Raw genomic sequence first — 256,499 nt, forward strand, 5'->3', positions numbered from 1 at the left:
TAACAAGGCGAGATGACAGAATCATAACTGGTTTGGTTTGGAAGGGATTTAGTGCCTCACTGCCCTCAGAGGGAAGAATTTCTTCCTTATATCTAATTTAAGGCAATGCTTTTCAGCTGAAAGCCACTCCCATAACCAGCTACAGAGAAAGAAGGAGTTAAACAGAGAATATGACAGTGATCTGGGTGATGGTGTTCAGCGCTGACCCAAAAAGACACGCGTACTCATCTACTGTAAGACTTTCCCACTAGAGCATGTGGGAGGAAAAGACCAAAAGTGCAGAAAGTACCCAAAGCAAAGAAGCTGTTGACTCATCCAGTTTACTAAAAACTAAGAGTGCTCAGCTTGTGCTATCTCCAGGGCTTTCTATCACCAGAGATGTCTGAGCTTCAAAAACCCCCATCAGAGTTGGATATTCCTGCCATGTTCTGGTCTCATCCTCCATTTTCTCCAAGAATATATTTCCACACTTAGGATAAATGTATTTTTAAAGCCTTTCCCACCAATTTGCTTCACCTGATCACTTCCCTACTACATTAAAACAAACACACTCATGTATGAAATCAAAAGGCACAAAAAATTCCTCACCTGCCATGATGAGGAAATTGCTGTCCTTCACTCCATGGAAATCAGACAGTCCAATTTCCATGATGACTTTAGGGAATCTCGAATGATTTCTATCAATGAGGTGAACCTAGTAATCGGTACAATTTTCAGCAGGGACAAACAAAGAAACAAAAGTGAATAATAAAAAATTGATGGATCAGCAACCGTGTGCAGTCTGAAGAACCACTCATTAGCTGGCACTGAAAGAAAAACAGCTATGTTTGCTTCTCAGATGTAAATATTTACTATATAGACCAGACCTGCAAAGTGGAATTTGTGATAAGATAGTGTATAAAGCAAGCTAGATGTGAAAGTACCAAATTACTTGTTTCATCGTAAGCTTTAGGCTGGTATAGCAGCGACAGTACAATTGACACATCACACCATGTAGGTGTTGCATAACCTCCTTATTTAAAGCCCTTAGTTTTTCTGCAGAGAGAACACTTTGCCTCAAAGAGTAGATGATTAATACATGCAGGAAGAGGGATGTCAGGCTATAATGAAGCAATATTAGTCAATGCAATAGATCAAGCTGTTGGTAGCACTCTGGTTGCTTAATAGTAATTTTTTTCCCATTAGCATCAGAATAAGGGAAAGCTTTAAGGAGAAATTTGAACGACAACAACATGAGTTTTGTGAATGAGCAGCTCCCACATGCAAAGAGTGGCAGGGATGTTGGTCAAAGGTGTTTTAATGTTTTGGATAGGTCCTGGCTCTTGAAGGCCAAGAGTACGTGGTGACATAGTACATCAATGCCCTCAAAAGTGAACTTATATAGGAAAGGATGTTAAAAGATCCTCTGATGAAAATACAAGATTCTAAAAGTATATAAAATAAAATGAATTGGCAGAGACCAGAAGAGATGGGGAAGCAGACAGAGCACAAGTTAACAGAAGCCTGGACAAAACTCAATCATCCAGGGTACAAACAAGCTTTCAAAGTCCTGAAAGAGTAGAGGTATTCAGAACCTAGGGGGCTAAGTAGAAGCCACATAACTGAAGATATTTTTCTTTTGAAACAGAGAAGGTAATCAGCTGCTTGCTTCCCTTCCTTAGGATTGTAAATTTTGTGAAGTTAAATCAGGACCAAATATCTTTATTAAATTATCTAGCTTCTTCAAAAGTTATAAATTAAAGGTAACCAGTAAAGTCCTGGGTCAAAAAGTGAAATACATAAAATTTCAAATTATGACTTTGAACATCTCTGAATTTTCTGCATCGTTTAAGAACATGTTTCCCAGTATTATAACCATACAATACAGGACAAAACTACTGTTGTTTTTCTTAACTGATTATTTTATCACCACCCGCAATAGTTTCCACAAAAACGAATGTCTACTAGAAATATTTTGCTTGTATATGCCCACCTTCAGTCCATCAAGAGAAACATCAAAATGTTCATAAATAAGTTTCAGACTAACCCTATGATATTGGCACAGGTGCAGCTGTCTCACTCTGCATTACTTACCTCTGGAAAACACAACGTCTGTTGAAGTACCTGCAAAACAAAGCAGTGTGGTAAATAAGCAGAAGTGATTAAACCTCAAAACAGCAGGTTTCAGCCTGTTCTTCTGCCTGCAAGAAGTCTTGAGCATAATTTTTTCCAGCTGGCCTTACCTACTGTGTTGAACTGGTAATAGGTAAGCCTTTATCTCCTACATGAGAAAGGAATAATCTCTGCAAACAGGAGCTCTTTAAACAGTAACTTCAGAACACACTTGAATAAATTCTTCCTTTCAGCCACCATTAAGTAACAGAAAATTTCTGTTGTGCAAGGTACCACTAAGAAAAAAGCAGAAGAGGCTTTGAGGTTTGAATTTAATTATTTGAATTTAACAGTTCAGTTTAAATTGGAATTCAGCAATAAAACTCAATAGCCAATTTTATGCCTAAACAATTGCACATTCAGGCATTTACGCCTACCTCTCTGCATATAAAATCTGGATGTGCTATTCAAATATTTGTGCTTGAAAATTGGCCTCCCACTACCTAGAGGTATTTGATGTCACAGGCACTGCAAGAAAGGGACGTTTCAATCAGACAAGGGGCTGTAGGTAACGTTAACTGTCATGGCACGTGTCATCTCCAAAGGTGTTTTCTTTATGGGGGAGCAGATTGTTTTTCAGGGCTCTCCTTCATTTCCGGGCTAAACCTACTGATACCATGATGATTTTTTGTCTTTTCTTTTGTACATGTTTTATATACCTTTTCATAGCTTTTTGTATTCTTACTGGTTTTTAGCCTGCATTCTTGGACTTATTTTGTTAAGATAGGAGACTAAACATCTTAGAAGCCCCAAACACCAAGGTCCCCTCCAGAACGCATTTTGTAAACTAAGATAGGACCATCCAGGGGAAAGCTTCCTCAGGGAGGGGGGCTCACTCAAGCCTCTCGTTGGGGAATCTTTGATAGATATGCTAATTGGTAAGGCCTGTAATGTTATACCCGATCTATCGTGGGTGTGCATTGCAGGGTGCATTTCAGTGCATTCTACCTGGACATCGTGCACCTAAGTATCCTTAAAATAAATACTGAGGTAAAACCCCTTCTTCCCTTCTAACCGTGTTTGGTTCTTGATTTTAAGACCAGGAAAAGGCATCACTGCAAGTGTGTGTGCAGCTACAGCAAGCAATGATCAGTGCAAGATGTTATGGACACCGGGTTTTAAAATCTCTACTGTAGCAACATTTAAGGGTCTCCATTCTCAATCAGAGGACCTCTGAATAGGGAGCTGTACAAGCACAGAAGAGGAATATGGAATCCTTTATGTTCTAGTAATTAATGATGGAGGTGTAAGGACATGTAATTAAGGCTGGAAGTGCTTATGGCCAGGCTATGAAACCACCAGCTGTGCTGACAGCATGGTGCCAATAGCACCAAGGTTGTGGGTTCAATCCCTATAGGGACATTCACTTCAGAGCTGCACGTGGTGATCTTTGTGGGTCCCTTCCAACCCAGAATATTCTGTAAACTGGTAATGGGGCTTTGGGAGATAAACCAATAACTCATTTCTCCAGTATGTCCTGAGATGTGGTGCTAAAGAATGAGTAAAAACAGACTGCCAGAAACTTTCTTATTCACTAGCACCACAGTGATGTAGTTAAATTACTCCTTAAGGAGCTAATGTAGATCAGTCACTACTCGTATCCAACCTGGCTCTAGTTATAGCAGGAAAAGATAAAAGCCTGTATGAGCTCTCTGCTCAGGTTCAGCCACATTACCTCAGCACACCTCACCTGGATCAGCTTTGCAAGAGTGGCAAGACTGGTTCCAAGTCTTTTTTTCCGTGATTATCTCTTTACCATAAGTTAAAACAAAATAATTCATGCCTAACATTAGTTAATATTGTCTCACTGTCTGAAGCTGAAGGAAGCGCATATTTTGATACAAAGTACATTTTGATTTTATGTAATTAAATTTACTTGCTGAAGGAAAAGCTCTATGAGAAATGCTGACCTACTGTTTTCCATTCCCATACGTATTCTGCAGTGGGGACTGTCTTTTGCTAGCAATGAGTTAGTAGGACTTTGATTTGTTATCCCAACTGCAGAAACAGGAAATTGTGAGAGAACTCTTAGGATGATAAATTAGGATCAATTATTAAATTTTAATTGACTATTAATTTAGCATTTAATTATTTAATTGGGTGTTAAGTATTGTCTGAGGATTGGAATTAGATATTAAATTTTGCAGATTAATTCTAAAGTTAAATTAGCATTTATAGATAGAGTGATGCAATAACCTTTACAAAGTAATCATGAACAAATATTAGACCTCAAACATGGTGGGTAATTCTGTGCTGGTTTTGTTTTTCCTTGAGGAAGAAGGCCTATTGTGGAAAAAAAAAGCCCTTTCCCCTCTGGTACTAATACGTTATCAGTTAATAATTCAAAGTTTGAGGTATCATTCTTCATAAAAGAATGCAAATCAATATTATCTTGATGTATGTACTTGAATCAAGTCTTAGAAACCAGCACCACAACAGGATTGTCTTGGTGATGTGCAAAAGGAGACACTGAAAGGTGGGTAAAGAGATGCAGTGAACTTTAAGCAACATTGTTTAATGATCTGAGGAAAGTTGTTCTTTGTTAATTAGCTTTACCTCCAGAAGCCTTACAACAAAACTGAAAACAGAATGTGTTACTCATATTTTGCTACTTAATAATGCCCGGTCTCTGTCATCATTAAAATAACATAACCTGGCTTTGGCGAAGTTAGACTTCACACCATTCCCTGCCTGTGCCAGAGAGGTTCTTACAGCTTATTTCAAGTCCCTCCTGCTCTTTCTTTTAAATAGATCTGTTTTGTGATACAGTGTCTTCCCTTGGGAGAAAACGTACACCTTTCTCTTGTGGATCTGACAAGAGATTTCAGCAGCTTGGGCTCCTGGGCGTGTGGGTGTGAGGTCAGTGAGTCCTGTACTAGTGATAGACATTGTTCTAATTTTGAACTACCCTGTTACATGCTTTTCTAAGATCATTTGGACTGAATTTGCAGTGCTGCTTTTGATTATTCAAACCCACATCTTGAAAGTTCTCTTTCAGCGCCTGTAATTTAATGCAGTTTTTAACAAAGTAGTGAACATGCGAGAAGTAGTGATCATTGAGTTAAAAGTATGTGCAGTTTGGACAAGAACTTAGACTGTTCTTGAATGTGTATTCACTTAAAAAGAGGCTCAGCCTCTTAGCTGGAGGACGGACACACTGGAGAGTGATCTCAGTGCATGAATCTTATTGATGGACTGCAAATCCTTCCACCCCCCACAGAGGACACCAGCTCTCTTGCTCTAATTCTTCTGTCCTGTCACTTACCAACTCGTCCTTGAACTGGAGCAATGGATATATTGTGTGGTTTACCTGCTACTGCAGTAACTTTTCATGTCAAGGGTCAACTGAGAAATAATTCCCTTTTTTTTAAATTCTGTACATTGTGCTGATATCCTGTTAACAAAGCTAAAATAATGTATCGCTGAAGCTAAAAAATATAGAAAAATTGAAATATTAAGAAATATTAAGATCCCAGATACTGGTGAATATAGAACTGGGAATATTTAAAAGTTGCATGTTGCTAAATGTGACCTAGTTGGTACAGCACAGAACTGGGAGCCAGATCTGGAATCCAACACTAAGTGTGTCATAAGGCAGATCATTTAATTCACCTCATTTCTCTGTAAGTTGGGGATAACAGTAATCATTCTTATGAATTGCTTTGTGTTGTGCACCTGAAAGATGATGAGTCTTATAGCTACTATTTAAACATCATTTTAATCTTCAAATTTACTTTCCCTGTTAAACTTTAATAAGTGTTTATGCTCCCTTAATGCCAGAGAGGAAAAAAAGCATGATTGTGAAGCAGCTGCTAAGAATTTTTCCCAGAAGATATTTAATGTTAAATTGGGATTGAGTCATCTGTTTCAGATAAAGGGGCAATGCAAGAAGTAATATGTGAGAGTTGAAACTTTGAGTAAAATACATTCAAAGCAGAATCAGAGCAGCTGACACCCCTGTTCCATGAAACTGGCTCCCACCCCCCCCAATACCCTCTGTCCAGAAATTGGAAATGGGGATTGTAATTTCTCTTTAGCTTAGAGCAAATGTAACAGTATTGCTTAAAAATAGTTATAGCTGTAGGTTACAGATTGTTCCTGTTGTTCTCTCAGTGTTGGCTCTCCTGCCATGTGCAGAGATCTCTGCATCTCCAGCCTGGGAGAAGGGAGCACTGGGCAGTTCTGAGGCCACTGGTACTGCAGTGGACTCCAGGCTGAAGCCTGCAGTGCAGCTGGGCATTGGTACTGGCACCGGTAATTACAGCACTCAACTGTTTGTCATTGTAAACCACGTAGTGATTTTCTACTCCTCTCTGTAAAGTTCTCCGAGTCAACCACGTGTCAGTGAAACTTCAGAGTGTTTTCCCTAGTCTCTCTTCACAGCTGTCAGAGATTAATGGCTGCTCTCCAAACCCTAGGCTTTGATGGTAGAGTTTTGTGCCTAAAATTAAAACAGTGGTTCTAAAGCAGATTCCTGACTCCAGTGAAACTAGGAATTTCATCCACTGATTTAAGAGATGATAAGTCAGCCTTGTCTTCTTGTAAGAGGAAGATTGCAATCTGTCCTGTGTCTCCTCTCTTCTGAAAAGCATAAGAAGTACATTTGAACTTTTCCTGCCTCCCAATATCTACTGCCCTAAATAGCATAATTACAGTTTTCTCAAAAATGGAAATGACATTTTCCAGTTTCCTGTGCAGAGGAACTTCTGCTGCAGCGTAGTTTCTAATGCTGCTTTTTACTGTTATTTCCTATGCACAGTTTATTACGTAATAAAATTTACAGCTGCAGTTTTCTAATGGGAATATAAGAAACACAGCCAAGTTACTCCAGGCTGTCTCTGTTGTCCAACAAACTTGGACACATAAACAATGAGGAGTAGCTTAAAACCTGTATGTCTACAGGTTGGGGTAACTGGAGATGGATTTGTTTCAAAAGCAAGTAAGGAAATATTCTATGTGATTGAAATAATTGGCAAGGCTGAAAATGATTTTATAAATGCAGTATTGGGAAAAAATTTAGCAGATCATTGGAGGACTTTGAGTTTCAGCAGGCATGGGTTTATGTCAGGTGTTGGGTTCCTTAACTCACTCCATGAGATGATTAGCATTGTGCCTCTGGTTGCAGCAGAGGTTGGATGTATCTCACTTTGTGTAACATGTAGGTCACAAATTGCCAGCACAGAAAATATGCATTTAATGAACTTCTTCCACCAGAAGGCATCTCATTGTCTAAGCCTACTCTGCAGGGAGCAAAGAGAAGCATCTCCAGAAGGAGATTCATACTAAAATAGATGTCTAGAATAAGTGGGACAAATTATCCCTCAGAGATGTCTGATCTTTCTCATTTGCTGTAGAGATCCCTAATTATTGACTTATGTTCCACCCTTTCTGCTGGAGTAAATGCTGAACTAGATACAAACATAAAGTGGCATGGTGTCTATGCTACTCTGGTTTACACATTGTTGCCCAAATTACACAAGCATTGAAGTTTTGGGTTTTTTTTCCTTTGTCAGTAGCTACTGCAATGAATGCTGGTATGAGGCACTGATGGGCTAATGAGTACAGTGTATGCTCAGCTCTCAGAGGTTTCCTGTGGTACAAGTGACCTTATGATCATTAGAAGAATAATGTCTATAGACAGGAATCACAGGAATTGGTTGTGGATGGTAAAGGATCTTTTAAAGAGGGAGAGAAATGAAAGCTTTGTTCTTCAAGTTCATTATTTTATCAGACTCTTTAAAACATATCTATTGTTTATACACAAAGAATGCAAAATAATCACTTATGACCACAAGCTATAAAAGATACATATAAAAGTTATGGATGGTTCAGAATGTTTACATTTGACTATTCCATAGCGGTGTGTTAGACACGCTACAGTGCAAAGGAAAGTACTGTAAGCTGTATGTTTGCTCCCCAGATGTATTTGCGTAGACTCTTTCAAAGTCAGCAAAACATGAGTAGTGAAAATGGAGCTTTAACTGGCAACAGAAATGTTGCTTTATAGGCAGCCTGTTAGCATGAGAGAACAGGATGTGCTGTGATTGTTAGGACTTTATGAGCAGGTTATACCAACCTATGGCTCAAGAAATGCTGTTAAAGCATGTCTGGAAATAGTGCTTCTGGTTCACTGTGTGGAACTGGTGTTATTACTTCACCTCTTTGCACTTATATTTTCACCTTCGGGATTAACAAATATTTACCCACCTTTGAAAGGTACCTTCTGTTCTTCAGAGAAGTGCTGAATAAATACAGCATAGTATTACCCTCATCAGCAGGTAATCCTGTTAATCTAGCATGCACTCTCTGTCCATGTTGAATATGTTCCATGCTACTTGATCATTGTAGTTAGATTAATGAAGGATATTACAGGGATTAACTCTTAAGCAGTGGCTGCAGCTGCCCACCATGTGTGTTTACTCAAAGCCAAGGTTTTAAATCCTCTTGCCTATAGCGAATAGAAGGAATGCACTTGACTTTTGCAGAACTAATTTTCCACCTGAAAGAGCAACATCTTGACCTAAGAGGTTGTAACACAACCTGTTGCACAGTGCTCTGATAGCTGCTGTGCTGCTGGCACCAGGGGAGACAGCTTCAGTGCTAAGGCAGCTTCAGATCTCTGCCCACCACACCAGTTTTATGGAGTTGTTGTAAGGTTAAAACTGTCTCATTTCTCACTGCACTGTAACTGCTACAGGTCACAAATTCATGTCTAGACTATTTTATAAAATATTATCTGGAGATGAGGTCCTCCCCAGTGTAATGCAGGCTCAAAGTTGGCCCTGCCTTGAGCTTCAAGTTGGACACAAAGACATCCATGGGCTACTTATAACTCAGCTGTCGTACAAAGTCAGGTGTAGCCTCAGCAGCATGGAGCTTGGCATGAGTTGAAAATCATCTGCAGGGCTCCTGAGGACATTCCTGTGTAGCTTCCTCAGAGTAAGCTCTGTGTTGCTACAGCAACACGTTTATCAGCAGCACCCTTACTGGTGTCAGGGTAGTTCTGGGAAGACCATATGATATGCTGGCACACTTTCCATGGGATAGAGATACACCTTCACAGCACTGCTGTTGGCAGTGCTATTCACTGGCTCTATTTTGTCCATTTCATTTCAGTGGTACTTGGAGAATCTCTGGGCTCTTACAGATGTGGGAGGTATTTTCAACAGAGGATGTCTGGGCAGGTGTCTGAGGGAGAAGAGAGCACAGAAAACACTGCATCACCTGCATGCATTGCAATTATGAGTCTCTTACTGGAGTATGGAGGGAGGACATGTGCTTTGTTCAGCAGTTTGAGAGGTTGGAACTTGCAGTTTTCTGGCTGGAGACTGATATGGAAAATGGGGGTTGAGCACAAACGCTATTTGAAAATGATGATGAAGAAGATGATTTTTTTTAAGCAGTTTTCTTTTTTTCTGTTCATTAGAGTACATTGTGGTATTGAAGTATATAGACTGCTAGGAGTCCAAATTTTCATTTTCAGCTGTAGCCTTTTCAAATCTTATGCTAAGCAGATGTAGTTGATCACTATTTGTGGGGAGAAACTACTACTGCTTTCCTCAGTCAGGCATGGATGGTTCAGAACGTGTTAGGATACTTTCACTGCCCCTATCGAGTGTTGGGAGCTCTCTATATGCGATACCCGCAGCACGCACTTTGACCTTTGTGAGCTGTAAGCAGGTACCAAGCCAAGGAACCATTATCTGCTCTCATTAACAGTGGCATTAAAGTGAGATATTGTAAGGCTTTAGAAGGGAGTAAAGTGTATGGGAATGGGGGGGGGGGTCTCTATAAATAGCCTGTAGAAGGTAATTTGAAAACTCTTATCACAATGGATGAATTTTTTCTTTGTCTTTTTTTTTTTTCTGAAGCCTCTAAGTTGTTTGGTTTGGATCCTGGTTTTTTTTTTTTCTGTTTCAGTTTTGGAACGTAGCCTTTTTTGTCCCTGGGAAAACGATTAATTCTTGTTCCTACTGCCACATAATGAGAGGGAGAGAAGCAGGATGATGCTGCAAGTTTTTCATATATCCTGACTGCAGAGAAAAAATTTAGTTATATAACTTGTCCATAAAAAAAGGAATCCTTTCCCTGACATCCTTTTTACTTTTCCCAGAATGAAATAAAACTGGAAGTAGCTTAGTGTGGTGGAATTTCATGTTCATGAGTATACATAGTATGAGAGTTGGTGCCTTTAATATGCTCCGTGCTTTGACACTCAGCATTTCTCTTTGCGTTTGTAACTGAGGACAAAGCAGCTGTAAGGCAATGGGTGGTTTACACACCTTGAGAGGAACAGAACAGGACACACGTGGGAGAGGCAGGTATATTCTTGTGTATGGGAGGAAGAGGAAAATCCTGGCAGAAGTCTGAGAAAACCCCTGGAGAAATGAGTGCACTCACAGCGAGGTTGCTGCTCACCTGCAAGTACCTCTGAGCAGCTCCTATGGGAAGGCATCTTTGCCAGCTGTGCCAGGGCAGCTCGTTTCCATCTGCCTCCCTCGGGGCTCTGCGTGGAATTGAAACCACATCCTGGTTTGTGCTGGGATTTAAATTGATCCGGAAGGTCAATAGCAGCCTTTTATTAAAACTTACCACCAAGTAGTATTTATACAGTTATTAAAACATGTATTTACACTGCCATGTTAGCCTAGTAATTGCTTGGGTGGTTTCATCTATGTGCAGGATATTGCTAAACAGAGCAGTGCCCCGATACCAAATTAGTTGGTTAAAGGTATTTCAGTAAGGGATGGTGAACAAGCTCACTTTGCTTTCCTCTCTTATTTCCTTCAATTCTTTTATTACATCAGTCTGTGAAGACAGTATCTGGAAACTGCTAAGACCAGTCTGCGGCTTTCTCCTGACATAATTAGGGCTATGGATAGCCTCCTGCACATTCCTTCTCTGTTTCCTTGAAGGAAACCTCTCTTCTGCTCATCAGAGGGGCCCCTTTCATTATTTACAGCTTCTTGTTATCGTTTGCATTCCTGTTTGCATGGCATGGCGCCTCAGTGAAACCTCAAGGCCATGCACTGACCATATTTCTCTCAGTATCTCTCTTGAGCAAATGTCATGTTCACACTGGCGCTTAATTGCCTGCCTCCTTTCTCTCTGTGTCTGCTTTAAGGTCAAGAACATGGTCAAGTTATCCTTCAGTACATTCACTATTGTTGTCATCATTAACCACTACACAGTAATAAAATTCAGAACAATCCATCCTTCCAGAGCAAGAATGTAAGGAGTGACCCACTGGATCAAACCAAAGCTCTGTACATCTCAGTATCTCCTCCCTGGAGGCAGTTGATAATAAGGGCCCAGAGGGACACACACGAGCAAATTTAAAGCATAACCATCCCCTAGTCTTGACTCAGTGTGCATCATCCACAGAAGGTTGCCATGGCTATTAAATGTCCTGTTTTAAAGCTAATATAGGCTTGGTCTTTCTCCTGGTTTCAAGTTTTGACAGTATGCCTTATTATGTAAAGTCACTTTTTAGTCACTTTTTTTTTGTTGTTATTGTTGTTGCTGTTAGGAGTGGGTTTTTTTGATTATACATAGGGTTTATTATTGAACTGTTTCCTTTCTTTTTACATTTCAGTTGTATGCTGTCCATAGCAGGGTGTTTAGGATGTAAGCAGTGATAAGCCAGTGGAAAGATGGTAGCAGCTAACAAGGAACAAGGGATCTAACTTGAGTGTCAGAAGTACTGTAATAACAGTGGCAATTTATTAATGTCTTTATTGACTTTTAAGGCTGAAAAATTAATTCCCAGTTTAAAATACAGTCCTTTTTTTCATCAATTTATAAAATGCTGCAAATCAAGCATTTTCTTTGTTCCTTATGTGTCCCTTCCATCTCAGGATATTCTATCATTCTAGGGTTCTGAAATAGTAGGGTGGAAAACATGCTGGACTAGGATAATTTCTCATGGAGCTGGAGGGTCTGCAGAGACCTCAGATCCACTAATGGATTATTCTAAACCACATGTATTTATTCCAAGGCAGAGGCCTCTTGTATCATGTAAGTTACAGAAGAGGATATGGAAAGCAAAGAACAGACTTCTCAGCAGACACTTTTGATGCACAATCTGAGGTATTCAGAGCTTACTATTTGAGATATTGAGTATCAATGGCTGAACTCTGTGCTGCAGAATTTTGTATTTGGATAATTGGGGCTAAACTCTCCCATTTTGGTTACCTAAAGCCAAATGATACATTCAGACATGCTGGTCTCCATGTTTTCCCCAAGTTCTTGTAGTGAGTCACTGAAATGGGGAGTGTTTCTCAGGAATCACAATTCCCGGTGCAAATGCCAGACCACACCAATTTTGAGACAAAATAGGCATTTCTTAATCTCTCATTGCTAATGGCCATAGCTCTGAAACAATTAATTCAATAATAAAGATGGAAATAGCAGCCAGGAAATACTGAATGTTTCCCCATGCTTTTACAATACTCGCCATGAGTAGGATTAACCTTCTCCTGTCTGCTCCATATTTGTTAGTAAAGCTGTCATTTCAGAAATGGGCATTTTTCATTACTTTGTTCAGGAGCTGCATTCTTCTTGGATTTTTGCTCTATTTGTCCATGTTACCCTGTTAGGTTTTCGTTTATTTGTTTCTTTTGTTGTGCTTCCTAAGTAGAAGTCAGGAGATAAATGCAAGGAGTCACCCATTCTATTCCAGTGGGTGGAACACCGAACATTTCTCTTTCAAGAGGCTGAGTATATTTGTCTATATGTATGTGTGCATGTGCATTCCTTGATGGGATGCAGAATATTTATTCCTGATCAAACTATCTGTCTTCTCCTGATACTTTTTAGGTGCTGTAACAATACTGCATGATATATGTGTGCACTATGGTTATGTGTATTTTATTTATTTTTATATTTATTTTTGGTTTTGCCAAATGAACTTCAGCACCCAACTGTCGCAGGTTTTCTGTCTGATATTTTTCTCTATTCCTGGGTACATTTCTTGGCTGGGTTGTCTGCACTTCAGCTGTTCTTAAATGCCTCTGGTGTAGGTTTGATCCATTGGAGGATGTAAGAGTTGTCTGCACTTGCTACTTCCTGACCTTTTCTAGATTTGGTGACAGAGTGCCCTGTGCATGTATGTCAGTGACGCTTTTGTTCTAAGAAGCCCTGGCTTGGCAGTTGTTGTTCAGCTGTGAGGCACAGATCCCCTTTCCCTGGCGCAGAGAGGAATGAGTCTGATTATAGTAGAGCTGTTGAGGGGCTCTGACTTTTCCATGGCTGTGAACTTCTCAGGAAAAGTAGTTGCTAGGAGAAGACTGCATAGTATTTAGGGCAAGGGTGGTGGTTCTGCCTTCATTAACAGAGCTGATATGTTTTATAATTTGGGGAACAGAAGTCAAACCATCTAATGGTGCAATCTGTGTAGGATTTTTCACTGCCAAACCTTCCACTGCTAAAGCAGTTCCAAAATATTCCACTAGACCTGGATGGCATTTCTGCTGAGCTGGCTGTGTAAATTAATTCATATATGTTCCTACACTTTAACTCTTCTTTTGTCTCTCCATTTTTTGGTGGTCTTTTTGTTTGTTTGATTTGGTTTTTTATAGACTGGATGAGGTAGTTTAACAGCAACGGGAAGGCTTTCTTCAAGCAAAGCCTCTTTCCAGGATGCTTGGGATGTCACATGCAGAGCTCATAGACACAGAACTGTGTGACTTGTCCTAGGACACAGCCCATGAGGAGTAGGTAGGGGGCATTGTCACCCTTCCACTGGTGACTCAGTGGAGCTGAATTATCTCCTTCACCCTGTGTTTACCAAACAGCCGTTTCAGTAAAGCTCCCTGCATTCATAGTCAGGCTCCTTAGGTTTGCCATCACCAGACTACCTTGTTAATTATCTGTGTACATTTGAGGCTTAAGATCAGTCAACAGTCATCAGGTGGCGATTGTGCCAGTTGTGTACAAAGCAGCACAAGAGGGGTCCATGTCCTGCTTGCCCCTGTCAGAGATTGCTGCCAGCCAGAAAAAAAATCCTCAAACTTTTCGGAGGTTTGCTGCCCAGAAAAGAGCAGTGAGGTCAGCAGCGATGGCAATTGGCAGGAGATGCAGTGGACATGGTGAGCTGGAAGAGGCTGGAAGGAGCCAAGAGGACATGAGGCTGAGTTATGATTTGAGCACTAAAACGTTTTGCTGCAGCTTTGGGTGTTGTCCTCTGTATTAGCTGTCTTTGTGATCCAATATCTTCTCTTGTTGGTCAAGGAAATATGCAGCAAGTACTGTGCTTGAAATATGCAGCAAGTACTAAGTGGCAAGTTCTGTGTACTGTGGTGATTACACAAATATTCTTGCAGAGAGATCTGTGCCTTGTACTTGATAATATCCCATCATTAACTGTAACAATGTTGTCGATTGTCTGCCAACATGCAGTCTAAAAGCTCACACTAAATAATCCTGACACAGGAAAAATCTTGGATAACAGATTTCCAAGTACTTATTTGGCTACGATATACAAGCAAGACAACCACAGGATGATTCACTGCTTCAAGAATTTGGGCTGGATGATCTAATGGCTTCTTTTGGAGAGAAGGCAGTTCTTGCTTAGAGCAAGCGTGCCTGGAGAAGACGGCTGATTTACGCTTGCTTACTGCAGCACACCACCCAGCCCCGCCTTTGTGGTGCCTGTACAGCAGCCAAAATGCTGGCTGGAGCGATGCCGCTACTGTCAACCCTTAGAGTCGCTGAGGAAGGGGTGTGTGGCCCCATAGCCGCAGCTGTGGTTCGCAGCCCGTGCGCAGTCCGGGATGCCGTAGCGCAGCGGCAGTGCGGAGGGGACGGCGCGGTGCCGGTCCCAGCGCGGAGGGGAAGTTCCCCCTGCTGGAGGAACGGATCCGCTGCGGCCAGCGGAGCGGCGCGGCCGGGCACTTGTTCTCCGAAAATTAATTTCTAGAGGTGCTGAACTTTAGCTACGTGTCTGTCTCTGTCTTGTAGCTTTACCTGAGGGCTGTGGGTTGTTGGTCTGTCTGCCCGCCGACGTATTGGTTTTCTGAGGACCAGATACAGAGAGCCAACGTAAGAAAAGCTGATCCTGTTAGGGAGGACTTTTGAGCTCAGCAGAGGAAAGGTGAGGTGTCAGGTCAGGCTGGATAGGGGTCTGAGCAACCTGGTCTAGTGGGAGGTGTTCCTGCCCATGGCAGGGAGTTGGAACGAGATGACCTTTAAGGTCTCTTTCAACCAAACCATTCTGTGATAAGGGCTGGATACTGTGGACAGAACTGCGAGGAGGTCTGTGGTAACCTGGGACTAGAGAAGTCTGTGATCAGCTCCTAGAACTGCTGCCTCTGGTTTGAAACGTCCAGTCTCTCCCTGCAAGAGTTCTTCCCAGGTTACTCACAATACATGAGAGATTTTCAGCCTCTTTCAGGTATGCTGTCGCAGAATGACGGGGAAACTTTGCTGCAGATGCCCAAAAAGAACAATATGTGGGGCGTGGAGGCAAGGATCCTGCCGTGCACCCAGGGTGGCTGGAGCCCTGGTCCTAATGCCAAAAACAGGCCAGCTGCTTCACAGACCAGCCTCCAGGTGAAGCTTGGGGATGGTCTGGTGGCTAGCTTGAGATCTCAGGATTACCGCAAGACAAAACCTCATCATGAATTGCCATGGGCATATATGCTTCCAGTAGAAGGGAAAAACCAAAGCAGGGAAGATGATTTCAGGCAATCTAACCACATTTGGCACGTGCTGGTGAAAGAAAGGAAAAGAACCCAAAGGAAACTTAAAGAGAACAGCCTGCAGGTCAAGCCAACATATGTTGTTTTGTGTTTGGGCAGCTGTTCCTCATGGAAATTGGATTTGACAGCCGTGAGACCCCCTAATGAAAACTGATGCCGAGGTGAGATTGCTGTTTGTCATCACTGATGATGATGGCAATTTACCTGGATCATGTGGCCAATCCCCTTGTCCGTTGTGCCTGGACACTCTGGGGTGTGTGGGGAAATGGGGAAATCCTTCTCTTTCTATGGATCGAAGACACCCCTCGACCCCGTGCCTCAGCTTTGCCTATACTTTGATGTGAACAGTCCGTAGGATTTCCTTCGTGTCCTGCTCGGCTGCAGTGGTCCAAGGAGCGCCCGCGCACCTGCCTGCTGCCGCGAGTGGGGCAGGGACCCCCTCCGCACCCGAAAGCTCCGCGCACGCCCCGGGGTCTCCGGCTGGAAAGTCCGGCGGGAGCGGGGAGCGTGGGGGGCTCCTCCTCCTCCCGCGGGGGGCGGCTGCGGGCCCTGCCCAGTGTGGGCGGCTGGGCCCGGCTGCGCGTTGGCTGCGGGCGGTGCCGCCAGTGAGGCTGCGCTGAGGCTGCGGGGCCGGATGGCCGAGCCGCCCTCCCCGCGCACTCGGGCGGCGGCCGGCAGCGGGCGAGGACACCGGGCGAGCCCTCCCTGCCGGGAGAGCCAGCCCTGCGGCACACGGCAGCGCCATGGTCTCATGGATCATCTCCAGGCTAGTGGTGTGAGTAGCTGCCGCTCGGCACCTGCAGCGTGTGCCCGGTGTGCCCGCGTGTCCGCGCGTGTGTGTGCGGTGTCCCCGCCGCCGGTCCCGCTCGCCCCTGCTGTGGATACTGGGCTAAATTTAGCAGGTTGTTGTCGGGGCCGGGGCGCTCGGCTGCCCGGCGGGTGAGGCAGGAGGTAGGTGGGTCGGATGGGATTTTCCAGCATGAGAAAACCACCGGGGGGTGGAGGGCAAAGCGCTGCCGCGCTGCACAGCGCAAGGTGACAGGGGAGAAAGAGAGCGGGTGGCATCGCCCGGCGCTCGGCGATGGACGGGCTCGGGGTCCGGAGGGGGAAAGGAGCATCAACGGGTGGGAAAATGGACATGGATTTGGGCAGCGGCGCTTTGTTACCGGGCTCGGCGCGGCCGGGGGCTCGCGAGGGGGCGTGGGAGAGGCGGCCGCGGGGTCTCCCAGCCGCCGCCGCCGCCGCTTTCTTCTGTCTGTTTTGCAAAAGAAATACCAAATATTCCGTTCCTCTTTGCAACTTGCCGCCCACCCTCTCAAAAGACAGCCTCGCTTTCCCTTTAACCTGTCAGCCTGGGAGAAGAAGCGTGGGGCTCTTTGCACTTGGGTCCGACAGATTTTCCAAGGCCGAAATTGCTCTAGGTGGGAATGTGAAAATTCCCTGAAAATTCTTCCCAGGCAACAGGGGGAAACGGGAAGCTCGACGTATATGTTTATCTGCCTCACCTGAGAAGAGGTTTAGTGAGAAAAAGGCATTTTTGACGCTATTTGGAAAATTTGTGGAGGAGGAGGATTACAGGTTTAAGGTGGGGCAGCAGGATGGCTGATCTCCCTTCTGGAAATGTGACTGGGGAAGGCTAATATATGGCATTAGATGTACAATTTGCCAGTTTTCTCTGTCAGGTACATATCTGCATTTCCTGCAGATTCAGGAGAACATCTGTTGTGCTCTTAAGTTCTTTTAGAGGGTTTGCAAGGCCCTGTCACTTTCTTTGTCTGAAAGAAATGTGCCATGATGTTGCACCATCAGCATGTTTCCAGAAAAGCATTTTCAAGGTCTCTTTTGCCATATGAGATGAAACATCAAAAGGAAAACTCACCTTCATCTTAGTTATGTCTCTGTATCAGTAAGACATTGAGTGTCAGATATGAAGATTTTAGGGGGCTCCAGAGTTGAATTTAGCCCCTGGAGGTCTGTCATCTGGATTCAGCTGCAGCTAGCATTATTTGGCTTGCACTTCATTCTGGGAAAGCGTGTTAAATATTTAAAAGATTTAATTTGAACAGTATAGCTGCAGATATCTCTGCCAGCAATGTGAGACATAGCATGTATTGTCTCAGGCAGCTTTTCTTTCTTCTTTACTAGACTTAATTTCCACTTTGAAAAAAAAACACATTATTGTGTAACCCAGCTAATCCTCAAGAACAAAGAATGTCTACGCAGAGATGGTAGTTTAACTTACTTGTCTCAGCACATGCACATCTACACAGACGATTTTGTCTAAGACTCATGGACTGGGTAAAAATCTGATAGGGGCAGGACCTAGAGCAGTTGACCAGTCAGGTAATTAGCTGAGGACACAGACCTTCCTGTTCTCTTCACTTATGTTATCTGAATAACATGTCACAGCATGGAATCAGCTGTGCAGAGGGCAGTAACAATTATTTGTTATGCTGCATATTCAGTAGCAAGTAATGAATATGCAGTGTAAATATTAATTATTTAGTAGTCATAGTAATAAGTAAGAATTTTTGCAAGGAAACCTAGGGCAAGGCAAGCTTGGTCACCACTTTCTTTCCATTACTGAGAGTACATCCATCCTTTAAGAACGTTTTGCACCAGGAAGTGCTGGTTTGTTATGATCCCAGCAAGAAACTTGGACTCTTTAGAGTATTGCTTAAAACACCATTTGCTAGAGGTAGTATTGCAAAGAAAAAGAGGCGAGTACATCTTACATTCCATCAGATCCTGGAAACCCCGAGGTGCCTGATATGGAAGAGCCCTCCAGTCTGATGCAGCACACCATGCAGATCTCTCTGTGGAAAGGTTCCCTTACACTTTGATCTTTTCAGCATTTGGAGCATTTTCTTCTTATTTCTGAAGACATTTCCTTTCATCACGCCTACTGCCAGATGAAAAGGATGTTCACAAGAGAGCTCATTGCCACACTTAGATGAAGACAAACATGGCTTAATGTCAGGTGATGAGCGAGTTGCTCCTGCATCCAGGAGGTATGTGCATCCCAACACAGGCCAGAGAGCCAGGATACACCTGCAGCACAGCACAGACCTGCACCCATTCAGGGTAACTGTGAGCTGGATCCCTGACTCCTTAGTGTACAGTGGTCTTCAGATTAGGATCATGACAAAGATTTAATCTATCTAATCCAGTTTCCCCATCTCATTATGAATCAGTAGTTGATCCATCAGTACAGATAGCTGTGCTTTAGGTAGAATGGCCCCCTGGTCAGGCTTTTTTCCCCTCTGCTGTGCTTTAGGTAGAATGGCCACCTGGTCAGGCTTTTTTCCCCTCTGCTTGTGTCTATGTAGTTGTTTTTTCATTAAATCTTATTAGCTGATAAGGATTATGAGGAAAGTGGTGTGGTGTGGTTTAGTCACACTGTGAATATTACTTTGTGCTCGTATGACTTCTGCTGATCTCCACAGGGTTTATGTCCGATATGACTCAGCTAACAGAAAGGGCTTTAAAACAAAAAGCAAGGCTTTGCTTTGTCTCTTTGGTGCTTTGCTGCTTCTTCTGTCTCTGATTTGGTTGTTAGTGGCTCTGCCCTGGCACTTTCTATTTCTAGAACATTGCTGAAGGAGAAGAACCTGTGAGCACTTCTCACCTTTTTCAGCAGGAAGTCAGCCTGCAAACCTTCTCTTACCTCATTTCACCTTTAGTGTTTGGGCTTTGTGTCCAGAGTGCTGGCTGGTTCTGTTCTGCCTGCAGAGCTGTGTGCTGGGAACCCCCAGAAGAGAAACGATAACTTCAGAGCAGCATCTTATACTGCCATAGCTGTGTGTTAAAGACTTTATTATGTTCAGCATCTGCACTAGGTGCTGTACAAATGCAAAATAAAAAGATAATCATGTCCCTGGATATCTTTTTCCTCTGGCAGCTCAATTCTCATTCTCCTGTCATACTACTCCCAGGTAGTTTTTTCACTCATGTCAGTGAGAACAAAATCGGGTTATTTCTTTTCTCATGGCAGTGGATTAAGTGACTTTTCCACCAAGGGATGCCTGTGATCTCTGGAATTGCAATTGTTGCATCTCGGAGTTACTTGTTCCTATGTCTCTCACAGTAACTGGAATGGGATAATGTTGTTATTCATGGGTTAATTACAGCCCCTTCTTCCTCTCTGAGTACATCTCAAAGGACATCCTGGAGCACCTGTATCTCAGTTTTCTCATCTATGACGTGCAATGAGCTGTTCTGAATTTATCTTCCCTGAGGCAGACCAGAAGGGACCAATGGTCTGTCCTACCAACTACAGGTTGTTGCTATTCATTTCAAAGGAGATTCAACCTGCCTGAAATGGTAGAGGCCTCTCTAGGAGAAGGACTTGGGATGTCTTCATTATTGCAGACCAGTTCAGCTACAGTGCACAGCACTGGCAGTCTTGGGTGGCTACTTTTGGCTGTTGTCTACAGGCACTTTGGATTTAAAAGTGGTGTGTACAAATGCAGCCTGTTGTATTGGCATGGGAATTCTGTTCTTTCTCAGAAACATGAAACTTGGTTTATGTGCTTGGGATCATGCAGAACAGAAATAAAGGTTTCTGGCTCCCATTCTGGAAGTTAGGCACATTGCAGGGCCTGTTGAAAGCCTTTTGATCTGGAACACGTGGCAGAGGAAGGAAATGTCAGTAGAAGTGAGGCTGGGTTAGACAGGTTATCAGTAGGTGAGATGATACTGTGTGATGACTTAGGCATTTGAATTCCTCCTGTGAGAAGCTTAGAAGTGCATTGCAAATTATTATAAAATGGTTAAATATGTTCTTCATGTTGAAAATCCAACACCTTAATTATGCTTTTTTGCCTGCATTTCTTTTCTTTTAAATCAAAATAACATTAATGGCCTCTCTGATCTCTTATGTTTTGATGTGAAAGAGAATGGCAGCTTTAGATATGTTCATGGGGAATTCCTGTCCCTTTGTGGAAGTAACAGGGATTTGGGGATGTCAGAGGCATCCTTTCTTCTGGCTGTCCCAGGAAGTAGTTAGATTCTGAACAAAATCAAACGGTAACCAAAGAATTCTTTAAACTTATGCGCGAAACTTCCTTCCCTGTCACAGTTAGTCAGCTTTCTCTTTCTTGGTTATTGTGATGCCATTTTAGCAAGGCTGAGTGAGATTGGCCACCCCCATCCTCATCTGGTGTCAATCCATAGTGCTACTGAGTCAGACATTGATTTCATCTTTATATCAGTAAAGAACTTCCATTTTAGAGAAACTTAGCAGATCCTTCCTCCTGCCACTTTTCATGTGTATGGGAAGCCTGAAGAAATTTATGAATGAAACAAAACCTGTGAAGTTGTATCATGGATATTACCTGATGATAGAAAACAATAACTTGTGTCTTCTTTATGAAAGGAAGAGACAGGATCCACACAAGCAGGCAAGGGCTGCTCTCATAAAAGCAGAGCACAGCTTCAAGCTGTTGGTTATTGATACATCAGCATTGGGTGTCAGTTGATACATATCACTGAATATATATCATGTATTGGTTATTGATACATCAGCATTTGCATTTCTGCTGACATACGTCACACCTGTGAAGGTCCTTCACAGCCTGCTTTATTTACTTGGTGCTGGCAGGTGACATGAAGGATCCAGGTGTTCATTGCTCTCTACAGGCCTCCCACCAGCAGTGTATCATTATCTGAAAATACAGCAAAGGACCCAAACTGCAGCTTGAACTCCCGGTCAAGGCTGTGGAAAGAGTTTGCAGTAGACTCTTCTGTGCTCTGGAGCTGGGAAATGGGAAGGGCAGACCACCTGCCATACTTGCGGAGTTTACTAATAAACTTTACCTCTAAAAAAGGTGGTGTAATCCCTCCAAAACAGAGGCTGCAGGCTTGCACTGCTGCTGTACTTCATGTGAAGAGCACGTGGTCTCTGTGGCTGCCAGCTCAGTTCATGTGCATCCCTGCTGCAGCCTTTGGCCCTGCTGAGGGGGCAGAACCTGCTGGTGACAGTAAGTGACAGAGGAGCGCCCAGCGCAGGTGCGACATTTGCTGTGCCCTTGATGTGAAATGTGACCGTGTGATCACGCTGCGGGGGACAGCACTGCCTGCTGCTCTGGCAGCCGTGACCCAGATTCTCCTGCCCAAGCACAGATGTGCTGGAAACGCTCCTGGCCCCAACGGGGAAGGTTTTCTGGTGTGCACATCTCAGATTTTACTGCTTCTGGTGTGGTAAGGAAGGATGTTTTACCAGCCTGGAAGCTATGGAATATAGCCAAGGGGCTTGGCCTTTGCATCTGCCTTAGTACAGTATTTTGCCTTTGTGGGACCCTTTCCATTCACTGTATTAAAGCACTTTGAAGCATTAATTTGGCATTAATTATTGAGGTTTGCACTTCTAAATCATTAGAAGATTTTTCCTGCCATTGTACAGGTAAGGATGCCGAGACACACGGAGATCGAGTGATGTGTCCAGTATTCCACAGAGGAACAGGTAGCATATTTCCTCCAGACTCCCTGCTCAATAAATTAATAAAAGGCAACTTGATAAAGGGAACTGGGAAATGTGCATGTGGCTTTTCGTATGGATTTTTGATGGTTGTAAGAGAGAGAGCAAAACTACAGACTTAGATGCTACCTGAAGCTGTCAAACAACGAAAGGCTGACGTACTTTGAATCATGACCTCTTCCCTTTCAGATCCTGAGTGCTGTCCTTAGTGTCAGTCAGCAGAAAGCAACAGCCAGACTGCCTAATGCAGGCTACTAAGTCGGGCATTACACTTCCTAAAATTGGTTTCCTAGTCACAGGAGGGAGATTTAGATCCAAGGTACTTGAGCTGTGGTTCACAGATGGCTGGCAGTCCACAAAACATCAGTCAGTCAATGGAAATTGTTCAGCTCTAAACCAGAAACCCTCATACAGTTATGTACTAACTGATTTAGGCAGAAGATACCATTTTTTACTTAATTTTTTTAGTTACAAGTTTTGTAATTATATCTACTGAATGACAGTTTTGTTGAATATTAACATTTCAACATTTTGTCTATTCCATGTAACTTATTATTTGTCATCTATCCTTAAGCAACAGTGGGGTATAAAATGAGCTGTGTGTTTCTTTTAAAGGTTTGCATGAAGTGAATGGGAAAGGTTGAGAAACACTCTTCTGTGCTCTTACTGCAATTAACAGAGTGAGACTGGCATCTCTAAGGAGCTTCCATCAGAGGTTGTGTGTTGCATGGAGAGCTGTTGGGTCAAGGGGAAATATTTGGTACACACTGGATGAAGGAGGACGACACAATCACACCTCCTACTTCTTGAGCAGTTGCTTCTGAGTACTGAGCACTGCATTTGTCTTGCTGCTTCCGTGTCTCAGCAGACAGAGCTGATATCTTGGAAACTTTCAGGCTAAACATAAAGGTGGATGAAGACCTGAGTGCTGCAGAAGTATTGGCCAGTTTGGATTGCTGCAGAACCTTTGTATCATGAAATTTCTTCTATGTCCTCATTAGGCAGCAAGGATCTGAGTCTAGATTTCCTTTTGTTGTCTTGTCCACTCGGCTGAATTGGACCCACTCAGATTTCAGGTAGGTCTTTTGAGGTGAAATGGCCCAATGGAGGGATGCATCCATGTAATCAGGCTCTTTGCAAGCAAAACACTTACATGGCAAAATCTCCCTTAGATCACCTGTATGGTTGAAGTTAATCACATGCTGCTTTTTGCAGGGAAGGTCTCACATACTTTTGTTATCACTGGTATGCTACTTAGATTGCAAACTCTTTTGGGCAGCAAGTTCATTTAGTATTTTTAAATGAGCAAGATCATTTAGTATTTTTTATCTTACAACACCTAGACAGTGGGGGTTAGTCTCTAGCCGGTTCTTCTATGTTCTGTAGTAATAGAAAAATAAATAAGGTATGAATACATGCAACTCTGCATTCTAGGTGAATGATTCTTGAGACTGATCCTATGCTCCTCAGAAATTTCTCTGTGACACTATTGCTGGTACAGTGTTCATACTCTGATTTGGCATTTCACATGCATGTAGTAAGGCAGAATTTAAACTGATAAAATCCAGGCAAAACAGATGGTGAGCAGAGTGGTGAGAAAGAGCTAGAAGAAGTGACAAAATGAGGACTGTGTTTTATCTTTCCGTGACTTGTGTGCTTTTGAAGAGAGTGACTGAGGTAACAGGACACTCCCGCTCATTCCACAGGTAGGACTCGGCAAGGCACTCTAGACCTGGAGCACCATGCCAGAGCTAGAAACATGGGTGGTACTTTCCCAAGCTTTGTACACAGAACCACTCCATCTTTTGCTGTGAGCCTCAGAATGGGCATAACTCCTTAGCAGAGTACCCTGCTGGTTTTTTCTTGCAGACACATTTTGCAAGAGAAGGGGAGGGCAAGGGATTTTAATTTGCTCTGGATGGTAAAGCAGCCACCTGCAGGCTGGTAAAAGTGGTCACAGAACCAGAAGAGGGGCAGGGGTGGCATGAAAGGAGGAGAGAAGCTGGTTGTACAGTAAGTAGAAATGAAGAGCAAGGATTATGTTTCAGAAGGGACACACATTGATGTGGAGGCAGAGGATTGGGTGTCAAGTTGGAGATTTACTCTTGGCAGTGATGGGGGACAGCTGGTGTCACGCTTAGGAAAGGCTTGTTTCTTCAAATGCTACTTGCTGCATCCCATACTGCTCATGTACTAATTGCTAATAAATAAACATTCATTTTCAAAGAAGGAATCAATCAATTGTCAATAAAGCTGCAGTCTCTCTTTCCCCTTTCTCTCTCATGGAGCCAATAGTAATATGTCGCTTTCCAAAAATGGCAAATTTTACAGGAGAACAAAACCAATATTGAAGAACCAATTCGTGAGGAGCTACAGAGAATGCTCCTCATGTCTGAAATGTTGTGCCTTTTTGGATGGAGCCCAGGGATACCAGGACCATGTGTGCACCTGCCTGTGAATCTACCAGGCAATCCAGTGCTATCAGCATCACTGAACAGTTGCAGCTCCTGCAGAAGGAACACTTCTGTTGAGTTCATACTGCTGCTTCCTTTCATTCAGCTCATTTATTCTATTTTTTGTTTCCAGCCTATAAATAAATGTTTACAGTGGAAAGCAAAAAACTGACAGACATTTCTTGCCTCATGTTTTGGAGGGAGGCTTATAACCAATAACCAACCTTATACAAGGAAAGGGCTTGTGCTGCAGATTTTGTATGAGAATACCAAGAGCCTGGATTCAGTGCAGTGCTGTAAATTCCCTGTGGGAAGAAGGCAAATTATTTATTCTTTCCTGATTTGGTACCTGTAAAACAGTCTTAGTGATAATCTCTGTCCATGTAAACTACCAGTTCTGTTTTACACGTGGTAGACCTGATGTGGGAATGAGGTGCCCCCACTGGAGCGGAACTGGAGGGGCAAGGTAAATATGAATTCTGAGCTGAAATTTCCAAGCCAATGATCAGAAGTCCAGGGATACTCTGGGATGTTTTACATAGACAAACTTCTTCTGTGGCAGAGCTCTCCTGGCTGTCAGTCCCCGAGGAGCACTCACGGAGAAGTGAAACCAGGAATCTTGTGTGGCATTTCAGGAAGAACACCCTTCCAGGGAGGATAGTTGGGAAACACCTGGTGATGGTAAAGAGCAGAGCAATCACAGAAGGATAACCTTCTCCATTCACCACACTGTTTCATTGTCACCTTTGTCTTGATGTCTTCAGCACAAATGCTCTGACAGTTGCTGTGGGCATGTGAGGAGAGCAGTTCTCTCCAGCTGCAGGTCACATCAAACAGCCTTTGTGATGAGGTGGTTGTTCTAGCTTGGGCAGTTCCCACAGGACTGCTCTGCCTTTGGCCCTTTTGTGGATGAGCCTCATTCTGCTCATTCTGCCTGTCCTGCTGCCTTTTCTGCTGTGAACTTGGGAGGACATGGTCTGTGCATATCTAAACTTAGACCTATGAGCCACTCAGGTTATGTGACCTACAAGAAATTGTCCCTGGTGTTAGATCAGGCTCGATAACACCATCTGGCTCCTAAATTCTACCTGCAGAATTCATAGTGACATGTGAAAGAGAGAGATGGATGCTGGAGCTGCCGTGAGCTAAAAGGCTTTGGGTTTAGTCACATATTTCATGGGAAAAAATGAGTGGTTTGATTTGAGAATGAGCTCAAGACAGGTGGTTATATGAAAATAAATTGATGGTCAGTGTTTAGATTCCACTGAGCATGTCCCTCTGCAAAAAAGCCCACTATCCTAGCTGGTATTTTTTGCTGAAAATCATAGCAGAGAGGCCAGGGGCATGGTGGATACAAGCACTGAATGAGACTTTTCCCCCTTCCAAACAATTTTTCTAGGTCTGAGCTGAAGCACATTGTCAGGGCAGCCTGAAGGCTGTTTGCATTTTCCCTGGCTTAATTGTACCTGTTTTGTAGCTGAACAAAGGACTCTGCTTTCCAGGTTTACTGTTTTCATTCTGCTTATAAGGATTTTGGTCAAAACAGAAAGATGTTGCTGTTTAAAAGGAACATAAATAATTAAATTGAGATACTCTGGGGAATATACCCCATAAGGCTGGATTTGTTGAATTTAAGTAGATCATAATAATTTCCATGGCAACACACTCTGCTGTCCTATATACAGAAAGGGTCTTTCTCATAGGATCAAATGCAGAGAGGAAGCTGGTGTTTTAAAATATACCTTAAAAACACAGACACTGAAGTAAGAGTAAATTGTTTCCGTTGTAAATATTGTAGGAATTTTCTTATGCTTGTTATACTGTGCTCACCTCTTTTCATAGCTGTCAGAGCGCAATCAGTCAAACCAATCCCCTGCTGACTCTAATGATTTATGGAGAGCCTGAGGTCTAATGATGCTTTCTCAAGATATAATCTATCTAATAGATATATCCATATCCGGATATTTATATAGCTGTAACTGTCATGAGCCTGCAACACAGACTTCTGAGGTCATTTTGAACAGGTCTGCAAAAATCCTTGTGTTCTACTGCCTATCCTTGCATCTGCTTGTGATCTCCTGTCTCACTGTGCGAAGCAAAGCTGGTTTCATCAGTATTTGGACAGCATTGTGAGATGATTGTGTATGGTGTGTTCTGTTACAGCTGACTCTAAGATGGGAATTCTTAGCACCTGAACATTTAGGGATAACTGAGGAACCATACATTCACTTAGAAGATTTGGAGATTCTTCAGTCCATCAGGAATTGCACAAACTCTCTTCCTCTAATCTAGCAATCAAATAAGTGGATCATTTCATGTGCTCAAAAAAGCCTTACAGCCACATGATCAGAGTTACAGAATCTGTGTGAAATGAAGTGTGATCATCCAACCTAAAATGATGGAATTCAACAGAAAACTTCTTAATGTAACTTCCTAAGAAAGAAGTCACCGTACATGGGGGGGGAGGGGGAAAGTTTGTATCTGGAATAATTACAGCTTCTCTATTTTGTACATATAAGTAAGCTAAGTGGTCCATTGCCAAATTTTAGCAAGAACTGCCACAAAAATTCCCAGTCCTGGTTTGTGGTAAACCTGAAGAAATAAGGCTGGATTTTCTGCAAACAAACTAAACAAATAGCTAAAAAATGCTGGGTCAGTGCAAACCTCAAAAATTTTCTCATCCCTAAGGCAATACCAGAGCTTCAAGTTGTGTCAACTGGTGCAGCTTTGCTAGGGTCAGTGAGCAGTGTAAACCTACCCAGGTGGGAGACCTAAGGTTGTGTTCGTAGCTGGGAATGGTGAGGGCCTTGTAGAGGGTGCCAGCTGCATCCTAGAAAATTGAATATTACAGGACAGAAGTTGGCCAGTTCAATGGAGGACTTGTGTTCTTTATGAGCTGCGAGTTAAACTGCCCTTTGAGTGGTGACAGATCCAGGATAGAGGGCTCCTAAAAGCACGAGTCTGTCAGGACAGATATTTTATCCTTTCATTTCAGTATTGGGAATTTCATCCCTAAATAGGAATATGGCTTTACCTGAGCTTCAGCAACCAAAGCCAATCGAATGGGCCATCCCAAAGCCTGTAATCAAGACACCTCTGAGCTCAGCTCTGGAACTCTGATGAGTTTCGCTATTGAGCTTTTCTCTAAGAAGTGTTAATACCCACTGAAAGCTGAGGATGAAGAGCATGACCACCTTCTCTTTAGATTCAATCTAAAGAATCCTAATGCCTTATTGCACCCTAGCACATATATTTTTAAAGCTACTTTAATCACATCAGACAGGTAGAAACTCTGTAATCTCTCATGCTTCATGCCTGTACCCGTGTGTGAATCTCTGTTACAGAGGGTGCTGGCTAAAACCATGGCTGCTGCCATTAGCTCTGGGCTCCCATCCCTGATCCTGGTTGCCTTAAACCAGTGCTGCTATGCAGGCTTTCAGGACCTGGGAACCCAGCAGCTCACCAACAGCCATTTCCAGGGCCTGAGGGCATGGGACATAGGTGGTTGATGATAAACACCCTGTGCCTGTTTCTACATATTGTTCCTAGATCACTGCAGAATCAGCGGAGCTGCCTGAGAGACTGACACTGAAAGACCTTGCCTGCTGTCCATGAGGCAGGACATGCATTTTAAGTTTGTAAATACTATGCCTGATTTTGCATGGTACTTTTAAGCGAACCAGTCTGCTTTCCATGTAGTTTGGGGTAATTCATTATTAATCTCATGTAAACCCATTCTGTAAAATCATACCCCCCACCCCCAAAGATTTACTTATAGATTTGATATTTTTCATCTCTTTGATATGGTGTGTCCTGAGGTTTTTGGACTCAGATGTGCTATGCAGCCACTAGAATAGCTCAGCATTCTTTTTCAATTATTATTCTGCTGAGGTTTGCAGATACTTGGCTGTAGCAAATCAGGTCCCTATTCAAACACTATTATAATTTATGTATTTTCTTGAAACCAAGAAACCTCACTCTGGGCAGTCAGACCATAAATGGCTGAAGTCTGTGTAAATCCAATTCTCCAGATACATTTTGTACAGCTACATGTGTTTGAAACAGTTTAACCATTTCATTTCAAAATAGCAATGCTTTGTTTAGAGTCTCACTTGCAACATTGTCATCCTTCTGTGTGAATCCCCTCGCCTGGGAAAGAAAGCAAACACTGGACTGTGGCACTTAAACCAGCAGTATTAATGAATAAGAAATGATGGAAATCATACATAAGATAGCACACAGTGTGGGTGTTCCCACAAAAAGTACAAGCTGCCTTCTCAAGCAGCTGCTTATTTAGAAATCTCTGAAATGGTCCCAGAAGAATTGGCTGTCTTCCCCTTTGCTTTCCTCTCAAGTTATTTCTGTGAAGTCTCCATCTGGCTCCTAGGCCTCAGTTTATACTTTATTTTATATTTTATATTTTGAGTAGCTGCCAGCTGAAAGGTATTTGTGTGAGAGGGAAGGTGAGAATGGAAAAAAAGGTGAAGTGGCTAAGCCAAAAGAAAGAAGAGGGGCAAAGCCTTTTCTGTTCAGAATTGTGCAATGCACTGGCTTTTTACCCAAGCCTGAGACAAAGTGGTATTCCTCATGGTGTAGGAATGGAGCTGTGCCTGTGTCACAGGCTTTGATCTGAACACATTTGTGTTTGGGGAAATGCAGAGTAGGAGAGAGTGGCATGGTTTATCCCTTCTACTCTCTAAGGCTCTCAGCTAAAGCCTGAAATTCAGAGATGTATGAGAAGTCTGGGAGAGATCAAAATTGAATGCAAATGGGAACATGACATCGTCTGTCAGAAGGAGGATTGAGTATCTGGATACTGCTGTCTTGAGGCATTAAAAAAACCAGAGTCAAACCCTTTCATAGCTTCACCAAATTGTGAAACTGGATTTTAAATCCCAACTTTTATAATATGTGCATATATTGCGTGTATCTGTGGGCATCAGATATTTTGATTTGTACTCTGAACCTGCAAGGCTGTGTGCATGCTCTTTTCTGAGAAACTATTGTCTGATACTTTATTTTGAATGGAAATGTTCCTGTAATTGCTTCCAAGAAATCACCTGATGAGAATAAATGAGCAAAGGTGGGAATTGCTAAGATGTCCTCACAGTGAGATTGTTTCCCTGTGTAATGATGGAGGTGGTAAAGGCTGGCACAGAAGCAGTGCCTGGAAACTGCAACTTCTCTTTCTAGATCTCACACCACCTGGGCTGTGACCAAGCTGCTGATTTCCAGTGGTGAAAGCCATTTAATTTCCAGCATGGTCAATTGAACGTGTAGATATTTGTCATTTCAGGCTTTTCTAAAGGTTTTTACCCTAGGTATCTATTTGTCCAAAATCTACAATTGTCAGATGTTGTTGTAAAGCTCTCAGTATGAGGTGCTGTGCCATGAAATGCTTTAGCAGATACCTGTCCTCACTAGTGAGTCTTGCCTGCTCTTTAGGTAATAGGTCGTTGTTAAAAAATGTAATGTAGGTGAATAGTAGTTGTGCTGTAAAAAATTGGTGGAAGTGAAAAGAAACCCCTTTCTCTCTCTTACCTTTAGTTAAAGACCCAAACTTCACTTAGTAGAATATCACAGGGATTGAAATCTAGTCTTTAGTGTAAGAGGAAAGTGTTTAACCTGTTAAGCTTCAGGGAGAAGCTATGGTAAGACTGGAAAATATCAGAAATTAAAAAAGAAATCGAATATTGGTCAAGGAATACAAAACCTGGAGGTACTTAACAAGATAAAATTATTTGGGAGGAATAGGGAAGGAATTGTCTTTTTGTAGTAGAAATATATTCAGTTGGGAGGTGAATCATGATGTAGGAAAGTTAAATAGATGTAGTGAGATTTCAAAGTTCAGAAGAGAAGCCTTGCATTTTAAGAAACATCCCAGAGTGGGTAAGGAAATGTGTCTAAGTTCCAGTATTTCTGTCTTGGTGTATATACACCTGTACATGTATACTCTGTGTGGAGCAAAACCAAAGATATTTTAGAATGCTCTGTACAAATTGCATGAGTTGTATCTGTCCCACAGACCTGCAAAGTGAATTGCAAGTCAGAAATATTTAACCTGAGCTGCAGTAGTGGGCAATACATAAGTGTTACTGAGGGGATGGGCATGAATTTTGGAGGCTGAATCTGAATCTCCACCTGGGGTATATTAGTCCACCCACACTCTGTGCTGGTATGCTCTGAGCCAGAAACAGTGACAATATTCTGTCCAACCCCAGCAAGTTAAAGGCAGAACAGATGCAGCTTTTGTGTGTCAGCACTGCGTGATGGATGTCCAACCAGAGGAATGCTCAGCTGGGCCGATGTGGAACCAAAATGTACAATGGGGTTCTGAGAACTCCACTATTTCCCAAACACTTGGAGAGAACCAATTGAAGATGGAAATACTTACAGAGGTGCTGGTATTTCTGTGCCTAGGGTACTGCTTTGTGCTTAGTTACAGTCCTGGAAAGCCTCTTAGAATGATTAGATCAGAAAAATTAAAGATTCCTGGACCCTGGGGTATGTATTTGTCCTGCTACTAACATAGGTCAGCCCTTCGACAGTGCTGAATATAATTTTTCTTTGGATCAGTTTCATTTAGTCTTTCTTCATTTAAGCTGAAAATACAATTCTCCAACTTCTAAAGGATGAATTTAGGGGCTCTGGAGGAGATTGTCATTTAAGAAAGCCCTTTAAATCAATTTTAGCTTGATCAAGGCTTTGCAGCCTCTGATCCTTTTAAAAATTATCATAGCATGGCTATTAGCCATGTGTGGGTAATTCACTTTCCCTGTGAGGTTCCCAGCTCCAGCAGAAGAAAGGATGTGTCATTTTATCTCTAGATATATACCATGGTGTTTGGCATAGGGGTAAATAAGCTGATAATGACCTCTCTACTCGTGGCTTTCAGTAAGAATAGATCATGTTACAACATTACCATAAAACCATTGTAATGAACTGCACAGTTAATGACACAAAGTCTTGTATGTGAGTATGTGGCTGTAGAGATAAGGGAAATCTAGCTGTTCCTCTAGCTCACCAAAAATGGCTGAGCAAGAGAATTAAAGCAGTGTTTGTAAATATTCATTTCATCTCCCTACCCCTCTTTTTGAAGCTCTTTGCTAATAGTACTCGGTCTGTGTTAAGTCCCAGAGTTAAGACAGTGTGGTGCTATTCTTCACATGCTTCCCTTGGCAATCAAGTAGATATTCCCCAGCTTAGCTCCTTGGGGACAGCAGCAATTGCAAAGGAAAGGTTGTGCTGGGGCTGAGGAAGAAGGTTCTCCAAGCAGCAGGGAAGAATCTCCTCATCATTCAGGGAGTGGATCCCTGGTGCTTCTGTACCTCTGATCATAGGAATGATGTGGTGCTGTTCTCTTCCAGGGACAGACATGGGGTTGGGTTAGTAAGAGGGTTATCCAGCAGGTTGAAGAAAGTGATTGTTCCCCTCTATTTGGCAACTGTGAGGGGATGTCACAGTTGCTGGCTGGAGTAGAGTATCCCATTTGAGTTTCCCTGATATAAGGAGGGCCCTGGCAAAGTGCAATGAGCCCAGTGGAAGAGGACTGGAGCATATGGAGCACCAGGACAGATGAGTGGGATGTTTGCTCAGCCTTAGTAAGAAATGGTGAAGGGGAGATGTCATTGCTGTCTTCAAAAATGTAGTGGATTGTTACAGAGAAGGTAGAGCAAGGCTTTTTGTGGAGACACAGCAAAAGGGTGAGAGGCAAAGGAAACAAGTTGCAGCAAAGGAAATTCTGATTAAACATAAAGAAAAGACTTCTTCAAAGCAAGGGTAAGTAAACACGAACAGGAGTCCAGATGTGGAGATACTGAAAATTTGACTGGACGGGGCCTGGGGCTCATGATTTATCTCTGGCAGGCGTTTGGTGCTGCTCCTTTGTTCCTGGGTGAGTCTGGTTCCTCCAGATTCAACCCTGGAGGAAGTGCTCTTGCTCTGCAGTGGGCACTATTGATGGAAGCTCAGAAGCCAATGTGCTGGGTGCTGGCTGTCCCACATATTCTCCAGGAGAACTTCAGAGGTTCAGTAGGTATTTTATATCATGCCCATTGTGGGTGAATATGTGAAGGAGAAGATGTGGAACAGGAGGTGCCACTGTAGCATCATTTTGGTGTGCTTTTCTCTTCATGTGTGAGCCCTAGTCCGCTGTCTGCCCATGCATCCCATAATGAGTGTCATACCCCTGTAGGTACTAACCACCCCCAGTCTGTGAAGTGCTCTGGGGAGCCTCTCCCATTAACCTGTCATGATGGGTGTCACCCCCATGGGGCTGATGCTGCCCTGGGACAGCCCTAAGAGGTGCCAGGTCAGGGTATTATTTAGGCTCTCCCACCTGCTGTTTTGTACCACTTATCCTAACACCATGATTTAGGATTAGCCACTAAATGGTCATTTTTCTTCTAATTTATTTTAATTAGAGGCAAATAGTTGTCCTGGTAGTTGAAGCTGAATTCAGGGCTGTAACCAGCAGATCTGATTGATTATTCATCAGTGGTCTGTGGCTTCAGAACAGAGGTGTGTTTCCTTCTGCTTTCCTCTCCCTTACGTCTTGGTTAGACTGGAGGCTGCTCTGTATCAGTTCAGCTCCAGCTGGAGATCTCTCCCTTCGTGTTTATCTCAGTTGCACCATGCATTTCATTACAATGCTGTTATTAGCTGTATAAAATGGAGGGATTAAAAAGGATGAATGAAATGAGAAAAGACCCTGGAGGAAAGAACTCTATTAAATTCACACTAGAAACCCTTGTAAAATACATGACAGAGACTAGAAGTCTCTCTTTTTCGAGCTGTATGACAGTTTCTTGTTTTCCTTTGTTTTAAAATAAAAATTATGCAGGTCCTAGTAAGAAAGCAGGTGCCCAGCCACTCCCTGAAATGTTTATAGTACCCAGAAGAAATACCACTCTGTGTCTGTGGGCCAGAAAGAGAAACTTGGTCTGCATCGCCTGTGAACTCCTGGCAATGTCGCAGCTGTTAAATTTAGCATGTGGCATTCTGATCCCCATGCTAACCAAAGCCTGGAGCTGGGCTGAATATTCTGAAATTCATCATCTTGAATTCATCTTGCCTTAGCTTTTCTACACTCTTGCTTTAAAACTGGAGTTGAAAACTGGGAGTTGTTCATGTTATTGATATGAGCTTTCTGTTTGATTTTAATAAGTCTCACTTTCTTGTAATTTAAAATAGATGTAAACCACTAACGAAATAGAAATAATACAAAATCAGTAGTAATGACACTAGCTTTGATATTCACATCAATAATATTTATACTGCACTTCGAAATCCTTCTTTGAAGTGTGTTATCAAAATGAGAAGAAATGTTTTAAAGATGTGTGTGGGTTTTTTGTTTATTTGTTCACTTAACTAGGAGGTAGATATTGGCTCTGGAACATAGAGGTTACAATTGAGTTGGGTCCCACTTGTTTTCAGAGGCTGGTCCCTCAAAATGTTTGGTCTTCTGGTTAATGTCCTGGAGTCCTCAGAGATGTAGGAAAGTCAGTTCCTGATGGAAGGAGTGACACTGTTTACTGTTGATTTACCAGCATCCACCATATCCACCATAGGAGTGGAAGGTGGCCCTGCCTGCCACAGGGAGGTTGGAACAGTAGTAATATTTCACCTCAGGCTGTTTTGCACCAAGCTGGCCATGACTATGCCTGATACCTGTTTCTCTATCAAACTGCTCTCCTTGGCTAGGGGAGAGATCTACAGGTTTCTGTCCTTCTCCAAGAGCTTGTGGAGAGCTCCAAGACCCAGTGGTACTCACAGCAGCCTTGGGACTGCTTGATTTGTTACAGTGGATTGAATCGTTGGTAATCTATGGAAAGTCAATGTTTTTCATTGCTTTAGCTGAATATTTGGGCCAAAGAGATCTTCTGGTTTAATTTTGAAACTACATTGAGCTGAAATACTCCTTGCATTTAGTTAAGCACTTCTAGTCATTTTCTGTCCCTGGGAAGCTGGAGTAACAATACTCTAAGGAGATTATGTTGCAATTGATTTGGATGTGTTATAGTTTCATTTAATTTTTTATTCCTGTTTTCTGTCCCATGAGTACACCACAAGAAGTCTAAAACTGCCTTTCGGTGAGGGGTAGATGAACAGGAGCTTTTGTGTTTCTCTCCACTTCCTCAGACAGTGGTAGCACTTATGGTTTGATGGTGGAAGTCTTCCATACCCTGAACTGAGTTTTCAGATAGTAGTAGGATTGTGCTCTCAGTTAGGATTTCTGTACGTGGTTACACTTCCTAAAAGGTGATTCACATAGTATCAGTCAAAATAGTTCCAAAATAATGCTTCCAGCGTGATGTGGTTTTCTATGAAAATAATGCAGGGCTTCTCTGTTGATAAGCAATCCATATTTCATACCTTTTTTTAGCCTAGAAATTAGTTTGGTTAGGTTATAAGTTTTTCTGTTCCTTTTCATATCATGAGCCTACCGTAAATCTGTAGGCTAACTCACAATGCAGATTTTGGACCATCTGTCCTCTCTGGAATATAATATCAGTGCTTCTAAAAAAGCCTTTTCCCACATAAACATCCCCCTCTCCAGAGTCAGGAAAAGCAGCCCTTCCCATCTAAAACATACCATTTAATTTTCAAATTGCCATTTATTTGGCTTGGAAAAAGCCAAAGCTCTCAAAGCCAGAACTATACGGTCAGTACTGGTTAAGGAAAACATCAGGGCAGTCAGATCCTGAGCCCTGCCTTTTTGGAGCAGTCAAGCTGGGTGAAGATCTGACCCGGTCACAGAACAGGAATGTTTTCTTCTCTAAAAGGCACAGATTTTATTGCCCTCAGTATCCCACTTTGATGAGTTATTTCTTCTTCCCCAAGAGAGTGATGAAGCCGTGGGCTGTGCCAGTGCTGGGAGTACTCTCGGTGTCGTGGGCTGTTTTCTGCTGCGGTGCTGCTGCGCTGGAGCACGCAGAGGGGAGCAGCAGTGGCAGCACAAATGCCTCTGCCGAGGCCCACTAAATATTATCTCTTGCAGGCAGCTGCTCAGAGCCCCTTGGGGTGTGCCAGGCACAGTGTTTGTGTTGACTGCAGCTTCTCACCGTGGGTCAGGGCCCCACACCAGCCCCACACACTCCCCACACAGCCCCCCTTTCAAACACTGTCTCGGTGACAACAAATTCCCCTCGCTCATCGGCGCTCTGGGCCCGGCAGCTCTGCTGAAGGCAGCGTGAAGTAGAACAGACCAGCTTAGTAAATCTCTACCTGCAATGAATTTGCTTCCTAAAATAGCTGCAGAGCCGTGGGGTATTTTTATAGCAGCTACATGGGCATTTTCTGTTCTGAAGGACTGGAAGGAAGCTTTAAAGTGTTGGCTTGTGTGTAAATGGAATTCTGCTTGAGTTTGAAGAGAGTCTGGAACAGTAGCCCTGGGAAGGGTTAAGTACCTGCCTTATCTTGAATGGACTTTAAATATGATACTCAAGTTTGTCCATGTAAACGTAAACCTGTGAAGACCCTTCACTGCTGGTAGTTTTTCTAGGAATGTCAGGCTTTAGTAGGCATCACGTGCATTATCATAACAATCCCAATATTTAAAAAGGTCTCTCCATCGGTAATAGAGTTATTTTTGCACTTCTATCTTCTTCCTGAAAGAGGAACTGTGGAAAAGGGAACTTTAGACTAGTCTGAATGTAGGATCTCAAATGTGAGTAAACGTAATAGTTCACAGAATCACACAATCATTGAAGTTGGAAGATACTTTCAAGATCATCACATCCAACTGTCAACCCAGCACAACCATAATCACCCCTAAACCATACCCCAAAGTGCCACATCCAGATGCCTCTTGAACACTTCCAGAGATGGTGACTCCACCACCTCCTTGAGCAACTTATTCCAGTGCCTAACCACTCTATAAGTGAATTTTTTTTTCTAATATCTAATCTGAACCTCTACTGGTGCCACTAAAGGCCATTTTCTCTCATCCTTTCATGGTAGGCACAGCCGAAGAGACCCACTCCACCTCACTACAACCTCCTGTCAGTTCTAAAGAGCAGTGAGGTCTCCCTGAGCCTCCTCTTCTCCAGACTGAACGATCTGAGTTCCCTGAGCTGTTCCTCATAGGACATGTCTTCTAAGCCCTTTACCAGCTTTGTTGCACTTCTCTGTACATGCTCCAGCACCTCAACATCCTTTTAGAAGGGACAGACTCAAAACTGAACACAGCACTTTAGATGCAGCCTCACCAGTGCCCAGCACAGGGAGACAATCACTTCCCTGGAATTGCTGGCTACGCTATTGCTGATACAGGCCAGGATTCCATTTGCCTTCTTGGCCACCCAGGCACATTGCTGGCTGTCAGCTAGCATCCCCAGGTCCCTTTCTGCTGAGCAGCCTCTCAAACCACTCTGCCCCCAAATGCATGGGATTGTTGTGACCCAAATGTAGTTGTGTGACAGCTCCAGGCTGGCCAAGGCCAATTCCTCCACCTATCCATGCTGCTGTTTCTCTTCACCTGTTTGTGCCTGGGCATCTTCCAGCTCCTGTGTGAGGAGTGCCCTGGCTGAGGAAAGCTAAATGGTCATGTCAACTGGAGAGGAATATGTGCTGCTTTGGGAAGATGAAGACTGCTTAAATTAGAAGCATCAAGGGCAGTCCTTGACTTGCTGTTTCTGCTGGAAGGCCAGTCGGGTGTCCCTGTGCCCTGCAGTTATGCCGGGAGGAGCAATTGGGTTTTGTCAGCCATTAGGTTACATTAACCAAGATGAGGTTTCACTTTGCTTCTGTAGTAACCTGGCTGAGAAGTCACAGGTGGATCTGGATGGAAAGCAGAGCATCTTTGTGTTAGGTACAGAGCTCTCCTGGGTCTGCCTTCTGCTTCCTTGGTGCTGTGGCTCTGCATGGTACTTTGGAAGTGTGGATGCGAGGACATGGTCTCAGCAGATCAGAAGAGCTAAGCAGGTCCCCCACCAAGGAGATGCAGAGGAATGTTTCCTAAAGCAGAGGGATGTGCTGGGTGGCTGTGCAAGTGGTGCTTTACCTGCAAAGGCACTGCATGACTGGCTGAGTGACATGGGCACATCTACATGTTTGTCCTTGGGCACTGAACCAACCCCACAAGGATGTCTGATTCAAGTTGCAAGTGGAGTTTGAAGTGAGTCTAATTTGTCTTGGGAGTATCAGGACCCAGAGCTTTCCTTGGGGGATATTTTTGTCATGGGTATTCTCAGAGTGTATCAGGATGTCAGTCTGGCATGGTCAAGTATCCACATCTCTTGGGGCCCAAGGTGGGGATGGTGTCAGCTGTCACCCTGAGGCTGAACAGGGAAGTTCCTGACTTCCCTGGAGCCACTGTTCCACTGCACAGTGACCACAAGGAATTTGCAGGAGCCACCTCCTAGGGAATATCAGCCCAGAACCTCCTCTGCACCTGGTGCTTCCTTCACCCCAGCCCCTTCTTGAATATCAGGCATTTGGCCTGTCCAGGGTTTTGCACTGCTTATTTTCACATCCCCAACTGCTGGATTTCAACTGGGAACCTTCAGTGCAAAGGCAGTGCCATTTATTTTTAATCTGTGGCACTGTGTGAACATTAATTAGGACTGATAATAAGGAACACAAACCTATCGGCAGCCTTCTTGGTGATATCATTGAGGAATGCTGGTGTGGTGACAGCTCAGCTGCTGCTCTGTGTGTAAGAAGCATGCACTAGCCAGTGAACATGTTGAGGAAATAGGAAATATCTCAGTGATTCCTAAATGTGTCCACCCCTGTGGCAGAAGTTGCCATCTTGGCTGCTGTGTGCTGATGAAGTGGGAACATTAGTTATTTATGGGCAAAACAAGGCTGTTCTATTTGTGTTGTGGTAGTACAATGTTTTAAGTGTTTGGGCAGCCCAAACACTGCTGGTGGCATGGTAACTAGAGGAGCAAGACTTGGATGGCTTGGGATATAGACAGCCTATGCTGGTGTATTTGTAACAGCGGGTTACCACCCAGAAAATATCCCTGTGGTTAAAAATGCTCAAGGGAGTGGATGTGCAGGCATTTCTGGAGGTAACCTGAGTCCTGGCAAGGACTCCTGAGAATCACTGAGAGCCTTTCCATTTATTTCAGTGGCTACTTCATGGAGTGTGAGAGTTAATTTTGTGGGTAAATGACTTTTCCATGAGGAAAGCAGCATCACCAAATCAGAACTCAAGATGTCGTGTGGGACCCTCCCAGGTCATGATAGCAGCTCTGAGGCTGTTGCCCAAGCTGTAGCCTAAATTCTGTCAGGAATACTGTCACATCTGGAATAGCCTGTGCTCTGTGATGGTCAGATCACTGCTCCAGTAGATCCAGAGAAGGAACAGAAGGATATAATAGCCAAGTCTGACTGTCGCTGTCCTGGTAAGTGGAGACAGAAGGAGCTTTGGTGATGGTGCAGCTGCTCCCCTGGAATATGACAGGGTTTGCTCAAGAGGAGCCAACAGTTCAATTGCTTTACTCTTCCCCTGACAATCAGGAAACCCCACAATATGGGAAGCTTCATCCTTTCCTGTGTCAATTAATGGTAAACTTAAATAATGGAAACCAAACCCCAAATCCTGCATAATGTAATTATATAAATAAATGCAGTTCATCCATTGCACATAATACCTCCTGGAGATAGGGGGGGTTTCTTCCCTCCTTTTGCCTTTATTCTCTTTATTGAGTTGAGCATCCCCTTACACTGCATCAGGAGAAGGAGTGAATAACCTGTTATTTGTCTTGTTGCAAAAGACACAATTACAGCCTTTACAGTCCCTCTTACGGATCTTTCCCACTGCAGTTCCACTTTCCTTGTCTTTCTCTTCCCCCTCATGCCTTCGTGTGTCCCTTTTGACAAAGAATGACCAGAAGCACATGTAACAATCCAGACTGGGGATTGCTGCTGCTGAGGTGCCTAATAGGATTATGAGATTTTCACCATTAATCCTTATCCTATGCTTTAGGCAGACTAACCTTTTACTTAGATTTTTGCCTCCTATTGCACAATTATTTGACTCTTCAGTGATTTCTTTACAGCTGCTGTTTTGTCCTTTTTCAAGGCGATTGTAATTGGTGTAGACCTCCATCATGGAGCAGTGTAAGAGCTGTAAGGCTTTGTAGTTATTTGTTTAGTGCTGCAAGAGAGATTTTCCTAACTCACTTCCTTGCCTCTCCCTATACCCTGAGACTGTGTGCTTGCTTTAGCCCAGACTACAGAGCATTTCTGTAGCTTTAAATGTAGTAACTACTCTACATCAAGCTCTGGGAGGTTTGATGATCAGGATATCTGCTTCTGCACAGAAGGTAAAAAGGCCAAGGCTTTCCTGGGTACACGGATCTTTCAAAGGAGCTTTGAAAGATGGAAATGGGTGGGGAGTGGGTTGACACTGCTTTCCTAAGGAAATGAGACTTAAGTAGTCAGTTTTTCCACTGCTGCAAAACTTTTGGATCTGAAAGTGGTTGTGGCCAAATAGATGGGTCGAAGAGGTCTCAAATATAAATTTTCAACATTATTCCTAAGAATTAGCTGCTGGATGGGACATTGCCTCATAGCACTGTCTGCTAGGAGGCAAAAGCTGCAGTGCTGACTCCACAGGTAGGTCATTAATTTGGCTGGCCAGCACCAGGCAGACAGACAGTGCCCGTAACACAGAGGGAGTCACAGTGCATCTGAGTCCCAGGTCAGCTGGCAGCTGTGGGAGGGAACTGAGGGGCAGTCCTGTGATTTTGGGGATATGTGAAGAAAGCTGAAGGTCCTATAGTCTGGTTCAGAGAACACCAGAAGTGTTGCAGAAGAAGAATATAGAGATGAGGAGGACTGGGGAATGATACAGTTGGAATTGGTGTGACTTGGGCTGCTGCCTCTCAAACTGGCAGCTGTCAGGATGACTGCCAGGGAACAGCTTGTTGTGGAGGTGATGGACTGATGTGCAATGGAGGAGCAAGGAGCACAGGAGCTCCAGGATGTGGGAGAATACATACAGGGAACAGCAGAGGAAGAGGGTGATGGCACTGCAATCATTAAAGGAGAGAAGGGACCAAGGTGGGATGTGATGAAAGAGCAAACAGCAGTAGTTAGGAACAACGTTTTTCAGGCATGGAAAGCAAACATAAGTTACATCAGCTTGTTAGACTGGGAGTGGAGGTGATGGGGACAGGGGAGAGAGGTTTAAACACTGGTGCATCTGAGTGGGGTAGAGACCACACAGAGGAGGTGGAAAGGAGACTTGGACAAGGAAAGACTTTATGGCTTAGGCAGAGGGACAAAGGATCAGCCTCGGGTTTGTGTATAGCGTGCAGAAGGAGTGATTTGGCAACAGTCTGAGCATGGGGATGAAGGAAGGCAGGAATCAACAATAACTTTAATTACACAGGAAACTTGGATGAGGGGGAAGTGAGAATTATTGTCTTCAGCAGGGTAGAGGAACTGAGGGAAGAGGTAGAGGATTGATGTGTGTGTTTGAATTAAATCAATTGTACTCAGCCCTGATCTAGAGCCAAGTGAAGTCAGTAACTTCAGAGACTTTTTGGAACATCCCTATATGCAAGTATTTATCCTAAAAACCCTGAATATGCTTTACAGAAATGCCCAAACATCTTTTGTCTTCTATTTGTAGAGTTTGCCCAGAAGTTAAATGACCCCAAGCCACTTAATAAGCCACAGCAGCGACAAGACTGGCTTCCAACATTCCTTAAAACAGTTTTCAGTCTGGTAAACCACAGCAGTAATAAATGTCCATATATGCACACAACACACTGCAAGGCAAATCAGTGAAACGCTCAATCTCCAGTTTAGGGAGATCACATCACCTTATTAACTGTCCCTTGCTCTGCGCATGCAAAATTACTGCAATTTCCTTCCCTCCCAGGACTTTTTTTCCAAGTATTTATTGTCTGCAACTAATTATCTTCTAGTGTTCCTATAAACCATTTTCTGCCTCAGGATCCAGTGACTTTCTGTTACCAGCACAAACTGAGGAAATGAATATCAATCATTCAGTGATTATTTGCAGGAAATAAAAGCGTGAGATAGCAGCCAGCCCAGGCCAAGAAGGAAGAACAGCATTGCAGTGCTTTTTATAAGGAGAGTCAAAAATATTATTCATGTGCTCAGCTGTTATTTTCTGAATATTGTAGCTTTCTTCCTTTTTGTGAACTCTACCTTCTCTGGATTAGGTCCTGCTACCACTGAACTCAGAATATTTGTTATTAGCCTCAGTGAGAACAGGATCAAGCCATTGTCTGTGTGTTTGTCCTTGCCTTAACCCATGTTGTTATTTGGTGGGATACTGCAAGGAACAAAAATGCTTTTGGTTTCCCAGAATCTTTCTGAGTGTTTGTATCTGATCCTTGCAGATAGCACAAGCCCCTCTGGGTGAAATATGTTTGGAGCTGACGGTTTCCAGCAAAGCTTTTTGAAGCCACTGTGAAGCCTCTGTAAAATGTTGAATCTCCTCACTCAGTAGCTGCTTTTCTGAAGTCTGCATTGTGCTTCAAGTTCTGCTAAGCCATGCTACAGTGAGCATGATGAATAGCAGGCAAATTGCCTTCAGTCACTGCTTTGGAAATCAAGATGTGTGCTGGCTCACCCCATTCTTCCATAAATACCTTCATGAGCTCCGGGAAGTACGATGGTGCACCATATCCCAGAGTGTTAATTTTTAATGTCTTATGCACGTAATGGACTTGACTGTAATTACGAGTCCCGTGATACACAGTCACTGCTGGCAGGATGGAAAAAGATGACTGCAGGTCCGTGTCGCTCCACAATTAGGGATTGAAACATTGATCATTTTCATTCCCAGGAGCAGAGGAAACAGTTGTACGAATTTAAAGCAAAAGCTTCAACAGAAAGATGGGTAGTTGCAAGCCAATAAACATTGCTCTGCTATCTATTAAATTTAGACTTTGCAGCATCATCCTCCTGCATTGAATTAAACTGACTGAAACCTGGGCAGGGCAAAGTGGTTTTGACAAGCCTATGCTTACGTCCAGAATAATCCAAGTGAATAAGCATGTAGGCAGTGATGCAGAGAAAACCCAGGATAAAAAATTCTCCACGTTTTTTTCTTGGTAGTGCTATTTTTAACTTACGGATCCTTGTTTCTTCCTTACATGAAATCTTGAAGCTGACAGCATCCCTTTCAGACTTGAAAATGAAAGGAAGCTGTCTGAAAGAACAGCAGAGCTGGGATTTTTAGGCCTGATCATGTTGGCATATCTGGGTGGGCAGATGCCTCCTCCTTTCCTGAGCCCAAATTGACTTTACTGAACAGTGCAGGGTTCTTTCCTATACCAGGTTTAATGTAGGATGAGGCATCCAAACCCTTGCACGAGTATAACTTGGATCCTGCTTCATCATCTGTCAGCTTTTCAGAGCATTGAATAGAGGTGGAAGGGATTTTAGATAAATAATTCTCTCTCTGAAAGCCATACTCCCGTATTCCTGGTGTCACGGTAGATTGTTTAAAAATCAGATTTTTAATTTCCTTTTGAAAGTGTGGTGGTGGCCTTTTTTGTTTGGTTTGGTTATTTTGTTTTGTGTGTAACTCATAAGGTACAGCTTTGGAAACCGTTGCAAAAGGAAAATCAGCCTGAATCTCTGCTCTTCATTCAAGTCACTGGCAATAGCTGCTCTGAATTCAGTGGTGCAAAATCACTCCTGTACTGCACTTAATGTACTCAAGCTTAAATCAAATCCTAACATTTTTTACCAGGGCAAAACCCACATTTAAAACACAGGAAAAAAAAATCTTTCCCTGTGAGAGGAAATCAATTTAATCCGTTTATTATTTGTTTGTTTTTTCCCAGGCTTATATTTGGCACACTTTACCCTGCATATTATTCTTACAAAGCCGTGAAATCAAAGGACATCAAAGAATATGTGAGTAATGAGGTTTGTGGCTGTGCTGGGGGGTTGTTTTCTAAGATTGCTCCTCACCACATTGTAGAGGTGTTGCCTGTGTTCTGGGAAAGCTCATAAAGCAGTGCAAGGGGCAGACTGGCCTGAAGGTGGGCTGGTTGATTGCTGGGCACAAATGAGACTTGGGTTTTTGCTTCTGGCTCCTGTGCAGAGCTGATGTGCTCCTTGACAAATGTGTGCTGTTCCTCTGGTGGTGAGATATACAGCTGACTTAAAAGGCATTTGGCATCCTGAGCTTTGTGTGCTCTCCTTTGTTTCTGAAGAGCAGCATAAATCAAAGCCTTTTCAAAAAGCCTTGAAGCTTTAGCTGCTCATTCAAAACAAGGATAAGAGGAGGCAACTCCAAGTAGATATGACTGAATCCTCAGACAGAAACATCCTTCCTTGCAGAGCGACCTATTTACAGGCAGGTCTGGAGCTGGGTGTGCTCTCTTTTTTCTTTTTGCTGAAAAATCTTCCCTGGGCCCTGGTTTCTAAAGGCATATGGGACAATCAGCGAAAGTGAAATATGGGAGAATCAAAAGCACTTGGATGCTGTTGGAGTCCTGTAGGATTTGTAGTGCCCTTCACAATCTGAACTCTGTTAACTTCATTGAACCCAGCTCAGCCTCCAGATCTTGACTCTTCAATCCTCTCAAGATCCCAGGGATAACAAGCCCATTTTCTCATCTGGATAACAGCATAGATGTCTATCCCATTAAATCTTTAGTGCAAGCTCAATCTGGGACTCATTGTGGCTGCTAAGAGTTTTGTTTATAATTTTCCTCCTTCAGAAGGTGGTTTTGGGTATTTTGAGAATCATAAGTGTTACAGATCATAGCAGATACTTAAGGCAAAATGTCTCTGCAGCCCTTGCACAGCTGTGCCTCTCAGAGCCTGTACATGCTTTGCTTGAAAATGCTGAAGACATGCACAAGCATCTCCAAGCAGGGTCTGCCATTGATACTTAACGTTTCCATAGTCCCTTTCTGGAAGGTATTTTGTTGAAGGGTCCAATTCCTGTTGGAAATTTAATTGTAAAGGAGGAACTCACATCAGACACTTGTGGTTGTGACGCAAATGTGAGAGCAGCTGATCTAAGACCTGGTCTGCCTTTACAATTGATTTCAGTTTAATGCAGCAGTTGTGGCAATGTATCCATTAAGGCCTGATTAAAAAAAAAAAAAAAAAAAAAAGAAGTAATAATTTACACTGACACAGGAGGAACCTTCATTTATTAGTCAAAACTTATATCACTCTAATTTTATTCTGCTTGGTAATAGTAATTTTGATAGATGTTTTAGGCTGATCCAAACCCATCCACAGGAGGTCTTGGTTTGGGTTTAAAAGTTTTGCTGGCAGTAAGGTCTAACTGAGAGAGCCATGCTGGCACTGAGGCTCTGAGGAATCAGTTATGTAAAAAGTCTGGCAGAAACTGCCCTGGGAAGATGATGCTCTCAGGCATTTGGCAGTGCCATTATTGTTGTAACACTAAATATAAATATACACATAAATATAAATCCCAGGAGGGCAGTTATGTAGCAGAGGGACAGGTGCTTAGGGGATAATTCCAGTACCTACAGGGAGATGGAGACTACCAGTACTGTTCCCACTGTATTGGGGAGAAGATGGGGATATAATTTCCAAGCTGATGAGATCCAGATTTGTTGATGCCTCCATCTTCCATTCCCCAGAGCAGCACCTGGTGTAGGTGTCCCTCTTGTACTGTCTTCCCTCCAACCTCTCCTTAGTCTATTGCAATTATACCAGCCTTAGCTAACATGGTCCAATTCTCTAATTCATGGATTTTCATGGATTTTACTTCCTTAAGCTTTCTAACATTCCAGCAAAGCTGCTTGGGAATCTCCATTTTCAGATACACCTAATTAAACAACAGTTGTCAGTTAAATTAACAACCTTTGTCTGACCATCTTTTTCCATCCTAAGAAGAACCAATACTACGTACATCAGAACAGTTGAACTGTGCTTTGAAATGCCATTTAGTGCTCAGTGACAGGAATTCCCAAATTCCTGAATTACTTGAGGTGCTACAGTTTATCTGACCAAGTCACCATCCCCAAAGACTCTGTTGCTGTGGTTCCAAAAGAAACCATCCATCCATGGCAGTGGAGTTTCTGTAGCTGAACAGAGACAGCACAGCACATGCTCTCACTACCACTGTGAGGTAAAACACTCCTCCCTAAGCCCCAGGCAAGGGATTTAAGTTATTGCCCTTGTCCTTGTCACTGCACTGGGTGTGGGTTCTAGCAGGCACAGCCACTCCAGGGGTGCCCCCTGATTCAGTACATTGTGGCGAGTTGATTGTGCTCCTGAACCCTGCATTATGGGGTGGGCTGTTACCTCTTCACCTTTTCCTGGCTATAGATGTTATGTAAGTAATTACATTTTGTCTTAACTGGAGTTTGGCCAACAAATTATATTAACATTTGCTCTTAACATGAGCCAAGTGAGATTTTTAATGCCCTGTCATAGGGCTGCCATGCTCTACTGGCCAGTGGAGTTTCTGTAAGGACAGAGTCAGGCTGCTCTTCTTTTCCTGAGACCAGTCCTAAAGGCCACAGTCACCTTCCCAAGGGCTGTGTAAATCTGACATGTGTTATGTGCTGAAGTGGGGCAAACTGGCACCTTCAAGTCCACAGTAATTGCTAAATACACAGCAGGGAGGGTGAGGGGGGTAAGAATTTTTTTTCCTGTGAGAGTTACTCTGTGCACTTGTGCCTGTAAGAGATAGTTTGAGACTGTTTTTGCTTACCAGGTCAAATGGATGATGTACTGGATCATATTCGCGCTCTTCACGACAGCAGAGACATTCACGGATATCTTTCTTTGCTGGTAAGCACCAGAGGGGAGAGGCTCTTTGGCATGAGATGAAAAGAAAATGGAAATGTTTACAAGGGGAAAAAAGGCACACAAAAGTGCACTGACTCCTGTACAGGGGTTCAGCAGCTTCGGGTGCATAGAGGGTTTTTGTCTGCAGGAGACATGCTTCCTTTCTCAGTGCTGTCACAAGAAAAACAAGAAAGAAGTGGAAGGGCTCGGTGGTATCTCATTAGTGGGAAATCATTACTGGAGTCTCAGGCCCTGCCTGTCATAGAGGCACAGCTGACTGCCCAGCTGGATGCTTGCAGAGGTCATCACATAAATAACAGTTGATTTAGCTACAGGCAGAGCTCTAGATGTGCCTGGCTGTATCCTACAGTAAATACAGAGACTGTGGATCAGGTACAAACAGCCCTGCGGCACAAGACTTTGTAGGTTGTTGTGTGGGTGGTTGCATCTGAGCTGTTTTGTCAGACCCATTCTTGGTTAGGCTGGTCTGATGGAGGACAGTGACAGCTCACACTGATGTGGCTCTCTGGTGCCAGTGGAAGGATTCCTGGTGGCCTCTCTCAGGACGAGAGCACATAAATGTCCAGTTATCAGATTCAGTTCCTTTTGGATGCTCAGGTTTGGAAGTGTTTGTTGCTTGGTTGCTCTTTATAGTAAAGCCTTTCTACCAGAAACCAGTGAGATCAGTAGACTTTAGGATGAAAATTTGACTGTAGTGCATAGCCCTTACTTACAGCGTGTTCCTGCATAGCATGGCATGCCTTGGGTGAGTCCTCCAGACAAAGGAGATCAGGAGAACTTGGCAACATGTCAGATCTATTGAAAAGGAGATAAAAGACATTATTGTCTATCTAATTTTCATGCAGATCTACCTCCCTTGTGTTCATCTGGAGCTTTGTTTTTAGAGGATGAGTTATGTGGTTCTGTCAGGAGGAATGGCAGAGGGCTTATCCAGCCTGTGAAATCGAGTGTGTTGTAGAGATCCTCATTGAGGTGGGAGATCAGCCTGGCACATTCATGCTCAGAGTAGAGCATTGCAGAGGCTGCTTGGGTCAGACCTGGGTGCTGGCTGGCCCGGCTGGCTTGTGGCAGTGCTGTGTGGCACAGCAGGAGCCTGTCTGAGTCCAGCTGGGCTGGTCCACAGCCACCACAGGTCTCTGCACTGCTCTTGCTTGCCCCTTCCTACAAAGGGTAGCAATTGTTCATCACACTGCTGGCAGCAACATGCCTGCCCACAGGAAGATGCTGCTGGCTGGCCAGTCTTGGGCTCTGGGCTTTGCCCTCCAGAAAAGTCTGGATAATTTAATCTCAGGATGTCCCTGGCTGCTTGTTACAGCTAAAGCATGTCCTGTTGTTAATGTCCTCCATATTTTGCAGCCCTATCTGAAAGTCGGTGCACCTCTATGATGCTTGGACAACAAAGGTTCTTGTATTTCAGTTTCAGTCATGTAAGTGTTATCTTAAAAGCTGAAAGGCAGAGAGATAGGAAGTGCATAAATATATCAATGAAATGTTGGTTTGCTGGTTTGTTCTTTGCTCTCTGACAGTGACGGGGATACTGTGAAGGCAGCACTTGTGATCTTTGCATTTAGAAAGCTCCTTTATCACACAGCAGAATCTCTTCCAGACCATTAAATAATGGTCCTGATAACCAAGTAAAGATTCGCCCACATGCCTCATTGAGATGTGTTCAAAACTGAGTCAATATGCTTTAATCTTTAGATTCCTTGGTAAGCAAAAGTTGCCTTGGGCTAGGCTGGCAAATCCCTACCTGTGCTGAGCATCTCTAATTAAGGGCAGTGGTTAAACTGGGAGTAGACAGTAACCCTCTTTTTCTTCTAGGTTTCCATTCTACTATGAACTCAAAATAGCTTTTGTAGCTTGGCTTCTGTCTCCATACACAAAAGGCTCCAGCCTCTTGTACAGGAAATTTGTCCATCCAACACTGTCTTCAAAAGAAAAGGTAATCACAGGTGCCTGGGTCCTCTCTGGGTGGAACAGAACTATGGTGTGTTTATTCCAGTCCCTGTAGCATTCATTTTCATGGAAGGATTGGGAGTTGCTGATTCTCTTCCTCTATCATTTGATCCCCTCCTTTTGGTTGGTGTTTTTGTTCTTTGTGGTTGTGTTTTTAAATACTGGCATCTGTTCAGTGCACTCACACTTATTAACTCATCTTTGTGCAGTGGAGAAGTTGGGAGGGAGGGGGATAAAAATACCTCCTGAGCTGCTTTATATGTACTGGCTGATTATAGCTAGAGTGTTCTGTTGTGGCTGGATATAACAAATAGAGAAACTTGGTCTGGCAGCCAGGACTCCTCAACTTTGTTCCCAGCTCTGCCTAAAACATTGTACAGCAATGAGACAAACAGCCCAGGCAGTCTAAAATGGGCTTAGCAAGCACATGCCTGGCTGTGTAGTGTGGTGAAAAAAGGCAGGTAGCATATTGAGGTCCTGGGTTAAAGAATGTCTTGCTCAAATTAAAGATGCTAATTTTGGGAGAGGGACGTTACAGCTTGGATCATTTGCCTGCCTAGGAGACTCCTGTGGCTGTGAATGGGACGCTGTCAGGCAGATCCATTTGGCTCATGTGAATTAATGGGCCAAGAACAGCTATTGGTCATATATCCACATGCAAACTACTGAGTGAAAAACTGTTTTCTGCATTGGCAACTTGAAAATGAAAGCTCTCTGTTTAGCCACAGGCAATGCAGGGAACAGTTGGAGAAGGAGAGTGGGGATCAATCCCCTGTCTTTGCTTCCCTTTGCTTGTGCTTCTCCCAAGTAGGGCTCATGCATTTTGAGTTGCCACCTCTTGCCTACGGGGAATAGGGAGAGCAGCCAGCAACTCCTCACAGCCTCCAGTCCCTACTAATGCAGCACATCCACCAGCTGAGTACTAGGATCACTGCCATCATTATCATCCAGACCCTAATGTCTTGAGGAAGGGAGAATAAGGGCAGGAACCTCCCTAATGGTTTCACTGTATATTGAGCAGCACCAAAGCCCGGAAGCTCTGGGCCTACCAATTCCACGGGCATCTGAAGCTGGGGACTGCCATGATGTGCAGAGATATCCCAGATATTTCTGAGACCACCTGTCCTGGACACAGGGCAGTGCAGCTTCAGCTGCCCAGTGTGATCATATGATTATTTTTAACTATGAGGCAATCCCGTTTGTCTTTAGAGTGCGTGGTTTGCAAATGGCTATTGGTCCATGCTGCTCAGGCAGATTTCTCTTGCTTCCAGGACCCCAACTTTGGGTCCCAATCTTCCACTTGTAGAATAAAGAGTTCCCAAGCCCTGCGATGGGAGTTACTGCCCCCCAGCAAACTCTTCCTCTTTGCAAATGTTGGCTGTGAACTTCTCTCCAGCCACGGTGGAGGAAATGGAGGACATCTACCTCCATAAAGGATGACCTGACTCTACCAAGACTTTGAGGCTGGGAGCATAAGCCTGAGCTTGTCCTTCTTGTGCTTTTTTAATTGTTTGTTTTGTTGTCTGCTCTGACAGGAGATCGATGACTGCCTCATCCAGGCAAAAGACCGGAGCTACGATGCCCTTGTGCACTTCGGGAAGCGGGGGCTGAACGTCGCAGCCACGGCAGCCGTCATGGCAGCTTCAAAGGTAATGGTGTAGGTCAGGATGGTGGCTGATTAACATCTCATCTGCATCCATTGCCAGCAGCAGCCACAGGGGGAGGATGGTGGGGGTAGGGATTCTCTCACTGATTTTGTATAGTGACCTATAATTTGTGTAGTGGCAGGAAAGAGGATGAAGTTCATGAAGACAAAAAGTTCTTCTGTGAGGCATACACGTAACATAACAGGTGTATAATTCTCTGCAGAGATGTTTATGGAAGAGTGAATGGGAAGTGCCAGTAGTTGCTTTTGGAGGATGAGTAGATATTGGAAGGGGGGGGGGGGGTTTCATCTGAAGGGGTGTATCCTGTACTCTCTTCCTGGCTTAGAGTCAAAACCAGAAAATAGCTGTTATCTGTTGTTCCTTTTCTTGCATAAAAGCTGCAAGGACTTGATAACTGCATTTTGTGGTCCTGCCCTCTGGCCATGGGCTATCATGGCTTAGAGTCGATGTGCACAGTGTGTTTTGGGGGTGAGGCTTGGCTACAACACGTGTTGCAAAAGGATAGTTAGAAACATATGGACAAGGAGGGTACTGGTAGTAGGAAAAACATGAGAATGGGAGTTGAAGGAAGATATTTTCCTCTGCCAAATGCTTTTCCTATGACCTCAGGCACATCACTTTAGTATGTCTTGGCCTTACTTTTTGTAAAAATGCATAATGCATCCTTGGGAGGCCAAATACCATAAAGTCTATAAAGCCTGTTGAGTGCAAGGTGCTACAGAATTGGGGAGTCCAAGGGGTGTGCCATGCTCATGGGATCACAAGGATATGCAAAACCCAAAAATTGCCTCCCTTTTCCCTGCCTAGCATTGTGCAGACTATGTTGTCAGGCCTGTCTTCTCCTGAACTGTTGTTCTTCAGTAGAGAGGCTCTTCTAACCCAGGGACTGTGAGATAATCCAAATCTGGACTGAAACCTGGGATAAACGTGGAGCTAGGGCAGTGCATATTTCAAATGCCCAATGAAATAACATTTTTGTGATGCCTTCAGGACACTTAACACTTTTGCTGCTGCCATGTAAGCCTGAAGAAGTCACACTGGGGACATAAATAGGCTCTAGGAATGCCAGTTTTGCAGCACTGCCTTTGCTCTGAGCCCCTTCCTACAAGGTGCTGCAGACTGTCTGTGCTAGAGCTGTTTTTAGGACACAGTGAGAAACTATGTGTGAATCCCAGAGGAATTCTGGCTCCTGTCTAGGTAGCTCCTGAATATGAGAAGCTCAACAGTAACCCAAACCCACAGTGCCAACCTGTTCCTCCATCAGGACTGCAACAGTGTCTGCATCAGCTGTTCAACTGGAGTGAACAGTCAGCAGCAGTTTTCCTTCCCACTCTTCCACTTTTCTGGTGTTTTTCTGAATAATCTCTCTGCCTTCAAATGTGGCTCCAGTGGCAATGGGGGAAAGAGGGAAGAGTCTCCATGGTACAAGGAAGCTGTTGTTTTTCATAGTTGATGAAACTCCCCATTCAGTGGTGGAAGAAGACAACTCAGTGACTCGTGGTATTGTTGTGTTGCACATCTGCCAACACAACTTGAGAGAAAACTGTTAAGATACTGCAACCTGTAAATAGGCCAGAAGAGTCTGTCCTGCACACTACTTTGGGGAGGGGAAAATGATTTGTTAATAAGATTGAGAAGTTGTTATTGAATAGATTGATTTTTACAACAAAGCAAGGACTGTTCAAGTATTTCCTTCAGCCTTGACATTTAAATTACTCTGGATATGTGAGGAAAAATAGGACCCCTGGCTTCCTTCACTACTTTGGCTAGTGGCCTCCAGCAAGTTGTTTGTTTCTGTGTGCCTCAGGGTGCAGATCCAACAGAGTGTGAGCCAATCTGACAGCTCTCCTCCTCCAAAATGGAGTAATGCTCCAGCTCCCAGTGTGCACCAGCACTCTGGACCTCCTCAGGTTATCCCTAATCTATCAGAAAGTTAATCCTGAGAGAAAAAGAAAAGGATATGTTGTTTTGAGCCCACAAATGTATCTCAAGTGCCTGAGCCAGCATAAGGAAAAGGATTGAGCTGCATGGTGAGGAGCATGGCCAGAGGAAAGGAAAGCAAGATCATCCCTTCATGGTCTTGGGAAGCAGATGGATTAGCTGTGCTGGTCATGGAACTACACCCCAATCCATTCCCAGTGTAATATCCAGGAATGGTTAAAGCAGCTTGTGTCCCTTGCCCTTCTGAGACGGAATGTGCCGCTGTTCTGGCAGGGAGAGCTGCCTGGTGTGAGTTACAGCCTGGTGTGCTGCAGTGCAGAACTGCTGAGCTGGGGTTCCCTCAGGTGTTCAGGATGTGATTGGGTGGGTGTGGATGTGTCTCCGTGTAGCTGGCCCTGCTGCTGTGGAGGGAGTTGTTTCCCAGAGAGGAGCGATACAGCAGGCAGGGGTGGGAACAGTTTCTGTTGCCCTGGTTTTCAGCTGCTGTCAACTACAGGTCAGCGCCCTTACTCGCTCACTTGAGAAGGTATAACTGAGCCAGATTATCCTGTGTGAGAGAAGTTTAAATGACTAATTATCTGGAAAACACTTTGAGCAGACAGATGCCAGACCAGACTGCGGTGCTGTCCGTAGGGGGAAGTTTCCAGGGAGGGAGGAAAGAGAATACTATTTCTAAGGCTTACCGTGGCTTTCCCAATGCCAAGGTTTAAGGGTATCCAGCCAGTCTGTGATAACTGTTGAGTGTAGATGGGAAAGGCAGCCGTTCATTCGGTTTCAGCCTTTAAAGGATTGTGTTAAATTTGGAACCTACAGAGATGATGATTTATTCAGAAGCTCTGAGCTTCTGCAGCTTCCACGGAAAACATGGCTTTTACCAGCAAGTGAATGTGAGGATTATTTACTGCTTCACTTGGATTACTGGGCAAGGAAAAGATGCTTTTGTATGCAGAAATAGACCCTCAGACTTTGCAAACCAACATCATGCAGTGGCAATACACAGTGAGCTGCTGGGCTGAAAAGGGACTCTGTACAGATCTGTTTTCAGTAAATGAGCTGAAATCTAAAGGCTCCTCTACCTGGAGAACATGACTCACACTGTGCATAGCCCTGTCCTCTCCTTTCTGTCTGAGCTGTGATCCATTATGGTCTTTTGTCTTTCATGATAAGATCTTTGGGCAAGACCCATCTCTTAATTCTTTTTATCCATCATATTGTTTTTATCCATTCTTTTTGTCCATCATATTTTTTTATCCATTCTGTTTATCCATCATCTTTTTATTCGTGCAGCACAATGTGTCTGGCTCTCTGATTACCATTTGTGTGTGACAGGCTGCTGCTTACATATTTACTGCAGGCTAAGATGCTGCAAGCTGTGCACAGCCACAACTTCCTTATCTCTGATTCCCTGGCCCTTTCCTTTTTTTATCTTAAATATCCTATGGTTTCAGTTAGCCAGCTGCAGGCTTGTCCTTTCCCCTCCTCCTGCTCCCTTCCCCTGCTCTGTTTTGTTTTGAAGCCACAGTAGTGCTAACGCTGGCACAAACCTATGCCAGTTCATTTTACAGGCTAAGGAGCTGTCAGTGTCCCAAGCACCCCGAGTCTGCCCAGCTGGCTCACTTGGGTGTTTTCTCTCCCTCTGGAGAGTCTATTTTTGATGCTCACTAGGCAAACAGAACGTTGGATATCTGGTCTTATTACCCCTGCTAGGTACTCAACACAGATCTTTTCCCTGCCCCCAGCAGCTCACATCCCCACCAAGGAGCACAATCTCATTTGGAGCTCTAATCCTGTCCTCATCACTTGATGATTCTGTCACATGTAGTGGCTTCAAGTGGGTCAGTCCTAAGTGGTAGGATTAAATGACCAGGCAGTAAATCCTGCTGCTCTTTGTGTGTTTTCAATTAGTTTCAGCTAATTCAGCCATTTCCATTCCTGAAGAAGCCCTGGGCACTGACAACCACTGTTTTCCAGCTCACCTTCGTGGGGAGAAGAGGTGCAAGAAAGGAGCTTGCTTTTGGGTCACAGCAGAAGGGGAACAGTAGCAGCAGAGTTTTTACAGCCCCAGTTGTGGGGCAGCTGCAAAGCCTTGGCCAGGCAGTGCATCCATCAGATGGATCCTGGGCATAAGTGGGCTTTTCATTGCCATCAGTCAGGTTTCAGTGTAAGCAGCTGGGACACACTTGGCTGCAGCAAGGAGAGGCACCAAAGGCTTGGAGGCAGCACCAGCCTTCTCCAGTGCACCTGTATGTACTCCCTTGCTGTCACCACACTCCCAGCACTTATCCTCACCTGTCACCTTGAGCCTCCTACCCCTTTGCCATGTCCCCAGTCCCCAACTCTTCTATCCCTGCTGGCCTTCCCAGAGGCTGCCCAGCTCTGCCATTGCCTCCTTTTTTTCTACAGCCCACACTTCACCAGTTTTATACTCTTCCCAGCTCTCTCATTCTCTCTTTCAAGCTCCTGGGTATCCCAGATCCTGTTTGGATTATTATTCCCCACCCTTTACAAACCAATTCTGCCAAACAGTCCAACATCTTTCCCCACCTGAGGACAAATCCTGCTCCCAACCACTTAACCATCCCCAAGTTGCAGCCTCAACTCTGCTTTTCAAAGGAGATCTGGAGAAAACATCCCACTGCCAACAGATCAGTGTACTTCAGAAGTTTCTGATAATGTACCTTCCCCTGCCTTTTTCCTGTCCTGCTGTGGGTAAGGTGGCAGAGCACCTGATGCTGTGGCCCATTGCGTGCCCGCTTTTACGCAGGGGAGCGGGGCACAGCGTGGTGCTGGCAGTGGGCACAGAGCCTTGGCAGGAGAAGATAAATGAGGTGGAGGGAGCAGGCACGCATGACTGGTGTCAGTGAAAAGCCCATTTGTGCCTAATAAGTCTGAGAAACAGTCCGGGAGCCTTTCATGCTGTGGTGCTGTCAGAGCCAGCAGTTGTGCCACGTAGCGCTAAAAGGAGCAGGCACGCAGACAAGCAGGAGCGTTTCAGGGTGTGCAGCCACCTCCTTAACTAATGCTCAGGAGTGCAGCCTCAGCAGTTCCCAGACCACCTGTCTGGGCTGGCATTTCTATTCTATTCATTCCTATTTCCGCCTTTGGACTCACCTTCCCCTGGAGGGTTATAGCTTCATTACCTTAGGGCCCCTTAGCCCAGGGAATTTATCAGGAAGTTTTTCAGTACATTTGCTGCTTTTTAAACCAGGACACTGGGAGGGAAGTGCTGGTGATGATTTAGGTTTTATCCTCTTTAGACAAGCAGCATCTTCTAATTAATTTCTAGTATCTGGCTGGTGTAGCCAGTGCAATTGCCTGAAAATCAATATTTATATCCCTAATTTACCATGCGATTTTAGATCTTTTTACTGTGGGAACTGGGAGAAAAATACTTGTGTGGGAGAGACACGCTGCCTTTTGTGGCATAACAGTGGAGAACTGGACTTTACTTGAATTGGGAAAGAGGAAGACAGGGGATGGGGACCATCCTTTCCCTTAAGATGCTTGATAAAGCCTCTTTGTAATGATTAGATCCCCCTGCTCAGAGGGAGAGTGCTCCTTTGCTGAGCAAACATATGGAAGCACAGTTCTGGCCAATCTGCTTAGCACCATATCTGCGATGGCCACATCATGTGCCCTGATCAGTAACGTGGCCTAGAGCTGCAGAGGTCAGGAGTTATTTAGAGTTCACTGTCTGAGAAGCCTTTGGGGACACATTACTGTTATCTCAGAGGGGCTGAGCTTGTTGCTTTTGAAAGTAGCTTCTTTTAAAGGATCTCCATTTGGGATCCAAAATCAAAGATCTTGGAGCCATGTTACACCAGTAAAGAGGAACAACAAATGGTTTTCTTAAAACATATGGTAGCATGCCACTGATTACAGTATTTTGTGAAGTATTCTTTTCATGTGTGATGCATCTTTTATTCAGAAGTCTTTAAAATTTGTTTTTCACAAATCTATAGAATCCCAATGCTGTTTGAGTTACAATCCACGTAACTCTTTCCAGTTTCTCTTTCACGTTGGCTGTTTGGTTGGTGTCTCCAACAAGAAAACAAGGGTCACTGAATGCACAGGGCAGCAGAACCAAAAAATAAATTTGTACAGAGAGACTAGTGCAGGAGAAAAAATAACAAAGAGTTCCCTGGAGAGGAAATGAACTGCACAAACAAAAAGGGTGGATGAAATTACGTTTCCACCATCAATATTAACGTCAGCTGGTTTCCCTTTGAGTCTTTTTACTGTCTGACATTTCCAAACAGGTAGCTCTTCCAGACTAGGCATGGCACGCAGGCCCTGGCCATAAATAAGGACATTGCTTGGAGGATATTTGTGTTCATATGGTGGCAGAAGCAGTTTACTCCTTCACTCGTGCCTGTGCTCAGACCGTAAAGCTGATGGTTTTGCTCAGGGCCTGCCTGCAGGCAGACACAAGGAAGCTTCTGTGTGCAAACTCCTGCTCACTGCTGTGAGCAATTCCCCACTGTCACCCTACTGCTCAGGAGAACTGTCAGTCACCAGGACTAAAATGACTGCCACGTGTCCCTCACGTAATCCTGAGCTTGAATTAGCCATTAGGCCTGACACTGGGGATTTCTCCAGTGGGAAGCATCAATCAAGTGCAAGGAGTGGAGTAGCAGCCCGTTCTGTTTATAATTTGCTTTACTCTTTAAATAAAAACACATGTTAGGTGACACCTTGTCAGCTGGGGTTATGGGGTGGTTTCTCCATCTCTCTGGGAAAGCTGAGGAAGGGAGAACCTACGTTCAGAGGTGTAGTCCACAGGTGGGTGTCCCTGCTTTTTATGTGTACGTGAGTCCCTGCACATGGTGCCCAGTGTCATGCTCATGTCTCACCTCGATTACTTATGCTTCAAATAGATCTTATTCTCAAAGCTTTTATGTGTGTTGCCACAATGGCTCTCTTTTTTCCCTTGCTAGGTCTCTCAGCTACTCCATTTACACTTGTATTTGGACCAGAAAAAAGGGCAGGTAATCTGCTGAGTGTTTTTACTAACCTCTAACTAATGTCTGCTCCCCGTTAGACTAGTTGTTAGACTAGTTGTTAGATTAGCTTGAGCTGTTTTCAGCTGAGATTGGTCAGAGGCCAAATGCCGGCTGCTCTGCTTCCAGTGGGTAGATCCTGCGTGCTGAGCTTTAAAAGCTTGTCCTTGATCTCATCAGCAAATTGCCTTCCAAGTCCTCTGCTGGCAGTCGAAGAGACTCCAGCAGCCAGGCAGGGAGCTTTTACATGGAACATTCATTTAACTGGGGTGCTTACTGCCTCATTGGCCAAGCTGCTGTGTTTGCTGTTGTGTTCTCACTAATGGATGAAGGGAGCCTCTCTCCCTCTGCTGTGATCCCTGTGAGGATGGTTGGGGCTGCAGTGGAGCTGTTGAAGCCAGGGTCTCTGACCAGTGTGGTTGGGGCAGTCCTGCTGACACCATAGGCATTACTGCTGTCCTGGGAACATGCACTACACCTTGTAGTGGACACTGGCAGGATGGAGGCTGCAGCATGCATGCAGACATCTGTGGAGGAGAACTACTAACCACAGTCACAGCAAAAAGCGAGGAGAACATTAACAGATTGAGTATTGTGCTGGAAGTGTGCTGAGTGTGACTTAGTGTTCCGTTGCTTGTTCATTAACTGCTGATCCTAAGATGCAAAAGGCCAGGAGGTGCCATCCTGCATTAACACTGATTGTGTTAAAAGCTTCTCTTCTGTGACTTGGCAGTTTTGGGTTCCTGATTTGTCATGCTCTGTTGTAGTTTCCACAGCTGCAAAATGGAATTTGTAGGTATTAGAGGTGTTTTGAAGCCTAAATAATGTGTACAGAATTCTTTCAAATTTTCAGACTGAAGGAATGATAAAATCTAGACACGGTTATTTGTTTGTATTTAGATCATATTTAATGGGACTGTTACATAAATTTCAGATTTTTAAATTACGTGCTTAATTTTATTTACTTTAGCTTTAGCTACCTACATATGTTAAGTATTCATAATGAATAATTCCATTGAATGCAAACCCAGTTTTTCCCAGACTCCTAAATGCACCTCCCTCTAAGAAGTTTTAGTTCAAATGTGAATGCAGAGACTGATTATAAACTGACAGTTCCAGCTCTTGCTGATGGAGTACCTTTTACAGTGCTTGTCACAATGCAGATGTCAGATTTTTGAAAGAATTTCTGATCCTTCCAGGCAAGTATTGGTTGCATCAATATTTGTGCTCTGGACCCAGAGAGGTTGATGTTTTTTTCTGGAGATGATGATGGTGATGTCTGCAACATGAAGAGGAAGGCAGAGTACAGGTTGCTGGCTTTGGAAGTTCAGTGTTTTAATACTGTTTTGTCCTGCTCTTTAAAGCAAAAAGGAGAGAATGTGAGTGAGGAAGGAATGTCTATATTACAGCTGTCATTTTGACCAAATCAGGCAGATATACTTAAATTAGTTTTAGTTTAATTACTATGCCACATGGATGGGAGCTTTAACATCACTTGGAATCATAAATGAGCTTCTGCAGCTTGTTTTGATGGCCAGTGCCCTCACACTGTTGGTGCAGTCATGAATCTAAATAAGGTTGATACCAAGTGATAGCAGTGACTGGGCAGTGATATTACCATGTCCTTTTAGTATTTGTCTTTTATTCAGTAGCACTGAACCCTGGCTCTTCCCTGTAAAAGGAGAACTTATGAGGTTGGTAGATCCTGGGGGAAGAAGAGGCAAAGGAAGCCTGAAGAGCTTCGTTTTCAGTTTGTGCTGCACCTTCACCTATGGGCAAGATCAGATGAATTTGGAGGCAGATACACCATAGTGATTGGGGAACAGAGAGACACTGGTTCCCACCTGTAGCCACCAAAATCTCAGCATCTAGCAAATTCACTGTCTGTAAAATCAAAAGTGCCATGCCCACAGGGATGCTCCATGTCTTAAGAGAAACTGGATGAGATAGTAGTTGAGTCTAGGCAGGGAGTCTTGTGCCCAAGGAAGTTAAGGCTCAGTTTTCCAGCACTGCTTCATGCTTGTGTCCTCTAAAGTCCCCAGAACACAGGTACCACACTGCCAGCACAGTCATCCTGATGATTGTTGGTGTTCAGTGAGGAAGAGAGAGAGGTGGTGTCATCCTTAGTCCCACAGCCCTCCCAGTCACAATTTTCAGAAGGCTGTGTAATAACATCGAGCTGTTTTGCTGTTGACACAGTGAAATGGTGTTACTACAGCTGCTGTCATGATATTACTGCTGACATGCTCTCTAGGATAAAACTAGCCCAGATCTGTGTGGATGTGCTGCAAACATGCCTCTGGCCTGTAGCGTAGGCATAGCTTCAGGACCTGGATCCTCTCTCTGTGCTGAAATTCCTGGGATATCTCTCATGTCTGTAGCAGTTGGAAGAGCATCTGCATGACTATGGCCACAACAGTAAACAAAAATCCCCCAAACAGGTGCTCTTCATCTTCCACATGATTGTTTTAATGAAACACAACCTGAATCATGTGCTGTGCTAACTCTATTCTGTTGAGAAATAAAGCTATTAACTTGTTATTTTCTTTTGCTAATAAATGATAAGTCTTTTTGTGGAATAATAAGCATTACATCTGGATAAAGTCTTTATTTCTAAAACATAGCAGTGCAAACCCTCAGCATGCTGGCTTTTCAAATGTCTGTGATTTCATATACAACAGCTGCTTATGTGGCAGGGAAATAAAGGCTGGTAAACATTATTTTCCATTTTACTCCGAAACCATCCTGATTCTGTGGTAATTTCTGTCATGTTTCTATTTGAGGTCAAGTAAAAATGTGGTAACTGGGAAAAAAAATTGTGAGTGTTATACTCTGCTCTAGGAGCAATAAAATCAAGTCTATCCCTACAAAGGTACAGAAATTGGAAAGAAAATGAATGGAACCCTGCAGGTTTTCACAGGTGTTCAGTGCCTTCACTTAGCCCAGGCCTTTGCTGTTCTTGCCATTTCTGATATTTGGACAAATTGTTTCATAGAGTGGTAGGAACAGTAAGAGTAATATTTTGCTATTACCTGTTTTATAAACAATCTTTATTTTTGCTGTTAGAAACTCAGGTTAAACTAAAGCAAAGATTAAGAAAAGGCAATTTTAATTCTTTTTTCCTGGAGAAAGTCAAAATTGTTTAGCTCAGCTGGTTCAGTCTGTACTCAAGGCTCTGCATTACACGCTGATGTAACAGACCCACAGATGACAGGAACATATCAGGCCCTTGTTTCAAAGCTCTCTCTTTGATCATTCTATGCCTCTATATCACAAGGTGCAGTGCAAGAATATAAACACATCATCTTCATTTTCAGTGTGTTAACGTCTTCTTCCCTGCCAGATTGGTCTGACATGAATCTCGTCTCTAACCTGACTCATGTCCACATACAAAAATTGCTGGCTGGAATGAAATGGAATTTGAGTTAGCTGGCTGAGCAGAGCAGCTGGGGGGAGGTTAAAAGCCTGCTGACACTTGAGCTGGGGCTGAGGGAGGAATACAGCACTCAAGTTACAGTAGCTCATCAGTTGCTAACCCTCTGGCTTTGCTGGCCCAGTCATTCTGCAATAGCAAAATATTATTTAATGGTCAGCTTGCTCTCAGCTTGCTTTCACTGGAGACCTGTCTGTTGTAATCAGGCTGCAGGGTAGGATATCTTGTGTTGGCTTTGAATCAGTCACTGAGAATAGGGTGTCTGTGTAGGAATTCAGTGCAAGCTCCAAAACCCATCCAGAACTGCACTGAGCTCTGGGCAGCTGAGATCTCACCCAGCTGACCAGCCATGCAAGGCAACTACAGTTACCAGCCCAGTAGCATTTACAGAGTAGATGTACCTTACACTGGCCCAAGAGGATTAACTGGAGATGCCTCTTGGAGTGAGAACATACCCCAAGAGTGTCTCAGCCACTGGCAGGAGTAGTCAAAATTCAGGCATCAGCTCTTGTGCCAGGTTGGAGAATGCAATGGCAGAGGTGAGAGTTTAGCAAAGCATAAGTTCTCAGGACTCCACTGCCATTCATATAAAATCAGCAACATAATATGTCTTGGTATATAAGCAAAGAAGCTCCACTCATTTAAAATACTTAAAAAAGTTGAATAGGCTAGTGGGAAAGAGCAAAGTAAGTCTGCTGCTTCTCTGTAACAGGCTGCAGGAAAGCTAAATCTGGAGCTGAGAAGGAAGTTTGAACCTATTTTTCTTGTACAAAAAGCTTCAGGCTGAAAAGATGGGAGATTACTGGTCTGTCATTTTTCTTGAATGTTAGAAGTGCAGACTGTCACAGTGATTGTAGTTATAAGTGCCTGATGCCCTCTCTACTTACACACCCTAAAAGTAAGGTGCTAAGGAATTTGTATGAGGTAGAGACACTGATTTTCCTTTGCTGTGCATGCAGAATTTCTGAAGTGGTGTTGATAAATCAGTAAGTAAATTATTGCATTTCCTTCCCAATGGATCAATGCCAGTATGTAGGGGACAGGTAGTGTTGCCTAACAACTTTAGCAAAGAATGTGTCCAGTCCTACCTTCGGTTGTAGATATTCAAGGTAAGTCCTTTGTCTCTGCCAGGCCAGCACCAGAGTGAACTCTCCACTGGCCTTGACCTGCACACTGGGTCAGGATACTCAAAAGTGCAGCCCAGAAGGGAGCAGTGATATGTTCTGGTCCAGCCCCAGCCTAAGTCCTATGGCAGTGGTCAGGCTGTGCTGCTTGGACAAGTACAAGTCTAGATGAAAGTGGCCGGTGAATTGCTGCAGTGTGCCTTATCTTTTTGTGAAACAGGACTGTATTTACTGTCTGTTATTTGCCATCTTTCTGATCTCATCTCCGTCAAAGAATCCATTGAACTTTTCCTAATTTACAGTTGTAGAAAGGATGTTAGAATCAGGCTCTATGTGTTTACCTCAGTATTTTTTTCTAGATTATATGCTATGAAGTATCTTTCAGATCCTCCCCCCTCAACAAGATGTTAAAACGTAAATGTAATTTTTATCAGTTATGCAATTTATATTCCAAATGTCATTTAATGTAGCTTAAAGGTCTCTTCTGACTTCAACAATGCTATCATTCTGTATGGATTGAATTTTCTGGTGTTCCTACTTTGTGGCTGTGCTGTGGCGTGAGGGTTACAGAGTCAACCTTTTGATGGGATGCAGTTTTAATGGAAAGTGTCATTTAATCAACCCATCCTTTACAAAGAACAGTTACATTCCTTTCACCAAGGAATATCTTTGTTGTCAGATTGAGAATTAGTGTAAAAAGAAAGAAAAATATTGCATTACTTTATTTCTTCCGTAAGCTGCATGCAAAAAGCATTGTTATATTTCTTGGAATTTAACAATATCTTTTTATTACTTTAAAATTTCAAATTTTCTGTGCTCTGGAAATGTTGTGTATTGCTGAGAATGGCTGAGTGAATATCATAATAGATGATTAACTTTAAAAGGGAGTTATTTTGATGCAGGCCATTTAATTGTGATTCTGAAGCCAAGCATCTGTTTGACTCATTCCTAGTGAAGAAAAGTACCTACTAGAAAGATACAACAACATCCTGCTCCTTTGCACATGGCCAAGCTGCTCTGAGCTCAAGTCACTGCAGTGAAGAACCAGAGCTGTTTGCCATAGATCCACTCCAAAACGAAGATCCAAGAGAGGGAATGATGCTTTTAGCAACTCATTTTTGCCATCTCTAGGTTACTGGACCAGGCAATTTTTTTCTCTTCCTATTGTCCTGATGGATTTCAATGAGCAAGAGAGAAAAGAATCCCAAAATGTTGGATCTAACTTTGTGTTGTTTACTTGCTTGTTTAACTAGGGACAGGGAGCCCTGTCTGAGAGACTACGGAGCTTTAGCATGCAGGATCTCTCGACGATTCGTGGAGACAGCAGCAGCACTGTTCCCCCTTCAGTCACTGTACGAACAAGTAGCAAACAGAGCCAGCCAAAACCATCCAGAAGTGCATCAGAAGGCACTGGCAGCTCAGGTAAGTGCCAGTGTTATTTTCAGTGTTGTGTTGTCTGGAATATCACACCATTCAATGAAGTCATGCCCTTGGCAGGAGCAGAGAGAAACAGACACTGCAGGCAGCACATAATTCCCAGGACACAGACATGCTGCTGAGTCTCTTGGCACTTAGGAGAAAAAAACAGTATCATCATTTGATTGTTACTATTCCTGGCTGGTACCAAGGATGGGACTTGAGTGTGCAGGGAAGCCAGACTCAGTCCTTGCAACCTGAGCTGGAAAGTTGGGTTGGGGGCTGCAAGCCATGCTGGGAAAACTGTGTTTCTTAAGGGCAATGGTTTGTTTTCTAATTCTGAAAGAACAAAGGGAAGAAATATAATGCTGTGAGTAAGATCCATTCCTGAGTTAAAACATTTATTTCAAGCTTGGTTAAAGAATTTTTTTTGGGTCCAAATCCAAAACATTTAATTGGAGATAGCTTTGCAGATTAGATCTCAAAAATTGAGACATGGGGGGTTATCCCTAGCAGGTGGCTCCAGATGGCTTCTGGGATTCCCACACACCACCAAAGATCACTCAACTCCAGTGCTGTGATGAGAAGCCACGGAAAGTTGCAGGCGTGTTGCACTTGGTAGCTTGTGGAACATATGCTGGCAAGTCAGAAATTCAGCAGTTCCAACTTGTGTGTGTTGAGGTCTGTGCAAACACTCGCTGTATTTCAAGCCTGTGTAGTTGCTACCTCTTCTAATTTGCTTTAGTTTTGGAATGTATTAGAAATGTCTTGTCTCATCTTTCCTAAAGAGCCTTTTACAAATTCTGAGAATCAGGCTTCTTTTTTTCAACTTTATCTGTTGAGTACATTTTCTTTATGGGTAAACTGAAATGTTGGTGCACAGTGGTTTTATTCTCATCTTTATGTAAGGTCTTGTGTACACTTCTCTTGAAATAATCAATCTGAAAACAAACTGTTCACAGACAGAATATAAAAATCTCTAAAAAATCACATATTTAGACCAAAATAATGTTACAAGTAAAGCATAATTCAGTTATCTTAATTCCATGTTGAGTAGAGCAGTCTTTGTAGTTTTGCTCTTAAGACAGCGAAGTCAGCTCACCTGGCCACAAACCCCTGTCTCAACACACAAAAGTTTTTGATTTTGTTCTGGCTTTTTATCAATACTGTTCAAGGATCTCTCAGAATGAATCTCTGAAAAATTGTTCATAAACTTTTCAAACTGAGCCTAAGTGTTTATCACAGATTTTTGGATCCAAGTAATTTGACATTTTGTGTTTAATTTTTTTTTTTTTTTAATGAAAACTGCACAAATTCGCCAAGTGTTCCAAGACCTCTATCTGTCCCATCTCACTTGGTGATTTCGCTGAGGTCCCTAATTCTCCACCTGCAGAGAATATGGACAGACTCCTCTGGAGGGCAATTCCACTTGCAGGTGGTGGTGTCATGCTGTGTGAGAGACTCCAGCCACAGCTTTGCTCTCACTTTTAATCCCATTAAGTGAAAAGTACAGCTCTGGTCTCTCCAGCCCTTGTGCTGTTTTGTGTGGGCACCATTTTGAATGTAGTCAGGATGTCTGGAGGGGAGAATTGATCAGAGTCAGCTGTCGTGTGTGTGTGTGTAAGAATGTGATGTGTCAGCCAAACTGTGTCACATCCTGAGGGCCATATTCTGGTGAGATGACACTGCTCTAGGCACACTAAGCCCAGACATAGTTCCATCATTCCACCTTCCATATCTGTTTAGTTGGACATAAGCGGGGGACAGACAGAATTTGTCTCTGCCCATTAGTGTGCTACACATACATGTAATATATGCATATATGAGAATCTGCATGAGCAGTCACTACAGAACAGCAGACACACGGCTCTTTCTCCTGTCCTAAAGCCCTCAGATGACATAAATGTCCCTGCCAGATGTCCCCACTGCCTCACAGAAACATTGAACTCCTCTTTTTTTCCCTGCTTTAGAGATAGTGGGACATAGTCAGTGTGACATCAGATGGAGTCAGCAAAAATACCCCAGACTATGTGTTTGGCATGAGGGTATTCGCATTTTAAATAGCCAACTCTTCTTAACCTGCATTGTATTTCTATTTTCTTGATGCTCTATCACCTCTTATATCAGCAATCTGTCACCCAAAGCAGGCTTAAAGTAGATCTTTTTGGTTTGATTTTTTTTTTTTTGCTGTTTAAAGGTGTTTCCCTCTCTTTTTTCTCTTCCATCCTAGTCCCACTGCCAATCCACAAATTATGTTAGCAACATTAAAAAAAGAACCAACAAAAAAGGAAGCATCTTACCCTTTCCTTTTGCAAGTGTTTTATTCCTGGTGCTTTAAGAGAAACCTTGAAATAGGAGGATAATAATTCCCAAAACAAAGGTTTTATATAATTCAAAGAAGGCTTATGTTGATTGTCCTTGACTGCTGCCAGCTAGAATTGTGCCTGCTCCTTGATCTCTTTGTGACCACACTAATTAAGGGAATTAGCTGAAGGCTGGAGTTAAAGGTTATGCTTACAGTGAAGAACACAGAGCCGTGTTCTTACCTGTTGTGTTTTCTTTGACTGACAAGAGAGCAGAGCTCAGTTTCTGAGGGGTAACAGCCCCTGCTATTATGGAATTTTACATGAAGCACTCAGGAAAGAAAAGCAGACCAAAACCACTATCCCTTTTTGATGAAAGCTCTGAAACTCATATGGTTAGAATTAAGGTATAGCTGGAACTATGAGGTCTCAATATAAAAATGCATGATAACTGAATTACCCAATAACAGCTAAACCCCTGTCATCACAGGGGACCTGTCATGGAGGATGCTGAGAGCTGACCCCACTTGGATCTGCTGCAAATACCAGCCAGAAGTGGTGGTTTTGCACTGTGGTGGTCCCTTCCTCAGGCCCTGATCTTTGCTCTTTTAGGCTCAAGAGTGTTTCTTTGGATTTTATATTACTATTATTATTATTGTTATTATTTTCATTATCATTATGTTGTTAAGGGGGGCTTAAGTTGCACCTGACACTTAGCATCTCTGGAAGTGTCCAAAGCCAAGTTGGAAGAGGCTTGGAGAAACCTGGTCTAGTGGAAATTGTCCCTGTCCATGGCAGGGGGCTTGGAACAAGATGATCTTTAAGGTCCCTTCCAACCCAGGCCATGCTGTGATTCTCTTAGCCCATAATCTGTCTTGGTGATGATGTGATGGAACAGCCCAGCTCTGGCTACCCAAGCCATCCAGTAGTAGAGAGCTGTGAACTCAGAAGAAGAAATCTTGAATTTGATGCAGATTAAAAATACCTTCTTGTACTATTTTTGAGGGATCATTTTTAACTCGAGCAAATTTGCTGATCTGCATTATTGGAAGCCTCCAAGATTTCTGTTTTGGGAGACTTTGAGGGACATATGAGATCCAGAGGCCAGGAACTGGAAACTCCTCAAGCCAGCTTTGCTGCTGAACAAATGGCATATGGAAGCATATTCTGACTTACAGCAGTCAGGCAAAGACAAGAGAGGGCTCTTCAGGTTGAGCTTACAGTTTTTTAGCTGGGTCCCATTCCCTGAGCAATGGAAACACAGCCAGTAGGGAGAGGTCTGTTGTCTTCTCTGCACAGAAGAGATTGCTAAAATTCAGTTTTGTTGGTATTAAACCCCACCAGTCCCCCAGTGAGCACCAGCAGCAGTTCAGGTTCTGGTTTCACAACTCTTGGGCATGTTTCCAAGCCCACTGAAGCACGTGAAAAGGCTCTCCTGACACCAGTGGGCTGTAGCTGTGGCCAAAAGCTGGCTGCAGGACCAGGCTACACAAACACTCAGCCTGTTTCATTTCCACTATTGTTATTTTTATAATGTGAATGGTGCTGGTTAGATGGATTTGTGACTCTTTGAATCCCCTCTTGACACTGTGTGAAGAGCTTGGCACTTGGTAATGACCTCATGCAGACACAGCAAAGGTTTTTTCTGCCTGCTGAAGAGTGCCTTATGAGGCCAAGGAATAGAATAAGCAAGAGCTGCCTTTGACACAAGGGGAGTGGCTCCTTTTTCTCTACCTTTTGCTACTTTTCCCCCCCCCTCTACCTTTTGCTGTCTTTGCTGTGTTTCAGTGGTGCCTGTCCATTGTGCAGTCCTGCTGTGAGGATGGTCCTTCTGCAGGCATGGGACTGCTCAGCACATAGTGGGCTCTAGGTGTATTCACACTCCTCCCGCAGAAAGACCCTTGTCCTCTTCCTCACACCCGGTCAAAAGCCACACCCAGATGACACAAAGAGGCAGAGGCTGCTTTTGCCATGATTGGTGGGTGGCTGCCAACCTCACAAACAGCACATCCCATGGGGCATCACCACTGCTCCAGGGAAACGTGCACAGCTTCCTTTGTCAGCACCGAGGACACACCATGATTCCCTTCCTCCACATAGCAGGCCCACCATCTCTTAATTTGATTTTTCACTTCACTCTTGGTTCAGCGTTTTTCAGTTTATGGTCCTGGCACCCAGATGATAGACTCTGACATTTCAGCTTCGATGCCTGTTCCAACCTGTGCTTTTTCCACAGGCAGAACTGCCTCTTTCCTTTGGGAACTGTAAATGTCATGTGGCTACTCAATGTTATGGAAAACTGTCAGTTCCAGAACAGTATTTCCAAATATTTTTCAAGGCAATCCTGTTGTTCTGGCAAATGTCCAGTAACAATCCACGTAAGACATGTCCTTATTAACAGTGAGGAGCTTTTGCACTTCTTAACTTTAGAGTATTGCCTTAATTTGTGTTGCATCACAGGACAGTCAGTGTCCAGAGCTGATGCTGCCTGGGCCAGAGGATCACAAACACTGGAGCCACCCTCTGCATTGCCCAAACCCAGTGTTCTTTCTGCTTAAGCTTGCCCCAGGCTGAGATCATTCTCACCTGGAATGATTTCAAAGCAGAAATGGACAGTGTGCTTTCTGATACTCTTCGTTCCTCTGAGCAGGAGAGACTCAAGGCTGCTTTTTGGTCTTTTGCTGAAGGACCAAAAGCTTTGCAGTACAGAACAAAGGTGGGGGAACATCAGCAGTCAGGATGTGTTTGGGTATTCAGTCCCCATCAACCAGAAAGATGTGTGAGAACAACCCAGGTAGTCTGAACTCCCAGAGAATAAACCATCATAAAACTGTGATCAGCTGTTCAGAGGCTGAACCCACAGCAGATCTCTTGAGGAAGCCCATAGTTTCACAGCAGCATCCAGCCAATGTGAGGCAGCTGTCCCACTGAAAGGGTGTAACCCAGCTTGCTTTTGGCCAGTGCTGTCTTTTCCTTTGGATATATTTAAATCTTATTTTTACATGCTGACCCCAGTCAAGGAGTGGGTTCAAGTTAAATGCTGTTCCTTGCTTCCAGGTTGCTCTTGGACTGGGTCAGATCCTCAAGCCAGTAGAGAGCAGCAGCACAGACATCAGCAATGGGACAAGGAAGGTTGAGGCCAGAGTGCAAGGGACAGTGGGACATCTGCTTTCAACAGCAGCACTGGTTTGTGCTGCTTTAAAATGACTGTGAAACTATGGAAGAACTTCCAGTGTCTCTAGTGCAGAATAATCATAACTAAAAACACACAGAGCTCAAACCTTTTCTTCTTCAAAAACTTTTTTTTAATGTGAAGTCATTGATACCACTGTGAGCATTAAATTGAAAGGCTCAAACTGGAAATTTAGGCTGTTTCCTGGAACACAAACTGTGCTCAAGATGAAGCTGTAAGCTTTACACTTTCGTGAACAGCTATGAATCACCTGCATTTGCACTGAAGGGTGCAATGCAATTCCCTTCGTTGCTTTCGTTCTTATGGCAGTTCCATCAGGATATTAATTCCTGTAGGACCCTCCTGGTTTAGGAAGATCGGGGATCTGTGGATAATTTTCTTTAGAAGCTGTGTGAGTGGTTGCAGCAGCTAGATGACTTCTACAAGAAGTCTAAATCTACTGAAAAGAATTCAGGCACATAGAATTACAAGTCCCAGTATTGTACCCTGTGTTTGTTATCATACAGCCTTTTGCACTGTGTTACCCATTGCTTATCCACACTCCCATTGCTTATCCACACTCCCAGGTCCCTCCAGTCAGGAGTTACTTCTGTTCAGTGGTTTGAGAACAGAGCCAGGGAGCTGTACCTAACCCCATGCTTAACACCCATATGGACACAGCCTCGGATGAGGCACATTCCTGAGTCTGTGCTCCATGCTGGTCAGTGCAGACACTCACCTCCCTGTGCACGAGGGCCTTGAAGTCCACTTCAAAATGGTTCCAAGTGTTTTCTAAGAGTGAGTGGCTTCACCTGATGAGTTCCTAACGCTCAGCTCCTCTTTCAGTGTGCACATGTTGCTCGGTATGCCGACTCCTCAGAGGTGAGTGCTGGATTTCCTGTGTCCTGGTATCCATGCATCCCTTTTGGGCATGGCTGCATTCCCCAGCCTGGCTTGCTCCTGATGCTCTTGCTCACTGGGTTTCCTAACACCAGGGGAACAAAGCAGGGGAAGGCCAGGCTGCAAGCAGGTTTGGGAGCTGTGTGTGTGAGCTGGTGGCAAGAATTGCAGTGCTTCTCACCGTACTGACCTGTGTTACCCAAGGATGGGGACTGTTTCTCTGGAGAACTTCATTCCTTTCTCTTCTAGAGGATGTGCCATGTCCTTGCTGTGCAGTGCAACTCCTCTGCCCCGTGTCCCCAGTGCTGGTGTAAATCCACTGAGAATGCAGCAAAAGCAAACCCTCCTCAGTCCCAGTCCTGTTCTGCACTGTTCCCTAAGGACTGGCATGTTTCTCCATTAGTGGAGAGGACATTTGTGTTTGGGATGAGCAGGGTATGTAGCAAAGCCCAGTAGCAGACCCTGGTATGAAAAAATAGGTTTGAACAGACTCTCCCTGCTTCAGTCTCTGGCAGAACCATTTTTGAAAAATGTCCCCACTGTCCCCAGCATTTATTGTGTTTACAAACGTCGGAGTGCAGTGAATGGTTTAGCTGCTGGTGGTCTTTTCAGAGCTGTGCCAGTTAGCTCGGTTGCTAAGAGCCCAGACATGTCACTTCTGCATTTTTTCCCAGTGGCAGATGAAAGGAGTGGGAGAACTCCAATTTGGGCATGCCAGAGGATGGGACTGCCAAGCAGCTTGTCTGGGGAGAAGAAAGAAATACAGACTGGCAGCATCTCATATTCGTGGAGGCAAAAGATCTTAGTAACTCGTTTTCTTCCCATCTCATGTGCTTTTTGTTTATTTTGCACACTAATCAACCTGGAGACAGAAGCAGAGGGACTAAAGGATCACAGTGCTGCTACCCTGCTGCAGCCACCGTGCTGCAGCCACCTGTGCCTTCCCACAGCCCTGCACCTGGTGCCAGAGCCCTGTGCACTGTTGCTGCTTGGAGGCTGATGGTTCCAGCCTGATGCAGCCTCCTTGCACCCTGCATGGGTGGCAAACCCACCCTCACATTTGATTTGTTACCCTCCCTTTTCTGGGTGAGTGTGCCACTGTGCAGGACAATGAAGCGTGTTTAAGGTGATATCTGTTGAAACAACCATGAAGTATTTGTATTCACAGGGCATATTTATTAGAACCCTTCTAATTTTAGCCTAAACCAATTTTATGGATTTGACTTCAAAATGTTATTTATAAAAAGAATCACTGAATCCTTATGCACTTAACAGTCATGAGTTAATCTTAGGAAAGTCATTTAATGATGCTAAAGCAGCAATCAGTCCAATATGTTTATGAATTGGACCCAAAGTAATTTTGATCAGATTGAAATTGCATGCCCTGTCTTTCACATTGGCTTGTTTTACTACTCCCGGCCCCTCTCCAACATAATCCAGTCCCTTAAACCATGTCAATAGGGATGTGCCGAGGCTCTGTCATAGAGGGTTCATTCTCCACAGGCTGCCCTTTCTCTGTCTCCAAGGCAATAGATGCACTAATGCACTCTCAGACAGTGGCTTGCCATTAAAATGCTCCTTTGTAAGTGCATCTTTGGTAGCTTGGAGAGCTGACTACATCACATGAACATTTTTCAGTGCCACAAAAACCTGGGAGAAGAAAGAATCTAATTTTGTTTAGCTAGGACTAAGTTGCCTTGAGCTATTGGCACTCATCTTTCCTTGATGCAAACTTTCGTGTAGCCAATTTCAGAGTCCCATCATTAACAGTTCTAATTTCCAAAGAGTTTATAATCTAAATGGGCAGATAGTCAAGCCTTACCTCAAGCAGGAATATTAAAGTCAAGGCTGTAAAGCACAGCTTTGATGCAGCCTTTTTGGCAGGAGTAGTTGCCTTAATGCTCTTGCAGGTAAAACTCAATTATTTCACTGTCTGACTCACAGAAAACTCCACAGCTCTAAGGAGAGCACAGGCTGGTGGAGCAAAAGTCTGAGCATTCTGCTCCCTAGAGGATATCCTGAGAGAAGGTGTCATGAGGATGAGGCCTGCAGGTGCCATGGAGTGTGCATTTCTACAGAGCCTGAAGGCCAGGCTGAGCACAGCCTGAGCCCCCTGGGCTGGAGCTGTCCCTGTCAGCAGTGGTGGTGGGCTGGGTGCTGATGGACTCCTCTGTTCTGGAGCATGTTTGTCTCTGTCAGCAGTGGTGAGCTTTGTGCTGAAGCTGTTGGCTTCAGGAGAGCCCTTTCCTGCCCAGCTGGATCGCTCCCGCTGGCCTCATGTTCTGTACATGACAAAGCGTTGATGCAATTCAGGACATTCATCCTCCTCTGCTCTGGGCAGCTTCACTAAAGTGCAAGCCTCTTTGACAGATGTACTCCAGCACATCTCTTTGATATCTCCTATGCCAGCTCCTCTTGCTCTTGTTCAGGGCCAGGCCTTTGCTGGTGGAACTCCTTCCACATCTTTACCCAAGTTTCTGATTTATCTTCTTTGTGTTCTGTGGAAAGTCAGGCTGCAGCATTCAGGAACAACAGTACAATTATGTAAGAGCTCTTTCTCCTCTTCAGAGACGACAAAGTGAAAATCTCCAGGGATGTCTGTTTGTCTTTTGGCAGTGCCTGGCAAATGCTTAAAATGCTGCTCAATATTAAACAATCTGCTTGGGACCAGCATTCAAGAAGTAACAAATATTATGTTTGGTGGTGTTCTCTCAACTAACGTCTTTTAGGTGCTGTTCCAAAGACCTGGGGCATGGCTGAGAGGGAAAACCCATTTTAATTCTTGTGGAGAATAAATATATCTATCGTGAATTGAAGAATCAGCTGTGTATCAGGAGAACTGTTGGGACTGCAAGTACCTGAGGTGGCATTTAATACTAAAATGCTGATCAGAAGCCTTAGGCAGTGTAAGAAATGTGCAGGGACATTAGTGATGAATGGGTCTGTTTTGGGTGTGCACTGCAGGGTTGTGCTCCACAAAGTGACAGATCACACATGACCAGCAGTGCAGCTCACCAAGGACCTCGATGGGACATCCACTTAACTGTGTTTTAAACAAATCACCTTATTGGTCTATTAGCTGAATCCAACCCCTTCTTTGTGGTGTGCTATGAACTGCACATGAGTTATTACAGTGGAAAGTGCTTTAAAAACACTAATTGACTTTGTGTCAAGGGGGCTGATTGTACAGCTCTGAACTAATTCAGTTAAATGGTGTAGGTGGTTTTATTTTGGTTCTTAGCCAGTTTTGCTTCCAGCTCTCATTCAGGGGATTTTTTTTCACCTTATTGAACTTAAAAACAAACAATTTTCTGTTGCTCTAGGCATTTGGTTCCTTAAAATTTCCCTTTACTAAATACTGAAGCAAATTTTTACAGGGCTGGTTTGCATCACTTTGCACTGGTACTTCTGAATGGCAATTTGTGATTTTCTCTTTTTGAGATTTAAAAATAGTTTCATATTTATTTTGGTAATTTCAGGGAAGAAAAAAATTTCACAGAAAATCAGTAGTTTTTAAGTACATTTGCATTTTACCAGTAGAAAGTTAAAACATTAATTGTTGTTTAATAAACTCCAGCTGAACGACAGATATGATAAAAGCAAAGATGAATATTTCTGTGTTCTGAGACAATGTTCCTTCCCCCTCTGCACCCAAATGTTTTCTCCTAACAGTTTATTCTTTCTTTTTCTCTATGTAAATATTATGGGACTCTGATGTAAGTGTTACAGATTGCATGAATTTTCCTCTGAGGTGTTTGGAATAGACTAGCACTTAACAACTCACTCATTTGTGGGATGTGTTTTCATTAATGGATGACTTTGTTAACGTGATTAGGCTTGTTTGCTTTGGTTGCATTTGACTCCAACTTTGGAAAGGATGTCTGCCTCTGTTTGGTGGCTCCTGGGCAGTGTGTGCTGGTGTAGTTGGCTGCTCCTAACTCCTTGGTTTGGCAATGAAAACTGCTGGGGAAGTACAGGACTTGGGTCAATGTCTTTTGGAAATGATGGTGAATTTATCTTTGTTGCAGGGGAAAGAAGCTGATGGCCATCGTATAATAAATATCTGTTCTCCTGTTCTTATTAACTGGTGTGCAAACCTCTTTATATGAATGATCCCCTGGAAAGGCTTAACTTTGGAGTGACTTTACCTTCCATTACAATAATACAATACCTCGCTCTTGGTTTGAGTAGTCTGTGACTGTGGTTTTCCCCATTGCTCCTGAGGAATTAAAGTGATGGGAGGAAGAAGTATTGTGCCCAGCAAAATAAGGGGAGGTCCAATTTCTCTCAAAGTTGCCTGATTCCCACTGTACCTGTATTTAAGTGTCCAGATTTTTCAGAGGATCAATATCAAAGTCATTTGCTCGCTTTTACTTAGAGTGGGCCAGGTCCTGACTTCTGTTGTACTCATGAAAATCCACAGGAATTTACTACAGATTTACACAGCAGCATGGACCAGAGTCCGAACCAAAGTGATTGCTGAAAAAAACAGCGCACTACTGAATCCCACATATTGGTGTAGAAAAAATTTTGCAAGTGAGATTTCTTAGCCTTGTTGAATCACAGAGATCAAAGATTACAATGATCTGGCCCTACATTTCCTGGTCCATGCTGGGTTGTTCCCTGTGGTGCATTAACAGCTCAGGTCCCAACTCTGCAGAGCACTCAGATGTCTACTTTAACTAGAAATGTGCCCATTTTCAGGGCTTCCCACACAATCTGTTGGCTGTATCAGTTCCCTGGGAGGAATTATGATAGTATGATAGGAACTGGAATTAGAGGGTCCATTTCCTTAGACTGTTTACAGTCAGATTCTGTCTTGCTTTAGTGGAGAGAGGAGTGTAGTCTGGTCTGTGCACTGAAAAGGTGTTTGCAAGAGGCAGCAGCAGCTTTAGTCCTGGAACACCAGCCCATTTCCCACTTCTACAGCAATTCAGCCCCTCCACACAAAGATGTGGAGCCATAAATGTTACAGGTGGAGACACCTGAAACACAGCCTGCCCTGGGATGGGGAGTGAGAGTCTTCCACACAGAGTCAGGGCAAAGATCTGGTGTACGATCCATATTTTTACACAGCCACCTCCTGGCTGTGACAGTCCCTGGCATTGTTGGCTGCTTCCCTGGAGCAGCACACACTGCTGACTCTGCCATTTTGGGGACATCTGATAGTGACCTGAGGCCCCACAGCCTCAGATCCTAAAGATGGCTCTTAGAAACACACTGGAGGTCACCCAGGGCCAAGTGCTGTCCTCAAAATGCGTACTCCAGCCCTGACAACATGTTTTGCTCCTCAGTCTTTACCTTCTCCAATAGCCTTGGTGTCCCAGAACCCTTACATTCACTTCAAACCTCCATCTCCTTTCTCACCAGTTCCTCACATGTGTGTTTGTTCTTCTGGTTAACCCCTTGCTTTACATTTTTACTCACTCTCTTGGTGCCAGAAAATCAATTTTTTATCATGTCATCACCATATTCACAAAAAATAACAAACAACATCAGAGCTGGCGCTCACACAGCAGCCACCCTCGGAGATGAGTTCTCTCCCATCCCACAACAGCATAATGCTTCCACAAATGTGGGACAAAGTCTGGCACCCTGAAGTCTGGCAGATCAATATGAGGTTGGGTTGCTCACAATACAGGTGTCCTTCCCAAGGCAGGATGGGCAGGGAATCCTCCCTTCTTGTTCCAGGTTGTAAGGAAAGGGCCCTGTGTATTCAAGATCTGTTTCTTCAATGGCCAGAAAAGTAGTGCAAAGGCCTGGGATAGCACATCTTCTTCCCTTTTCCAGTTCAGTGAGGCTGAAGCAAAACTGGTTCCCATTTGGCTGGTTTTCAGTGTCCCACTGACAGTGAGGTGGAGCAGGGAAGAAGAGGGTGTCAGCCCAACTTCCAGTGGACTTTACAGACCTCTCAGCTGCAGGGATCAAAGCAGTATGCACCAGTTTGAAGGCTGAGCTCTCCTCTTGATCTTCATGGAAGCAGCTTCAGGACATGGATGTGATGCTTGGACTGATGGGGAGAACAGAAGAGCCCGCAGGAGACTGTGCTGTGGACATGGCTGGCAGAGCTCCCTCGGTATCTTTTTTGCCCAGTATCCAATTTAAGAGAGAGAATAGTAATGAAGAAAGCAAAGTATGCTGCAAAACCATGGGATTCACAGAAGCATTACCAGGCTGACAGTTCTTCTGTCTCCTTTTCCAGTGGAGCAGCTGGTTGTAGGAGAAAGGGAGCAGGGCACATTTGCATGATCCTGTCTGCTCTCAGCAGCCTCAGCAGCCAGTGTCTCCTCACTCTGGTCACTGAACACCCTAACTCTGGTTCTCCAACACCCCTCCATCCTGTCCCATTCAAAGTCCTTTTTCCATGGGGAAAGCCCCTGTCTGCTCACAGTAGCACATGGCTGGAGATGTGTTGTTGGGCCACTGTGCAAACCTCAGTGAGGCTGTTGAAAGAAGTCCTGACCCACTGCTACTAAACTTGACTAAATTTTGATTTGGCTTAGGGAGGCAGCAAAGAACAGCTTCCACATCCAAGAGGGTCTAAGCTAGGTTGCTCCTGGGTAGCTCACTTCCCAAGTAGAGGGATAAAATAGCAAACCAAAACATTCCTGTACTGTTCTGCCATGTGATCTAGAGAACATTTAATTCTCCCCACAGTGCAGTTATCACACTACAGTCCTACACAGAAGAAAAACATTTCAGCATTGTCCCAGACCTCTCTGCAATGTGACCACCAACACCTTTAGTACAGCTGGGGGAAAAGTCAACTTCCAGCTCTTCCTGAAAACCTGCAGTGGTGTCTTCCAGCCTGCCCATGTGAATGGTGATAAGGGGGTATAAACACGGGGTCAGTGGGCAGAGGATGGTGTGCACAGGCTGCTGTCTTGAGCAGCAGCTGCATCCTGTGGGCTGAGAGCGATTAGCTGCTGACTTTAATTTGGCACTGGTGAGAGCCCCAATGACCTACTCATGACTCCTGTCGCTGTAGCCAAATAATTTCCCCTCTGTCTGTTACCCAGCTGAAAGAGCTGTCGAAGAATTTGGTTCTTTTGGGCTTTAAGAATTAAAATGGATTAGTAAGTATTAAATGTTTAAGAATCCTCTTTGGTTTCAGTCTTTAGGGTTTAGTCTTTGGTCCAGCAGACTCCTAGAGTCAGGCTGGGACAAGAAGCACAGAGCATTATTTCTATGTACGTTTATGCAACCATTAAAGCATAGACCCAGTAATTGTCATTCATGGCACCTCAACAGCAAATACTTCCACTCCTGACGTGTTCAACATCAAAAAAGCCTTCTCAGTTAAACAGAGAAGCCTCCAGCCCTGCTGGTAAGAAACTGTGGACATGCAGGAAGCTTGGTTATGTTGCACTTCCTCTTCTGTACCCCTTGCTTTGGACTGGTCATTAAAAACACTGTCTCATTTACTGTCTGTATTTAGGCAGCAAATGGATTGTGTTGTGTAACGTGACCAGTCCCAAAAAGATTGTGCTATAAGTTACAAGGATAAGAACCACCAAGAAAGTATTTGTGGTCTGTAGTTATGGGGCAATAAACTGCCTTCAGATCCATCAGCAGAGCTAATGCTCCACCACATTTATTCCAGAATGACAGAAGAGAGACTTTTCCCTGCATTGGTCTTCCAGCAACACACCCACTTGCTGAGGGTCCATTCAATGCCTGGTGAAGCTTTTTGTGAACTTCAGTGGATCTGTCTGAGTGCTTGCCTTGACCACTCTCAGCTTCAAGTCTGTCAGTGCTGCTGTGTTTCCAATTTCTGCACCCCAGGCAGGTCTCTCTGTGCTCACCAGAGGGCTTCAACACCCATTTGGAGCCTTCTAGAGGATGCAGTAGATGCAGGAGTTATGGATGGAACCAGCAACTAAAGAAATCAGTTATTTTATTTATCCCTGAGCAAACAAACAAACAAAGAAATCTCTTTCTAGTGTCAACCTCCCAAACATCAGAGGCTGTGAATTTAGTCTCAATTCTGTGTAAAATAATCAAAATAATCTTAATAATGGCTTTGTAAAGAGGAGCCTTTTGATTTCTAACCCCACAGCTGCTATTATTAGAGTGTGATGTGTGTGACCCCTCTATTAACCCCTGGAAGATGCATGGCTTTGCAGTGAGGTGACTGATTTGTGTGAATCAAACCATCACTGATTTCCTCATCCTGTGTCTTCACATTTAGGCTGTAAATGGCTTTGTTAAATAGGTGAAATAAGCGTGAACAATAGGTATGAGAAGCCACCTGAGACAAACTGTGAAACAAAAGGCTCAGTGTTCTCAGATGATGAAGACAATGATTGCGCATCCATGAACAAAAGGCCCAAAAAGAAGGATCAACCCCTTGAGGTACTTCTGTATTGTCAAGGCTGCTCCTTCTATGACATTCCTTGAACTTTCAACTGGAATCTTCAACTGAACAAACACCTTTCTTTGGTCTAAACTCACTAAATGCACTTTAAGTTGCTTCATGTAAACAAAAGAGCTAAAGGAAATGCAGATCTCACTCTGTTGTTTGCCAAAAGCGAGTTTAGCAACATTTTGTTATTGAGGAAATAAAATCTCTGTAGGAGATGCCGTAGGCAAAGACTCCTTGCAGGTCTGGGTAGGGTGGATGGTGCCACAGCCAGCAGCTGAGATCTCCACCTGTGGAAAGCTGGTTTGTTCCCTCCTTCCCTTGGCTCAGGGTGAGGGAGCAGAGCAGTGTGGTTTGGTCAGCAGGTGCAATCCCTTCTGCTGGGTTGTCCTACCTGTGGGGGCTTTCACCAAAGTCTGGGCTGCTCTGTTCTAGCTGTGGAAAGGTGCAGCCTCTCAGGCTACTCCCAGAGCTGTCCAGTGGCCTCCCAAAGGGCTGCTCATTCCCCATTTAAGAGTCTTTGCTGTGCAGTTAATGACAGCTTTGCTTTAAGAGCCACATGGCTTCCCAAAGAGCAGCCCTCTCCCAGGCTGCAGGAGGTACTGCTCTAGTGGTCCAGCTGTGTCCCTGGGCTCCTGGTTTACAGATAGCTACTCCAAGCCAGCAGCTCTGGAGTCAGGCGTGGTGTGGGATCCATTACTGCCGTGCATAGCAGCTTTGCCCCTCAGCTCTGCTCCAGCTGTGCCTTTGTGGGCACAGCCATCCCATCCAGACCTGTTGTGCTGTTGGGGATTCACTGTGGGGACCTGGAGTAAGATTTCAGGCTTGGAAGATGGGGTGAAGTGTTGGATTAGTCCCATCTTATTGAGAAACTACTTTGGTTTACGGTCAAGCTAGAAAAAATGGAAATTTAGGTGGAGTCTAAACAAAACCTCACCATGCTGCAGTCCCTGGTCTATATGAATATTTACACCTTGCTGCATCACAGGAATGCAGAAACGTGGCACAGTCTTGTGTTTGAAAGTCCTATGAAACAGAAATGACAAAGCCCTCTCTTTGGTCCTGTCAGGCCCTTACAGGTAAATAGGTTGATGCTGTTAAAGAAAACAAGGCTTTGGGTATTTAGGTAAATGGAATAGAAGAGCCTACCACACCTTGTTACTTGATGCTGTGACAGGGCTCCACACTGAGAATCCAATGTCTGATAACCGATTCTTGCTGTGAAGTGCACAAGGCACAAAGCCACACCAGAACTCTTCTGAGAGAAGTAGGCACTGCAGATTAGGGCTATTTCTTTCATTTGTTTGCTAGCCTAACTGCTGTCTGTCTGAGTCTGGAGAACAGGGTTAGCCACAGGAAATCAAATTCATGGAGTTGGTCTGCCTCCTCCTGGGCATCCAGGGCTCCTTGTAAAAGCTCTGCGTCAGCTGACTACAAGGCAGAATTCCAGTAGCTGGTTTCTAAAATAATTTCAACAGATTGTGTCTGGCCTCTTTTCCAAGCAAGAGGCTGATTTTTAAGAATTTTACCTCATGAGAATTACAGACCCGGTGTGTTTTACCTTGTGGACCCCTTCAGCTTTGTAATGCCATGAGCTGTACCCTCTGAGGAGCTGTAGATGGGTTGGACAGTGCAGGATGGGCTGGGAGACACCAGAGCTGGCTCCCTGCCACCAGTTTGATGTCTTGATCCATGAGCTGCTGTAAATGGCAGCAGTTTGTCCTGTCTCTTTCAACTGTTGTGTTATTAGCAATCTTTAGCCACACCTCTAAGCAAGCGCCAGAGGGGAAGGTGTTAGTGTAACCTGGGTATACAACAGGTTTCTTTAAGAGATTAGTCTTCAACTGGTCATTAATTAATGATCTTTAGGGCCAAAATCTGCTTCTCCATTACTTCATGCCTGGAATGGGACCCTTGTCACAGAGGTCCCACAAAGATGGGTGAGTTGTAAGGAAAAAAAGGCCACTGAAGTTTTGTCTTGCTTTTCTGCAGGCACCGCCTAGGACCCTTAGACCTCGCTTCAGGAAGAAAAGTACCTCGTCCTCTGCCACTGAAACAATGTGAGTGCAATGAGCCAATAGCACCAAGATCCACAGAATGTCTCTCTTCTGCCTTAAAGAGCTACTCGTTCAAAACATAGGAAACAGCAGTGGGATGGATGTGCTTTGATGTACAGCACTGCAGACATGGCCTTTCTCCCTCCTCTCCCCGCATCCCTCTGTGACACGCTGCTGCTGTTTGTCCCTGACGTGGGTTGGACAGTCTGGCAGGCACCTGCAGGTGAGGGGTCCTGGTTTGGTTTGCAGAGTGTGCACCCACCTACACTGTACATTTACAGTTTCATTTGTGTCTGCATAGCTCTTGCTCTGTGAATGCCCAGCGGAAACAACAATAATCAGTTACTCATGATGCTACATTGACAGTGTATTTATTTATGGCTTTATCATTGATGAAGTGGATTTGCAGAACCCATGGAATTCTCTTTCCTCCCTTCCTCCTCAAGACTGTGAATGATGTAAAAAATGTCAAAGTACTTCGACTGTACAAAATGTCCAAGATTTGTTAGCGAAAGCTGAGTGCAACTACGTTTCTCTTTCTGCAAGTAGATCACATGTTCTGAGAAAATCATTGTGCTAAACCCACAGAGACAGAAACTCACAGAGGATGAGGAAGAGATGTGCAAGAGAAAAGAAATGGTTTCAGTGATGTAATGAAGGGGGAGGGAGTTCTAATTTTGATCAGCCTGAGCCAGGAGAGTATTTTGTGGAAAATGATGGGTAGAAGAACTAAATCCCACCATTTGTGGCCAATGTTCTACTGCAAGTTTTAAAGTGTGAGCAAGCCAGGCTTGAGCAAGCTGCAGCAACAGAAGTTAGAATCGCTTTAGTGATGTATTTCCAGGGAAAAACACGCCGTTATTCCCTGCTGCATGAATGCCAGTCCCAGCACTCTGCTCTCCTGCTGAGGGGCTGCTGTTCTGCTTGCATGAGCAGAGGAGGGTGCTGGGTCTGAGCTGCTTTTTGGAGCCTGGAGTTTCTCCTGTAGCATGGAGTTTGGTTAGAAACACAAGAACCAGATGGAGTGGTGTATTTGTATCCATATATAAATGAGAAATATAAAAGAAGAGGAAGACACGGTAGGGTTTGTGTATTTGTGCTTCAAGTTGGTGTCTCTTGTAAGTGTTGAGCATGTGAGATTCACACATAAGTTAATTAATTACGTGACCCTTTGTGTTTGCTCTTGGACCTGTCACATAGACTAGAAAAGCATTTAGCATTATGTAGGATGTGCCATCGCCAATGGATCAGCACGGGGGCTCGATGGTGGTCACTGTTCATCTGGCGCAGGTGCAGCAGCCCAGGGTGCCAACAGCCTGCTGGAGTGTGCCAGGCTTGGAGATAACTCTGAAGTGGCCTTTGAAACCATTTCTCTGCTGGGGGTGCATCCATATCCCAGCTGCCCATCTGGTGGATCCCTGAGGTCACCCCCACAGCTTCCTACATGTGTGGGGAAGAAAGAAATAAATTATGCGCACACAGAAATGTTTATCTGACCTGGCTAGGAAATGGAAAAAGCAAGCAGGTACTTCCTGTGTCTGCCACAGTATTTGGCCTCATTACCTGAGAGTTTTATTTCCTTTACATGTGCTGATTCAGTCATATTTTGCAAATTTTGAAAAAGTCTTCAGAAAGTAAATTAAAAAAAAAAATCCAAACAAACCTGTCTAAAGAGCAGTTACAGAAGAGTCGGTCCCTGGAAGATACTCAGCAAAAGCTTTGAGAAGCTAAGCTTATGTATTTTACTTCTAAGCAGCTTTAGAGTTTATTTTATTTCTTTTGGCTAATGTAAAAAAGAAATAGAAAACTGCCTGCACTGTTAGCAGAAAATAAAATCCTGTTGCAAGCAAGCCATGTTTCCCTGCTATGCAATGGGCTGCTGTAAGATAAAAAAGAAGCTGACAAGTTTGCACTCAATTATGCCAAATACCCCAGCCAACATAGAGCTGCATAACATCTGACAAGTTCTAATCTCAGACACGCTGTATTAACATTGATTCTCACTAAAACTATTTAATGTGCGTCTAATCTGCTGTTTTACTGTAAACTTGACTGTTTAGCATTTCTTAAGTGCTGAGGTGAAATGTTGACAAGGGAGTTGCCTTATATCTCTCAAAACATTCACTGTATAAATGAGAAAAATAAACCTTTTCATATCTCTGGAAAAAAAAAATGTATTAATTTATCAACGGAGCTGTATATTTGTGTATAGATAGGCAGATGTGAATGCCTGACCATGTGCACTTGTGCTCCTTGTGCTCCAGTGTTCTGTACAGACGAGAACGGCCACTCGCTTTGATTCCTCACCTTCCTCGCCCAGGTTGTTTACAGGGGCCGCCCCAGGTCTGTTCAGTGTTAAGGCTACGTGTGTTCATTCGGGATAAACATCACCCGTGAAATCTTTTGTTCCAGCTTTTCTCTGGAGCCTCCGCCAAGGAGCGAGCCCGGTTCGGTGAGCCGCCCTCCTGCGCTGCTGCTGACCCCTCCTGGCAAAGCAGGGTGTGCAGGACCCGGGACAGGAGAGGAGGCAGGGATGGATGGATGGATGGATGGATGGATGGATGGATGGATGGATGGATGGATGGATGGATGCTTTCTAGGTGTGTGTTGGGAAGGAGCAGTTCTCAGCTCCCTTCCAGTTGCAGCTGAGTGTGCAGGCCGGCTGAGCACTTCCAGATGTCCCCTCCTAAAATCAAGCAATCTTTCAGCTGATGGTTTAAAATAGCAGCAGATCTGGCTTAGTTAACAAAGCCCAGTTTTGGGGCCTTTCAGGCAGCTGGCCCCTACCATCAGTCCAGTAGGGCAGGCAGGCACCTCCTCATGTCTCAGAGAGGGACAGGAGAGTGGAACCCTGAAGGGAACAGGCCAGCCCTAGGAAACAGCCTTTACCCAGCTCAAGGCTCCAGTGAAACGTGCATTATTTTAAACATGTAAAATCGAGGCTGAGGGGAAGGAAACTGCAGCTGGATATAAACTATGGTAAACAGGCCTGCAAATTACCTCCCTAATTTACCATAAACTCACTCAGTTATGAAGAGAATAAGCTTGGAGCATCCCAGTGCAGCCCTCTGTGCCTCCTCTCCTGCCATAGGGGTCAGCATCAGCGCAGCTCCAGCGGTCGCCAACTGCTGAATCAGGATCACATCCAACACAAGACAGACTTCACTGTGTCCTGGTCACCCTGGAATGAATCATTAACCTAAATTGTGGCAGTGCAAACCCAGCACAGAAGGAAAGAGGATCGGGCAGTTTATTCCTGCTAGGAGGGAGAAAGCTGCTTGGAGAGAGACAATGCTCCTGTAAACAACCTGCTGCCTCTGGCTGCTGGCGAGTCCTCGTGTTGTGATGAACCCTTATGCTCTTCACCCACAGTCTCCTTTTTGCTGTTAGTTTCAGGTACCTGTTTTGCATCCAGCACCATATTTGAACTAGCAGAGAACACGTTGGGATTTGCATTTAGACAAACTATTTAAGGCTCATAATTGTGCACTTGGTGTGATTTCTTTCCTGTGATGGGTAGAAAAGGTCTGTGATACAATGGTACACTTGATGCCTCACAAGGATGGCCATTACAACAGTATTCCAAAGGTTGATGTTTTGCTGGTTTTGTTATACTGCTTGATATACATCTTGAATAAAGTCTTAATCTTTTCTTTATTAAAAAAAAAAACAAAAAACAAAACAAAACCAAACATCTTTAGTCTGTTCAATGTATCTGGCAGGCCAGAAAAATCACTTTGATCGCTGTATTATTTTTATCTGAATTCTGGCTGACTGTATATAGATGTATTCACTAAGTGCTGCATGTCCTTCAGAACTTTCTGTATCATGAACTGGAAAACAAACAAAATACAGCTACTGAACACTCTGAGTAACTAGTGAATTCATTGCAATACTACAGCCTTGTGCTGCAAACCACCTCTGCTATACAGGCAGCTCTGGGGCTGATACCCAGGGACTGTCTGCTCAAAAATGGGTTATCAGGGAATGCTTTAAGGCACTGCTTTCATACACTTGCTGGAGTATCAGCTTTGTAGAGAAAACATCTGATCCAACCCTGAGCAAAACTAGGGTCGAGTTGCTCTGCACACTCCAAACAGACTCCACGATAAACCCTTGGGTTTGTTCCATTTATGTGTGACCAGGAATGTGCAGAGTGAGGTGTCTTAAAGGAAAAAGAAGCAAGGAAATACTCTGATTTGTCTGCTTGAGGATGTTGTGCAGGACCTAAGGAATATATTCTACTACTCAAAAGTCAACAGAGGACACAAAATTTGAGTCCTGTAGTGAAAGTTAGTGGCCAATACATTTTAAAATCAATTATAAACACTGCATGTAGCCATCCAACTGGTTTTGGGGGTTTTTGTTCCATATGCTTCCTAGCATGGACACAAGGCAATAGTGTGTTATTGTGACAGGCAACAATGCTCACATAGACCCTGCTCTTCTTTCTCCTCTTCCCCAGAAGACTCCATTCAGTGAGCCACCAATAAGTATGGATACAACAAAATAGGTCCTGGGGTTATTTAAACATATTTCTTTTCAAAAAATAAGGTTAAATATGTTGAATTATTCACTTTTAGTGCCATTTAGACTATATTCCTCCATGTTAGACAATCACAGGAAACCATCAGACATCAGAATGCGTAGGTGACCAGCCTGACCTCTGCTAAGTAAAACACAAACTGCAGATGAAGACAATCTTGAGTATTCCTTTATTTTGGGCATTGATTCCCATAATTCTGTTCAGATGATATGCACATGTTTATTTAAAAACTTACAGGTATTACAGATTTACGTTCCAAAATTCAGACCATGCCACATGACCACTCCCCCTTTCCTAGAGATGTGCAAAACCAGGATTTCTACACACGAAGGTTTGTGCGGTCGTGGTACTTCTGGTAGGGATCATCAGTGTACCAGTTCCTCCTTTTCCAGAAGGAAGTGGTCATTTTATCCAGGAGTTTACACTGTGTCCTCGTGCACAACACAAACTCCCTCAAACGCTTCTTCTGGGCAGCCGACTTCTTCCAGAGTTTCTTCTTGTAACCAGACTGTCAGGAGAAAACACACACACAAAAAACATCCACTTCTTAGCAGGTCACTGCAAATACACAAACAGCCACACTGCTCAGCAAACCTGGATAAATCCCCTCCTTTCAGGAAAATGGGAGTCTCTCTACAGAGCTTTTCTTCATTTTATACCAGCCACTGCCCTCCAAGGGAAGGAAAACAACTACATTTTACACTGACTATAAAGAACAGGCTCTCATTATCCAAAAAATCTCACCTTTCTCCTAACCCAGAGGCCATTGTGCAGCCGGAGGAACCTTTTGACCACAGATTTCACACTTTTCCTCTTTCCCTTCCGTAAGCTGCAATAGGTAAGGGTCCTTGCTGGCTGCTGGAGTAAACTTGGAAGTAGGGGTGTGACACTGAAAAAAACCAAACCAACCCCAAAACAGGGAGGAAAATAGAATGGAAATGAAACACCTTTTTCTAAAAGTAATCATTGCCTTTATCACACATAGAGAGATCAGAAGGGCTGTGCCTTGTTTGAAGGGTAATGAGGACTCCTCTAATATTACAGCACAGCACCTAATGAGTGTAGAACACCAACTTCAGGGCTAGACTTCTCAAAATTCAGCTCAAAGTTATTATTCCACACAGAGCACCTTTTTTCTTTAATCTACTAAAAGCAGTCAAACATTCAGAAGCCAATATTCAGCTGTTACTTGGATTCAGAAATTACTTTTAGAATATTTATCACAAAATAGTTTGAATCGGAAGGGACCTCATAAATCATATAGTCCAACACCCATCAGCAGCAAGAGAAACAGTAGTGATGACAAGACTAACTGTAAAATATGGCTGCAAAGAATATCCTAATTTACTTCCTGCTTCAAGCATTAATGGTGATGGAAGTGGGAGGCTTGGGGCTAACACAGACCCACTGCAGAGTGCAAAGTGCCCAAGTGTGACAGACTGAGATTTATATACTATACGTGTGTGTGTGTGTGTATGTATGTATTTTATATGTATATGGGTGTTGGGGTCAGTCTCTTCTCCCAAGAAACAAACAACAGGACAAGATAAAATGGCCCCAAGTTTAGCCAGGGCAGGTTTAGATTGACTCTAGGGAAAGGGTTGTCAGGCACTGGCCCAGGCTGCCCAGAGCAGTGATGGAGTCACCATCCCTGGAGGGGCGTAAAATCTGTGCAGATGTGGCACTTGGGGACACAGTTAAGTGGTGGCCTTGGAAGTGCTGGGTTAAGGGCCGGACTTGATTATCTTAGAGGTCTTTTCCAACCTAAATGTTCTATGAGTCTATGATATTCATGTATATACGGGGGAGTTTCAATATGTACACTACATACATATTATATATAATACTACAAATCATTATATAAAGTATGGACTATATAAAAATAATACAAAATTAATACACATGATGCTATATTAATGTATTATGGGTAATGTATATATGAGACATAAATTTATAGGACATGACATATTATATGACGTGCAACATAATAATGTAAAAATATATGTAAAAATATATTCTTAAATATATTTACTGATGTAATTTGGAAAATATTTTATTTTCAAATTACTTATATTTTATATAAAATATACCATATATATGAAGTACATAAGATACATAAATAAAATATATAATAATTACACATATATAAATATCGATATATATTGAAGCTCCTCCACATATACCTCAACCCCCTTTTAAGGGTTTTTGGCACGAGGGAGAAGCCGCGCAGCCGCACCTGCTGAGCACCGAGGGCGTCCCTGCCCGGGGCCGGTTCTCGCCGAGCAGCCGCGGGGTCCAGAGCGGGGCCGGGGCCGGTCCGTGCCCGAAACACCGAGCGGAGGGGCCGCAGAGCGGGAGCGCGCGGGGGGCCCAGCGCCGCAGGATCCCTGCGGGGACACGGGAGAGCCTCAGAACAAACGTCCCAGCCACACACCCCCAGCCCCGACACCGCCCCGACACCGCCCCGGTACCGACCCGCCAGGGCCCCGCGCGCCGCCGCCGCCGCCGCCGCCGCCGCCATGGCCACGCTGCGCCGGGCGGGGCCGCGCCGGGTCCCGCCCACGGGGGCTGCCCGCGGCACTTGCGGCCGCTCGGGCCCGGGGTCCCGCACCCGCCCGGAGCCCTCCTCGTCCGTCCCGCCCTCGGAACCGGGTCCCGCCCACGGGGGCTGCCCGCGGCACCTGCGGCCGCTCGGGCCCCGGGGTCCCGCACCCGCCCGGAGCCCGCCTCGTCCGTCCCGTCCTCGGAACCGGCCGGGTCCCGCTCCGTCCTCCCGCGCACCCGCCACCTTTGGGTTACAGGCACACACCGCCCTTCGCCCCAGGGACTTTAAAGCCTGTTACTAAAGTCTCGCAAAAAGTCACCAAGTGGATTTTACTCATTGTTTGTGAACATTACGGATGTATGCTATTTTTGTTCTCTTCCGAAATCTGGCCGGACTGGTTGAAGGATGAGATAAAAATGGCTTCTGAGAGCTCTGAGCGAGAGAAGGTGTGAAAGATTACACCTGTAAGTTGTTAATAAATGCTATAAAATGTGCTGTGTTAGCTTCACACTGGGGGTTGGAGCATCTCTCTCCTGAGGAAAGGCTGAGTGACCTGGGGCCGTTCAGCCTCGGGAAAAGACAACTGAGGGGGGACCTCATCAATGTCTGTCCCTGTCTGAAGGGAGGGCTCGGAGCAGGGACCGACCTCTGCTCGGTAGTGCCGGGCTATGGGATTAAGGGACTGGGCAAAAACTGGTGCCCAGGAAGTTTCACCTGAACATGAGGAAGAACCGAGCCCCGGTGGAGTGACCGAGCACTGAACAGACTGCCCACAGAGGGTGTGGACACTCCCTCACTGGAGATATTCCAGAACTGTCTGGTTGCAATCCTCTGCAGCCATGTGCTCTGGGATGACCCTGCTTGAGCAGGGAGCATGGACCAGACGAGCCGCTGTGGTCCCCTCCAACCTGGCCCATTCTGTGATTTTGGTTTTTATTTTATTCTATTCTGTGCCGGCCGACCCCGCCCGGCCGAACCCCGGGAGTGCGCGGGCCCCGCTCCGCGCACGCGCCCCCCGCGCGCCGGCACCACCCCGCCCCGCCGCCGCCGCGCGCCCCGTCCCCGCCCTCCCATTGGCCATGCGCGACCCGTCACACGCGGCCGCCCTCTGGCGGGGCGGGAGCGCCCGCGCAGGCGCAGTGCCCGCTGAGCGGGGGGGGGGGGCGGAGGCGGCGCCGGCAGGATCCGCGCACGGCGCCTTCCCGCGGGCCGCGCCGGCCGCCGCTCCGAGCCATGCTGCGGGTGTGCCGCCGAGCCGGGCTCGCCGCGGCCAAGCAGGTGAGCGTTCCCCGGGGGAGCCCCGCGACCCACCCCCGCTGTAACCAGCCCTGCGACCGGTGCGGCCGAACCCGGCCTGCGGGGAGGGGGGAGTCCCCGTGACCGCGGCTCAGCGCGCGCTGAATGACTCCGCACGCGCGGGCCGCCATTGGCTACGCAGCCTTTGACGGGCGGCCGCGACTGCCAACGGAGGCGGGGGGCGGGCGCTGGTTGGTGAGGTGTACTACCAGTCCCATCGTGCATCGCGGCAGAACAGCGCGGGACGGAGAGAGGCGCCGCCGCAAGGCGCTCCGGGACTCGTAGTCCTTAACGGGGTGGCGAGGGCGCCGCGCTGCTTGCTGGGGGCTGTAGTCCCGGCCGTCGTGGCCGCGCCGGGCCCGCTGCCCCGCTCCGCCGCGCCCGGCCCAGACCCCGGGGCAGCGCCGGGAGCCGCGGGCGCGGCCGGGGGGGTGGTGGCGGCTCGGTGGGGACGCGCACGCCCCGCCGGCTCGGCGCGGGTGGCGGGTGGACGGGTGGCGGGTGCGCTCCCCGGCGGGAAAGGACGTGACCTTGCCTTCCCCGGCGCGGCCTCCTGAGCAGCCCCGCCTGGACCCGGTGGGTCTGGCCGCCGACAGGGTCGGAAGCGGCGGGTCTCGGTGTGTAGCGTGGGGACACGAGTGATATCAGCGCTCATGTTCAAGGGGATCGTTCTGTCCGCACACTGGGACACGAGGAGGACACAGCGCGCGATGCCGGGGGCAGAAGTGCCCGTGGGACTCGTGCTGTGTGTCCTGGACCTTTGCCTCTCCTTATCAGCAGAGATAAGGATGATGATGTGCTGTGGAGCCTTTTTAAAGCAGTAGGCCAACTTTAGGACGCCACAGGGTTTTATAGGTGAGAGTGACTCCCCTGCCAAGGCCCCAGCTTGTATTTCAGCTGCCTTCTTAACTGATAAAATATAACCTGATTAGATCGCTTTTTTATCCTGCTCTCCACCCCAGTGTTCATTACCCTCTGTTCACACGGTTTAGCAAAGGAGAAGCTGTACATTCTCCCCTCTAAAGCTCCAGCCTTTCCCACTGCAGCAGCTGCATTTCCTCTGCTGCTCTGTAAGGCTGGAGAGTCCTTGGGTCACCTGATGCCCACTGAAAAAAGGCTCTGGGTTTGCCGGGCTGTGGAAAGTTTCATCTGGAAGTTGAGAAGATGGAAACCAGGCTTTGGCAGATATTTATCACTTGAGGCCATTTGCATGTGTTCGGCCTTTAGCAGAACGTGTCTGGAATGACTGTACAGCTCCGGAACAGGCAGGGTGGTGGTTTGCAGCTGGAAGTTGGTCATCGGGCTATAAATATTTAGTGGAAGAGTCACAGAGTGGTTTGGAATGGAAAGGACCTTAAGACTATCTCATTCCAAACCCCCTGCCATGGGCAGGGACACCTTACACTAGACCAGGTTGCTCCAAGCCCTGTCCAAGCTGGACTTGAACACTTCGAGGGACACCCACAGCTTTTCTGGGCAACCTGTGCCAGTGCCTCACCACCCTCACAGGGAAGAATTTATCCCTAAGAGCTGTGCAAACACAGAGATGCCACAACACTCTGTGAAGTTTGTTATCTCTACCAGAGAGCTTCTGGTGGAGACTGGAAAAACTTTATTAATTCATTCCTACTGTGAGCTCTGTGCGTGGAACATCACTAAACTTGTAGCAAGTAAATTGGAGTTGTGGCTTTGAGAGAAGGGGTTCTTCATCATTTCAATTTCAAAAATGTTTTCTGCTACATGTGCTACTTCTCTTGCTTGAAGTATTTTTTTAGTTTTCTTTAAAAAGAAACAAGGCTTTTAGTAAAAGTGTGTGATATTTGGCAGAAGTCTTGAGTGGTGGGAAATCAGAGTTCTGTGGTCAGATGTTCTTCTTGTATCGACCTTTGTCTTAATGAAGAAAAACTTCTCTAAAGTTTCTGGTTTGCTCTTTCTGTTTAAGTGCATGAATTCCACGTTGCAGAAATTCTGGATCAGGATGCTCGAGCCTGGTGCTCAAGAGAGGTTGAACAAGGACTGAAGGAACAGAGGATGGTGTGTCCTGTCCATGGTTATTTAAAGTTACACATGAAATATAAACCTGCAAGGCAGATTTTATTTGTTTAATGATGTTCTGCTGTGCTTCACCTCCCCTGAGCACTGTGCCAGGGCGAGCTCACATGGATATCCCTAAATGTCCTTAAATCACTGGGGCTCATAATATTAACCAGAGTGAAGGTGTGATGTGCCCTGCAAAGTGATTCTCATGGTGATTAAATAGTAGATAACGAATGTAAAATAATAAGTGTTTATGAAGTTGAGTGAAACCAATATTATGCAGAATTGCTGGAGGAGGAGAAAGAAACAGAAACAGCTGCCCTGCAGTGCCCTTACTGTGGGCATCCTTGCTGTGTCTGTGCTGCCTCATCCAAAGAATTTTCTGTCTTCTGCATGACAGAAATTGGTTTATTTCTGCCTTTCGCAGGGCACAGCAAAGCATGTCTGATGTATTTCTCCCAAATTCTTTGAGGCATTACTACACATAAATAACAGGGGTCTAAAAATTTACAAACTCCTGGAAATTACACAGAGGGGAGATTAGAAACTACCTGCAAGTTTCCAAATTATGGTGGTACAGCAAATATAAGCAATATTATTATGGTGGCCAAAAGAGCACAATGCTTCTTTAAAAATTGATCTTTAAAAGATCAGTGATTTTTGGAGGTATTAGTGTATTTGGATGTGAGGGAGGAAATTTGAACTTGGGTTTCTGTTCATAAAACATGGATACCTACAGATTTCCTGATTTGCTGTTCCACTGGCCAGCTATGAAAATTTATTGCAGTGTCTTGAAAGATGGAGTTGGTGAGGGCTTGTTTTGGGTTCAATTATTGCTCCCATTGCTGCATGTGTGAGGGTCCCAATGCCGTAGATGGAAGGCCTGTGTTTTGGTTCCTCTCATCTTGATGAAAAATAAATAGAAGTGAGGATTTGGCTAAATCTAGAACAGTCCAGCTTGGAAGAGATCTTGAAAGATCATGTGGTCCAAAGGGCATCTGGACTAAAATCAATAATCCCTCCAAAAAACCCTTCCTGCTGTATAAAGCATAAATGCTGAGCTAAGAGAAGCAGGTGTTCTCCTCTGCCTTGGTGACTCCAAGGGCAGGAGCTGATGTGTTTGCTGAAGGTGTAGAGCTAAATGGGTCTGGTGTTGTTTGCCATCACTAGGTGTGAGTAGGGGTTTTAGCCAGCAGGGACAAGGGTGAGCTGGCCCAGAAGGCAAGTCCAGCCCGAGCAAGGATGTGGGAGTGACAGTGGTGCAGGGTGGGATAACCTCCAGAAAGCCTGGCCAGGAGCTCAGAAGTGATGGCTTGTTTCCAGGGGTGCACCAGGCAAAATAGCCTAATCCTAAAGTGTTGGAAGGGACTGGAAATTCAGTCTGAACTGATGAATAGAAAATCAGGGGTTTTTCCCCTTCTCATTTTATTGAACTGAGCTGTATGCATAATGCTGGATTATTTTGCTCCTCCTGAGCTTCACAGTGTAATTGGGATATACTGAGAGTCAGGAGCATGTTCAAAAGTTGATAACAAAATTATTTGCAAGGCTTTTATTAGTGAAATTCCCCTTGAAAGGACCAGTGAAGCCTCAGTAAGTGCTCCTGGGGCAGTCAAGTCAGATAATCAAAAACAGTAGGGAATATATTTGTTACTTTGTTGCCCATTCTATCCATCACAATCCAGAAAACCAACCATGGAGCACAGTGAGGGCTCCTGAAGGTCTCAGGGGTAAGAGGAGCACACTTCCTCTTGCTGTACATGTGCTCCTGCTACTAATTAAAAGTGTTTTGGCTGCCTTTGTGGAAAGAATAAGAATGCAGTGTTCCTGCCTTTTCCTGTCTATGCTGTTGGGCAAGGATGGGACCTAAACCACAGAAATTGTACATGTTATTGCCATGTGCAAAAGGAAATAGAGAAACTTGTCTTCTGGGGTTATGTTGTAGTGAAGCATCTCCCAGTTTTTTTCTTTTTTAAAGAAAAAATTCCCAGTAAGGCAAAATACCTGAACTGTAGGAAAAGTTCTTTTTGTGCCTTGTGTTTCAATTTCTTATGAGTCCTATATTTCCCTGTTAGTAATTCCCACGTGGGGAAAAAAACATCTGAGGGCGACAGTGTGTTTTCTTCTGTAGGCTTAGAGTAGCTTAACCAGTCCTTCAGAGAAGATAAAAATCTTAGTACTGTGGATTTTGTTAAGTAGAATATAATAAAATATCATTCTTCATATACTAATTTAATTTATGTTATAATCTGATATCTGTCTGCAAAGTGTACATGTTATTAATTCTTTTAAGGAAGAAGTCTTGGTTTGGAAGCTCAGGGAGAATTGCTCGTATATCTTAAGAATTAAAAATAGTTTTAAGCATTTAAACAGCTGTTGTTGTGTTCTGCCCTGCTCACACTGAGCCGTTCTAGTGCGTGAGATTGAAGCACATCTGAACTAACCCAGACCAGAGGTAGGAAACATAAATCAGCAAAGTAAATGCAGAAATAAGCTGGGTAGAGGTTTGTTCCTTCTCATTTTTCAAAGTTCCTAATGACTGCTTAAAAAGGCCTGACCCTGGAAGCTGCACATGGGAAAGCTCTCCGTGTGTTTAGGGAAAAGAGTCCAGTGTTGCTGTCCTAGTGCCGCTCCCAGCTTTCCTATAGACACGTTCAAGACACGGCAATGGAGCAAACCAGCCCAGTCCTGCTGTTGAGGGGGGAGATGCTTCACTGTGCTCACTGCTGACCCCTGCCTCCTCCCCCTGCAGAACAGCCGGTGTGTGAGAGCCTCACTCCGTCCGTCACGGCTGTACCGCGGATATGCCACCCACTCCGGAGAGTCCGGGTACGTAGCGGGCTTTGGGGGGTGGAACTGGTTCTGCTGGTGCATTGACCAAGAGGGAATCTGCTCCTTGGTTTCACATGAGAGCAGACTCCTGGCAGTGGGGTTTTTGTGTGGAGTAACTCTTACTCTCATGGGTTTGTGTGTTCCTTGTTTGGTTCAGTCAGATGAAGAAAATGAAGATGATCAATATTTATCAGGGAGGTTGTGGGCTGCCATCATACCTTTGGGCTAGTCACTAACCAGTATTGTACTGGGGTGAAGGTGATTTAGAGCAGGTCCTGGGTTTGTTGGCAGCTCCTGGAACAGAGTGGTGGTCCCCAGCTGTAAGCCGAAGACTCACAAACTGTTCGATGTTTGCCATATAATTACATCCCTTTCACTCTTCTTTCCTCCTCAGTGTTTCTGTAGGCAAAGTCGTTGGTGCAGGTCTCCTGTTCGTGGGTGGAGGGATAGGTGGAACCATCCTGTATGCCAGCTATGACAGACAATTCCGGGAGAGTGTGGAGAAGGCCATTCCCTACTCTGACAAACTCTTTGAGATGGCACTTGGCCCTGCACCTTCCAGCACACCAATGCCAAAGAAACCAGTAAGTGTTTGCCATTCACCCCCACACATTCATTTTTCTGTTTTTTTAAAGAGAGTGTCTGCCCTTAGGTTTCAAATTCTGATTAATTTTGCTGTGTGCTAAGAATTAAGATTCCTTAAATTGAGAAGGTTTAAGAATTACTACTTTGTGCTGCATAAGTGATGCTTGTATGTTTCCCATTATCATCTTATGATTGTAGTCTGTGGGTTGTAAAACTTACTTTTATTTACAGTAAAATAATCTAATAGAATCCCACCTGAATAGCTGCTCTGCTTATACTCAGAAATAAACTGGAGAGAGAGAGAGAGGGAGAGGCAACTGACAGGCTGGAATTTAACTGCTTTACTAGAGGCTTAGTGTAGTTAGTGGTGTAGTAGGATTACAAAACTTATTCTAAATGAACTTATTTTAAAGAGGACTGAAAACATTCTTGAATGAGTAAAGATTTGAATGGTACAGAGCTAGGTATAAGCATCATCCTTGGAAACCTTAGTGGCACGATCCTGCAGAAGGGAAAATCTGATACTGCCTTTGGCACAACTCTGGAAATTGAACCTGGAAGTTTCTCTGCTCCTGCGTGTGAAAGGAAACACTTCCCAGTTATCAAGAATACTGAAAATCTGCTCTGGCCATGGTTTTTCTGAGCTTTCAGAAGCCTTTTGGCCTTCAGGAAACCCAAAATACTTTTTATTGGATTTTAAGAAAGCTGTTCTTAACGAGTAGGGGAATATCAGTCAACAAAATTCTCTCTCTTCTTGTTTTAGCTACACTTTGTGTGATCACCCAAGCTCCTGGTGCCTCCCAGGCACTAGGGAATTTTGCAAACCAGATTTATCAGCAGAGTTATCACCTTCCCAGTCATGGCTCTAACCCAGATGTTTTTATTTTTACCTTGTGACTTTCCAGAATGGATATTAAGGAATTAATATCATAAAAAGTTACAATACTCTGTGTGAGTAGTATCTGCCCCAACCACCTGCATCTGAAGGCTTTCAAAAGGAAATCAGTGAAGCCAAACTTAGGGTTTCTGCATTCAATGCAATCAGAAGTGTTCAGAATATTTGAGGCATTAAATTATCTGCTTTTTATGCATAAGTTAATAAATATTTGTTTATAGCGAAAACCACCACAACTCTACTTGCATTTTTGGAGAGGTGAAAATTGTAAAAATTCATTCTGTATTAAAAATCAAGTCAAGAAATTAGATGGCCTTGCTGCTATTTTCATGTGTACTTTGAAGCTCTGATTTATGGTACAGACACCTGGATATGGAAAAGTTCTTTTCCATTACACTGGAATTGGTGAAATCCAAGCTGTTTGAAAAACTGATGATATTTCTTATTTTTGACTTTTTAAGATCCATCAAGGTCCACTGAAGATCTCATCTGTAGCAGAAGTAATGAAAGAGTCTAAACAGCCTGCTCCCAAATCCCAGATAGGCAAACCAGAAGCTACTGGCCCTACAGAGGAAAAAGGAGGTAAATTTATAGAAAGTTACGTATAAAGAAGCAAATGACATAATAATCTCTTGTATCATATATGTTAGAGTAGATTAAAATTGTCCTTTGAATGGTTGAAGGTAAATGTTGTAATTTCTTAGAATTAATCTTTTTTTCTTTCCAAGTCATAACACTTGCCTAAAATGGCTTTAGCTTTTTTTTTTGCCCATTTTTTTAGGAAATCTGTTTACTTTGTAGGATATTTGGAATCTAAGATAAATAATGACTAACCTGCATAGTTTAGATATGAGACTCAGCAGAAAGAGAATTTCAGATGCTGGAGACTGAGGCTCTTGCAAGCACAAGACACTTAATTTTGGATAATTACTGGGCTACTGTAAAGCCAGATCAAATGGAACTCATTTAGAGAGGAGCAGTTGTCATGTCTTTTTATGTTTATTGCTAATGGCTCTGTGTATGTGTAACTAATATCTTGTTGCTGTTTATCCAGGAAATCATCTTCTTCTGGAAATAATAACATCCATATCCAATTAGTATGTTTCTACAGAGGAAAAAATTAAGTCTTATATCCCTGTTAGTACATTATAGCACTTACCGTGGAATGGTTTGGAAGGGAGCTTGAAAATCATCTAATTTCAACCTCCTGCTGGGGGCAAGGACACTTTCCACTAGACCCAAAAGGCCCATCCAACCTGGCCTGGAGCACTTCAAGGGATGGAGCAGCTGCAGCTTCTCTGGGCAACCTGGTCCAGTGCCTCACCACCCTCACAATAAAGAATTTCTTCCTAACATCTAATCTAACCCTGCCCTCTGCCAGTGTGAAGCCCTTCCCCCTTGTCCTGTCACTCCATGCCCTTGTCAAAAGACCATCTCCAGCTTTCATGTAACCCCTTGTAGGTACTGGAAGGTATTAGAAAGTCTCCCTGAAGCATTCTCTTCTCCAGGCTGACCATGCCCAGCTCTCCCAGCCTGACTCCATAGCAGAGGTGCTCCAGCCCTCTGAGCATCTTCATGGCCTCCTCTGGACTTGATCCAACAGGTCCATGTTCTTCTTATGTTGGGGGCCCAGAGGTGGATGCAGCACTGCAGGTGTGGCCTCACCAGAGCAGAGTAGAGGGGCAGAATCACCTCCCTTGACCTGCTGCCTGCGCTGCTGGGGATGCAGCCGGGACACAGGTGGTTTCTGGACTGCCTGTGCACGTGACTGGGTCATTTTGAGCTTCTCTTCTGCCAGCACCCCCAAGTCCTTCTCCTGGGAGCTGTTCTTGATCTGTTCTCCCCCCAGCCTGTGTTTGTGCTTGGGATTGCCCTGACCCAGGTGCAGGATGTTGCATTTGGTCTTGTTGAACTTCATGAGGCTCACACAGTCCCACCTCTTGAGCCTGTCCAGGTCCCTGTGAATGAACATCCCTTCCCTGCAGTGTGGGACTGCACAGCTCAGCTGGATGTCATCAGCAAACCTGCTGAGGGTGCATCAATCCCACTGCCCAGGTCACTGACAAAGATGTTAAACAGTCCTGTTCCCAAAACTGACCTTGAGGAGCACACTTATCACTGGTGTCTACTTGAACATTGAGCCACTGACTGCAACGCCTTGAGTGTGACTGTCCAGCCAGTGGTTTATCCATCTGCTCCATGTCTCCAGTTTTGAGACAAGGATGTCATGCAGGACAGTGGCAAATGCTTTCAAAAGTCCAGGGAGATGATGTCACTTGCTCTTCCCTTATTCAGCAGTGCTGGTCCTTCAGTGGAGGGTCTCATCTACTCTGTCATCCTGCTCAGGCAGCCTGTAGCAGACCCCCACTGTAATGTCACCTATCCCTGCCCTCCCTTTAATCCTGACCCATAAACTCTTGGTTGGCTCCTCATCCATCCCCAGGCAGAGCTCCATGTGGTCATTGATAGAGAGGGTGATCACACTCCTCATCTCCTGTGCCAGGCCTTCCTGAAGAGCCTTCATCCTTCCATTCCAACGTTCCAGTCACTGGAGCCATCCCACCATGTCTCTGTGAAGTGAGGTTTCCTTTTCCAAGGTCCCCTCTCCCAGCAGCTTTGGTTTGAGCCCCTCCTCACCAGCTCAGCAGGCCCCTGGCCGAAGATGCTCTGGCCTGTCCTCCTCTGGCAGATGGAGCCCGTCGCCCCAGCTGTACTAACTGGTGTGTTCTGCAACTGTGTTTAACAGCAGGCAAGGCTGCAGCACAGATCATCTCTGCAACAGGGGTAGCCGTGTCGGTGCCAGCTCCGGAGATACAGACTGAAGAAGGTGAAAAAAATCATTCAAAAGAACACCCAAGTCCTATAGTTTCACATGCATGCATTCTTGCTTCTGTGTTGGTATTTGTCAGTGTTTGAAGGTGTGAGTTTCTGTGCCTTTTGCAGAAAACTTCCATCATCTGTTAATAGATTTTTAACACGGTGAGAAGCGGAGATTGATGCTTGGGACAGGTATAGGTGTGAGCACAAGAGCAAAACTTGACTTTATGCTGAACTGAACTTGCACATTCTAGTTTGCCTCTGCTCTTGGTGGCTTTCTGATTGCTGTTCAGAAGAGCATCTCTGCCCAGGGCCAAGTGAAGAAACTGTGTTTATTGTTAAACTCAACAAGAGACACCAGCCTCTAGATGTTGGTCTCTTCCAGATGAGATTATATTATATTAATTCCTTTAGGTATCAACACATTTCTTAGAAAGCATGCCAGGGATAAGTACATGCTGCAGAGTAACATCAGCATTATTCAGAGTTGACCTGATGGGTTTTGTCGCAGCTTGAGGCTGAGAGCTCTGGGCTCTCACCTCAGTTCAGATTGCTGTTGGTCTTGAGAGCATTAGTTAAGTCAATTCTCACTCTTAAAGGCAATTTAAGTGGCCATAGGCAAAGGAATAGAGTTTAATAGTGATTCACCATAGCCTTCTCACTCATCCTTCATTGTTTTGGTTGGGCTCTGTAAGCATGCCAGAGGAGAACTGAAAATAGTCGAGAACAGAGATTCATTCACTTGAAATTTAAACTTGGCTCTATAAGTGTTTCTCACTTCTTGCTTTGCCTTTTACTTCTGAATCTTGTGTAATTTTGTAACTAGACAATTTAAAGTCTCCAAATGCATGTGAGGTGTCCATGCAGTTGTCTTTAAGTTATGAGAATGGCCTTTGCAATTATGGATATAAAGATTCTTCAGGTAGTTTCAGCATGGCTTTGAGCAGAAGTCAGATGTACAAAGTGATACCAACTATAAAATTCAGTTTTGTTAAAGTTACTTCCCTACAAATAACCTCTGCACACTAATTTGGACTCTTCACTTAAACAGTTTGATTCTTTTTTTACTTCTGAATAGGTAAAGAACAGGCAGGTTCCTACGCTATAAAAGAACGGCCACCAGAAGAAGTTGCAGCCCGGCTTGCCCAGCAAGACAAAGAGGAGCAAGAGAAGGTATCAGGTAAGTCCACACTGTCACTGTTCCTGTGTGTGCTGTTGTCCCTGTGCTGAGTTGGCAGAGGGAGTAGTGGTGAAGCTTCTTCCACCCACTCAGAAGTAACTGAGAATTGAAGAACAATGGAAACTTTGAGGTTGGAATGGACTTCGAGGTTCAAGGAAGATAGGAAAATTTACTTGTTTTCTCTTAAGAGCCATTAGAACAAGTGAACATGGGATATACCTGCAAACCCATGGGAAAGGTGTTCCACTGGGTAGTGTGTTGCTCTAAGTGCAGACTTGTACCTTAATACCCCTGCTCTAAATGAGGAGAGCATTTTGGTGACCTTGCTCTGTAGCCTGCTGTTTAGTTCCCAAACTGACCAGCTCTTTTAGGTCATGGAAAATAATATAAAGAGACACGGAGAATGTAACATGTCATTTTACTAGTTATAAAGTTCTTTATTGTTTAGTTGACTTAACTTCTTTTCCAGCCCTAGCAGCAACTCTGGAAGGAGCCCTAAACACAACTGCTCGTGTAACCCTTCAGGCTATCACTGCTCAGGAGTCAGCTGTGCAAGCAGTGAATGCCCATTCCCAAATACTGAAAGAGGCCATGGATGATTCTGAGGTAAACTGGACAACTGGGTACAATTTTTTCTTTTTCATTGTGTTCAGCAAAACTTTAATCTCAGTTAAAAATAAACTTGGAATCTTTTCTTGCAGTGCCTTTACATTTATCACAGTTTTAACTTACCTTTCCACTTGTGAAATGTGGCGTAGCCAAATAATAGTTTTGATTTTGAATTTAGTTGGGTTTTTTTTTTCCCCAACTCCTCTGTTTTCTTTCTGCAAGGAAAAAATTCAAGTTAAGACATTAGTAGATTTTTCACTGTATTTTAATTAATTTTATTTTAATTCCCAAGATTTTTTTTACCTAGTTAAGGTCACGCTGTCCGCCCCAATAATTCCACTGAACTTATTCCCTTTGCCAACATCCTTGTGCTGGATTGTTTGTTTCTTGTCAGGAAATAGGAAGGAGATGTACAAATGATAACATCTGTGGTCTTGGTGTGCTCATGCTGGAGTTGTGTGGAACTGCCACTGCCCATTCAGTTCTGGAGCAGAGATAAAATTCAGTTGTTAATCAAGTAGCAGGGACATGTGGGCAACCAAGCAAGTACTTGAGAGTTAATCTAGTAGTTAGTAAAATAACTGCCTCAAAAGATTGCTTTTAAGCTTAATTACTAATCTTAATTTAAAATTACCCACTTTAAAGTATTACGGTACTTTAAGTATTAAGTTTAAAAGCAATTTTAAAGTATTGGTAAAGTACTTCAGTACCTGAGGAGATTTCCCCACAGTATGTTGTGCACCATACAGTGATCCTCATGTAAGCTCTTCTGCATGGACAGAGGTCTGTGGCTCAGGAAAAAAAACGTTAAGAATCAAACAAAACTAAAACAAAATTGGGAGAGAGACATCACTTGTAAAGCTTCCAGCTGTGCTGTTGAAAGGCACAAGAATGGTGCTCAGTTTGAGGGAAATGTTCAGCGACACGTGAATCTCTGTAGGCTTTCACTCTATGGTAACTCTCTTGTTTAGTGATTGTAATGACTCTAATGAGGAATCTCTGCTTCCCAGGGCGCTGGGGAGAAGAAATCCTCCCAGTGGCGCACGTTGGAGGATGCGCTGAAGGACCGCAGGAAAGCAGTGGATGAAGCTGCTGACGCCCTTCTGAAAGCCAAGTGAGTTGCTTGATTTAAGTCTTGGAGTAATAAGTTACATTGCTCATGTCAGGGCTGGCAAACACTAGATGAGTTTCTGGAAAGTCTGGAGTTGCCTGTGTTCATATTGAATGATCTGTTTGTGCCAAATCAAAAAACAGTTTAATACTCATTAGCATGAGCATTTTAATTTGATGTGTGTAAACCGTGGATGCCTGTACACAAAGTCCTCCCTGTACCAGAGAGTCTGAAACAGTTCTGTTCTTGTAAGAGCTTGTTTATCTCCGTAGTACTTAGGTAGAGTGCTGATAAGTTCAAGTAAGATTAAAAAAAACCAAAATCCACTGTCACTTTAGTATTGTTGAATAATTTTGTTCATAATAAACCTATTGTAAGGACTTCAGCCTGGAGAAGAGAAGGCTCTGGGGAGACCTTCAAGCACCTTCCAGCACCTAAAGGGGCTACAAGAGAGCTGGAGAGGGACTTCTTACAAGGGCAGAACAAGGGGGAATGGCTTCAACTGACAGAGGGCAGGTTTCAATTGGATATTAGGAAGAAATTCTTTATTGTGAGGGTGGTGAGGCACTGGACCAGGTTGCCCAGAGAAGCTGTGGCTGCCCCATCTGTGGAAGTGTTCCAGGCCAGGTTGGATGGGGCTCTGAGTGACCCAGTCTAGTGGAAGGTATCCCTGCCCATGGCAGGGGGGTGGAACAAGATGGTCTTCAAAGTCCCTTCCAGCCCAAACCATTTGAGGATGTCTCCATGACTACACTCTGTGTATTGAGTCAGTAACATCACCAGCTGCTTTTAGTTGTAATGAAACATTAAACCTTGCAGCATCCTTTGGCAGTTCCCTGTGTCCACAGAATTGCTTTTAAGCAATTAGATTTTCACTAAGCACATGTCTAAGAAAAACTTGAATTCTGAATGGGAGCACTGCTCATGCCCAGGGCTCTGTATGAGCTGTGTTGATGTGCTGCGAGCGTGGTCTGCAGGCACTGGAGGAGCAGAAATAAAATGACAACAGTATCTCCAAGATGCCCTTGTAATGAGGGTAGAAACAAATCTGGAAAGCCTTTGGTACTTCTGAGGCTGAGAGGGTAGCATCATCCTTGAAGCTGCATGGTTGCTATCATATTATAAACTTCACTTATCTTCGATGTTGCGGTGCTGACTAAAATTAGTGGGAGGTGTAATCGAGGTTTCATTGTTAAAGCAAAGCTAATGCAAACCCCACATCCACCAGCTTTCATTCTCTATTGCTCTACTGGATATCTTTGCTTTTATTTATTTTCTTAATCAACTTATTTTAAAGCTTGTTCCTTATTCTAATGAGGTCATTGGAAACCTCCATTGATTTGAATGGATTTGGAAAAGGAACATTTTCTCACTTTTTCCTTGATTTCCAATTGTGCTAAAGGAAAGCAGTTCTTTCCTAATTACAAAAAACCATAATCTATCTTTACAGAGCACTATAAATTTTTTCCCATCCTCATTAATCTCCACCAGTCACCATGTCCAAAACACTTCTGCAAGCGTAAGCCATCTCTGTTAAAAATGTTTCCTTGCTGCTGTTATGTGCTGGAAATGTCTGCTGTCTAACTCTTAACCTAGTTTTACTAATACTAACTCCTTTCAGTGAACTTCCATCTTCCCTTCAGCTAAATCCTGAGTACTAATTGCAGTATAAATAATTCTTATTTTACGTGGAATAGCCACACTGACATCTTTAGGTTTCAGGCTGTGGGAAAAAAATAATCCTTAGTCAAAGCATCTTAGAGTTGGTAGATAGGAAGCAGCAGTAGAGTTACCCAGTAGTTCTTCCTGTGAATACCAACAGCAAAAAGTAAATTTTCTTTGAGGTGATAAGCCCTTTATGTGTTACATTTAGCAGCTGCTTCTCTTTTCAGAGAGGAGTTAGAGAAGATGAAGGGCGTAATCGAGAATGCCAAGAAGTCTCAGCTGGCAGGAGCCAAACCTCACATTGTCACTGCAGAAGAAAATCTCCATCATATGATTGTGGACTTGGACAATGTGGTGAAAAAGGTAAAGCTTCCTCAGGCTGATTATAATTGTCTCTAGAGTAGGGACTCCTTGGCAGCTTGTGCAGACCCCCCCCATTCCCAAATCCCTTGCAGGGGGTGAAATATTTCACAGAGTCACAGAATATGTTGAATTGGAAGGGACACATCAGGATCATTGAGTCCAACTCCTGGTCCTGTACAGGACACCCCAAGAATCCCACGCTGTGCCTGAGAGCATTGTCCAAACACTTCTTGAGCTCAGACAGGCTTGGTGCTGTGACCACTTCCAGTGCATTGTAAAGTGTAAATCCATCCTTTTGTAGCTGTACTCAGTCTTTGAGCTGGTGATATTGCCAGTAATCACACATGGCAAGATCTTCATGAGAACTTGAACGTGGTCTTGAAAGAGTCTCCAGGTGGCTTGATGGTGCCAGTCCTTTCTGTTGGCAACTTGTAATTCTTCCCACTTGATTCCAAGGTGAATTTACCACAAGGTTAGGGAGGAGTTCAATGTTCATTGGTAATGACTTGGTGGGTAAATCACTTTGCAGTTCAGAAGACTGGGAAGGAATTGTAAAGGTGAAATTTATCTCCCTTTGCAGGACAGCTGGTAATTCATCAAGTGTGTTTGGAGTGAATTTAGCCCGATTGTGGGAACATCAGAACTCTCTGAGGAAGGCAGCGATCGCAGGCATCGCTTACTAGGCCTGTATGATGGCTGTGAGCAGAGAAAAGGAGCTGGAGATGGTTTAAGATAGAAACTGAATTCAAGATACTCTTGGTCCTGTCCAGGCTACGGACTGGCTGTGTAGTTACAGTGGGCATGTGAGGCAAAATGGATTAGTGATAGTTCCAGCACATAATTATTGTGTACAATAGGTTTAATATCACAGGGTGGGTTTTTGTTCTCTCCCAAGTGATTTTCCTATGATTGGGCTGGGGGGGGTGATATGTGCCGGTATCCCAGGGCTTGGCTTTAAATTATATGTGCCTTCAATTTCAATCCTTGCCTTGAAAAACAAATTAATCTCATTGTTGTTTGTTCCAGGTTCAGGCAGCACAGTCTGAGGCCAAGATCGTGGCTCAGTACCATGAGCTGGTGGCTAGAGCCAGAGAGGAGTTCCAGCGGGAGCTCGACAGCATCACCCCCGATGTCAAGCCTGGCTGGAAGGGGATGAGTAAGTCTCCCACTGCGGGGTTACCTCATGCTTGGTGCACTGTGGTTTGTAGTGCTTGGCCACTCAATGTCCAGCATTCCAATTTTCAAATTTTCACAGTATTTGGTTGGTCTGAAGTGAAAATTATTTCACAACTAAATTAAATAATCTAAAGCAGGTGTTATGAAGAGGATTAGTTCTACCTGTGCTGTATGGGAATTGTCACAAAATGTAGCTCTTCTGTGATAAATATCATATGGTTGTATGAACATCTCTCCCCTCCCTGGTGTTTCAGGAAGGGAGCCAGGTCGTTCCAGATTTCGATCAGATCTGTGTTAATAAGTGATCAGATGCTTGGTTGACTCTGTGATGAGAGGTATTATAAAACACCATTGTTACAGGGTGATAAAGAACTCCCTGAGTTTTTCTACATCATCTCTGAAACTGAGAGATTTCTTTGCTCATACCCTGCCTGTTCCAGTACATTTTATTTCTGAATTAAACTAACAGAGTAATGCAGCTTTAACAACTCAGTGCTGCACAAAAGCAGTGAACAGTCAGCTCACCCACAGTAGTGCTCCCTGCACACTCCTTGCCACAGGTTCCCTCGCTCACCTTAACTGCTTTCATTTTAAAGACAAACAGAGCTGCAGAAGGTAGGATGTGTTCACCATTACTGTGGATGAGCTCCTGCCAGAACCCATGTGTGGTGTGCTCATGGAGCAATTACTGCCTGTGGTAGTTCAAAAAAATTAATTGCCTAAAAAAACCCAGCTTTCCCAGATACTTCCACTCGGGGTTTAACATAATGTACTATGTGATCTCAGACTTCTCTAGCTGATGTGTTCAGAGGCAGCTGTCAAGGCTTTATGTCCGAGTTACAGATTTTTTTTATAGAAGTGATAACTGCCATTGGAAAAAAAAAAAAAAGTGGTGTTAGTATTGCCTTAATATTTTCTTGAAGAATACAATGCAGAATTACAACAAACTTTCTTAATGCTACTTTATGCTTTAGAAATGTGGACCTTAGTGCACAAAATCATTTTCCTGGCTAAACGAATACACCAGACCTTTGGAATGGTCAGTTTTCATTTAAAAAAGAGCAAAGCACACACTCGGTATATGTGGGGAAAACATATGAAATTAACAAATTGTTTGTGGACTTTGCTTTTGGGGTGTTAATAGTTTTGAAGAAAAATCACTCATTTAGGCTCCCTGCAGATAGAGCTGCCTTTCCTTGCACAGGATAAAAGGAGAACATCTTGGGTTTTGTGATCACTGCCCTTCTGTGGGAGGAAAGGGAAGCTCCTGGCAGCTTCCATGTGCCCCATTTCTTACTGGTGTGACCTACTGAAGCACATGGGACAGATTTGTTGGGGTCCCTGACTCTCACTGCCACTGCGGAATTTGTTTCTTGGCCAACTGCTTCTGTGTGTAAGAACCTAGAAAAGTCAGATTAAAATTTCCAGTGTCCTGTTGCACTTTTCTACTTCAGACTTCTGTTCCTTGCTTTGGCTGAACTTAAATGTCCATCTCTGGGTTTCCAAGGGTGGTTTTAGTGGTTGGGTGTCTTGGGCTACATCTTGCCTGTAATACAGAGACTTTTATACTCCACATACTGTTCTTCCTGAATTCCTAAGGACTTGGTCTCACGTTTAATTCACTGTAGATAAGCTCTTAGATTTCTATTTTACTTTTGCATGTCTGCCTTCCTGTAGTGAATGTGCATTAACTTTTCCAACCTGTCTGCTTTCTGTTGCAGAGATAGCTGACTTAGGTGAGTTACTGTCACTTGTTCTGGTCCCGTGAAAGTAATCTCTTCTCTTTGTCCTTTGTCCTTTGTTTGTGTGGGGCATGACTCTAAGTTACAGGTAGTATCAACAATGGGGTGAAATGTAGCATTCCTAGAACATTTTAGTTGTGTGAGGTGTGCCTTGGGATCATTTCCAGTCATTTTGCACACCTAGCTTAAACCACAAACTGATCTGTTTCTAACACTGTTACATGCAACAGCTGAGCTTGGTGCTGCTGGTCAGTTTTCCCACTGGACACGAGCATCACTGCTCCAAGTCCTCCTGTGCCAGTCTTTTTCCAGCACTCAACAGCAAGGTGACTGAAGGACTATGCAATCTTGCTTGCTTTAGACCCTGCAGGAATGCTTTCCCAAGTAGTCCCAGTTTTCCATGCAGCTGCTTTAGCTGGCAGGCAGAGCAAAATGAGATGCAGCGTTCTATAGAGCCCTTCTCAGGTCACCAGTGCTGCAGGGGTAGCTTGGGTCCTCCTCCTCTCCCAGGTACTATGTGGTTGTGAATTGTGCTGCCCTCTGAGTAGGCAAACCTGAACGGTACAATCTGGGGTAAGGAATCTGATTAGGAGCAGTTGATCTGGAGGAGTGTTGAAGAGAAAATGTACTTCTGGCTGTCGCTTACAATAACATTCCCTGCTGCTCTGTGTGCTGGCACAAGGGAAATACTTGGTGGTGTAAAAACCAAGAAGTGACAGAGCTGTTGACAGTGTCTGAGTGTGACATGGATATGGAAGTGTGAACTGTAGCTGCGAATAATTTGGAAGAAACTAAGATAATTTCTCTCCTGGAATGAAAATACAGTTCAGAAAGTGGTCTCGGGTGGGCATTAGCACAGGTCAAGGGCTTGAAGTGCTCGGAAGCTTTCCCTAGAACAAGCTCAGTGGTCAACAACCCCTGGGAGCCCCAGAGCGCTCGAGTGGGAGGCAGGTGAGCAGTGCAGCAGTTTCTGTTTTCCATTCCCTCGCTCATGCCCTGTGTTGCCTTTAGCTGGGCAGTTGTCCACAGACGACCTGAACTCCCTGATCGCGCACGCCCACCGGCGCATCGACCAGCTGAACAGGGAGCTGGCGGAGCAGCGCGTCAGGGAGCAGCAGCACATCGAGTCCGCCCTGGAGAAGCAGAAACTTGAAGACAAAAAAGCATTTGAGGCAGCCGTGGCCAAAGCACTGGAGCGTCACAAAAGTGAGATTGAACTAGAACAGGATAAGAAGGTAAAGTGGCCTAAAGCACCTGGTTAAATCTTTGGTTCAAAAAGGAGGTAGAAGAGTTAATGGAAATGCCCAGAGGGACAACTGGGATGTTCTGAGTAGTGGGAGACTTCATGTGGGTGACCCCCAGGTTAAACATGAAAGTGAGATGTTGAGTAAGGAAACTCCTGCAAAGTTAGAATGGTAAAATTCATATAGGGAATGACTTTGTAAAGCTGCTTGTCTCCTGTTGGAGATAGGATTACTGGGTCAAAATAAATCCTAAATGATTTGGGTTGGAAGGGACCTTCAAGATCACCGTCTTCCAACCTCCTGCCATGGGCAGGGATACCTTCTACTAGACCAAGTTGCTCATGCCCCATCCAGCATGATGTCGAGAAGGGACTGGAGCAGCCATAGCTTCTCTGGGCAGTCTGTGCCAGTGCCTCACCATCCTCACAGAGAAGAATTTCGGTGTTGGATCTGACCTTGTGTGGCCATTATAGGGCTATGTAGGGAGAAGGTAAAGTCTCTTTGGTTTGGAAGCTGGTTTATAAACACCTGAGTTTGTGATTTGACGTGTTACTGTATTTTTTAGATACTGTTTTGATAGCTGCACTAAGTGCCTACTGAGTAACCAGCAGTTACTGACATGGTGGACCACAAATCTATTCCTTAACATCTTTAGGGAAAGGCTCAGCTATAAAGCTGGACCTCAGCAGGTCTTTAAGATGAAAGCCAGGCTCTGTCAGTGCCACTGCTCTAAGGTGTGCCCTCAGTAATCACTGATGTGATACTGTGACAGTGTGTGTGACAAGCAGCTGAGCAGCAGTGGTGCAGTAACGCCCTTCGTGTGTGTGCAGGTGGAAGAGGTGCGAGAGGTGATGGAGAATGAAATGCGCACCCAGCTCCGGCGCCAGGCTGCTGCCCACACCGACCACCTCAGAGACGTCCTGAAGATCCAGGAGCAGGATTTGAAGGTGGAATTTGAGCAGGTAAGGACGAAATGTCCCCAGGGGAATTAAAGGGATATTTAAGCCCTTGTAAAGCACGTTTCGTGCAACAAGTCTTGAACCATGTTCCAGGGGATTGAAATGGGGGCTGGGGAGGGAAGCAAGCTTACTTTGAGGTGATACAGAGTGCCTCAATGTGTAGGTTTTAGTCACACTGGTCTGAAAAGCTTTTGCTATAGGTGACAAATTTTTAACACAAGTGCAGTAACTGTTAAATTCACCCCAATAAGGTTTCTTACTGGTACATTGTATTTACGGTATGTATTGGCCCTAGCAAGGACAAGAGATTTATAGAAATGTGTCTTAAAAATAAGGTAAATGTAATTAACCAGCTATTCCCGATCTGATAGACGCATTGCACTCTGTTCCAGAACCTGTCGGAGAAGCTCAGTGAACAGGAGATGCAGTTCAGACGCCTTACTCAGGAACAGCTCGACAACTTCACCTTGGATATAAACACTGCCTACGCCAGGCTCAAGGGAATTGAGCAAGCAGTTGAGAGTGAGCACTGAATTCCTCTTTCGTTAAGGACTAAAATTGTGATCCCCAAAGGCCCTTTACCCAAACCTGGGTGTTTAAACCCAGGCTTAGGCACACTGCTCACAGGCCTGGGTTTACCACACTGCTGAGCACCCAGCAACTCACAGACGAGTGAGTGCAAGGTGGTTCTTCCAGAAGTTGTCTTGTTCTTGCTCTGAATTGTGGGACAGACTTGCCTTAGAGCATGTGTTGAGCAGGCACCTGCTTTGGAAAGCAGAGGGTGGAGAGGGATGGCTGTTGCTGCTTGTGCTCAAAGCCACGTGTGCCCCAACTGAGAGTCCCTTCTTGGCTTCCCTTGCAGGTCACGCAGTAGCAGAAGAGGAGGCCAGGAAGGCCCATCAGCTGTGGCTTTCCGTGGAAGCGCTCAAATACTGCATGAGATCAGGCACAGGGGACAGTCCCATGGAGCCCCTGGGGAGCGCGGTGAAGGCCATCAAAGCCAGCTGCTCCGACAACGCCTTCACGGAAGCCTTAACAGCAGCTCTCCCGCAGGAGTCCCTGACGCGGGGCGTGTACAGCGAGGAGGCCCTCAGAGCTCGGTTCTACACAGTCCAAAAACTGGCTAAACGAGTGGCCATGATCGACGAGACGAGGAACAGCCTGTACCAATACTTCCTGTCCTACCTGCAGTCGCTGCTGCTGTTCCACCCTCAGCAGCTGAAGCCGCCGGCTGAGCTCAGCCCCGATGACCTCGACACGTTTAAGTTACTGTCTTACGCTTCCTACTGCATCGAACATGGAGATCTGGAGCTGGCGGCCAAGTTTGTCAACCAGTTACGAGGAGAGTCGAGGAGGGTGGCACAGGACTGGCTCACGGAAGCACGGATGACCCTAGAAACCAAACAGATTGTGGATATCTTGACAGCGTACGCCAGTGCTGTGGGGTTGGGGACAACTCAAGTGCAGTGAGTTAGGATTGGAGCTTTGGAGGCAGTTCAGCTGTTCTGTGCCAGAGAGAAAGCCCATGATCTCCTGAGGGTTCAAACAGCTGTTGGCAGGGGCTGGAAGCGTTAAAGCACGGGTACCGTCTTGTTTCCTTGCACTGTATTTAATTTCACCACCTGTTGTATTTTTATTGGTTTTGAGTTGTCATGACAACCAACTTCAGGAAGCTTCCCTACAATTTGTGTAAAAATTAATGTTTCCCCCTCTTACCAAGTGGGCTTGTGATCCAACCAAAATAATGTCTGTAACCTGCCATTAATCATTTGCCACTTCGTCAGCTGAATAAAACAAGACTTCAACCACTGGCTCCTGCTGTTTAAGTGTCCTGTTTAAACATCAACTACAGCTTGGCAGTACAAGCTCAGTCTTTCTCCAGGACCTGAAGAGCTAAAACTCGGATTTACTTCTTTCAAAGAGCAAGAAAGCAAGAGTTCACTGATGTGATTCATTAATTTGTACAGCATTAAAAATACCAAAGACATCTTTGAGTAACAGGATATGTACACAAACTGGTGTCAGACCACATCCCGTCATGATTTCTGCCCTGGTAGCTTTCTTGTCAGAGCTGCTCTGCTGGAGTTTTAGAACACCAGGTATTTCTACCAGAAAGGCACACTTTGGTTCAACCACAGTTTTTGCTCAATGATTACCAGAATACAGCCAGCTTTAATGTCAGCCATTTATTAGAGACAGTCTCCAGCTGTACAAAGTGTAATTTAACATCTACGCTCCAACACCCATCCCAAAGCACCAAAAGGATGAGGAATAACACCACAGGTGCTGAGTATTGCATTACTTCAGTGTTTATATACAGAGTAGACTCGGTATTTAAGTAGTTCAGCAAAGTCAGATGGAAAGGAATTACATCTGGTGCAGGGTCGAGTGACAGGAGGCCCACAAGAAGTGCTCAAGCTGTGGAAGTCTTGTGCCTGTCCAAGCAGCTTCCAGGGTGCACAGCACTCCTCTCCCTGTAGCCCTCCACTCCTCAGTGATGCTGTTTATCAGGAGCCAGCTCTTGCAGGGGTGCTGGGGAGGAGACCTGGGGTAGCCCACACTGTGTTCCACATTACCAAGATTTAACAGGACAGCTTCCAGCTGGCACACAAGGACGGTGTCTTGCCAAACAGGTCCCGTATCAGAACACTCCACGCACTCGTCAGTGCTGCAGCACCTCCCAGAAGCCATTCCTTCTGTAACTCCACTCCTCCCAGAGCCTCCTGGCATCACAGCAACAGTTGCTCCAAGTTTTCCCAAGAGGAAGGCAAGAGGGACAGCTACTCACGGTCACTGTCACTACTGTCACTGTCACTATCGCTGCTGTCACCATCCCACTTGATACTCTGCAGTGCCTTCCTGCAATGTAAAACAGATCAGTTGTGTCACCTGTTGTGACTCTTGCTTGAAAAGAGAGATCCCAAAACACAAGGCAAACACAGAGAACTTTATGAGCTGTCTAATATGCCTAGTGTCCTCAAAGCTGAACCAGCTGTCAGGGGTGCTGGGCTTGTATTTACTCCTTTGGAGCAGATCTGGCTCCAAACTGTGGTCCCTCAAGGCTAAGCCCTGAGCACCATCTGAGGATCACCTGAGCTTGGCTGCAGCAGCTCAGCAGTGCAGTGTGAGGTGACCATGAGCCTCAGAACCTGGGAGCCACATGCAGGGCCATCCTGTACCACCCCCTGCTTTTACTGGGCTGCAGCAGTGTCTTCAGGCAGCCAGACCCAGCTAGGAAAAGATTCTGGGAAAGAAAGGTGATAGAGAGCAGGACTGAGGAGTGGGAAAGGCTAACCCCACCATGGAAAATTCCCTTCCCTCCTAGGTGAGATGGATACAGCATGGAATGAAATGCTGAGGGGCCACTTCAGTCCTGGAGTCAACACACCAGGACATCATTCTGAAGCCAGTTCTCTGCTCTCTTGTCAGAGAAGCCTTTCCAAAGGAGTTTGTCCATCCCAGACCCTGTCTACTGTACCCTTTCAGCATGAAGTAACATGAAATATTCCAACTTACTTCTGTGTTTCAGAGAGTTCAAATTCCTCCTCCATCCTGCTTTTCAGCCTTTGAGATGAAGGAAGCCCAAGGGATGCTGCCAGCTTTACCATCTTAATTGCCTCATCTGGGGAATTGGTCTGCTTAGCACAGTTCAAGAACTCGTCCATCACCTTGTCACTGCAAAGGCAAAGGCAAGTGGTGACCATTCTCAGGGTCACAGGAGAGGTGCCCATTAATTTGCAGCCCGTGCTTTAGAGAGGGAGAGGAAGTGACATTTTCAGATCACTCAACCAGTCCATCTCTGCTCCTGCCAGGAATTTCACCTCTGGTACAGAGTGAAGGCTATATGGTAAGTTTGGGAATTCCTGTCCCAGCAGAAAAGGGCAGGCACAGAGTACCATTAGGTGTGTGGGCCTTGGTACCACACACCCTCACGGTGTTCACTTGGGCAAGCTCCAACTTTATTTCAAAAAAACCCCACACCCAAACAAATCCATTACTATTCCTTACAAGTTGTGTTCTACTTCAAACAATTCCCTCTTCCAGAATCCTGAGACAAGCAGGCTGGTGTAGCCTAACAGGTACCACCTAAGATTTAGGATTTGACTTGATAAACTTGTCTTCAGAAATCCAGGCACCTCTAAGACACCTGTGCTTGGTTAAGAGCATACTGGCTTTTTTCTGAGCACATGGGAAACCAGATGTTCAGGAGTCCTGCTCAGACTGATCTGCACCGCTGAGTTCCTCAGTGGCACTGCTCTCCATGACCCAGAGCTTCAGTGACCAACCACTTCACTCCCTCCCACTTTGCATTTTCAACACGTTTGGAGACAGAAAGCTCCTGGAATATATCCACTGGATAAACCAACAGCCATGCTCACAGGCAGAGACACACATTCATGTCTGGGAAGTAAATGGACCACTACTGTCAGCTGTAACTGGAGGCTGGACTAGCTGACCTTTGGAAGTCCGTTCTATCCCAAACCATTCCTTCATTCCGTAACAGAAACTCAGGATCTCAGCCAAAGAGGAGACAGTAACTGAAGAACCTAAAAATACTTACGTGGGAATCCTATTGATTTGCTGGAAACGCTCCATCATGTTCCTACTCAAAAGGAACAAAGTAATAATTAGAAAACCCCATGTAACAGGAACAGACAGATATTCAACCTCTTGGATGAACCTCCACTGACATAAGTAAGCTCAAATTCATGGAACAATCTTCCCCATGGATCCCATGCCTTGCAAATACAATCTGTACCAGCTAACTTCACTGATTAGTTTAACACAAAATATCTTAAACTCTGCAGAAAATGGAAAGTGTAGCTGGTGGGCAGTTTCCTTTAAAATACTACATATTTTTAGTACTTTAAAATACTGCAATACTCTTTTGTTGCTACTTCTTTGTTTCAAATCAATCAGTGCACAGGGAACATCTGTATTTAACAGAAAATATCTCAGAATCTTAAACTGGAGGCTAGATATTTTAACCTATATTTCAAGTTCAGAGCATGTAGGACAGTAAATTCTAGCTATTAGAGTCCTAAAAATAGTCTGTTTAAGAGTTTTAATTAGGGTTGATGCTAATTAAAAATTTAATTAAGCTAATTAATCTCTTTATAAGTTTGAATTCCAAAGAGTTCTAAAAATCAGAAAATGGGAAGTTCTGGGCAATCAGGGAAGTGATAACGAAACCCCACCTGGCCATAAGATGCTGTACGAAGCTCTACACCAGACACATTCCTTTCTAAACCATTTTGAAGACAGACAATTGTAACTTGGTGCCAAGAATGAACAGTAACAAAGCAAAAAACCCATCACACTCCCAGCAGGCTTTATCCCCTCCCTTTGTCTGCACTGGCATTCCAAGGCTTCTGTCATTAGCTTTTGCTTTTTGTGACTGAGCCTTGAGCTGCAGTGTCAGCAAGCGCAGAGAGCCCACACGTACCAGGCATCCTGGGTCCTCCCAGCCCTGGAGAACAGCACCACGACATGGCCCAGAGCGTTCCCTGTCCACTCCAACGGGACCTGCCCCAGCCCAGCAGCCTCATGGACAGCTTTGATTTCTTCAGCACACTTGGCAAATGCCAGCTGAATCTGTGAAAACATTGTGCTATTAAGAAAAAAACCTCTGAAATTAAGAGAAGTTTTTCAGGGCAATTTCTCCTGCAGCTCCTACAGGTTTGCTCTGTATGTGATTTAAATTTGTGAATTAACAGTTGCTACCCCTGGGAGACAAATCTCTCACTTCTGTCAGGACAACTGTCCCCCCTAGGCAAGCTCCAAGGTGGCTCTGCAGGGACAGCTGTATCTGCCTTCAACACCGTTCAGCTTGAGAAGGCAGTTACTGCAATGAAATCCTTGGCAAAAATCCCTGGATTTTGCCATGTGCTTCCCCAGAGATGTGGCTGGCTGGGCTGCATTAGTTTTCCAAATCCTGGTAAGGCAGGATCCTGCTCTGTGTTAATTTGAGGTTTCTCTATAGAGAATCCAATCTAGGCCAATCCAAAGGGTTTAGCAGGCCTGGAAAAGCTCACATGGATCTAGAAATCTGCAGTGGAACTGGATCTCGAGGACTGACCAGGGATACAGCATTTACCTACAGTCTAGGGAGACACCACTACTCTCTACTGAGCTTCTGTGCTGGGGTTGGCTGGGATGGAATTAACTTTTTCAGAGTTTCGTCTTTCTTACTATGGGGCTGTGTTTTATATTTAAGATGGAAAGTGCATTATAACACCAGGATATTTTTGTTATTTCTGGGCAGTGCTTAAAGAGCATCAAGGCTCCCCCACCAGTGAATGGGCTAGGGGTGCACAAGGAGTGTGGTACAATAAGGAGTTGGGAGGGGACACCTCTGAGACAGCTGACCCTAAATGACCCAAAGGATATTTCAGACCACAGGATGTCATCATGCTCAGCAGATAAAGCTGGAGAAAGGAGGAAGGGGGGATACAATTGGAGTGATGGTGTTCAACTTCCCAAGTAACTGTTCCACAGCAGCTTTCCAGGAGCCTGGCTTTCCTAGGGATGGCTGAACACCTGCCTGTGATGGGAAATGGTGACTGAGCTTGAGTTTTTGCCCTTTTACTGTCCCAGTTCCCTCCACCATCCCACAGGGGAGGAGTGAGTAAGCGGCTGTGTGAGTGCTCAGCTGTTCACAGGGGTTATCAGCTTCCTTACCTCATTAGGGTGCTGGTCCCTGCTCATCAAAGACAAGAACTCTTCCAATAGGTCTTGTCTCCTGCTAAACCCCAGCTGTTTCACATCTGTTTAGAGAGAGGCAGTAGTTGGTAGGTGTGACCTGCATCCCTGTTCCCAACTCCTGCCAATATGGTCAGCACAATTTAACAAGGCAGAGCCATTCTCTGTGACTGAGCAGGTCACACTTAGCTCCCTTTCTTTCCCCACATTATCAGGTCCTGTGCACCAAATACATGAACCAATCTGATTTCTTCTTCCCTTCCCTGCTGGTCTCAAGATTTCTGGGTATCAGCCCAACTACTCCCCTTGGTAACGGCCTTCAAGGTCCCCAGCACCGACCAACCTGGTGGTGGTGATGACCCTGTCACAGAACAGGGAGGGAACACCACAGAGCACTGTCTGTAACAACAGTTACCAATCCTAAGGGGAAACACGGACCCAAACTGCTGCTGAACAGCGAGGCCCACAACCCCCTGTGGCCAGAGACCTCCACCACTGTCAGCTGAGGATGAAGGAGTGACTCGTATTCTTTCATATGTTTTTGGGGGCTAGATTAAATCTTAACCAAGGATCTGCAGAGGTTGCACGTGATCAGATACCACAGGCAAGCACTGCACCTTATCATGGCTACTCTGAGCAATGGGAAGTTTCCAAACTAGCTCCAACTTTGCACTGCTCCTGGCATTTGCCACACAAACTGCCTATGAAGCCATGTGGCCAGCACTGACCTTCCCAGACTGAAGGGATCACTTCCAACTGGTTGGCTGCATCCAATGCTTGAAGGAGACCCAGTATATTTTTAGGAGATGGATAGAAGAGCTGATGAAGGAAGAGAGTCATTTCAGTCACCTGTGACTGCTCCATTTCTCCATGCTAAAGCTCTGCAACTCTTACCCTGGTACACTTACCGAAAATGACATTTCTTTGTACCACTTCAACACCACCTCAATTTGTTCCATCATGCACAACAATGAAAAGAATTTTGACCTAGAGAGAAAAAAATGATCTAATCATCATTGAATTAGGACAACCAAACTATACAGAAGTACCAGCAAATGATGGTGTGCTGATCAGATTTGTGTTGCAGATCAAGGAAACTTCACTGATTGCAACACTCCATGCCATCAGAAAAGCAGCAGTGTTTCTTATGACAGCTTAATGCTGACACTAGATAACTGGCAGAAGTAATTAGAAGTTAGACCAATGTGTTTTAAAATACAAAAAAACCTGCAATCTTCTTGCCTGATGCCAGTTTTAAGTAGAGTATTTATGTCTGAATCTGTCTCAAATGCAACCTTTAGATGTAAGAACTGAACTAAATTACCCTCGTTACTTGTGCAAGTTCACAAGTCAAGCCTGAGTCCTTGATCCAGTGCACTAAAGCATCCCTACACTAAGAAACTATGCTGTTTTGGTGTTACCTCCAAAGCTGCCACCCTGGGTACACAGAACAGCAGAAACCACAACTGGCTGTTCTAGTTGTCGGATGGGTGTTGAGATGAACTGATGCTCCAAGACAATGGACTTCAGTTCAAAGTCCGCAAACTGAAGATAAATCCTAAGCAACCACTGCTCTTAAGAAGGATCAAATTCCCAAACTGGACATACAGTAACCAGCTGGTGTTCAGTGTGTGAGTCCTAGTTTGTATTGAAGCTGACAATGACATGCAAGATGCTGAATATGATCTCCACTCACCAGTAGCCATTTAACCGATCCACATCCAAGAATTTCCAGTTGTCTCCCTTCTCCAGTGCCTTGTTTAACTGATAGGCAAGCTTGATATCCTTAAGATCACAGCACTGCAATAAACCACTCAGATCTGAATGCTAGCAAATGTAACAGCATCTCTCAAGATTCACTTTCACAAAGGTACATGCACATGTCACAGACATGCAAATTACCAGTTACGGAGAAGTCAAGCAAAGGACTGCAGAATTATGGCAGAAAGTTACAGGAGGTGATGAGCACAGATGAAAATGGGAGATATGGAAAGCTAAACCTTGTATGACAGGATGTAAACTCACAGGCAATTCTCCAACAGCTGGAGAGGCTCAAAGGAATTCTGATGGCAGGGAAGAGGCACTTACCACTTGCATGGCGGTGGGAAAAAAGCTGGCTGAAAGGGAGCAAACAAGAGTCTGTTAACTTCAAGCTTCCAAGGAGACATAAACCAGCTCATTAACCCACCCTCCTAGAGGACAGATAAGGCATATTCAATTAGAGACTCAATCTGTAACTCAGTTTGACAATATAGCAGCGTCCTTCACTTTCTTGGTAGAGTCTTTGGTGTGGCAGAGGTGGGTGAGATTTTTTATACACTTCTGGCAGCAACTTGGACCACAGAAAAAAACAGTTTCCCACACTTAGCTGGACAGAAGCAAAGGAAGGAGGTGTACAACATTCTGACTCTTTCCAGGAATCCTTCCAAAGGCAAAAAAGAAAGCTGACAGAGTGGCTTCCAACACTTTGTTAACACCACATTGTCTACAGACCTTTCTTTGCCAAACTCATCTTCAGATGGAAGCTGCATCTGCTTCCAAACATACAGAACGGCTTATGAACTTCCCAGGGCAAAGCTGTGCACATACAGATGGCAGGAAGAGCCAGTAATGCATGGGATGTTCAGAATATACCCCTCCTACAGACCCACACTCCAGTTTTCCATGAAGTTTTATTTCATAAAATTTTCTGAACAGGATTAGGAAGAGCTAAAATAGGAAAACTCACACACCACACTACAACAAAAACCTGCCATTCACCTGATGTGTATCATTTGATGAAGTTGTTGTCAAATGTTCCTCCTTAAACTGATCTTGTAAATAGCCTTGGGGTACTAATTACATGGACTTAAAACACTCATTCACACAAGCTACACACCTACTTCCACACAAAAGCCAGTGCACCAATGCACAGCACAATTCCCAGTACTGGAATTTGCCCTTCTTTGTCTCCAGAAGTACCAGAAGGGACTGAGAGAAGCAAACTGCATGCATTTATCCTAGCTGAGTAAAACTACCTGAAATTCACAGGTATGTTTTTACCCAAGCTTGAAGTCCTTACCATCATCAGGGTCCTGGGCAGTGAAACTCCTCTTTTCAACCTCATTTAACACCTCAGAGATGATGTCTGATGACTGAACATCAACTGTGGGACAAAGAGACAAACAACATCACATCTCAGTTGCACCAAGCACTTCCTTAGTGAAGAGCATCAGCCTGCAAAAACAATTTGAAATTGGGAACAAGCAACATAATTTTAAACAAACGTAATTTCTGTGGCGCTCCACACCAGCTGCAATTTAATTTCCTGTAAAATTTGCCCAGCTATTGCCAGATTTCCACAGCACAGCAGGGCATAACCAGAAAGATATAAGTGCTTTCTAGCAAGGAATCAAACAGGCCTGGAGGTTTGTCTGTTAGAAGGCTGCACTGAAAAAAGCAAAGTATTTCATAACCAAACAAACAAAAATTTAAAAGGGGAAAAAACAAAACACCAAAAAAACCCCCTAGAACCAAATACAGACTCCAGAGCAATTTCCTCACATTTCTTAAAACACAGGGACTGCAGTTAGGACTACTCTGCCTATTTTCTTCCTATAGTCAAAAGTCTGTGTGCATGGGATCTCAAACAGTTGCGTTTCTGCCTTCTAACACAGCTATTTTTCATGACAGCTCTAATGCACAGAACTGTTGCAGGAAAACAAAATCCCTGTGCAGTTTCACCCCTGTAAGTGGCACAGTCTATGAAATCACACCCACTGTGGTCAGATCCAGCCTCCACAGCGACTGAGTAGCGTTTACTCCCGGGATGAGGTTATTGTTCTTTTTTTTTTCACCCAAGCAGAATCAGGCAGCACACTAAGATCACACCCATAAAAGGCTGACTTTTAATCCATAAGTGAACTGCCTTCACCCATCCCATCTAAGCAGCTGCTACACAAGGCACATTCATGGCCAAGCTGACAGCACACGTACCGCCTTTGTAGTACATGGAGAGGAGATGATCATAGGATGCCAGGCTGGGCTCTGGAAAGCAAACACATTCCAGTTACTTCAACATTCCTGGCTGAGCTTTGTGCCACAGCTCTAATTCACAGTCTGCTCCTCCAGTCAGGCAGCATGCACAAATTTAATATCTCTCCCTGCCCACCCTAATGCTGGACCAGACCTCACATACAGACACCTGGGAGAGGTGATATCCAACACTGGACCACCAGCTGAAGCACCCTATTTCTGTGGGGGGAGCAGCCAAACCTCCCTGTTCTAAATTAAAATCAAAACCACTTCATAGTTAGTTCCCCTTCTCCTCACGAATGGAATGTTTAGCCTACCAACAAGCATGCTGCTGGGGCAAAGCACACCCCACAGGACATCAAATCAATTCTGCAGATATTGTCTGTTTCTGCAATATTTATTTGAAAGAAAAATTATCATCTAGATCAAAAGCTTTTTTCTGTAGAGATGTAGATATATATACCTGAACTGGCTTGGATGGCTTGTGAAGTACATCTTCCCTGGAATCAGGGAATCACCATGTTGTGTGGTGCAGAACTCCTGAGTTAACTGTTCTGCTCTGGAGGTGGCACTGGAATATCATAATCACTGCATATAATAAATACTCTGGTTCTCTTACCTATATCAAGTGCTTCCATTTCCTTTAATACTGATAAAGACATACTTCTGCCCACACCACCACATCTTCTCAGAGTCTTCAGTACAGAATTGAAAGTTAGCAGAGTTGGTTGCACTTTCTGTTGAGCCATGTGAGTCAGGAAGTCCTTAAAACAAAATCCCCAAATCCTTAGTGCTTCACATTGTGGATCACAGTTCAGCTTTCAGGTGGGTTATACCTACATTTCCTCGACCTAATCCTTCTCACCCCCTTCAAGTGAACAACTCTGTTCTAACTCATCATTTATTAAGGGAGTACTGTCTAATTTTTAATGACCAAAACCCAAGGCTACATTACATCAGAATACATCTTGAAGATTTGCCTGTAGAAATGACGGAAATTTTTATAGTTACATAATATCCCTCCTTAGTGATGTGTCAATAAAACTCAAAATTCCATTTCTGTCACAACACCATGAATTAAGATACAAATTCAAAAGAGTTTTTATCTAAAATTGTGCATTTATTTTATTTCCCAGCAGTAATTTCCCCAATGACTTTCTGTCCAGCCAGTTCCTGGATCAAGTACGTTCTCACAAGGCAAACCACTCTGCAAAGGCAAGGTTGGATTTTTCACATTTGCCACTCCTCCACAGTTAGCTTTTCTGTTTAAACTACTGTACTTCCTTTACAGCAGATTAGTATTTGGGGACAAAGTTCTTGATTTCAGTCTTCCAACAACTACAAAATTTTACTAATAAAGCAGGCCCAGAACCCACACTCCTACCCCTTCCCCACCTCTTTTGCTCTGCCCTCCTTACCTTGGCTAATTCCCATCTTTCTACGAACTTCTCCTTTAGATACGGGACTGCTCTGATCAGTGCATTGAAGGTGTGCACATCAGCTGGAAAATGTAAGAGAATCCATTTTAAATGACAGTTTATAGTCTAAAGGAAACAGTTTGCTCTAGCATGGCTCAGTTTTTGGCAAAGTCTCATGCAAACCTGTTTCCAGTGAGCCAGCCACACGCCAACTGCACTGGAATTAGCAGTTTGCATTCAGCTCCCATGATCCAGCTGAGGTCCGTACCCCTGCGCCAATCATCACTGCCATGAACAAACACTCCTGTGCCCAACACGGGGTTTCTGTACTCAGGAGACCACAAAGCACAACCAAGAGACACTCACCCTTGTGCCTTTCATTCAGCAAGTCTATGTACATGTCATATGCTTTAGAATAAGCCCCATGCTGCAAAAACAAAAATAAACAATCTCTGACTGTGTGAGATTTCACAAGCTGAAAAAAAATCCCCCAGCACTGAAAAATAACTTTACCTTCACCATCCCACGGATCATCGTGCAATAGGAGTGTGCATTCCTCTCTGGCATTATCTTAAATATCCTTTCAGCATGGTTGTTCTCCCTAGAACCAATGAACAAGATAGATGTTAAAGAACCAAATAAAAGATACCTTTAGGAAAAGGATTCAACACGCGGAACAAAAAAATGGGCTGTACCCCAAAAGACTGACATTCACATATCACACTCATGGTACTTGGAGCTACTCTACAATCACCTACCAGATTTCCATGAACACTTTAAAAGATCAGCAAACACCGGTTTATTTAATAAGTAACATTTGTGAGTATGGGCTGCTAAAAGACTTAGGTCTGTTCTGTAACAATACAAGTGCACAACCCACAGAACATGGGAATACAGGCAACATTTTCTGTACCTCCATCTGGGGCCAGATGACTGCGAACCTCTTTGGAGCTGTCTCTTTGGAGCTTTCTGTTCTGAAGCATTCTCCTGGAGAGATTTTTGCAAAATTAAGTTTCTGAAGTTGAAAATTATGATTTAACATCAAATGACATTATTTGCTAACAACACTGAAGTTCAGCAACATGGACCAAAGATGGTTTTTAATGGGTTGTATTAGAATAATTTCTATCATAACATTCAGGAAGCAATAACTGGATCAAGAATAACATTTATGTTACCAAACATATTTACACAAACTACTGTTGCTACTAGGTCACTCTTGGGACTTTTATAACAGATTTATCTCCTGGGAATGTTGACTGCATCTGATCCAGCTCATGGCACCTCTCATGCAGACAGTTACAGTACAAAAATTTTGACATCACCTTGATATACTCCCACTATGTATTAAATAAATAAACAGAGATCATCAAGTTTTCCATACCCCTGGTTCTTCCAAACCGTCTTTTTCTTCTTCCTCTTTTTCAGGAGTAGGTTTAACATCTCCATAAAAGCACAACAAATCTAAAAGGCTGTTTGTGGTCTCCAGAGATGCAGGGGTACCTTTACAAAACGAGAATTTACGACAGTCAGAGAAAGTGAAGAGCTCACAGCTCTGTAGCCATATCAGAAATCCTTTGAACACCACTTTGCTCTCTTTCAACACAAAGACATTCTCTAGCAAGTCCCTAACCCTGGGTGTGACACCAGTACTACCACAAACCCACTCATTACAGGAGACAATTTTAACACTGAACTAGAGTATGTTTTTCTACTGAAGCCACTGAAAGGGTAAAGTTTTCCTGATAAAGTAGGAGAGGGAAGTGACAGCTGGCAGCCAGAACTGTGAAGCAGCACAAGCCAAATACAGCACCTGAAATTTCTAGAGCTTTTCATAACTCTTCCTAGGATACACCCTGCTGTGAAGAACACTGTGTGTTCCATTTCCTTTGAAAGAGATTTAAAACCAACAAAAGGTTTTAATCTGCTTCCTGTTCAAGCAATCATTTGTTGTCCTTATCACCGAAGTGACGTGTCAGACAAGCAGTAGCTAAAATTCTCCAATAATTCTAAAGAACCACCTCACTGGACCAGAGTCAGTTGTGAAAGGAGCAACAGGGTCACAAAATTGTCTCCAGAGCCTGTGCCAGCTACTAAAATATTTTTGGCACAATTTAAGAAGAGCTCCACCACAGAACTTGGCCTGTGACCACATACCTGCCTGTAGAAGCTGATCAAAAATGTCCACCGACTCTTTCACCATTCTGAGGTGGATGCGCTCCCTTAGAGCTTCTTCGCTCACTCCTTCAGTCTGAGGTGTGAGACTCTCAGGCATCAGGTACTAAAAGCAAAGAGTGGAAGTCAGTCATAAGCTCAAACCTTCTCTAAATAGCCTCACTCTTCACCCAATACACTGCTTGCAGCCCAACAAGAGCAGTCCTTTTGGTGATGAAGGACCGCACACATCTTCATCCCTCACTTTTGTGCTAGGAAGCAACATCTAAACAACACTGCTTTTCTTACTTTTAGCTCAAGAACCTGATGTGATACTGAACTCCCAAGGGAAGATAGTCACTACAAAAATACAATGTTGTTTTCGTACTGTCTGAGAAACAGTTACAAAATTATCTTATCTTAGTTTTGGACCAGTCTGACATCTGATTTCATTGACAAAACACAAATACAATGAAAACAAAAAGCTTACTGGTATGTTGGGCTCTGCAAAAGTCTTGTCAAAGTACTGAGGAAAGTTCTTTATAATGTATTTTGCAGCATTTCTCCCAGACTCCTTTGACAATGAATACAGACGCTGCATAGAAATGAGAGACAACAAGACGAAGAAATACACGAATTACAAGGCTGAAAGTGAGGAGAAACATTTTCTTTAACAATGAACATTCTGATGGGATCAAATTAAACTCATGCTTCATTTTCAACTTAGTAGGACAGGGACAATGTTCCAGATAAACATTCTGGTATCTGTGCCAGTATAAGAATGTCTATTCTTTAAATGCCATTGTATTCTACTTCCTTGTTACTTAGTCAAGGGACACAGTTCAGATGTCTAAAAAGCTCAAAAAGATGTCATTTTAGAGAGAGGAGAAAATTCAGAAAATAATCTGCTACTTCATTTTCTTTTGTAATCAAAACCAGGCTTCAATCAGATAAGAGCATTCACAGCCCAGGAGGGAAGCTATCAAGGAGCTGAGAGGAAATACCTACAGAATTAGCTGCGTTTCTTGGCATAAGGAAGGGGTCATCCTGGAACATGTAATGAGCAGCTGTAGGATCCTGTAGGAAGAAGAGCCCAGGATTGAAAGGTTTATAGCTATGTGCACAAGCATAACACACTGCCTCATGGAGTTTAAGGCACAATGAATTCTTCCATGCATGCTTTACACAAGTTCCTCGTGTTCAAAAAGGTGTAGCCTGTTTGGAAATAGTTTTAAAAATATTTCCATCTTACACACACACTTGCAGGCTAACATGGTGACAAAAAAGGGTCCTTATTATAACATGGCAAGCATTAAGTGTCCTGCAAATCAAGCAGGACCCCAAGTGTAACAGTCTTGGGAAGCTGATGGGACTTGCAGGTTTTGATTCAATTTCCAGAATTCAAGATAGACAGGATTAAAGAACAGCATGACAACATTTCCAGGTTTTGCCCAGCAAGAGTAGACATTCGTTGCACTTTGTAATGCCTTTCTGGACTGAGATTGGAAAAGACATCCTGGATTGGGAAGCTGAACTGGTAAAGGAACTTGCTCCCTATGTGAGTGAAAGCCTTACCAAAGTACTGCAGCTTTCACTAGTAACTGCAGATCTCTCTTAGCACAAGAATGAGGCTTTAAGGACACCCCAAAACACCCTGAGACAAAGGGAAAACCCTGATGTGTAAGTTGCATCTTTCATTTATGGCCAAAGTAGAAATTAAAGGCCTCCTGAGCACAAGGCTATTGCACAAAATGGACAACCCGACCCATTTCCACAATCCCCAGAACCACTCACCCTGTTCACAGTAGAAGCCAAGGTCTGGAGCACCGCGAGCTTATCCCTGAACACAAGGAGTTTGATTAATACTCAGCTGCAGACTTTGAATGCTGTGCATTACATTGTTTGGAGAACAAGCACAGGATTAGCCTGACCCATAAGGATGTTCAGTTCTAGGAAAAAATGGTTTTGCTGCACTTAAGGGAAAATGCAAAAATGGTCTCAGCTGTTGAACAACCGCAGGAAAAAAAGATTTTGAGGAAAACCAAAAGACCATCTGTGTTTCTTGCTATTACTCCTGCCCTTATAATAGATTATCAAAGAAAGATCATAGGGAAGAGACACAAAAATAATTCCTTGGAATGCTGCTCCTAGAGCATCTCTGAGGGACAAATACATCAGGTCCCTCTCCAACACACGTTTTCGCGAGAAAAAATAAACCAAACCAAAACCAGTTATCTCAGGACTCCTGTGCCTGTGGATCCTTAAGACTTTGGTTGTTTCCAGCAAACAAGGAAAGGCCAGTGAAAGTGTTTAGGTGAAGGTGGCCTTACTTTAGGTTTACATGCAGACACCATTTGACCATAAACTTAATTTTTGCTGTACAGACATGCAATTCCATCTTAAGTGCTCCCAACAAAACAGCTCTTGTTCAGTTTTGTGATTTTTAAGCAGGATTTATTCAACCAGCTATCAATGATCAAGTTTTATTTTGCTGGAAGAAACATTCACGTGCAAACAGCCAGGTGAACTTGATTTTACACGTCTTTAGCAAATGTGATCTTTTACAAAGAAACGGAACTATCCTTAAAAATGCACTTGTAGCTATTTGCAAAAGAAATGTCAGGAATGCAGTGTACATAGTCTGCACGAGGGTAAGAATCAACAGTATTCACAGAGCTCCAAATCAGCAGGAAAACCACTAGTGGGACATTGCATCAAGGAATACAGGAACCTCAACTTCCTTTTACAGATATGGTGGGCAGACTACGTTTAGCTGTCTACCTCTGATTTTCTTCCAAGTCAAGATTCCAAAAGTAAACACTCACCATGTTTTCCTTCGTGGGAGCACAATTTCTTCTTGAGTTACTGTGAGAAACAATATTAAAATGGTCATTAGAAATAAAGAGATGCCCTCAAAAAATTCTGACCTCAGCTGTAGTAAGGTGGGGGTTCATCTCTTCTCCCAAGTAACAAGTGACAGGACAACTGCAAATGGCCTCAAGTTGCACCAGGTGAAGTTTAGATCAGATATTAGGAAAAATTTTTTCACTGATAGGGTTGTCAAGCATTGGAACAGGCTGCCCAGGGAAGTGGTGGAGTCACCATGCCTGGAGGGATTTAACACATGTAGATGTGGCACTTAGGGACGTGTTTTAGAGATGCCTTGGCAATGCTGAGTTAATAGCTGGACTCCACTAACTCACATATCTTTTCAAATCCAAGCAATTCTACGAGTCTATGACAATTAATAAGTGGACCCAGCTGAAAGTACTAAAACAAGAATTTTAAAACCATAGTTCCACATAGGCTCATGGGGCTGCACAACTCAGTTCAGGCTCCTGAAGCATGGAGCTGATCGGTGATGAGGTAAGGAATCAAGTTAACCCAGGAAATTTCTGCACAATGAAGACAGGGAGAAAGAAAATCCAAGAAAAGGAAAGTAGGGTGTTTGTATCATATTTATTTCCTGACACACTGTGTTGTTTCAAGATTAAAAAAAATATTCAAGAAAACAGTAATGAAGACATCTTACCTTGTGAATTGTCCACAGTCTTCCCAAGAGCAGCACTACTCGAAGAGCTCCTATAAAACAATCAGGGGTTTGAATTTATGGCAGTCACATTAATACAGCAAAAGCAGAGTAGTGAAATTCTGTACTAACCAAAACATTAGAGGGAACTGGAGTGCGTTAGAGTCACTGGCAATGTTGCACTGTTACTAACTCCAAATTATTTACTACCATAAAACTTATATTTGATGCTTCTCTTAAGGCCCTAATTTCAAGAAACAAGAGGCTGTATGTGAAAAATTATATTACAAAAAAAATCCATGATTATTTAATACTGGGATAGGATGTTTTTGAAGTAGTTTTCATTAATTAGTACATCTTAGAAAGAAAATCATGGACATAAATCAGAAAGGACACTTTACGCTTTAGAGAAAGGATCGTGCTGGAAACAGCACTTTAAAAAAATACTTTAGACACGAGTAGCATTTACAGAAGGAGAAAACCCAGTGTTGATGATGCAGGTGAATCAGCCCTGGTGAGTTCCAGACGCCCAGATGTCTCTACAGAGCTACAGAAACTCCTCACAAAACCACAGTTAGAGCAGGCACAAACACATGAACTTGCTCGGCTGAGTACCACAAAGCAGCTGCTTTGTGCTCACTCACAAGCCACTGCATCAAATCTTTCTCACCACTGTTCACATTTTACTGCTTTTGACACAGACTTAGGCTTACATTAAGATACTTCTATTTGTTTTGGTCATGAAGCAACCTAACAGTAAAGCTTACTGCAATTCAAGTCTTCAGTACCTCCACAGTGACCTTGACCCCGAGGGAGAGGCTGTTAAGGTACAGTCACAGCTCTGTGCTTTACTGTGCCACTGCAAAATCCTACCTGCTCCTGGAAGTCCAATAAAGTGATTAAACATGATTTTGCTATCCCAGATATGAGTTATGAGAACCCAGTGAACTGGGACTTTTTCATTTGAGGCATTCACTGAACAAAACCTCCTCATTTCATACAATGATAGACTGTTAAGGGGCTGAAAGGAACCTTAAAGATCACCCAGTTCCAACCTCCCTGCCGTGGGCAGGCAGGAAACCTTCCACTAGACCAGGCTGCTCCAAGTCCCATCCAATCTGGCCTTGAACATAGCCAGGGTTGGGGCATCCATAACTCCTCTGGGCAGCCCGCGCCGATGTCTCACCACCCGCACAATGGTAAAGAATTATTCGTTCGCCTATCACTAAAACTCCTGACGAGAAGCTCCTCTCTGGTCTCCTGGTAGACCCCTTTCGAAGAGTGCTATGGGGTATCCACGCAAAATTCCCTTCTCCAGCCTGAACACTCACAGCTTCGTCAGCCTTAGTAGCGGAAGTGCTCATCTGCTTTTTCATAAGACTCAGCTCTAGGGATCGCTTAAACGCTCAAAGTCTCTCCCGGTGAGGCTCGGAGCCGTCCAAAACCAGGGAAGATCCCCGAGAAAGGCGTCCAAAAGCAGAGAAGAACCCCAGAAAAGCAGCTCCCTCCGGCCACGCCGCCGCGACCACGCCAGCCCCACGAGCCGCCGCACACGCGCCCTGCAAGCGAACGCACTGCGCCTGCGCGGCCTTTCCCGCCTCCCTCCCCACACCCCGCGCCCGTCGATTCCTCCCCGCTGCCGGTGCCGCCGCCGCCCCCCGGCCCTTCCCTCCCGGCGGACCCTCACCGGCAGCTCTCCCGCCCGCCCGGGAGGCGGCACCGCCGGCCCAGCCACAGCGCCCGCTGCCAGCAGCCGCCCGCCACTCGCCGCGCCGCCATGCTGGGCCCGCGCGCTGTCCTCTGGGAAGGGGGACGGCACCACTCCCCCGGCGGGGCCGTACCGCCCCTCCGCGGCGGTGGTAGCGCCCGGCCCCGCCCCCCCCCGCGCCCCGGACCGCGTGGTGCTGCCCGTGGCGCGGCACTTGCAAGGGGAGAGCGGGATCAGCTGTCGGCCGCGAAGGAGTTGCTCGGTCGCCATGAGGCCGCCCAAAGTGGTGCCGTGGCGGCGGCTGGTCGGGGTGTCCTTCGGGATGTACACGGCCGAGGAGATCAGGTGAGGGTCCATGTGTACGCATCCGGAGCTGTGCGGGTGCTGCTGGGCACTACGAGTCCCAGAGTGCCCCGCGGCAGGGCGCCGCGGAGCTGCGGCAGGCTGTGGCGCGCGGCGTGCTGGGACATGTGGTCCGGCTGGGCCGGGGCCCAGACGCCGGGATGGCGGCAGCCCGGTTTTATACAAGCTCTCGCACCGCTGGAGGGGACATACGGGCAAAATTACGTGATTTCTTAGTAGCGTGGATAAAGATGTAAAAGAAATATTTGCTGTGGTAGGAATGATTTTGCTTTGCTCAGATGATGAAATCATTGGTACACAAATTCCCGTTGCATCCGCAAAATGTTTTCAGAAAGATGTTTTCATCAGTTAAAAAGATCACACAGATACTAAATGCCCATTTTAGTTGTACCGCTCAAGCGTGTGTCATGTTGTTGTTTGCTGCCGTTGATTTTTACTCATCCCTTTCACCTTAAGGAAACTGAGTGTAAAACCCATAACAAACCCTCAGTACCTGGATAATGTGGGGAATCCGGCTGTAAATGGACTGTACGACTTGGCCTTGGGACCTCCGGACTCCAAAGAAGTGTGTGCGACTTGCATGCAGAACTTCAGCAACTGCCCCGGACACTTTGGCCATATAGAACTGCCTCTGACTGTCTACAACCCCCTGTTCTTCGATGTATGTACACTTAGTGATTGCTGGTAAAAGGGGGGGCGGTGGTGCCCGAGCTGTCATGTAGTTGCAGTCCTTGAGAATAATAAAGGTGCCAAGATCTGTTTTTCTTTTAAGTGTAATAACAGCAAATGTAGTGGAAAAGGTTTGTTGTGTCATGATAGTTCAATACAAATAGGCCTTCTGAAAAATAAGGACTTGATTGTAACTATTATTTTACTCAATATTGATAGACAGGTGAGGGGGGAATATTTGTCATGAGGTGTGTGACTGACTGTAGGATGTCATGCTTTAATTAAATGGATGGCACAGTAGAAATTAACATTTTTTCTAACGAACTACTGCACATAAACAGCTGTCTACTCATCCAGTTTATAAGAAACCTGAGCTGGGATGAATTTTCTCCTGAGGTGCTGATCTCACCATTTACAGTAGCAGCCTTTTGCACAGGCTGCTAATTGAGAGTCAAAATCTCACTTTCAAGTGTCTGAAGTTAGATGAGGTACCCACTGCTAGCCTTGTTCCAGCTTTAACTCAAATACCTGTATTGATCAAGGATTAAAATCCTGCAGCAGTAATTCCCAGCCTTCAGGCCACGGGGGCTGTGCGCAGCTGGAGGGAGAGAGCTGTGTTAAATAATCACACACAGCTGTGTTAAATAGTAAAACCCACTGATAATTTCCCAGACCTTGAGGAGAATGTGATTATATGAAAGATCTTGAAGGATTGAGACCAGAATGTTTCATTTTACTAGTGTGGGGGTTTGGGTTCCCCACTGTCCCGTGTGGGATGAGCTGTTAGAAGCTGTAGTCACCGTGCTGTGTAAGAGCTGCCTTGGTCCCAGAGATGCTGTAGATACCACAGGTGTTTCATGTATCCGTTATGTGCAGAGAGTTTATCTACAGACCATGCTTTGCATATGAGTTTGGTTGAAAGAAATTTTTTTTCGAGCATATTCTTTATGATTAAAATTACCGTTAGTCTAATTTCCCTATTATAGTAGCACTTTCTTAAAGTACAAACAACTGTATTTACTTGCTTACTGTGCACGCTAGTAAATCTGCCAGCATAACATTTTTTTCCCCTTTTCTTTCCAGAAATTATACCTTCTAATCCGAGGATCTTGTTTGAATTGTCACATGCTGACATGTCCTCGAGCCGTGGTTCACTTACTGCTAAGTCAGCTGAAGGTGCTAGAGAAGGGGCTGCTTCACGCTGTCTATGACCTTGAAATCATTCTGAACAGGGCAAGTACTGTCTATTGCTCCATCTCTTTTGGAGTTCATAGTCTCATAACTATAAAGCTATGCCAGTTTCTTTTCTTCTGTTCCTTTTAGTTTGTAGAGCAATGTGCAGATGCAACAGGCTCAGAAATTGAAGAAGAGTTAAATCGCCATGTCCAGGAAATGTTACAAAGCTCTCAAATAAGAGATCGGTGTTCTAATGTAAGTACAGTCAGTGCTTCTCCTGAGGTCTTGGGCTTTGTCCTCTTGGCAATGTGCAGAACAAAGCCTTTCTTTGACTGTGTAGGTGCTGGATTTTGTCCAGGAGTTCTGACCTGTGTTATGTTTAGAGGGCTTTTTGAGGGAAATGTCTGAAATTAAATTTAAAAAGGATTTTATTTCCTGTTTGTATAACCATTGAGTTTCTGGAAAATAGGGAAATGTCTGCGTAGGGAAATGTTTTGATGGTGTAAGTTGCATATAAAAATCTGATACTGCTGTCAGTACATCACCTACAGATGTTGATACTTACCTGTATGATGCTCTGGCTGTTTTGAGTTGCAGAACACATTTTGAGAACTCCTGCATCCAGCAAACGTGCAGAATTAATTACAGTGGCATTTTTAGAAAGACTTGTGTAATTGCATTCTAATTTCCATTTAAACATAGTTTAATATGTATGGTTAGTAAAGTCAAATATGAGTGAAGAAGATGTTTAAAAATGTAACATCATCAAGCAGATTTGTTTATAAGCCAGTTTTAATTCCTTGATCACTTGTTTAGAAACTAAGCTTAAGCACTTTGTAAATCATACATTCATAAGCTGTAAAAAGAAGTGATTTTTGTCATTCTTATACCTTCTTAAATCATCATTAGAAAAAAGCTTTAAATTCCAGTACTGACTTGAAAAATAAGGACTTTATGGAATAAATTGAAAAAGGAGGGTGGAAAGGAGGGATGTATGTCTCCAGCAAATGGGTAGATGATGAAAGAACACTACAGATCAAAGCATGAATTAATCAGTACATGGATGTGTGTGCATTGGTACTAATAATGTTCATGTTGATAGTTAATGTTAATTGTATCATGTTTAGTGAATTATTTGTGTAAGATGTTTTATTTTATTTTTATTCATATTTTTAAGGGTTTGGGTTTTTTTTTCCTTCATCAGGTCAAAAATGTGTGTGAGTGTAGAAATAAACTGATAGCACAGTTCTGGAAAGCGCACATGGGCTCAAAGAAATGCCCAAACTGCAAGTAAGTTTAATTCCATGAGGAAGTAAATAGCTGGTTTCTAGTTAAATACAGTATTTCTATTAACTTGTATCTGCCTGTCCTGTTCGGTTTTTTTCCTTTAAGATCCAGGAGATCACTGGTGCGAAAGGAGCACAACAGCAAGCTGACAGTAACCTATCCTTCCACAGTGTACCATAAGTCAGGAGAGGAAGGCATTCTGGATGAAATAGCAGGTAAAATATTTTTCTTCTACTCAAATATGTTGGCACTTCTCCCCTGCGTTTAAGGGGCAGAGATTCCTTGCAGTGAATGTGCACTTGGGACTCATTTATAAAAAATACTGATTATAACTAAACCAGTAAGCTTAGGAGTCAGAGAGAACCCAGTTCCATTAAATTTCTATTTGAGAGCCTGCTGTGCTTTGCAGCTTCAGTTTCCTCTGTGTCAGGAAAAGAAGCACAACAGCATAATCTATGTCAGCTTTAGGGTGGTTTTTGGGGCAATTCATTTTTGGCAGGTAGTTTTTCTGCTGGATTTTTTAAACAGAGCAACTAGAGATAAGATTAATTAGGAGAAAGATAACCAACTTCAGAAAGAAAATTACATGAATTTCCTCTTACAGAGTAAAAGACAGAAAGAAAAGTAGGTGGCACTTTCCAGGATTAATTAATCTATTGATTGAATCAATTTAAACCTCCTTTTTCCTCTTGCATCCTTGATCCCTTACACATGAGACAGAATTGAAGCAGATTTTTGTGTGTTATTTAGCCCTTAGAAAAGGCTTCCATAGAGAGTTTATTTTGTTTGCTACTCTGTGATTTAAATACTAAATTAAATCTCTGGAGCTGTGGCTGAAGAAGCAAAATGGGAAGTATTCTGTATTCTGAAATGGGATGGACCACACGGTTAGGTACATTCTGCATAGCCTGTACATGGTTAAGTCCCAAAAAGGGGGTACCTTTAACCTTGGCATTGATGCATTTCTGTTTAAGGGATGGAATGTTCTTCTAGGTGAATGGAGAATTGAACTTACAGTATGCAAAAATCTGCATTTCTGGACCTTAGCCAGAAAAAGAATAGGAAACTGTGTGAGGTCATGGGAGAATTGCTTTTCATCAAGTTGTGTATTCTGGGACTCACGGGGCTGGCCTGCAAGAGAAGTGGAAATTGAAATCTAAAATCTCTGGCTTTGTTTTTAAAATAATCGATCTTTTTGCTTTTCAGTAGCAAAACGGTGTGTTTTCCTTCCTCTCCAATGCAGAGGTAGCCCAGACTCTAAATTATAATAGGGATGGATTGCTGGCTGGTACTATTGTCTCCTCCAGTTGAGTATTTCATGGGAACCTTGATATCTCACTGAAGTACCTGAACCCCACTGAAAGGCTCCCCAGCTGCAGGCTGACTCTTGATTTGTGTTTTGGTCAGGGGATGAGATCATTTGAAGAAAGGTTCCAGCTCATTATAAATAAAGCATAAACTTCAGATGTTAAAATGGAGTCTATTTCTGTTACTTATATTCATATTCACTAGTCACAGAAATGGTTTCTTTCTGTAGTTAATTTCATATTCCCAAAGCAAACATTTAAATGATAATTTTGATGTAGATGTCAGCCAGTATATTTTGTATGTATTTCCATTCCTTCTCTGAGCTGGAAGCACTTACCACTATTAGCAAAAAAACCCCCTTTCACAATAATCTCTTGAGGGTTTGGGGTTTTGGGTTTTTTTGGTGTTTTTGTTTGGGTTTTTTGGTTTGTTTGTTTGTTTGGGTTTTTAGTAAATATTTTAGTTTTATTTTCTTTTTTACTTTTCAGGTATTGATGAAAGCCAGTTAGGGAAGAGAGGATACCTGACACCAATGACTGCCAAGGAATACATCCTGGCTCTGTGGAAGAATGAAGGTAATGGTTGTGAAGAGGAAAGTCACTTTGTTTTCTGTACCTTTTAGTGGATGAAGCCAGTAACTATTCCAGTGTGAACTCCTTGTCAGATCTCTACCTTTTGCCTTAAGGACTCCTGGCTACAAGATAGGTTTTGTGACAGGAGGAGTGGCAGCCAGTGAATGCAGAGACCTGGATTCAATTAACACTTTGATCAGTTATTTTTAAGTTGTGGCTCCCCACAAATCACAACTGTTGTTTGCAAAGATTTTGATTTTCCTGTGGTGCTGCACCTCACAGTTACCCTAGTTAAAGCCTGAGAATGGATTTATCAGCCTCTTTTTTGAGTTGCCTGTACTCTGAATCTGTCTGCAGTTGCCAGGAAAAAACAAAGCAGTTTTGTGATACAGTCACAGTTAGTAGCTGGAAACTTTCTTCCTCTTGCTTTGCTTTTTCTTCTCTCTATAAACTATATTTCTGTCCAGAGTTGTTTCTAAAATACGTGACTGAAAAGAGGGTGTCAGTTTTTTCTAAAGTATGGCTAAATGCTTTTATTTTAAACAAGCTCAATAGTGTTTAACTTAGCAGATTCTTTTGACTTGGTTGACCAAGTGCATCTAGGGGTTTGGATTCCCAAACAGTAGCAGTGAGAACGAGTTTATATATTCATTGTATCTTTTTAGGTTTCTTTCTGCATTATCTCTTCCCTGGGATGGATCCCCATGAAAGTTCAGGATTCAGTCCAGACATGTTTTTTTTAGATCTACTTGTGGTTCCACCTTCAAGGTAAAATTTATCCCCCCATAATTTTATAGAAATCACAGGATTTAGTGCATCCTTTGCAAGAGTTGGAGATCTAAACTCCTATAGCACAGACACTGGTCTGCTGAAGTGTCAGTGGAGTGTTAAAATAATAAAAATCACAGTAGTAATTGGTGATAAGTTCTATTGTAACTTCCAAATAAGTTTGTTAGAAGACTGAAATACTAATTATGGAAAAAATATATTTTAGCGTTAGTATTTTAAATTATTATAGAATATTATAAGTGTACAGTACTGATAAAATTTCATGTTAAGGATCATTCCTCTTTTATGACTGTCCCAGTAGAATATAGGAATTTTTAAATGCCTACTGTTAGTTTGTTTGGATTAGTTTCCATGCACTGCAGATTTAGCTTAGAATGTTTTGAGGTTTATCATGTTGCTTTTGAGTGGCTTTAGTCTTCTAAAGTAACTTTGATTTGCTGTAGGTATCGTCCCGTAAATCGCGTTGGAGACCGCCTGTTCACAAATGGGCAGACTGTGAACTTGCAGGCTGTGATGAAAGATGCCCAGTTAATACGGAAGCTCTTGGTTTTCATGGCAAAAGAGCAGTGTCAGCCAATAAAAATTGCAGAAGAAATTCAAACAGTAAGAGTTGCTGGTTATCTTATTCTTTGCTTTTTTGGATGTGTGGGTCGAGTTCAGGTAGGCTCCTGCTTAAGCTGTGCCAGTAACAATTTTTGACTGAGTTGTTGGAGCATCTGCTGGTGGAGAAGTTCTCCATTCTCCATAGCTTCCCCCCCCCCGACCCTTTTCTACCTGGTGCAGAGGAAAAAAACATTTTGCTCAGATTCTCTTAGTCGTGGTTTTTGGTATTAGATTGCTGTACGTGAGACATAACAGGCTCCTGTTTCTGGAGAATTAAATCTGTACAGCACAGCCAGCTCACAATAAAACTTTGCCAACATCTCATCACATGAAAAGAAGGGAGAAAAGCCACTGTAGCTTTTAAGCCTAGTGGAGCCAGTTGTGATTGTGTTTCTTTTTTGACAATTGATGTTTAAGTAGAACCCAAAATTTCACAAATAACATTAATTAGTAACAACGCTTGTCTGCTTTTGACAGTTCACATAGTTGTATAGTGTAAATAATAATGTATGTCAGCTTGCCTCATTCCATGTTTGTTCAAAAGTTATATCATTGAGAGGTCTTTGACACTGGACTCAGTTTCAGCTGAACTTGATTTAGATCTTAAGTGTAAAAGATCTTGGAAACATTTTTAGTTACTCCGAAAGTAGCCACTAGATGGAGATAGGTTCATAAAACGTTTGACAGGAGGTTAATGAGTTTTGGATGTGACTGCTGTAGCAGCTTTTAGACTGAAAACGAAGGGGGATGTAGGTGGTAAAAACTCTTGGATTTACATTATTTTTATCTAAGAACAGGATTTTCTAGTTACAGTGATTCCTAACCTGGACTGACTACCAGTGCAAAATAATGGTGAATGTTTCATTTGCTATGTTTAATACTGTAATTAATACTATAATTTCAGCCTAGTAAATAGAAGATATTTTTTGTTAAGTCCAAGTTTCTAATTTCTGTTTCTGTAGGAGACAGGAGGGGATAGTGAACCTCTGGACCGTTCTGTGCTGGCAACGATTCCTGGACAGAGCATTGCAGATAAGCTGTACAATGCTTGGATACGTCTCCAGAGCCATGTCAACATTGTGTTTGATAGTGACATGGACAAGCTGATAACAGAAAAATACCCTGGTATTCGTCAGGTGGGTAGGAGGTGGAGTCTTAGACAGTTAAAAAAGAGAAGCTGATGGAGTCAGAAAAAAGTGAACTATTTGTGGTTAGTAGGTGGTCATTTTCATGACACTCATCATTGCAAGAATCCATCTGGTTTTCCATACTTTCTGGTTTTAATTGTTACCTTCTGTTTCCAAAGCTGCTGGAGAAGAAGGAAGGGCTGTTCCGCAAGCACATGATGGGGAAGCGTGTGGATTTTGCTGCTCGATCCGTCATTTGCCCCGATATGTACATCGGGACCAACGAGATTGGCATCCCTATGGTGAGCATAAATAAAGGACTGTGTCTTTCTGGTGCAGCTCAGGGCTGAACTACATTGCTGACACTTGGTAGCAGTTTAGAATGTGGAGAGTTTCTGACTCGTCTGAACTCCTTCCTGCCCAGTGTTAATAAGGAAAGAGCAGTGAAGAGTGGGAAATGCTTACTGTTACAAAGCAAGAACACCACATCTGAGAAAGGGGATTTAAAAAAAAAAAAGAAAAAGCTGTACGTGCTTTATGGGATTAGGAATTGGTGCTGGCTTTAAAAGCAGATCCTGTTTCTCCTATGGTCTTTGTACAAGGTATTTTTGAGGTATTGCAGCCTTAAGAGAAGTCCATGATAATGTCACCAACTTCATCCATCGTTAAGGATTTTTAGCCACGTAGAGATGACACCAAGCCTGAATTTGAGCTTTTCATTATCATCATCATCTTTGAAGAAAATAATGAACCTGGTGATAATGTGCTTTTTCTCTCTATTTGTTGGCTTGTTTGCAGAATTTAAATCTGTGCTTTCTTTCTTTAATTGCTAATTGAGTTTTATACTGCAGTAGAAAATAGAAAAAAGACATTGTTTCTATTCTTATTGTAGAGGATTTTAAAACAGAAATGTATTTATTTGGCATTAGAGTAGACTGAGGAGGAGATGCATTCAAGAGCTTAAAGTAATTTATGTTTGCATTGTATGAGTTAACATTTGATGCTGTTTTATCAGTGACTTTTTTTACAGTTTGAAGCCAAAATTGAACAACATGTTGTTTCTCTCCTGCTTTCCCTCCTGTCTAGGTATTTGCTACCAAACTGACTTACCCTCAGCCAGTCACTCCCTGGAATGTCAAAGAGCTGAGGCAGGCTGTCATTAATGGCCCCAAGGTCCACCCTGGGGCCTCCATGGTCATTAACGAGGACGGGTCTCGCACGGTGCTGAGTGCCACCAGCCTGACCCAGCGCGAGGCCATCGCCAAGCAGCTCCTCACCCCCTCCTCAGGGGCACCCCAGACAGGGCTGAAGATTGTGAGTATTGGCAGAGCCCTCCTCCATCTCTGGTTGGGGACGTAAGAAGTTAAATGTGATACTTTTTCAATTTCTAAATCCTGTTTTTCCATACTGGATTTTACTTTCTTCTAACATGCAGTGTGTGTCATTCAGCGTGCCAAGATGCAGAGTATTCTTAGTGGTGGCTTTGGCAGTGCTGGCTTAGCAGGTGGGCTCCATGATCTCAGAGGTGTTTTCCAACCTAATTGATCCTGTGTCAGTTGTTTCTTCTCTTATCTCCTCTAGCTTAATCAACCTTTGAAACTTCTTAACTGTATCTCCATCTCTTGCAAGAGTTGAAAACTTACTATTTAGCTGCTAGGGCAAAAGTTTTGGTGTTTAATAATGTTTTCACATTATGTATTACCCTGTCTCTCACAAAGGCTTAGCAGAGATTTGAAATTTGAGTATTTCTGTGATGTCAGTTCTTTCAGAACCCGTCTCAGAGTTAAACATAACAGTATGTAGATTGTATAAACAATTTACCATACTCCTGTTGGTAATCACTTGAGTGGATATTTGGATTTTACAAACAGAAAAATTACAATGAGACTGTTTTGAGAGCCTGTTCTAGATAAGGATATATTGTGTTGTATTCAAACCTGAAATTAAGAGATTCCCAGTGTCTGCTTCAGCTTAAGGTTATATTACTACCTTAGTCTAGGGTGTCCAGGACTGGGTGTATTGTGAGAGGTATCAATTCAGCCCAGTGGGCTTTGGATGAAGAGCTTACTGATTTGATCACTGTGGGTTGGGGGAGTTAATGGGAGGTATGTTGTTTGGTGGAGAGCAGAGGGCGTTCAGGGGCAAGCAGTCTTGATTCTCTCTGAGTTTTGCACAGAACATGAACACCAGAAAGAAGATGTTTTGGATGTGTGTGTATTTAAAGATAAATTAGTCCTTTCTGAGGCATGGCAATGCCTTGTAGGCAGCAACCAAATCTCTTTTGCAGGTGTGTCGGCACATTAAGAACGGGGATGTGCTGTTACTGAACCGCCAGCCCACACTTCACAGACCTTCCATCCAAGCTCACCGGGCCCGAATCCTGCCTGGGGAGAAAGTGCTGAGGCTTCACTATGCCAACTGCAAGGCTTACAATGCTGACTTTGATGGGGATGAAATGAACGCCCATTTCCCGCAGAGCGAGCTGGGCAGAGCGGAAGCCTACACCTTAGCCTTCACTGATGAACAGTACCTCGTGCCAAAGGCAAGTAAAACTGCCAGATAAATTTATTCCTACATGAAATCACTCTGGTTTGTTTATTTTGTCTAATGAGAAGTGAGGTAATTTTTAAAAAACCTATTTACTTATTTTTGAGGTTTATGTCTGTGTTCTTTCTCCACTTGTGGTTCTGTTCCTCTAAAGAAGGCCCAGCAAATCCAAACCATCTTGTAGCTTTGAATGTCAGTGTCCAGAAGAGATTCAGTAGAGAGTTGTGCTGTAATGATGAGTTCTTTACAAATTATTTAAGTACATTTATCCAGGGGGAATAATTTTGGGAGCTGGAGGCACATGACTTACTAACCCCCCATACCACCACCTTTTTCTTGTTACCTCTTCAGGATGGGAAGCCGCTTCCTGGCTTGATCCAAGATCACATGATTTCTGGAGTCAGCATGACGATCCGGGGCTGCTTTTTCACCAGAGAGCAATACATGGAGCTTGTGTACCGAGGACTGACAGACAAAAAAGGAAGAATTAAAATCTTTCCTCCTGCCATTATGAAGCCACAGAGATTATGGACAGGAAAGCAGGTAGTTTATCATTTACAGGGTTAAAGAATGCTGATGGTTTCAAAGTAAGCAGAATGCTAATAATAAAAGCAGTGCTGCTTAGGGTGTTTGAAAGGCTAGATCCCATCAACACCATGTGGGTCTTGGTGTGTGTTTTTGAGCTGTGAAACTCAACAGACAGCTTTTTTATTTTTTAATTTTAATATATCTAATTATTGGAAAGACCTTTGCTGTTTTATATTTCTGAATAATGATGTGTCTCAGCTCATTGATCCTTCAGAGGCTAGAGTAGCAAGAGGATATTCCTGCTACTTGTCAGGTTTCCAAGCTTTCAAAACTTTGCTGTCAATGGAAAGAACACATGCAGGATGCTGCTTTTTTCATCCATGCCAGATTTTGTATATTGAGAAGGGAGTATATAAAATAAATAATTCCTTCCACTCATCCTGCTTCCTTATAGGTTGTTTCTACATTGTTAATAAACATCATTCCAGACAACCATGCTCCACTGAATTTGACTGGGAAAGCAAAGATTGGTGGGAGAGCCTGGATAAAGGGACCTGCAAAAGGATTTCTGAATCTTGATTCAATGTGTGAATCTCAGGTATGCAACAACTCTGGGGGTTGGGCTGGGCTGTGTTGTATTAAAATGGCGTGAGAAATGGGGAGGGAAGCAGGGAGGTGACAAAGTTGGAAGCAGATATTTTGCAAGAAGTTACTGCCAGAAGTGGGTGATTAAAGGATAGGCCGGGGAGTCAGGAAAAAGTATAGATAATCTGACCATTTAACTGTTCACCAATATGTGAGCTTTTTAAACTTAAACCTATTTTCACATAGATTACACACAAAAACCTGTAGAGGTCATAGTAAGATCAGAATTTCTGTTTTCCTGACTCAAAGCTGTGTTCTATTATTTAGGTTATTATCAGAGATGGGGAATTACTGTGTGGAGTCTTGGACAAAGCTCACTTTGGCAGCTCTGCCTATGGCCTGGTGCACTGCTGCTATGAGATCTATGGGGGTGAAACCAGTGGGAAAGTGCTGACGTGTCTGGGGCGCCTCTTCACTGCTTACCTGCAGCTGTACAGGGGATTTACCATGGGTGAGTAACTGCAGCAGTGCAGTGCTGTAGTGCAGCACCTCCTGAGGTATAAACCAGACATTGTTGGGCATGATACATGCTAATTCTGTTAATAAAATTTGGCAAGACTGCCCTTGAGTGGGATAGCTGCCTGCCAGCCTTTTTTTGATCTTGTTTTTTTGTTGGTGCACAGCTGGCCTTCTAAACATAAAGAGAAAACACAAGTCTTGAGTATGTCCAACAAGTTCTCTCTTTTGTCCTGCCTAGTCAAAGTTTGCACAGTCAACATGTCTTGGGTTGAAATTTTGTTTAGAGCAAAACCTTGTGTTTGCTTCTTGGAAAAATAATTATTGCATAGAAAGCAGAATAGCTGACAAAGCTGTTAAGGGGTTGTTAATCAAGTCTTGCACATCACATTCTACGGTAAAACTTTTGGTAAATGTTTGACTTTCATCACGGCTTTTCAAACTCTCACAGGAGTTACAAAGACACAGTCACCTGTTAGCAGTAGTGAGGGACCAACAGACTGCTGTGAGCAGGGAAAAGGGAAGGGCATCTTTTGGAGTGAGGAAGGGGATTGATTGACTGTAAGACACAGGACTCTTGAGAGCCAGGGTGCAAAAACTAGTTAGGAAAAGATAACAAGCCTGGGATGACTAGGCAGTTAAAACATCAGAAAAACAGAGAAGTGAGACTGGAGCAGGAGTTTGGGATTTGGTGTTTTGACACAGCCATTTTAGTGGCTGTGGCAAGACTCCTTACAAATAGCTTACAAGAGTTAGGGTTCCAGTGTTTAACCTGTTCCCTGGTCCTGTCGTCACAAGAGTCTGTATTTTTTATTTTTCTTTTTTAAAAAAGCTAAGAAATGCCAGATTGTAAAAAGTTCAGCTAATAGGAATTTTAATGCGGATGGAAGAAGAAAAGCAGTTTGACGTGGCTGGTCCATAAAGCATTAGTTTGTGCAAGTGCACCAATTAAGATTTTTTCAGAGACTGTTGAAGTTAAGACTTCTTAAATTAGGCAGTTGATTTTGCACCCTCACTGCTTAGCTGATGTTGCTCTTTTTTTTTCTTACGGTGTACAGTAACTTCTCCATCCAAAAGCTACTCAGATTTTTTTCTTCTTGTCAAACTGCAGACCCTGAGTCTAACCATTATTATTAACTTTAATTGTGACTTTCTTTTCCTGACACCAGGAAAAGAAAATCCCTGACACCAGCTGTGGTTCCTTCCTTGATTCTTGTTCGGTTTAGGCCATTGTATTCTGTCTCTTACCTTTAACAGGGATTGAAGATATTTTGGTTAAACCTGAAGCAGATCATAAAAGAAAAAAAATCATTGAAAGGTCGAGGCAGAGTGGTATTGAAGTAAGTCTGTTCTGCAATTTTTTTTTTCTTCCATAATGCAAAATTTTTGAAATCCTGCCTTGTTCAGTTATGCCTACTTAACACCTAAAACTTCCTATATTTTACTTTCAGGCTGTTAGAGCTGCTCTTAATTTGCCAGAAACAGCATCATGTGAGGAGGTCCAAGGGAAGTGGCAGGATGCCCATCTGTGCAAAGACCAGAGGGATTTTAACATGGTTGATATGAAGTTCAAGGAGGAAGTAAACAATTACAACAATGAAGTTAACAAGGTTGGCATCGAGGCATCTGTGCATACTAATCTTGTTTGGAGACTTTGTTATTAAGTTAGTGAATGTGGCTAAGCGGTGCCTGACTCTTCTGGAGGCTGAAGCTTTCCATCTGTCCCCAGTATGAGGCTCCACATGCTGCCTCTCCTCCTCAGCCTTGTCCTCCCTGAGTGAGAAGATGGTTTAGTATTCGAGATGCTTTTAAAATTATAAATAGCAATGTTTGTGATTACTCATTGTTTCACTTTGTTAAAGCCTTGAACAGGAATTTCTCTGGTTTATTGTTTTATTAATAATGTTTGGTTTTGTTCCCTTCACTCCCCCACAACTCTGTAGGTTTGCATGCCTCTAGGTCTCCACAGGAGCTTTCCAGAGAACAATTTGCAGTTGATGGTACAGTCAGGAGCCAAAGGATCCACTGTAAACACAATGCAGGTAATGACAGCCAGAATATACTTAGCAGCTACGTGTGCTGATGTGATGTGTCCTAGAATGTAAGCTGTTGGGAAACTCTTCTGGGGATACCTAGTACCAGAGCAAGGTTTTCATTCTGGACTTTGGCATGAAAAAATGTTAGAAGAATGTAATAAAGACCTCAGTGGGTGATGGAAGAGAGTCAGTGTTTATTGTAGCCTATTTTTGAATTGCTCCTCAGTACATGAGGATTTATTGAAATAGCAGACCTGCTTTTTAGAAGGAATGCTGCAGTTTATACAAATTAACCAACTGTAAGAGAAATAACTTTTCCTGGCCTCTGTTGAAGACTGACCCTCTCCTTCTTCAACTTCTGAATAGGAACAACATTATGTTTGGTTTTGGTAGACGTGTCAAGGATACATTTTCATTTTACCTTTTGCAGCACAGACACCAAGCAAGAGACACTCTATAAATAAACACCCTCTAAAATGGAGTCAATGACCACAGCTCAAAAGAGAGAGCATTTTGGGTTGAGGTTTTTGTTCTGGTTTTAGTACACTGCTGAGAAGTGGTGAGGGTAATGTAGGGACCTAAAAAATATTTAAGTATTTTAAGTTTCACATCTCTGTGTTAAAATAAATAAATAGAAAGAGAATGGTAATGTTGAGGATGAGTCTGGGTACTGGAATAACTTAAAAAAACCAGGTGAGATATCCATGCCTTTTCTGCCCCTCAATAGCAAGAACATTTTGTGAACAATTCCACAATGAGCTACACAGCATTTACTGAGCAGTTGACCTTTTTTAACTGTATTTTTCAAGAAAAAATATTAAGCTTATGTGAACAGAAAGTTGGATGGAAAAGTGATGTTTCCTTTTTTCCTGTCCCCATTTAGATTTCTTGTTTGCTGGGCCAGATTGAGTTGGAAGGCCGAAGACCCCCACTGATGGCATCTGGCAAATCACTGCCATGTTTCCAGCCTTATGATTTTTCCCCTAGCTCAGGAGGATTTGTGACCGGCAGATTTCTCACTGGGATCAGACCTTCTGTAAGTTTAATACTGCTTGTGTTGATACTGAAGTTTATTTGAGTCTTGGTATTTTAATACAGAGTATCTGCAATTATGGATAAATGAAGTTTGTTCACCCTGGTTTCATATGAAGCTTTTGAGGAAGAACATAAATTGCCAGTGTTGATGCACTGAATGCTGATGGTATTGTGCTTGTGTTCAGGAATTCTTCTTTCACTGCATGGCTGGCAGGGAAGGTCTTGTGGATACAGCTGTCAAAACCAGCCGTTCTGGGTACCTGCAAAGGTAAGAGGCCTGGTTACCAACTGGAGCCTTTAAAAGGTCCTTGGTTGGTTGGTTGATTTTTCTCTTTATTATTTTTTTTTTTGTGAGAGGGTACTGTAGGCTGGAAGTGCCTGTATTGCTTAGATTAACTTCATTGTACTTGATTTTTTACAAAAGAGTCTGAATGCTGAATGTCTGTTCTAAGCCAAATTTCCTAGAGATCTAGATCAACCAGAACATTATAATGTCAAGCTTGTCTCTGGAACATAACAGCAGTTGCTTCTCCTTTTGCAGAAGTCTTTTTCCTCATACAAATATAGATAGGTGTACAAGCTCCAGGCAACTCTAGTTTTTCTTGGCCACCTTGAGTAGATCTTGTCTTTACTCAAGCAACACCTCCTGTATATATAGAAGAAAATGTAACTTTTTGGTTGTTTCAGAGGGTAGTGAGGAGTTCTAAAGGAGGGATGCCCCCTTCTTTCAGAAAACTGTTAAAGAGTGACAGCAGAAATAGAGAGTAATTTACTGTTTCATTTTAAGTCAGATCAGTCCAAGGAAACTGGAGGGAGCAACATGCTGCAAGCTTTGCAAACTAAGCATTTCTCATGAGTGTTGTGTCTGTAGGATTTTGGCTTCCAGAATTCCTGATCAGCCCTTAAATCCACTTAATATAAGTTAAAACCAGTGGTTTTTGTGTTAGTTATATCATCCTTGTTGCTTTGTAGCCTCTTAACAGCATTTTTCTTTTTTTTTTTTTCCCTCTGGAATAGGTGTATCATAAAACATTTGGAAGGGCTGGTAGTTCAGTATGACCTGACTGTACGAGACAGTGATGGCAGCGTGGTGCAGTTTCTCTATGGAGAAGATGGGCTTGATATCCCTAAAACTCAGTTCTTACAACCTCAGCAGTTTCCTTTCATTGCAGAAAACTACGAGGTAGAACACCTAAATCTTAAGCATTAATGAGGGGTGAAGGGGAGACTGAAACATGTGGTTAACATCTGGCATATCTGTCAGGGTTCCAGGGGTAACATTTGTTTGTCTCAGTTACTTTCAGACTAATACACAATTTTATTTGCCATTGTATTCAAAATATGGAAGCAATCTGAAGTCTGCAGCGTGATTTAAGCAGTCTCAAGCGCACCAAGCACTGTCTGTTTTAACTCTGCACTTGAATTCAACAATGATGACTTCACTTTTCAGTCTGTCAAGTTTGATTAACTTCTTTTACCAGTATCATCACTGCTTATTAGAGAATGGCGATAATAACATAAAGTATAAGGAGTTTTGTCTCAGTTGAGTTGAAAACCAAATTTGAAAATTGTTTTCCAGCAGTGACAGCAGATGACCTTTTCAGTTTCCTTTGCCTTTTCTGGTACAATGACGACAGAGAGAAGAATAATCACACAAATTACTTTCTTACAGGTAATCCAGAAGACAAACCATCTGGATGAAGCTTTAGCAAGGATGGAGTCTTACCAAGCTAAGCAGCAGTTTAAAGCCATCAAAAAGTGGAGAGCCAGGCACCAAAACTCTGTGCAAAGAGAAGGAGGCTTTCTGTTGTTTTCCCAGAAGAAACTGGCAAGTGTGAAAGCACAGCTTCCAGGAGGTGAAATGAAGAATGGAAGAGATCCTGCTACTTTACAGGTGACACAGTAGCAGTTGAATTGACCAACCCCTTCAAAAGAAGTTGCAGTAATCAGTTTTGGGGTTTTTTTAAATTGCTCTGTGTATCCTGAAGTGTTTCCCAGTCTAACTAAACAAGTTACCTTTTAAAGGAATCATGTCAACTGTGTGGATGATGAAGCTGAGATTTATTAAGGTCTGTGGGCCCTAGCGCTAGGGCAGGGCTAAAAACTGGGATAAATCTGGTTTTAGTAAACAGGTCATGTTTGTGGATGGTTTGGGTGGATTGTTTTTGTTTGGTGGTGGTGGGTTGTTTTGTTTTTTTCATGTACACAAAGTAAATCTTCCTTGCATGGACAGCTCTCTGCTAGCTGGATGAGAGCCTGTTTGAATGCCAAAGACCAGAAGGCTGAGCCAGCCTTGCCAGGTGTTTCCAAAAAATGCTCTTGCTTAAGCCACTTGTCCATCATGGCACTGATCTCTATGATATGGCTTCTAAGGAAGATTGTGTGTATGGACACAAAATGTAGACGGGTCCTGCTTCACAGCCTTGCTGTCGCAAGGAATTTACCCTGGTGGAACGAGGGCAGTTAGCATGAAACCCCAGGTCGAAGGTGTTGAGAGATGGCTCTGTGAGCTTGTCTGCAAAAGTTGTTTTTCCTAATCAATGGTTCATTTATTGAGCTGTGCTGAATTTGTGTTGCTCTTGAAACTTTTTGATAACAAGCTCCTTTGTAATGCCAGCTTTGGACAGGCAAGGTGAGAGTCAGCTAGGAGCAAAGGTTTAAGTATATTGAGGGTGTTCAGTCCCAGTTGAAATTACTCTCTGAGGCCTTATTTCACTGATTTCTGGAGTAGTTACTATGGGTACATAAGTTGGGGTATTTCAGGCTTGTAAAGCATCTTGAAATCATTTGGGCTCAAAAGTGTTAAATATCAGAAAAAGGAGAACACCATATTTGTAGCTGAGCTGTTTGCTGTGTTGTGTACACCCTTACATTCTGCACGGCTTATCTTTTCCTCCTTTACTGCTGCTTGATTGCTCATGGTCTTACTGCTCATGTGGATAAACCAGTCAGCTTAAAAACTTCCTCTCATTTTCAGTTGTTGAAGATGTGGTATGAGCTCGATGAGAAGAAACGAAGGAAGTATCTGAAGAAGACAAATAAGTGTCCTGACCCAAGCCTTGGGGTTTGGCGTCCAGATACCTATTTTGCATCTGTTTCAGAAACATTTGAAAATGGAGTCGAAGGTTATATCAGTAAATGGGAATCTGAGAACAGCCGGAGTTACATGCAGTCAGCACTTTCTGCTGATAGGTAAAAAGCTCTGAGTGTCTTCTTTTTTGCATTGAGCCAAAACCCAAAAAAACCTTTTAGGAGTGAGTTTGCTAAAACTGAAAAGTCTTTACCAAGTCTTGTTTCTGTTGTGGCCTTTGTGAAACTAAGCAGTGAGTTTCAGAATGGTTCTTGAAAGCCAAACGTGCTTAGTGTGCATGCAGTGGAGAGGCTCTGGTTATCTGTTCCTTCCAAACCTGAATTTTCTGTGCTGCTGAGAGCTTTAGCAAAGGCTCTCTGGAACAACGGCAATGTATTGCTGTCCCCATACATATAAAATAATACTTTATAGTAACCTTGAAAATCAAAGTATGCTCTTGATGCACCTTGGAGTTAGCAGGGCAGTTAAGAAGTCCAAGTGGGAATAAATGGGCTCTCTTTTGACATTCTGGGAATTGGCAGCAGAAACAAAATACAGTTTGGCCAAGGCCCCAGTTCTGTGTTAATGGGCTGTGTTTGTCTGATCAGATGGGTATAGACAATTTTACCGTTTCTGGAGTGTATTTGTCTGTAAGCTACCAGGAGTGATTGGCTCAAAGATGTAACTTTATTGAACTGAGTAATGATTCATTCTTTTCTGAGTTTATTATTTTTTATGTTGAGCTAAACCTCTTTTTCCCTGTCTACAGATTAAAGGATCTGTTGTATTTAAAGTGGCAGCGTTCTCTTTGTGACCCAGGAGAAGCTGTGGGGCTTCTTGCAGCTCAGAGTATTGGGGAACCTTCGACACAGATGACTCTGAACACCTTTCACTTTGCTGGCAGAGGTGAAATGAATGTCACATTGGGTATTCCAAGGTGAGAAAACTGTGTCCTCAATGGGCCCTTTATTTTAGGCACTTAGAGATATAATTGTGCTTAATCTCACTGGCAGGTATATGTGTGAATATTGAGGGTGAACAGTCCTTCAGTTTACTTGTAAATTGTGCTTGTTCAGAACTATTTTAATGTTTTACAATTTTCCAGTTATTTTGGTTTGTTTTCCAGATTCTAAATATCTGGGAAGGTCCCTTACTGTAATCTGATATACAGCAAATCATCCGTTTATTTGGAATAATGTGGGTCCTGACCTGGCCTCATGTGGGAGTGTGTGATGCCTTAGGTGGGAGGGGATTGTGTTGCTTCAGAGAAGCAGGGGAGGGGAAGAACATACGAGGAAGCATCCATTATGCATCTGTAGGAAAAAGACCTCATTAGTCCTTCTTGGAACAATTTATTATCATCTATTCTCTTCCCATAACTGGGGGAATAATCTAATTGAGGCAGTGGGGCTGCTGTTGTGCTGTGCCTGGTGGGGAACCAGAGCAGAGCAAAGGAGCAGTGCAGTGTAACCACAGCTCTTGGTGCACACGGCTTTGGTGGAACTGCCAGTTGCTGCATGCAGCCCAATTAAATGAACTAGATAATTACTTGATTGCTTAGTGCTTTTATTGCTTAATTTGAATGGTCATTCTTTGTTTAAAGGTTGCGGGAAATACTGATGGTGGCCAGCTCAAACATTAAAACACCGATGATGAGTGTTCCTGTGTTCAATACCAAGAAAGCTCTCAAGAAGGTGAAACAGCTTAAGAAACAGCTCACGAGAGTATGCTTAGCTGAGGTGAGCCTCCTTTTCAGTGCATCCTTTGAGAGTCAGCAAAACAAACTCTCCTCTTTGAGCTCATCAGTGGTTTGCTGTGCCACAGTCTTTGGCTTTTTCTCAAGCACATTTTTGTCAGCCTGTAGACTTGGAGGGTTTCTGTTTTATCTTTGAGACAAGCTAATCTGGCTGTGATTGACATAGTCAGAGCCCAGATAAAGACCTTTCTGTCTGTCCCCCACCCCTTCCTAATCTCACACAAATGGCTGTGCTCAGAAGAAGCAAAATGTGTCTCTGTGGAAACTCAATACACTGGGATGTGTTCTGTGTTCCCTCTCTTCCTGGGAGGGTACCCTTGTGCTCTCCTACATGCCCTATCCTCTTGTGTTTTACTCTTGAGAGTTTCATGAAAGCAGCAAGGATCAGGTTAAGACTTAGCTATGTGCTGGAATAGTGTCCTGCTCCATGAGCATGGTCAGAAAAATGAAGATGTTGGCACCCTGAGAAGGGTAATCTCTTGTGAAGGAGTTGGATGGGAGGTGAGGCTGTTCTTCCAGTATTGTCTGAATTAATTGTTGGGAAGACTTTAAGCCAAAAAGTGCAGTAGGGTAGAGTCCTTTTACCCAGGAGCAAAGCCTCCAGAAAAGTTTGCTAGTTAGCCTTGTGTAATTCTGGTTTCCTGTGGAAAGCACTGGAACTGCAGGAAGTAAATGAAGTGTCTTTATCAAAGGAGTAACATTCCCACTTGGGAATGTTTTGTAGGTCTTGCAGAAAGTGGACATTGAGGAATCCCTGCATGTGAAGCACAAGCTGAACAAGCATCACCTCTACAAAATCAAATTCCATTTCTTGCCCCATGAGGATTACCGAGAGGAGAAGTGTGTGAAGCCCAGGCAGATCTTGCACTTCATGGAAACAAGGTGTGTGTGCTTTCAGATACTTCAATGTTTTTTCCTCTTTTGCCTTTTTATGGGTTTTGCATGTTGTTGATTACAGCTGGTGTGGCTTCTAGAGCAACAGTTCCAGCAGATGTGCAGAAAGCATTTACACAATTGCTTTTATGTCTTGCACAAAACTGTGGATCTGTGGCATACTGGCCGTGCAGAATTGCGTCAGGGCAGATCTTTCACATGTCTCTGATACACTCATGCTCAGGAACATCTCATTCCTTTGGATGCTTAAGCATTTATTACCAGCAAAAACATTTGAATGCTTTAGGCATCCTTTGGTGCTCTCACTGAACAGAACTAAACTTTATTTCTTACTATTTATAAAAAATCCATTAATCAGAAAAGGCTGGTTTATTTTCCCCCCTTTCTTTTTAACCCTTGTTTCTATCCTTTTGACTGACCAAATTTGTGTAGTTAAAAGTAGAACATTTAATGATAAGGGTCTATTGAAAGCTATTTTTTGCTTTGTAAAAAGGCTGCATTGATTTCTTCCTCCTGCAGGCCACATGAGTTCAAGCTGGGTTACTTTATTTTGTATGTGTTTGTTGGTTTAAAAAAGAAAAAAAGTCCAGTAATGAACCATCTCTTCTGAAGGTCAATTTGATGTGCAGATTTTATATCTAGATGAGTGTTTAATTTTATGCTTTGGATGCATGGCTACATCTGTAACAGTAACAGAGCTCATACCAACCTTTTGATTCCTAAGTGAATGAGAAAGAGCTGAGAAAAATGATTTGCCTTATCCTTGAAGTACTTTTGCATCCAGTAGGGAATAATGTGAATTATGAATTGACTGTTTTCTTAATCAAAATAAATTAATTTTTTGACAACTTCAGACTGACAGTGTGGCACTGCTCAGCTTTGACATTCTGGGTTGCTTCTTCTGTCAGGTTCTTTAAAGTTTTTCTGGAAGCAATTAAAAGAAAGACTACAAAGATGGCATCTTTTAATGAAGTCAGCACTCGGAAGACAACTCGGAAGGATTTAGATGATGACCAAGACAAGGTACAGAAGAACATTACCTGAAAAATGCCTCACTTCCTTTCAGTGTTTTTGGGAAACAGAATTTGGAAAAGTGTAGCGTGTTTCAGTGTACACTAAATGTGTGAATACTAAATTACTACTTAAATGTTTTCTTCACATGTAAACTGTCTTTGCATTCTCATAAAATTAACAAGGAAATTAAAGTTTTTGTGTATTTAAATCATGATTTACTTAGGACTGTATTCCAAAGTGCCTGTTTATTTTAGTTTCTCTGAGACAAAAGCATTTTACTCTGCTTGCTCCCAGATCAATGTCCTGTTGTAGCAGTGGTTGTCAAAACTTTGGGGAAGGTCCTTTGTTCATTGAAGTGCTTTTGCATGTTCCTTCTGCCCCTCCTCTCCCATCAAGGACTGTCAGAAGCAGAGTGACAGCTTATCCATCTTGTAGACATTCATCTTGTTACAGTTACCAGGCGTGTGAGTTCATTTCTTTATAGTAGTGGACATACAGAAATTAATTTGTCTGTAAAGGTAGAACATTGGACAAGGGATTGTTAAACTCCAGATGTTTGGCTAAAGCCTTCAGATGCTTTCGATACTTCCTAGCAGTCATCCTGATTCTCTGTCATGAATCTTTAGACACTGAATAGTCTGGAAGCTGTAGCAGAGGAGGAAGAGAACATTGTTGATGCAGAAGCTGATGAAGGGGATGGTGATGCCACAGAAGTAAAACGGAGGAAGAACCAGGAAGAAGAGGTAATGACTTCATAGGTGCTCAGCACTGCTCTTTAATTCCCTGTTTCTTCTGTGTTTGAGTTGGGAAGAAAAATTCCCACTGAAGCAAAATGCTGAAAAAACCCAAACCCCACTTGAGAGGAGATAGGAAAGTCTCTGCTTTGGGCTGAACAGTTTTCATTTGGCTCTTTTCTGAAGCCTTGTTCTTCAGGCATTTGGGTAGATGTGTCTGACAATCAGGCTGTCTGTGCCAAAGTTCACCTTAACCTTTTGCTAATTTTAGGCCATTAATCATTTTTAAAACTTTACTTTTACTGTGGTTCTTAAAAAATATTCTCCCTGCATGTTTCTTTGTGTTCAGTACTTCATAATTGCATCTTAAAAGATGGGGTGCTGTAATATCAGCAAGAGGGTGGGGTAGTTGAAAATCCTGAGGGAATCCCATCATCAGAGTTGGATTATGGGAAGAAATTAGACTTTTCAGGGAGAGAAAACGAAATTGTTCTACAGCCTCAACATCCTCTAGCATCCTGGACTACACTAAGGAATAATGGTAAGATTATAGAGAAATAAAGGCTGAACTGAATCTGTTGTATTATTTTCTTTACAACAAAATGGCATTTTCTTTGTGCCATAGGGGTGAAATCCTTGCAACTCAGCAGTGAAGAATATTCCTGAATTAAACTGTTCATGGTGTGCTATCTCTGTACAGGTTCTGGCTCAGATAAACACAACAATATTTCTTTGCAGGTCGATTATGAGAGTGAAGAAGAGAACAGGGAAGAAAACGTTAATGAGAATCCAGAAGATGAAGAGGCTGAATCTGAAAAAGAAGAAGGGACTCCTGGTGCTGAAGAGGATCAGAACAGAGCAGAGGGTGAAGATTCTCAGAATCCTTCCTTTGTGTCTCAGACTAAAAAAGGGAAAGATCAATTGCTTCAGTCAGCAGAGGTGCGCGTGAGCGCTGTTGTGGAGAGCCACCCATCCATACAGGATTACACGTTTGACACAGAAAACGAGCTCTGGTGTGAGGTAAGGTGGAACATCAGTGGATGGTTGCACAGTGGTTTCATGTAGCTCCCATAACAAATGGATCTTTTCAGTGCAGTGCTGCTGTTTTGTCTCAGCAATCCTATATGAATACAGAAAGTGGCACTACAAGTGTCATTTTTGATGTCATTTTTAGTAATGTCTCATTTTCAGAACAACTCATGTAACTTTTTTTAATAACAGTTTTTTGACAGGTCTGTTGTGTTTTAATCTTTAAGTATATAATGGTCTGCTGTGTAGCCCTTGATGAATAAAAGTGATGGCTGGACTGCTGAAAAAAAATGTAAACGTCTTAAAAAACAAATAAAAGTATATACCTGTCCCCCTCCAAAAAAAAAGCGCCATCCCTAAAAAGCAGTCGTTGTAAATTCAGAGACCTTGAAAGCAATGTGGATGAATTATCCTGGGATGGGGAGTGCACATTAACATCATTCAGCTCTAATTCCAGTCAAACATTTATGTTCCTAAACACACAACGAGGGTAATTGCAGTGGTCTTCTTTTTGCCTAAAGAGAAGTGTGCTGGTTATTGAGCCTGGTGTTCAAGCCTCCCTACACTGTGGGGTTTCTTTCCCATTAGGTTTCCTTGGCATTGCCACTGACCAAGGTGTACTTCGACCTCTCCTCGCTGCTGGCGTCCCTGGCGCGCAGCACGGTGATCCACGAGGTGAAGGGCATCACACGGTGCCTGCTGAATGAAAGTACCAACAAGGAGGGAGAGAAGGAATTCGTTCTCCACACAGAAGGGATAAACCTGGCAGAGCTCTTCAGATACTCTGATGTGTGTAATCTTATTTCTAATCCCAGACTTGAATGATGTTTTATGTTCTGGGGGAGATGGTGGATGATGGATGTCATTTCAATTTCTCAGGGGTGATGTGTAGCCTTTTCAGCTCTTGAACTGTCTTCCTCCTCCTTTTTATTCCCTGATGTGTCCAGAGCTCAGCAGACCCTTTTTTCAAGGGCAGCTTGGGAATCAGTGTTTGTGCAGCAGCCAGTCCCTAATGACAGACGATTTCACACCATTCTTGTCTCTCATGTCTCTCTAAATGTTACTTGAGGGAGTTCTTCCATCTCAATGAATTGCAGTGCTTGGAGATGAATAGTTCTGTTATCCCATCTAGCGCATAGCTCTCCAAATACAGGATTGTTTTAAGCTGCATCTTCTCTTTTGCTGAAAGTTCTGGCTGGCTGAGATACACTGGGCATTGCACTGCATTGCATTGTTTGGAAGACTTTAACATGTATTTTGCTAGTTTGGCTTTTGTGATTTCAGTTAATTTTCTCCTGTGGTGAATTTTGACTCCAGTACTCCTATTCATGTATTTCATGCCACTTAACACAAATCCTCAGAATCATTTTTGTCTGTTTTTCTCTGAGCTGCTGCCTAGTTGTTCTGTAACTGTTGGTGTTGCTTAAGCTCATGAAAACTGGAGGGAAAAAATCTATCTTAGTTTAGCTTAAATTGTTTAGAAATACACAGCAACTATTGTCCTAACTTGTGTCTCTGTTTTTTCTGCTTTCAGATTTTGGACCTGAACAGACTTTATTCCAATGATATCCATGCCATGGCTAAGAATTACGGAATTGAATCAGCCCTGAGGGTGATTATAAAGGAAGTAAAAGATGTGTTTGCTGTATATGGTAGGATTTCTTTGTATTTTTAAAGATAATCTTTAATACCATTTAGATGGGAAAATGCAGCCACATGCTTGCAGTTACAGTTTTTCATGATCTTTTCATTTATGTGCGTATTTTTGAGTTGCAGTTTTTCATTCTTTTAATCATTATAGTCTCTTCTGTGAAGACCTTGTTAGTTAATTATTAGGTTTCTTTTAATCAGTAGAAAATTTACTAGGTGAGGTTGAATTTATTCCCCCTTCACAGAGTTCTTCCATTCTGGTGTATTTTTTGCAAGCTGAAAGGTCCAGACCAATTAATTATTAACGTCTGAGGAAGCCAACTGTTAGGCTTGTACAGTGGCCTTGAGAATAGGATCAATCTTGCCTCACTTTGCCTTTTTAATGGTGTGAGTGTAGGCTCCTGAGTTTTTGTATCTTTCCTAAAATAGCTGCACTGCATTGCCTGAATGTTTTTATCTGAGACAGATGATTCAAAGAGCCCAGCCTGGGGAGGCTGCATGATTTCATAGGCATAGTTCAGTGAGTGGAGTCTTGCTATGAATTAAACTATTGAAAAGAGGGAAGATCCATACAGTGGGAATTTTAGCAAGCAGTTATATCAAACAGATTCGTCAGCTGGCAGCCCAGAATGGTCTGACCTTCAAGTTGTTCAAGAATGGCTCAGTTAATGTTGACAGCTGTTAATGGTCCCCCATTACACTGAGTCCACAAGTGTTATTTAGGAATAAGTGCGGGTTTTTTTAGCCTAAACAGGGTTTTCTGTGAATGCTTGATGTCATGCATAGAGGACATCAGAACCTTTCTGACTCTGGGGCCCAGCTAATGCAGGCCACCAGGTGAGGGGTGAGAGCTCTGTCCATCCCAGATGGATGGATGTGTGATCCCTTTTTGTGTAAACAAGGATGGTGCAGACCTTTCCTGATATTAGAGAAACTCTGTTGCCTTACAGCATTCTTGACACTGCAGTTTCCCAGTCTTTTCATTTCAATTTGGAGAGATACTGGTTTTGTATTAGAGTGAGGTCTGCCTCTCCTGGATATTTGAGGGGCGCAGTTAAGCCAGAGACAGACTGCCAGAAGAATGTTAATAAAGATGTCCTCCAAGCTGCTTGGATTCAAGGGGTTTGATTTAGACCTGATTTGTTTAAAAAGCCCCACACACTTAGTCCTTGAATGCTCTGATGATTGCTCTTTCTTGTGTTCTAAGGAATTGTGGTAGACCCTCGACACCTTTCACTTGTGGCAGATTATATGTGTTTTGAAGGAATTTATAAACCACTGAGTCGTTTTGGAATTCAGTCCAACTCCTCCCCTCTGCAACAGATGACGTTTGAAACCAGCTACAAATTCTTGAAGGAAGCAACAATGATGGGTAAATGGTTTAGTTTGAGATCTCTTGCTGCAGCATTTCACATATGCTTGCTTTTTGTTGTAACTTTCCAGTCTTTTGCATAATGCATAATTACATTAGAAAAAATGCCAGAGACAGAGATTTTAATTAAGCCCTTGCCTAGGAAAATGTTCCAGATGTTTTTAGTAAAATTCTGTCAGCTGAAATAAAGCTAGCTCCCACATGTAATTTGTGGGGTCTGTGACTCCTTTCTTTAAGAATTAGGGATTTTTACAACAAACCTTAAGGTTGTTAAGATTTGTTGCAGCAAAGCTTTATAACAGACTACTAAATCTGCCTTCTTCTGTCTCTACTATTAAAATTGTCTTCTCTGCTTTGTTTTTGTGCCTATGTTATAACTTCCATATCTTTCCCAGCCTTGCTATTCAGCATTTTATTTTGAGAACAGACCTCCTGGCTGTTACTTCGATTTAGCACTTTATCTTTGCTTTTTTCCATCCAAGACAGACAAAGGGTCAGACTCATTTGTCTAATGGTAGGTTTCTGGTGCCATTTGAGATTCCCAAGAGTATCCTTCTGCCCTGTAGTTGCCTTTCTGGAAAGTGTAAAGATCACATGGCTGTGTGGATCATTTAGGACATTTGGAACAGCACTAGCCATCTACATTTAAGGCCGCCTATAAAACAAAAATCGTGCTTTAACTGTGCAATTTGACATTTTGTGTGATCTCCGGCTTTGGATACTAATTACATCTCCCTTTTGCAAATAAACTTGGTTTCTGTCACCTGCCAGTCAGATGCTTGCATTGCAAATGCTGCTGTGCTGTGTCCTTCCAGTTACAAATGGGAGGAGCTCTCAACATGATCTCTTCAGCTCCTGTCTTAAACTGCCTTGCACAGATGTCAGAGATATTTCTATCACTGAATTGCTTTTTGATAATGTTGTTTTATACCTTTTCTGGGAAGAAAGGTTGGGTTTTAATTAATAGCACTGGTTACAATTGACTTAATCTGAAAAACATAAAAGGAAAGTGTAAATCCAGGGTGAAATTAAAGAGAAGAGGATGTTTCTCGCTCAGTTTCACTCTCTGGATTTATGTTGTATCACATACTGACTTAGAAATGAAATCAGAGGAGGTTTTTGCTAAATAAAATGTAATGTATGGATAATATTATGAATAAAGACATGCAGTGCATGCTGACAGAAGGGCAGGGTGGCTTGGCAGGAACCAGTGATTACAAGCAGAGGGAGTTAATGATTTCACCACGCTGGAAATCAGAGTCATAATGGGGATTGCAGCAGCCTGGATCTAATTTGCTTTAATGTAACTGGTAACTTGACTGTACAGTTCAAGAGACACTGCAAGGATGCCTTGGGGCTGATGCCTGACGTGAGCGGGGCTGTCAGAGCACACAGGCTGCTGAGCAGGACTCCTTGTGCAGGGAGCAAACTGCATCAGCAGTGAGATCCCTTGGGCTGTTTGCTCAGAGAACAACTCTTTGTTAACATCACATGAGCAAACAGGGCAGTAGGACTGTCCTCTTTAACAATCCAACAAAGGGGCTTTTTTTTCCTTCAGCTGACACACATTTAGGAGCAGCTATTAAATTATCCAGCTGTGACTGAGATCAGAGCAGTGAGCACATGCCATGCACAGGGCTGTCTATGCTCCTGCCCCCACCCTCTGCATGATGGAAAGTTGCGTACATTTTGCTCAGTAGAATGAAGATAACCAAACTTAGCAGAAGTTTAATGATTTTATTTCCAATTTCCTACTGCTCTAATGATAAACTTTCAGCTTGTTGTAGTTAGGATGAATGAAAAACAGCCTGGATGCTTACAAAAACAGTGGAAGCAAAACAGTCCCAGCCATCTGGAGTGCTTCCAAATTTGTGTGACACTATTTCGCTACAGTGAGTAACCACAAAATCAAAGGAATTCATGGAATGTCTCTCCAGTGAAAAGTTCTCTTCATATCTAGCCAGAAGGATTTACAATACACATCAAAAGGATTCACTCTAACAAAGGAAAAAGGCAGCAATGTCAAGGGAATCTTTTTGGTTTTGCCTCATGTATTTTTTAGTGATCTATTTAGTCCACAGGATGTGTTCACTGGAAGGTCAAATCTGTGTTCTCTTAGAATTCAGACTGTTTTGTCTTTCCATGTGGAATTGGGAAATTTTAGTAATGTGTGACCTAATTATTTGCTTGGACCAAAGATCGGGATGAGTTAATAGTTGTTGTAGGAGGGGTAGGAAGAGTTCTGGACTCCACTCCCAGAAATCCCAGTTCAGTGTGAACAGCAGGTGGCAGAACCTTTCTGAACCTGGGGGTGCTGAACCGGATGGCTTCTTGCACATCAACCAAAATGGTTTCTTTTCAGCACAAACCTTTGGGAACCTCCTAATAGGATTTTGTTTGAATTCTGTTGCAGGTGCCCATGATGAGCTGCGATCCCCTTCGGCCTGCCTGGTGGTTGGAAAAGTTGTCAAAGGAGGGACTGGCTTGTTTGACCTCAAGCAGCCCCTGACGTAGTGTTTGGGTGGTAACTTAAGGATTCTGATTGAAATGTTCATCATAAGAGCTGCATGTGCTCTGCAGCTATACAATGATGGCACATGCTGTGTCTTCAGACATCTTCCCTGTGCCAGTAGGTTTGTTAATCTGGATACCCAGGCAGCCTTATCTATTTAATGAGTATAGGAGCTAGCTTTTGATCCCAAGAAACACTTATTTACTGTTCATCAATGTAAAAAATGAGGTTATTTGTTTACATAGAATAAAATGCAGGAGTCAGTCTGGGTCTCTGGTTGTGCAGCAGTTCTGGCAGGCAGAAGTGAAAGCAGAATCTGTTTAATGCTGTTTGATTTTTGTGGGGCAGAATCCCATCAGGGTGGGTAGTGCCAGCTGCCATGTGGACAAATTTCCAGTGCTGGAAACAACATTCCAAACTGGCAGGTGTAGCTGGCACCGCTGTGCTGAACCTTCAACACTGCATTGGAGCATCTATGCTCAAGGCATTTCCTCTTCTTTTGCTGCACTTGGGTGCACTGCCATGACTCGCATAAGCTTTAGAGGATGCATTTTCCTATTCTGCTACTTCATTATTAAGAATAATGTGTCTGTGACACAGTTGTTAAATGTCTTTTAGCTGAAGAGTGGAATTCAGAGTTTTCATGGTTTTTGTAGGCATTTTCCAATGCTTTTTTATCTTCTTTAGGTAGAACAGATCTCACAAACTGAGAGACTTGACTTTTGCTAAAGATTTATTCTTTAAATGCCAACATGGGCTGCTGTAGGAGTGACTACGCAAAAGACTCCTGTAAGAGTTACCAAAACAGAGATTGTAAACTATTTTTGCTTAAATATTCTGTATCAAAGAGGATATTTAATAAAAGACATTGCAAAGAAATATTCTGAATGCCCTATTATGTGGTTGTATTACCAAGGGGAGTTCACTTTTGATGCATCACTCACTCTGATGGCTGTTAAAATCACGTGGCCCAGGGCCATTTGCCACTTCTCTGAAATCAGACTCGTTTATACATTTGATTTTAATCAGGATGCACTGCACACAAGTAGTTAAAGCTCTGTGGAGTTTGCTCACTACCATCTAGGCAAGTTTTCTAACAGATCTCAGGGCCTGATCATTCTCACAGGTACCTCTGCACCAGTGCAAAAGTGCCAGAGCAGAGAAGGGCTGCTTCCAGTGGGGCTGCACTGATGGGGGATCAGATCAGATAGTGGGAGATGTTGATTTGGGATTGTGAAAGAGCATCTGTGGAGCCTCCTGACTGAGCCTGTTCTCAGCCTCAGCCCCTTAAAATGGTGTCACATGTCCTGCCAATTGCACTGAAGCTTAACAAATGCATTAACGTAGCAGGTGTCCAGTTTCACTTCAAATCTCTGTAAAAGATTTCCTTGTTTCTTTCTCCAGTCTTAGCACCTGCTTTGTAGTTGTCAAAAACATGTCATTCAGCAAAGAATCATGAGAGACTCAGTTTGGTACAGTTTGGTAAACAGATGGGAAAGAACAAACATTGTACAAAAAGGCTTCTACTTGAAGGTTACATCTGTACTGCTACAGACAATTTGGTGAGAGAGATCCCCAAGAGGTGTTCACAGTCCTGCAGTGAAGAGCATCTATGACATTTCCTATCTGGAGATGTGGCATCCTTTTGGTGCTCAAGAGTTTGATCTAAATGATTCATTCAAGTGGTTAGTCAGTGCTGCTCCCAGGTTATTTAGCACTGATGATTTTTAACTAGAGCCATTTGGAAAATGGCTCATCAGGCTATGGCAGGATGATCCAGCTTTCCCTTTCCGTGTTGAGTTGCCTTTAAAATTTTGGCACAGACCAGGATCCAAATCCTGATTCTGATTGTACTGAAGGAATTGGCACTGTAGGAAAGTCTCAAACACAATATCTTAGCTAGAGAAAGGAAGTAGGTGGCTGTCCCTGTTCATGGACGAAAGTGATAGGGGAGAAACACGACCTCAGATGAGAGGCCGTATCTCCAAGGCTGGAGAAAGGTAAGTATTTTGGCATATAAATGGGCTTATTTTATACTGTGAAGGAGAGGCAGCTGAGGTAGCAATTTCTCTTAATCCCTGGTGTGAGCTGGTTGGCTTGGGGATCATCTAAATTGCCCTTTCTGAGAAAGGAATTTTGGTTTGCTTAGAATTCACGTGTGTGCAGAAAACTGAGGTAGAAAAAAGTCCTGTTTCATGTAGTTAGAAAACTTTACTTTCTTTTCACATCCCATGAACCTCTATGCATCTAGATCTTTTATTTTAATGTGTCTTTACCTTGCACTCATTGCTCTTGCTGTACAGTGGTTTTTGAGGAAGTGTGAGCTACCTACCCCCAAACGCTGTGTGGAAAAAAGCTGCAGTAGCAGGTGGCCTAGTGGAAGGTGTCCCTGCCCACAACAAAGCGTTGGAATTACATGAGCATTAAGGTTTCTTGCAACCCAAACCATTCTGTGGTTCCCACCCACTTGCTGATCCAGATTTTTTACCTTTAAAACAAGGATAACAAATCTTTTCAGTGTGTTGGTAACAGTGAATCAGCTTCTATTTGCACAGCAGTTGGAATATCAGCTATGTTCAATTTCAATAAATCATAATAGAAGGCTTGTTTTTCTCAGTAAATGAAAAAAATCCTAAATTGGGCAATGAGAATGGATATGAATAGGAATTAGTTCTTCTTTCATCTGAAAAGCAAAGCTAAATATTAGAAGACAGGGAGCAGAAAAGTTTGTTTTGCCAGGTCACTGGTTCCCATGTTGCTATGCTTGTGTAGGTCAGTAACCAGGCAGTGGCCACAACACAGCTCCCAGAGGTCTTTAATCACTCGGAGCCTTTCTGGACAAACCACTTGAAGCTTGCCAGTAAGTGCTGAAATCTGGAAGCAACCTCATCTGCTGAGGAATTTGGCAAGTGGGAGAGCATGTGGCATCTCAGGGACGCTTCCCACAAGGTCAGATTGTGGTGACCAGGCCGTGCTCCCAGACTTGGCTGGCGGCAGGCGGATGAAGCCAAAACAAAAATCTTTCTCTGGGATTAGGTCAGATGGGAGAACTTGTGAGCATTGCCTGTAAGGGTTGAGATGCAAAAAATGTTTCCAAGGTTTTGGTGCTGAATGTGGCAGTCTTGATCTTTGGGGTGGATGTGAAGGTGTGAAGATGACTGCTGTGGGGTGGGGGAGAATGAGCTCTGCCTCCCACAGCTTCCTGCGTGGCAACCAGCTCCCTCAGCCAGAGGGGAACAGCAGGAACTTTGTGCCTCATCAGTCCCTGCTTTGCCTTGCTCTTTCATATAGCACAGATGATGCTTCACCCTGAAGACCCCCGAGTTTTGCTTTGGTTTTTGGATAATACAACTAAAAGAGAGCAAATGGGATGTCCTTGACAGTGCACCCAGGGAAGAGGCAGTGATCCACGTCTGGTTGTGCCTGTGAGCCCAGGCAGTCACTGAGGACACCGGAGCCCTGCTCTGGCCCCTCTGCAGTGCCCTGAGGGGCTTCAAACCTCCCCCCACCGAGTGCACTAACCACCAGTACAGGAACGTTTCAATTTTCTTGCTCCAAAACTTCTTGCTGCTGCTGGAAATAACACGCTGTTCACAGGGACAAGGGCAGAAGGAGGTCAGCTCCATTCCCAGAGGAAGAGAGAGGAAGCTAGGGCTTTCTTGGAAGACCAGAGAAACTTTTCTCCTCGTGTCTGTGCAGCCTCATCCGGAAGGGCGGAGAGAGATCCTGCCTCAAAACAGTATTGCAGTTACGTCTTTTCCAGGATTTAAGGCATTTTCCTGTGGTGAGAAAGACAGGCTTTGTAAGTCCTCAGGGAAAAGAGGGTTGTGAAGCCCTGTGAGCACTGTTAACTCCCTGGTGAGACAACCACCCAGCTCCTTCAGCATTGCCTTTCTATATGAATTCTGATTTACAGTGCAATACAGGTTTGATGAGGCCTGAGGATCCTCCCAGTGGGGACTGCACACCAGTACTGCAATCCTGGATGCTGAACAGGAGGTCTGTGGGGGTGCAGTGGGGTGCTCACAGGGCTGTAGGGTGGGAAATGAAGGTACCTAAAGAGCCCAGCTGGCTGCAGGGTCAAGGGGCAGCTAAGTAGCATTTTTCAGAGTGCAAAACTGATCAGAGAGGCATCATTAGAACATCCTTCACAGAGGCCTGCAGCGCTGAGCTGAGCTGTCAGCCAGAGCCATCCCCACAGTCTGTTCCTGCTCCTGTTACAGTAGGTGCCACACAGCCAGGATTAAGAAAGCTGCTCATTAATGTTTTACAGTTTCCTGGCTTAGATCCCTCGAAAGAGCTGACTGTCCAAACTGCCCTGGAAAAGTTCTAGGTCTGATCACAGAGATGGAGAAGATGTAGAGCTGTTCCTGTTTTCCTAGGCTCAGTGTGCCCTGCCAGCCTTGAGAAGATAAATGATCCCCCTTGGTGGAGCTGCTTTGAGTCTGGTGGGGCTTGTGGCTGTAGTAACACTGCTGCTGTTGTTTGGGTTTTGGAGCCCTGCCTGGCACTACAGACAGAATAATGAGTGATCAAGAAGTAACAGTGGAACAGTATTGCAAACTGCAATAAATACAGAGATGCATTATTAATGGCACATTAAAACCAAAAGGGCAAGTAGAGCAAATTGTATGCTGGCAGCACAACAGCTCTGCAGAAAAATCCCAGGGCTGTCCCTTGAAAAAAAATCAAGTGTTTCGATACAGGGTTCTTCTGCTTGCGTTTTCCTGTATTTGTTCTGCCTGGGAGCCTGGGTTATTTCTGGAAGATGCAGAATTTGAGATGCATTTTAGCCCCAGTAGCCTCCTGAGTGTAAATAATGCTACAAATCAAGGCAGTGCCCTCAGCCTGCCACAGAAATCAACTGTGACTTAATCGATCTTCTTTGATTTTGGGTTAAGCTACAGAACTGAATTTTACAGGTGTGGAAAGACAGCAGAGTCTGAATTACCGCTCTTGCAAAGCTCAGGCAGGAGTTTGAGGCTGGACCCAGACTGGTACCAAGTGAGGGGCAGCAGCAGGAAAGGGCCCATTTCATTCCGTCTTTGCATAAACATCAGCACCGGGGACAGATTTATGGAATTTTACAATAACTGAAGCTCAGGCAGAAGCTTTTGGCTTTGTCTCATGTTCTGGGGCTGGTCCAGAGCTCTGGGGAGGAAAGACCTGCTGAAACAGCTCTTTTAAGGTTCTGATGCTTCTACACCACTCACCATGGTGCAGATCTGCTCATCTATCTCTGGTACAGCCAGATCACGACAAACTCATCTTCCTCCATCAGAGACCAAGATAATGCCCATGTATGTGCTCCAGCTGAACAGGCCAGCAGCAACTGGGTGACACAAAGCATGTGGTGGGAGCACAGACAGACCCCTTTACCTTCACCACAGGGCTCTCGTTGACCCAACTCTTTGCCACCAAGTGGCTTCAGGTCTCTCTGTTGGCCCCTTGAAGCCAAGTCCTCGCCAGGCAATGCTTTTACAGTCTCAGCATTACCTTCCACTTGCAGCGGTTTCATAGGTGCAGCTTTGACTTGCACAAACAGCTCTTACAGCTGAATCTCCAGCCAAGTCAAACCTAACTGTGTCCAGCTTAACTGCATTCCTCTGCTGTGTTCCTGGCACCCCAGTTTCCCAAGAGCCTCGCCCTTGCTTGGTGGTGATCACCCCTTCCAGAAGCCCACGATGGAGTTACCACTCCTGTGGTTCATGCTGGCTTGTCCAAGTGGGGCTGGTGCTCTGGGAAGGGGAAGTGTTGTGCCCTGTGCTGCTGACAGGGAGGCAGGGAATGGGCACAGGTCACTGCTGCCTTCCCCTTGTGTTGCCCAAAAGCTTCTCCCTCTCATCAATACAGAAACCTGTCCCTCCCTTCCTTTGTGTCAAATTCAAGGAACTGAAACTAATTTGGCTTGTTTGGGATTTTTTTTCTCTTTCCTGTCAACATCTGTCATACCAAACTGTTTTCACACTAAGCTATTTAAGAGAATGAGTCTGCTCATTCATTTTGGGCATGAAATGGGAGACCTGCACAGAGAGTGAATGACCGATGGCACCTCCACCTGGTCAGGCCATGGAGTGAGAAGCCAGGCTGGGATTCATCCATTGCAGCTAATCCCAACATTACAGCCTGGGGACTGTGACACAGGGGTCTGTGTTTCCCAGGGCCCCTCTGACTGTGACTCTAAATTGACAGCTGGGCTTAATTCCACACAGTCCTACAAAGCCATGCGAGGCAAATATTTTATCCTCCTGGGATTCATGGGTATTCTTTTAAAGGAAATGTTTAAAATGAATCATAGAATCATTTAGGTTGGAAAAGACCTCCAAGATCATTGAGTGCAATCTTTGACCTTCTCTATTTTTTCTCAGCTTTAACTCATGACTCCTGTGGTGGTAACAGTCATGAATTTATGTCATGTGGCATTGGGGAATTCTTTCAGAGTTTTAATTCCTTGAAAACATTTGGGATTTTTTTTTTTTTTGCAAGAAGTCTCATACTGTGATGGTTACCATTAAGGACTTCACCATAAGAACTCAGATCATTAAAGGCAGAAAACAAAGTAAACTCAAAAGATGTTACTCTTAAGAAACATTATGGTATCGGGTAGCCTCAGAATATGAATATCTGGGATCATTAATAATAAAAAGAAGGAAATACCTCATTTAAGTAGTAGTAAAGATCTTGGAAGATCGAAAAGGACACAGGTGAATGAACAGAAGGAAAGAACTAGTGGTCTGAATTTCTGATAAGCAAAACAGAAAACCTCTTTTCAGTAGAAAGATGGGAATCCAGATACCATAGGCCTTCAAAACACAAAAGATCAAACTATCGAGTGTGTCTGTAGCCATGAGTATATCAGAGCTAGACTGTGTCCTGAGCCACTTTTGTGGCCAACAACCTCCTGCTGACAGTTTTGACAAAGAGGTTTTGCCCCCATTGCCTTCCCAAGCCACCCCACCCTGTCCACTGCTCTTCTGGCCTGGTGGGAGCTGCCAGGAAGGTGCCTTTCCCAGATAGGGATTTTTTTTTTCCTGCTTGGAAAATCTCCTGCTATACATGTGAATGGCAAATGCTGGTCCAGCCTCGAGAGCTGAGCTCTGGAGACACCATCTTGGTGAAGAAAGTCGATGTCCACCCTCTCCAAACTCCTCTGCACTTGCTGGGTGGGCCTGGGTCCACCCAGCCCTCAGAAGGTGACCAGACCTTTGTACCCAGCATGAGGTGAGAGAGTTAATTATTACTTGCTAGAACAAAATGCCAGACCCTGAGGTGAGGTTTTACTGTCTGGGATAAGTCAATACATGGAATTTACTTTGGTAACATCAGAGAGGGCTGGTAGTACAGCATAGCTCTGCAGTGTTCTCCATAGCATTGGCCAGAGAGGGGACAACAAAGGCTGGAGGACCCCAGCTGAGATGTCCTGAATTCCCAATGAACCTCAGTCCTAGTACCTCTGTGCCTTCTTGAGTGTCCCCCTTGAAACATTTCTGGCTGCATCCCTATCCTTCCCACCACCTCTCAGCACATTACCCATGACCCAGGCATCACCCTTAAAGGTGCCTGTCTCTCTTTTTTGGGCTGCGAGTCAACACATGCTGAGGATATCACGGATATGCAGGCGATTCACCTGCTGTTTATTTGGTCATCGCTGCTTGTCATGAATTAAAACCCCAAACCTCAGGTCTTTGCAGCCCTCTGTCAGAGCTGTCTGCAAAATCACCTCCTAGGCTGAAAAAGTACCAGGGCTGGGGACAGGACAGGGCTTGCAGAGGCTGTTTTTGAAGACAAATCAGGCTTCAAGAAAAAAAGGGAAGATGTGATGACGATTTGATACTGGCTTAATACAGGGCTTAAATGCCAGTGCTAAATTAGGGCATGACATGGATAGTGCTCAGCTGGGAGGAGGAAGGGGAAGCTGAAGGGCAGGAGAGTATCTTTAGAAAAGGCTCTCTGCTCCCACTTCCTCACTGCTGGTCTGGATCCTGATACATGCAGCTGTGCTAACCTTTGTACTTATGATATATGTATTAGTTATTTATACATATATATGCATATTATTCAAGAATATTCTTTCAGTTATGCCTCTGGGAGGATTTCACCCTGCTAAACCCAGCTGCAGTGAGCAGGGGGTTGATCAGAGCCAGCCCAAACCCACCACCTTGCTTTGCAAGCAGCATGTGCCAACTGAGCAGAGCAAAGGGCCAGAGGGCACCAGAGCTGTGAGATGTCCCCATGTGTTGCAGGCTTCCTTGGAGAGGGACTCCACAGTTTTAAATAAAATCTCTCTACTCCTTCCCAGCACAGCTCATGGAAAGGAATCACAGAATTATTTGGGTTGCAAGGGACCGTTAAAGGTTTCCTAGTCCAAACCCCGTAATAAGCAGGGACATTCTCAACTAGATCAGGTTGCTCAGAGCCCCGTCCAACCTGGCCTTTAATATTTCCAAGGATAGGGCATCCACCACTTTTCTTGACAACCTGTGCCAGGGTTTTACCACCTTCATTGTAAAAAACTTCTTCCTTATATCTAATCTAAATTCACTCTCTTTTGGTTTAAAACTATTACCATTACCCCTTGTTTTATCAAGGGGGACACTGCAAGTAGCTGACATACAATTAAATATTCTATGCAAAGCTGACAACAAATTACAAATGAGCAGGCAGAATTTGGAGCTCTTGTCACTTCTCAGGAGCAGTCCCTAATTGCACAGAGCTAGCACTTCGCTTCCTCTTCCAATTCCAACCTGTTTACTTGCTATCCATCATGCTGTGCTCCTATGTTTTACTGCAGGCAGCAGGTAGGAGAGATAGGAAGCAGTTGAGAATTTCTCCAGGGACACTTTATGGTCGTATTCTGCCAGGTGCCAGCTCTGAAACATCAGGCAGTTTGCACTCAGGCTTAGGAATATGGTGAGGACAATGATGGGCTGTTTGTACTGCACCATTGTTGCAGTGGGGATCCTGCAACACGCATATACCAAACCAGGAGTCCCGTGGAAAGGAAATATATATGGACAGACTGATTCTTGCTAGCTGTTTCAGAGATGTTTATTTCTCCAGCCGCATGGCCGGGGCTCTGCCCAGGAACTGTTCCAGTCACGGGACCAAGGGTCCTTCTGCCCGCGCAGGGAACACAAACCAACCAATGGGAACGAGGCTGAGCAGGGGCAGGGAAGCCCCGTGTCTGTGCCCTCAGGGCCCCTCTCCCAGGGCTACACGGCAGGGGAGGGACCCCAACACCTCACCCGTTTTATTTTAATAAAAGGAGAATGAAAACAACTGGATAAACATAACAAGAACAGTTTCAAAACAAAACAAGCCACCCTCCTGAGTCTTTAAATGTCCAAACAGATTCTCTGGAACATCTTAGGGCTGACAGAAGGGAGACAGAACTCTCTGAGCATGCTTTTGGGGAAACTGAGGCAGGAGAGGGTTTAACTTCTTCCCTCCCCCTTTTCATCCCCCACTCGGCATTGGAAAGGGATTTTTGGGGAAACAATTGGCAAAAGCATGGTTTTGTGAGGGAAACCATGGATGAAAAAACGGATTGGGAATACACTGGGGGTAATAGGACATAGAGTAAAAGGGAAAGGTGGGATTAGGAAAGGGAAACTGTAGGGGGGGTTTACAATGGAGATACTGTCTAACATGACTACGATTTTTTGCATATATACTGCCTTTTACAGGAACACCATCAGGCCCAGTGACCTGCGATGCTTGTAACCCTTTTCTCCCTAGTACAATATTAAATTCCACCACTTCTCCATCTCCCAAGCTTGGGATGCATTTTTCAGGGTTATTCTTTTTAATAGCAGTTCTATGCACGAATATGTCTTGCTGGTTGTCACACCTTGTTATAAAACCATAATTTTGCTTAACATTATACCATTTTACTATCCCTAAGGTCTTAGTTGCTATGATCTTTTCCTTTTTCCGAGTGGCTGCTGTTTTCTGTCTCGCTGCGTCTTTGCTCTCTCCTTCGGTCGCTCCCGTGTTGGAATTGTCGGAGCTGCTCGTGCCTGCGCGCTCTTCCCGGGGTCGCGTTCGGGGCTGCGCGGGCCGGGCCGGGCCACGCCGCTCAGTTCTCCGTGCGTCGCCTCCTCTGGTCGCAGCTTCGCTGCCGCTGCCGGGCGCTGCACCCACGTCTCGGCCGGGCCCCCGAGCGATGACCCCCCCGCGCCCTGCTCCAGCGCGCGTCTCGGCTGGGCGCGGCTCCGTTCCACCGCCATCGCCGCCAGCTGCCGCCCGCGTGCCGCCCCTCTCGGCCGGGCATTCACGGGGCTCGCTCCACCACGCGCTGCACGGGGCCATTCGGGCACCGCCGGGTCCCGCCGCTCCCCGCTCCGCCGCCGACACTGCGGCTCGCGTGGCTCCGCCCGCGCGCGGGAACTGCCTCGCTGCTGCTCTCAGAGCGCTCGGTGCACGTGGCCTGGGCCGCACGGTCCCTGCGCCACGCTTCCCTTCACCAGGACACAGCTGACACTGCTCAACAGTCTCGGTAACTAAATAATATTCACGAAAATATTCTTCCATCGGCATATATCTTGACTCCAGTATTAACTGTGTCCAAACGGTTTTCCAAAAGCCCTTGGTAATAATTAAATCCCAAGAAACATAGAAAAAGTTCTTAAACAACCATGCCAGGAAGTGTTTCAGTTCTTTTTGAGCTTGAATCAAGCTAAAATTTACAAATCGTTGTTCAAGAATCATTTTAAGTTTAAGATAAATGTCCATATGCGGCTCTGAGAGCCAAGAGTCTTCCCACGGTTCCTCCATAGTTTAGATATGGAATAGCAAAGCAAAACCAAGAAGAGGAATCCAAAGTTTCCAGGGTTTACTCACACAAATCAGTCGCTTAGGGATCGGGGATCGTTCTGCTCACAAATCTCCACCATTTGTTGCAGTGGGGATCCTGCAACACGCATATACCAAACCAGGAGTCCCGTGGAAAGGAAATATATATGGACAGACTGATTCTTGCTAGCTGTTTCAGAGAGATGTTTATTTCTCCAGCCGCATGGCCGGAGCTCTGCCGAGGAACTGTCCCAGTCACGGGACCAAGGGTCCTTCTCTCCGCGCAGGGAACACAAACCAACCAATGGGAACGAGGCTGAGCAGGGGCAGGGAAACCCCGTGCCTGTGCCCTCAGGGCCCCTCTCCCAGGGCTACACGGCAGGGGAGGGACCCCAACACACCATGCTATTTTTAAAAGCCCTGCCCCTAAGCTGAGATACAAACCCTTCCTTATGGCTGTTAGAAGTGACACACACTGCCTTCTCATTGATCGTTCCTCTTTTTAAAATTAATTATTTTTAAATTCTCAATATGTTTCCTTTTTGTTAGTGGAAGCATAAAAGGTTATCTCCAAACTATGGTCTGATTGTATGTATGTGTATATATATAGGTACATCAATATACATATTTTTTGATGCATCACTTCAACTTTTCATGAAAGATTGAGATGCAAATAATATTCCTGAGGAAATCAGAAAACAAGGGTTGGACCCAGCAATCTAGCGTTACACAAACTGTGCAGCTCTGAGCGTGCATACAATTATGTGTATAAATACAAATAAATAAAAGACTTCCCAGTAATGAAGAAGTTAATCATAGTGATTTCTTTGCACAGCAATAACTGCTCATGCAAATAATCTTCTTGAAATTTGGTGAACACCTGCCAGCTCAATTGCTTTGACACTGCGTGCCACAAGGCAGTTTATTCATGTTTGAATAAACATGAAGGGAATGGCTGGGAATGAGCAATTGTGAAGCACCTGAGACTGATGTCCTCATGGCACTGCACATGTGGTTATCTTTAAATCCAGTTTGACTAAGGGGCAAGGGAGGAATTTCCTTGGAGATGCTAATCCTGTGGCTTTTCTGGCTCTGCTAAGGATGGAAAACCAGAGCTTTGCATTGGAAAACACACATCTGAGTGATGGAAAGCTATGGAAAATGTGATTTATGATGAGGTTTAAATGTTGCAGCTGGGAAGTTTGGCTGGAGGTAGAGAACAAGTTGATCCAACCACCAAGAGAGGAGAGATAAAAATTACACAGAGCATTTTTTCAAAACACTTATTTGGCTGAGAATTCAAAACTACCACAGTTCTGGGTTAAACGAGTTGATTATTGACTATCTATAAGGAAAGGCTCCTTCTCCAGTGTATCTGCATCCAGTGGAGAAACACACACCTGAAAAATCATGCAAAACTGGACCTCGGAAATTCTGGCTTCCCTCCCCAATTCCAGGTTTGATGTTAAATGCTCAGCCAGAGGCAGATTGGTGCACCATGGCAGCAACCTCTCACTTCCCCTGCAGCTTATTCATCCTTTGGCCCAAGTGTCAGGTGAATGGTTTCATGAATTCCCATTCCTTTCCCACACAGACTTTTTACCAGCTGCTTAGCATATGGAACTCAATCCTTGCCCTTTGAGCATCCTCCACCCCAGCAACAGCACCAGGGCTCACCCAGACACTCCAGGCTTTGCCTGTGGAGGACATTGGCAAGAAACAGCTTTAACCACATAAAAGGAAACCATTTCACACCCAGCAACCATTAAACCAAGGAAATCCATGTCACAAGATATGTCAGTGATGAGAAGTCTAAAGGGGTTTAAGAAGAGATTAGGCCAGTTCATAGAGGACAGGGTCCTCAGGAGCTCTGGGGCTGGCAGGCCTGGTCACACCCTCTGCTTCAGGAAATCCTTCCATCACTAATTGGCAAAGTCTGTGAAATAATAACAGAGAAAGGATCACCCTCTACCTGCCCTGTTTTTTAGTGGCGCTGTTGGAAAGTTATACTGGGCTATGGACATTTTTGACTAGACCCAGTGTAGGTATTTTTCTGGGGTTGCTGGATGAAACCCCTCTGCCTGAGCCTGTTGTGCGTGGCCATTTGAAGCTGTGGTGAGGAGACATCAGGCCAATGTTATGGTGGTGTTCTACAACTGTTTGATACTGCCACAGTTAACTGGTTCAGAGCAATACAAACTCACCCAATACACACCAACAAGGGTTTCCATTTTATAACACTACTCATCTGCCCTACAGTGGTGTCAGGGAGCTGCTCCTTGCACAGTCCCTGTGCCTTGCACCACCACAAAAACCCAAAACTTTTAAGTCGAGACCGTTGTTTCAATATTTTCTTTATCTTTTTTTAGTCCTTGGCCATTGATGCTGACAGTGTTGAAACACAAGGAACTGTATCTTCGCTCAGTGGTTTTGCTTCCCAAATCGCTACACCTCTGGGAGAAGGTGAGCTTTCAGAAGGATGTGTCTGTGCTGTGATGCACTGCCTTGGTCTCCCTTTCTGATTCTGGGGAACACGACCGTGTTACAGACTCTTGCAGCCAGCCATGGGGTTTTCCTGGTTTTCTGAGCCTGCCCCTTGATGACCACTCTGATTTTGCCTTGACCCAGGGTTCAGTGCAGCCTGTTATTTCACTGACTTCCTTGTCCAGACTGCTGGGTTGGGACACCAGAGCTCCAGAGTTTCTGTGAGTGGTCCTCACAGCTTCTCTTTTCCATCACCTTCATCTCCTTTCCAGCAGGTTTAGCTACTCAGAAATGCCATTCCCATAGTCAGTCCTGGCTTGAGGCAGGAGGTGGAACAAATGGTCTCTCCTTCAGTTCTAACTATTATCCTTCCTATTTAGGTTTTGTGGTTGGGGAGCTGGGTTATTCCTTGCAGTGGAGAGGTGAATTTAGAGTTAGCACTATGTGATGGTCCTCCCTGCCTCTGGATCCACCAGCATCCAGTGCAGTGCTGGGGTGGAGCTGCAGAAACAGGTGATTCTGGAAGTGCTTTCCTCTACGTCCCCTTCTTAAAGGCCATAAGGCTGCTTTTGGCTTCAGGTCTGACTCTCACCAACTAACTGTGCCATCAGGCTGTTGGCAATAAACCTGTGTACAAAGCAGGGTGGTTCTTGCTTCAATAAGTGTCCCGGTGGAGCCAGGTGAGGGCTGTGCAGAGTTACAGGCTAGTGCTAAGGCTGCTGACTCTGGCTGCTGGCAACGACCCTAGCAAGCCTCCCCTCGGAAACCAGGAGACCAAACCCAGCCAGGCTGGGGTCTAAGGCAGCATGGTGGGAAAGCTGTTTTCAAATTCAGCTCATTAATCCCCAGCACACATGTATGCTCCAGCACAGCTGGGCTGAACAAAACCATAAATTTAGATCATTTGACATCTGGCCATAAAAAATGATGAATTCATGACTGAATGAATTATTTTGCTCTTTCATCCTATCTAGACTCCGATCTACATTAACTAAACCAGTCGGTGCAACTTTTCTAAATTGATTTTAAATTGACCTAATTAAAACAATAACAGTACATAATGGAGCTGTACTTAACCCAATTTAACCCTTCCTTAGATCAATTACACTAGAATTCAGTAATTTGCAGGCAGAAGCTAAAACAATTTAAGAAGGAGTTGGGACAGGTTATGAACCCTTGTGATACAGGTACACTAAAGACCTCAGAGGAATGGGGAACATGCTGGTGCAAACTACCCATGGTTATAGGTGCAAATATCACCTGAGCTTCCCATCTGAGTTAGTCTGGAATCAGTTCACCTCATTTCTCCTGCTGCTTTCTGTTTACTATTAAAGTGGCCTTTAGCACTTTAGTGAAGGGCTTGCTTTTCTTTTCTCCCTGAAAGGAGAGAAGGAGTGAAGATATGTCAACTTACCTCTCATTTTCAGCAATGTTGCCATCCCTGACTAGTAACTGGTGTTGTCAAAGATAATCAGTAAAGTCAAAATTATCGTTACATGGCAGTGAGTGGGGTGTATGGGTGAGTGCTCTCCAAACCACTAAGACTTCATTAATTAGTGTTTAATAAGTACATTTGCTGAGGGGTGGATCTGAGTTACAGAAGATTAGGTTGAAGAGACGGGGAAATCCTTGCTGTGTTGCTCTACCTCTCTGGAAGTGGCAACTCCATCACTCATCACCTCCTGGTTCCTTTGATGAACTGAATTCTCTTCCAACTGGTCCATAAAGGCACCATTTCTTCCTGGCCTCTTTCCAGCCAGGTATCAACTCTCTCTTCCAGAAATCAGAAAGCTAAACATAAACCCAAATGAGAGGGAGAAGTGGAAAAGCAAGCAAGAATTTACTAAGAAGCCAAATATGTGGAGATAAAGCCCCAGGAGAAATAGAAGCAGGCAATGAGTGAGGAGAAGATGGGAACAAGCACTGGGCCACTCCATGCAGACACCAAACAGACAAGTATCTGCTGCTGCTCTGGGCAGGAAAGCACCTGGGCAGAAACCACTGCCAGCACAAGCCTGCAGACCATGCCCATGGTGTTGAACCAGTGGTATGGCAGGCAGAGCATCGCCAGGTGCAGAGAGGAAATCTCGTTCTTGTGAAACCACGTGGGAAGAAGTCACCTGGGAGACACCATTAAGGGAGGGTAAGAGTCAGCAGAGCCTTTTACAGACCCGGCACTGCTGGGGGGATGAGGGCATGTGTCTGTGCTGTTAGCAGAAGCAGTGCCAGGTCATTGTGCAGTCAGTTGAACACAGAGTCAGTTGCTACAGAGAAAACAGGTTCTGGTGAAGCACTTTTGCTCATGAACTGAGGAACAAGGAGGTGGCAGTGAGTCACTCTGCTGCTGTGATAGTCCCAGAAATGCCGCCTGGGAAAGGGAGATTTAAGGAGTAAGGTGGTCACTGCAAGTCTGGTTGCTCAATACACCCGGCTGACAGCCAAAGCGTAGAAGGAGAAAGTAAACGCTTTCTGCTTCACCTACGTGCTGCATCCAGTGTACAGTATGACACACCAAACAGGCTGAAGGCCAACAAAAGGCATGTCCAGAAAGCTGCTGGAAGTGGGCCAGATGTGCACGGTGGTCTGTGCAGAGCAGAGCCGGGTGCACTGTGCAGGCTGGGAAGCAGCGTGATTAATGTAGGAGACATGCACATGGCAGTAAAACCAGAGGGACGCTGCCAATCTGTGAGGAGAAACTAAATCACATCAGGAAGGTGAGATTTTTTTGTTCCAGTTGTATACTGGAATCTCCTCATACATTCTTCCAGTGCCTGCAGAGACAAAAAGTAGCTGTAGATGAGTCAAAATTAAACATCAGAGAAGTGCATGTGCCCTACCTGGAAAGTCTGAACACAGTAAACTCTATCCTTAATGATAAAGACAAGGCTTATTCCTTTATTATTTTTATTTCCACAGAAGTCACAATAACTATTGGGGAACAATTGTATTTCACAAGGAGCACCACTTACCCTAGGGATGCCACATCTTGCCCTCAAAATGGGGAGCAGAGAAGGATCTGGACACTTGTATGCAGAGCATCAGGTAAAAGCAAGTGGGAAACAATGACATGATTGTTGGTATTAGATGACAAACCTGTCTCCCAGCTAAGTCTTGTTGTTGCAAATATTTTTGGCAGTGTCATTTTAAGCAGACAACCAGAGGAACAAGGCACTAGTTTGTCTCAATTTGCTACAGGGTGGTTGGATAAACGTCACTTAAAGGGACACCTGCAATACCATACCATTTTTAGTATGTTACTGATGATAAAGGGTCATAAAATTTTTAAGTTGGTTTTTTTTTTTCCATAGATGACCTTTGTTTAATGAAAAATGATGGCAGATTTACTCAAAACAAATTGTAGTCATTAGAAGTTACAAAGAAAATGGAGTTGTTGCTCTCAGGTACTAAAATAAGACCTATACCAACAGCCATCATCTTTACCCAGCCCTTCTGGGCGGTTATGAACCTGGTGCTGAGAAGTTTTTATGGTCTGAGACTTCTGGGATTTTAATGCAAGTTCTCTTCATCCCAGCTTCATCCCCAGTGAAGGATGGGATGACACAAGCAATGTCAAACCCTGTCATTTGCAAAGACAGGAAGCACAAGGGTGCTTACATTGAATTAGATTAGATCTTCACCAGACCTTTTAGAAGAGTTTCTGCTGCATTAAAACTCCACTTTTTTTTGGTAGGAATAAGTAAAGATGGCTGGTAAGTAGACTGAGCTCTGTCTCTTTACCATTAATTAAATAGTAGCAATACTGATTGATAAGAAAGCCAAATACCTCATTTTCCAAGAGTTATCCACCTTACTCTTGATATCTTTCACCAGAAGCAAGAAACACCTTCCCCAATATAGGGTAAGTGATCAGAAGTATATAGATATGAATATAATTACTACAGAATACAATTACTTTATCAGCAACATCTACAACTCTAATCTGATTTAAATAACTGCATTCTATGATCTTCTGTGTGGTTTGCAAACTGGTGACTCCCTATGAACTCAGATAAATTTTTACATCTCTGCTTGCTGCTGCTGCTGAAGAAAAGCTGTGATGAGGTGACTCACTGCCACACTCATGCATGAACCATCTGAAACATCACATTTTTTCATCTCCAGTTCTGCAGATCCTTGTTCCTGTAATGACTAATTAAATTAGCTTTTTTTTTTTAGTTTTCTTTTCCACTCTAGTATTTTAATACTGTTCAACCTTGCTCAAGGCTTAAGACAAGGTCTGTGTATCTGCTTGCCTGACCTTGTTTATCTGAAATTTGATGCTGGTTTCTCTTGAGGTTCATCTGACCCAGCCTCCAGGCCTCCCACAGTGATGTGGATATTTGAGCCAAGTGTTCTGGGCTTCCCTTGGCAGCAGCCAAGAGAAATAGGCATATTTAAGGTAGGATTGACTCTCCTTCATGTAGCCAGGTCTGCAGCAGGGTGCTAAGACCCCACACGATTATTACATTCCCCACAATCATATGTGATTGCATCAAACATCTCCTAAAATCAAGGGGGACATTTGCAATGGATTTTATTATGTCTTTTCATTACTGGCTATGGTAGACATGTTTGTCAACATAACCACAGTGAGTGCAGTCTACTCCAGCAAGTCCTCTGGGAGAGTGTCCCACCAATATTTCTCTCAAAAGAAGTCACAGAAAACATCTTTTCATTTAAAGACTGAGCCTGGCCCCTATGGCCACAGCAGTGGTGAATGTCCTTAGTGCTTGCTGTTTGTTATGGAACAGAAAATTAGGATAATAAGCAATTCTGGATTTCCCCTGAAGCTACTTCGCCTTTATGCTTGTTAATGCATTGCTTTCTCTCTAATGTTTTTAAACTAGTAAACTTCAGAACAGTAAGTATTTAATAGTGACATAAGTGCACTTCCATTTGGGGAGGGAAATAAACTATAATGATGTCAGGATGTTTATACTAAAATGTTTGTGGCTTTTCCTGGTAGGATGCCTCTGTGAAAGAAAACCTTATGCAAACAGAAAAGTTCATACCCCTAATTAAAGCAGTAATAATCTTTACAAGCGATTACAATACTAAAGGCCAGGCTGACATCCCCAAACTCCTACTGACAAAGCTTGCTGCCTGTTGCCTTGCTTTCAGCTGTGCCAGAAAACCTCCTGACAAGTGAACTGGAAGCACTTTCAGAGGCAGAACTGCAGTGTCACTCAGCTGCTCCGGCACTGGTTGTGCTCCGGTACCAGCACCAGCACAGCGATGCGGCCACGCCTTAGGTCTTCTCTGCTTGAAGTGTTAAACACCACCCTAGGCCTACAAAGGGAATTCTTTATAAAAACTAACTTTAGGGCTAACAAAGGGCTCACTGGTCTCTAATCAGGGAAAGAAAAAGTCTGTAAAAGGGCATTTAAGCAACCAGTATCTCTTCTGCATTAATATTTCCCACACGTTTTGGAAAGACTTCTCTTTCTCCTACCATTCTCAGAGAACAGATTCCTGGCCAGTTAAAGTCTCAGCTCAAAATAAAAAAGGCTTAGGTTGACCTCGGGTTGCATCCCAGAGAAGGAAATGTCTTGGCTCTGCTCAGACTGCCACGGAAGGAAGCGCTGTGAGCACTGTCAGAGAGACAGCAATTGCTGTTTTGATAGAAGGGATAAAGGGCAAAAAGGGAATATAGCAGGGAAACAGCAATGTTGGTGGAGGGGATGATACTGCAGCAATGCTGTAGGGAAAGGAAAATCCAGGAAAAGCCCTGGTCCCTCTCTCACATTTGGTGCTGTGATGCAGGGCAGGGATGGGCAGCCCTTGGGGTACATTACAAGAGACTGTGACATCCTCTTCTATCTGCAAGGCAGACAGCTCTCAGCAATGCAATGCAATGTGAACTGCTGCCACATTCACCTGCTCCAGAGTACATCAGTCCATCCCAAGTACTCCCCATGTTCCTGTAGAACTGGTGTCCTGCAGTTGTCAGCTCATGGAGGTCACGTGTGTTACTATGCAAGACTTAAAAATAATACTCAAGCAAGGTAAATGACAGCTTTTCTTTGATAACAAACAATGCAAAAATAACAAAATGTGCCTCTGCTTGTGTTTTAAAACACAGCGTGCTTCCCACTAATTATTTTGATGCTTTCTCACTCAGCCCACCCTTGAAAGCAAAGATTAAACCTGCAGTGTATTCTCTTGGACTGGCCACAGAGCTGTATTCGTACTGCTGCTGCACTGAGGCAGCATCTAAATGCCCAGGACTTCACAGCCTTTAGCCACAATCTCTCAGCAACAAACCTTGCAGCAGAGAGTGCAGAAACAACATGCATTTCAAAGATGCATTTTTTTTGTTTTTTTAACAGAAATGAAAACAGAATGGAAACAAAACCAGAAAGAATAGACAATGCAAATTTAAGTTAAAGTAAAAACATACAGACGGAACATCCAAAGCATGGAGAAGGTCCAAAGATACCTCCAAGCAATCCTGCAGCTGGGTTTTCATGTTACATGCTTTTGCAGGAAGAATTCTTCATCAATCTATTACAGCATCAAAACCATAAGTCTGCTTCTCCATCTGAAATGCCACACCTTAAGCAAGTCATTTGGCAGCAGTGGGAAGGGTAAAACTGGAATGTGTGGGCTCAAGGCACTTGGTTTTGAACTGGCTCACCAGCCTAGCTGGCAAATAAAGCTCCTCTCAGCTTTCAGTGCTGATTTATCCTGGTGCAGGCACAACTTCAGTGTTATTAGTGAGCGAGCATGATTTAACATTTGTGCATTTCTAGGAAGAGCAGTTTCATTTCTGCTGTCAGGATAAGACATCTTCCACATGCAGGAGGTATTGGTGGTCTTACTGCAGTAGAGAGGATGGCAGGTGAGCCCACCCTCCAAAGGGGGAACCCTAGAAGGACTGCTGAGCCCCCAACTCTAAATGCACACCTTGCCTCCCATCTCTGTATTTTTAGGGCAAGACATGGGCACCCACTGGTCCTTGCTGGAACATCTCCCCAGATCTACAGAGAAATAGTGGAAGGAAGACCTTTTCCCCAGAGCTTTTGAACCAAAATAATCTTATTTAACAATGACTTGCAGTGGCCTGTCTTGATGAGTACTGCTCAAAACCAAACCTGAGCCTGAGAATGGGGGAAAAGAAAGAAATAACAAACAAGATCATTTGGACCCCCACAGAAGATGATCTGGTCGTGTCTGACCTACACATCTGTCCATACAATGGCAGACAGGTGGGTCCCAGACCATGCTGCCTTTGCTGGGCTTGGCACAGGTGGGGGAATGGAGATATTTGCTGGGGCAAATCTTTGAGAAAATAGCCTTGTTTCTGGAGGAGTCACTTAGGGAATTTCTGTGGCTGGTATATGAGATGTGCCCAGTGCTGCACCAATAACCCCATGCTCTCAGAGCTTGTGTCCTTCCCCTCTGGACACCAGAGAGCAGCCTCACATCTCCACAGTACAAACAGGACTGTTCTGATCTGTCCCTCACACAGTCTCCATTTTGCTGTTCTTTTTCAAGCCTTTTAATTGTTTTGTCCTGCTCTGATTCCTATTATGGCACAAAAAACTGTGTGCTGTGCAGAGCATGCTTTATTTAATTCGTTATGCAGTTTAGAGAAGTAAAAGAAACTCTTCAGTAACAGATCCTCAGCAGATCCTGAAAACCCTGCATAAACTCTTGACATGGCCAGGTACTATTTATTCACAACATAACACAAAGCAGGACCCTCTCTGCCTGTGGCACATTGTCAAAATATGCTCTTCACGCTTTCTGCAGCTGAGAAAAGCCTTGATGGGTTCTGGTAATTGCTCTCGCATCTGTCAGGCAGTGCTAAACCAGCTCTTTCCTCCTCCTCATTACTCCTTTGGGCTTACAGAAAGCAGAGAAAATGCAACACGTGTTCACAGAAACAAACATGTTTGGGTGTGTTAGGTTGGTTGGAGGTCAATGGTCACCCTTCAGTGCCTCACATAAGAAAAAGACCCCCTCTTCCCAAAGCAAAGACACAGACTTTGATCTCAGGACATCTCCTGGGACCTGCCCTACAGTTGTACCTGCAGTTCAGCAGTTGTAGCCTTGCTGTCCAGTCATGCATTATATATGTTATGCTCAGACAGAGTTAAATTAGGACTTTACATTACGTAAAAAGACTTTTGGGAGAGCATACACTAATGCAATCAACAGCATGCACATCTGCTCAGTTTTCCATATCTCATCACTGCCTGCAAGAAGCCCTTCTAGCCCTGAAGCAGAGCTAATAAAGCACTTTCCTCTTGTACAACAGCTTCACATCCACATCAGCATGACGGTGTTTGTGCAGGGCAGCTGTAGCCTCAGTGCAGTTCTCTATTTTATCACTCCATTGTGGCGGCTCAGCCTTTCTGGCAAGCTGCCATTCTGCTGCTCACACTAAGGAAGTATCTTTTGCCTCTGGCTCATCTGGAATACAGCTCAGGCAGCAGCACTGCTCTTGGAGGCTGCCAAGAGGAAGGGACAGGAAGTTTCCTTCAATCACAGCCTCATTAGACTCTTCCTTTTCACTGTTCCAAACACCGCAGATCTGGTTCACCTCAAGCAAAGCCACTGTGAAGATTAGTGATGGTTTTCGCACCAGTGCTTTTTAGCCGTTCACAGCAGGCTGAACCAGTGAAAACACCGGTTCTGCTTTGCAAAGTTGGTATCCCAGATTGGCTGTATTTTGTGTGTCTGAGCATGGGCATGAATGAACGCAGCCTTGCCATGACTTCGCTGCAAGATACTAATCTATGAAATTTAAATGTACACAGGAAAGGATGAAGGTGAAAGTAAAGGATTGGTTGAGAGATCTGATTGCAGCCCTCCAATACCTGTGAGGAGGTCATCGAAAAGAAGGAGGCTCCTCTTGGGGTCCATGGTGGGAGGATGAAGAAACAATGGGCATCAGTTGAAACACAAGAGATTCAGACCAGATATGAGAAAGCTTTTTTACTGTGACAACACTGAAGCAGTAGGGCAGCTTGCCCAGGGAGGTTGTGCAAACTCCACCCTTGGAGATTTTCAAGTCCCAGCTGGATAAGATCTTGAGTAACTTGGTCTAACCTCAGAGCCAATGCTGCATTAAGGAGATCGGAGAAGAGACCTCCTGAAATCCATTCTAACCCAAATTACCATATGATTCTAATGTGTGTCATTTATCTGCAGAGTAACTTATCTACAAAATGATAGACAATGTGCCTTGAAAGTTTGCTTAACTGATAAAGAATGGCAGAATACAGAGTGTGGTCAGTGGTGTGCACATACTTCCTATTCAACAATTCTTTTTTTACGTCTCTGCTTCATATATACCAAAGGTTACAGAGGATGTACTAAGCAAACAGGGTGACCAAAACTACAGTGTTGAAATTTAAACCAGCAGGTGATAAGTGCTTACACTTCACTCTTAAGAAATCCAGTGATTTGCCTAAACCAAACTGAGGAACAAAATGACAAACTTATCAGTAGTCTTTATTGCATTTTAAAGACAACTGCTACAGAAACTGCACAGGAATTAGTAATGTTCTAGAATAAGAAAGCTAAAATTCACTTAAATACAAAAGACAGCTTGCTAAACAAATCTACAGACTGTTCATTTTACTTGTTGTTTTAGATTGATTTAGTTTTCTATTTTAATTTGGACATTTCCAGGGAGGGCTGGGGCAAGGGAGGAAGAAGAAGAAAGAAAATAGAAAAGTCTTTTTGGCTCGGGCTGCTATGATGATATTTCATATTTCTGGAAGTGGCAGACCACAGTCTTGGGCCACGGTACACTCCCTGGCCAGCTAAGCCACAGAGGAGGAGCTTTGACAACCTCCCAAAGCTGTTTGTCACAGTGGGCTGGATGCTTGCTTCCTCAAGACTGCTTCACTCCATGTGCTCCTCTCTTAGATTTCTTAGAAAAACTCTTAGACATCTACAGTATCATAAAATGATTTAAGGTTATACTTGCTCTCTGTTACTAATGCTTTGTGGTATTAGGTAATTGCTTAATTGAGCATTTAGAAAAGCATTAATATATTTTTCTCTACAAATGCATTATTAATATATACATTACAATCTCTGCTGTTAACACTTTGTACAATTATTAATAGACTTAAAACACTGTGAACTGCCTGAAAATATTTTCTGCTTGGAAAAAGAATTGCAAAAGGACACAAACCATACCTGGTATGATGGTATAATCATACCATCATTATAAATTAAGTATTTGTATTGATAATTCTTCCTAAGCCTGTCTGCACCAGTTGCAGTGGGAAGTATGAATATTTCTATTCTGTTTCACATTAATTCACAAAGCCAGATTAGATGGTTAAAGAATTGCTTTGCATCCACCCCTTTGGACCACTGACTTCTCCACCATACAATGTATTGCTTTTCTCCAGAGCAGCACACTACCTATAACATCACTCCTTCCATGTAGGTTTTATTTAGGATTGCACTGACAACTTGCATTCTCCCCGAAATGAGAAAGGCACTACAGCTACAAGTGTTAATTTGTTTTTAATGCTCCTCGGAAGAACACATTAAAGATTTTAATGAGATTTTTTTTCTCAAAATAGTAGGCAGTGCCAAAAATCCATGCGGGCTTAAATACAGTACTAAAAGCAGTGAATACAGTGAAAGGCAAAACAAAAAGGAGGTGCAGAAACCCTATACAATTACTTAATGACCAGAAATAGTTTGGGGAGATTATAACAGCTGGATGATCTGGGGTTGGGAGGTAAAAATAATCCTAAATCTATAAAAACTGAGTTGGGTGAAAGCTCCACCCAGCCCAGCAGTTTCTGACAGAGGTGGGTAAGATACGAGTAGGAAGACAGAAAGAACAGGGCAAACACGTTCTGTACTTCCCCAAAATGCCTTTCCAGCTCCAGTAACTTGCAAGTCAGGAACTTGCTGAGTTAGATCAGGAGTCTTTGATGATTCTCCAGCTGCTTTTTAAGTCCATGCAAAGTTTTGGTACCCACTATATCCTGAAGCAAAGACTTCTGGCTTAACTATGGACTGAATGAAGCATTATCTCCTCTTGTTTGTTTTGAACCTTCCAAGTTCTACTTTCATTTGCTGTAACTCAGTTCTTGTGTCTGATAAGTCAGTGAACAGTCTGGATTTCTGGTCCTTATTTGGATCTCTGAAGATTTTACACAGACTTTGATATTATCTCCACTGCAGACTGAAGAGATCCAGCTAAGTCAACCATGACCCGTTTGAAAGCTCTCCTACTATCTGATAATTTTATTGATTTTTATTAATCTATTCCAGTTCTACCATACTATTTTTGGGATAGGGACACTAGAACTGCACAGGCAATTAAAGATGCAGGTGCAAACAGGGATTTATCCAATGGCACTTTTATCTCTTAATAAATTTAAATTTAAAAACCTCTCTTAATAAATTTTAATAATAATCTTAACAGTTCTCAATTTCCATTTTGATCACTGCAGAGCTCTGAGCTGATGTTCTCACAGGACGACCTCTCACCACCTCAAGGCCTTTTTCCTCACTGGTAAAAATCAACTCAAAGTTCCTCAGTATATATGTGAAATCAGGATTGGTTTTTTCTCATATGTCAGCCTTTCATATTTATCAGATTTTAATTTCATCTGCCATTTTGCCACGGACTCTATTAGTAACAAAGTCATTCAGTTTTTCTCAGTTAGCCCTACCCTAAATAGCTCATTATCAGCAACACATTTTGTAAATCACTACTGACCTCCATTTCTGTCAGTTATTTGTCCAAGTTTCATTTCCATTAGCAGCCTTGTTTTTTACTTCCTTTGGGGAGGAATCCTACTGATTGCTTTTGGAAACCATCATAGACAGTTAATTGAATCTTTGTGGTCTGTGAGCCTGTTGACTTCTTCAAAGAAAGCTTTCCTGAGACACTAATTTGCTTTAAAAAAGCCATAATGATTTTCCCTAATGTGTCATCTTCTCTATGTGCCCACTAAGTATTTTCTGTTCTTCAGCATAATTTCTACTTATTTGCCTAGCAAGGACATCAGGCTTCCAGGTCTACAGCTTCCACAGAGTCTTCTCCAAAATCCTTTAAAAAATCTGGTGTCACACGAGCAACTCTCCAGACCCCTCTGATGACAAGGTAGCTTTAAGGGAGAAGTTAGAGACAGCAGTTAGTACCTGAACCACTTTGCCTCTGAGCTGCTTGAAAACTCTTGGTTGAACACCATCTGGTCTCAGCAGTTGGCTGCTGCTCACTTGTAAATTTGTTCCTTCATCTTTTATACTTACACTGTAATCCGAGACATGTTTTCCTAATTATTCTCCTTAAAGAATCTTCCCAGTATTGGAGTTATCCCATTTGCAAATGAAAAAATAAATTCAGATTTTCTTTCATGGCTGTATCTTCTCCAGATGTTTCTTCAGTATATGAAACAATCTATTTGCCTTACAGAGCTGCCAAACTCCAGCAGGCTCCATGATTTGTTCTAGGAAAGACTTGCTATTATTTCTTATAACTTTCGGAAGCCGACCCTGAAACTTTCTTCTGGATCCTTCTCACAGTTTTGTACTTAACCCATCAGAGGTTATAGTCTTTCCTTTTAGCCCCCTTTTAATGAAAGGTGTGTCTTGTCTTATATTGCTCCTCTGTTTTTGAAAAGAAAGCAGAACACTACTGATTTTCTTTGTCATGGTGCTACAAGGGTGTTGAAACCAAGGATGCTACAGTTACTCCTACAGTGTGGGTCTTTGTCAATAATATTATGACACTCTTTAGGACCAGGGATTTCTTTTCCTCTTCTGGCTTCTCAATGAGCAGTCGCAGAATGCTTCTAAAGGTTAGCTCCAGCCCTACCCCCTCCTGTGACATTTATCCAACTTAATTTGAATTATTCAAGTTACTTATGGTTGTGTTTTCTACCTCAGACTCTGATCTCCCTGCCTTGTTAGCTGGACTGGTGATGCACTCCTAGTACTGCATTTTTCCTATTTATTTCTGGGACTTCAATCCACTGAGACTTTATCTTATTTATTGACAGAATTAACTGCTAACTGAAGAATCTTCTAAGCTTTCTTTAAAATACACTAAAATTCATCCACTGTCATGCTTTGTCCTGCCTCAAAAATACAATACAATACATATCAAAACTGATTGTTCACTTTTCCTGTCAGCTTTCCAAATATGAATATAATGCATCTTTGATGCATCTTTGCTACAGCTGCTTGCAAAGCCTGGTTGTCTCCTGGCCAAAGCCCAATGTGACCGACCCTGGGACACCCTTGTGCATGCCTGGCTGTACAGTCGGGGTCTTTATTTACATCTTCTGGCTTCATCTGAGAGTCCAAACTAATGAACAGTTGCTTGCAATTAAGGAGGAGGACTGGCGATAAGAGCTAATCCTAAATAAATCTTCTGTTCCTAGTTGTGCCGATGTGTGAAACAACAGAGCAGAGAATATTTTGTTTCTGATTTGTATATGTTTTCTCTTGAATAGTACCAACAGGCATCAGGGATCTGCCCTGACTACAATTCAAACTATCAAACAGCCAACAGAACAGTATCTCATCTGCTGTAGAAACAAGAGATGTAGTTTAATAGGAACTGTGACGAAATGACCAATATAAGGATAAAAACCACATCTGTGTTTATCTTGTATAAAATTTGAAAGCATCTAAGCCATTCTGCTTCAGGCCACGCGCTCATCCATCCCTACAGTAAGGGAACATTTATACACCAGTCAAAAAATGGTGATTGTTTTCAGATCTCCTTGTGCAGCAGTTCTTCTGACAGGAAAAAACCGTATCACTCCTTTTTAATTGAGAATGGCACCTCAGAGACAGTTTTATCCCACCTTCTTTAAGGGCAAGCTTTTCCCCTGTCTCTCCTGATACAGCCTCTGCAGTGTGTTATGCTCTGTACTACCAGCACTAATAATTAGCAGCTGCCAGTGCCTGAAATCGCTGATTGTTTTGCATCAGTCATCTAGGTTAGGGAACAATCTGTAGATACCATAGCAGTAAGTCAGATACTTTAAAATATAAAAAAAAAAAAAAAAAAATCCTACCATCACACAGACTGTAATGACTTAATCCATGTTCCTGCTTCATCAGCTTTTCCTCATCCGGTGCCCAGGCTTCCTCGCTCTGCTCCAGTGGTTTTCCAGCTTTTATTTGGTGGTGCAACTTGTGACTTCTAAGGCCATGGTCAGATGGCTTTACAAGGTCGTTTCCCCTCCCTTTCAAGGCAAGCAGCCGCTTACACGAGTCTACAACTAACTTACTTTTTTTTTCACACATTCTGTGGCTCGTCTGGTCACAGAAATGAAGATTCCCTAAAACAGCTGCGGAGAGGCCTGAAAGCCCTCACGCACCAAAGCTCCTGGGAGTATAAGGCACATAATAAAAACAGCTAAAAACGCTATGATTTTGAGGGACCGCCCTCGTTCTTCCACAGGGGCCGAGTGAAGGCACCGGCAACTAGGAGGGGGCGCGGGTCCCTCGGCCGGGGGGCTGTGCGTGCGTGTGGGAAAATCTCCAAACCCACTACTGCGGGGGGAAAAAAAAGGTGAAGAAAGCGCTTGTTTGTAACACTGCCAGCGCTCAGCGGCTGCGGGGCGGAGCGGGGGCTGCGGCCCTCCAGCGTCCCCTCAGCGCTGCCGCCGCGGCCGCCCCTCAGCGCGAGCGGCGCCCCCGCCCCGCGCGGCGCCGCGCTCGGCCCCCATTGGCTGCGCAGCGCCACGTGCCCCCCCGCCCGCGCGCCGGCTCCGCTACCTGCGGCGGGGCCGCCCCCGCCCGCGCCACACAGCGGCGGGAGCGCCGCGGGGCCGGCCCGGCTGCACCGCGGGCACCGCGCCGGGGACACCGCGGGCACCGCGCCGGGGACACCGCGGGCACAGCAGCGGGGCCAGCGCCGGGGCCAGCGCCGGGGCCAGCGCCGGGCGAGGCCGATGCGGCGGCGCGGGGCCTGCGGGCTTGGGCTGGAGCAGTCGGCAGGATGTGCCCCACCGCCAGCGCTTCCAGGTCTCTCCCTCCCTTCCAGGCAGGGAGCACCGGGGATGGGGAGGTGGGGGCTGCGAGTGCTGGAGCAGATGGGCGGTGGGAGTCGTGTTTGCTTTGGGCTGGAGGGAGAGGATGTAGCTGCGGCTGTCTTGAGTTGTTCCTCTGGAATAAAATTTATAGGCTTCTGCTTCTCTGCGGGTTCCGATAGGCGTTTGGTGGGGGATTCTGTCTTTTCATGCTTGGAGTGATGTGAATGCAAACCAGATACGGCGTCTGCTGTTGCTGCCAAAGCCTTTCTGTTTCCTTCAGCACTACTCACTAAAATGTTTCCTTTTTTTCCCCTTTGTGCTGAGATTTGTTTTGTATTTATTTTTTCTATTTCACTAAGTAAGATCAAAATAGAAGGCTGCTGGAGGAGAGATGTTTATTTTGCAGCTCTCTTTAGTTACGGAAATGATTAGGAAATGTTCTTAAAATTTCTGGATGTAAAGGTCTCTGCAGTGGAAAATGACTGGCTTTGTCTCATTCTGGGGAAGAGGGTAGATAAAGATGTGTATTCATTATTTTTCTAAAGAAAACTCGTTGAGATAAGTGCTCTTTTATGCTTCTAAACTGGATACATGTTTTTAAGCTGCAGCTTACGATTCATTTCAGAGGGGGTGTTTTCCATGCGGACTGTGTTATTCCATCTGTTATGCTGTAGTGAGGTTACTGTCTCCCTTTTGGATCATGCAGCAGGAAACCTTGAGCTATCTCCCAAGCCCTCTGCTAGCCAAACTCGGGGGATTTCTTTTAAGAGGTCAAAATGCAGCTGGAGAGTTAGCGCATGAAAGCATTTTGATGCATTATCTGCTTCCGTGGGATTGATGAGAAATGAGCTCATCCTTCCTCTAGTTTCCTGCAACTTCTTGGGGTTTAGGGTCCTTCCTTCTGTAGAGTTCCATCAAATTGACCAAATGATTGACAGGCAGTTAGGGGCAGGATGTAGAAGACAGAGTATGGTAGCAGAAACTTCCTTTTACTGGGGAGAATGGGCTAAAAATATTCAATTTTGTTTGCTCTGCATACATCAGATGCGAAATGCGCTAAGACTGCTGGAGAGTTAAGAGTATTTGGTGGGCAGGTTGTTTGTTTAGATTAAGAGACCCTGGAAGACTTAAGTAGTTCTTGAGTTATAATAAAGGCTAAGTAACTGAAAAAAACCCAGACAATGCTTCCAACTTGTCATGATGTAGTTTTCAAATTACGTGTGAGTCTGAATGAAACTTGCTCAAACAGAACACGTTAAAGCATCTCCAGCAGGCACGTCCAGTGCTTCGAAATCACACAACTGTAACTGGACATAGGACTTCAGGATCATGGAGGACTTCTGTGTCACAAGCAGCTCTCACTGATAATGTTATTCATAAATTATTAAGGACTTCCTTAAAACTTGCGTAGTCTGTTATTTTCCATTATTCCTATGGGAAGGCTATTCCTTTGCTGCTCAGGAATCTTTTGTCTGTAGTCCCTCTTTGTTTATGTCCACTTTTCCTGTGTGCTAACATTGTGCTTTTGTTTGGAAGGTTTGGTTTTGGCTTTGGTGTTTACATGTTTGGTGTATCTAAGGACAAACTCTCAAATCTTGTTTTGCAAAGCTGGACAAAGCAAGCTCTGTGATCTCCTTGGGAGAAGCTCTTCCTTCACCCGTCCCATCAGCACTGTGATGTCCTGAAGTCTTAGGGATGAGGGGGTCTAAAAAGCTTCCCTTGTAAGAAATAAACTTAACTTTTTAATACCACACTGTTCACAACAGCAGTACTTTAACTCGCCCATTTCTTGCTGCTTGGCTGGGACACAGACTTTCTGTGGCTCATTTGTGAATCAGAAAAATTCCAAATCCAGGTACTGCTTTCATCTGTCTCAAAGCATCAACAGCTCACTTAAGTGTTGAAGCACATCTTGTTGATGTTTCTTGTTTTTGTGTTTTAGTTATGTTTTCTTGCTGTTACTCACTTGAGAGCACCTGAAAGAGGTTTTACAGAAAAGCCTGGAAAGTTTGACTAGGGAAAAGGGTGCTAAGGCAGATGTGAAATTAAGAGAGTATCCCTGTTTTGAACACTGAACTGTCATTTAGAACCTCAGTAAGAGTTCTTTCTCTATAATATTATTTTAGCAGGCACTATTAATGTCCAAAAAGCTTCCTGTGAATGCTGCAGAGAGGAAGTGATGGTGTTACACTCTGAGTGTCTGTAGTTAAGTTGATAATTGGAACCATTTTTTTTGATGTTCTATCTGGATGACTCAAGGCTAAGAGGAAGTTGTAGCCTCTGTGTATCCTTCATAAAGGAAAAGGTTGCTCAAGTAGACACAATTATGTAGTGTTGTTAACGATCTCATGACTTGGTTGCAAAGTTGATGTTGCAACGAGGGTGTAGGAGTTACCCGTTAAACAATTGGAAGAAAACACAAGTAGAGTGTCACAAGGCAAGGAAAGAAAAATAATGATGCCTCTAGGACACTATTGTTGCTTGGTGGTATTCTTGGCTCCAGAACAAATAATTTTCACCTGTCATCCTGTTGGTGCCTTTGAGAGTTTCTGTCAATAGCTCTGAAATTCTCATTTGCTCCTTGTTTCACTTTTTACCAATTGTGTCTACAGGAATAGTGTTCAGTAATAAGTTCTCATTTTCTAAGGAGACAGATCTTGACCAAATGAACTCCAGATTGTACAGACAGCATTGTTTTTTAATTTTTATTGTCTGATTAAAAAGCTTTTCCAGCTAAAGTTCATTTTGTAAGATGTATTATACACTAATGTAATCAATATCCTGTTGTAGGTGTTTATAACCGTATTATAGGTGAAACTTTTTTCTGCCATCACAGATGTATTGTGCAATTAATCAAAACAACTGACTCTGTTCATTAAAACAGGTGTCAAATGCTTTTTTCATTCAATAGTAATAGGCACTAAGGAGAAAATATTCTAAGAAAGTTTATCAAGTATCTGAATATGTTAAAGTGCCAACTTTACTGCAGGATTTATACAGTGGTAGATGAAGAAATAATTGGCAGATGTCACTTAATTTTTAAATTTAGCTTTGCGTTTTTCCTCTGGTGAAAAGATGTCAGTCCCTAATCTGCAACAGCTCCCTGGGCGCTGTCTCATTATGTCTTGTGATAGGGTGTGGTAGGATGGTGATCAGGAAATTATTTCAAGATAACATCCAAGAGTGAATACATTGCTACAAATTATAACACAAGAGTCTCTCATGCTTTAGCACGTTCCTGCTAAGTCTCCCTCAGATCATTAATATCACTGGAATTTTTCCTCATGCTTGTGGTTTTAGAGGATTTTTGTCATGTACCATTGAACAAAAATCCTTTAAGAAGGTATTTCAATGTTCATTTTGTCATATAAGGAGGTTTTTCCAATCAGAAACAGTTCCTTTGGGATAACTTGTCTGTTGTTCTTCTTTCCCCACTTTTCCTGAGTATTTTGTCAATACAGGCAGATGGGGGCCATTCAGATAAAAGGCTTTTTACTTTCCTTGTATAGATTTTAAATCCAATTCCAACATCTGGGCAGGTTGTTAGCTTTCCTGATCTGTTAAACCTATGTTTAAAATTCAGCTGAAAAATTTGGATTCATTTCTGCAGAAGTCTTTGGAAAGTTATCTTCATTAAGTTCATCAAGGTCCTGCATGTGTGTCAGGCAATCTCTGCACAACTCCAAGGCTGAGTAGAGAATGGATTGAGATTAGCCCCAAGGAGAGGGACTTAGGCGTGCTGGCGGATGAGAGGCTGGACATGACTTGGTCTTTTGAAAAGGGCACAGACTGACAGGACAAGTGGGAATGGGTTCAAACTGGCAGAGGGCAGGGTTGGATTGGATATTAGGAAGAAATTCTTTACTGTGAGGGTGGTGAGGCCCTGGCACAGGTTGCCCAGAGAAGCTGTGGCTGCCCCATCCGTGGAACTTCTTAAGGCCAGGTTGGGATGGGGCTTGGAGCAACCTGGGATAGTGGAAGGTGTCCCTGCCCATGGCAGGAGGTTGGAACTGGATGATCCTGTGATTCTCTGAAAGTGAGGCAGTCCTTCACTACACTGCAGTTTCTGGAGTGCCTCTTGCTAGAGGATGTTCATCCCTTTTCTGGATTGATTGTTTTTTAATAACAAATTCTTCATGTCACAAGAGAATATGTTTCCAAATTCTTTTTGTATTAAGAAATACTCTGTGTTTTGGATGGATAAAAATACCTTGGATTGCAGTTGTAAGGCAGCAGTTGGACTGTACAACACTTGTAACTGTGGAGTCCTTTGTGGACTATTGGTCCATGTGGACCCCATGTGTATAATGGGGTGCACAACTAACTCTCTTTAGCGTCAGCATTTTTATTCTTTGCATTACCATTTCCCCCCCTAATTGTTATTGGGATGAGGCTTGATTCACTGTTGGCTTAAAAAGATTTGTTTATCATGTTTTATGTAAACAGATAGAAGTTATTTACAAAATTTTATTTTTTATGGTTTATTGTTTCCAATGAAGAGATGATGCCATTTGAAAGCATGGGAAGGATTGAAGGTATCATGCTTTGAATAAGGAGACTTGGAAGGAAGAGTCCCCAAGTAGGGACACCCTGGGGGACTTGTGGGCCTCCTATGCCACAGTAGGTAAAATGGTAAGATACAGTGTTTACTCATGGGTTATTTTGTTTTTTCCAATATTAGAATTGATGATTAGCAGTTGTATTCATTGACAAAATCCTATTACTTATAAATTCCCTGAATCAAGACTGGTTTGTCCATTAAAGAGAATTGAACAGATTGTGGGATGGATATAGGAAGGAATTGGGAGAGTTTTATACTTATTTTTGAATCAGTTTTGTAATGATTGTCTTAAAGTAGAACAGAAGAGGAAGAAGTTTAAATTTTTCATATTCTTAGGTGTCATCTGAGAGGCTCTGCTTAGTGACTGACTTTGAAGCATAAACCAGAAAAACTACCACCATTCCCTTTTTTAATTTCTCAGCCCTTATGTTTTGATCCCTGAAGATTTCAGTACTGCAGAAGCAAACAAAATCAATCCTAACTGTAAATTCCACCAATCTAATTTTTGTGTTTTGACATAAATTAATAACATTCTCTTAAAATATTGTATCAATTTTGAAAACCTTAATGAAAATTAATATCTTATCTATTTGGTCAAGAATGAGGATAGATTGAAATGTGTAACCTTTTCATGGGCCCAACTCTTGCAAGTAATCACAGACGTTAAGGTTGTAGTTGTCCGTTTTTTGTCATCTGTTTTCTCCAAATGTGTCCAAAACCAATGTGTAGTCGGTTTAAGTTTTCTTAATTATTCTCTTCTAACTTTATGCTAAAAGTTTTGCAGTATATCTGTGGGAATTTTTTTTTTTTTGTTTAAAAGCCACAGAACAGGAAATCCATGCAGAATGCATTACTGAATAATGACCACATCTCAATAAAGAGTGCCTTGCTCAAGTTCCTTGTGTGAGAACACCTTCTCTGCTTTTCAACTTTGCCTTTCTTTTTTGAAACAAATGTTACTCAAAACCAAGTAGCTTTCATCTTACCCTTTACTGATTTTGGAAGTATGTTCAAGTAACTTACGTGCATCTGATTTCTGGGAAGAGGCATGAAGTGAGCAGGTGGGTTTGGGGTATTTTTGCATTAGTTTTAGCTTCTGCTTCAATGCCTTCTGGAGCCCCACTGTTCGTGATTAGTAATTCCTTTACATGAATGTGACCTTCAGGTTCCATTTGCTGTGGGCTTTGCCCTGAAAGCTTCTTGGTCTTGTTACATGAACTTCAAAGGCTGAACTGTGCAGCAAGGCCTTGGTATTGACTGCCTTGTAAAGCTGGGTGTTTCCACTGCTTCTGGTGGTACTGTGAGAGGGGAAAGTTTAAGTGAAAGTGTGGGGTTGTGGTTCTGGGGGCTTGATGGGAGCCTGGTGAGGGATGCAGGTGTGTGCATTGTTCTGCATTCATGTGCAGGCTGCCTCCTCCTGTTCCCGTGCCTGCTGAGAGACCTTGGCTTTGTCTTTGGGTGAATCCAGGTGCTGTATGTAACCAAATGCGTTTTCCAGGGTGTGGCAGTGGTTATGTACAACTTGATACATGCTGCTTTTTAGCTTTTAGCATTCCCACATGAAAAGACTTCCTGAAGGCTTAAATGAATTGCTTCTGAAATACTCCAAGTGTGGAAATGTTGTCTACTTAAGAATAACAGTGAGACAAAAGTAAATCATGGTGAAAAGAATAACACCACAAAAAGCTTTGGAGTATATTATATTAATGGACAATTTAGCCTTAGAAGCAGCTTTGCACAGATCACTTAAGTTCAGTAGATGAAACAAATTTAAATCCTCCAAGTGCTCACTAATTACACCACAATGAGTAGCTATAGAAACGTCACTGCAAAATGTGGCTGCAATACCACAGTGCTACTGAGCTGTTTTGTATGCAAGTCGAGACGTTTGCATTTATGGCTCTCAAAATAACTGTAGCAGGGCCCCTTCCTGCAAGAATGTAATGGTGTTTGTATGCAATATCTCTTTGGTCCTCTTGGGATCTTGGTTCTCTCTGCAAACTTGGAGATTTCTTTTTTTTTTTTTTTTTTTTTTTTAGATTCAGGAAGACTGTGGGAAGGGTGCACTCTAAAGTGCTTTTTACTGCCATCTTGCTCTTTTGAGCACTCTTACACCATTGTAGCCACTGGAAGGCCTTATTGACTGGAATAAGAATGCAGGATCCAACCTGAGTAAAAAAATGCTGTGCAGGACAGATGCATTTTGATGCATTTATGTATCAGTCTGCATATATATATAAACTTATTCGAGGAAGGAATCATCTGTCGTGTTCATAAATGACAAAGGTCAAACTGAAGTAAACTGTTGCAAAGGAAATGAAACTTATGTGAGTTACTTGTTTATGTAACAAAAAAAAGCATTGTGAGTACTTAGAGTTGGACTTGGAAAGGATGTGCTGAGGTGCTTAATTAAATTCTGTTTCCTTGTTTCTTTTTACACATCCAGGATGAGTGAAGCAGGGAACAACTGGAATTTTTTTTGCTCAGAGGCTGGGAAGACTGGCTGATAGTACTTGCTTACTGCAGTCTTGCATTCCTGTTTAATTCCCTTCTCTTTTCATCACTCTCCACCTCTTCAGTGCCTTCTCTGTCTTTCAGATCTCTTGCAGCCAGGTACCAAGTCTAACTCATTACTTTGTGCAGAATCCATTCTGACCTAGGTTCCTATGGTCTTTGACCAAGTTACCTCTTTATGTTTACCCGAGAATTATTACCTGCGTTGTTCTCTAGTGAAAATAGGTGAAGCTTGTTTCCTGCTTTTTCATTTTTAAAAAAGAAAAGTCCCATTTTATACTTCTCCCCATATGTGTTTGTGGAGATCTGTGGGGCTGACAGATGTAATTACTGCCTTGTTTTGTGCTGTAGCAGTGTTCAGTGGTCATGTCCCTGCCGTGAGCCATCGGTGTCAATGAGTGATCTCTTCCCTTTCCGAAACAGTGCTGAGTGCCACTTGTTTGTACTGGTGTGAGGCAGTCTCCTCTGAGGTGATCTGATGGAATGTCCTCTCTGTTCTTTGTGCAGCTGTCCTGGAGCTTCCACGTGGTCTGCAGGCCATGTTCACTCTCTGCAGCATCCTCTGATCCCTGCTGCTGTTGTGTGCTGGTGTGATCTTGCTCTGTGAACTGCGATTGCTCACTGTGCATCCTGACAGTGTGATCTCTGTGGATCCCTGTCATCTCCAAGATGTGTTAGTGGGAAGGTGCTGGATGAGAGCTGCTGAGTTGATTTGTCTTTGTAGTGTGGCAGGAAGGAAGTGTATTGTAAAAGGTGATTGTACCAGTTGTGCTGGGATGGCACTGAACATCTCAAGGCAGAGCAGTTTAACTTGGTGATCCATAACTGACCCTGGGATATGGTCCTTGTAACAAATTTTTTGACATCTTCACCCATGTGAACTTGAATGATTTGCTGCAAATTTTAGCTGAGAGCAAACTGATGTGGATGATGGGGGTGGTGATGTCAACACCCAGATTTGCACTCCAGTGCTGCTTTTATTCAGTGGTATAGATGCAGCCCATAAAGACGAGGTGTTGCTCTGAGAAAATGAGGCGCTTTTAAGGCTTGATAGGTTCCCTGTGACCTGCTGTCCTGTGTCCTTGTGTCCTGACAGGTTGTGTTGTAGACAAGAGCTGGATTTGATTTCCAGCTTAACTGCTAGAATTCTGGGGGACTGGGGGATGTCACTTACCCCTTAAATTTCAGTTTACCCTGTTCCAAAACTACCATGATGGTACTGACTTCAGATTTTAGTGTTTTCAGAGCTGCTAAAAGGGGCTGCTATAAAGGCCTGCAAACAGGTGTGACAGCTCAGAGAGTCTGTGCAATTAGTAAATACAGCCAGGTGGGGAATTTGATGTTCTTAGTGATGTCACAATAACCAAGTTATCTGTGTTTGAGGTAACTGGTGAAGTTTCCTGTGGGCAAAAGCCATTCAGCTTTTTCTGCCTTGCTCTGTTTTGTGGGTTGTGATTATCTGCATGTGACCCTGAAAGGATGACTTGACTGTTGTCTGCTCTTCAGAGGACTTCAGATGCTGTTGTTGGTCTTCATCTCTCCATGTCCCACCCTCACAGTGTTTTTTGGCATTTGACCTTGTATTGTGATTATCAAATTTGTTACTGAGAAATGATGATTGTGCAAAGAGACTGAGTCATCTTCCGAATTAGATACCCTTGAAATTTCAGTGGACTGGGTTCGAGATCAAGAGGGGGTACTTCTGTCTCCTCAGCTCCTTCATCCTGGTGTTCAAGAACTTCAGTTGTTTGTCAAATCAAACAGTGTTTTCAAGTGGCAATACAGGCTGGTTCAAATGGGACATGTCACCATATACAATAACAAGGGGTGGAAAAGAGAATGAGAAAGATCATCCATAGATAAAAGTCTTCCCTTAGCCTTGCTCTTTTTTAGAAGTTCTTGTGACAGAACTCTTGGCAGGAGAACAGAAGAGGCGAACGCCTTTGCAGTGGAGAGCAGAGAGGGTCAAGCGCTGAGATCAAAGGAAGGAGTAGGGCTGAAATCCTCCACTGTGGAGGAGCAAGCTGCACCTTTCCATGGTTGGCTGATCAAAGGGAGTGCTGCTTTGGGTGGGTAGGACAGGAAAAACCCTTGCCTGTGTTCCTTCTCCTTGGGAAAACCAGCAGACTCATATGGGTAGGCTCTTCATGGGGATTCCATCTTCCATCTTTGGTTACTGGCAGCAGCCTGTGAGATGATGTGCCAGCCTGCATTTTTCTTCCCAAAACCAGTATTGGAGTGTGCTGATATAATAATTGCAGTCTTGCTGCTCCCACAATTTCTACTTCTGGCTTATGAAGAATGCAAAGACCAATACCTGGCAACATTTTTAGAATCGTTTTTTGGTGATGCAGCTAAAATGAGTGAGTTCTTGATCACAAGGGGGTCAGGAGCAATTCAGTATTCCTGCCACCATAACTGAGAATCACAGTCTTCTCTGGGAAATAAAGTTGTCACTCCATGTACGTCCTGTGAACTTTTCTTCAACTCAGCAAAAGTTATGATAACTTTTTCTTTGTTTTTTACAGCAGTGCTGAGTGACAGTAACTCTGTGAAGCTAAAGAGTGGTCGTTCACCTCCTGTGCAATGGTGTAAGGTGGCTGCACATGAAGATGAGAAGACCAAGCTGGTTTTTAAAAGGTACTCGCAAGTAAGTGTCATTGTCACAGCTACACAGAGGACAGTTGTTCTCCCCCCAGTCTGGGCAGTTACAAAAAGGATGCAGAAATCAAGGCATGGGATTACCATGGGCTTTGAACAGGGAGTTAGGCACACAGCTTTCTGTAGGACACTGAAAACACTTTCTGGAGCCCAGGTTAACTTGTTGTAGTACCTGTTTTCCCAAGCCAAAGTGAGATCCTAGTACTTCACTCACAAGTATTTCCAACCATTTTTTGTATGCAGATAAATAACAATGCTGAGACTTTTGTACAGCCTGATAACTGAGGGAATGAAAGGCCAGTGGATGTTGAGTGAGTATCCTGGGGAGGTGTTTTTATAGTTATTTTGCTATGAAGACTTCTGGAATGCTACATCAAAAACCTTACTCCATTGTTTATAGCTTGACATCAAATTAGAATTAAAGGCTGTGTACACATGTAGATCCAGGACCATATTTTATACCTAAAAAGCTCACTACTGTGATGCCACATGAATTTTTAGGTCTTAAAGCTTAAAAAACCCAAAGACAAACTGTTATATCCACAGGTGGATATAACCTGAATGTAGCAGCCCCAGCTGAACCTGGGGATACTTGATAAACTTCTGGAGGAAAACCAGCTTCATTTGTCAGCTGTGAATCCCCTGCTTTCTGCCTGTTGGCTGATCTCCAGGGATTGCAGCCTAACATGCTAATGAAGCTCTTAGATCACCTATCAGTGGAAAAGGTAATTTAATTACGTGAGATGTGAGAACAGTGCTGCTTTTCCAGTGGTAACCTTGTTTGCAGCCTGTACTGCACACTGAGTGCCAGGATTGCATCTCTTAGTTCATATAGTACAAACTTTAAAAAAAAACATTGGAAATCTGTATTAACTTCATCTGAAAGGGTTTCAAGAAGCACTTGGGCACTTAATAACTTATATATTATTTCAAGACATTTAAACAAATGTCCAGTTCTTAGGAAACAATAGGAAATGAAAATCAGTAATAAAGCTTAAACTACATACTTGAGCAACAACCACAACTTTAACCAAATAATGATGTAAGTATTCTGCAGATGGGCTTAAACATGAAATGAGCTAAGTGACTGTTTGGACATCAACAGTGGTATTCCTTAGGAATGAGAAATTAGTAGATCAAAAATAGTAGATCAATTTTAAAGTTGGTTGGACTTTTTCTTCTGCTTGTTTTGGGGGTGTAAGTAGCTAAGGCTTCTTAATATAAACCTGAGCATCTAAGTTCTGCATTCTGGCCTGCTAGTGAGTTGGAAGTTTTGTTTCACTGGTGGCCATTGGCCCAAAATCATGCAATTTGAAGTTCCAGCATTTTTTTTAGCTTGCATGGAAGTATGTATTCCAAGACAGAGTTGACCTTCAAAGAAGAAAAAAAAGTCACTCTTGGTTTCATTATGTGAAGAGAACTGTTTGACTCATCAGAGATGCATTTAAAGTATATAATGCAGGCATTTTCTTTATCCAAGCATCTATATATGTTCATGCTCTCCTGCAGATAACTTTGAAGAGTTAAGAGAGACTTGAAGTGAACAAGACAATAGGGGTTTTTTTGTTTGATTCAAATGCAAGTATTCACGTGAAGTTCAACTGTCTTAAATTTGCTTAAAAATATTGATTTAATAGTTGATTGAACATGGGAAAAAAGATTTTTTTGTTTGTTTGTTTCTCTCTCCTACCCCTCACTGTCCTGTTTGTTTTTAGAATTCTTGCACTGTTTGTGGTTGGAGGGTGCTTCCTTTATATCCTCAAATTACATTTTGGCCCTGAGGAATGTGACAGAACAAAAATGCCGTATGTGGACCTTGATCGTGTAAGGGTTGGTATCTTTTGACTTTCTTTATTTTTCACTTAGCTTAAAAAAAAAGTTATTAATTGACAATACAAGAGTTATAAGGTTCTGTACAAAGAACTAGAATGCTGAAATTATCTGTTGAGCAGAAGTATATTTTGCTTCATTTCATGTCATAGACATTCTGGTTTTTGTTCTTGTAAAGTTACAACAGAAGCACGCAGAGAAACTGGGTTTTTAGGGGTAAAATTAGATAACTGTGACTTTAACATTTGAAATGGATGTGTCATCATATTGTTGTATCAGTGCAGATGACACTGGTGATCAGAGGATTGATGCAAATGAAAAGTAACATATTAAAAAACCTGAAACAACCCAAACCTAACATGTTAAACCAAAGGGGTTTTTTTTTTTCACCAAAGCCAGTTTCCCAGTCTGCTTTCCCTTGTAGTTGCACAGATGTTTTTGGAATCACAGGGCAAATGTCCAGGAGGGTGCAGCTATTGTTTAATTTGTTCATTTAAGGTAGCAGTTACTTACTTTAGCTACAGTTTTGCATGTGGCTTTTCAACAGGTGTAACAGGCTAAAGCCTTTGCTACTTATCCTATTTGCACTTTATAACAGGACTTACCTGGCTTAGAGCTGTTACATTTCTGTCTTTGAATGTCTCAATGCTAAAAGGCAACCTACAGCAGAAGCCCTGGCTTAAGACAGTCTCATTTTAGCATTACTGCACGTGCATCCTGCCCCACCTCCCATCATCTTCAGTGCCTATCTTTCCCCTTCTGACCCTCTTTGCCTCCCCTTTTTTCTCATTTGACTTACTTATTTTTTCAACAACAGATTCTTGATTCTGAAGAACAAACACTTTAAATCAAGCAAACCTAAAGACTTCATGAACTGTGTTTAATGCTGTTTCATTATTTGTTTTGTTTGTGTTAGATGCAGGATGAACAAAGAGCATCTCTCTGGTCTGGTTAGGTAGTAGATAGTTACAAAGTGTTTGAGGCAATTGTCAAGTGATTTGCATTAATTTTTACTGATAGGGCGTGCAAATATCAGCCTTAAAATGAGGCTCTTCCAAAGACGCAGTAACTCTTGCCAACACAGTACAGCGTGAAGTTGCTCAGTCATGCTTTGCCCAGTGTGGTGTTTATGCCCAAACTTGCAGAAACCTTCACAATGGTGGCAGAGGAAGTTCTGTAGATCAATCTCAGTTAAAAAAACCCCCGGAAAACCAGCAGCAAAACTTCCCTTCTTGTGCCCACAGATACACACTACTGTTCCTTAACAGTAGAGAAGAGCTGAATTAGCAGTAGATTTGAATCTTGTGTCTCTGACTGCTATGTTTGCTCATGGGTTATTTTTAAATACAGTGGAGGAAAAACCAGCAGAGTTTATTGGGAAAGTTATGATGCAAACAAGATTTTATTTTAACTGATAAAAGTAATACCTTTGCTGTTTCTCTTTCTACATCAGATACCAGCTTGCCACTACAAATTTCTAAAAATGTACATTAATAGTGTTTTGGTTTTATTACAAGATGGATCAATGTGTGGTTTTGTCTGTCACTTTAATCTTTTTATGCAGTATGGAGTTGTAGTCTCTTATTTTGGTGACTAGTCTTTGACAGAAGACCCCAAACACCCCCACTTGTAATTCCTTTTAAAGTCATGTTTTAGTCTTTAGCACTTTAGCAATATTTATGGAAGAAGTGTTGCTTCATTCTGGTAAGCGAGTCCAGCTGCTGTTGCACAGAACTTTTACCCTATGGTTGCGTCTCTGGTAGAATCCTACCACAGGCAGAACTCAGATCATGCAGTTGAGCAGTGGAGTAGAATTCCACTTGCTGCTAAATTGGATGGGTAGAAGTATGTCTAGATTTTTTTTATTTGGTGTTGCAAATGATAGTACTAATGGCTCATTTTCACTTAGCACTTCTTTTAGCCTAATATATTCTTTAGAAAACCTCTTACCTAGATTTAAGGGGTTGAGTGGAGAGGAATTCCTCTGCAGGTTTTCACTTTGCGCTGGTTTGTATCTGCGTTTGAGGAAATGCTTTAAAATGTGTTGTACTTCCACACTGAAGCTTTCTTTGTAACCCCTGTGTTTGCTAAACTGCTGGTGGTCAGCTGGTGGGCTACATTCCAAAGGCTTTGTGCATTCCTGCAGCTGGCTTTCCTGGCTGAAACCCCGTGTGTTTTGTTTCAGAGGGCACAGCAATTTGCCAGCGCTGCATTGCAGGAGCAGTGCCGACCTTCTTATGTGAAGAAGGAAATGGGGAAGTTGTTTGCAGAGAAATACAGCGTGGACATATCTCCCTTTGTAAGGAAAAATATAAATGAAGATGAAGCTTTATTTAAATATGAACCTCCATTTGGATTTCAGAAGTTCTTTGATAAACTTAAAGATCTCCTTGAACTCTTACCTGAGCATGATTTACCAGAAGATTTGAAGTCAAAACATTGTAAGCGTTGTGTTGTTGTTGGCAGTGGTGGAATTCTTCATGGGTCAGAGCTGGGTCACTTACTGAATCAGTTTGATATTGTTATAAGGTATGTATTTCCCATTTAAGGAGTCCAACTACTTCATCATTATTTTATGAGCCAGAATTGTTTTTTAAGGGGAAAATATCTCCAACATTTATGCAACTTAAAAGACTGCTTGTAAAAGTGCTTTTGAGAAATTTAATTGTGACTTGGTGGAATTTGAAGTCTTAGGAGCAAAATAAATTGTCATGTTTACAAGGAAGGACTCCAGGTACAAAAATCACACGGGCAGAAACTAGATATAAACTAGTGACATCATGGACAAGTAGACAGTACTGGATTTATTCTTTCACATTTTAAAGCTTTCAAATCTTAACTTTCAGGATAAGGACTCACCTCTGCTTTTTTTCCCTGTGGCCAGTTTGGGTGCTTATTTGAAAGATTATTTTATAACAGCTATTTCAAACACAATAAAAATTAATTGATGTTTCAGTACACAGTTTGCTTACACACTTTATAGCACACTTATCTACCCTTATCTTTATGAGGTCAGTGACTGCTTTTTCTGATTGCCCATGATTTCTGACATCTGAATTACATGCTCTGTATTTGTGCCTTCTGAACATTACAGTTTGACCTCTCCTTCTTGTTTTGAATCATGTAAAGTTACAAATAAATTTAATACAAGCATTTTCCCAATTTTTTTTTTTTTGGAAACTAAGGCTTGCTCCTCCTGTAAAGGGAATAATTCATTGAGTTTCTAGCCCTTATTCAAAGGGAAAGAAACCTGTTAGCAAGTGGAGGGGCAGAGAACTTGCATTAGCTGTCCTCTGAAATTAGGGCTGGCAGGATGAAGGTGATTTTTTTGTCGATATAGAAAAGTTTGCAGGGCTTGAGCTGTTCTGCAGAACTCATGGCATCAAGCTGATGACATTCTTGTCAGCAGTGTGCCAGCATCTGAAGTTTTTGGTGAGCTGGAGTGATATAAACCCACAGGATGCATTACATTGCATTGTAGGGATAATTTGAATGATTTTTTGTGTGGAATACTTGAGTGTGTGTGTGTATATATAAATATATATATATGATAAGGATAACACAGGCAACTTTGTGTGTTTTCTTCCCCTCCCACTTTTATGCCTCTCTGAGTTGACACAAGGCAATAGATATGAATTTCTGCAATGCTGTCTTAAGTCACTTTACTCTTCAAGCTTTTCTTTCTGAAGTTCTGCACTTGTGCCATTTAATCAGGAAATAGAATTGGCTTCCTCCCAAAGATAAGGGCTGGAAGAGTGCATGAGATAAGGAACATGGGGGTTGTGAGAAAACACCATAGTCTGTTCTGTTAAAAATCTGGGGGCCAAATAACAAGTTTTTGCTTAGTGTCTGATATTTTAATGAGATTGTAACCTGTTTATTTAGTACCTCTCCATTGTGGGCTTCTTTTCCCCTAGGTTAAATGATGCACCAGTTCAAGGCTACACAGATCACGTTGGTAACAAAACAACAATACGGATGACTTACCCCGAAGGAGCCCCCCTTTCTGAACACGAGTATCCTCCTGCAAGCTTGTTTGTGGCTGTTTTGTTTAAAAGTGTTGATTTCAACTGGCTTCAAGCCATGATAAAAAATGAAACCTTGGTATGTAACATGACATATCTACCTGTATGTTTGTTTGTTTTGTTTTGTAATGCTTAAAGAAGCTGATTGATCTGTTGCTTCCTGATTTAGCATGCTGAGGATCTTTTCTATAACCTTGTGGGTTTTTTTTAGCTTCGTCTCCTAGTTACAGTTGGACCAGCATTTGTGTTGAAGCCCCATGCTGACAGTAACACTTCTTTTTTGTGGAGATATTGGTGGTTTGCACCAGACTACGTGACATACTGGGTGTTCACTAAAGTGGAATTCATTTCACATTAGGTTTAAGTGACTTTAACAAGTCTGCAGAGCCCAAAATAGAAATGTGATTTCTGAATGCCAGTCTGGTTTTTTAGCAGCTAAAGTCTGTTCTGCTACAATGGGCATACATGCAGTCAACATGTAACTGAACATTTTTCTGGGGTTCCTAAATCATGAGGTTGCTTATTTTTCACTAAACATTTAAAGAAGTGCTGAGATTCCTGAGGAACTGGGGGAAGAATTTCATGTTTCTAAATTAATTTGAATTGGTGGCTTCCACTTCTTTCAATCTGCAGGCAGATAATTTCACCAAATAAGAATTACTGAGAGAGATTTAGAAGAAGGCCTGTCAAGTTTTTTAACAGTTTGATCTATGCTAGTTTAGGTACTCCAAATTCCCTTCTTAATTCTATGATTTTTACAATATGAGACGGTCTGTTTAATCTTGAGCATGACTGTCTACTGTTACACTGAAGAGCCAGGAAGATGCTTAAGGGACTGGAGCATCTCTACCATGAGGAAAGACTGATAGAGCTGGGAGTGTTTAGCCTAGAGAAGAGAAGGCTTGTGGGGGATCTTATTAATGTACATAAATACATGAGGGGAGGGTGCAAAGAGGATGGAGCCAGGCTCTTTTTGGTGGTGCCCAGTGATAGGACAAGAGGGAGCTTGTCAAGTTGAATATCCATGGACATCTTTCTCACAATAATCTAGACGTGGTCCTGAGCATCTGGCTCGACGTGTCTGCTTGAGCCAGGAGAGTTGCACCATGTGATCTCCAGAGGTCCCTTCCATCCTCAACAGCTCTGTGATTCTGTGAACTGCAAACCTACTTCTCTCAAATACTCAGCTGTCAGTTGGCTCAGCTCTCTGTGCAGGCACTGGTACTGAAATAAACTGATCCAGAGCATGGCTGGGAAAATGGGAGCACTGCAACTTGTATTTGATCAGTTCAAGCTGCTGTTCCTTAAAGCCTATTTAAAAATATAGGTCTGTTGCAGCTGTATCAGTTTTATCATTTGCATGGAATGTTGCCCATTCCATGGAAAGACTTGTAGAATTAGTGTGATATGGTATTTTTTCTTCCATTAGCAGGCATCTAGCTAAATGCAGTGGCATGAGATCAGAATCTGAGTTTCTGAGCCCTGTGTAAATCCTCTTCTGAAGGGTTACATTCATCACTCAGTGGATGCTGTCAAACAACAGCTCTTCACTTCAAAGCTTGAGCACAATTGTTTTAAATCCAGTGCTTGCTTCAGAATGCCTGGTTAATGTTTGTGGGAAACTGTGGTTCCCTTCCCTGTTTCTTTAAATACTGTTGCCTGCTCAGCTGTGCTGGGATAGCCTGAAGAATCTATGGGTGCTGGTGAATATGTTGACTGATTAACACGAAGTGCAGTCAAATATTTAGAATAAACAACTATTCCCTCTGCTGTCCTCTCTGCAGTTCCAGGTACTTCAAAGGTTTTTCCTCTTTTGGGTGAGTCGTTTGATCTGTAAACTGATATTTCTGAACCACCTTAGCTGTAAACTATTTGCTGAATTTTTCAGGGTCACTGGTGAATTCTGTAACTTGTGTGCTTTGTCTCTCTCAGAGTTTCCCTTTGAACTGTATTTTTTATTTATCTTAGCCTCTGTGGGTGCGACTCTTCTTTTGGAAGGAGGTTGCTGAGAAAATTCCTTTCACATCAAAGCAGTTTCGGATTCTGAATCCAGTCATTATCAAAGAGACAGCTTTAGACATTTTACAGTTCCCTGAGCCTCGATCAAAATTCTGGGGTTGGGATAAGGTAAGAGGTTTCCTTTCACCAAAAGGAGACAGTAAAATACAAGGTAAACAAAATGAGAAACTGAAAAAATTTTGGTCTCTTTACTTTCTCTGTGCAGTTTTAGAGCTGGTCTCAGGTAATAGGGAAATTAATGTGCTCTCAAAAGAGTCTTGTGTTTTCTTGTGCAAAATCAAAGTAAGATTTCAGCTCACCTTTTTAGATGAGGTGTTTTCCTGTGTATGCTGACATGAAATGGCATTCAGATGCAGCCAGACATAAACTCATTCCAGTGTTTAAAAACATGTATTTGATGTATGTTAAGCCTGTTAAGAGCAGCCCTGTTAAGCCAAACCAGCCATCAGCTGTAGACAGATGTGTCTCCAGCTGCAGGGAAAGCAGAGACAGTCTGGAAACCAGGCTAGTGTAAAGCAGCCTTCCAGCTGTTGGAATTACTGTGTCTGCCACAGTATGCTCAGTAGCAGCTGATGGGCATTTCCTCCCTCCATGTCCTTTGCTCCAGCAGTGGCACGGAGTGATGGATTGCCTGGTTTAATTATACACTGCATTTTTGTTACTTTGTGTGTTTGAGAAGTTGGATGTCACTATTCCTCTTGAACTACAAAAAATACTGACTAGCCCCTATCTTTTTATGTTTTTTGTGAAAGCACTTAAGATTATTGCACAAATATTTGAAGGATCTTCTCACATTTATTTATCATCAAGCTAAGTATCTTCATTGTACTGTACTATATTTGCCTCCTTCACAGGTTGTTCAGTGAAAAATCATATTCTGAAGAATACTGTTAGAGAACCTGATGTTGCTCAAGACTGAAATAAGTACATCAAGAAATGTCAAGTTTAACTCTGTCAGGAGTTGTTTGAAGTGAAGGTTCACTTGCAGTTTAATTACACAGTGATAGGGCATCTTGCCTTCACAGAAAAAAAAAAAAATAAGTGTTGACAGCCAAAAACTTCATTAAATGCAAATACTTAAGTTGTACTGGTATTTTGCCTTGGAGTTTTCAGTTTTATTTGATCACTGAATTGATTTTTAGTTGTAGCTTTAATTGATTTCATTTTTTAATGAGGAGAGGGTATAGACAAAGCCATTGAATTGTGTAAAGTGTTTATAAACCTGGTAAAGGACAATATGTTTGAGCAAATTTCACTTTTCTCCCTTTTTAGAATGTACCTACAATTGGGGTCACAGCAGTTGTTCTGGCCACACATTTATGTGATGAAGTGAGCTTAGCAGGATTTGGATATGACCTGGATCAGCCCAGCACACCTTTGCACTATTACAACAACCTCTGCATGGCTGCCATGAAAGAACAAACTATGCACAATGTGACGAGTGAGACAAAATTCCTGCAAAAACTGATCAAAGCAAAAGTTGTCAAAGACCTCACTGGAGGGATACACTGTGAATTCTGCAGCAAAGAGAGCTAGTGACCAACGTGCAGCATGGATGGGATTTGTTACATTTCCAGAGGTTCAGTTGGATCAACTCTTTCCCTACCTTTAGTTCTTTAAAGCATCCATGGAATAGATGTGGAATCCCTGCTGCCTTTTTTAATGCCGCGTTCAAGTTGTCGGACTTTTAAGTTAATTTTCCTGTCAGATTTTACTTTGCACATTTCTGTGAATAGCTATGTAAATATGACTTGGAGTTGAAAGACATCCATTTAAAGTATTTAATGTTTTAAGTTGTCTGAATAAAAGCAGATTGTTTTGTTTTCAGATGTATATGGAGCGCACATGACTGGCCTGAATTGTCTAGCAGTATGCAAGAGTTTTTTCCACTGATCTGCTGTCTTTGTTGGTCCAGGTCTTGGTGTCTTGACTCCTTTTCATGTGTGCCATGAAAAGAAAGGCATAGGCTTCTTGAGTCTTTCATGTCTTGAACTTGAGCATTGCATTCACCCCTCAAATATTTATATTCTTTTGCGAATACATTTTTTTGGGGGTGAAGGACAGATGTAGGAGTGGAGTTGAAGGAAAAGGAATTGTTGTGGCAACAACTGAGTAGTAAGTACTTTGATGTTCATGATTAATACATCAATGGTTTTAATATCAATGTTTTGGGTTAGAATCCTGCTTTGTGAAGCACATTTGGGCCCAGGGCACTCTAGAAGAGGATTTAGCCAAGAGGAGGCTTTAGCCCAAAAGCCATTTGTCATTTCTGTTCCTGAAGACCCATCTAAATGTTTCCAACTAAATGATCTGCAGCAGAGTTCAGCTACCCCAATTAAAGAAGTGGCATTAATACAAAATCTGCCCTTTAAAAAAAATTTTTTTTTGAGTGACTCAATAATTTCTGGTTCTATGAAACACTAGTTTGTATGAATCATTTAGCAATACTAGAATCTATGATTGTATTACAATTTCCACTGGTTAGCTTTATGATCCTTAAGTAATTAATTATAGATATTGTCACCTTAATAGTTTGCAATGCTGATAACCTGTGTGAAGTCCAGTATTGACTATTTGATTGGAGAGGTTGAGTTGTTAGTTTTCTCCCAAGTCAGTAATTGGGTGAATGTATAAGTTAAGAAGAAAATCACTTTAAGAAAGTAGTATAATCTAGTAGCCAGCTAGATAACTGCTGAAAGCAGCATAATTAAAAAACAAAAAGAGAAAAGAAAGCTATAGCTGTATGTTCTTGGGGGTGGAAATCAGTGCACTGCAAAGTCACTGGACTGTGCAAATCTGTAAGCAAGCTTTAATGTTAATTTTTATTTTGTTATTAGTAGAGTATCAGGTATGACTGTTTGCACTGAGGAGTTGTGTTACTCAATCTACAGTATGTGAAAAAGGCTTCCTTTGGGACTGAAAGCTGGTCAGCAAATCGATCAAAGGTTGGCCTAGAAACATTGTTCATAGTCAGGAACTCTCCACATGGTGAATGTTCCCACTTTTCTTTGTTATGGACAAAGATATGAATGACGTTGTAGTTCCAAGTTTTCAAAATACTCAAGTGGAAATGCAAGATTAGGGTGGTTGTGTTTTGGGTTTTTATTTCAGGAAGAGAAGATCTAATGAATGATAATGTTGGAATGCAGGAGCAGCAGACTGATGCTCACTGTTATACTGAGAGGCAATAGAAGGACACCAGATCATAAAACATAACTGAAGAAAGTTGTGGACCTCGTCCTTCCTAAATTCCACATACCTCTATGTCCTTGAAAGTCAGTTGTGGGGGGTGAATAAATTTGAAAATCAGAAATTCTTGTCTCTGTTTGTGTTCATAGCAAAAATATTAATCTAGCCTCTTCCTCCATGAAAAGCATTAATTTTTATCCTAGCAATAAAGTTCTAATCTGGGGGGGGCGGGGGGGGTTTGTAAGTATATTATTATTTAATTTAAAAGTATTTCAAGTATGAAGAGTTTTATACAAATAGTCCTTTAGTTAATATATTAAAATGTGGTAACTATTTTCTTGTGGTATTTAAACTGGAAGCAGAATACTTTAATTTTGTTTAGTATTAATGAAATTTTGGAAGACTTCAGAATGTGTGTTGGGAGGATGTCCTGAGTACACCAGAAGTCTGTGTTTCTGAGCACCTGATCCCTCACCAGTTTGTTTTATTCAGCAACTTAATCAGTTGATTAATGTAAATGCCAATAGCTTTTTGGAGATGCTGTATTTACTGTCAAATTCGCAAGTTGTGTGGATGTAGGATTAGATTTCCTACCTGTTTTATGGCTTGTGATAAAACCTTGTTCTCCATGGTAGTCTGTGCAGACTCGACACTCTGTGTAATGGCAGTAAAAAGCAATAAAGTGATGAAACCACTTTCTATTTATGTATTTGTCTCTCAGTTCCATTTGTTCTCCCTCCTTTGTTAAGGATTTTTCATGTCTTGCTGATCCAGTTGAAAGTCTTGATGCAATCCCAGGTACCCAAAAACAGGGACGGTGGTAGCTGGTAGCTTTTTCTCTGTCCATTTATGCCTTTTTAATACCTGACAGTGGAATTACCTGTCTGGTGCTTGGAAGGGAGAATCCCTCTCAACACTGACCATATTGTGGGCTTCCAGGATTTTGAAGTTAATGTGGATGAGAGTATTTTGGACTGGGTTATAGCATTGCCCTTAAAATCAGGAGTGTGTCACCTTCAGTGGTATAAACAGACTGCAGCTTCTTATCTGTGCCTCAGCCTTGCTGGAAGTGAGGTAAGAACAAAGCAGTCTGTGTTCTGTTGCTGTTTCACAGATTTATGCTTTGCAAAGAATCTGCATCATCCTTTGTAAATGGGTCTTAAGTAGGTCCCAAAGAGTTCAGGAGCTGTGATAAAGCCATTGTGTTCAGCATCGAATTCCTCTTTGTAACTCTCTTTGTAGGAGCTGTTACAGCCAGGGGTGTGCCTTATCTATTCTAGTGCTGAGATTTTTCATGGTTCCTTTGCAGGAAATTGCACAAGGAGACATAAAGAGCTGCTCCACTCTGGAGTGGGAAAGTGCCAGAAAGGGTTGCTGTGGCTGCAGTCTGTGACCAGTTGGCATCGAAACGGGGTATTGAGCTCGTAGGGACTGTTGAGATGCTGATAAGGAACTGAAGAGAGTTCAGGCCCTCCAGTGCATGGATGTGTGTTAATAGCTCCAGCTCTTGTGCTGAAGTTGGAACTCCAGCAGGAACTGGGAGGGCACCAGGGGAGGCAGCTGTGTAGCACAAGTGTGATCCTTTTGCCTGTGCCAAGGGAAGGATGAAGGAAGAGCACCTCAGTTAAGACCCACTCAGATGTGATGCTGTGCCTTCCTTCCTCCAGCCTCCCAGCAGCAAGGTTTTATACAATGCTTGATTTTACCAGCTTAGGAAAAGCTTTTTTACCCAGAGGGTGGTTGGGCATTGTAAAGGCTCCTCAGGGCAGTGGTCACAGCCCCAAGGCTGACAGAGTGCAGGAAGCATTTGGACAATGCTCTCAGGCACAGGGTGTGACTCTTGGGGATGGAGCTCTGCAGGGCCAGGAGTTGGACTGGATGATCCTGGTGGGTCCCTTCCAACTCAGGATAGTCCATAATTCTGTGAAATGTGGGTATATCCTGGTCGAAAGAGTTCTGAGCCATTTGGCATCAGCCTTGTCCCACATCTCCTGAGGTGCTGCAAGATAAATAACCCACCCCTAGAGTTCCTAAGGGGCTAATGCCCCTAATGCCTTGTGTCTCTAATTGTCCTTTTGAGCTTCTCAAACAGTGCTTTTCTTGCTACAGTCTCTGGCTTTCTCTGCCTCCATTGTCATTGTATTTTCCCTAAAACAACTGTGTGAGCAGGGACTGAAGCACCCACCCATGTGCACACAGGTGCTGTGAATTACAAATGGGTATAGAGTGTTACATTTCAGTACGTCCCCAGCCAAAAGGGGGGTGTGTTGTAAAACTTGCTGCATGTTACAGATGTGTAATGCTCCCCACCGTTCCCTGGGAAGGAGCTGCAGTGGCTCATAGCTCTGTGCTGGTGATGGACCTGTACCTTGCCATGAGGGAATCCTTCTGCTCCAGCTCTGCCTGTATTGCTTGCTCCTCTCTGTACAGCTTATTGCACTGTGTGCTTAAAGCAAAAAAAAAAAAAAAATCTTAATTTGAAAGAATATAATAAAATGCCTTCCTTGAAGGATGACGAGGGATCTTTTGGTGGGGACCTGGTTTGAGTTCCTTGCAAACTGAAGTCCAAACTATCACATGTGGCTGACTTTGTCAAGGACATGACAGCATCAGTGGCTGCTCTGATGGTCAAGGCAGGAGGCGGGTGTTAAATCAACTGTGCTATGACTGCATCCTGTGGATGGGAAAAGCCAGGAATTGACAGCACTGGGTTTTCAAGTGGGGGAGTGCTTGTTCCAGCAGATTTACCCTTTGTTCCTTGTCCAAGTACTTGTGCATCACCTCTTTGTGGTTTAACAAAGATACCCAGACACACCTGTGATTGAATCTTGACTGAAATTCTGATACCTGTCAACACTTGTGTTTTCTGTCCTGTGAACTGGAACTAAAGCTTCTCATGCTTACAGAGTTGAGCTTGGCTGAACATAAGTAGTTTACCTCCCTTTGGGGTCATCTGCCTGATCATTTGTTTTCACAGCCTCCCTCTCCCATGCTCGGTCCAAAACCAACTTCTTCCCAAGTTGCTGCGTATGCCACAGAGGAGAACAAAGCCTTCTTGTTCAGTGCAGCCACTCCTGCTCCCTCCTTGTGGAGCCTTGGCCTTTGCAAGGAGGCATTTCCAGTGCCACAGGATGGTTTTGGCAGTAGTCAGGCACTGGGGCTGCACGTTGGAAGGGGCTGCCAAGGCTCAGATACAACGTGGTGGGCAAGTTGCAGAAAAAGCCATTTTCCACAAGCTGGAGTCATCTCTCTGACAAAGGAAAGTTGGGAATCCAAGCAGCTGTGGCAGTGCTGAACATCACATGCTTCCTTCCCAATGATCTTTGTGTTCCTGCTGTGTAGCTAAAATAATTATTCTATAGCTCAAGGAAGTCTTGAGCCCCAGCTTGGGCCTTCAGCATATAAGTCAGTCTGGCGGGGAGCAGAAACACTGCTATTTGCAATTTTCCCCCTTTTTCCAACCTTCTTCTGCCTGATCTGAGCTTATAAAACCCTAAACCAACCCATTTTGCAGAAGGTGGAATTACTTCCCCACCACCTTAGGCTGAGTTAAGGATGAGGAGATGTGAGGACCTGGTGGAGCAGATAGAGAAGCTACAAAGAGGTTTTAACTCTATATGGGCTGGATTGCTACTCCTTATTTTTTTCCCTTGCATCCCTTTTTGTTTCTGCCTCCTTTATTTTTGGCCATCAGTATATTTTGGTGTTCTAATGCTATTTTACTCTTCGCTGCCACTCTGTGGCAGTCTCTCTGGCTTCTTTTTGAGGCTGACCAACTGGAGAATTTCAGGTGGAAATGGTTTGTGTTCAAGTGGTGTGAAAGCATTGGCTGCTGGGTTAAGTGGCTGCAGCAGAGAAACCTGAGAAAAGGACTTGGGGAAACAAGGGGATAGGGTGGAGAAGAGGTTTGGGATAAGCAGGTATGGAGAGGCAGGAATCTACACACATCTCATTTGACCATCTGAGTGCAGCCTTAGGAATGTTTGCAGCAGGACTGTGGCTGCCAGGGTCAACCCTCTGCATCACTCACTGTGTGCCTGGGCCTCTCATGCTGCTGTAACATAAATGACCACAAAATATCTCAACAAACATTTCTGTCCAGCTTTTCCTTTCTGCTGAGGAGAGCAGAAGCTCATGAAAAGAAGCTCACATGGCTTCTCAGGGCTTGGTGTTGCTGCACCTGTAGGGAAAGATCAGGACTTGTGTCCTGGGCAGTTTTATGACTCCTCTGTGCTCCTCTGTCCAGGAAAGAAGAGCACTGGTTGTTCATATTGTGCCTTTTTTATGCAAAATCTTCACAAAGAAAGAAGGGTTGGTTTGTTTTATCCATCAAGTAACAAGACTGAGCATTTGAGCATTTTCAGTTTTATGGCTGGGTAGAGAGGTCTGGTGTTATTTTTAAGCAAGTCCTTTCCTATTTATAGAAGCAGTTAATTGGGTCAGATCATGGCTTAGCTCAAAACCCCGAGGAGTTTTCCTCTGCCTGGTCATGAGAGTCTGAACCCTGTCACCACCTGTGCTGCCTATTTTTTTCAGGTTTGATTTCTAAGCCTTCTCTCTGACCCATCTAGCACCTAACCTTGTGCTCTCAGCTCTTCTTAGAAAGCTGATTTAGACTGATCTGTGCTAGGCAAGGGACACAGGTGCAGTTGGACACCCAGGTCCCTCAGCACCTCTCAGGTACCCCTACCTTGGTCCAGCTCTAAGACCATCAATGGAGACTTTGTCTCAGAAGAGGAGGAATTTAGAAATATTATTAGATACAGGTTTTGCTGTGTTCATGCCTACACAGATGAAAGGAACTGAATGTGAGTTTGTAGCTCTGCAGCCTTGGGCGACGCTTGGGGAATGGCTTGGGCTGGAACCTCCTGCTGCAACGGGATATTCCCAGGCACTGCTTCTAACAGCTCAGGCTGCATTAGAAATTTCGGTGGTTTTAAATACCTGGGTACTGAAGGAGCTGTCCCCGCGCCCAACAGCTCACCTGGGAGCTCGCAGATTAGAGATGCTAAATTTTACGCCGCTGTATAAAAGCAGATGAGGCGAAATGTCCGTGAAAGCAGCACCAAAGAGGTTAGCAAACGCAGCTCGGGCTCTGCTTCCAGCTGAAGTTCTGGGGGTCACTTTCTGTCTGCAGAGGGACCGGGAGCGAGGAGCGGGCGCGCAGCCCCATCTAGCGCCGCGCAGGGATGCCCGAGCTTCCCCGGCTGCGACCGCGCCGATTCGAGGGGTCGAGACAGCAAAAATCCTGAACTACAAACGCAACACACGTAGGCTGGTGCTGGAATGTAAGCCTGAAGTGATGAAGGGCATGGGAATGAGCCGCTTTCCTTGCTTAGCACACAAGTGGAGCTCTTTCATCCCGTGGTTTGTGCAGTTCTGTGGAAGGGAGCAGTCTGCAGCTCTAGAGGGAGCATTGCTACGCGTCTTGTTGGTTGCTCCGTTTCCCAGGGAGCTGGGCTGATGCACGGAGGTCTGTCCAGCCTGTCTCAACCCTCTGTGCCACCAGAGAAACTTGGAGGGCAACAGAAATCCTGAGATCTCCAAAAACATGGCTGGCAAGGATACTTGGGCAAGCAGAGACCGGCTAGTCCGGAGAAGACCATGCAAAGGGTCAGTGGCAGAGAGAGTGATTACCTTCTTCCTTCTGCATCGTACTGGGGAAAGGACCTGGTAGGTTTAGGTACAATAAGGAGGTTTTTCTAAAGTGAGATTAGAGAAGCATTAGTGTGAAATGTGCTGGGAGGCCTTCCAGCACTGGAAAGTTTGAAGACTGTATTGGATAAGCTTCAGCCAGGACTGTTTCAGCTGCAGCTGATCCCACCGTGGGCTGGGGATGGATTTAGCTGCCCTGGGGGAGGAAGGGAGTGTTCTTTCCAGCCTCTCTCTTTTTGCACTTTCGATTTGATGCATGATATTAGACACTGATGCTGGGGTTGTGGTTACTCACCCTTGCTCCTGAGGTATTTTTGGCTCTCTCCTTATAGGACATGCTGTGAAAAAGTCGTAGAACTGGGGACAGGCTGTAGCTAAAGCTGAAGTTGAGGCAGAGAGGAGGGAATGCAAGTCCTTGATTCAGAAGGAGCTGCGAGTTTAACCCCACCATGGCTGAAATTAGAGCATCTCCTGGACTGATTTAAAATGTACAATCCTGGAAAAAGAACCTTATCAGCTTGCAGAGGTTGTTATTTAGTTGGAGATGTGACTTCAGGTATGTTTGAGCACTGGAGCTTGAACTTACCTCTCTTATTGAGTGGTGATTGGAAATGTCATCTTAGGAGAGGAGGTCTGGGGACAAAAGATGTTCCCCATTGTGTAGAAGTAAAGAGAAGGCTCAAAAACTGCAGGAAACCTCTTCTCTGCACTTCCATTTAGTTTCTCTCTCCTCCTGTGAAAACAATGTGTGAAATCTGGAGAAGCCAGCTGGAGCCAAAGGAGGTAATCGACTCTGACACTGTAAAACACTTCCCTGTGAAATCCTGCCTGCAGCCTGTCCAGGGAGGATTTGCTCCGCGGCTCATTGCACTCTCAGCTGGCATTTTGCTTCAGCTGCTCCTCGCACCTGCAGCGATGATGGCAGTGGGAGGAGCTGCCATGTGAAACCCGCAGCACAGGTGGGGTGGGGTGGCACAGGGGAGATGTGTTTCAGTCTGGGTACAACATACACCTCATGAAGCTACCCAAGTGAGGAGAAGGGTGGGTTCTTTGCAGGCACAAACTTGCACAGCTGGGAGCTGCACTGATTGATGCCCCAGCAGGGTGTGAGCTCACCCATCAATATCCACTGCAGCTGCTTCTGCCATGTCTGATGGCCCTGGGGAATCTCTTCCTTGTGTTTGAAGAGCCTCTGCTTTGTCTCTGCTCCAGGTTTTCTGTCCACTGTATCAGTAAAAAGAGAAAGAGAAGTAAAACACAACTGATTAAGACACTGGCTGGGGGAACTCAAGCATTTTTCCCAAGCTCTGCTCATCTCTGACCCTCAGCCCAATCCTTGACTCTAAAGGGATGGTATGCATACCACTCCTGCTCTTGTTTTGGGATATACTTGCAAGCATGACTTGTTCTTGGCCCCTTAGCTAGTCTTGTGAGCTTGTTCTGACTCTTATTAGGGTATGTAGCGTGTCCCTGATCCAGCCCATGTGACAGTGAAGTCTTCTCCCCCATTCTGGACTGGTTTGCTGGCTGCTGGTGATGGCTGCAGGGTTAAGGCAATGCAATGACATCTTTCAGGCCCCCGCTCCAGCTGACATTGCTTGGAGGTCTCATCCTTTTTAACCCTAAGCTGAATCCTGAGCATATGTGGGCCAGACAGGGAGAACACCACTGCTCTCTGCCCAAACAGCATTTCCAAGATCAGAGCTTTGCTGTCATTTCCCTCTGCAGTCCACAAAAGACAGAGCTGCCATAAAATGATCACACCTGGTAGTACAACTTCCTGATGTATCCGTGAAGAGATCCTGATGTTCGACCCAGCAACTGGCAATCATCAACATGCAGAGTTCCAAATGAAATACGTTCCTGTGCAGCCTTCAATCCTTTGACAAAGATATTTCCCAGTGTAAAGCTGCCATGAAATGTGTAAGCCAAAAACATGTAATTTCTCCACCAGTGGTGCTAGGAACACAGCTACAAAATCCAGGAACGAAGAAAATGCACCTGGAGTGATTTGATTCTGGTTCTGACTTTTTTTTCCCATCTGCACTAGCTGTTAGGCAAGAACTGAATGATGCTCAATTCATCATCTCATAAAAGGGCAATGTGGAAGAAAGGAATAGGAACATCACAGGGAGATGTAACGTGCACATGTTAGCTGAGCAGCTGAAACTGCAAGCCTGCAGTCACCCCTTGTGTTACTAGCTCCCTGGAAAGAGGGAGGACATGCAAGTGTGTTCTTACACAGAAACAAGGAGGCAACTGAATGTTGAGGCCCTTAATCCTGCTGATGTGTACAGACATTGCTCCAGGAGGACCTGCAGGTCTAGCCCTGCATTCCCATTGGAGAACCATGGAATACTTCCACCCTTTGGAGAACACTAGGGGAAGTTTTAAACTGGTGGATCTTTTAGCAGGTCAAATTTTGGTTGTTTTTGGTTTGGTTGGTTGTTTTCTTGGGGGGAGGGGGTTGTTTTTTTGTTGGTTTTGGTTTTTTTATATCTGTGAACCCAGGTTGAGTTTGAACCCTTGGGCTGGGTCCCAATTCTAATATGAGAGCAGTTTGCTTTTTGCTGATCTGCCTGCAGGCAGGGATGCCCACAGCAAGCAGGGCAGGTCAGAGGATGTGTGGCTGCCATTCAGCATGTTGCATTTGCTGTAGCCTGCACCTGGCTTACACTTTGTCCTTGAACAAGTCATTGGTAAGTTGAATGACAAGTATGTATTTCTTTTTTTCATTAGACTTACTGAAGAAATAAAGATTATATACTGTGACCTCTGCCTGCTGGTCCCCCAACTAGCTCATGGCTGATTTTAAATAAACTTCACATATGGGGAGAGTTGTTAAAGGTATTACACGTTCATAAACAATGTAAAAATCTCTGCCTGGGTAGGGGAGAAATAAAGGTAAGTCATTTCCCACCCAGTTTCAGCCAGCCAGCTCTAGCTGTGATACTTGGTGGGTACCCAGGCTTGCTTAATCCTGCTGCTCACAGACCTTCTAACTCTGGCTTTTGCAGGTGCAATTTTAGGAGTGAGTTTAGGGTTACAGAAGCATGATACATGGGGTTTTTCAATTTGCTAGAAAAGAGGATGCTTGAAATTTCAAAAGGGAGTCTTTGCAGGCAGGAGTTTCATCCTCACCAGATGGAACCAATGGATTTGATGGCTTCCTTCGTAGCAATGAGCAGGGAACCGTTTTAGGGTCAGGAAACACCACCCAGCCTCATCTCTGGCTTGAGCTGGAAGGGAATGGAAGGATCAGCAGAAGTGGGTGTATGCTCATAATGCTCCTGCTGCTGTGGTTATCCAGCTTGTGCTGCTTCTCCTCCAAAGCCCTTCCTGAAGGGAAATCCTGTGGACAGTTGCGCTTTCCTGGGAGTACCTTGCTTGCCATTGGTTCTGTTTTTCTTCCAACAGACAAAGCTTGGTGGACATAAATCAGAAGGGACGAGTGGTGTGTATGAAACAGGCTACTTCAATATGTGTATGGGGGAATATCAGAAAGTCCTTTGCAGCAGCCAGGAGATTCCAGGTTTGGCTAGAGGACTGTAGTCCATAAAAGTTGCTTGGATAGTTCTGGCTTTTTCTCCCCCAAGAGAGAGGAAACCTTTTTCTCTGTCTCATTTGCTGCTTCTACCGATGCCAGATTTCCCTGTGTGAATGCATTTCTTTTCCTTCACACCCTCAGATAGACTTTCCATTGATAGCTGCCCAAATTTATGGCCTTTAGATCCTGGAGCTCAGCTCTGAAATAGCCTCCTTCCAGATGAAAAGGAGCGGTGAGGAGTTAAAAAGCAGTGGGTTTCACTTTTTTATCAATTACAGTGCTTCCCAGGCTATGTGGTTAGAGAAGTGCAGAGCTTAGGAAAAATCCAGGCTGAGGACCTGGCCTCAGCATCAAGGATTTCCTTTCTGAGATGAGCTGTTGCTCTGCTCTCCAAAGTAAGGATCTCCCACTGTTTTATGTGATTGTATTGGGTTTTTTTTATGTCACACACCTCATTCAAGGGGTATCTGCAGAGTTTTCTCATGGAAAGTGCAATCATTTTCTGGAACGTGTTGCTGCAGAGTATTTCTGAATCCAGGCACTTAACAAAATTCAAAGAGAGGTCAGATATTTGTGTAGATCACAAAGCTGGTCCGGACCCATAAGGGATTGTGCTAACAGGTTTTGGAGCAGATCTGAACAGTGCTTTCAGGCCTCAGCTGCTCTTTCATGCTTAGAGCTTAGGAGGAGACCCTCATGTTCCAGAGGTTGTAGTCCTTCCCCAGCAGAGCCTTGTGTTGCATATGAATCAGTCCGTCCACCCACCCATCCATCCATCCATCCAGCTGATGGTCAGTCTCCAGCAATCCCGTATACATCAGGGTAAAACACACAGCTGGTGAGTGTTGTGCAGTGAGTGCTGGTGGCTGCAGGCTTGGTGGCTCCCAGTCACCCATGTCAAGGTGGCCAGGCTTGAGAGAGCAAGTCAGAACCAATCTGCTTGTTTCCTTTTTTTTCTCTATTTTTCAATTAGTGCCTGCTTTTCTTTGCTACTTCCCAGTCCCCTAAAGGGGAAGGGTGATGTTGGCGGTGTGTTCCTCTGCTCCTAACACCATTTACCTAACTTTTATTGTTTTACCAGCCATCTTCCTTGTGTATTGAGGGGATGCTCTGCTTTTCTGCAGCCCCTTGTGGTTCCTTCTGGCAACTTGTGTTACCAGGACACCTCCTAAGTGCACCTACACCATCTCTGGCTGATTTTGGTAATCACAGCACCGATACATGTGGAATTGTGTCTGACTGTGTCATTAGTGCTAGAAAGCACTCACAAGCTCTCGCTGTGCTGTTTAAGTGAGCTTATACTGTGGTTCAAGGGAAGTTATTACCAACTGTGCACCGCTCAGTGTGTTTATAATTCATGGGTGCCATAGGTATCTGCACCATCTGAGCAAGCTTTTGTGTGCGGGTGCATCGGCATCGCGGCACCCCTCGCTGCTGCGGTTCGGGTTTCATCATCTCCGCCTGCTGCGGGAGGGAGCCAAAGCCTGCCCGAAAGCAGCAGCGGGATTGAATCCTCCCCTCTGCGCCCTCCGCATCGCAGCCTGACACCGACGCCGCTCTGTCTCGGTCTGTGTGACCACGCCGGACACGCGGGGGCCGCCCCGCTCCCCGGCAGAGGGCAGTGACAGACAGACGGACGGACGGACGGACCCGTGGATGGATGGATGCACAGCCTACGCCAAGCGCTGTTCTGCTTTTCTCCGGGCTCATTAGCCGGGATCGCGGGCCAGTTAAGCTGGAGCATAAGCCCCGTGCTTGGCTGGAGGAGGCCGGGCTGGCGGGGTCAGGGCTCCGTCTCCCCTTTCCCCAGCTGACGACAGTGCCGGCGGCTCCAGCCCATAAAACCTGACCTTGGTGTGGGTCTTTGCTAGGATGGGGTGTGTGGGGGAACGGTTTAAAGAGATCCCTGCACGATGCTAATCCTTGCACAATTCTTAGGGACGATTTCTCTTTTTGGCCTAATTTATTTTCAAAGAGTGTTTCAGTGTGGGCTGGGGGAGAACAGAGCTGAAATCCCATATTCTGGCCATAGATGTTTGCCTGAGCAAGTATACTGAGAGCAGATTGCAGACTGAGACCTTGGAAGATGATGCCAAGGGAAAACTTCCACCCTACCATATGCATAAATGTAATATTATATATTTTTTTCTTTGACTAGCCACCTCCTCCTCCCTTTAGATTCCCTGGTCACAGACTCTGTGCCTCAAAGCATTGCACTCAGAAACCAACATGCACAAACAAAACCTGTGTTTTGCCCAGCAACCCACTGATCAGTGAAATTTGAAGCAGGAGAGTGCAAATAAAACATTCAATATTAACCTATTAAAAATTCCAGAAGGGTCTTTCTACAAATTGACTGTCTCCTGGTTGCCCTGAATAGCACAGTGTCCTCCTTATACTGCAGCTGCTCTTGTGAGGTCTCAAAAGACATGCAGCTCCAGGCCTGGTTAGCATTTAGATGGGAGACCTCCAAGAGCTTTGGCTGGTTGAGAAACAAGTATTGGAGTTTCAGTAAGTGGCATTTTCCTGTCCTGAGTCATTGTTGAACATGCGCCCATTCTAGCAGCAGAAGATCTCATTCTTCAGTGCTGTCATTCTGGCACCCAAGAGCTCTCCAAAGTTAAAGCCCATCTTGTCAACACCAGATGCACTGAGATACTCTGGGTGTCTGCTGAAGAGGAGAGACACATGTGCAGGACATGGTCCTGGCAGCCATCACAGTGTTCGGCGATGGATGGGACCTTGCAATTCAAGTATTGAGCAAAAATGACATTTTTAATACAGCAAGGGTCAAATTAGGCGATACCAGAGGAAGGAGCTTTTGAAGGAGGGGTTCAGATCTCCCTGTGCTTCTCCCTTTTGCTTGATAGCACGAAGCTGTCAGTAGCTGGTCCTGACCCTTCCCTCCAAGGGTTGCTAACAGCAGCCTCACTTCTCTTACAGTGCCTGTTGCTCCTACAGATATATCACTTGCTATCTTCTGAAAGCAGAACATCTGTCCAGTCTCTGTTTCCTCCAGACTGTTCCAGGTGGGAATCATTACTGCTGATTTACACCTGATGATTCAGAGCAGGAGATAGAGAAGATGAGGATGTTCTCCTCAAACAGGAGCAGGACAAACTGCACCTGGAGAGTTTCTTTGCAGGAATGAAGTGGATGTCCGGAGGGGGCCAAGCTCCACAAGCAAAGGGATTCATCTTGGTGAGACAAAAGAAAGTGTTTTACTCACCAGAAGTTTATTGCATGGAATCTTTCCAGTGACACCCTGAAGGTCACCAGAAGCTTCACACAAATTCACAACTGGTTGCAGGGTACAGTATGGAGCAAGGGTAGGTTATTATTTTAGAGCAAAGCAGCTGTGCAACATGGATCTTTCTTTTCTTCCTGTGGTCCTGTGTCATGCTAAGGGCCAACAGCTCCAAGGTGACTGCATGATGACATCCAGGCAGAAGACACCCTGCACATGGCAGGTATGGAGCTGAGTACCTTTTTCTGAAATATGAAAAGCAGAGAAGAGGAGAGGGTGATTCTTGTACTTCCTGCAGGGCCGGGGACAGCCTGCCTTCTGTGGCCTGATCCTAATCACTCTGTACTCCAAAATGGTGCATTGAACAGAAATTGCACTCACCAGTGAATTCACCTGCAGAGGCTTCCCACTGGTGGGGACTTAACTGGTGACTTCTGAGGGGATACCATTTTAGACCACTTCCATGGGCTATTTGCAGGGTTTTCCATCTTGAGCAGAAACAAGAAGCCCAATAACAGTTTTTCCCTGATTTCATCCTCAGACTGATGTGGGTGGAGAGGCTGTATGGATTACTGAGGACACAGCTGACATTTTGTGGGGTTCCCAGGAACTCAGCGTGGGCGCCTTCAGCCAGGGCTGTTTTGTTTTAAAAGCAAACGTGAGCTCTTGGACCTGGTCCTGTGGGATGCTGACACCACCTGGCAGAAGGGCTGTGCTCAGATCGGGATGACTGTATGTGTTTAATTTTGAGCTGGAGGAGGAGAACTGTGGTGAGTCCTGGGTCAGTGACAATGAGGTCTGGACTCCAGATGTGCAAAGCCTGGCAGCACGAGATGGGAAGGCTGTTTAGAGAAGAACATTTTGGAAGTCTGGGGGAGTGCACAGTGGGATACTAGATCTCAAATTAAATCTTCAGCCAAAAAGGGAGGAATCAAGCAGCAGTTTTATCAGGCTGGGCTACTGCAGGAATTGCTTTAGTTGCTGGCCAGGAGTGCTGCTGAGAAATTGGATCCTGCAGCAGCCTTATCTGATGGGTCAAGGGAACAGCTTCCAGATTTTGCAAAGTGGTTCCTCTCAGTGTAAGGCAGTGGGGCAGTGAGATGGCTTGGGATTGCTGTGTGAGCTTTAGAAGCTGCCCAGCGTTGAGCAGTGCTTTCAACTGAAGGTTGTGTGTGTCTGGAAGGAACAGCATAGACAGCAGAGACAGAGATATGTTGCTGCTTAAAATCTCCAGAGCTTCTGTTGGTTTTGAAAGTTGAATTATCCTTATTGGTTTACCCCCATGGATGGGGTTAGTGAGGCACTGGCACAGGTTGCCCAGAGAAGCTGTGGATGCCCCATCCCAGGAAGTGTTCAAGGCCAGGTTGGACAGGACTTGGAGCAGCCTGGTCTGGTGGATGCCATCCCTGTCCATGGCAGGGGTGTTGGACCTGGTGATCTCTAAGGTGCCTTCTGACTCAAGCCATTCTGTGATTCTATTGAAAATGGGAAGGAGGTTCTGCAGCAAATGGTGCTCCTTAGGTACAAAATCTCATGCTTCAGTGCTGGTTATTCACACTGTCAGCTCCTCAGATCTGAGTGTGAGGTGGCTGATATGGCAGATAATGGCTGCGGTGACTTGCTGGAGCAGCAGGAAGCATCTCCTGCTGCAAGGTTGCCTCTGCACATTGCCCCATCTGTTCCTGTTGCTCTTGGCAGGTGTTTAGTGCCTCCCATGACAAGTGTTGTCACGGCTGCTGTGCCATGAGTGACAGATCCATTTCCAGAACAAAACCCAAGCACTTTCCAGCACCATAACTTTCTTTGAGTGCAGTGTGAGAAATGAGCAACGTCAAAATGCTTCTTGAGTCTTTTGCAAGGACTGTGGCTGTGAATAGATGACCAGATATTTCTAGTGTGCTTCTCTTTCTGCTCATGCTGCTCTTGATGTGCTTTGCATGGTAAGAACCATGCTTCTTTTTAAATTGGATATTTAAGTATTTTATTGCATTAAAACAGGAGTAAAAGGGAAGTAAAAGAACACTGATACAGAGAAAGACACTGCCACTAACAGGTGGAAAGGCACCTTGCTGTTGGGAGCCAAGGTCCCTACAAATGTCAGGTATTTCCAGGAATAAACAGCAGCTGTGGGAATTTCAGGGATGTGAATTTTGAAATAAGCACTGAAAGTTCCTGGTATGTGTCTATCAGGTGACCAGTATCTTTGGTGGATGCAGACTGTGGGAAAAGATGTTCCCTTGGAAAGCTCAACCAGGAGAGATGGTGAAGGGCCTTGAGGAGAAGCTGTGTGAGGAACAGCTGAGGGCACCTGGTCTGTTCAGCCTGGAGAAGAGGAGACTGAGGGGAGACCTCATTGCAGTTACAACTTCCCATGAGAGGAAGAGGAGGGGCAGACACTGATCTCTGCTCTGTGGTGACAGTGACAGGACCCGAGGGAATGGCCTGAAGTTGTCAGGGGAGGTTTAGGTTGGATATTAGAAAAAGATTCTTTCCCTAGAGGGTGGCTGGGCACTGGAACAGGCTTCCCAGGGCAGTGGTCACAGCACCAAGGCTGACACAGTTCAAGAAGTGTTTGCACAATGCTGTCAAGCACATGGTGTGACTCTTGTGTCCTGTGCAGGGCCGGGCATTGGACTCAATGATCCTCGTGGGTTCCTTCCAACTCAGGATATTCTATGCTTCTATGATACTGCCATGGCAGTAATTTTGGATAGGACTCCCCAGTCATATCCTGGAGAGGACCTGCAACTGGTTTGCTGTGGAGGTTACAGCTCCTCCCTGCTCTAGAGGGGTTTTCCACAGGCCAGCACTATCAGACATCTTTGTGTGGCAGGGGTGTTCATGTAGGAGCTCTTTGGTGCTAAACTGAAGGTTTCAGCTTAGGTTCACCCCCTAACTCAGGTCCTTAACTTTGATGCAGCATCTAAGTTCCCTCTGAAGTCAATAGAGATGAGTTGCTCTAGACCTAAGGTTTGAATTGTCTCCACAGGCTGTAAAGAAAACACAGAAGAGTGAGACATCTTACTAAAAATACAGAGGGATAGGATGAGTCCAGTCACCTGTCCTCAGCACTCTTGACTCTTGTAAAGCCCATTACCCATCATTCTTGCCCATTTCTCTTCCAAGACCACATCATTAATAATGCCCACCCCTGCAGACCTTGGTGTGGTCCAGAATCCCATCTCACAAGGTGTTACACCAACACAGCTTGTTGCCACCCTGTTCCTCAGCGATGATCACGGCGCCCCTGTGAGTCTTGTAAAAGTTTGAGTTTGCCATTATGAATTGCTGACATCAATGATGATAAACCCTGAGTGAAGCTCCAGCTCTAGGATCTCTGATGGATGGCTGAGTTGGGGACCTCTGCTGAACCCAGCTCTCATGTCACCCTCCCTCCTCCCACACCCTAGTCCCAGGCCCTGGCTCACTGCACAGGATCTAGTAAAGAAGAGTGAGTTTTAAAACGGTATCCTATAGAGAAGCATGCCTCCTACATCACCAGAGAACCATGTCCCTGCACCACAGGACCACAATGCAGCATCTCAGCTCTGCCCTGAGAGCACCTCCTTTTGTTCAAAGCCATTGTATCCTGCTAGGGAGCTCCCAGGAAAGCCTTGGGAGAGGGATTTCAAGAGTGGGTGTTGGGGGGACCTTTCCACCAGCAGGTGTGGGGCAGAAGGCCAGATGACACCTCAGAGCAGAGCAGGGAGTGGGGCAAGCCCTTACAAGGGAATGTACAGTATGCAGGGCACACGCAGGCAGCGTCCATCAGCCAGTACAGTAGCAGCCTGGAATAGCTTGGCCGGGTAGCCCTGCATGAGGGAACACTCCTGAAATAGGTTGATAGCCCTGATGTTATTTTAGTTGTGCTGGAAACCACAGCCCTGGCATCCTGAGTGGCTGCTGGCTTCCAGGTGCTTGCTCTGGGGTGGGTGCATCCTAATGTGGGAGGCAAGGATGTCACCTTCCAGTAGGGAGAGGAGGGGGATTTAGAGGCAAATGGTGGAAGATTTGCAAAAAGGAGCTTGCAGTGCTCTGTTGAGGAGAAATATGAGCATGGCTTGGGAAGTCAGTAACTTAGGATGCTGAGGGCCAGAGATGGAGGAGACAGCCCAGGAAGGAATCCCTCCTCCCTTCTTGCACTGCTTCATCGTGTGCATGGCAGGCAACAATCCACTGCTGCAGTCACCTTTGTCTCAAAAGTCCACACGACATAGTAGATGCTTCTGTCTGAGCCACCATCTTGAAACATGGCTCAAATTGTAAAATATCTCCTAAAGTGACAGTCTCCATAGGGAACTGACCAGTGGCCAACCAAATTTCTGGTTCAGTCAAAGACTGTCCCAAAAGCAATCCTAGGGCTGTAGCCTTAAATCACTTAGGACTTCTGAGTTTATGACGTCTGTAGAAACTTTCTGATCTCGGTGATTCATTTTTAGCCAAAAAGCTCTGTTTTTTAGATCTCAGCATGAAGCAAACTTTAGCAGGAAAATAGTTCAACACTCAAAAGCAAATTTTGCAGAAAAAAAGGTGTTAAGCCTAAAATTTCATATAGGAAAGTTGGGAGGAAATGTGCCAAGCTCCACGTATGAAGCAGACTCTGACTTACTGGGTCCTCAAAATAAGTGGCCACTTTTATAAGGTGACAATGATTTCCAGATTGCATGTTCCTGCCTGCTGTGAGTGGGGGTGAAGCAGGCCAATTTGCTGTCATTGGGCTCCAAGGTGGATCCCTATTTCTCACTGCATCCGAAAGACAAGCAGAGCAGAGAAATTGAGGTTGAAATTGAGGGACTTTTGGGTCATCATATGGCTTCAAAGAGTTGTGCTTAAAGACATGGCAGTTCTAATTACTGAGGTGCCTGCACGGTGACAGCAACGTGACACATGATCATAAAGTGGAGAAATATCTCCAGAAATAGAAGCACATTTAGCTGCAGTGTGTGCTTCTCCCATGCTCCTTTACTTAGGGAATGGAGGGATCACCTCCTTTCCTCCTTCTTGAGACAGTTCCTTCGGCAGATTTGGGGCTTGTTATCCTCTGTGGGAGGGTATGGAGAAAGGGATGTCCTTTGGGTGCATAGGAGATGCTCCCATGCAGGAATATTTAAGGATCTCATGTTCTTGTGGCTCCCTGGTGAGTCAGGGGAGGCAGTTCCTGTGTTAGAACAGGGACCTGAAAAATGAGTGCTTCAGATGAATATGGAGAGAGGAGGGGGGCTGTAGGGAGCTTACAGTTTTCACTATATCCCATCTATGAATTCCCCATCTACTGCTCTTGGAATGAAATGTTATGGCTCATTTATTCTTGTCACTATTGTGAGCTGCTGTGAACACTCTAAAATTAAATTATACTTAGTTAAAACACCATCAATATGGGCACAAGAAGAAAAATTTTCATGGGTTTGTCCTGCTCCTCTAATAGTTTAGTTCCTACCTTTGCAACCAGCATCCAGGTTTCTCTTGCAATTTCTCGTCCTGCTTAGGAAGGACAAAACCCCTCCTATGGCCCTTCCAGTGAACTTTCTGCCTGGAAACCTCAAAGCTGTGACTTTATTTAGAGCCTGAAGGGGCCAGCTCTGGACTGTGTCAGGCAGGATGTCCTGGCACTTGAGGTCTTGAGAAGAAGTGATGGATAGGGCAAAAAAACAAAACAAAACAAAAAAGAAAATCAAAAAAAGGAAACAAAATGACATTTTTATTTCCTTTCCCAAAGGTCTCCTTAACACCATTTCATTCTGAAACAAAATGTGCAAGAGCCATGTGCTGGAATGGGAAGATGGTCTCAATTCACAAGTGTGGGGTTAGCTCCTGGGCTCACACTGTGCTTCTCCAGGGCACACAACGACGAGGAGAACGTCTTTGGGCAACCCAAAATGGAAAGGACTTTCAAATATTCCCTGCCTTCATCTTTCTTGGGAGGTGTGGGAGCATGTTCCTGAAGTCTGTAAACTGAGTACATCTGAGGTGAAAGTGTTTTTGGAATAAATATTAAGCGTGTCATACATGGGCTATTGCATGGTGGATTCTTGCACAGCTGCAAGAGTGCATTTCTCTCTGTTGTCGAAGTGAACAAAATTCAGTTGTTTTCCTCTAGATGCACTTGTAGTTCTGGTGGAGCTTTTTGTGACTCTCTTGGAATCAGGAAAGTTACACAAAACAGTTTCTCTCTGTTGGTTCCACATCTACCCTCTCTTAAATCTGATATAGTTGCTCACATTTCCAGCCTCCCATGGTCAGAAAGATCCTAAAAAGACTTACAGATTATGGGACGGAAGAAGAGCTGATGGGGTTTCATATAAAATTATTCTATGCCTGTGAGAACAGCCATTGATTTTTACTGGAAAAATACATATGAGTGCTATGCTTGGTAACAGCAGCCTCAAGATTGAGGCTAAAAGTATGGAAAAATATGATAAGGGGCATGGTGGGAAGGGTTTATTTGCTCTCATTTGGGATGACTGGGATAATACAGCTGGAGTAGATGTGAAAGATAATGTAGCCTGGAAGAGTTTACAGAATGAATCCGAGTTACAGCACCTGAGTTAGCCTGAGTATGGTTTAGGTATCTCAGGGGTGTCAGGGAACCCGTATTTCATATATGTTTATGCATCTTACACAATTAAGCACAAACCTACCTCTGCAATCTCTTTGCAGTAGAGTCTTGGTGGGCACCAGCCCAAAATAGGTTACAAAAATGGCCAAACTCATGGAAAAGTTATGGTGGGCTTTTTACCCGAAGCTATATTTCCAAACACAGACACTTTGATGGGACCTCAGCGTGGTGCTGTTGACACACCTGAAGGATGGGATGCCATCCAGAGGGACCTGAACAGGCCTGGGAAATGGTTCCCCATGGGAATCTCATGCTGTTTAACAAGTTCAGGTGCTGGTGTTACATGTGAGTCAGGGCATTCCTGGTATCAGACCAGGCTAGGGATGAACACACCAAGACCAGCCCTGCCAAGAAGGCCTTGGGGTGCTGGTGGGTAGAAAACTGGACATGAGCTGGCCATGTGTGCGGGCAGCCCAGAAACCACCCACGTCCTGGGCTGCATCCAATGCAGGGTGGGCAGGTCAAGGGAGGGGATTCTGCCCCTCTGCCCTGCTGAGGTGAGATCCCACCTGCAGAGCTGTGTCCAGCTCTGGGTCCCAGCACAGGAAGGACCTGGAGCTGCTGGAGTGAGTCCAGAGGAGGCATTAAGGTGATCAGAGGGACGGAGCACCTCTCTCATCAGGAAAGGCTGAGAGAATTGGGATTGTTCAGCCTGGAAAAGAGAAGCTTCAGGGTGACCTAAATCCCTTCAATATCTGAAGGGAACTTACAGGAAAGATGGGGCAAAACTATTGACAAGGGCATGTAGTGACAGGACAAGGGGGAATGGCTTCAAACTGAAAGAGAGTGGGTTTAGATTGGATATTAGGAAGAAATTCTTTGCTGTGAGGGTTGGGAGACACTGGGACAGGCTGCCCAGGAAAGCTGTGGCTGCCCCATCCCTTAAGTGTTCAAGACCAGGTTGGATGGGGCTCTGAGCAACTTGGTCTAGTGGAAGGTGTCCCTGGCCACGGCAGGGGGTTTGGAATGAGATGATTTTCAAGGTCTCCATCCAACCCAAACCATTCTATGATCCAACCCAAACCATATGATTCTATGATGACACTGGGACATCTTAAGTCAAATCTAATAAGTCTCTGTATTTGCCTGTGTGTCCAGCATAGTGACACCTCCACGTTCAAAAGGATGTGGGATGTGGGAGTAGGATCACTTGGATGCATGCAGTGACTCCTGGGGTTTCAAAGAGCAGTCATATACAGCCACCCTCACACCCACCCCACATCTTCATTAGTTTAGTCAGATCCATCTGACTGAAAACCACTTTTTGTCATGTAGTCCCTATTGGAAGCCTGTTCCAGGCAAGAGCTTCTCAGAGGGTTGTTTTCTCTCTCTAATTTTTTGCCTAATTTATTCCTGGCCTCTTCATACCCGTTTGTTCCTGTGCCAACATTGTCTTTTAGCTTCAATAGCTCAGCTGCCTCTCTGATGCTTGCCCCAATGTATTTATAGACAGCAACCGTGTCTCCTCTCAGCTTTTGTTCTGTGGCCTAAATGAGCTGTTTTAGCAGATGACTACCTAGGGAGCAGAGATGTGTAGACACTTCTCAGCTGGCCTGACAGTGGCTGGCGCCCACAGCAGCCCCAGGGTGTCAGGGCAGAGTGGGCTGAGCAGACCCAACAAAGAGCTGCAGGGCAACCTGAGCACTTGATGTCCCTGCTGGTAGTTCCTAGGCAGCAGTGCCTCTGTCACATTCCCTTTGTGCTATGCCCAAAAGTTGTTGCTAACAACTGAGGAAGAAGCTGTGCTGGTGCTTCAGGAACCATGCGTGACCCATTGGTGCGAGACCCCAAAGTCAACTGTTTTACTTTTTCTCTAAGAAGTTTAAGAAGTGGTGCAAGCATGAGACCAAATTGATATTTCTATTCAGAGATGCCTCTTCCTCCTGCGTCACTCAGCTGGAGAGGTGGTGCACTCTCTGTCTTGGGATGGCTTTTAAAAGAATATACTGAAGCCTGTCCCACTCTCTCCGGTCTTGGTGGGACATGTGGATGGAAAACGAGACACAAACTCTGGGAACAGAAGGTTTCTGTCCATCTTTTACTTACTCTGGTGTCTACACACAGGTCTCCAGACAGGGTGTGAAGAGATGGAGAGCATGGCTTTGCCACTGATGCATTAGGTGACCCTGTGAAAGCTACTGCACCTCTCTTTGCTTTCTCATCACCTCTTTGGCCTGTATTCCCCCTGGGGACTGCATGCACTCAGCACACAGCCCACAGCAGCACAGGGACCCCACTTTTGGGCTTCCTATGACCTTCTCCAGCAATGCCAGCAATCGCTTCCTGAGTTGTTTATTGTTCCCCTCTGCCTCTGAACCAGCTGCTCACATTGCAGAATTTACAAGGGCTGACGGTATTCCATGGGAAGGAAGTAGAGCTGCATTTTAGTTTATATTTATGTAGTTCTCCTACTTCACCTATGCTTAGGGCTTCTGTGAGATCTGTCATCACTCAGCAGAAAGGAAGGAAACAATGAGTCCCTGCCTGAAAGTGATTTTTCTTTTGCAGACACTTTTGATGAAAACAGAAGTCTTCTTGGGTCTGTTAAAATGGAACTGAATATGCTGCAGCTGAGAGTGGCAGCAGTAATTTGCTTTTCCAGATCCAGTTTGTTTCAGCCACCTGGTTGCCCATCCTGATGTCTCCTTTTTGGTCTCAAACTGCTCGTGTAGTGCAGTCTGGCTGCACCTCTTGCCCCTGCAGAAAATGGACACCCCAGGAGAAAAATGAAGCTCCCATCAAGCACTGCAATGTGCATTTTAGGTCTGATGGTTTTTCTGTGGTCAAAAATATTTCCATTATAAAAATTATTTATTTTGAGGGAAGGTTAAAACATCAATGGAAATGTGACCATACATGGACAAGAAAATCCACCCTAGTGATGAGCATCCAATGTTTGCTGCCATGTTGTAGGAATATTGGATGCAGCCACTTTGCACATGATGTGCTGATTTGAGATTTGTCTGTTCCCTAATACAAAGGCGGTTACTCTACATGCTTTATTTCAGGAGATATTGGAGAGTGAAGGTGAGGTTCTCACACAGAGCTCTAAGAAATATTACAGTAGAGATCAGTTATAGAAAGAGTTTTCACCAGTGCAGAGTTTTTGCTAGGAATAGTACTTGGAGATGATGATTTCCCCTTTTCATCTGTCTCTCGTCTCTTCCTTTGACAGCTAGACTGATATCACCACCTGATTCTCAACTAAATCAGAACTCTTCAGTTCTGCCTTTCTTGCCCTGACCAGGTTAGCAAATTTATGCTCACTGACCACTTTTGTGAGATTTGTTTTAGCCCCTTTTAGGCAGAAGGAAGAACTTCAGAAACATTTTAGCCTGTGGATGGAGAGCAGGGACTGTTGCAGTGCAGCAGAGCCAAAGCCTGGTGTTGTGGACACCCACGTGGGCTAGGAGAGATGAGCTCTCCTTCTCCAGCCTGGTGGCATCAGCATGAGGACAAGCTGCAGCACTTTAACCCATTAACACCAGTGGGAGACACTCAGAATGAAATAAAAAGATCCTATTTTCCAAATGGCACTCAGCAGGGTCAGACGTTTTTCACAGAGATGGAGGACAAGATGGTTTGGCCTGTGGGGGTGTGGGGACACACATCTGTGGATGTGAGCTGCAAACACCCATGGTGCCAGGGACTGCTGCCAGGTGCCCATTGTGGTGCTGTGACCCACGGGGCTGTGCGTGTCACCTCTGGGGCAGAAGGATGAGGCATTGGCTGGGGAGGGGCAGAGCACTGCGTCCTGCTGGAGCCGTGTCAGGGTTTCCAGGCAGAAAGCAATTTATCAATCTGTTGTGCTTACTTTCCCCTGACCTGTGTGATCAAGAGCAAATTGCCTGGGACAAAACAAAAAAAGCAAAAAAATGAAGGGGGATGGAGGTTACAACCTTCCTGCTTGCAAAGGGAAGCTGTAAAATGGCATTTGAGGGAAGAGCTGCGTCTTTTCCATTGTGGGGCTGCCTGTGCTCACTCAGATTTTCAGTGTCTGCAAATATGTGCTAGAGAGAGTTGACCGTTGCATTTTTGTCAGCTCCCTCCTCAAAGGCAGAACTTGACGTCCTGCTTCTCTTTTCCTCTTATTTGTCTCCTCCCGCCTCCCCTTTTCCCCTGTCCACATGACAGTCATAAAAAGATAATGGAAACAATATGGGAATAGTCCTGGTTAGAGCAGCTTCCTTGTGAATGAGAGCCACGTGCAGTAGCTGGGGAGGCTGTGAGGTCCCTTTGGAAAGCCAACGAGGGCAGGTCAGGGTGTCCTTGTTTCCAAAATCAGTGCTGTGCTAGGACTGTACTGGTGGAGTGGAGCCATTCGGATACCAGGTACTGGGCACTGCGCTGGTGGGACAGGAAACCCCAGGATGAAGTTATTATATTTGAACTGGGTTTTGTACTGAAATGCTCTTTAGGGCAAGGCCATCAGAGGGTGATAAAAGCATCCTGAACACTCTCCTCCTCCCATCCTGGCCGTGGGCCTGCCCAGTCCCTGCCAGGCAGGAGCTGCTGTGGATAGGCCTGTTGACTGTAGCCTGCTGGCAGCTGTTTGCAGCCAGGAAGGACAATATGCTGATTGCAGAATCCGGTTTAATTACTCACAGCACATGCCATTAAGAGAAATTGGCTCGGCTTTCTCAGGAGCAACACATCTGAACTGACTCACCTTCATAAAACTTGGCTCACATGCTAATTAGATGGCTTGGCTTAAAAAGATTGAGCCCCTATTCTGCCACCAGCTCACAGGACCCGGTGTTATTTAAAGATTCTGGATTTCCTTATATAAGAGTTCAATTGTTTTTTCAACAGAAAAAAAAAAGAAAGACTCAAAAGAGAAAAGAAAAAAAGAAAAAACTCAACCCACCCTTTAAACAGAATATAAATTTATACATCATTGAGTTCTTAATTTTCATGGAATTTCTCTCCCCCTCACAGACAGAAGTTGTATATACAGGATTTTAGTATTTCCTCTCCGGCTCCAGCCCCAATTTGAAGGACTGTAAAAGTTTGAACTGATTCCAATAGTGCGCGGTTTGCATGGTCTGTGCTACGCTGCAGAGTCAAAACAGCCCACACAGTAACAGACATGCAGTAAATCTTGGGAGAAGTGTTTCCTTTCTTCACACACACACACAGAGGATTGAAATTCAATTATAGTTTTAAAATAATACTGAAATTTGGAGGCAGAGGATAAAAAAGCAAGCGGGGCTTCTCACAGCGAGGAACCCAGCGTGTTTTGAAGCGCGATCAGGTTTCAGGGAGCTTGGGGCTGATGATAACGTGTTCAGCATATTCTGCGGTCGGGCTAGTTTGCAAACACGAACTCATTATTACTGAATGATCATAGCAGTTGATTGTCTTTGGAGAGAGATTTAGAGTCCCCTTGCACTGCGTTTTTTGCCTATCCCATGTACTTTTTCACAGATCTTGGGAAGAACAGAATGTAAAACTACAGATAATCAAATTAGCCTTTAATAATGCTGTGAGACCTGTGTGCACCACAAATACACAAAATCCTTCCTTCTCCTCTGCTTTTTCTCCCTTGCACATATTATAAACAAAGGAAGAGAGCAGCAGGCTCCGTGCCAGATCTACCCATGTTTTCTCTTTATCTTTGCTTCCATCACGCTTTTGACTAATTATATTGCCATGCCTGTAGGAGAGGGGCTGTATCAACAGATATTTGCAAAATCCTCAGCAGCAGCAGCAGCAATGATCGTGGATCCCAAAACAACCCAGGACTTTGCTGGCTGAGCATGAGGCACGTTTTAATAACAGAGTGACACTGGGTCGGTTGTTTGCCAGCGATGCTCACATCAACCCCTCAGTGTGAGGCTGGGCTGAGCGTCACGAGCTGGGATGTTGTCCTCCTTGGAAAAGGAGGTTGAGCTGTGATTCTGCAGAGAAGGGCAGCCCATTTTGTGGGAACTGTTGCTGCCTGCCATGCAGGAATGAGCACAGAGACTGCATGTAAAAAATTCAGTTTCCCTTCCAGGTCAAGAAAGGCGTGAAAAGGACCCAGCTGAGAGATAAACATCACAGAATCATAGAAGGGTTTGGGTTGGAAGGGACCTTAAAGATCATGTAGTTCCAAGCCCCTGCCATGGGCAGGGATGCCATCCGCTAGACCAGGTTGCTCAAAGCCCCATCCAACCTGGCCTGGAACACTTCCAGGGATGGAGAATCCACAACTTATTTGCGCAACCTGTGCCGGGGCCTCACCACTCTCACAGTAAAGAATTTTTTCCTAATATCTAATCTAAACTTTCACTCTTTCAATTTGAAGCCATTGGTCCTTGTCCTGTTACTACACACTGTTGTCAAAAGTTCCTCTCCAGCTCTCTTATAGCCCCTTTAGGTACTGACAGGTTCTCAAAGGTCTCCCCAGAGGTTTCTCCAGGCTGAACAAGCTCAGATCTCTCAGCCTGTCTCCATAGGGTAGATGCTCCAGACTTCCTCTGGACTTGCTCCAACAGATCCACATCCTTCTTACGCTGGGGACCCCAGAGCTGAACACAGCACTCCAGTGGAGTCTCACAAGAGCAGAGCAGAGGGGCAGAATCCCCTCCCTCAACCTGCTGACCACACTTTGGATGAAGTCCTTCTTTTGATGCAAACACGAGAGTTGGGAAAGAGACTGGGCCGGGGAAGGGGAGTACAAGGTGACGTAGCAAGAACAAGGGAGGGCAGTGAGGAGGTAAAGCCAAGGAGAGGCAAACACAGCTCGTGAGCCTAAGAGATCTGATTGGCTGAAATGTTTCCAGCTCTGAGATTTGGTGGTTGAACTTTGCCTTGGAATTGGTTGGATCAGGTGGAAAATCCATGGGGATTACACCCTTGCTTGCTTCTAGCAGGAATCAGCATTTGTATTTCCAGGGGTAGCTCAAGTACTGCATTCCTCACAATAGCACAAAGGGGTTTTTTTTACAGGTGTTCAGTGGAAAACCCCAAAACCCAAAAAGCCCAAAACCCAGGGGAGTTGGGCTGTGGAGGGACTCCAAAAGATGCTTTTCTCAAATTGCTGATGCATAACCCTAGATGTGGTTCCTCTCTAAGACCAGGTTACCTAATACACTGCTACACTTGGGTGTGTTGACACATGACAACATACAACATTCTCCAGCTAGTAACCCCTATTTTGGGGTCTTCGAAGTGACATCATCTCTAACCCACTGGGGCTGGCACACAGGAAAGATGAGCCTGTACCAACATGCCTAAAATTTTAGTGTTGTGTCCAGCTTGCTGTCGGTAGCATACCCAAAAATTGAATTGAAAATGCTATAATAATTGGAAAAACACTGACCTGATTTTTTTCCCCATGGTTCATTCACGTATTTAGGAGTGAAAATGCTTTCACAGCTGATAGCTCAATATAAACTGGTTTCCATGCACCCCACAGCTCTGAGAATCCCAATGGATATGTAATTGTCTGAGCCATTTTGGGTCACCAAACAGACAGATTACTTCAGTCACTGCACATTAAACTTCCAGGAGCCTCTGAAGTGATGATTTGCTGCCATACAAAACTGGTGTGGAATGGGCCTAGGAGCCAGGATTTGGTAGTATTTCATCAGAGCATTTGCAAGCAAGGGCACCAGAGTCATTAGGGGCTTTGGGACAGCCTGGACCAGAGTGGTGGGGAAAACAAGCCCCTTTGCTAATGGAACAACTTTATTTTTGCTTCCTGTTCAGAATGATGCCCATAAGACATTGCCTGGGGCCAGAAGCTCTCATCTACTACATGGGCAGAAAGAGAGAAGAGGGCTCTGTTATTCAAAGTTCATTTAAAAATACTTTGATGACTCACAGGGAAAGACAAATTAGCTAAATCTTGCCAGCTCTTAGTGGCTTTTGGCTTTTTATTTTGGGTTTTTTTTTGTTTATTTTGGTTTTTGGTTTTTTTTTGGTCCTAGCAGTCTTCAATGCTCACCCAAAGGTGTGAGCTGGGCGTCTTGGGGAATGGTTTGGGCAAATTAGAGGTACCATGCTGGGTGGAAGCTGGATATTTCTCTTCCAGAGAGTCTTTTGCCTACTAGGCCCCTTCAAGTTACCTACCCCAGCTCTCTCATTTTACCTACTCACAGCCTCTCATTTTTCCTCCTTTTGACTTAAAATTAGGAAGATGAGGGCTGGATGCTGGTGTAATGAGTCTCACTATCACAAATCTTGTCATAAGCTGCCACATGAAGGTGCTATTTTGCACCTGTTGCTTTTGCTTTTTTGTGCCAGAAACATGGGCTTCTTGTCACTAGGGGTCATTTCTTTTTGTTGTTTTTAAGCAAAGGTCTCCTGGCCTTCAAATAAGCAAACACCAAAGGTAGCATCTCATACCCGCTGCAAACTAGTGGTTTGGAGAAAGATCTCCTATTGGGATGAGAAGCTGAGCTGTGAGAAACAGATTTTTTGTTTGTTTGTTTGTTTGTTTGTTTGTGTGCCTTAGCTACAGAACCCAACACTCGCAAAAAATTTAGATCTTGCTCCGGCCAAGCTTAAAATTTGTAGCTTTATTTCAATAACCCAAGAAATTTAAAAAAAAACATTCTTGTGTCAAGCCAAAACGTTCTTTTGGTTTAAAGAAAAATGTTTTATCTTCAGGCAGAGAATGTTGTTCAAATCTACTTCTTAGAGCTTTGTATGATGAAACCCTAAAAATCCCTTCTGCCACAGAGGAGAGCCCATGGCTTTCTCTCCAGCCTATAGATTAAAAATTTCCCAGTATTCATGGAATCATAGAACGGTTTGGGTTGGAAGGAACCTTAGAGATCATGTAGTTCCAACTCCCCTGCACAAACAGGAAAGGGACACCCCGTCCATGGCATATTCATGTTGATGTATGAAAGGTTTAATAGTGTCAGTAAGGGAAAATGAAAAATCCTACCAGAAGCCTTTAACAGGGTGACTCGGCACATTGCAGCCTGCATCTAGACTGGGAGTATATTTTGCTCAGAGCTCAGCAAACCATGATGCTTCCCACACTTCTGCAGCTGGTTTTGTGTCTCTGACAGCTCACCTTCCCCTGGGGGCAGCTGAAGCTGGGTCCTGTCATCCCCAGCAGCAGGAGGTGGTGTGTGGCTGGTCCAGGGGACAGCACGCTGCTCCTGCAGAGCTGACCTCAATAATTCAACCCATGGGGCTTTGGTAATGTTTAATTGTGTAGCTCTGTCCTGTGGTCTCGTGGTTTGAGGCAGGAAGATGGGAGATTTTCAGATCGCCCCAGGAAGAGGAGGAAATTGAAACAAGGTCCCTCATAGCCCAAGAGAATGTACTACCCATGAAGCTTTGGATGAAAGAAAGGGGTGTTGATGTGTGTAAGGGAGAAATAGTCATAACTGCATTTTTGGGTAAACTTACTCCCCACTGAAGATAAATAGTCTGGCCTTCTCTGCTAAGTCACAGCCTCCCATTCAAATCTTTGGGTTTTCTGTTCACAGAATGACCTTTAATTGTGTTAAAGGCTCTGCAAATCTCTGTTTTGTAGAGACTGGTAGCTAGAATGGAATGGCTCCTTACGTAAAGCCAAGAGACATGAATAGTTCAAGGCAGCTGCAGGGATTAATGCTTTGCAGGGCGGCTCTTTGTCTTGGGCCATGGAGAGGACTGGTATTTGGCACTCTGTTTTGCTGCATATTTTATGGTCTGGAAGAGGTCTTAACAACTTTTATAATGCAGTCACTCCACAATGGCTCTCTTCAGTGAGGCTGAGAGCTCGTTGCTGTGAAAACATGAGCTATTTCCCTTTTTGCATGGGCATATGGGACAGGGTGCTCTCCACCAAGGAATTCCTTCCAGGTAGAGGCAAAAGACTTGCTGCTAGGATCTGAGGTTCCAAAGGTCATGAGATTTAGGGTGGAGCTGTGAGTTTTGGCAAGATGACACATGGTTTTGGTTTGGTTTCTGCTTTCAGAACGGGAACATGCTCATGTACTGAGCCATTGGCACAGGGCACTTGGGGTCTGAGACCACGACCAGTGCTCTGCGATGCCAGACCTGGGAATACAAAGACAACCCTCAGTAGACACCAGCTCTAGATATTCAGTGGTAAAAGAGGTGACCTTGAGCCTTGTAGGATGATTTGACCTCTGAGGCCAATTGGTATTTTATGCACTAAGCCACTGCTGGTTGCTGCATTTTAGGCAAACAGAAGACATCTTGATCATACCTACTAACTACAAAATCTGGCTGCTCTACCAGTTATGATACCAAATTTCCTTCATGCTGCTTCTTTCTTGCAGTTTATTTCTTCTTTCCAGCATATATTTGCTTTCCACTTGTTTATTACAACAGCATCTCTCTCTCCTGGCTCAACCTTTGCTTCCTAAAAGCTTGCAGCAAGTCCAGCCACGGCTCTCACCAAGTTGGAGGGACAAATCAGGTGCAACCTCCTTCTAGACTATAGGAAATCTGTAGGGAGGTGGTCCCATTTTGAAATTTAGTGGAGAGGAAATGCACATTCTGTGAGATCATCCACTGTGATATCTGTTGGGAGGAACTAGAGATGCCATGTGCAGTGCTCAGCTCACCCAAACCCCGTCTGACAGGAAAAGGAATTCCTGTGTAATAAAAATTAAGATAATTGCCTATGAAGAAATGTTTCATTGTCGAGGGTATTTTCATACACATTAGTGGAGAGGAGGTCAAATTCAGAGAACATAAGATCAAGTCCTGGAAGAGATTACTTTGTTTTTGTTTAAATTTTCATTTCGTGTTTTTTTCACAGATGCTGTTGGGTTCTGGGGTAAGTCTCCACTTATTTTTCTGGGGAAAGCTTCTAAGTCCTAAAACTGTGGAAGGTCTGAGCAAAGAGAATATCACTGTTCTTTCCATCTATTCCACATCTATTGAGGAAGATACTCCACATATATTGAAGAAAACAGCTTTTTTTCTTCCAGCATCTCAAAAGAGCAAAGCTGAGTAGCTCACCTGGCTCCATCTGACCCACCAGACAGGAGAGCAGCACCTGGGCAAGGCCAGACCTGCTCATCTTTGGGTGTGAGGATACAAAGAATATGGAGTTTAAAGGAGCCATAGCTGGCTATGGAGAAGTATCTGGTCCTCTCCCTTTATCTGTTTTGATCCTGCCTAAACAAACTTTATGTCAAGGAATGGTGAAAGTAAAGTGTGATTTTTGTGTTAAAGAGAGTGAAAATTAAGAAAGAGAAAAATGCAGGAGGAATAAGAACTGTTATAGGGTTTTGGGCTTTTGTGGCTGGAGTAAGGGCAGGTGGGTGGAGGATGAGGACAGAGCTGTGCAGAAGATGCTGTTTTACTCAGTCCTTCACTTCCCTACAAATACATGTAAGTTCAAGACTATTGGGACTGGATTTGTAGTGAAGTTTGCTACGAGAGGTAGTGGGGGATGGACTAAGGGGGTAAAAAATTATGAGAAAATGCCTTTAAAATATTCAGAATGAGGAGAGATCATCTTGCTGATGTTGGCCAAGGATTTGGAAGATCTTGGTTTTGTTCTGGGGCCAACCATAAGATACCATGCCAGTGTTTCAGCTCATCCATTTGCTTTGCAGTTGTAACAGGCTAAGAACACATACACTCAGCTGTCAGCTTAGGAAAAGGTTCTTCCCCCAGAAGGGGGCTGGGCACTGAAAAGGCTCCCCAGGGCAGTGGTCACAGCACCAGCCTGAGAGAGCTCAAGAAGCGTTTGGACAATGCTCTCAGGCACAGGGTGTGATTCTTGAGGTTCTCCTGCGCAGGGCCAGGAGCTGGACTTTGATGATCCTTGTGGGTTCCTTCCAGCTCAGGATATTGTATGATTCTATGATCGCTGTGGAGATTCATTTGTGGGTGCCTGTACACCTCCATAGACTTGGGCATGCTGGCTGCATAATTTCTTCACTATGAATCAGAGAAGCCAGAGTCTGTATGAGGTAAGAGACCCTTTGACTGAATCCCTTGTGCATTCAAGAGCCTGTTCTATCAGTTTGAGGTACCACATGAAATACACTAGGTCTTCACCTGGGAAATAATTCCTGTCTTTCCACCAAAGGGATCTAAGAAAGAGATAAGCAGGACACCTTTTGACCAAATACATAATATTCTCTTCTACTTTGGGTCTGCTGAAGATCAACACTTGTTGCAGTGGCTAAGTCCACTGTACACCCCTCAAGTTGCCTTAAAAGTGGTCTTTCCTTACAACACTGTGCTGGAAAGTTCTCCCTCTGTCTAGATTCTGCTGGTCACTGGCCCTCTCCCCCTCCCATCCCTTTTCCCATTGGCCCCTGTTATGCCATTCAACCTTGCCTCTGGCCCCTAGCCCTCAGACCATTGGTTTTGGATGCTCTGCCCACCTTTGGGAGTTTTCGGGATAAAACGGGCGTGGGCTTTCGGTCGTGGTTCTTTTTTTGCCTCTGCTCTCTTCGTGGCGTTGCCATTAAACACCTCAGAATCGCATGCAGAGAACCCCTCTTGCCTCTCTGTCTCCAGTTTGTGCACAGCCTGTGGGTGTGAGCGGCTGTTTGCAACCACCTGGGAAGGTGAGATCGTGTGCACGTGTAGGTGCTGGCAGAGTGCTGCCTAAGGTCCACGAGGGACCCAGCAGGGACAAACACAGCATCGATCCACCAAAGCCCTTTCTTTAAACACTGGCATATTAAGAGCAAAGATCTGAAAGCAGCTGTTCCTGTCTGCAAGCAAAGGGCAGAGATCGTGGGGTGGAACAACGCCTGATGATTGGGATCCAGAGAGGATTAGCAAAAGCCCAGAACTGAGCTTCCAGGCAACATACTGCTGACAAACAGGATTCACAAACTCTCAGATTTTGATCTCTGCTTGTTTTTGTGCAGTAGTCCAAGGGGTCCTTGAAAGAACATATTTCACCACTCTGTCCTTTCAGAGAGACCTCATGTCTTTGATAGCGGGGGGCCTTGGACTGAGGTGCTGTCTGAGCAGCAGTGGCTGCCTTTCTGCTCATCTCCTTCAGCTGCAATCTCCAGAGAACTCTTTTTTTTTTCTCTTTGTCTCCTGCTTAGTAATATCTCCCTCTGTTTGTCCTTGACTTTACCAGCTGAGAATGTGCCTGTGTGTTGTCTACACTGGATTTTTGAATGAGTGCCTATTGGGCAGCTGGTGCTGTTGGCATTTTGGTCTAGACTGATGAGAAGAAAGAAGGACTTGGATTCAGGACTCCAAAAATTGAAACCACCTCATTTTTCATCCCCTTTGATTAACTCTCTGGTTTATTTGCCTGTAACAATGACAAATGACGCCACCAGCTGATGCTATCACATTTGGCAGAGTCAGCCTGGTTTTGAACTCCTCAATTAAAACTCTACATTTAATGGTAGTGCTTCGTGAGCTCTTGGGGGAAAAATGTCTTTGGCAGATACAAGCTAAGTAGGAATCTGAAAGGTTCCCAACAGCAAGAACCCGTGTCCTACTGCTTATTCTGAACTACTAATAGTCAGCAATGCTGCTCACTACCATGGTTGTAGGATCTGTGTTTTATTATGATTGGGTTTTTTGTCTGCTTTACTGTGAGTGTAATGTTGATGTTATTTACACCAGTGTAAACTGGGAGCACTTTCACAGAAATTAACTGTGCTTTACAGAAGTACAGGGTCCAGAAAGGCTAAAAATGCCTCATCCAAGCAGCTGAGGGCAGGTGGTTGCTTGTTGAAGTAGAAATCTCACCTTTCACTTAAAATCTGGTTCCTGCCTTCCTGGCTTTTAGGAGAGGCTCTCTGAATGTAGAACTCTCAAACCAAGAAAGCAAATTAAAATGTCAAAAGTTGTATTCTTCCCCTCCTGTTATTGTTGCCTGGAGGGTGGCTGGGAAGGTGTCTTGTGGTTGTTGAGGTTTCAGGTCAGATACTATGCCCTGAATGTCAGGGCTTTGCAAGGAAGGGACCTCATACCACGCCTGTTGCATCCATTAATGCCAAGAACAGTTTTGGTCTCCAAGGTGCTCTGCTTGTGGGATGGACCCAAACCCTCTCCTGTCCTGTATCACATCTGAAATGTTTTACATCCAATGGAGAGGAACAGACACCCCAACTCCTCCAGACTACTTGGAATGCTCTGTTAGGGGGCCATGAATCCCACCTAGTGTCCTAAAATCCAGTTTAATCCCCATCATGAATACAAGAAGTGTGGTCAAACTTAGACCCTGCAAGGTCTGTACCCAAGTCCTCATGTCCCTGCATGCCACAGCACCTGTCCAGGAAGAGGGGATAGGAAGAAATCTCCAGGAGAAGCTCCAGGCACGGCTCACAAAAAAGTAAAGTGTTCCCTTGAGTGTTCCCCTGCAAGACAGGAGCAAGGAGACAATTTGGACTTTTTTGCTTACCCAGGCACAGAGGAATGGGGGTTATTGTGTTCAGACTCACTTTTCTGGGGAACAGCTCTAATAAAATCAGGGATGTGATGATCTGTACTTGCTGGTGTTATCTCTGCAGCACATGGATGAGGAGGATGAGTCAAGAACCACACACCTGGAGCTCTGGAGGAGACACAGGTAGACCTAAATTTGACACTAAATCTAATTTTTGCAGGCAAAGCCAGCAGAATGAGTGGCTGTGTTGTAAGTCTGACCTGTAAAATGCAAATGTACTTATCCACCCCTCCCCTCCTGTGGTGCTGTTAGTAATTAATTCAGCACATCTGCTAATGCTCCTTGTCTCTCTCCACTGCCCATGGCTCTTGTTTAAATGTTAATACCGCATGTGCTACCTTTTATCTGGAGATGAAGATGGATTGCTGTGTCAGACTGGATTTAAATTCATTTTGCTGTTAAAAATTTGTAATTATATTGAAAGGTTGTATGAAGTCCAAGACCTCTCTGGGCTACTGTGGTTAATTAGCTGCTACAGATATTGTGCATTCAATCAAATTGTTCTCACTGCATTAAATTTGGTTATTAAACACTTGAAATAGTTGAGATATTAGCAATGCTTGATCGCTGGAAGGTCACACTCTTCGTTATTCATCCAGGCTGTGTGTCAGGCAATTTAAGTGCAAATGGATTTGTGAGTTGAAGAGCCGTCTGGGAAAGGATTTGGAAATGGTTGGCAGATTTGCACAGACACTGAGGATGTAGTGGGAGGCTGGGGCTGGGACTTTCACGATGCGCTGAGTTCTTCATGCAGCAGATCAGGTGAGATCTGTCCCTACTTGCAGGCTCCACCAAACAAACAGTGTTTGTGAGGAACCTACTGAAAAGGTCCTGTCAGGTTGTAGGAAGGGAGAGGATCATTCCAAATAAATTCAGATGGGAGTGAAGAGAAAGCTTTCAACGACGATGAGAAATTGGGACAGGAGCTACCGCACATAAATGGAAATAAATGTTGTTTTGCTGATGCTCTGAAATATGTTGGCTTTTGACAAACAAAAGCCTTGTGACCACAGACAAGGAAGACGTCTCTTGAAGGTGCTTCTGGTGACACCAGCAGACGGAAGAAAGCTCCTGAGCAGTGAGCTGGATTCTTCCTAGTTTGTTTGAAGGCATCATGTGATGTGGCTGAGGGGTACCTAACACAGACACCTTCACCTTAGAGATGGGACACTGAGGCAGGAGGTTAGTCAAGGTCACAGAGAACAGAAACCTAATCTTTTCTAGAAAAAAACCCAAAACTTTTCCATTGCTCAAAGTCCACTTCAATGTGTTATTTGGGTTATTAAAGACAGCCCTCAGCCCCTCTCTGCCAGGATGATGCTGAAGCATGGGGTCCACACTTCAGATCCTCCCTCCTTAGCAGCTCTCCTCTGCCACCTCCATGTCCCTAAGTGAGGAAGGCAGTGAATATTCAGTTCCCCAAGAAAACTGCAGCAACCTGTGCTGTACCCCTGATTCTTATTCCAGGTGCTCCCCAAAAATCATTATTGCTATATGCTCCTCTGCAGGAATGTGGTGTGCTCATCTTCGTTGGTCTTTCTTTTGGAAAAATACAGAGGAGAAAAGATTATTCTTTCTCTCTCCACTGGACATGTGCTATCTCCCAGCCCCGCAGCCTGCAGCTGGTTTTCTTTGTCAGAGGATTTTGGCTGAGCTGCCGTGATAATTACACAGCTGGGCAGTGGGAAATCCCGCCCAGTAGCTGACGCCTGCCTAATCGCCGCTGGTTGTGTTTGGAGACTCCAGGACCTGCTGTAATAACACAGCCACTTAATTAGTCTTTTCCTGAGTAAAGGCTTTGGAAAGCAAAGGAATCACAGCTTCCTAGATCCTCTTAACTATGTGAGTACACAACGGGTGAAAACAGTCCTGATGAAGGACCACGAAGGGAGCTTATGCAGTTGGGTGTCAAGGCTTTTCCCTGCCTCAGTTTCCCCCTCTTGGCTTTCTTGCTCTCTGGTGTCAGGACAATCAAAGTAACACCCACTCCTGGGCCATGGTTTATTACAAGGACATTGCAGCTCAAATGTCAGGATAAATCAATATAAACATTTCCTTCTGTCCCAGGGCTGTCTGGCATTTCACCCACCTCTCCATTTGTGAAGCTTTCACCACAAGCAGCTCCAGCTCACCACCCAGGCTAACTGCTTCATGTAAGTGCCTCTGAAACCAGCCTGTGCTGTTATTTTAGCTTGTTTCTAGGTTTGTATTAATGACAGAGTGTCTCTTCTGTGTTTGGAGAATTCAGATGCTGAATTAACAGTGAGCTGAATCACAGTAATTTACTGTGCCTGTGCTTTCACCCTGTTGCAACTGGGAAAACTTCTGGAGAGATTTAAACTAATTTATTCCCCTTGCCCTGCTTGCCTTGGGCTTAGGAGACAGCATTGTTAACCACAGCTCAGCTGACAGCATTGCACTGTGTCAAAGCTTAAATAAACTTTGCTGAAAATCAGAGTTAAAAGAGTGTAAGGGCCATTATTATCCAAATGTGGAAAAACAAAACCCCTCATCTGCTCCTCTTCCTCATTGACCACCCAGACCCCTCATAATCCCTCGTTACTCCGTTCTTGCCTGGACTACGAGGATTTACCAGCCCCTCAGACCCTCCTCCTTATGCCTGACCCATTCCCAAATCCTGACAATACCTTCATCCTCGTAACCAGGTTCTGACCTCTCTCATCCTCACCCACGCATTCCTTCCCTTCTCCAACCCACCCCAAATCCATCTCCTTCTGTCAGCAGTTCTTGCCTTCTCCAAACATCCTGCTCAAAGTCCTCCAAGTTGGCATTTTTGCTGCATGGCAATCCCATTTTTGCCTAAATTTGAGACTCTTCACCTCTCCTCTTCCGGGCACACTCTTCTACTTGCCACTGACATGTGTGGCTGCCTTTCCTGTGCTGGCCTTCCTTCACTTGGTCTTCCTCGGTCTGCTCTGGCAGGGCATCAAATAACAACCACAGAAAACATCCAAACAGGCCTTGAAAGCAAGAAAAATAGGGTATTTAAAGGGGGAAAACATCCATAAGATGGCTCTACTTAATTATAAAGACTCCAAGATCTCTTTGGTTGGATGAGTGAAATTCAAAACCCGGTCCAAATTTTTTTTTGTAGTTTGCTTTGTAAAGGTGCAGTCTTAAACTCTGGCACTCTGACTCCAGTCCAGATTTCCTCCTCTTCTGAGCAGTTTCTGGTTTCAGTGTTGGGTCACATCAAAGTTATCCCTGGAGAAGGGGTGCTAACACCTTCTCCATTCTGAGCTGGGTTTGCTCTTCAGTTCCCCCTCTAAGTTCAGTGCTCGAAGCAGAGATATATTAGTGTTTTTCATTTTCTCTTTAGTTTCTAGCACTGTATTTATGTCAGGAGTTCATAATATCTAATTTTTCTTGTTCATCTTTCATGTCCACATTTTTTGTGCTACACTTTGAATATTAATACAGATTATATCAGCTCTTTGTGGTAGGCCCAGGGCCAGGAGCTTTAACAAACGTGTGGGTAAATGGCATTTAGGCACTCTGGAGGACATGTACCAGCACCTTCTTCTCCCAGATCCACACGCCCAAATGTGTTCCCAGGACAAATACTGCTGAATCTAGACTCTAGCTATTTATAATCAGTTGGTGTCTCACAGAAAAACTCAAGCCGTTCCCAACTCAGAGTTTTCTGTCCCCCGAGGCAGCTCCACAGCTCTAAAGCTTGGCCATGGTGGTCAAAACCAGACCAGGATCACTGCCCTGAGTCCCCTGGGTTAGAAAAGAGAGGAGGGGAGAGGAGATAAAAGTGAGGGTGTGATAGTCCCTCCAATGGACCTGCTTACAGGGCTCCTGGGTGAAACTGTTCATTCAAAACATTCTTTTTGCTGAAAATGCCTTTAAAAAAAAATCAAAACAAAAATCTGTGGGAAATGTCCAATTTCAACAACAATTTTAAGGTTTTCATTGAGGAAGAAAAAGCTTGAAAAATGTGCAGTTTTTTGGCAAAAGTAAGCTAAGGAGTTTGGCAAAAACCCAAACAAAAACCAAAAACCAGAAACCCCAAATTGTTTTGGTTTCTGGCCAAAATGTTTCCAGTTTTTGATTGCCAGAAACCAAACATTTTTCAGTTTTTGCTTCTTGAATGAAAACCCCTGAACTTCTGCAGAAAAATGTTAAGATAAGCTTTTGTTTTCACCTAATGTCTTCCATAGGAACAGAAATAATTTCTGCCTTTTCCCTTTTTTCTCCATGGATGGATGTGTGTGACTCTGGTGGCTCACTTCTGAGCTCCACTTGCCTGTCAGCCTGAGCTGCAGCACTTTCTCTGACTGCCTTAATTCCTCCAGCCCTGGCTGCCTGCCTGTTTCTGGCTGTTTGTGGGCAGGTTTGAGCATCCTCTGCAAAACACTTTGGGCCTCCGGCTTCCAGAGCTGTCAGGAGTATCTGAGGATGGCAAACACATTAAAGGACTAACTGGGCATTATGCAGGATCTGGCCCTCAAAAGTCTACCTTCATCTTGGCAGGGAAGCCTGGATTAGGCAACACATCTTGGCTTCCTAATTGTGATTTTCCAGCCTTGCTTACCACCCACTGTGCCTGGGATTACACCTGTCCGAGTGTGCATGTTCTGCATCGCTGTGTTCCAGCTTGGATACACTCCCTTAAAAACAATTACTTCATGTGGTGGATCTAGTTAACACTCCTTCCAGCTCTGAGCTGCCTCTGACCCTGCAGATGCTAAGTGTTAGCAGTTGTGCTCTAGTTGCTGTAATTCTCATTACCCCAGTGTAGACAAGACCTGTTTGCACCTTAAAAGCTTTAAAATCTTTTAGGGGAATCCCTACGGAGGGTTTGACGATGGGGGTGTTTTTTTCTTCCCAAAAATGCTGAGTGCCAGTATCTGTGAGTTCCTTCACTGAAGCTATGTGAGATGGGCACTTGTGACAGCTCAGCCAACTTTTTGCCCTTTACCAGCCCACTGAAGTCATCACCAAACATAAAGCCAGGCCCTTGTGGGTTTTCTTCTTGGTTTCAGATGTGAAGGTGACCAGCTGTTGATTGAGTGTTGCAGAGATCTTTGGAGAGCAGTGTGCATTCAGCTTGGAGATGAAGGGCTAAATTCAGACCATTTGTGCTCTTGGCATGCTGTTCCTCCTCATTGCTGTATGTTTGCTTTAGAAGTCTGACTGGCTGACATGCCCTGGCCGCCGGCTAATGCGGATTAATTCTGACTCTCTTCAGGCTTCAAGGAAACAGATTGTGGAGGGGTTTTCATCACAAGGGGAATGAAAGAAGCTAGCAGAGTATCTTAACCCAAACCACGTCACCCATTGCTTTCAATCAGAAAGGAGGACAGATGAGATTAACCTCAAACCCCCCCTGGCTTCCTTGCGGACACTGCAAACCACAGTGCCAAGTGAGAGAGGAATGCAGGAAGAGGATGATTTTTTTTGCGGACATGTAAGGAACTGGACTTAGATGACCAAGCCCATTCCACATTGGCCACTGAACAGTCATCAGAGGGTGTTGACTTTTGACCACTACTGTTTTTGTTAACAGGAAAAATAAAACCATATGTTGCCTAAGTAGATGCACAAAACTTTTCTCCAAATCCCCACAGACAAACTGTCAGCAGCAAAAGTATTTACTTTGGTAATGCAGCTGGGCTTAATCCCAGCCCCATTGTGTTTGTGCATGCCTTTTCACCACGGAGCTCAATAACATGCTGTTTGCGAAGAGGGTGAATGAATGCATGCAGTATGATTTCGGTTATTAGGCCTATCGGTTACAGCCTGAGACAAAAGGCTGGAGTCAACAATGGTAGCACTACACAGGCCCTGCTCATGCTTTGAGTTAGGCTAAATGGAAATCTCAGTCATCAGTCACGTCAGCTAGCCATCAGCTTGAGGTAGGACAGCAGGACTTGGCCTGGGGCTACGGATCCTCAGCTGGCTTAAATCAGCGTAAATCCAGTGTAGTCCAAGGAGCCACAGCTGAGGATTTTGGCGCCTACTGTCTATTTTTGAGTTTAGTGGTTGTTGAATGCTTAATTTTCTGGGCTGCAGGCTCCTGCAGCTGAGCCATGGATGTGCTCACAAGCTGCTTCCTCCTGGCTGGGGGTGTCACAAACATCAGTGAGGTCCCTGGATGGCACCTCCATAGGTGCCAGCCCTGGGGCACTCCCAAGCACAAACACAGGCTGGGGGGAGAATGGGTTGAGAGCAGCCCTGGGGAGAAGGACTTGGGAGTGTTGGTGGTTGAGAAGCTCAACATGGCCCTTGAAGATTGTCAATGTGCGTATGAAGCCCAAAAAGCCAACTGTGTCCTGGGCTGCATCACAAGAAGGGCTACCAGAAGGTCAGGGGAGGTGATTCTGCCCCTGTACTCTGTTCTTGTGAAGCCACACCTGCAGTTCTGTGTCCAGCTCTGGGCCCCCAACACAAGGAGGATGTGGACCTGCTGGAGCAAGTCCAGAGGAGGTCACAGGGATGCTCAGAGGTTTGGAGCCCCTCTGCTATGAAGACAGGCTGAGAGAGCTGGGGGTGTTCAGCCTGGAGAAGAGAAGGCTGTACCTACCAGTACCCAAAAAGGCCTCAAGAGAGCTGGAGAGGGACTTTTGACAAGGGCATCGAGTGACAGGACAAGGGAGAATGGCTTCAAACTGACAGAGGGCAGGTTTAGATTAGATATGAGGAAGAAATTGTTTACTCTGAGGGTGGTGATGCACTGGCACAGGCTTCTCAGAGAAGCTGTGGATGCCAGATCCCTGGGAGAGTTCAAGGCCAGGTTGGATGAGACTCTGAGCAACCTGGTCTAGTGGAAGGTGTCCCTGGCCATGGCAGGGGGATTGGAATGAGACAATCTTCAAGATCCTTTCCAACCCCAACTGTGCTGTGATTCTATGACATGGCTGCATCGAAATCTGGGTGCAGAGTAACTCCGTGTTTGAGTACTGTGAACACTGGAAGTTCTAAACTGGTGTGGAGGGGAAAAAAACCAGGTACCAAATCTGTTCTCTTGTGAATCTTCTCATCTCAGGTTGCAAACATTTGCAGCCAAGAGCAAGTCCTGCAGCAGCAGGTCCATGCCTGGTTCCAACACTGCTTTGGTGGCAGGATGGGCAGGATGTGGGTCCACTCCCTGCAGCAGAGTGCTGTCAGCATGCCCTGATCCCCACTGTGCTGGGCTGGTGACAGGGCATGGTGCATACCCCCATCACAAACTCGCCAAAGGGCTGTTTTACAACCCGAAAAGCTGCAGCTGTTGCAACTATAGTTTGGGAAGTGGGCGGGGAAAGCCACTTGTATTCATCATCACCAGAGGAGCCAAGATATTTCAGAATGGTTCTTTCTCACACAGCTGCAGCTGGAGGTGTGAAAGTAGTTCAGCTCCCATGAAAAACTGTTTTGATTCCTTCTTCTTGTGCTGGAAATGCTGCATGGAGATGAATTTGTAGCAGAGTTGTGCTTCAAATTTGAGGAACCCTGACCACAGTTAGCTCAATTCAAATTATCTGTTCCCAAACACAAAATAAGTGAGGAAGAGGCCAAATCTCTTTTTGTAAAAATATAAAGAACTCCTTTTCTCAAGGAGAACTTGAGTCAACTCTATCTATGAGTAAAGACTCATAGACAAACCAGATGTTCCTGGATAAAAGAAGATTTGGTTCTGACACTTCCATAAACCTTTTTTCTAATATTCTGTAAGAAACTTGAGCCAGTTGCTGACAGACCTATGCAATACAAATCACTCAGACCTGCAAAAAAGGGGTGATTTAAAATATCCTTTGTAGACCTGCACGACAAAGTAAAACACCTGATAAAACTTAGGGATGGTCCCTAAAATATCCCTGTAAAATATGGGACATTTATGTTAAGGCTGTTTGACACCATTTGCTTGACAATGTTGAAAAATATTACAGTGCCACCAATTATTTCCATAACATCAAACCTTTGGGATGAGAAGTAGATGTATTTTGGGGCAGTGACAGAGCAAGGCAAGAAGCACAGTGAGACGTAGAGAAATTAAACCAGAGAGAAAGCCCAGCACCGTGGCCATGCTCTGGTAACACACACGTTCAGCCCCACAAAGCCATGGCTGTGTCAGAGTACTGCCATCAGTAATATAATCTGATTAAAACATCAACACTGGGTGTGCTGTGAGCTGCACAAGAGAGAAACCTTCTGTCCTGAAGAGCTGATGGGCACCGGGAGGCGAGGGCAGGGCTGGGAGGCTTTGCAGAAGGAACACTGAAGTTGAAGACAATGAAGCAACCATTAAAAATCACCCATGGAAAAATGTTGGTATTTTTTCTGGTTCTCTGGGGAGTGGTAAAATGACTGTTTTGTGGAAGAATTTCAGCTTTCAGCAGAGAAAATGATCCTTTGGATATTTTTTCCCCCAAAAAGTTTTCCTCTATTTTTTTTTTAGGCTGCTGTTGCCACTGAATCTCAAAATTTTCTTCGAAATTTCCTATGGGGCATGCAACTGGGAATCATTCTAAATAATTCTTTCTATATAGAAATTCTACACCTCTCAATGTTGCCCTCACGCTTCTTCCTCTCCTCCTCATCCAGGACTTGGTCTCCTATTCAAGATTGTCCTTGAGCAAAGCTGCTTGAAGGGACTCCCAGTGCTCCTTAGCCCCAAACATTATCTTTCTGTTGCTTGGCAGTTTTCTGTCCGGCAGCCATGCCAAAACAACTGCTCATGGGTCATGCTGCAAATGGGGTCTGTGCAATTTCTTTAAATCTCAGTTAATCTATTTCCCCACTTTGGTGCCAAGGGTTTTCTTTCACTGACCTGCTTTGCAGATGGTTGAACAGGTCCTAAAGAGGAGAACATTCAGGAACCTCTTCAGCTGGCTTCGCCTCTGGAAAAATGTCACATGGAAGATGTTAGGGGAGCGTTTTCTGGCCAGTGCCTTGTGTCATTGAAGCAATCAGCTCTTTGAGATCAGTCGTGGGTGGAACAAGGGTCTCCTCTGCTGATTTCAGTGCCGTGTCTTTCCATGCCAAATACCTCCAGGTAATGAAGGTCTGAGCAGCACATCCAGGGTGGGTATTGCTTGGGAAAGGACATCAGTACTAGTGCTCCCAGAATGGTCATGGGTTGTTGGTTAATGCCATTTTCAAGGCTTCCCATGCCTTTGCTTGGCCGTGGTATCCAGAGCAGGCTGCTGCGGGAGAGAGGGTTGAACCACAGGAAAATTATAAGTGAGCTAAAACGTTCGTGGCCTCCTCAAGCCAGCTAGGATGCTATTTAAAGGACTGTATTATTCCCTGCTGCATCTTCTGGCCTGCACAGGGAGCTTTCATTAGCACGGCTGGCAGAGAGAGAGAGAGATAGTGCCTTGGAGAGCTCACGCGGCTTTCCACAACATCCCAGCTTGAAAGAGCCTTTGACTGTGCATCCTGCAAAATGTTTTCTCTGAGCTGTCAAAATACGCATCAGTCAAACCAGAGGAGTCTGGAATGTGTTACGTGCGCGCTGGTGCGCCGCGACCGACAGAGCTGGAGCCGTGGGGAGGGGCGTCACGGCAGGGGCTCCCTGAACCCCAGCGAAGACACTGGGGTCCATGGGGGATGTCTGAGGTCCTGAGAAGTACCTCAGCCCCTGTTGTGGAGAAAAAAACCCCTCAAACCCAAGGGGGGGTTCTCTCCAGGGGTCACAAATCTTTTGAACCCTCTTAGGCTCGAAAGCAAGTGACATTTTGTTACTCCATCCCTCAAAGAAGGGCAGGTCCCTTGGCTTTCTTCTCTTCCACATGGGTAGAGCCTCCCAGCAGGGCATGGGAGGGTGCACAGGCAGGGACAGAGGGTCATGTGTCACAGCACACAGTTACAGCCTCCAAGGGGACTGTCTGAGCTGGGAATCCTCGCAGATGACAGAGCTTCCAGACCTGGTGTGGTTCTGTCTTGGCCCAGAAAAACTTTTATGGACTGGAGCTCTCCTGCCCTGCTGTGTCTGGCTGGTGAAGCCGAGGAGCAAGACACTGGCCACCACTCAGCCTTGAAAACATGTGAGGTGCTCTTGTAATTTGGGAGTCAGCTCTCAGGAGCCCATTTTGTGTGTCTCATGCCCAGCCCTGAGGACGTGAAGGCTATTGAAGGGGGCTGTTCCAACATCCAAATTTTCCTAAGGAAAAGGAAAGCAAGCCACAAACTCTGGTAACAGAGGGATGGAGAGGCAGGCGAGCTGCTTTTAGTAAAACTCCTGGTCACTTCTCTGGAGCCTGTTGGAAGCTGTTTGGAGGCACATTATTTCGAGAAGAGATTTTGGTGTCATATGTTGCCAGAAAACATCCTAGTGAGTCCTGATCACGGCCAGAGGGTGTCCTTTGGAGCATGTGGGATTTGTTGGCCAGGCTTGGTGGCTTGCTGTGCTGCTGGAGCCCTCCTGATGGTGCCAGGCTGACTCTTGGACAGTGCCAGGTGCCAGCCGTGTCCCCAGGGCAGCCCAGGGAGCAGGTTCCTCCCAAGCCACTAGCTATCAGGAATGCAGGCATAGTGTTTCCATGAGTAAGCCTCGCTTGCAGGGTTGCATGTTTGCAGGATGAGGCCATGGAGCGAATCAGTGAGTGAGCTCCTGCCCTGCTGCAGAGCTGACGAGGTACATGTGATGTGGAGCTGGGCAAATGCACGCTCAAGAGCTTTTAATTTCACGCTTCCTGAGCAAGCACACTGTTCTCCGTGAAAACTGCAGGACTCTTGGTGGGTTTATTTCTGTATTAAGTTTAGCATGTCTTTAAAAGTAGAAAAGGCTTAAAATGGGGGTGACACAGAGATAGGGCCGATTTGCCTGTGGGCTGGGGCAAGTGGCATCTTTCTGGTTTGCATAATGTGGTGTGGTCCTGCCCTGTGGATCTGAGACACTGCACATCACTGAACATTCAAAAATACACGCTGCAAACATCTCGCTCAGTTTGAGCTGTGGCCCTTCCCTTCTAAGCACAGCGGATGACAAATGAGGTGTGAGGTAGGGGCGTGCAAGGAGTTCCCAGGCAAAGTCAGAAAGGTTTAGTACCCCCCAACAGCAGGTCCCCATTCAGGTCCTGATTGCACTCTCATGTCATGTTAACATCACATAACTGGAGCTGATGTGCTCCCAGAAGGACTAATTAGTCTTGATTTTGGATGATGCTGATGTGGCCAGACCATTTCCAGGTCTGAGGTCACCTCTGGGATCTGTGCACTGTGCTTTGTGCTGCTGTGCTCCCAGATGTGCACAGGAAGACACTTCTCCTACACTTAGTGAAGTGCAAGGAAAGAAAGGTAGCAGTGAGTTTAGCAGAACTGCTGGGTTTGTAAATGTAATTTTTTTCCTTTCCTCTAATTCCCTAACTACCCTCTAGCCCTCAACACCACCCTGGAACTGCAAATCCTTACCAGAGCTCCAGTCCTTACCTGGCTTCTAATCCTATAAACTCATTTTCCCCCATCTAGTAGATAGCACATGGAAAACTTTGGGTTCACGGTCATACTCCCTGCACGGATGTGAGTGCAGTCCAAGCAAATAAATCCTGAGTGCAAGCATTCATACATGAAGAACTTCACACTCGGAAACATGACCACACTAAATTGCTGCCAGAGTTTTAAAGGCAGCTTTTGAAAATATTGGCCCTGCGTCTTGTATTTCTGCAGCGAATGGTTTGATCCATCAGCGAAACACCAGCTAACTGCTCATCGGACTGCATCCTGGAGATGCTGGGAGCAGAGAGGCTGGGATGAAGACAGGTCTCTGCTTGTACATAAATACACCCTGGACTGATTATCTATCAGAGGAAAAGGAAATCTTTATGATTTCTGCCTTTATTTACCATGTCTCAGTAATTACAAAGACTTGATATAGAAGAGTATCTTTCAAGTATATGAAGCATATGCTCCCCAGAAACACTCAGCAATGTTTTTGGCTGCTGTGACTAATGCTAGCAGAAGGTTCAATTTCCTGACCGTCAGCACCAGGTTTTATTAAGAATGAACATTTTCCCTTTATTTTTCCCCCAGTTCCCAAAGTATTATTGATAGTTGATTATTACTATTTTATGTGAGGTCACAGCAATTAGTTTTGAACTGCAGACCTGCAAATGTGCAGTCTGTAAAACTCAGGTCAGTGTTGGAGTGCAGAGGTAGTGTATGTCTGTAAGCCACCCTGAGGCTATAAACTCCATCATGGGGAATTCAGGAGACTCCAGAATGAAGACTTTATCTCCAATGTTCATTTAGCTTTTACAGATAGGTGTCCTGTGAAGGACTCAGGAACATTTTGCCATGTTTTTGTGCAGGATCTGCTCCTTTCAGTTCACTACAGAGGCACTGCTCTCACAAGGAGCAACCACTCAGCACTTCATGTCAGCCTTGGGGTTGCTCCAATGTGTGCTATCGATGAGGTGGGACAGCTCTACTCCTCTCAGCCTTGGCTGCTTGGGGCCCTGCTCCTCTCTCTTTTGCTGGCTCAAGGTTGTCTGTGGGTCTTGCCAACTTGTCTCACTTTCAGCCCTCTCAGCCTTCTTCCAAAACAACTCCCTTGCTCTCCTCTGTACAGCAGCCCCAGGAGTGATTTATGGTGTAATTCATGAGTTATATACTACGACAATAAGTATCATGGAAAGGGATAGAGCAAGGGGATCTTCTGCTTTGTTGCAAAGACCCCTAAACTTAAGCCCAGGGTTTACACTCTCTTATATATTTGGGATGGGGGCCAGGATATTAGAAAAAAGTTCTCCACTGAAAGAATGGTTCAGCACTGGAACAGGGTCCCCAGGAAAGTGGTGGAGTCAGCATCCCTTGAAGTGTTCAAAAAACAAGTAGGCATGGCACTTTGTGATATGGTTTATGTTGGTATTCAGTCAAAAGTTGGACTTGATGATCTTGCAGGTCTCTTCCAACCTTAATGATTCTATGACTCTATGATTTTATCAGAGAGAACATGTTAACGGGAACAGGAGCTCAATTTTAATACCTACCAATATTTGAAGTAAATGATCTTTCCTTGCACAAAACCATCCCTGACACTGTCACTGGGGCACCAAACTGGTTTCTTGTGCTTAATGCTATGAGAAATTCCTTGGGCTTCAGAAAGATCAAGCACATTAATCCCCCAAATCACACTTGTTTCAATATTGATATGAAAGGACACAGATTTTATGAGTTATTGGTGTGTTGTGGGTTAAAACTTCTAAAGCAGTGTCTTGGGCAAGCTTATTCTATGTGTAGCTTTGAATTAAATTTTATACTCCCCCAGCCCTTAACTTTTATAAGTCATTTTGATTCAATCGATTTGCTTGAATTCACTTGGTTATATCTGAGGGCAGCATTTGTCCTTCTTTCTGCTGCTCAGTGTGGTTACACTTAAAGTGATCCTTGAAGGAAAAGGTACAACTAATAACAGTAAAATTAAATTACCGAATACCTGTCAATGACAAAGTGTTGTGGAAAACACTGATCTGAATAAAACACTTAGCTCTACACAAAATGAAATATCGTCTGATATCTAGGGCTTTTCATAAGCAAGTGGAAACAAAAGTAGTTATGATAGGCAGAGATAAAAAATCAATGTTTTGATTGAAAATTAGCCTTTTCTGGATTGTTTTTTTCTGGCTGAGACAATCTGACAACATTTTATGAAATATTTTGGTCTCTTTGAAATAGTCTCTCTTTCTCCTTTTTTTTTTAACCAAAAAGTTGTATTTTTGGCTGAAAATTTTTACTGTATCCAGAAAGGGAAATTGTTCTGTCAAGGGTATTGTAAAAGGCCCTGTGTTTCATTGCCTTTTAATGGAACCTTAATAGAAGTTGGCAGTGTAGATGACGAAGCTGGAAGGCTGCAGTGAAATTTGAACAATCAGAAGTTGTTCTGGGGTTCGTGACCATGAGAGAGCCCTTGAAGCCCGTAACAATTCACTCGGCTGTAAAAATGGCTGATCTCATTTCTTCCCATCACGTCCCATCCTTGGGAGGAACGTTCACAACTGCAAGAAGCCCACGGGGGACCATGCTGTGGCTATTGATTTTAGATGGAAGATGTGCAGATACTGCAGTGAGGACAGGAAAGATCAGCTTCACCAGAAAAAATGCATTGAAATCTGGAAAAGCTCTTGGGTCCGCGAAGGAGAGGATAAATTTAATCAATGTCAATGTTTCCAGCCGATTCAGAAAAGCCTGACTACGCATTAATCTGTAATGACCTCTGGCAGACTTCTAATTTAGATGTGAGCATTTTAACTTTCTTTTTTAATGAGGAGCATGGCTTCTAAATCCTTTGAAACAGTTGCATCTGAATGAGTTTATGCTACTTGCAGCTTCACTGCACCCACTGGAAGTTCCTTGGGTTTTTGCTGGAGTATTCCAGAAACCAGAGTTAGAAGAAATAATCCCCAGGGATAACACTACTTGGATAGGTACTTCTTTTGCTCCCCTGCACTGATTATTTGTTCCTTTCCATTGCTGCTTCATATTCAAAAGGCTTTTAGCTCTTAGTTTATTGGTTTGTCTATTGCAGAGCCTTTAATAATGGTTATTTCCTGGTAGTGAATGCTGAACTTGGTCTAGGGGGACCTGTTTGTAGCATAGTTTTCCATAATTACCCAAAATTTACACAGCAATTCCAAGCTTATTATAAGGGGCATAGTATGTAATTACAGGCATAACATATTAGGTCCTAATAACAGCAAATATATCATTACACAAATCATTCCTGTTACTGTGCTGATATTTTTATATGGAGTGAGTGAATACAATTACTAATAATGACAATACCCATCTTACAGCTGCAGTGTAATTGGTGCCACTGTGACATGCAGCAGGGCAGGGGCAGGAGCAAGGAAACTTCCACTGAAATACAGTTGAGTTCATGAAATACCACATCCAAAAACCAAGGTGGAAACCCTCTCTTTATAGTTTATATATGAGAATTTCATTCATCACAACAACCACCCAGGAAGAGGGATCCACATTTTCTTGCTTAGATGATGGATCTCCTAGTTAGTTATGGGAGGGGGAGGTGGTTCTCCAAACCCCAGAGTTGTGGAGGGAGGGAAGGAATCCTATAAATGCAACAGCAAAGAGAGTTGAGGCAGCAGGTCACCAAGTGAGCTGTGCACATGGTATGCCTCACCTCCCTGTTCAGAAAAGCTGGGCTCAGCCCAAGATTTGTAATAAAAGTGCTTTGAGTCACTGTAGACCTCCCCTGAAAGGTGACCAGTGATCCCTGCCAAAGGTACGTAGCTTGTAGGGAGAAGGTGTTAGTGCTGGCATCTGTCAGACAGCCCTGGGTGTGGATTAAGGACGCAGAAAGGGTTTGAGGCCAGTCCTGACCTTTGCATGCAGCTCTGTGAGGGATATGGGTTCATACATAGAGGTTTATGAGGGTTTATGAGTGATTTGGGTTGATGTACATTGGTTAAAGGGTTGATTAAGCACTGCTGTCCTGGCACTCCAAGATGGACCAACTCAGCCCTTGGCATGAGGGAAGCTTGGTGGAGGGTAGAAACAATGCTGATTTCTTTTTCCTGTACTACTATATCAAAAAGTTCAGGCAGTGACTTTTGTTTCAGTATCTACATATTTATATCTGCTGCATAGTTTAGGCTGAAATTTGTTTCCTTTGCTGACAGGTTAACCTGCTTTCTGGGGTCTGTCTGCAGCAGCCCACCAGCACCTTTGCCAACACTAACCTGGATTTACAATGTTGTGCCCCTGCTTTCCACAGCAGCAGGACAAGGCTCAGCCACTCTCATTTTGTTCACGTCTCCAGAGCACTTCAAAGTGACAATAGGAGGAGAAAAAAAACATAGGCTGGGATCTGGCCTGAGGCATATCCTCAGGGGCACATGGTTGGGAATTATCAGCAGGACCTAGTTTGCCACCCTGGCCAGCTTGGTTTGGGCAGAAAGTCTTTGTTTTGCCACCCTATTTTGGTATGCAATTACCCCAGTTAGAGCAGAGGTGATGAATGGGGACAATGGCAGCCAGAACCAGCCTGCCAAAGTGATTTTACCCAGCCATGCAGAGACTGATGGGTCAGCCTGAGGGGCAGTATTTCTATTGATGTGGGGCAGAGGGAGGAGATGCTCAGCTGAGCTTGGTGAGGGTTGTTGGGCAAATGTGGTTGTGTTGGTCTACAAATCATAAAATCATAGAATATCCTGAGCTGGGGAGGACCACAAGGAGCATCAAAGTCCAACTCCTGGCTCTGCCCAGGAGAAGCCCAAAAAACCAATGATGTGCCTGAGAGCATTATCCAAACACTCCTTGAGCTCTGTCAGGCTTGGTGCTGTCACCACTGCTCTGGGGAGCCTGTTCCAGTGCCCAACACCTTCCGGGTAAAAAACATTTTCTTAGTATTCCAACTAAACCTCCCCTGACACAGCTTCATACTGTTCCCTCGGGTCCTAATAGTAACTTCCAACGCTGAAAGCCACTTTGAGATCAGTGCTCAAGGATAAAAATGGTAAGAAAAGGTCATACTGCTCCCCTGCATCTCTACTGATCCCACCAACCACGAGCAACAGCAAACCCTCGAAAGAAAGGAATCTATCTTTATGGGGCAGATTATTCCACACATTTTTGAGACTTCATAGACAGCCTTTCAACCCCTGGAAACTTTGAGCATTATATAAGGGGTGATATAAAACCGGGCGTGAAAAAATTTGGATTTAGAGGTGTCTGTGCAGGACAGAGCTCCTTGTGCAAGAAGGATTTGGCAGCTGTGAGAACATTTATTTAACAAGCAGGTAAACAGTGACTGCTTCTGGGAATCCTGTGCAGCACTTTGAACAAGTCTGGCAGTGTTGTCACATTTATAGGATGATCCTTTGGTATCCTTTGGTTTGGTATCAACTTGGCCACTAAATTCCTTCAAAAATTGCTAGATCAGAATTAAGGGGAAGAGCTGATGCCTTTCACCCACCACAACTGGCACCTGTGCAGCAGATGCAGTATGAGCAATGGGTGCAGTGCTTTACATCCAGGCAATGTTACTGTTTTGGTGTGTGATTTCTGGTTAAATATGGCATCCTGGTCTAATATGGCATTCAGCATCTGTGAAAAACCCAAATACCTCCACTTTACATAGTGAACATCATCTCCCCTTGGTCCCATGGTGGGTCATGGTCAGCTGAGCAGAGCTACCATCCTTTGTGGGGGCTGTGTTTCCAAGGCTCCTGTGCCCTCCCGTCCAATACGTGGAGCTGGGAGTCGACGCCAACTGGGAGCAAAGGCTTTGGCTCTGCTGGCCCCGGGGAGGTGACGGCACGAGGTCTGTTTTGCTTTTCCAGCATGATAGCAAACATCATTCCCTTGTTATCTTTAGAGAGAGCGATCTCTCGGGGAGGGGAGGAGTGAGGCAAGGTCAGCTCTGTACCTCGGCTGACACTGCTGTGTGCCTGACCAGGAGTGCCTCCATGACAGTGTTCAAACTCACATGTTTGCTACCCTTTGGTAAACATTTATCCTTCTTGATGTTGTCAGAAGCTGGGCTGAGATGCAGGGGCAGTGGCAGGGGTGGCATTGCTGCTCCTCTTGCCTCACCTGACCTCCTGCTGCGATTCAAAAGCAGCCACGCAGCCTCTTGCAGAGTCTCGCTCACTTAAATCAGGCAAACCAGTTTATTTTTTTAGATTTTAGGGACTATCGCTCTGCCATCATGTACTGGGGGGAATAGCAATGAGTATTTAAGGAAAGCGGATTTGGGAATTTGTAAGTGAGCAACATTATCCCAAGGGTTAATATGTCCCTAATCAGGGGGACAAAGAATACTGTGTGACCTCAAGCCCCAATTGCAACCCGATGATGCTGTCCAGCTTCTAACTTATGTATTTGCAGCAAATTCCTTATCTATAACAGGCACTGAAAGGAAAAAAAGGGTAAATAAAGCCTATCAGCAGTATTGTATC

At 44.1% G+C, this 256,499-nt stretch overlaps 6 protein-coding genes, 1 long non-coding RNA gene and 1 other non-coding gene across 20 annotated transcripts; 4 read left to right on the forward strand and 4 right to left on the reverse strand.

The window, feature by feature from the left end:
- Positions 1-16,433: 16,433 nt before the first annotated feature.
- Positions 16,434-83,731, forward strand: REEP1 (receptor accessory protein 1). 5 transcript variants are annotated; one of them, XM_048303894.1, is made up of 10 exons: positions 16,434-16,626; positions 43,568-43,640; positions 46,435-46,511; positions 48,351-48,471; positions 50,021-50,134; positions 57,031-57,081; positions 62,904-63,072; positions 69,388-69,423; positions 77,657-77,796; positions 79,796-83,731. In XM_048303894.1, exons 1-10 carry the CDS (start codon positions 16,595-16,597, stop codon positions 79,865-79,867), a joined length of 885 nt encoding a protein of 294 aa, XP_048159851.1. In that variant the 5' UTR covers positions 16,434-16,594; the 3' UTR covers positions 79,868-83,731. The 5 variants fall into 5 exon arrangements, 4 of the variants coding, with proteins under 4 accessions (XP_048159851.1, XP_048159849.1, XP_048159850.1 ...); XR_007203680.1 differs by lacking the exons at positions 77,657-77,796; positions 79,796-83,731 and adding an exon at positions 73,470-73,622 and having other exon boundaries at positions 16,435-16,626; positions 69,388-73,157; XM_048303893.1 differs by lacking the exons at positions 16,434-16,626; positions 79,796-83,731 and adding an exon at positions 16,648-16,802 and having other exon boundaries at positions 77,657-78,051.
- Positions 83,732-84,552: 821 nt separating this feature from the next.
- Positions 84,553-88,186, reverse strand: MRPL35 (mitochondrial ribosomal protein L35). Its single transcript, XM_048303887.1, has 5 exons — positions 88,049-88,186; positions 86,882-87,194; positions 86,643-86,793; positions 85,151-85,295; positions 84,553-84,914 (listed from the first exon to the last, which is right to left on the reverse strand). The coding sequence occupies exons 1-5, from the start codon at positions 88,184-88,186 to the stop codon at positions 84,726-84,728; spliced, it is 936 nt and encodes a 311-aa protein (XP_048159844.1). The 3' UTR covers positions 84,553-84,725.
- On the forward strand, positions 88,120-109,275 carry IMMT (inner membrane mitochondrial protein). Of its 4 annotated transcripts, XM_048304709.1 has the most exons (15): positions 88,120-88,229; positions 93,037-93,113; positions 93,511-93,700; positions 95,058-95,178; positions 97,343-97,423; positions 98,492-98,593; positions 99,063-99,199; positions 100,213-100,316; positions 102,206-102,341; positions 103,368-103,497; positions 105,239-105,253; positions 106,271-106,494; positions 107,334-107,465; positions 107,855-107,984; positions 108,325-109,275. In XM_048304709.1, exons 1-15 carry the CDS (start codon positions 88,185-88,187, stop codon positions 108,930-108,932), a joined length of 2,232 nt encoding a protein of 743 aa, XP_048160666.1. In that variant the 5' UTR covers positions 88,120-88,184; the 3' UTR covers positions 108,933-109,275. The 4 variants fall into 4 exon arrangements, with proteins under 4 accessions (XP_048160666.1, XP_048160667.1, XP_048160668.1 ...); XM_048304710.1 differs by lacking the exon at positions 105,239-105,253; XM_048304711.1 differs by lacking the exon at positions 97,343-97,423.
- Positions 109,276-109,633: 358 nt separating this feature from the next.
- On the reverse strand, positions 109,634-127,071 carry PTCD3 (pentatricopeptide repeat domain 3). The gene is made up of 24 exons (XM_048304713.1): positions 126,967-127,071; positions 125,283-125,332; positions 124,576-124,615; positions 123,545-123,590; positions 122,759-122,827; positions 122,241-122,345; positions 121,754-121,877; positions 120,981-121,099; positions 120,510-120,583; positions 120,110-120,197; positions 119,963-120,023; positions 119,597-119,679; positions 118,798-118,942; positions 118,140-118,190; positions 117,226-117,309; positions 116,253-116,281; positions 115,861-115,964; positions 115,073-115,151; positions 114,893-114,983; positions 114,144-114,229; positions 112,909-113,057; positions 112,024-112,065; positions 110,979-111,137; positions 109,634-110,321 (listed from the first exon to the last, which is right to left on the reverse strand). Exons 1-24 carry the CDS (start codon positions 127,056-127,058, stop codon positions 110,243-110,245), a joined length of 2,049 nt encoding a protein of 682 aa, XP_048160670.1. The 5' UTR covers positions 127,059-127,071; the 3' UTR covers positions 109,634-110,242.
- LOC125326848 lies at positions 119,747-119,888 on the reverse strand. Its single transcript, XR_007204030.1, has one exon. It is a non-coding gene; the product is annotated as a small nucleolar RNA SNORD94 (small nucleolar RNA).
- Positions 127,072-127,165: 94 nt separating the features above from the next.
- On the forward strand, positions 127,166-157,038 carry POLR1A (RNA polymerase I subunit A). 2 transcript variants are annotated; one of them, XM_048304707.1, is made up of 34 exons: positions 127,166-127,332; positions 127,807-128,011; positions 129,103-129,252; positions 129,343-129,450; positions 130,400-130,485; positions 130,588-130,697; positions 132,279-132,365; positions 133,028-133,130; positions 133,595-133,754; positions 134,717-134,890; positions 135,061-135,183; positions 135,968-136,195; positions 137,169-137,423; positions 137,780-137,971; positions 138,411-138,554; positions 138,869-139,052; positions 140,315-140,397; positions 140,509-140,667; positions 141,001-141,099; positions 141,977-142,129; positions 142,314-142,396; positions 143,146-143,311; positions 143,801-144,022; positions 145,106-145,320; positions 145,968-146,135; positions 146,802-146,937; positions 147,679-147,836; positions 148,757-148,871; positions 149,489-149,605; positions 150,335-150,616; positions 151,214-151,414; positions 152,160-152,277; positions 153,483-153,647; positions 156,061-157,038. In XM_048304707.1, exons 1-34 carry the CDS (start codon positions 127,256-127,258, stop codon positions 156,159-156,161), a joined length of 5,127 nt encoding a protein of 1,708 aa, XP_048160664.1. In that variant the 5' UTR covers positions 127,166-127,255; the 3' UTR covers positions 156,162-157,038. The 2 variants fall into 2 exon arrangements, with proteins under 2 accessions (XP_048160664.1, XP_048160665.1); XM_048304708.1 differs by lacking the exon at positions 127,166-127,332 and adding an exon at positions 127,482-127,603.
- LOC125326447 lies at positions 156,840-184,036 on the reverse strand. The gene is made up of 2 exons (XR_007203815.1): positions 183,456-184,036; positions 156,840-159,938 (listed from the first exon to the last, which is right to left on the reverse strand). It is a non-coding gene; the product is annotated as an uncharacterized LOC125326447 (long non-coding RNA).
- Positions 184,037-184,294: 258 nt separating this feature from the next.
- ST3GAL5 (ST3 beta-galactoside alpha-2,3-sialyltransferase 5) lies at positions 184,295-205,922 on the forward strand. Of its 5 annotated transcripts, XM_048304224.1 has the most exons (8): positions 184,323-184,410; positions 188,918-189,050; positions 194,022-194,143; positions 195,870-195,984; positions 198,170-198,513; positions 199,902-200,088; positions 201,978-202,136; positions 203,301-205,922. In XM_048304224.1, exons 3-8 carry the CDS (start codon positions 194,100-194,102, stop codon positions 203,562-203,564), a joined length of 1,113 nt encoding a protein of 370 aa, XP_048160181.1. In that variant the 5' UTR covers positions 184,323-184,410; positions 188,918-189,050; positions 194,022-194,099; the 3' UTR covers positions 203,565-205,922. The 5 variants fall into 5 exon arrangements, with proteins under 5 accessions (XP_048160176.1, XP_048160177.1, XP_048160181.1 ...); XM_048304219.1 differs by lacking the exon at positions 188,918-189,050 and having other exon boundaries at positions 184,295-184,410; positions 194,022-194,133; XM_048304220.1 differs by lacking the exon at positions 188,918-189,050 and having other exon boundaries at positions 184,295-184,410; positions 194,025-194,133.
- Positions 205,923-256,499: the final 50,577 nt, after the last annotated feature.

This window comes from Corvus hawaiiensis, chromosome 5, assembly GCF_020740725.1.
Source record: "Corvus hawaiiensis isolate bCorHaw1 chromosome 5, bCorHaw1.pri.cur, whole genome shotgun sequence".
Classification (NCBI taxonomy): Eukaryota; Metazoa; Chordata; class Aves; order Passeriformes; family Corvidae; genus Corvus; species Corvus hawaiiensis.

What these genes read in the sequence shown, in the direction of transcription:
- MRPL35 (XM_048303887.1), bottom strand. Translation starts at nt 88,186, where the DNA reads ATGGCTCGGAGCGGCGGCCGGCGCGGCCCGCGGGAAGGCGCCGTGCGC. An exon ending in GGCGCGCGGGGCCCTGGCGG is followed by an intron (nt 86,794 to 86,881) that starts GTCGGTACCGGG and finishes GTGTCCCCGCAG; the next exon opens with GGATCCTGCGGCGCTGGGCC. An exon ending in GCCTCTGGGTTAGGAGAAAG is followed by an intron (nt 84,915 to 85,150) that starts GTGAGATTTTTT and finishes TTCTCCTGACAG; the next exon opens with TCTGGTTACAAGAAGAAACT.
- ST3GAL5 (XM_048304219.1), top strand. Translation starts at nt 184,338, where the DNA reads ATGCGGCGGCGCGGGGCCTGCGGGCTTGGGCTGGAGCAGTCGGCAGGA. An exon ending in ACCAAGCTGGTTTTTAAAAG is followed by an intron (nt 194,134 to 195,869) that starts GTACTCGCAAGT and finishes GTTTGTTTTTAG; the next exon opens with AATTCTTGCACTGTTTGTGG. An exon ending in TGATAAAAAATGAAACCTTG is followed by an intron (nt 200,089 to 201,977) that starts GTATGTAACATG and finishes TATTTATCTTAG; the next exon opens with CCTCTGTGGGTGCGACTCTT.
- REEP1 (XM_048303894.1), top strand. Translation starts at nt 16,595, where the DNA reads ATGGTCTCATGGATCATCTCCAGGCTAGTGGT. An exon ending in CAAAGGACATCAAAGAATAT is followed by an intron (nt 43,641 to 46,434) that starts GTGAGTAATGAG and finishes TTTGCTTACCAG; the next exon opens with GTCAAATGGATGATGTACTG. An exon ending in AGAAGGATCAACCCCTTGAG is followed by an intron (nt 77,797 to 79,795) that starts GTACTTCTGTAT and finishes GCTTTTCTGCAG; the next exon opens with GCACCGCCTAGGACCCTTAG.
- IMMT (XM_048304709.1), top strand. Translation starts at nt 88,185, where the DNA reads ATGCTGCGGGTGTGCCGCCGAGCCGGGCTCGCCGCGGCCAAGCAG. An exon ending in CCCTACAGAGGAAAAAGGAG is followed by an intron (nt 95,179 to 97,342) that starts GTAAATTTATAG and finishes TGTGTTTAACAG; the next exon opens with CAGGCAAGGCTGCAGCACAG. An exon ending in GGAGATACAGACTGAAGAAG is followed by an intron (nt 97,424 to 98,491) that starts GTGAAAAAAATC and finishes ACTTCTGAATAG; the next exon opens with GTAAAGAACAGGCAGGTTCC.
- PTCD3 (XM_048304713.1), bottom strand. Translation starts at nt 127,058, where the DNA reads ATGGCGGCGCGGCGAGTGGCGGGCGGCTGCTGGCAGCGGGCGCTGTGG. An exon ending in TGCCCAGGACCCTGATGATG is followed by an intron (nt 116,282 to 117,225) that starts GTAAGGACTTCA and finishes GCTCCCTTTCAG; the next exon opens with CCAGCTTTTTTCCCACCGCC. An exon ending in ACAAAGAAATGTCATTTTCG is followed by an intron (nt 114,984 to 115,072) that starts GTAAGTGTACCA and finishes TTCCTTCATCAG; the next exon opens with CTCTTCTATCCATCTCCTAA.
- POLR1A (XM_048304707.1), top strand. Translation starts at nt 127,256, where the DNA reads ATGAGGCCGCCCAAAGTGGTGCCGTGGCGGCGGCTGGTCGGGGTGTCC. An exon ending in CGAGAGTATGCTTAGCTGAG is followed by an intron (nt 146,938 to 147,678) that starts GTGAGCCTCCTT and finishes AATGTTTTGTAG; the next exon opens with GTCTTGCAGAAAGTGGACAT. An exon ending in GAAGGAAGCAACAATGATGG is followed by an intron (nt 153,648 to 156,060) that starts GTAAATGGTTTA and finishes ATTCTGTTGCAG; the next exon opens with GTGCCCATGATGAGCTGCGA.